The sequence below is a fragment of the Chrysoperla carnea genome, chromosome 2 (assembly GCF_905475395.1).
Source record: "Chrysoperla carnea chromosome 2, inChrCarn1.1, whole genome shotgun sequence".
Classification (NCBI taxonomy): Eukaryota; Metazoa; Arthropoda; class Insecta; order Neuroptera; family Chrysopidae; genus Chrysoperla; species Chrysoperla carnea.
Window position 1 is genome coordinate 22,076,671 of NC_058338.1, and position 288,358 is coordinate 22,365,028.

Consider the following 288,358-nt stretch of genomic DNA (forward strand, 5'->3'; position numbering starts at 1 on the left):
GATAACTCTGTGAACTTACACATACATACATATCACACATACATAACTGATATTTTCATATAATACATACTACACAATTTGCACTCTCACGGGTAAACAGTGATGTTTACGAAAAAATGTTTCAAACAAAAGTTATTTTTTTATAAGAAACTATTTTTACATTTAAAGGTTTGATCTCTAACGGTTTACAAGATGAGTCCTACGGATCCAAGATCCAATTGACCTTTGTTGCTCATTTACGAACTATACCTCACTTGTTACGCCCTACGCACACTTTAAAATATAAATATTTCAGATTGTTATCTCTTATCGTTTTTGAGTTATCGTGATGGCAGACGGGCAGACGACAGACGACAGACAGACGCACAATCGGAAATGGACTAATGAAGTGATTTTATAAACACCTATAGCAAAATTTTCTTCGTAACATTTTTAAGCGTTACAAACTTGAGACTTAACTTAGTATACCTTGATATATCTTACATATATACATGGTATTATTAGAAGTAGGCTGAGTTTAAAGTTTAAAATTCGATTAGGTATGTGAAAAAAGTGATCCATTATCCTGTGGGACAGTGCAAAGTTCCAAATCCATATGCTTATAAATAACGCAAATATACTATCATACCACTACTTTGCCCATACATTAGCTGAAACCCATTGCATCTAAGAGCTAAAGGAATGGCCATAATATGATAACTTCAAACTTTAAATAGTTTTCGTTAAATGCAACACTTGTAATCCTTTTCTTTTACAAGCGTAAAAACAAGTTCCCACGTGCTACGACATTATATTGATGATAAGCTTAATTTTTATGTGGGTTGATTTCTCTTGTAATTAATATCAAGGTACATGTACTAGAATGTAGCGCAAACCTTTCAAAGACATCTTGTACATATATCATTCATATATTGCTACCTAACACAATATATTATGGTTGTTACTATTTTCATCATGATAAGCTTAGACGTGTCGAAGAACTTCGTTAAAATTAGAACGTCTATATGTATCAAGTGACTTAAAATTTAGTTATTTGATGACCCTCACTCAGAAGAATGCGTCTGTTGTTGATTGAAATGAAATAATTTTTATTTGAATTTTATTTAACTAGAAACCAAGCCAGGAAAGTATACAGCTCCAGCCATTTCATACTTTGACGCTTTTGGTTCTTTTAATCAAAGGCGTGAGTAACTACACACAGCGTTCCGTAAATTATTTCACCTTTCCCTCGGAAATATGATACTCATTTCTAAAGGAGAATTGAATGTTTAATCATGTTAAAGAAAAAAATTTTCCTTTCTCTGATTCAATTACAAAGTAAATTCCTATTGCTGCCAATGCCCCTTCTAATTAGGTGATTTCAGCCAAGAGGTATATTGTATACTTACTACGTTTCAAATTTTAATTAGATAGGACTTTCCCTTTTTTTTGAATTATTATAATTTTTTGTATTTTAAAATATTGTTTCGAACAATTATAAATCTTTGAGGCTTAAGGATGTACGAGTGCCAGGGTAATTTTGTACAGAAGAGGCTTGATTTTTTTACACGAAGTTGGACTAAGTCTATCTCAATTCTGAAAATTTTATGGGGTGTTAAATTATTTAAATAAATAAATGACTTCAAAAGTAGGCATGTTTAACATTGACGATCAAAAACCAGCTATCGACTGTCAAAGTGCCAATTTTTACCATTTTTACAATCAAATTTTCTAGATTAAACGTAGCGTACTAAGAAGAAAAGCATCCTTTTCGTATTTAGTTGTAGAACACTCAATATTTATTTGTAAACAAGTCTTTATAAATGAAGATCATTAGTAATTCTATTGGAATATATTCTATAAAGGCTTCAAACTATACAGCTGCATGACTGACATGTCTTTAGTAATCCGTGTAAATCTATGTTTCCGTCAATAGATATTGCTAATCTTATTTATATCAGTAACACAAAATATGTCTATGAACATTAAATCATGCCCATGAAAATAAACATAACATGTGTATAATAAAATAAAGTTCAAAAACTAAAACCCCGACGACTACAAAATCAATCTCTTAAAATTATGAAAAAAATAAAATCATCTGAAATTGTTTTGATAATTAAAATAGTCCTTGTACCCCAATTTTTTATTATTTCTCAGGTATAAAAATGATGATTAAACTTTTTATACCATGCATATATGAAATATATCAAGGTATACTAAGTTTAGTCTCAAGTTTGTAACGCTTAAAATCATTCATGCTACGAACAAAATTTTGGTATAGGTGCTCATAAAATCACCTAATTAGTCCATTTCCGGTTGTCCGTCCGTCCCTCCTTCCGTCTGTGAGCACGATAACTCAAAAACGAAAAAAGATATCAAACTGAAATTTTTACAGCATACTCAGTACGTAAAAAGTGATATCGAGTTCGTAAATGAGCAACATAGGTCAATTGGGTCTTGTAAACCGTTAGAGATAGAACAAAAGTTTAAATGTAAAAAATGTTAGTTATCAAAAAATAAACAAGTTTATTTTGAACCATTTTTTTCGTAAACATCACTGTTAATCCATGAGGGCGCAAATTAGGCGTAAATTGTATAGTATGTATTATATGGTAATATCAGCTATGTCTGTGTGGCATGTATGTGTGTGTAATGTAATTAACACTGTCTATGCATGGTATTTCAACAGTTAACTCAGTTAATTGTTTGATTTCCTTGGTAATTTGATTTTTTTGTAAACAGATATTGCTTGCAAATAAATTGAATTACAATTACCAATAACATTTATAATAATAATCACCATAATAAAAATTTTCATAATAATAAAAATAACATTTACTTTGGAATGGTCAGTCAGTTCTGCAATGGGTAGGTACTTATTATATGGTTTTTTCGATATAATAAAATTTTTATTTAAATTGTTATATATTTGATTATTTTTTGAATGCATTTTGTTTCCATATACAGAGTGATTTTGTCATTCTAATTTATATTTTCATTAGAATGTACCTGATAGAAAGCTTTTCTACGAGAACAATTATTGTTTCTGAGCATGATATATAAATCAGTTAATAATTTTAATTGTTTTCTTTTTATTACATAAATAACAAGTAAAAACAAACAGAGTTAATGAGTTAATTGTTGAAACACATTGTACAGAGAATGTTGAAAATTAGTGCTTGCATTATTTTTTTATGAATTAGAAAGTTTAAAAAGAGTTTAAAAAGTCAATACAATAAGGTAGGCGGTTAATGCGGAATAAGTTAATGCGGATTACACGGACATACAAAAAAGTCGTTCTTTTAAAGGTTTATATGTTTTATATTTGTTTTGTACACTCAGAATATAAATCATTCAGTACATTTCTATGAACTCTGTATATTTATTATCTTTTGTGGTCAGGATAAACTTTATGATACAACGTCGTTTTTGCACATAGAAAATACATTTATTCATAACCTTTCAAACCTCAGAATCTGAACTTTACAGCCAATTTTTTACCATGTAAAATATATGAAATATATCAAGGTATACTAAGTTTAGTCCCCAGTTTGTAACGCTTAAAAATATTGCTACGAACAAAATTTTGGTACAGGTGTTCAAATAATGACCTAGTTAGTCAATTGTCCGTTGCCCGAGTGCCTGTCGACAAGATAACATAAAAACAAAAGAAAGTGCTTAGGGCTTAAAAAGTTAGGTCGAGAACCTAAAGGGACAACATAGGTCAATTGGGTCTTTGGTCAATGGGTTCGTAGGACCAAACCGATAAAGATAGAACCAAATTTTAAATTTAAAAAATGTTCCTAAAAAAAAATTTTTTTAATATTTTTTCTTAAACATCAAAGTTTACCCGCGAGGGCGTAAATTAGGTGCAAATTTTATAGTGTGTATTATATGGGAATATCAGTTATGTGTGTGTGCCTATCTAGGAGTGAATATTTTTCTTTGCTTACGTGACATAAAAAAAGACGACTGCGTCATCAAATTTGTTTATACATGGTATTTCAACAATTTACTCAGTCAATTTTTTGTTTTCACTTGTTCTCATAATAAAATTAGTGTGTGTTTTATTATATGAACATGCTATTATGTTAAAACCGAGTTTTTATTACCATCAAAGCAAGCTTTTAAACTATGCACTAGGTATATTGTAATTTAAATAAATACTTTCATCTAGTTTGAATTTTATTATCAGATCATCTGATATTTCAGTTTCAAACTCCCAATGGAATTTCATACATGAGTGTGTCGTGCAATTTGAGCACTATATTATTACTTTATTTAAGCCATTATAAGAGCTTATTTTTCAGTAGCTATATTTCAGCTCCTCATTTGTTTTAAGTGACTAAGTACACCTCCTTCATGTATACACCATGCACTTCAACAGTGGACATTGAACCCGCGGCTTTAGGTATATGACATACAAAAATTGGTACACTTAACTGAGCCATTAGTTTTGGCATTTGATAAGTAGTTACCATAGCTTAAATGTTTGCCATTGGAAATGACTAGGACTGTTCAGTTTGATGATAAACAAGTGAAAACAATCAATTGACTGAGTTAATTGTTGAAATACCATGCATAGTTAGTGTTGATTTCTTTATCACATTACACATACAAACATGTGACACATACATAACTGATAATCAAGTATAGCACATATTATAAAATTTCCGCCTAATTGGCGCCCTCACGGGTAAACAGTAATGTTTACGAAAAAATGTTTCAAACAAAAGTTTTGATAAGGAACATTTTTTACATTTAAACTTTTGTTCTATCTCTAACGGTTTACAAGATGGGTCCTACGGACCCAAGACCCAATTGACCTATGATGCTCATTTACGAACTTGACCTCACTTTTTACGTCCTGAGTACGCTGTAAAAATTTCAGCTCGATATCTTTTTTTCGTTTTTGAGGTATCGTGTCCACAGACGGACGAACGGACAATCGGAAATGGATTAATTAGGTGATTTTATGAACACCTATGACAAAATTTTTTTCCTAGCATCATTATTTTTAAGCGTTACAAACTTGGGACTAAACTTAATATACTATGTATATTTCATATATACATGGTATAAAAACAGGACTTATTTACTGATAATAATATATGAATACTCAACATTTTTTTCAACAAGATTTACAATTTTCGAGCGGTTTACCGCCCAAATTTCATTTATATTTCTACATTCTGTATGTACGATAATGAAATTTAACAACATAAATTGTTATGGATTAAAAAATTGTACATAAGAGAAAAAAAAAGTTACATAATCTCAATGATTATCCAACAAAGTTTTTTTTTTATTAAAAATTTTATTAAATTAGCTTTTCTATACCTCTCTTGTTTTTTATGCAAAAAATTGGTATTTCTATTGTTAAAGTTTAATAAAGTTTCCTTTTTTATTATTTAAAAGTCTGGATTCTTTTTTAATAAGATTATCTAGAATATTTATATAAAAATATCTGACGGCGAAACCTTATAAGACACGGAAATATATTTATTGTGTAAGTGGAGTTTTATTCATAAGTTAACGATGCATAAGAATCAAGGTTGGGTCAGCCATGGTTTACCAAGCTTTCAAGTTTGCCAGTATCGGCTTGAGCATTGGTTAAAGGTAATCAGGGCTTGGTTTACCAAATCTTAGCCAAACCTTAGTCCAGGATAATAAAGCTTCGTTTACAAGCCCTTGCTCAATGTTGGTCTAGAGTTATTAGAGCTTGTTAGCACTCGCAAAATTCAAATAGAAAGCGACCATTTGTACTAGCACCCAGACTTGGCGAATGCTGAAACCAGGACTGGACTATTGTGTGACACCCAGTTTTAAAACGATGTTACTATTCGGCAGTAATGCGAGATTGGGTCTGTCTTTGATTCGAAGTTTTACCAGATGCTCAATCAATATCTAGTCGGGCTTCAACCAGTACAGAAGTATCAAATTTTGAACTAGACTTCTTACATTCGTATATATCAGTAAGGCGTACAGTATGTAAGTTCTAACTCTACACGAAATTGTCGATGACAAAGAGGATACAGTGATGGATGAAGACAGAAAAGAGGCTCTTTCGTAACAAATTCTATCCAAACGTTGTTTGTTTTTCGTCTTCGTGAATACCCCTTGTGTTTTTTATCGGATTTAGAGAACTAATCAAACTTGAAACAAGGCTTAAGGAAGTCATTTGCTACAAGACCAATCCGGCAAACTCATTCTTTACCAAAGAGTTCCGTTCTTTATCATAAGAGTTTTGAAATCAATAAAAAATTATACTTAAACAACGACCCCCAAAAAGTATACGAAACCTTTGACGCATAACAACGTCATGCTTGATTAAATCTATGATTTCCAATCATCTTCAATATACAATATAATAATAAAATATTGAAAAATTAATCATCTTGATATAGATATCAAACGCCGCTTTGCTACGCCACCACATAGGCGTCCTTAGGATCAAATTATTCGAGGGGCACCATAAAATAAATTAATTCTTCTAACTTGCATAGCAAATTTTTCGATCAACATATCGAGTCCTACATCTGACATCAGCTCAGCTGTCTTTTGTCTTTTAATTATCATCAAAGCCAATCTTGCTAGCCTATCCTCTCCCATTTTACTCCTTAGATAGGTTTTCTGACGTCTGAGTCACGAAAATGACCTTTCAGCCGTTACTGTAGTAATTGCCCACGAAAAACTAATCTCAAAAAAATGTAGTATGCATGTAAGCGTTTGACTTAAATCATATATTCAAAATAGGCCAGAACGCTTGCAAAGTGATGGTTTTTCGATGGTATCTTGATAGTTCTTAAATAAGAAATTGCAAAGGCTCTATATATTTTGTATCTATTTAATTTGTAGAAAGAACATGATTCATTTGAATGTGTATGCTATTTGTTTTTGTGGTGTTGGATATTTTAAGACGTTTTTTATCATGTTAACGAATATGTAAATGTAGTTTATAGGTTATTTCCATTTTTTTTATTACGTGTTTAAAGAAGTCCAGAATAGTAAAGAAGTAAGTAAATTATCTCCTTTTCATTATGTTTTTAAAAAAATTCGAAAATTATGGGAGGTTTACGCCCCCCCCCCTCGTGCCCCTCCGTAAGGACGACTATGCGCCACCCTACACCTAATCTATAAGTTTGTGTATTATTGAACATACACTCAGTTCATATTTGTTCATTCAAGTGTGAAAATAAAACTTATATAATAATAATATTCTTTGAGAGGAAAAACAAATACAAATTACAGAAAAAAATACTCTTTTCACACAAACAATGAAATGAAAACTACATAATAATAGCAATCATAATCATAAGTAACATACGTTACAAGGCGAAACAATCATTGAAAACTCCCTGATGTAGGTTAGGTGTAGGTATTGTGAAAATAATGTGAATAATACGGGTAAGAATAGGGAGACGGTTATAGAAGTTTGTTTTCCAACTATTTATTTATTTTTTGTATTCGGAAAAAAAAAAGATATTATGTGAGCACCACACGACTTCCTTGCAAGCTCATAAACTAGTCAAAATGGATTATAATTTAAACAAACATCTCATTTTCCTTCTTCTTTTGTCAAATTCTATGATTTACACATCATTTTCAAGTTTATCTTGATGATAACTGACGTAAAATATAATCGTGGTCTAAAAATGTACCGCTTAGAGCAGTCTAAAAAACAGGCTGGAGAAATAACATTAAGATTTACTTTTGCTCATTATGTGATTTGCATATTATATGTGTAATAAAATTGCCTATAAATAAAATAGATGTTTCCTTTGAAAACGCTAATTTTTTCGCAGCTACTTTATTTCCTTTACTAAGTACCTACAGTCAACCGTAGTAGCTCAATTAGTTAAAGCGTAGCCAATTTCCTACGTGTTATCTTTAGAAGAGCTAATAAATGAGATAATAAAACACGAATATGGTGTCACAATGGATCCTATGGCCTGAGTGTGTTTTTTCGTAGTCAGCCAATATAACCTAAACTAACCTAGTATCTACAAGGAAGTGATAAAATAAACTACATATTTTTCCGGTAATATAGTACACAGAGGTTTGCATAAATTGAAGCCAATCAAAATATGAAAATTACCAAAATTTTTGAGAACAATCTTTCCAACAACTTTTTGTTTTAATGGTGGAAATAGTATTTTTTGATGAAAAAATTCATCGAAAGCTACAAATATTTAATCAACAGATCTTGTTATATTCTTTAAAGCTTTGGTACTAAATCAAAGGGTGCTAATTTTCTAAAGACGGTCTTAAGAGTGCGAGTTGATTCACAACCGTTTTGTGTTTGAAGCAATAATATCTGCTGAAAAACTAGAGAATGTATCATATTTTTAATGCATATTGTACCTAGTTGTTAATAATAAACATGTTTGTTATATTCCGTCAGGTTTTTATTCCATCGACATTGTTATTATTAATAAAAAGGAAGAAAAAATATAGAAGATATTATAAAAATAGAAAAACCTTGCGCGTATATTCGTTTTTATTTATTTATTTTTCACATATTTCTTTATTAGAATTTAACAAAACGTTCGTTTATTTTTTTTATATTTTGCGATCGAACAATAGAATCTACCTACATGGTTTTGGTTTTATACTTGATTTTTTATTATTTTTCATACCATGTATATGAAGTATATCCAGGTATACTACGTTTAGTCCCAAGTTTGTAACGCTTAAAAATATTGATGCTATGGCCAAAATTTTGGTATAGGTGTTCATAAAATCACCTAATTAGTCCATTTTTGGTCTGTCCGGCTGTCCGTCTATCTGTCAACACGATAACTCAAAAAAAAACATGAAGCTTAAAATACCTTATGTCGATGCCCATACTATTTTTTTCATAGAACTTTTTGATCTCAACATTGTATTTTATGAAGGCACCATCCTTTAAAATTTTATTGAACTGTGATTCGATAAAGTTATTTACTTTTTATTAATATTATATTAATTTATTTTGTTAATTATCTCGCAAAGTAGGCCTCAGATTCAAAATTGGTAAATAACTTTTTCCTTCGTCTTTATGAGCTTATTCTGTATGCCAACAATCTGCAGTCAATAACAGAACGCACTGTATAGAGTGGAAATTTTTATGTTAATAGAAAAATTTTACAGTGATTAAGTCATATTTCTTCAGATCCAAATATATTATTTATTTACCATTTAACGCCTTTTGTCATTTCTTAACGTACTATTTAACTGTCTAAGAATTATTATAATGGAGATTGGCACTGAATTCAATGTAAAAACGAAAAAAAATTATTTTTGTCTCGTTTTAGAAATATGTTCAAAAAAATTTTTGACCGTTTTTGTATGTTATTACCAACAGACATTCATTCTATCATTTTATCACATTCCGTCATAATGGTATCAACAGTCCTTTACTATCAAAATAAAATAAGCCGCACTTATCTCATAATATTGTAATCCACTAGCAATATACCATAGAATTTATACGGTTATAACATTAATACGTTTTTTTTTTGTATAAATCCTTCGTTATAAATGTCATGTAAGTAGTAGTCGTAAAAAGTATCGTATATTTATGCCATTATCTACCCTAAATAATCGATTCAACAATAAATATATACAGGGTGGGTCATTTTAATCTTTAGTGGCTAATAGCTCGTTTTGTAATAAACCAATCAAAAAATAACTTATTCAAAAGTTTCAGAGTTTAATTAATAACATCGTGTTCTTGCATTCAATTGAACCTAGTTCTTCGGGTTACTTTAAAAGTAAATTTAGATTCTAAACGGCAAGAGATAGAATACTTTAAAATAGAAAGTTAATCCTCATTAAGAAACTAACAATTTATTCGAAAAACGTTGTGAAAATGGTTTCGGAGGAAATACGACTTAAAAATATGTCATTATTGCATTTAATCGAAGGAAAATATTCTTCAATTGTAGATTAAAGTCATGGACACAAGCGAATGTCCCTTGACAACTGTTGTCTCAATCATTTTTCCTTGATGAGCAAGTTTTCATTCGATTAAATGCAATCGTGACATATTTTAAGATCGCATTTCCTCCGAAAGCTGACGATTTTCGAAAAAATGGTATAGATGAAAATTGTTAGTTTTTTATGAGGATCAACTTTCTAATTTAAAGTGTTATTCTATGTCTTACCGTTTAGAATCTAGATTGGCTATTAAAGAAACCCGAAGAACTAGATCCAATTTGATGTCAAAACATGATGTCCCCCAGCAAATTCTGCAACTTTTGATTGGTTAGCTACAAAACGAACCATTAGCCATTATAGATTAAAATGACTCATCCTGTATATATAATGTGTGTGTGTAATAAAAACATTTTTACGTCTCTAATAAACACAATTCTACTATCATAAAATTCGTGATTCCCATAACAACGTTTACATTAAGAACTCTATTAATTCGAAATTGATGATATCGCGAGAAACATGAGTCTCTGAAAGAAACATGAAAATTAGAATACCGATTTCGATTAATATTCTAGAAAGCTAACTATTAACATTCAATGCTACATATTTATTTCATCTCGCAGCAAGCAACTCTTTAATTCAAAATTAAAATTCGATACATATTTCCAAATAGTTCCAAATAGAAGTCCTGTTGTCGTCACTAAAGCATAACCCGATATGTATACCGGGTATTTTTGAATAAATTATAATTTAAAAAGGCGCTTGAATAATAGGCCGTAACAAGCAGTTTGGCAAATAGATCATGTGGCCGGAGACATCGCAGTGAGTGCTCAAAGTAATAGAATAAGCTACTCCGTTTTGAATTTGTGGTGATTCCATTGAATTTTTGAAGAAATGATTATCCATAGATTCGACAAAAATTAAAACTATTTTAACTTCCTTCCAAATTTGTATGAAATATAGTTTAACAAATAAATAAAGATTAAAAATAATGATGTGGATGGCCTGTGTTATAGATGTGGCCTGAGAAACGAAGGTTAAACCCCCTTATTCTCATTTTTATTATTATTCAAATTAAATTCATCTAAAAAAAAATTAATGTACAATTTAAATTTAAAGTTCGAACGCTCTTAATGAAAAACCCTTTATATCGTTGCATAAGTGTTTTCATTATCAAGTGCTTAAACACATGTGAATCATTACACCAGCATGTATACTCAATGTCACAAAAAATGCTCGTTTTAAAACATTCTAAGTGTTACTATATTATAACATAACATATGATGAGTACGCTTAGAATGTTTTAACTGTAGCAATTTTTCTGACAGTGAGTGTACATTGACTTGAGTATTTATTTATATATTTCTTTTGTTATCTAAATCTATAAATTATTATCTAAACTTGTACACCTGGTTGGTAAACAAATCAAATTATCTACGTAGGTTGGTAACTATTTATTTATTTAAATAACAAGTCAACTATAAAACCGCATCCGTTCTAAGTAAGTAATTGTACAAGAAGAAGTCGCATACCTACCATATTATATAAGAACATAATAAAAATGTTGAACTTTTTATAAAAGACCTTTGGAGGCTAAACCAATAACTTACTTATATATATTATTACTACATTTACTCCAAAACGATTGTAAGAATCATATTTCCATAGATAATAAATACTTTTATTATACTATAGATACGCATCTCTATCACAATTACCGAAACTTGTAGGTTTAGTTGTCACTCCAGACATGGAATAGCGCTTCCATCAATTGACCTGATGGCATTTTTGAACATTTCAGAACATGTTTTGATATAATATTATTTGTATTTGAAATATCAAATACTTTTTCAATTTTATACGAATTTCTTTTTACTGCAGCAAAAAAAAAACTGACTGCACATCCGCTACCAAATTAGCAACGAGTAACATACACAATAAGAGTAATTACGATTAGCTAACTCATACTGATGATGATTACTTGGCAGTCGAAATACGTATTTATATACAAAAAATTGATCTATCAAATTGGGGGAAAATCAAAGTTTAGTACAATTTGAGTGTCAATCTATAGAGATTGTGAAATTTGCACTTTTTTTTAAATAATTGATTTTCTGGAATGAAAAGCATAATTTCCTATCAGGAAGTTAATAAGATTCTTTGCAATGTAAATTATAATACACCGGCAAAATAAGTCGCCTACCTACTTGTTAGCTTAATTAAGTTATTATACAATGGTATCTAATATCCAATCTTTTCTAAGCTCGAAAGAAAATAATCTACAGAGCCTCGCCCCTATCAAATATAGCTCGTTTTTTAGGTACATAAAGCTTCGCCATCGATGGTGGTAGAAAAAGCATTGTGCTATTTCATTAAATTTATGTAAGGTATAGATTTTTATATATTATGAACATTGAAAGGCTTGTTTTTCAAGATGACATCAAATAAATATTGCTCAAAGAATCAAAACCTCAGTGTTTATTATTCATTAGGGAGTAATAGACAAGGCATCGCATTATCTGAATAAATCAAATATTCATTATTTTTCTCTACTTGTAGATCAAACCAGTGCGCGTTTAAGTCAAAGATATCTTCACAGCTATAACAAATAAGAATCAAAGGATTTTTAACTTAAAAAGTCTATATTACAAAGACAGTTTTCTGTAGAATGGTAAAATCAATTTCAAACTTCAATGGTTTAAAACAGCATAAAATGTTATGGATTAATGGAACTAGATTCATTTTAACTGTTCACGTTGTAAACTTTTATCAATGTTCACAACAGACTTACAATAATATAATACATATATCTATCCCACCAAACACATGTTTAGTCCAGTAAAACATGTTACAAAAATCGGCTAATTAAGGAAAATGAAATAAATCGCTCGCTTTTTGCTAAAACCTGATGGAAATAATAATTCAATTTTTCGATATCTGCCTAAGTTTTCGCAATATCGAAAGCTAAATAATTAAACAAAATTTTCAATTGACGATATTTAGAAAATTTCTTCAGATATCGAAAAATCTTGTTCTTACTTTTCTTTTTATATTGTTAAGTTATTAGCAGAAAATTTTATAGAGCCAAATTAATAGAAAATATGGTAGTAATTAGTTGTAAGACATACAAATTTGCCATAATAATTCAAGATACAAACATTCCAGATGCGTAAATTCAAGAAACAATTCATTCGATAAGTAACCGGAATAATTTTTTTGATAAAACACAATTCTCGTAAAATAAATAATAAATATTCCGATAGTTGAAAGCTTCTATTTTTATGAAATAGATTGTCCTGTTAAGAGCATCGGAAAAACCAATCATCCGTTCATCGTATTTTTTAAAAGGTTCGTCATTGGTATTTGTTTTTAGGCTTTATTGGCTTTGCTTGATCTGGTGTAATGCTTTTGTATATGTAGATAGCAAGGAAAATAACTTTCAAATGAATCAAGCATATAACGCCATCTGTTGGTTGATCAATGTATTTCATAGTTACATTTATATTCAAGAGCACTATAGTCGTTTTAGCAAACAAACAAACCATTGATGGATAATATCAAAGAATACAGATACACAATAATATAAATTACTCCTATTGCATTTTTTTTTTAAATTTAAGACTCTTATCCCAAAAACGAAGTTTTCGTGACTCTTTGTTTACTTGTTCTTGAGGATTCATTGAGGTCAGTTTGGTAATACAAAAATTTGAAGTTTAAACTGTGGCTCGAGAGTCGAATTCATGTATATCAACTTTTTCGATTATCGTGCTTTTCGACAGTTAATTTTTCGTCAGTCGTATACGTTAATTGAAATTAATTCAACCCTCGCTTGCCTCAACCCCCAATTCTCAAAAACCTACAAAATGAATATATTAATAATAACAAATAATATAAATTGTAATTTAAAAAAATGTCGGAATTCTAAAAAATAAAAAACAGAACCATAATTATATGGAGAATCTGACTATCTACCAGCATCGTACACGCTACGTAGCAGCTAGATTGATGTTTATAAACAAAACAACAATTAGTTATTAGTTATTTACAGAAGGTAACTGCTAGAACAACATATCATGTAGAATGGTATGAAATCATTTAAATTAGAATAATCTTTTTTAATTCTCTTCTATATCTCTTCTGCATCTACAGAGTGATTTTTTACAAGTTTCGTGTTAATTTTTTTCAATAACGAATTGGAATATAAAAAACGGTAAAAAATTAATTCTTTATTGTTATTAGGGAAACTGAAGAATGAGTCTAGTTTTGAGGTCACCGCCCAGATCAAACAAGAGTCTACTTCTGTTTTATAAATGGAATTATATAATTTTCGAAACAAATTCTAGCTCTTTGCCGCAAGGAATAACTGTTGATGGAAAAATTTTCAGGTATTAACCATTTAAAAAGTTTCCACCAAGAAAATTTTATCTACAAATTCAAAAAATAATAATTTTTTGTATAGATCTTTTTTCTTGGTCTACAAAATTTTTAGCTTAAAAAATCGTAAAATTATCTACTGAAAATTGTGGTCTAGGGAAAAATTTTCAACAATAAGATGATTTTTTTTTAGATCAGGAATCTGCTTCAAGTTCTTTTAAAAAAAAAACAAAGGTGATCATTGTTTGATTCGGAAGGTGTTCTCGGAAAATAAAACTAGACACAGTTTTTTAATTTTTTCCTATAAATAAGAAGACCTCTACTTTATCATTGTTTGATATTCGTCGAATCTATTCTATAAAATTAGGTGGAAACTTTAAAAAAAATAAATCTGTATATGATATGTATGAATGATATGTGTAATTTTTCAAAAATGTATATGTCTACGTCTGGCTTTTTAATATTTTCTATGTTTTTTAACGGTCATCATTTAACATGCCCATTTATTTTGAAACAAACATGTCCAGTAGTTTACCGGGTGATTCGTTCATTTACTTGCGAATTAAAAGTGAGTTATTATCAATAAGCAAAGCAAGTAATATCAAAGTTAAAGCAACTTCATTCTAATATATAGTTCTACACTAATGGTATAGTTGCTCTGCCTTCGATTTGTATATGATGTAACTGTAATTCTATTTATGTATTATAAATAATAATTTTACAAAATTTTTTAATTTTCCTTGTAGAACTTCATAAAACTGTAACAATTCATTCAGTTCTAAAAATTATTATGCTCATAATTCCATACGCCTCTCAATTCTCAATCTCTTAAAACGGTATAAGAAGGGGGGTGGTTTTTTATCTAGCCATTAGTTTTCAAGTGAAAAGTTTTGAAAATGCCCTAACGCTCTTTGTTCATGACTCTAAAGAATCACAAAAATGTAAACTTTTCAACTTGCAGTTAAATGCGCTTTACAACTTGGGCGGCAGAAACGAAAAATAATTTCTCAGTTTTCTTAAAAATGTAGATAATTGATCAAGTTTTATCTCACGGTTAAGCGAAAATTAGTAAAAGTGCTTTTTTTTATGAAAATTGTTAAGCGAATGTTCAAATATTTATTTTGCAATTTTGAAAACGAAACCAGAAGACGAAAAGACAGACGAACAAAACTGCTCCAATAAATTTATGTTCATCATATGGCAGCTATTTTGTTCTTTTTCTGTCGAAATCTCGTACCTACTTTTAATATTTTTTGTAGTATGATTTCTTTGGAAATGCTTTAGAATATGAAGCGACGTATTTAAAAATTTGTACTTGAATATTGTTACAAGACATATAAAAATATGCATGTATAAGTTTTTTTACCTGCGGCTAGATATGCTAAAGTTTTATGGACCAAGCAATAAAATGAAGTAAAAGTACCTCATACCTAAGGCTAAGACAAAAACAGGACGATTTGTACCAGTATCTACCATGTCTATCGTAAATTTATCGATAGCCCATCAATATCCCTGTAGATTTTTAATATTTCAAGCAAAATAAAATAAAACACTGAAAAAAACGCCCTACATTTTTCTAACATTTCAAAATGGTTTATTTCATCTTTTTTTTTTTTTAATAACTTTTTTACTGGTGTTAATTATATACCTGAAACGGTTTGTTTCTTTTGGTTTTAATTTTTGTTTCAACGAACAAGCAAAAAAAAAAAATAAAAATATTAATTATAAAAATAATCTATAAATACAAAAAAACTCTGAAACGCAAAAATTATAACTTGATATAAAATATTATTTCATAGTTGAGAAAAAAATCAATAATATCTATTATTTTAATTACAGATGATAGCATGTGGATTTGAGTACGCCATATTGCGTGCGTTACAAGTATGCAGACCAAAAATATCAACATTGAACAAGCACCATTAAATAATTCATCACAGGTAAACTTGTTTATAATCATATTGCTTAAAATTTGTAAGAGAAAATGGAAAATGGAGATTTATTTTATTTTTGATAACAGCAGGCTTTTAAAATAGTCGTCATCAACCTCATAGATCCTAAACGTCATAGATCCTAATTAAATTAACACCCGAGTACCCGAGTAGAGCTATTACTATTCTTAAAAATAATCAAATTGGTGGGAGCGCAAATAAGTGCATTTAACATAACATAAGTGATATTTATCGTAAAATATGTGTAACCAACCCTTCCACCATAATTGATAAATTGTAATCCTGATGCCGCATAGGCGATATTACCCATAAAAATGTTAAACTAGACTTGATACCATAACAAAATTTGAAAGTAAAATTAAAATTGAATAAAAAACGAAGAAGTTATAAGCAATCAAAGAAATGCATTCGAAGGTTCCCCATCTCCTTTTAGCAAAAGAAAGTTTTATAAGTCAGCTCTATGGCGATACCCACGTATGACGTCACTGTTGGTTTAATGTTTTGGTTTCATATCAGATGAGTTTTATATAATTTCTCTTTTTTACACAAAGACTATCACGTTATAGCACTTACTTATCCTTCCGAAAATGTAGTTTTGCCCATGATACTCGCTGACATTGTAACTTTCTATAAGTCCAATCATTAAGTTAACCTGATTTTTATACTTTTTGGATCAAAATTACCCCATCAACTGAATTTCATCAAATTCCAAAACGAAAATTTTTTCCGATTTTCTCGATTTTTTCAAAGGGGTATCCCTTAAAAAATTTGCAAAAAATCGAAAAAATTATTTTAGCTCCAATTTCGATAAAACTCAGTATATAAGGTAATTTTGACCCAAAAAGTACAAAAATCGGGTGCATTTTACGACTGGTCGAATAGTTTTTGAGATATGAACTAAAATCGATCCAAATATTGCGATATCTCAGAAACTCTGCATCCAATCATTAAATTAACCTGATTTTTATATTTTTTGGATCAAAATAACCCTATCCATTGAATTTCATCAAATTCCAAAACGAATATTTTTTTTCGATTTTCTCGATTTTTTCAAAGGGGTACCCCTTAAAAAAATTGCAAAAAATCGAAAAAATGATTTTAGCTCCAATTTCGATAAAACTCAGTATATAAGGTAATTTTGACCCAAAAAGTACAAAAATCGAGTGCATTTGTTGACTGGTCGAATAGTTTTTGAGATACGGGTTAAAATCGATCAAAATATTGCGTTTTAAAAAAGTTGGGCTTACGTCATTTTACTCAACAATCAATTTACGCAAATATCACACAGTTAAGAATCAATTTATCCACACCCACCTGAACATCGCAATGCAAAAAAAAGAAGAAAAACTCTACAAAGAATACTACAGAAAGAATAATCCACTATTTAGTCAGATGTTTATTCATATGCGTCTTAAAAATATTGTAGTCCTGCCGCACACATGAGGTATTTTATAATTTTAAAGAGTTTAAAAAAGTGAAAGAATAAGATCTTTCAATATGCCTTAAAGGTGTTTCTCACGAATAAAGAAAATACTTGTTTTTGAATAAAAATAATAATATTATTATTTTGTTCAATTTACGAATAAAAACAATTAAGTGTGTATCAATACTACAGTACAATTATCAAGTTGTCTACTTTTCATTATATTAATAAACAAGTGGAAATTACAAAATTTTAAAAAACCCCGACAAATGCGATTTATTCCATGTAAACAGATTTTTGGAACTTAGCTGTAAAATGTTCTCAATCAAGGCGGTTCGACGATGCCACCGAGAAACACACAGAAGCACAGATAAACACTTTAAACTTATAACACTCCTTCTTATATAATTATCGAAGTGATGGTCAAGGACATCAGATGAAATGAAAAGGAAACTTAAAGATCTATCATTTTTTGGGACAAATTTTTTCAAATATTTTAATTGAAATATTTGAGTATGAGTTTGTTCTTTTGAATTATTGTTTTGAATTAACTAATTACTTTACCATTTCACTTTTCAAAATAAATTGAGCCAGGTTTATTTGACCATTATTTTCCATACTAATTATTTATATGTTAAAATTATACATGCCTTTTCCAAACTGAATCGATTTTGAAGATCATCGCCAATTTTTTGGTTTTTTCGTTTTCTCTCCGTTAAGTTACCGTTCAAATGAAACCAAAATAATTAAAATCGATGTTAAAGTGGTACTGAATGCTAAAAAGCAAACCGAAGAAGGTTTATTTTTTAATGAATGAGCTAAAAAAATAATGTTATAATGATAGCGAAGCGGCTACTTACATTATTGTTAGTATTGACTGAATGAATATAAAATAATTTATGTAAATTTAACCTTTCAAATATACGAAAAATGTTTTAAAATAATTGAAAGTATATCAAGTTAAATAATACCACTTTTTGTGCAAAAATAAAACCGTTTAAAAAATACTCTCGTTGGGGTAGAAATTTGTCACGAACGTAAAGATTTAAGGTGTAGTTTTTCATTCATGTTGGTTTAAAGGAATTTAAACTGTAATTCCAATGCAGGCTATAGGTAATAAATTCCATACTTTTCAAGATTGACATCAAAACTTGAAAATAATGTAAGATATATTTAAGGCCTCAAATAAACGATCATTACATGCCAATAAAAGTTTTTAAAAATAATTAATATATATTGACAACTACAATTACCTCATACCAACATTATTTCCCGACAACCTATTTAGTTACAGTAGAAAACTATTTGTAGAACGTACTTGAAGTATATAATCGATGAAGCCAAATTGGCGATGTTTTCCTCGAAAGAGTATTTTTTGTTATCAATCTCATCAATAATTTAAATAGTGACAATCTATTATGTTAGTTTGCATATTGTACTGTGCTTAATGAATAAATTAATTGAACCATATCATTTCCCATCTTCTCCACTATTTATTTTTATTTCTTGGCTTCTTATATTCAAGGTCCACGACTTTTACTAAAAAATGATTTGGAATGTTGTAAAGAAAGACTGGCTGAAACCTAAAACTGCCTTTAAATGTAGAAATACAGGAGTTATGAGCTCCACGAGATCTTCCTTATTATTTTATCGAATTCCATGATTTTAAAGTATATTTAATGACGAAAACTATAGCCACGGTCTAAAAATGTACCCCACCGATTCGGTTATTATGGTATAATTTTGTTAAGTATGTAATTTGTATATCATATCTGTTATAAAATTGCATTAAATTTTACAATAGAAAGAAAGCAAATTTCTGTTGATATTTTGTATCACTTACATATTGTTTCTCTAGCCTCTTTTCAATCATGGGTACTGCACTGTAAAATTCCTCACGGGTTGAATTGTATAGCAATATTCAATGTGACACATTTTCTTGCAACTAGTGCTTTTTATTCTTGAACTATTCACGGATGTGTGTTCTAAAAAAAATATATCAATCGAATTTATAGCCCATATATTTTTCTCACGATATTTAATACTTTTATAATGTCTTTGCATATCTTGACCTCTGGCACCACACCTCTTATTCCGACGTACATCCTACTTTATTATCCTTTCACTAAAAATTTATCTGTTTTTCAAAGAAAAAGTTTCATCCTTCAGTTCAAGGGTGTGTTCCGCCTATTCGTTTACTAGCACAATTACTCAAAAGAATATACATACAAATAAAATAAATGTGTGAATAAAATTTCAAGTTTTTAATATCATAACGTTTTTTAGCGAAATAAAAGACTACTTATTTATAGATCAAATAATAAAAGTATCCTATTGCTTAACCCATTTTTGTCAAGATCTTCCTTCTAAGATAAAAAAATTAAAAATAAAAACCCGACTGCGTTAAATAAAATCTGAAAAGAAGTCCAATAGTTTACATGGAGACTTTAACAGTCGAGCCCATAAATGGGAAATTTTAAGTCGGTCTAGATTTTATTGGACCTCGACTGTAAAAGTCGCTATGTAAACTACTGGAATTTGTTTCTTTTATTTCAGATTTTATTTAACGTGGCCGATTTTTTTATTTTATTAATAATTTTTTTTTTATTCAAGGCTTTTTAGTGTCCCAACGTACTACTATTTCGCTCCAAAAATTCGTCATTTTGTTTTGTTATACCTTTAGTGTTGAAATCTTTTGAGCAAGGTAATAAAGTAATTTACTATCATAGTTTCTCTATCGAAAAGTGTTCGTTTCTATTTATAATTAAATTAATTTTAACCAATTTTTTCCATTAACGGTTTTTTTTCAGGCAAGCCTATACCGTTATTTTGATAGTTAAATTAGCTTTCTTATTCTGATACCAATTTCGATTGATTAACAGATCGTTGTAGTTACCTATATTGACTTACTTGATCATATGGTATGAACAGATCTACCCCGATCTGTTAACCAATGGAAATTAGTATCAGAAGAAAGCTAAATCCGTTCTAGGATAAGACTGTTTAAAAATCAATAAAATTTCTTAAAAAATATGTCTCATCTTGTTATCAGATGGGTAAAGAACGACCTTATGCCGTCTCTTGTACTATCCAAACTGTTAAAGTGTATAATTTTCCCCGGATTATATGAATACGAGTGGCTATATTTGACCAAAGCTAATACCCAAATTTTGTCGCCGTTTGCTACAAAAAAGCACATAATTCTGCCACTTAGCTATAATCTTTTTATAGAAGTAAAATCGATAAACTCGTATATGAATCTTCCCTATAGAGGATAGGTAAGTTTAATTAACATAAAAAATACACAATTTTAAATGAACAACAGAACAGATGACGATTCTTAGCGCCATTTTTACAAATTCAAAATGCGACAGCTGTTTCTATTTCTGGTTTTTATATGTATCGATGATATTAAAAAACGTATTCACTTTTATGCGCAGTCGTTATAAAAAAAACTATAGACTTAAATGCCTGTTTATAATTTTTGTTTTCAAATTATTGTACACAAAATAAAAATATATTCCAAAGTACTTACTTCGTACGTTTTATTTCTGTGTCACGGTAAAGGAATTTCAGTTAATAGTTTAGGGAAAGATATTTTATTTGTTCTTTGTGTACAAAATAATCGCTGTTAGTGGAGTTTTTTTTTCGGATATTTAGTGTGAGAATTTCTGTAGTGATTGTTAAGTGTAAACAATAATTGTTTGTAGATGTTTATGTTTTCAGTGTTAGTTAGTTTTAAGTGTTTAATTATGTGATGCAATCTTCCTTTATTGTTGATTATTATTGTTAATTAGAAATAGGTAAGGTCAAATGGAAGATTATTATTAATTATGAAAATCTAAGAAAAAATGCGTTTTCTAAAGCCGGGATATTCTATTGCATGTTTAAGTGAAATCATGTTTATCTTCAGTTGTACTCTACTAATATCACCAGTGTAATGCTTGCTCGAATCTCCGAGAGATCATTCCAATCATGAGCTCGTAAAATAATCATTAACGAAAAACGAAAACTTACAAAGAACTTACTTCTAATTGAAATTTTATAATTTTTTACCGTAATATTCCGCTAATTTCTTCGTATTATACGGTTTAGTATGCAAAACATAGGGATTAGCATAGGAATCTGATAATCAGATAAAACGACTTGATAATAGACTCAGCAAATTTTATCTTTAACAAAGTACGTTGGGCAAATGCTGATGATCTACACGTGATCACATTTTAATCAAACACAGACAATGATAAATTTAAAACTTTTAACGATTATGTTTTAACTTCATTGCCTTAAATAATAAGAGAATCATTTGGACCAGTTTCTTTGGAACTCCAGTACCGTATTCCAAATACATTTAGTCAAGTAATATGTTATTTTTGGCTTTACAATACCACGCAACTACAAAAATATATAATATATTGTGTGCAAGTGATGCTTATAAATTTGATAATATATATTGCTCTTCAATCATCAATACTCTAACTATAGTTGTCTCTGTTCATCAAATGATGGCTCTTCGATTAACTCATAATTAAATTAAAATTTTGTTTTTATATCATCGGCAACCTTATATTTTTATGGTACCTATTATAAACTACAAGATTGTCTAAATATTTTAGATAGTTTATTATCACACTCTCTAGATTTTTTGATATGGAAATATCCAATTGAAAAGGATAACCATCATTTTTTCAACCAACTTTGAACATAAAATAATAATAAAATGCCCGATGACCTAGGAATTTTTTGTGATTTTTGTAAACTTTGTTAATCAACAAATATATTTATAAAGTTTTATTGAAATTCCTTGTATTATTCAATCCTTGTATATCTCCTTGAAATAAACCCATTATTTTTTTAACAAAATTGCATAAAATTGAAATAAATTTCATTTCATTTCCAGAAACTACTATTAATGGTTCAACCTCAACCACAACAACAACAGTTGGGTATCACTAATCAAAATAATAACACTACAGGTGGTGGCACTAGCTGTATACAAGGAATAACCACCTACACAGGTGTACACCATAATGAAAAGAATATAATGATTCAACTACAAGGTTCACTACGTACTACTGCTGGTGATCATCATACTGTTGCACTACTACACGGTAGTACCCACAACAATGATGCACCAGCTCTACCACCACGAGGTCGAACAATTGTATTCACACCAATACAACAGACACCAATTTCATCTTCCTCGCCATTTAGTAATTATTATTCAGGTTTGTAGTACAAAATTTTATTTTTTTTTATATCTTAGTTAATATATTCTGGTTTTTTTTGTTTTTACACATTTCCTGGAGGAAATGTTGTATGTAATATATTGCAGTTATGCGTCGTAACATTAACATGGTTTTATTTTTTATCTTTTTGTAAACATTTATCTGTAGAAAACAAAACGATTAGATGCATAAAAATATGAAGCAATGGCTTCTTAAGTTTTTACAAGCGAAATTTACAAAATTAAAAAACCTCCCACAAATGCATTTTATTCCTTGTAAACCAATTTTTGGAAACTTAGCTATAAAGTGTTCTCATCGAGTCAGCTCGGCCGTTTAGGGACTACAATGCCACTGAGATACACACAGACGCACAGATAAACACTCTAAACTTATAACACTCCATCTTAAATCATTATCAAAGTGATGGTCAAGGACATCAGATGAGATGAAAAGGGTACTTAGAGAGCTATCATTTTTTGGGACAAATTATTGGAAATATTTTTATTGAAATTGAAATATTTGAGTTGACTTTGTTCTTTTGAATTATTTTTTTGAATTACTTAATTATTTTACCATTTCACTTTTTGAAATTGAGCCAGATTAATATGTCATGCATCTTCCAAACTGAATTGATTTTGAAGATCATCGCCAATTTTTAGTTTTTTTCGGGTATGTAACCCTAAGCTCGCACTTGAACATAGCTAAAAACACTCTCCGTTAAATTACCTTTCAAAATGAACCAAAAAATTTCAAATCGGATCATCCGTTTAGGCGCTACGATGCCATAGGCAGACAAATACACAGACACACACACATAGCGGTTAAACTTATAACACCCCTTTTTTTAGTCCGAGGATTGAAAATAAGTTATTATCTGTGGAAAAGATCAAAAATAATACACAGCTCTACAATACCTGCACCGAATGCTTCTTATATATAGGAACTGCTTACAAAAGCTTACTGCTTTTACCTACAAAAGCTAGAAAACAATAAAAAAAAGTATATTACATCAGGATTTCTTGCAAAACTTATTTGAAAAATCGAAAATTCAGTTGAATAATATGGATATTCTGACTCAAGAAGGAACTTCGCAATCTTGGAAATTGTGAGTTCATCATATCCCAACAACTTAACGATACATGGTTAGTTTGTGATAATTCATGCAAAAAACAGAAGATATAAAGCGCAAACGTGCTTGAAGAAGCATCAAGAAGGATAAGTAAATATTTCAAAGACAAAAAAAGTCAGGCGCTGGTATCATCCCTAATATTACCCAATTCAATTGAGGGGTAGTATTATCTCTGCTTAGCCATACAATTACATAATCGAATAATTATCTATGCTATTATTATAGCTTTAAGAAATAATTGTAAACAAAATTTGATAGACAGACGTCGCTGGAATCATTCTACCACGACATGGTCATTTCCTGTGTCATTTATATGACATTGCTATGATGATTTTCATAATTCAATCTAAATTTAGATTTTAAAAGACAGGTGAAATTTGAAAACTAACATTTATAAAAGCTACCAGTGAATTTGAATATGTATACCACATCTGGCAATACAGGTTGATGACTATGTCTTTGAATATTGATCTGGACGTAGGAAACTGTTCTTTCTATCGAAAAAGTATTTTTGTCTTAATAGATACAGGATTAAATGCCTTTATAGACATTTCGGGCCTGGATTTGAGCCTAAAAAAATCTTTTCACAAGAAAATTATTATTATTGATTTTGAAATATTATTTTTGGATTGCTTCATAGATTAACGATCAGTTCTACATTAAATATATGGGATTAAAATATCTTAAAAAATTCAAAAACAGTTAATTTTCAATGCTGTTCTATACTATTTCACCACAGCCTTGAAACATAAGAAAGTTGTTAATAAAAGAGCACAAATATTAATATGAATCCAAAATACAAGTTAACCTAATTTAAATATTTTGTTCAAACGTATACCATAACGAAGAGGAGGACATAACACTAATACCTGCCTCATAATTACACTGCAAGATTTTTTTAAATTCTCGTAAATATAAAACTGGAGTTCGGTTGTGCAAAATGTTGATTAGACTATGAGTCAGTAAAGAAAGGCAGGTTATTTACCCTCAAGGGTTTTGTAGTTTGTCGATTCATTTTACTGATAGACCTAAAATAAAATTCGCTACAATAAGTGTAACATAACTCGATTTTATAGTTTCGAACATATATATAAATATCAATGATCTCGGAAATGGCTCCAACGATTTTCGTTAAAATGGGTATTCAGGGTTTTTTGGGGCGAGAAGTCGGTCTAGCTAGGTTCCATTCTTAAAAAAACGTCGTTTTATCCGTGTTTTCAGGAAAAACTGAAACATACACTGCCAAATATGACTCTTCCTGACATCTATTGGTGTATATCGTAGTTAACGAAATAAAGTACATTACCGGGACATTCAAATTGATATTTGCATGGAGACATTTTAAACGATTCTTATAATAGTGATAAATTTGTGTCTTTTAAACTCAAAGAATACCGAGCAAAGCAAAAACTACCGGTCATCCAATATGTATTCGTGTATGTATAATATAGGACAGAGTTAGATGTCTTGACCTTTTATACTACATTGATTATTATTCATCGTTTTGTTTAAAACACCCACACAACGCGGCTAGATTTCTTTTGAATACTTTTGCGTCCTTGAATATAACATGAAATTTTAATATACAAATAAATTCAACACGATTTTATATAACTCTCTCTACATCTACATACATCAAGCATACTGAACGCAATGAATGAATTCTACGTCTCCTTAAGGTAACATTGTTCTTTATTTATTATTATATTCTTGCTAGCGAATAAATTTATCGGTAAATAATCATTGATAATGGTAAAAATACTTTTTTTATTATTATATATTTATTTATGCTTTATGGGTTTAAGGTACTCATAAAATAGTCATACAAACAACATGACGTTTTAATGTTTGTTTTGTTAAAGCAATGGTATTTTGTTATTTTGTGGTACCGACAAGCTTAATGAATAATAAGTCGTATCATATTCGTTATCTTTATACTTTATTCGATTGTCAAAACAGCGAGAGATCGTTTGAATCAAACGTCGTTAGATTACGTCGAAGAAGTCTCTCCAATCAAGCTGAAAGTAGTCAAATAAAGACAAAATTATCGAGTTGGCTTAAACTCTCTGAGAGCTGTCGTTATCTATAACCCAGTATTGTATTGCTCTCTGATACGAAAACAAAAAAATCTAAAAATCAAAGATACGTTAGCATTTTATCAATAAAAAATTTAATATTTACCTAAGTAATTTTATTGTGTTGTCAATGAATCATATTTTAAAACTTTGTATGACATTGACTTTAAAAAGCAGAATCTATATATCATTAAAAAAAATTTTATTTGTAATTTCTTCATTTTCAAAGTATCGACAACATTCGATTTCAAGTATAATCCCTATATATTCTTTATAAAAATATATATTAATACTTTATTTAGTCTTTGTTGAAGAAATTGCATTTCTTTCTGACTTTTTGAAATGAAGCAGTTCTTCAAATTTATTTTGAGCTTCATTTTTAACCCTCGAACCAAACAGGGGATGTTAAAAGTTTGACCTCTATGATTTGGCTTTGTTTTTTCCGTTTGAAAGGTTTTTTAATGGGGGAGTGCTCTTAGCTATCCTTTCAAGTGCTTAGCTATCTTCAAAATCGGCTCAGTTTGGAGAAGGCTCTAAGGAAAAAGGGAATTTAGTGGAGAGTTTTATGTTAAAATAAAATGGTAGAATATTGCGAGTATTGCAAGTATCTTGTTCGAAACGTGTGTAGTGTTAGGTAACTATCTTCTTCTTGTAATATCTCCGACATAAATTATATTCGGCCATGTGTTTATTACTTGACTAAACGCATGTGCAGAACGCGTGAGAAAATTATTACCGAACTACAGGTTCTACAGGTTCTATTCAGGCTTGAACCTAAGTGTGTTTGTTTTTAACATGAACATTTTCGTTATTTCAATATATTATGAATAAACAATAAGTTGTACGATACTTATGAAGCATATTTATTATGAGTAGAAAATACCTATAGCGAGTTCATTTCAACATCTTTACTCTTTTCGTCGCAAAGATTTCATTTATATCGTTAAAGTAAATACTTATATTTTTCTTTATGATATCGCTAATAATAAAATAAATTATATTATTACATGTGCAGATAATTTGAAATGCATTTGAAATACGAAGAATACGATGAAGTCTTTATGACTTGAAGTACCTATTGTTACAGTAAATAGTTCGCTGTAGATATCCATGAAAGTATATTTTATATTTATTTTGCTTGCTATTATTAATAGAAGTGCGCAGATTGTTCCTAAAAAAGAAGTAAAATATGGAATAAATGAAACATGAAATATGATACAAATTAAATTATGAATACTTGCATCAATCTTCTAGCTAGAGTTGACTTTATACCAAATACTGCTTCGTATTTGAAACATATCAAGGTATACTTAGTTTAGTTCCAAGTTTGTCACACTAAAAAATATTGATGCTACGAACAAAATTTTGGTATAGGTGTTCATAAAATTACCTTATTAGTCCATTTCCGGTTGTCTGTCCGTCTATCGGTTCGGCAACACGATAACTCAAATAACGAAAAAAGATATCAAGCTGCAATTTTGCGACGTAAACAGTGAGTTTGAGTTCGTAATTGGTTCTTGGATCCGTAGCACATATCTTGATGCGCTCAATTTAAAATATCAAAAATTAATCGGAACGCCTCATTTACTCCACATATCTTATTATTTTTCGATTTATTCTTGATATTAGGCGCCTCAAGCTTTTACAAGTAGTCGGGCATAAGTGACTCGTAGATAAGATTATTTTCTACTTTTTAGTACAATAAAAGCTTGTCCCTGAAAAAGTATTTTTTATTGAAATTTTTAATTTAAGACTAAAAAAACGTATATATATCAAATATGGTGGAAGCGATGGGAAAATCAAGACGCCACAACCTTACCATGCATTGTCATCCAAATGGGAAACAGAGAAGTGGATCAAATTTGACTTGCACGATTTGATTACAGACAGACAACGGGACAGGTGAACATTATGGTATATATTATATGGGAATATCAGTTATAAATGTGTGACCCCACAGTCGTGCTATATATACACGACTGTGGCTATCTAAGAGTGACTATCTTTCTTTACTTACATGACGTGAAAAAAACTTGTTTTTAATTAGTTTTATAATTATGAAAATTTATTTGACAATAAATAAGATCTTGAAAAATATAATAGACATCATGTTTTAATTAATTAACGTGTGTAATCTAAGATTCTAAAAATATAATACAAAAGATTCATTTCTTTAATAAATAATATTTAATTATATTTACACATAATGGATGATTTAAAACTAGCTAGTCATATAAAATAGAAAGAGTGGAGAAGATAAAGAGTAACCATAGTCGTACACCTTAAATTTACAGAGCCAGTGCATCAATCTGATTTAACTTTTTTTTAAATTTTTATGTTTAAATTTATTTATTGATTTGTGGATACATGTTCCCGAACAAAAATTTATTTATAGCAATTTTTTCTAAGAAAACATCACTTGTTGACTCCTCATAATTAGCTTGAAAATCGTAATAAACGATGCTAAGTTAAAATATATTGAGTTAGTTGCATACAGTTACAGATGATACGTGAGCTGTTCTATTGTTATAGAGTGTGAAATAGTTTTAAAGTTTAAATATAATAACAGAATTTAAACAACAACATCAAAAAACGAAATAATTTTTGTAACAATTCATCTCATTTTATTTAATGAATAACCTTATTAACATTTCTTTATCACTCTTAAATAATAATTTTATGCATATGTTAACTTATTTTGTATACCAAATAAAATATATTATTTGTACGAGATTGAAAAAATAATATGGTATCGGAATCAATTTTTTTTTATCACTTCAGGTGAAGAATTCTCACTGGACGTGCAGAAAAGTAAAGTTGGTTTTTAAAAATCTTTATTAGTATGCAAGATAGGAACGTTTAAAATTCCTAATTAAACACTAGAGATTACATATATAACATTGTTTTGTTAAAATGTGATGTGCAACCTTTGAATGCAATTTTTGTTATTGCTTATATCTGCTTGGTTTTTTAATCAATTTTAATTTCACTTTCTTTTGTCATGGTATCAAGTATTACATGTATATGGGTAATAAGACCTATTCGACATCAGGATTCGATGAACCCCGTATTGCAATTGCATATGTAGCTTTGATATTCGAAAATTCGATAATATTAAAAAGATAAAAAATTGTCAAAATTACCAAACCAAACATTACCCGCAGTTCCAGAAAAAAAATTACTTTTGTGGGTGCCACCAGGTTCTCCTCAATGATCAAAGTATGCGTAAATTTTATTTGAAGTTGTTTATTTTTTTTGCTGTCGAAACTTTGGATCTAAGCAGTATAATATAATCTATTAATATGACCTGGATATGGATATAATTTTTGGAATTTGCATGTTTTAAGAGACAACTTTTTACATATACAATATTCCAGATTTTTTCCTAGCACTCAAAAAAATATTACAAAATCTGGAATCTAAAAGTTTTTTATTATTTGAAATCCAAAAGCCTAAAAAATTTGATAGCTCGACACAAATTATTTATTTAAACTTCCTTTTGTTACAATTGAGTATTATTTCAGAGACTATTTTTTATTTGGTATACATTGTAGCACCGTCATGTGTGCCTCGTGTATGTATGTGTGTACATTTAAAAGGTGTATTTTACCTGTTATAAGATGTTTGTATTTTCCATATAATCTTATGGCGGGTAACCTGTGGAATATACAATGTGATTCAGAAATTAAGATTGCATTTGCAACATTAAATGCTACTAAATACTACTAAGAACCTGGAATAGTGGCTACACAGTTAAAGAATTGTGAAGCAAAATACGTGTAACATTACGTATTATGTTTATATTAAGCGAAAAAAATTTGTAAATTATAAAGAATACGTTCGGAAAATGCATGAAAAACTGGACTTTTTATTTTTATTTTATCGTTCATAGTTGGCTGAAAAAGTGATGAATCGTATAGGTTGTCCTTTTCAATTGGACATTTTTATATCAAAAAATCTACAGAGTGTGATAAAAAAACTATCTAAAATATTTAGACAATTTTGTAGTTTATAATAATACTCTACTAAAAAATATAAGGTTGTCGATGATATAAAAATAAAATTTTTATTTAATTATGAGTTCATCGAAAATCCATCATTTGATGAACAGAGACGACTGTAATTAGAGTATTGATGATTGAAGAGCGATATCTATATTATCAAATTTATAAGCATCACTTGCACACAATATATTATAGATTTTTGTAGTTGCGTAATATTTTAAAGCTAAAAATAACTCATTACTTGACTACAAAGCATGCATTTGGTTTATATGTATGTACCGTGCAACAAACCAGAACTTTTTTACAATACTGTAGGTTTACAATCACCTTAAGGTTTATGTTATCGAAAAATATGCTCGCCAGACTGTCTTGAATGACCCTGTACTAAAAGTTAATAAAAAGATACATTATATATATGCATGTATATATATTAAGATTACCTATGTTAAATGTACACTTATATCTCTTCCAATATATAAAATAAACCCGACATCGCATGGCATTCTTCAACATTTTCAAAACGAAGAACAATTTCACTGTGTACCTATACTTCTCCTACATGTATGTAGGTACTCCTATGTATACACCAGCACCTTTAAGTATATACAAACAAACACGATTATATACTTCTATATAGTAAAAATATGTACCTATGTAGTAGTATCACATGGTTTGTGCTTGGATGGTTAGTCGCCTCAAGTGTATCACAACTCATTCAAGTGTATTAAACTTTTGAATTAAAAATAATATTTTATTATTTGTAATATTAATAATAATTTTTCACTTTAATTAATTTAAAAACAAACAAAAAAACAAAAAAAAAGTGAAAAAATATTGATATAAGAGTTTGTGAAGTTCATGTTCAAGTTTTGTGTGTTGTAAAATTCTTATTTTTGTGTGATAACGAATTGTTTTGAAAATATATACATACAAGAATCTTGCAGAAAGAAACTGGATCAATTTGTGCCAGTATTTAATTCTGCGGGTGAGTGGTTATGATTTTTTTGTGGCTTAAATAATTTTAATATAGTTTTTAATCGATATTTAAGGAATTTGTTTATTTTTATTATAGTGGCGCAATTATACACGATTAAATAAATACACAAAGCAAATCAATGTCCCAGAAATGCTTAAGAATCTCCAAAAAATTTTTTATTTGTGACATTATTTTCAAGTGAAATCGTCAGTTTTATGAGTTTTGGTGTTTTAATTCTTTAAACTCGTTTAAATATTTCGTTCTTTATTTATATAATAACTTTTAAAAGTGCTACTCTTGTTTGGTGCCATTGAAATGGAAAGGATCTTTTGAGTCATATGAATCGATTCTTGAATATATTGTTTTGATCGTTCTGAATTGAATTCCATCTCACTTCGTAGTCAATTTAAAAAGTCCTTCTATAGATTGTTTTGAAACACCTACATATGAGCTTTAGTTGGCGTAACATTGAACTATTTGTAGATGATAGACTGATTTAAAGATATACATTAATCTCAACTGAGAATTATATTATTTTGAATGTTTAGTGATTTTGATCACATATGTTTAAGACTAACTAAATCAATAGTTTCGCGTCTTTAAAAATACTTACCTTTGTTTGGAAATAAATGAACAATTACAAATGGCCAAAATGACATCTTAAAATTGTTTAAAAGGGTATTTAAAATCAAGCCTAACGTATAATAACAAACCTAATTAATTGTTTTAACACTTCGTATATACTACTATTACTTTGTATACACAAAAGCTGTTAAAAGTACGAAAAACCGTTCCAAACTGAAGTTATGCGTACTGAAAAGAACATTTGTATATTTTTGTTTTTTTGAGAATAAACAATTTCCAATTTGACAAGTGTTAAATCCAGAACACAATCACATTAGAACTTTATGCTTTTTGTATTTTCAAAAGCCTTAACTATTGCAAACTTATAATTAAAATTACAATATTATTAAAAATATTTTATGTAAAAAGGGTATTAAACACTTGGCAAGGTTCAATTTGTTCAAATTTTACAGTAATTATATTAGGGAAATATTAAATATAGTTTGAAAGAATTTTAGAATAGAATAATTACTATACTTAGTACTTTAATTATGGGAAATAAAGTAATTGCATTTGTTTATATGTATCAAAATTTTATTTTTTAAAATATAATGTAAAATACAATCTTTTTAATGTAATTACCGACAAAATTCAATTTTTTTTTTAAATAAGCGGTATAATTTAAAATATACGAATTTTTTTTTTTTTTTTTTTTGTAGGTAATGAAAATCTGATTGTGAGTGTAAATAATTGCTTCATTTCCTTTTGAAACAAACCAAAATATTTGTATTGTTTATATTTTAAATAAAACTTATTGGGTAGATTAGTGTATGGGAGAGTGTCCTACCTTCGTTCACAATTTATGTATCTTTTTAAAGCTTTAAAAGAGATGACATAAAGAAAAATTAAAATTCGTCAAGAAATATGGTTGATAAAAGCATTTTAAACTACTAATTATACAGATTTTAGACAGAGATCGAACATAGTATTTGACGTCATGTATTATGTATGCCATAAGAACTCCATGCTAAGTTCTGGTTTGTTAGAAAGAGGTAGAAACAAATCATTGATTGCTTTTATCTTTGTTATTTTTATAGTTTTTAGAAATTGGATTTTTCTCTGTTGCTTGTTACATGAATGCACTTTTATTAAAGCAAAAAAAAAAACTTCGTTCTGATGAAGAGTTTTATGGGTAATAGATCCTTGAAGATTTTATTAAAGATTGTTACTCGATCGATCGTGCGTTGTTAATAAGGTACAACACTCTACCCTGTATGCCATGAAATTACAAGAAAAATACAATTACAATTTGTTTTTAGTGAAGGGCAATCTTCGCAAACAAATTTCATGAAAAAATATATATAATATATTAACTTTTTATATTCATTAAAGGTTAAAATACATTCACGAAAGGTTAATTTTATTTACTTCGGGCTTTTAAAGATTCTATTAAAATGTATTTATTCCTCGCACCATTTCTTTCACTTCTAAAACAATTTCTTTTAAATAGATATTTAAGATAAATAAAATTTATAAAATATGTTTAAATGTCTTCACAAACGGTGCCTCAAAGTGCAAGATTATTATAATTAAATTGGAATTAATTACAAAGTTAGAATAATTGAATTCATTTTATTTTTGAAAGTGTTAAAGGCTAACAAAATAATTTAACCTTTTAACCTACAGTTAATTTTTTATGATTTCTTTTGATGAATTTGCCACTCACCAAATAATAATTTTAAAAAATCATGATTATTTATTGCAATATATAATCATTGCAAATTTGGATGGTATCCAGTTGCCATAAGATTATTGTGGGTTCGTATGCTACCACTGGCGCTAGCTCTGTTTTGCGCCCAGCGAATAAGTACGTCACTAAAGTATAGTATAATTAATATTATGAATCAATATAATAAAATTGAAAGTATTAAATATGAATTAAAATCTAATGAATGTAGTTTTAAATAAAGTATATTTATTCGAAGCGAAGTTTTAAAAGTATTTTAAACAAAGATGGATAAGTGCAGATTGCAGATTATTATTATTCACAGATACAAAGATACATGCATTGCACAGTAGGTACAACAATTTTATTTAATACTAGCTGATGCCCGCAACTTCATCTTTAGGTCTTATAAAGCAAATATTATTTTTCTCTATTCCTCCTATCTTTTATATGGTAAGAAATTGGAATAATTGGACAATATTCTTTGAATTTATTTCATAGGGCTATATTTTTGTATTTATCTGAAATAGTATAATAAAATTACTTGCTCGATCCGTGAGGACTTCCGCAGTGTGGTATCGGTGGCAAAAAACTGGCTAAAGAAATAATACATATAAGTTATATAAACAAGTGAAAACAAACAATTGACTGAGTTAATTGTTGAAATACCATGCATAGTCAGTATTGATTTCTTTATCACATTACACATACAAACATGTGACACATACATAACTAGAAATCAAGTATATTACATATTATAAAATTTTCGCCGAATTGGCGCCCTCACGAGTAAACAGTGATGTTTACGAAAAAATGTTTCAAACAAAAGTTGTTTAATTTTTGATAAGGAACATTTTTGTTCTATCTCTAACGGTTTACAAGATGGGTCCTACGGACCCAAGACCCAATTGACCTATAATGCTCATTTAGGAACTTGACCTCACTTTTTACGTCCTGAGTACGCTGTAAAAATTTCAGCTCGATATCTTTTTTCGTTTTTGAGTTATCGTGTCCACAGACGGACGGACGGACGGACGGACGGACGGACGGACAACCGGAAATGGATTGAGTGATTCTATGAACACCTATACCAAAATTTTGTTCGTAGCATCAATATTTTTAAGCGTTACAAACTTGGGACGAAACTTAATATACTATGTATATTTCATATATACCTACATGGTATAAAAATAACATATAAAGATTTTAATATTATATAAACTTTCAAATTTCAGGGACTTAACGTGGTCTTAATTTGAAAAATTTTATCCGTTTATCAAAGAAAAACTTCACCTTAAGATTAAACTTAGCCGTTTTTTAGCGGCAACCGCACATTACGAATACAGAATGTATTTGTAAAACTAGATATAAAACTATAATAATAAATAAATATTTAATAATTCCTCTGTGAATAAAATAAGGTCATTGTCACTATTTCGCATTATACATATAAACTATACATAATAATAAAATATATAATATAAAATACACTTCGTACATGTTATACGAATACGAATTGAATTTTTATATAAAGTGGAGGTATTATATCGATAGTTTGTTTAAAGAAAATAAAAAAATTATTACCATTATACAATGAGTACTAAATAAACTATTTACTAGAAGGCCTGCTAATGGTGCTGATATTCATCTGGTTAACGAGGTTTAGAAGTTTTGAAGTTTATAGTGAAAACTAGCAATAGTATTATCTCCTCTGGGAAATTAGACGAAACAATTGAGTAGCATGACGAAGAAGAAAGATCTCAGTGAAAAGAGATATCAAAGTGGAATTTTTATGGTGTGTTCAGGAAGTAACAAGTCAGTTTGAATTCATAGATAAGCAACATAAAGTAAATAAGCAACTTCATCTTGTAAACCATGAAATAGAACAAAAGTTTAAATTTAAAAAATGTTCCTTAAAAAAAGCGTTTGTTGGAGATATTTCGTAAAACAACATTATAAAAGATTTGGGAGCTGAAAATTTGCAGGTAGCTTCAATTAGTGGTATTATGAAAGATTCTTGAAAAATGAAAAAAGTAGCAACAAAAAATTATCTTCTTAGTTAATAAAAATAATGCAAGCACTTGACAAGCTGTTTTTGCATTTCCCTTGGGACTCATGTTATCGAGGTTTCACTATATTAAAAAATAAATAGTACGAATCACCCACTAAATAATAGAAAATTTTATATGGTCATCAATAGTAATAATAAATACTTTCAGTCTATGTGCAACACACATAAATACAAACTTGATACCATTATAACACAAACTGGTTACATAGTCTTATTCTTTAGTCTTGATTTGTGAGACAAGATAAAATGAATCTCGTTAATTAAACAACAACAACAACAACAACAACAAGCGTATAGCAAACATTCAATACAATCCATCCATCCATCCATGTCCCATGGAAACCCCTACTATATGTATATGCATGTATTTGAAACCATGAAAATATTATTATGTTTATAGATTAGGTATGAAGGAGAATTATACAGAATGTTTGATTTACATCTAGGCATATAAATATCACGAGTATGACAGAATACATGCGTTAGGCAATGCATTTAAGTAAGGGAGAGATTATAGGTGTTATATGAAATTGCAAAAGTGACTTGTTTCGTGGCTTATCTGTTGTAGTTCGTCTATTCAACTAAGAAACTCTCACTCTCTAAGCGTCTTACAACTATCTCAACGTATATTGAAGCTTCAACACATGTATATAATACTTCTCACTTAGATGCATTGCTTATCGCATGTATCTCTGTCATTCTCATGATAATTATATACCTAGATGTATATCGAACATTCTGTATGTTGTTTTTTTGTAGTAATCATGTATCATATTGCTGATGCCTGCTGCTTCTTTCTTGGCGGGATTATTGTAATTTATTTACGTACATGTTACATTAGAAGAATGGGTCTTCTATGAAATGTTATTTTCATTCTTCTGCAGGTTTTTGAAGTTCAGGTATTCGAAAATGCACTCTGAGCGAATTTAATTTAATTTTTCGATTGCCTACTTTTATCATTCATCATTTTTCAATATAGTTTAAGATGTTACACTTGTGACGTCATCAGAATCTAAAAAATTTAAGTTTGCTCTATCATATCCAAATTTTATCCAATTTTGTTAAACCAAGTATGTAATCCAACTAAATTTGGGCCATATTTTTCAAAATTCATCTAGCTCTAATAACTTTCAAGAATGTGTAGCCCTGGTCCCGGAATTAAGCACATAGTGATAGCTAGCGAAAAACTGGCATCACAGGTGAAAAGAATGTCCCAAACTTAGTGGGTTTCAAACAAAATTCCAATAATATCGGATCAAATTTGCTTGTGTTATCAAAAAAATCGACTTTTTTAACTTTATGACGTCATCAGAATCCAAAAAATTTAATTTTGCTCTATCATATCCAAATTTATGCAATTTAGTTAAACCAAGTATGTAATTCTACTATATTGGGATCATACTTTTCAAATTTGTGATTAAAACTAACCTAGCTCTAATAGATTTCAAGAATGTGGAGTCCTGGTCTCAGAATTAAGCACATAAGTAGAAGCTGACGAAAAACTAACATAGATCTATTTGGAAAATGGATTACATGGATTTCCTAAATAAATCCTGTTATATGTGGACCTATCATAGGATACATAATGTAACACAATAATATGATATTAGAAATAATATTTCAAACATGTATATATAAATTGTTAGAATTATATTTTTCAAAATATAATTTATTACTTCTCCCGTGTAATATAATATAATGTATACTTTTAAATACATATAATATGCGAGCGCAGCGCAGCGTTATCTCTGTGATTTATTATCTAATCTAGTTGAATTTATTAATGACAAGTTTGATAAATCTACAACAATATATAACCTACCAGAATATTTTATTTGATGAGCATTCAATTAGTTTATTCAATTAATTAGTTTCATCGTTATGCATTTTGAACGTTTTTTTTTTTTTTTTTTGTTATACAGAGCGGTCCAAGTTATAACAGCATGACTTCACCAAATGGTAGATAATGTAAAAAAAATGATAAGTTTTCAACACACTTATAACCAGTAAAGGCTCATTTCCTAGATATAGGGCGCTGAATTGTGGAAAAAACGACATTTTTGTGAGCTAAAACGCCTATTCTCGGACATTGGAAATTTCGCACACACAAGAAACCAAGAAACTTTCGTGATTTAAATTACGAAAATTAACAATAAGTATTCTTTCATTTCCAATGAACTCAGCGCCGTAAGAGATTTGTTCGAAACTGAATTATGAAGTGCTTTATTTCATTTTTCTTAGGTCATTCTGTGTGTACAATTTTTAATTATTTTCAGGACTCAGTGATGGTAATACTCTCAAAAATATATTTTTTTTTTCGAAAATTCCAACTCTTTGTATCTAGAAAAGAAGGCTTACCTCATATTAAGTACCATTTTCTGAAGTTGAAGCTTGGACCACCCCGTATAATGCCACTGACAATGGCGTCAAAACAACTATTAGCAGGTTCTTAAACTATCTACTCTTATTTATTGCAATTATCGGTTTGTTCATTTTGTATGCTTATTACAACTATTTACAACAACGCTTGACTAATAGATCGTGAGCCTACAATGAAGCCTATTTTTCAGGGTTCTCATTGCCTGTCGTTTTGAGTGTAATAAATGTAAGTTTAGTATTTTTTTTTAAATTCGATGAAATGTTGTGCAAAAACCTTATTACCTGCAAAACCAAAACCAAATCAGTAATATCTCAACTACAGGAACCGTTTTAGTCTGGATTAAATTAACCCGAAATTTTGGGGCCAGATTTCAACCAACAAATCTGTTTTTATGGATACGTCTGATTTATTTTAATAATATATTTCATTTAAAGAAAAATGTATCAAAATAAGAAGCTATTTAAGTAAAAAAAAATCTTTTAGAAAACATAATTTTTAAAATTTAATTACCTATTTGATCTTTACAAGTTCATTCACCCAAAGTATATTTCATGTAGTTACATAAAACTTTTGTCATTTAATAAATACACTATTTATTTTTAAAATATATACCGGTTGTCTCATGTTAATCTTTTCTTCATCAAAGAAATTTCCAATCAACAAACAATTATTTTCTGTTTGAATTCAAATCAATTCGCTAAGAAATTGTGCGTCATAAGCTCGTCAAAATGAAAGAGACTTAAGCTATAGTATGCCTAGGGTAGCGGTGTTTAATTAATGGTTGTGATGGGCTGATGTAAACCATGGTATATGCATGATGGAGGTACACTCAGCCTCTGAAAATAATTGAAGACAGCCAATATAACCTAACCTATCCCAGGCTATAGACTTAATGAAACCTGTTATATTTCTCTTGAGAAAATGAATTTGTCCAGATTTCAAAGAGGAAACGCATTCATCATCGCAATTACCAGCGTTATATCCAATCGAGCGCAATTTGTGATCCTATAAGACGAGATAATATCAGGACATTCAATCGTTCATAATGTTAACTTAGGCTTGACTCACAAGATAGAGTTGCGATCTCTTCTTGATTCAATGGGTCCTATATTATGTAAATGGTAATAATCTTGGAAACTAAAACTGAGCCAATCTCGTATTAGAATCAAATAATAACATCTTTTCAACGTTAGGTATCAGGCCAAACCAAAGTCTTGGTGAACCAATGCTGGCCCAGCCTCGATTCCGTCTTCCCTAAGATCTTTTTTTTTTAATGGGAGAAAATTTTACTCCGTTTTCGACATTCTGTGCGATTTGAAGATGAATACTACATTTTGGAAGAAATCTCATAAGAATCTCGCGGACACTTGCCAACGTTGTACTTTGACTTGACCGTGAGCATTTCACACGTTGATTGTGAAACAGGCATTTCGCAAAATAAACATGTAACGACTGCTTGGGTAAACTTGTAACGAGGTCTCTATTCAAATATTTTTCCCGTACTATCTGTAGGACTGAGTTACAAATCAGCCTGTTGATAAAAACAGCCTAGGGAGAAGTTAGATATATAGAGCAATTCAAATCTCATTTATTCATTCATACTAAAAGCACTTTTTTTTGTAGCACCATATACATTTTACAATGTTTATCTACACTTATTTACTCTTGCAGGTAAATGTCTATGCATGTAATTTAAAGGTAAAATTGTCTTATAATATTAGTTTCATACAATTTTTCTTGATATTAAAATGACTTAAGAGTAACAGTTTTATACACACTCAGAAGAACTTCAATATATTTACATACACCGTTAAATTATAATAAAATTATGTTTAAAGAAAAGAGTTTTAATTTTAAATGTTAAAAATAAATTCTTCTTTTTTGAACAAAACATTAATATAATACTTATTTTACTAACAAAGATTATTTCATCAATTATATTTTATGAAAGTTATTCATAAAATTGTCTGGAGGTGTTCTTATAAAACTATTTGATAACATCACACATCTGTTTTTAATATTAAATATATTTTTTACTCATATTATTATGTTATGAGTGTTTGTAATGTATTTATGTTACACAATATATGAAGAAACGAAGGAATAAAGTTCGAAAAATTTGAGCAGTAAGTCGAATTTGTATCTCGTCGTTGTAGGGTAAACGGTCCCTCGTCGTCTAGTGGAGTTTTCGAGAAATTCGTCAAATAATGAGTCCAAACTTGTTACAGCGGGATCGCTGGACAAGAATATCGTGACGGAATCGGTCTCAGAGGTACCTGGTGCAAAGGTATCCCCACCGCCTCCTGGAGTTTTCGAGAAATTCATCATAAAATCAGTCCAAACTCGTTACTCGAAGGTTTTTGGGATCGCTGAACACGAATATCGTGAGAGAATTGGTCTCAGAGGTACCTGGTGCAACGGTATCCCCGTAGTGAAGTTTTTGTCACGATATTCGTGTTCAGCGATCTTAAAAACCCCCTAGTAGCGAGTTTGGCCTGATTATATGATTATACGAATTTCTCGAAAACTTTAAGAGACGACGGGAATACCGTTGCACCAGGTACCTCTGAGACCAATTAATAGTGTTTAATTTTCAATTTTTTTTTCAAGGTCGGGAGCATAGTTGTCAAATAACGGTATAAGTATGAAAGAAGATATTTATCAATTCGTATCGATTTGTTCAAATAATTAATAATTAATGTGCAAGTAATAATTTACCATTGTCTGATGTAAATTTTATTTGTATATAAAATCAATGAATTGTTGAGCAATGAACCATCAAAGATGATTATTTATTTTTATTTTTAAACTTTAAATCATTTATGTTCAATTTAAATTGATTGTAATTATTGGTTAGTACGAAATAATTAATTAAAGTTTTAATTAAATGTGGTTTTATTAAAATTAAATAGAGTCAACCGTTGGTAAAGTGAAGTAATTATTTGCCACGAGGATTTTTACATTGAACTAAATTTAAAAGTTCACGTATTTAATCCATAACTAGTAGTCCACTGAAATAAAGTATGTAATCTATGTCTTGATAGTCAAAAGTTATATAATCAAGTGAAGGTAAAAACGAACTGAGTTAACTAATTATTATTAAAATTGTTAAATTTACGTAAAATACATCATGCATTGATATACAAAGTTTCTACTTAAATTGGCTACATATGGAAAATTTTTTGATTCTAAGGTTTACGAAAAAAAGTTATTATTTATAAAAATCTCTGCTTTCGAGAATATAAGCATTCAGCTATTCACTCTTGACATCAAATGTACAGGCTGAATTGAACGAAAAATAAATCGAATGGGGATAAGTAGGGATTCTCTTTCTCGCACCTAAGAACGTTGTTAACCGCACTTTAATTTATAGAATATCCGTTTCCTTTTTCTTATTCTAATAAATACAGTACAATAATATCTCGAAATTTGTACTTTTAGTTTAGTGTGAATCAATCTTTAATGTTATGAAATTCGCATAAACGATTTATTATATATGTTTTACCACCAGAGAAAAGTATAAAAGAAAGTTTTTCAATTAATGTAGATTAATTTAATTTAATGCATTCTAAATTAATTTTTTTTTTTTTTTTTTTCATTATATTAATTACAGGAAAACATTGTTTTTTAATATCTTTTAAACGGAAATATTAAGACAATCATTACAAAATTATGACAATAAATGTTGGAATATGAACAAAGAATCAAGCATAAATAAGTAATTTGGGTAACTGACCTTTTTATTATTCTAGTAAACATAATTCAATGTGAAGGCTTAAGAAGTGAAACAAAACTAATTCTAAAAGTCGACACTGCAGACAGAAAATATACTGTTCCTTCACGTACTAGAGTAATACTTAATTTATCACGTGTCAAAAAGGAAAAATAAATGTAAATGTTTTAAAGACCACATGATTCAGTTTTATAAAGAAAACTAGAAAAGTAGCAAACCTAAAAAACTTCTCTATTTATTACTTAATCCTTGATACTTAAAGTGCTTTTACAATAATGATTGTGGAACTTTCAAATTAATAATGTTTTTTTCGAAACGAAACCAGACGATAATATCGTCTTATCGATACGTCTAGTCCATATTACTCATCAAGAATACATCTCAGCTGTCGACAATTTTACTATATCTTGAAAATTCTTGTTCCTCGAAGAAACATCATTGATTTTTCGATTTGGATAATCAAGGGATGATAATCCAAATTTTCATAGGAACTATTTCATTGGTTATTAAGTTTCACTTCTATGACTACCTTCCTCTATAAAGAAAAACGAAAGAAGTTTCAATGGACGTTTAGTAGTCGTGCTCTGATATATGTGTGATTGTTGAATTGTGCAAACGACAGAAATTTGCCTATTGCTAGTCGGTTTTTGCATAAAAAGCCATTAAACTACCCACATTACATAATTTGAAAGTTCAATTTTCCAAATATCAATCTTGAAATATTTTCCTTATATTTTTTTTCTTCAAAAAATGGAAGAAAAATAGCTTATGCTTTGTGAAAATAGAAACTCTTAAATCAGAACACGACTTTGACAGCAGACTCATAAATTATTGTACTTAGTAATGAACAGCTAACATGTCTTTTTTTTGGTAAGGAATAGAGAAGTGTATGCATCAATTTTTTAAGGCATTTTCACCACATTTAAAATTAAGATTAACTAATTTATTTTATAAGAGCACACAAACAATGATGGCCGTGATTTATATGAGTACAGAATACAAAAAAACATTTTATTTTGTTCTTGTATATGAAATAAAATTAGAATAAAAACAACTTTGATTAATTAAATGGATCATTATGTGTAATAAAAAGTAATTCACAAATGTAATTAAAATATAGCTATGTATACTGCTTGTACTCACTACATGCACAATTTGTTTTTATAAGTAGGTATACAAAAACACTTTTGTTTCTTAAGACTATGTGGTTCGTTAATCGTAATTACAATCAATTATTCTTTGTACTTGTTATAATATTTTCATTTACACTGGATTACGTCAATTCATTTATGGAAATATTTTCTTTCATTCTAGAACGTATGAAATACGGTCATCTAGTTAACTTCTCAGAGGAACTTAATTTAATGGGGCCGATTTTGAAAATCTCCAGTTTTACATATTTCCGCGGTTACAAGGCCGCAATATCCGAATCAATCCTTTTGAATGTGATCGCCTTTCGCCTTGATTATCTCGCGAATCAGAAATGACATTAACATGTGGCTGGGCGTATTCGACGCGTAATCGCGTATTTAAGAACTGAAAGAGTTTTCAACAGAATTAGTTGAGCCGTTTTTAAATGGTAATAAAAAAAACTAGAAAAAACTGAATAAACAGAATCTGGAAAGTGAATAAAACACATCATTTATCTAAGGGGATAATGATAGTTTCAGCATAAGCTGCAGTACATGTTCGAAGAATAATCTATGAAGACAAACAAAACCTTTTTTAAAAGTTTTTGCCCCCCTCTGGGAAGTCAGTTGTGTGGACTACAGGGGTCGCACTCACACAACTTCAGTACCACACCGACTATGTATTGCCAATTTATTTTAGTAATTACAAATCAAATCTATCAACTGTAGCACCAACTTAAATAATCAAATAATTGATTTTAGGTCCAATTTAGAAAATTTGATTGGTAATTACTAGGGGTAAATTACAATAAGGGAAAAATCAGTTTCTGAATTTACTAACGTCATTTCGATCATTATTTTGTAAATGGAATAAACTTACAAACAGTTGTTAAAATAATATCGATGTAATTACTTTAAAAAATGTAATTTTTTTATGTGTAAAAATAAAATAATATTATATGTATTTATCATATTTATGTACTTAGATATAATGGGTATTAAATAATAATTACTATTATTATAAATAACGAGTATTCATCAAATGGTATTGTTTATAAATATACTTAATTTAAAACTATAAATAGTTTATTTAATTTCATATTAAGTTATAATATAAATGATAAATGTTACTTAAAACAATTTTAAACTTTAAACACACCATTTCTTTGTCAGCAACATTTTGAAATATTTTTAACGTAAATATTATTTATTAAGGTGATACACAATTTATCTACAAATTTTAAAGTAAGTAATGCCCGACAGACAGAAATTGAATGTATCCGATACTTTTACACTGCTTAAAATTTAAAATTAATTAATATTAAGTCTCTATTGACAAATAAGTCATAAACTACAAAGATAGTCCAGGTCTCAATCTTGGCCTTGGTTTTATATTTAACTTGGTCTTGGTCTTGATATAGCTTATTTAGTTTTGTTATTTCATGTACGAGTCTTATTGTTTACTTATATATTGATACCCAGGGAACTTCGTTCCACCTACAATTTATGTAATTTTAACTAACTTGCAGTTCCAATTCATTAACAGCAATACTATGCTTACTCCACCCGCAAGCACGCCGCCTGCCTAGCCCGTCTGCTAAACACAAATTTCTAGCGGCAGTGGAGCTTGCTGCGCTCGCAAACAGCTCTAATAAGTACCTATTCACAATACTTGAATGATAATAAATAATACTTCAATACTATTCAAATACCTGTTCACAATTATAGATAAATATGGTGGGAGCGCAAATAAATGCATAACACATAGGAAGATGTAATGTAATGCATAATTTATATGCGTTTCCACCATTAATTGCATTTAAAATTTTTGCTTAAATTTTTTAATGTTCCGCTAAACTTTTTTAACCAGATTGGAATATTTGACTGCATTTTGCATAAAAAAAAGTATTTCAATTAATTTCCACGTACATAATGATTAATATTCAACGGACATTCACATCAATAATTTATTCTTCATAACGTCCATTGTATTATCATTATTATATTTATACAAGGTTTTTAAAAAGTATCGAAACCACCTCCGATCACAAAAGCTAAGGTCTTTAAGTAAAAATGAGTCGAATATGAATTTTCTCCTCAAAACTAAGATATACAAACAGATTTTTTTTCATAATCAAATAGATTCGTCAGGTATGCAAATGAATTCTTAGAATGACGTTGCTCAAAAACGTATTTTCAAATAAAGATATCATTTTTTTCAACAACTTCCTACTCTCAGAAGTCTCCTACAACATAAAAGAGATGTTTCGACGCTTTTTGAAAACTATGTTTATAAGAACTAATAAATAAAAATAACATTAATATTAATAGTTTTTATATATAAACTTTTTATTTGATTGACTACAAGTGATAACAACCGCAAACATGTTCATAATTATTCATTCAAAGAGAAAAATGTCTTCGAACTTCATAATATTAATATAAAATAAAGGATTTGTATAGCATCATGCGACTTCTATATCCACTAACATATCTGTGTACTCTGTATAGATTGTAGAAGAACTAAGCTAACTATCTATTCTACTGCTCTACTCTACAGGCGTATTTCTTCACAAGGCTAAATCAGGACAGTAAGTTAGTGCGAAAAATTCGAAAAGAGAGCAAAACTGTCATTATATAAATAAAAAGAATTAGTAGTGCAGGAGCTGCATTAGCTTAGGAAGTAGACCCTTTTCATAAAAAACGAGCCAAGTAGAGCCTGTAAATCGAAAATTACGCATTTTTAACAATAAAAGAGTAAATAACGAGTAAAATTGTAAAAAAGACACAATATTTGAAATAATTTAAAACAATTTTTTTTCATATATCTGTCATATACGGAGGTAAATGTTTAAACAATAAAGATGTTACTTATTTATTAGAATAAATATATGGAAATGTCCTTGATAAAGATTTACGTATTGACATTTTTATTTTAAGGAGAGTTTAAATATTTTAATCGTTGAATAAAGTTAATATATAAATATGGTTAAGAATGTACCATCAAATGGCAACGGCATCGCATACATAAAATGTCTAAAATATTATGAGTAATCTTTTCTATTTATCATTTTATTTTAAAATAATTTTAACTCGCAGCGAACTGTATACAGTGTGTTCTTTTCAAAAGAATATTTTTTCTACATTACATCATCCACATCAGAAAAAAAGACTTACGATAGACAGACATGTAATATTTTTACTATATATCGAGTGGTCCACCCTTTTTTCAGACAGCAGCATTTTTTTTTGTTAAGAATATTTGCCCAAGAAGCTTCAATTTTTAATTTTTAAAGATCAATATGGAATTTTTTGGACTTTTGGTTTTCGTATGACAAGTTTAAATTCCTTGTCAATACATTTTGCACCAAAACAACCTGAAGACGTGAAACCTGTATGTACAAACAAAGATAGTCAAAATATATGTACTATATCAAAAACAGAGTACCATTTACTTATATTTTACTATCTTTGATTAACATATCTTTGGTAATATCTTTTGGAAGGATTCTGTATTGTAAAATTAAATAGAAAAATATACTTTTACGTTTTATAGTAAGAAAAACTTGTAGTCATAGATATCTCTCACCTCCGAAAAGTTTTTTAGCCCTGAGTAATGCAATAGCCTAATCAAGCCAAAGGATTCCAACGCAATAACCATCCCTACTTAAAATTTAATAATTTCTACGCTTAGTGTTTCGGTCACTAATCGTCGTCATACCATAAAAGTCGGTATTTTCTATGAGATAGCTTTATTCTTTCAACTTAGGTTAACTCTTAAATTTTTTTACTAGGACAGTCTGTATTTTATTATAGTTTTGAGATGGATAATAAATTAGATGGTTAATTTAATTAAAGTTAATGAAAACCAGTTGACAGCCAAGTTTTTCAATTATAGTAGACTCAATAAATTAATTTATTTCTTTATTATTCATTCACATTTATAATTAGATAATCTGAATACAAAATAAATAGATTGAAAAAAAAAGCGTCATTGAATCTCGTTAGAGGTAATTTATTATTTTTTATCTTCTTGAAAAAGTATAATAATTTTATTTATTGAAGCAATTCAGTTACAACGTTTCCAATTAGTTATGGCATCCATGAAATAAAGTTGTAACTGAAACTAAATGTAATCCTCCCTCCTACTTCGTAATTTATACTTGCTTCCACTCATCCCGCTTCCCTATAACATCAACTTTTATTCCATCCCTTAAGTCATGAGACGGACTTTGGCCTTTGGTTTCAGAGTTTTCTGGCTACGTTCTGTTAGACTTAAATATCATTTTCATAAATCATTCCATAAATGCGAAATATTTGAATGAAAATATGAATTGTTTATAAAAATTTTATTTATCTGTATCGATTTAAAAGAATAAAAATATACGATATTAATTAAATATTTTATCAATTATATACTGCAAAATTAATTATATAAATTAAATAATTAATATTAATTATATATTGCTATAATTAAATTAAATAATAACCAAAGGCTTTTTAATAATGAGTTAAATAAAATTAGTTTGCATAATTGAAAATGTCAGGAAATGTTTTTAATGTTATATACAACACTCGAATAAATTACCAAGCATGAATATTTTGCCTCGAACAAATTGGATAATAGTTCTATGAATTATTTAATCACACTTAAATTGAGTCAAATACCTCTATTTTTTCTGTTTTAACTGTAAATTAAAATCAAATTTCCGTGAATCGACAAAAATTATTTTAGTTTTTTTTTATTGATTTTGTTTAATTAGTGAATTTTTTCCAAATAATTTGAAACAACTATTTACAATTTGCTTACAGGCATTCTTCATATCTGGTAAAAGGCATCATAGCGAAAATTTATTTTGTCTAGCGGTTTTTATAATTAAAACTTACTAATTCAAATTAATAATTCTAAATACCCAAAAAAGGAAAATCAATTTGAATATGATTTCTTTAACCACTGTTTTAAACGCCTGGCTAAGAACCATATTATCGATTTTAGTCCATATCTCAAAAACTATTCAACCAGTCAACAAATGCACCCGATTTTTGTACTTTTTGGGTCAAAATTACCTTATATACTGAGTTTTATCGAAAGTAGAGATTAAACAATTTTTTCGATTTTTTGCAATTTTTTTAAGGGGTAATCCCTTTGAAAAAATCGGGAAAGACGCATTTTCGTGTTGGAATTTGATGAAACTGATGGAAATTTATTACGAGTTTCCAATACCAAATTATAGTCTTTTTCAGTTTTTATTTATTAATCAATTTAAAAATTTTGTTCAAGAAAAATCGGTTAGTTTTTTATATGCAAAATAATTCATTATTTCGATGACCTTGATAAAATTAGAAAACTTCATTATTTATATTTAAAATATATGAAACATGAATTTGTGTTAAGATCGAGGGTTATTTCACATATTTAAGTATGAATAAACGCCGGCCTGCGTTAGCTTATGAAATGGAAGGTTCCGTAGGTTTAGACTCAAATTCTGATTCAAATAGTGAGTTCAAGCTTTTTGTTTAACTTGAAATTTGTAGAAAATGTTACATTCGGATTTCAATACAAAATCGTGACTAAAAACTCTTGAAAAGCAAAACAACATTTCATTTTTTGTCTGCGTCTTACACATAATTCTTGGTTTATTGCTCTTATTTAAGTCATTTAGCCATATTTTATTCACTCGAAAAATTTTTCCCTTAAGTATCATGGCAAACTTAATTAAATGATCATCTACTAGTGGTATCAATAATGTTTCTGGGATATTAGTTTCACCACTGCCGCAGGCTATAGTTTGTTAAATATGACCATGATGGTATATCTCATTGACATAACAAGGGAGTTATAATAAAATCCCTAGCATTACCGCACACCTGAGACAGTTAGGCGGAGTAAGACAAAAACAAAATTGTGGATCTTCTGCAATAACTCTAATACAGTAAGAAACCTTGTATGAAAAAAAAAAATTGCGCAATCGAACCAAAGTATAAACAAAAAACTAATATTATCAACGATTACTGAAGGTAGGAGACACCTTAGCAAATATGCTGTCCTACTTACTTCACAGCATTAAATAACAAAGACTTCATTAATATGGGAAACAGTTTTCTAGCTAGTACCAGTAAATTGAGAAAATCAAAAGACATTGAATTTTGCCAAGCAAACGTTTTGAAACAAACTATGGGGTAAAACAATGAAACATCAAAAAAAGTTTTCGTTTTCATCCAATATTTTGTACTATATTATTTTAAAACTTTTTTGGTACGGAATATTAAAATAACGTATAAAATCGTCTAGAACACACATGACTGCACATAATATACCTACATTTTCTACAGGTGTTTCCGGTTAAAAAACAAGTGAATGTTTTTATCCGTATTAAAAATATCTGTAATTAGAATATTCTTCAATTTGTGGGAACTAAAAAATTTACTTTTATTTACTTCTGTTAATAATATTATACGATAGAATACGAATCTAATAATATTGTACGAAATTCAATTCTATGTTTAGAATTTTTTAACGCCCCAAAAAAAAGTTTTTGAATTGCAAAAGTTATTATTCTTGCAATTACACACCTCAAAATTTTTAACCAAAAATCATATTTACGAAAATTTTAGTAAATGGTTGTTAAAATTAGCTAAAGTTTTCTCGATTTAAAAAGCGCTATTTTTATTGTCTTAGAACATCGAATTTTTTTGTTAAAAAAACCTTTTCTTAAGAATAACTTAATCTTAAAACTATTTTATTGAATAAATACCACCCTTTACTGAGCCTTCCCACCATCGTTCTTAAAAATCTGAATTCATTTGTCTTCTAATTACTTTAAAAGTTCATTCTAAGTTCATAAAAGTGTAATAAATTTAGAAAATAATATAAAAGCTATATTAAAAACTTGGTGTAATTATAACTATTACTACAAAAAATTGTGTATTTAATGGAAATTATTTTCTTATAATTATTATTACTTAAATTTTAATTACTGTTATTGTTACAATAATTGTGGGAATATATTCAAATGTTTTGAATCGGAAATCAAATTTTTTTACATATTTTTGCTTAATAAATAATTTTTTGTGGTTATAAATAAATACTTTCCCTTCAATAAAATTTGCAAACAAAATGTATGTATTAGTATTTAGAAATCTGTCGGTGTCACAGTTTCGCTTTGGGGTACAAAATATCTATTTAGAGTTCATCTTTTAACTTAAAATAAAAAGTTAAATTTCCGTTAAACTAAAGGACGTTTCTCAGACGTTCTTAAAATGTGTAGGTATATACACTCTTTACAGCATGCCTTTACATGCCATTTACAGCAAGCTTGCCGTCTTCACAATTATAAATAAACTTTAAAATTGAATAAATGTGTGTAATAAGATGGATCTTTTAGAAGTTACGTCAGCTTGTAAAGTCAAGCTATGAAGCTTGTCACATTAGAATTCGACGAGAAAAGTTATTCAGCATTAAATGGTGTACTCTAACTTTTTTGTCAAAAGAGAAGAAAAATAACTGCTATATTGACCAGGAACAATCATTTGGGTATTTTTTGCGTAATCGAACTGATTTCTTAATATTTTCCATAGGTATCGTCTTATAGAGTTATAAAACCTATATAAAAATATAGATTCCTATTTCCTCACAGCAAACAGTTTTTGAATACGATAAAATTTTCACCGGTTTATTTTTAATTTTACAGATAGTATTCATCTGCTTTGAAAAATGTAATCTTTAATTTCTTCTACAATTTAGTACATAGTTGATAACTATCATAATTTTCATTAATTTCTGCAATAAATCATAAATTTTTTAGTTAATTCAGTTAAAATGTTAATTTATTGTCAACCGATGAATTAATTTATTTGAAACACAAAACTGTTTTGTTAATATTAATGAAATGTTTCGTTAGCAAAGTTGTAGCAAATACATTTGACTACAATTGTATAATATTCATTCTTTTCTTTACTCAAATCTTATGGGTTCGAAAATATACTGTTTCAATTACGCCTTAACCTGTACAGTTTCAGAAACAGTTTTGAATAAATAATTTTAATTAAAATAAAATCATTATAAAGAGTGCATTATTTACATAATTATAACTTTTTTTTTGTTGTGAATCTGTTTGTCATTCTAAGATATCATCAAAATGCATAATTAGATGTAGATTGTTTTATTAATACAACATATATCTAAATGAATTTTATGTAACATAAAACTATTTGATACAATTAACAAGTATTCTTGGACAAGTACTGTTAGAGCAGAATTTATTACATTTTTGAAAAATTTTATCCCACAATCAGTGTAAATCAGTACTTGTTTTTATAATTAGTGCCATTGTAAATTTTTATGTAAATATTTATGAAATTTGATATCCAATTACATTTGACTCTGCCTTAAGGATGTATGTGCATGATAACTATGTTTGATTTAAAGGCTCAAATTTTTGTATAGGTCGACTTTTACTCCAAGAATATGTAGCTAAAATTTAAGCTTAGATATCCATGCAAATTTTTAAGGCAAAAATAATTGAAAATGAATATAAAATATATTGCGCGTATAGATATATCTCAAAGAAGACATATTTTGAAAGTTTTTTATAATTTATACTTGGAAACTAATAAAATTGACAACAAACCCTCATCGAGTCACAAAAAATCAGAAATACATTTCATAAAGCGTACTTCTTCGGTGTAGAACAGGTAAGAGACTCTTCTTACACGAATTCAGTATCTATACAGTATACACAGTATAATTTTGATTGACAAATCGATTTTGTCGAGTGCGTTTTCAAAAATCGAAGAGGTGTGACTAAAAAGTTTATGACACTAGATTCTTTAAATCATTTTTTTCAATAGTAGAGAAAAAAATTGAGTATTAAAGGTGTTATTTATTAAATTGTTTCACTAAACATAAAACGTCTGTCTTGTTGGATTTTTTATAAACCTGTCTAATCAAAACCTGCTTTTGTATTACGACTTTTTGTTTAATACTTTGATTAAAGCGAGAAATCGTTTTTGTTTGATTAGTTATTTCACCTATTAATGAATATAATTGTCAGTTACAAATTTAAAATGTCAAATTATTTTATAATGTAGATTCATTTTGTAAAACCACTTTATTAATTTTATTGAAAGCTTGATATATATTTTCAATATATCAAGTATGAAATGTCAATTAATTCCAACTAATTAACACTAATTTAAAGAAATATTAAATGAACAAAAAAAATAGTGGGAGGGCAAGGTAATAAAAAAATATGAACTTGTTTAGTAGAAATAGTCGGGCTGTAGCGCGAAATATTTTATGTTTAGCAGATAAATTAGCACGTTCTCTAATGCGAATAATACCTACACTACCTATAGTGTTAGAATGCTATGACCAGAAAACATATCTAGCATTGAAAATTTTGTTTAATTATTCAGCTTTCGATATTTCGAAAACCAAGGCACATATCGAAAAAGTATAAGTGTAAAAGTATAAAAGTAGTAGTGTTATATGTAAAATAAAAGTTTGGCATTTAAAATGGTCTACTTAAATGAAATAATGTCATTTCTTGTGTAGTTTAGTTTGTGGTTTTATGAAATTTAACTATCATTAAATGACTTGAGGCTTTGTTACCTGTCAGTTTGTTTGAAACCTTGATTTGAAGAAGAATAAACAATCAATACTTTTATTCAGTTTTATATATGTATAAGACCTTCGGGTCTTTGTCTTGTTCTTATTAGTCCTACTCATCAATCCTGATATTTCATCGTTCCAGTGCTTATATATAAAAATTACGGGTCAAGTTTTTTGTCCGATATGGACTCCTAAACTACTGAACTGATTTTAAATTTAATTTGCACACCGTGTACAATTTGATCCAACTTGAAAGGTAGGATAGCTTACAATTTATAGCTTCAAACGATTCTAATAGATGGCGATATCTGTTGACTGGAAGTATTCAATAGATGGCGTTATGTTAAAAATACAAACGTTTCATATAAGATAAACACCACGTCTTGCTGAGGCTAAGGTATAACCTAAATCTATTTTGTGAAATTCAAGTATTTTGTGACAGTGAAATTCAATTGTCGATCTTCGATCTTCCTGAAGCCCTCCTACTGTTCCCCTTGAATAGTTTACTACAATGTAATATAACAAGAACCTTAGAAACAGCAACGCGTGGCCGGGATTGCTAGTGGTAAATAAATAACAATCAACTAAACGAATACAAATTGTTTATTTTTTTTGCAAAATAACTAAAATAGACAATAGATAAAATAATACACATTATATTATATTGTACCGCCTTTTTGCATTCCAACAGAACATAAAACAACGCATAAATTATTGCCAATAGCTAAAAACTATTTATTACACACCCCCATTTTTACTACAATAAACATTAGCCATTATTTTTGCTTACATTATTACAATAAATAACTCATATCTGTTCCTTGTCTCTTAAGGTTAAAATTGTATTTCATAAATTTTAATGTCGTATTTTTTCTTAACAAAAATAAATCATGCTGCTATTATAAATTTTTTATTTTTCAACGATAATATGGATAAGAAATAGATGAATTTGTTAATAAAAATATACCTACTTCACTTATAGAGGCTTAAAATGCAAATAAACAAGTGAAAATAAACAATGGACAGGGTTAACTGTTGAAATATCCTATCAAGACAGCGTTGAATTACAATTCTTGTATTATTTTTATAAGCAAGATGAAATATATAAATTTTGTTATTTTAAAATAAGTTTAAATTTTTCTAGGTATTTTTTTAAACTTACTTTTTACGTCCTGAGCGTCATTTTAGTAGCATCAATATTTCTAAGCGTTACAAAACTTATTTCATGCGTAGGGTATAAATTCATCGACCTCAAGACCTAAACTTATCTAGAAATATAAATATATTTGAATGCACATGAAAGAGATAGGTGCTTTAAAGTTTAAAAATATTTTAGAACTATAAAAGAAAAGTTTGGTCAAACACGCTTGTTAGTCTATTATGTTTATTATGTGAATTCATCGCAGTGTATGTACTATTACGAAGTAGGTACCTACATTGTGATGAGTTTATTTCAAAAGAACGGCAAGATTACTACGTATTTGCTATGTCAGTTGCATATATAACTATGAACAATGTATGATTGGGATATATTTTCATAATGCATAGAACTTATTTTTTTATTATTATTATTTTTTTTTTTTTATTTTATTTAAGGTCGCTTTTAACGTCTAGGGAACTTATTATTATTTTCTCAAAATTAATTATTCTTACTTCTTTTTACAATTTTGGATCTCTCTCTATTTTTAGTCACTTTTTTGACTGTAGATCTGAATGCTTGTCCATAGTCAATTTTCATTATTTCAGGCTATAATTTTACACACAAACTTTCGAAGCTTTTTTTCTTTTTAAATTTGTATGATTAAGCGGATTTCATTTAGCGAGTTTACTCACTACTGACTGTATAGTTTTCTACTTTGTATAGAATATACTGCCTGTTCACGGGATACTCCCTGTTAATCCGCATATTATCACCTCATTAATAACTTTGAGAGGCTGAGTACACCTCTTTCATACTTGTACCATGCACTACATAATCTTATTAAAACTATTAATTAAATTTATTTTTGTTGGGACGAGGGGAATCGAGCCTGCCACCTTAGGAAAACCTTAGGCACAGAATTTATTACGTTTTACCAACGAAGCAGTTTATTCCAAAAATTTGTGTTGTTTAAACGCCAATTACATTCCGCGAGTTTACTCGTTACTGAGTGGAGAGTTTGTCAACTGGTGGTAAAATCATGTAAACCAGCACATAGTATTTTACTAATTAATTCACAGATAATAAAAAAGTGAGAATTTTATAAATTTTACTATTTACTCGCTGACGCGAAGGGTTAGTAGATAATAAAATGCTTGTAATCATAGTTATTAGTACGCTTTACTTATTACTTTTGTTTAGCTAGGCAATTTAGATTACAGTTAGGTATATAAGTTGCATGGTGCTGTAAAATGTGAAGTATAGATGAAAATTATGTTGTGAACAAGCTGATTATTTGTTTTGTATATGCAACTTGTGTAACATAACTATAATAATAATATTGAAAGTGTGTATTAAAATAGAAATGTAATATATTTCCTAATGTAGATAAAATAATAATTTTAAGTTTAATTAGTTTTCTTAAACAGGTACTTTGTATTACCCAAAATACAGAATGTTTCATTAAAAGTATTAGTAAAATACTTATTCTAAACTTTCATACTTATTCTAAATATACAAATTATTATCGAAAATATAATAATAGTTTCCAAAAATCAATATTTCTTAGAATTTTTCCTCCATGTCTCTCGCCATTATTTTTTCCGTACTACCAGCGCAGTAGTTGTATAAAATTATGAGAATTACCCCACTGCTCTAAGCACAAGGTATCTTGTTTTCTTGGGCAAAAACAGTATTGAAAATCGGACGAACACAGATAAATGACCTTTATTTTTTTTGTTAAAAACTTTTGTCAAAAGCACTTTTATGTAGCTGACGTGGTGTATGATTTCTTAAGTGGCATATCCTCCCTAAGTATTCGATTTAAAAAAAAAAAATTTTTAGGTTACACCAATGGGAGGATATGATATGAGAAGCAAATTTTTATATACTTAGTATATTTGAGGAGATTTTTTGAAGCTATCAATTAAAATAACGCACATTGGATTATGAATATTTAACTAAAGGGAGCGCAGAGAAGGTTTATGCATCATTTGTACGCACACTCTATATAAAATACAATTAAATAAATCTACATAAATTACATTGTGAAAACAATAAATAAAATGTCTTTAAAAAGTATCTTATCTGTATAATGATTACAATTGAAAATAAAAATAGATTAAAACAAAAATGTATAATGTATTTTACAAATAACTATTATAGACCATGAACCTATATTGAAGGAAAATTACATTGATTCTTTTATTACTTTTGTCTGCCATTTGGTTTGTTGATAAGAGTAGGTTTGGTAAAGTGTAAAAGTCGAGTTCTTTGATTTTAAACTGATGAACTGAATTGATTGAACTGAATGATTTCATCCGTCAAAGTTGGGTTTTCACTATTAAAGTTTTGGTAGCTTTAATTTTTTTTGGTGGAATCGAAAAACTTTCTCCAATTTCTATGTTAGTGTAAACTATCCCTAACGAATTTTCTACATAGAAGACAAAAATAATGGCAATTTCACTTCGCTATGAGTGCACGGTCTATAACTATTAAGTTTTACAAATGATTTGTTATTTGTATCACTACCATAATTGTATAAATAAGATCCATTGTTTTAAATATACTTTTTAATGTATTTATTAAATTATATTGTACATAATAATAAATACTTTTATTAACGGTACTTATTAGTATGGCCTGGCATTCCTATTGTAAATAATGCATTTTAATCATCATAAATTATACTATTTTAATGCAATTATACTGTTTTTCATATTATTTGAATATTAAAATTCTTCTATTAAAATGGTTATAGACATTCCGGATTAATGATTCATAATGTTAATTAGTTAGGATGAGTACAATATGGTAACCGTATTTTGAAATGTAAATTTATAATTATTTTTCTTTGGCGGTATGCCCAGGGTAGCGGGTTCGATTCCCGCCGTCGCAACAAAAATTTATTTAATTAATAGTTGTGATGGGCTGATGTCTCTCTGTCAGCTTCTGAAATTAAGGAGGTAATACATGTAATTACAACGAAAAGGTGGTAAAACACATATACGGTATCACAATGGGCTCTATAGCCTAAGTTTGTCCTTCGTGGACAGCCAATATAATCTAACCTAACCTTACCTAACCCATCTTTAGCGGAAGAAAACGACTAGATACTAGATACTTAAAAAGTTCATAAAATTGTGTTAAAAATCGTTTCTGAATTGTTTAGCTTTTAACTGGAGATATTTTTTTTTTTTTTTTTTTTTTTTTTTTAATATTATACTGCGTGTTTAAAACTACTATGGTCATATACGCAGTATCAACAAGAATGATGTTGTTTTCTTAGGTGTGGAAACTGGAGATTATCTTAACTGATTTCCAAGTTCTAATTTTGTACGCCTTTTTTCGCAATAAATGATTTTTGATATTCGATTTGGAAAATCTATCAGTGATACATATATTACCATTGAGTTTAATCAATAAACTTAGAAACGATGATCAAAAAAATGGTGGGTCATTTTTTACTCAAGCCTAAATTAGTTTAAAACAATTTTATTATGTAAAAATCAAAAGTAAGATTTTCACTTGCTGTTTTTATGATTGTGGCGAATTTTACCATATGAAAGTTTGGCCCACTTTATAGGATCAGAGCAATTATTAACTTCCAAAAAAATTAAAAACAATTATTAACTTCTAAAAAAATATAACTTATGGTATAACTATCTTCGAGAGAAAAACATTATTTAAAACAAATTTGATATAAATTTCATTGACTTTTCAGTTTGTTAAATTAATTTGAAAAATACGATAGTTAAAAAAAGATTCTGGTGAGTTTATTTTATATTACAACTTTCACATCTGTTAATAGCTTTATTAACAGGATAGATGACATTTTGAAATGTCTACGGTATTCCTTAAAGTAAATTAGAAAACGGTTTGATATAATAAAATCAATTTATACAACTTTCGATAATCCGCCTGCGAATCAGGGCCGGCTTCGTACTTTTATATATACAACATATTATTATTCATTTCGAGTTATTATATTTAAGTTTCAATGCAAAAACATCGCAAAATAGCCATAAAAAATATTGCGATAAAAAAACTGGCGATTAGACATTCAAAAAAACTTATTTTTCGCTAATAAATCGTTAAAAGATTAAAATTTTTTATCGAATTTAGAGTTATCATCATTTTATTTGAACATATTTAATATAGCAATCATAAATGTCTCGAGAAAAAATTTTCTCGACTGACAAATTACAACTAAAAGCTTCAGTCGTGTGGGTAATAACACAAAATGATTGTTTTTCTTAGCTGTCGCATCCGATACTTGTAGTATTGAAATCGCTATAATTTACAATAATCTGATCAAAAGCATTATTTTTATAGTTGACAAAAACCGGAACTTAACTCGAAATGAACTTTTAAGTTGAAGCTGGTTTCAAGTACTTAAAAAAATTTTGATTCGCTTTAAGAACAAATTCCTTAACAAAAATTTGTTAGTGCTAATTGACATTTTACTTCGAAATTGATTTTTTGTACCTTAAATACTGGTACTGACGGGAGAATTTAATTCCAAATGGATAAATGTTATATTTGTAACTCGTAATAAAACGATTACTCATTATTTGTCAATATAAGTATTTCTGCAAAATCAAAAATGCACCCGGAAAACATTTACATGTATGCAGCTATAATTAAAAATATTAATTAAATGAACTAAAAAATAATTTTAAAATTATTAAAAATCTAATTATTTATTAACAAAAATTTTTAATTAAAATTTGGCTGAATTATTTCGTGCAACTAATAAAACAAAACATATAAAGTTATTATATAATATAATCACAATAATGATAATAATAAAAATAACAGAAAGTACTCTAAAGCTTAAAATTATTGCAACAAGTTGAAATTATTATCAACTATGGATCATCACACTTTTATTTAATTTAATACTCAAATAATACAGGTGTACACGAATTTATTTGGAATTATATAAAACTTAAAATTTATATTCTTTCATTAAATAGCTACCTATGTCATATTGGTTGATTTAAATGTAATTTCGCGACATTTTTTTTTTTTGTAAGAGTAAACGAAAATCTACATTCTTTAACACATATTCCCTTGGTCATTTCATGAAGAATTGCTGCAATGCTGCGTTTATCTCACTTTGCTCTTTTGTCGTTGAGGTAAATCCATCCAGAATCAGCTTTCTGTTCGCATAAAAGTTGTCAGAATCAATACAATCAACACGAAGAGAATTGAAAAAATACACATATGATAAGAATCGCACCCGAGTCTCTTGGATTCATGCCAAGCGTTTTTCCAACTCACACATACATGCTGTAAATGATGAATGACGAATTGTATTTTGTTGTTTTTTTAACTAATTAATATTGTTTGTGTACTTAATTTTGTATACTATCGTTATCCAACGGCTTTCAAAAACGCAAAACGATTCTGAAAAAACTAAAAAACAACAGTTTTTAGACAGTATTTACCTAGAAACTTCACTGTAGCAACGAATTCCCTAACAAATCAGTGAATTTAGGGTCGTGTTTTTCTTTTTATTTAGATGAATCAATTTATGTGGATAGTTATGTATATATTATAAACGTTCTTATAATTATGTTGATTTAAAATAAATGAGAAAAAGATGTGTATAATTTTTAGAGTAATATCATAAATACCATACAAATTTTAATGAATGTCTAATACTCAATGTCCGAAGGTCGTACACAGTTCCAAATCAATGCCTCAACAAGATCCCTTATAACTACATCTATAGCTTTCTATTATGCTGTATTTAAAATAACACAATCCATAATCTATCAAGACTAAAGGTATATCGCCAACAACTTTTTTGCAATCTCGTTGGCGATAAGAAAGGTAGAAATTGAAATCTAAATACATTGTTTCTAATTCCCTCTAATCTCCGAAATTTATGTTTATAGATTCCTTCGTCAATACTTCTCTCTTTCTTCGAACTGCATATATTAAACAAAACACAGTTGAATAATCTGCTGATTTTGCACATATTAACCTGTTACTCTTAAGAATCCGTAATGATTAAGATAAATTTGCAAGCATAATTTCGGGAAATTAATATATACCCCTCCAATCAATATCAATGTCAGGAACTTTTCTCAAAGAATTTATACTTTGTTTCTCAATGGAATTATCCTCGGCAGAAATTAGGATCGTTCAGTTAAGAATTATTTAATTTAAAAAAAGCGTCTTTAGGTACTAATTTCATTTTTTTTTAATTAAATGGCCTTTCACTATTCGAAATGAATTGAGTGAGGTTTATTTAACCATTCATTTCCATAGTAATTATTTACATATTAATATTATATGGCATGCCTTTCCAAACTGAATCGATTTTGAAGATCATCGTCAATTTTTTAGTTTTTTAGGATCTGTTACCCTAAGCTCGCCCTTGAAACATATTTAAGAAAACTCTCCGTTAAATTACCTTTCAAATGATACCAAAAAACTAAAATCGATTCATCCGTTCAGACACTACGATGCCACAGACAGACAGACACACATAGCGATCAAACTTATAACACCACTTTTTTTGGTTCGGGGGTTAAAAATAAAACATCCTTATCTCATACCGTTATTATTTCAAATTAAAAACTTATATATCCTACGATTCCTTCTTTACTTGACCCATCCATGTATAAATTGCCGTGAATTGGATGAAATTTACAATTTTTTATCTCCAAATATCGATATTATTATTTCATACCGTGGCAATACTGTTTGCTTTATTATATTTTCAACTAGTTTCATTAGGTATTATAATATAGATAGATGGTAATATAACCACAATGAAATATCATAATATTTACCACAATACCACACAGATTTCATAATAATCATCATAATAATAATAATAGACTTATATATTATGTAGGTAATATATTTTAACTAATTATATGTTTGTCACAAGAAAATATTAATAAAATATTAACTATATACACATATATTAAATATACATTCATACACTTGTGGGAAAAAATATGGACACTTGGTTCTTGTTTGTGTGGCATCTAGTTCTACGAAATGATTCTAAAACGAAATCAGTTTATATCTTATTTAAGATAATTGTTCACCGTTATATTTGTGAACTAAAAACAATATTGATGTTTTTTTTTCTTCATTTCCTGTGGTATTTTATTAATTAGTAGTCGCCGATCGAATTATTAGGAGTGCATACATGTAATAGAGGCAATGAAAAAACGAGGTTCGAAACTAGCCCTAATGAGGTGTCCGTAGTTGGCACTATGAAATTTGCTTCTAGGAACTAAAAAAAAAAACCCACTTCAAAAGAAAACTATTCCAAAACAAATTAATATGCACTAAAAAAGTAAAAAAAATAACGATAATATAATGTAGTTACAGTTATTGTTATATGTGGAGTCGCCGTCATCCTAGGAAACAACTGTGACAGAAAAGTTTGCTACATTTACTCGGCTGACATTGACTCCAACAATAACAATAATTGTAACTACATTATATTATAGTTATTTTTTTACTTTTTAGTGCATAATAATTTGATTTGGAATAGTTTTTCTTTTAAGTCGTTTTAAAGTTTTTTTATTTTGTGATTTTTAGTGAAACTGAAGTACACTAACTAATTTGTCACTAAAAAATCGGTTCGTATGATATTGAGTTATTCGACCATTTGTAGCACATATACTTAATGCAAATTTAAGACATAATGGTTTTATCATGGATGTCATTGTCAGAACTGGAACAAATTGAAATGGTATCAGACGGAAAGCAACAGATTTCAAATAGACAAAGAATCAACAAAATCGGTCCACCCAGTCCGAATGCTCTGAGGTAACAAACAAACAAAAATATAGTCGAATTGAGAACCTCCTCTTTTTTTTGTTTGAAGTTGGTTAACTAAAGATATAGTGGAATGAGCGAAGTACTCCCTTTTGAAATTTGAAATTGAAAAACATACCACTTTGTTATGTGTCGGGTAAAAAATCATAGTGCTGGATAGTCGATTATCTAAATATCAGAATAAGAAATATACCAGATATATTCTTTAATTTGAAGTTGAGAAGACTTTGCCGACCCCGAACTATAAAATCGTCAACTCTTTCAATACTACGCTTGTTAGGGGTTGTTAAATTATACTACTAGGGATTTTATCTACGCAAATGTTTGCCTTGTCCAAAATATTTATACTTTTTCACTTTTTGTTTTGTGTAACTGGTAAATATTGGTACATTACTTTAAATTTTTATTTGGTATATTTACCTTAAAGTTTTGTTTGTATTTTTATACATTATGTAAATATAATATAATTATTTTTTAACAAAATTTTTATATAAAAAAAAAAAATACTAAAATACCTTTACAATTACAAAATTTATGTTTTTACTTTGTTTTCATCATTTACTCTTTTAAAACAATAGACAAGAATTATTATTTTTATGAAACAAAGAAATGTTAAAACTTTTCTTTATATTAAATACAAAAAATATCACAATAATACGAAACTATTGTATAGTTTTTTTGTATTTAAATTATGAGAATTTTTCACATGAATCTAATTGACAAATGTCAAATAGATAGAATATTAAAATTAAATAAAAAGATAATAATAATTAGTGACCAATAAGAAAATATAGGAATTGGTATTTTTTTGATCGCTTCGTTCTTAATTGTTGTGTTTCAATCAAACTAGAATTAGTTCAAGCTTTTTTTCGCTTTTGTTTTATCTAAACAATATAAGAATATCACAAAAATAGTATTTAACAGAATGGAAGCATTATTATAAAACTATATTTTCGTCCCATCGTCGCCACAATCTTTTAAAGTGGGTTTTTTAATATTGCTTTTATTTAGTATAAGTTTTATTGGAGTAAAAAACTTAAGACACTATATTAGCTTGTATAAGTTCGATATGCTATGCCACATAAACATAAAATTGAGCGCACCAAGGAAGAATCGAAAAAATTTAGTTTTTAATTTATGTCCGTTGCCTCTGTAAGAGAGTCTTTTTATCTACCATAGTCGCAAATAAGAAATTATTTTATCGCATCACATGTATACATACCTATCCCTATCCTTATATATTATAAAAGTGAAAGTAAGGATGTTTGTTTGTTTGTTCGTTTGTTTGTTTGTAACAGCAATATAGCTCATACATCAGAATAACACATGAGCTATAAATTAAAAAGATATAGATGGTTCAAAATGATGATCACAGTTGGAGCAGAGTTATGATCATAGACAACTAATTATAATATAGATAAGAAACTTGAACTGTTTTTACCATGTGAGTTCCAAAAACTTATCACTCTGTTCAAAAGATTTCACTACTGTAGATCAAGTTCTTAATTTATACAGTATAGGCAATGAATATTACAAAAACGTTGTATGTATCACATAAACTTTCTAAATTTCTACAATCATTTTGATCATAGTTGTCTGGTCAAATTTGACAGACTAATACAAAAATTTATCTGAAATAGTGTCAAATAAAATATTAATTAAAAATTAAATAAATATTAAGATGGTTTTTCATTGTTGTGTGAAAGGTTGTGTAAAAACACAGAAGGATATTGGTTTACATGTGATTCCTAAGAATTTTGAGGTAAGTAAAAAAATTGTCAACTTGGATAGAAATATTCTTGAAAGACTTAATTTTTCAGAAGTTTAAAAATTGGACAATAGCGATTGGTCGAACGGACATCGAATACTCGAAACGTGGAAACTATCGTGTCTGCGATTTACATTCCGCCGACGAAATGAAACTCCAGGCTTCAACAGGAAAATTTCGAACTAACTTAAAGCCTAATGCTTTTCCTAGCCTCCACTTAAGTAGTAAGTTAAAATCCTTATGTAACTAATTTATTATTGTATGTAGGTCTTATAGAGGAACAACGAATGTAGACACAATTTGATTATAAGGTAATTTTTATTTATTTTAGGTTCACAATTTTTACATGCAGAGGCCTCGAACATAAATTTGAACAAAACTGCATCAAAACGACCTGGTGAGTGAATTCAATTGTTAGATTCTAACAATTATAATTTAAAAAGTAAATATAAAAATATAGTTATGAGAATAAAAATAAAACCTAAAGAGATATTAAATATTCAAATCGCCTTGAAACACAAGTTTATTTCCTTAAACGCTTGGAAAATTTAGCTTTTATTAGCGTTTATTTTAAAGGAGAACTTTTGATAGCGAACCACCATCCAATTCTGTATGATTTTTCATGAGAAGGCATATTTTGTGCTCATTTACAATCTGTTTGGATTCAATTATACTTTATTAAATCACAAAAAATGGAATTGTTATTGAAATTTAGGAGCTTTTGTACTTTTTCACTATTTGACACCTAAAATCATAATATTATGTATATAGAACATGAGTTTTTAAATTATTGTTCAAAAAATTTTAATTAATTTATATCAATAACGGCAAATTTAAATGAAATCAATTTTTAGGATCGCCTATTGCTTCTACGAGTCGAAAGATTATGGCCATAAATATCGAAGAAGAACAAATTCGACCTGTGTTTCAAATAGGTTTGTTGCCAACCTTGTTTCTTTTTTTTCTATTTTATCAAAAATATCTATATTTTATTTTCATAGATTTGAAGAAAAAAATGCATTTACTAAAAGAAGGAAATGTGAGAAGAGTGAAAGAACTATCGAAAACAGCAAGAAAATATTACCATATTGCGAAAGATATGTTAAAACTTGCTCGAAAGTTGAAAGATAAAAATGAAACATATCTTAAAAGATTGGAAAATGCAAACACGGATGCAAACATTTATTAGTTTTGATTTTTGTTGTAAGAAACACGATTTAAAATTTTTATTTGTAAATAGAATGTTTTTATTTTATACAAGGGTGTGGGTTCGGAATGTAAATAATATTTTGAGGGGAATAGATTTAAGATTTGCTACTGATAGGATTAAAAAATTAGCTTTACGTAAATATAAGAAATATAAAATTAGACATAAAAGTATAAACAAAAATAAAAGATTAGTTGTTTAATAAATTTATTTCATAATTTAAAAGCGTTTTTTTTTCTTTAAAATAATTAATTATTTTTTGTTTTACTGTTTTAAGCACATGATTTGGAAAAAAGATCTTTGATAGCATTTCAAATAAAAATTTGATACCAAAACATGTTCTAAAACAGTAAAACAAAAAAAAAGTAAAAATTTAAATTGTATTTAGAATTTGGCATTGAGTATTTTAAAAAAGGCGGTCAATTGATTGAAGCGCTATCTGGTGAACAGAGTGAGAACTAAATCTCAAGTTTCCTTGGTGATGATAGAGATGCCTATCTATAGTATAATATAAATATTTATTATCTATGGTTATGATCATCATTTTGAACCATAAATTTAAGATTTCTGTAAAAATTAAAAATAGTAAATGTCACAATTCATGGCTACCTTTTCTGATATACTCAATGAAGTATGACTACTTTAAAATTTAAAAAATTGAAAACTGTGCATATCTTTTAGCTACGTAAAACAATCCCTTCAAGTATTATGGAACGTTGATAAGTGAGATCAAAAGAGGTGGAGACTATTAAGCGGTAGTTTTTATTTTTGAGGCTAAATTAAGCGGTGGAAATTGTGAACGAAAAAATGTCCTCGATGCATATACACAGACATCAATGAAAAGTGATGTTAATTTATTGTTCAGATCATAAAACGTAAAAATATGCTGAAAATTTTTCTGTGGAATATCGGGCCTATTACAAGAACTTTTCTACACTGGGAATTTAATAACTAAATAAGCGTATATTTTATGTCACAGATATTAGTCAACAAAAACTAAAAATATTAAAGAATTTAAGTGAAATTATCCCTTAGGTGCAATGTATCTGCACTATATATCTATTGAATTCATAATAAATATAATTTTAATAATATTGAATAAAGTAAATTTATCAATTTATTGTATTTTTTTCTATTCTAAGCAAAGATATTTGCAATGATTAAAATTCAAGCGTTAAGAATAACATTTAATAAATTAATATTATTGACAGTTTTATTATATCCTAACACTGCTGTGTAATATGACAGTTTTCTTATCAAATAGATCAATTTAATATAAATATAATAAATTAAAATAATATTAAAAATTTAATTTTAATAGCTATATAAATTATATAAAATTTATATGCATTTACAGAATGGCAAACTACTGAAGAGATTTCTTAGAAGGTATAATTTTGAATACCTTATATTTCATTATTTAAATTAACTGTTGCTTATATTATTGTGCTTATGAGAAACTCGCTTTAATCCCTAAATTCCATAAGTTTGTAGTTTCATGCCGTAGAAGCCCTTATGTTTTCCAAAAACGCTGAGAAGGGAAGTAATATAGGGAGCTGTGATTTTTTTAAATTGATGTATATCGAGTTTTTTTCTTATTTTACTTGGAAGATAATAGATTCTTCGACATATTCGACTTTACGTGTCTGAAATCCTACACTTGAAAACTAACATACTACAAACTAGTCGGATTGATGAGTATCGTACAAATATTGATAGTATTTGAGAGTCGAGAACTTTCTTTTAGAATGAGAATAGGAGCATCACTAATTTAAAATTTGCTGAACCCAGCTCAGCTCACTCAATAACACCTTTTCTCAGTGTTGTTGGACTAATTACTAATCCGTTGGACAGCACCCTTTCTGTTAAATTATCAATACACTCTTGAAACTTCGTGAGTGGCCTCCTTTTAGTGCACCAAACTTTTCTCTACGACTTTTTCTGTGCTGCATTTTCAAATGAGCAAGATAACCTCATATTCATGCTATCGGTTTGAACAAACGTAGCAGGGAGTTTCTCGGACACTTTGACCACTTAAAAATGTTAATAATTATTAAACAATTCAGTAAAAGTGAAAATATGCAAGTACAGCATGATGTGATAGACAAGTAGCCAGTAGCTGGCTTTCAGAGCCAACATGTAATACTTGTATTATAAAATTTTTTGTGATACCACCCTGTATGTCTACTATTATTACCTCTAGCTATCTGTAGTATAAACTAGTTTTTAGCTATGATAAGTGTACTTTCATCAAAAGAAATCAATGTACTTTCATGTAAGTATTTTAAATAAATGTCAATCAACAACAAAATCCAATTGAGGATACATTAATTGGAAATCCGTGTACTTTATGCTAGGAAATAATGTCATTATACTCGTTCTTCCTTAGACTAGTCTCAGACGTTCAATATTATTGAAGTAATACTATTCGCTTAAAAAGACCGGTGTATAAAGTATCCTGCCGGTAAAATACGGTCTTATTGATCAATAAAAATCGTGATTTGATCAAAGTATCCACTGAAAAAAGAACGGCGTAATTTTTGAATTGATCAATAATTGTATACTTCTCATGCTCGTTCTTTTAAGTTACCTACAGGCATTCAATCTTTCGCCTGCGTGCTCCGAGACAGCTCCTTCGTATCCGTGTTTGGGTGAGATCTCAGAAATTAAATCTCCGAAGACTTATTGTAAATAATTTAAGTATCAATTTATTTATAATTTTTTTTTCAGATCCTTAACTTTTTATATTTAAATCTTACTTTTTTGGAGAAAATTTATCAATAAATATACAATTAACAAAATGACTAGAAAATACATAATAATAAAGAAACACGTAGTGATGACACAACTTGTTTCAGAGTACAAATCATGAATAAAAGTTAATTTTTTTTTTTTGAAATAAAATAAAAATAAACATTAATTGTTCATGTGATATTTATGTTTTAGAATTTATAAAATTCTATACATTTAATATTTGTTACATTGTATTATTGATAAAATATTTTAATTCTTGCAATATAAATATATAATACAATAATTTTATTTATATTATTACAACAGCATTTACAAGCCTTAAAACAGCAGGTTTTACCTGTAAATCAAGAAAAAAAACCTATCTAAATGGGTTCTTTACATTATTTTATTTATACAATATTATAAATAATAATGAAATTTTTATATATATTTATTTATTGTTATTATTATGATTTTTATTGTATTTTTTTTAAATATTATTATTAATAAAAGAAAACTGTATTATTTAAAGAAAGTCAAGAGAATCTATTGAATTATAAAAATTAATTTTTCATATTTCATATTTAATTACATTAATACTGTTTTATCAATTTGTTCTTACTTGTTATGGAATTTACTAATTAACGATTTAAAATACTAAAGGTCTGTTCGCATATAAACATAAAGTATCGCCTCTACCTCTAATGCTACTACAATAGCCCTCAACGAAGCCGTACCATTATAAAACTGGCACCCAAAATATTTGGCTAAGCATCCCTCCTTCTCTTATTCACGTATTATCTTCGAAATTATTTTCCTTGGAAAGTCTAAAAAGGGGCATCATTTTTACATTTTCAGCTTCATATCTGCCACTATGTTTATTTAAACCGCAAAGTTATAAAAGAGTTATTTAACGATATTTATCAAACTTGAACTAGAAATGGCACAAAGGCGAAATTATAAGAGTTCCTTTTCTTATTTTTAATAAAGAAACCTTTGCTAATGAATTGCTGACTCGAGATTTGTACCTTTGAATTAATGGACGCAGTTTAAACACAATGAAAAAATTTGAAAAATTTTCAATAACATTAAAATTTACTTATTTTTTTAATTCTTGTACTTCCACATTTTAAATTTGGTTCAATATTTTTTTTCCGTAAATTTATTGGCTGGAATTTATTGGCACTTAAAATTAATTAGTAAAAGTACAAATTCAGTGAGAGATTTTTAAATTTCTGAAACGAAAATTCTAATTTTAAAACGGGCGTGACGCCATAATATGTGGCTCGTCAGATTTGTTGCGATACTGTATAGTATTAATTACTTATATATTTTGTATGATATTACATTGAGTTATATTATTCTACGGCTTTTTATTATAAAACTTAATAATAACATCTGTAAATTCTGTGTTGTAAATTCATTTTTTAAAGTGTAAATTATTCATTGAACTACCACCAGTTGACAGGTCAAATATCAATACGTCATCGACAGATAGCCCCATAAAGACTGCGTTTAAACATTTCTACCTTCATTTGATTTTGAGTATATTCTACCTTCAAATTTAAATTAAAAATGGGATATCCTACGCGTTTAACATTTTTTTGACTGGACACAATGACTAGAGTCGTTGAAATTCGTATACTCTTTTTTAACATTGTCAGTAATGGGAGCCTTCACCTCTATCTTACACTCTTTGGGGTACAGCTATATAGTATCTATACAATTTCATACTTAGAAAATTACTCCGTGTATAAAATATTTTTATTGAAACCATTAAATTGTAATTATTAGTTTGTACACGCACATACATAACATTGCAAATTTTTTTTATTTCTGCTATAATATTTTATTTGCAACCTTCTTAAATCATTATCTCCTCTTTTTTTTTTTTTTCTACAATTGAAAATAGTATTTTTATTAATATTTTTAGACTAGAATAAATATTACATTGAATGGAATTTAAAGTTCTATGTTTTATTTTCTTACCTTGAAAATAACAATTAATTTATGTTAAAGACAGATTTCAAAGAATTTTTATAAGTTCTTTTATTTATTTACTCTGTTAGTAGGAAATTTACTTAATGTATACAGGTCGCAGTATTTTTCAGAATAATACACGAAAATCAAGAATTAACCAAGTTTGTCTTCGTGATATTTGAGTAAATGAATCCGTATCTATTTTGACTAAATTTGGGCTAACTTTGACAGGACGAAAAAACCCGTTCTTCATAATCCATAAAATGGTGAATTACCAATAAGGTGGAATTGTCAGTCCCTTTAACATCTCGTTTACTCACCTGCTATTGTATTCTGTATTATTATAAGTAGGAAGCAAGGAAGCGTGAGTGCAAGGTTTCAAGAACTTTCAGATCAATTTTTTCGAAGGATAAAGTAATCTTACCAAAAAGAATTTATATGATATCTACATCGATAAGTCTTAAAATCCTTGTTCACATTCTCGCGAAGTAACACGAATGTGGGGTCTCGATCCTCGCCTCGCCTTTCCCGATTTCACTAAAAAATCAAAAAGATATACTTGCGAAGTATTTCGAAGAAACTGATTTAAAAAAATCTATCTAATAGGGTCTAAATTTATACGGCTATCAGATTCATAAACGTTTCGAATTTTTAAGATATTAACAAAAATTCCATAGATATCTCGAAAAATACAAATGGTACAAATACAATAGTCACTCTTAGATCGCCACCCACATTCGTGGATAACGAGACTGCGTTTTCACACACACAAAACTGAACTTCTCATATAATAACAAATACTATATAATGAAATAAAATTCATATATTAGGAACATTTTTTACATTTAAACTTTTGTTCTATCTCTAAAGGTTTACAAGATGGATCACAACTTGCTCATTTGTGAACCCAACTTCATAGATTTTATAAACACCTATACCAAATTTTTGTCTTTGCAACAATATTTTCAAGCGTTACAAACTTGGGACTAAACTTAGTATAGCTTGATATACTTTATATATACATGGTATAAAAATTGTATATGAAAATGTAAGAGTACCTTTCCATATTCGATAAAGTACATTGTATATTACAAACAAAATATACTCCATATGAATTATTCATATTTCAATAAATACTAACGATTCTTACTAATTAGTTCACATTTCTTGTCACTTAAAAGTTCGATAAGTTTCCTCAATTGGTACAATGATTTGTTGTAATTAGTAAAAGCAAGGTCTGAATTCTTCTTCAGTTCTGCATCAGTATTGTGCATTTTAAACAGCATTGTATTTCCAAAGATGGTATATAGGCGTTTAAAAGTTAAAAGTAAAAAAAAAGTATTGTTATTACACCTGTAAAATAATAAAATAATTAAATTAAACACGATATTTAAAAAACAAGAAAGATTATTTTAAATCTTGTTTTAAATGTATTTTGATTAATTGGCAAAATTGTAAAATAACTGGGTATATTTAACCATACTTAAATATCATTCCATTTTGTAAACCATTAACCGTTCATAGAAATGAATATGCAATTTAAGGGTCATGTTTGGAAAAAAAATGATTTTTTCATATGAACGTGTGCTTTGAAAGATATTATCGTTTTGATTACGCCTTATGGTTATAAGGCGGAAAATTTCGCAATCTTGTACATTCTTTTCACAATACGAAGTCTGGTGGTCGCAATATTAAATTTTCATTACTGCCATATCTTCAGTGGCACTTTCAAAGTCAAAACAAATCAATAACATCAAAATCTGTCCACTAGTTTGGTCTCTAGTGAGCCATATAAATACATTACCACTCCTTCCCGTTGCTCAGTCGGGTAAAAAGTCTTTAACAAGTGAAATTTACAAAATTTTAGAAACTCCCGACAATTTTTCGGGTACGGAACCCTCAACTGGCACTTGAACAGGCACAATGTGTAATTTTTTTATTTGTTTTGTTTGTCAACGTTTATTTTTTCGCTTAGAAATTATTTTTCGAAGAGATATGGAACTAATCAATGATTTGACGATTGTTCTACCTGCTTTTCATAGCAAAAATCTAGCAATACGTTAAAAAATTGATAAATGGATCGATTTATTCCATATAAATAATAATTACACAATAATGTTTGAATCAAAATAATATATGGAATACATACTTATGTGTGGTATATACCTCTCTATATGTATTTATTAAAATAATGATTTTATGTTTTAAATTCGTGTTATGCTGTAATAAAATTTAACTATAATTATATTTAACTTTTGGTTTCTCTTTATGTTTCAGGTAAGAAAACATTCTACATTCTACTCTCAACAACCTACCAATTTAATATATAAATGTGGATGTGAACTTCCATGTATTCAATAAATTAAAAGTGCAGGGAATATTGAAGTAGGTAAGTATTCAATTTTGCATTTACAGTGAAAACCGTTTTGTAATATGCAAATACAGTTCTAGTTTCATACAAAACAAGAAATTTTTGGATTCCCATTTTTTAAAGTCACAAATTTAATACTCTATTTTACAAAAATTGGTATAAGACAAGTTTTTTGTTGTACGCTTTTAAAGTAGTCAACTAACGCAAGAAACAGTCAAAGAAAGCGTATCGATCAGGCTTAATTTCTGCCCAAGAATAACGTAAAAAAAGGTTTTCTTTATATATTCTGAAAGGAGACTGTGTACTCCCTTATGAAAGAATATGTTTTTAGAAAAAAAAAAAACTACAATTAAAATTACTGGTAGGACGGCAAACTTCAGCTAAACTGTAATTTTTTTTCAAAATGTTACATTCTTAGTAACATTTCAATTTTTTTTTGTATTGATTGCAGGATGGAAGCAATGTCATTTCTTAATATTTTGTGTAGTAACATAAGACAACTAAAATACAAGTAAAATTTACAAAATTTAAAAAACTTCCGACAAATTTTTCGGGTACAGAACCCTAAACTCGCAAGAGAAACGTATCTAAGAACACTTTCCATTAAATTACCTTTTTCCTTAGAGTATTCTCTAAACTGAGCCGATTTCGGAGATCATTGCCTATTTTGTTGTTGTTTCGGATACTGACCCCTAAATTTGCACTTCAAAGAACACTCTAATCGAAATCGGTTTATCTGTTTAGGCACTACTGCAGACGGACAGACAAAAACAAACACACACACATAGCGGTCAAACTTATAACACTCGTTTTTTTGGTTCGGGAGTTAAAAATAAAGAAGTGATATTTACAGAATTTAAAAAACCCCCGGGAAATTTTTCTGGTACGGAACGCTTTACTGGCACTTGAAACGTATCTAAGAACACATCATCATCAAATAACAAAAGCGATTATATTTTTTTTATTCCGCATCAGTATTGCAGCGATATTGAAAATTATCAGCTTTCAGAATTCAAGAAAAAAGAATAACAATAAAAAAGTCGTAAAATTTGAAGAAGACTGAAAACAACTAAAAATAGGCGATCATTCTCAAAATCGGTTCAGTTTGGACCAGGCTCTAAAGAAAAAGATACTTTAATATAGAAAAAGTACCTTGAATTCTGAAAGCTGATAATTTTCAATATCGCTGCAATACGATATGCGGAATAAAAAAAATATAACCGCTTTTGTTATTTGATGACAAAGTTTATATAGGTGCAATGTTTATAACTACGAGCTAGATTTCTTAATTAATATTAACATTAATTAAATTTTTTGTTCAACTTCCCCGAGTCGTTATTGAGGAAAATCCAGATAATAATACACAGATAATATTAAAAACAGGTAAATTGGCGGTTTTGATATTCATGCCATTATCAGCAAATTTTCACTTTCAAAGCAATTATTTTAAAGAACACTATAGCATAGTTAAATATAATCTGAAAGCTTTCGCCTGCCTATTTAATAATGTACTTGTTTTTTCTCAATGTTACTATATACAGTTTTCACTGTACATTTCACATATAAAATAGAACATAAAAATTATAAATCGTTTGATTTTGTAAAAGTATGAATGGAAGAATTATAAGTAAATCTCTAAAGTATAGTCTTTAATAAATGGTGTTGATTTGATGTGAGTTTCATATTACATTTTAATATACATTTTATTCAAATTAGTTTTATTTATTATATTATTAATTTATTTTATTTTATTTATAATATAGAAAGATAGAAACTTATTACTTGATAATTAATTTAAAATAATAATAATTTAATAATACGATACAAAGTATGAAGTTAAAAAAATATGTTTCTGAAGTTTATGTTCTATGATTTTTGATTACTTATACAGTCGTTAGAAAATTATTTGTGTTGAAATTCAATTTTATTCAAAACTAAATGTCTCTTTATAGTCCAGTCTACGTGTAAATAACTTGGTGATAATGTATTTTTCCTTATTAATTATGAAGCATAAAATAGGAAATCATAGAAAGCTTTTTTACTTTGCGATAGGCCATAGAAAGTTTATGCCATCCAAATCCAAGTCATACAGACGAAAGCATATCCTTGTTATCCGAGGGTAGCATATTTGACTTAGCAAATATGTCTATGATTGGCAAAAATTGTGTATTTATTGTGTAATAATACAGTAAACTTTGTAAGCTTTGATGAAACTTATTGTATATGTTACAGGAAGAGTTGATTGTTAGTAAGTTTTGAGTCTTCCTAGCCAGATTAAACTACTGAAAACATCAGTTGATTGAAAATTAGGAAACACACTTTTCCTAGCAAGAGTTTACTATGCCTGCTGTGGTTTAGTAAAAGTTTGATGAAAGTAAATTAAATTAGTTAAGGTGTAATAATTACCTATATTAGCATGAGTCTCACATTTAGATAATTTGGAGTAGATAATTAGCGTGAACAGAATATTATCTAAGTTTTTTGAAGAAAGAGTAATAGTTTTCCCTTTCATTTACTGATCCAAAGTTAGGCACGCCTTTAATGGGATCGAGTAAGCACGGGTCTGCGATTTTTTCGGCTTTTTGGTTAATTTTGCGATTACGTTCATTCAATGATTCTCAGAAAACCTGAGAAAGCTCAAAAAACTTATATAATATTAGCTGTTCGCACTAATCATCTACCTACCTCAAATCATTTTAAAGTGAGACTCACCTATAAATAAAGGTTTTTTTATTTTCTTTTAGCATCTCAAGACAGTGAGATTATACTTTACCCAGCTATAGTTAACTCTGACTAATACATATTGATCAAATTTCTACATTTTTCGGTTTTAATATACTTTTACTGAAAATACTATTTTATAGGATATTTATCTAGGAAGAGTCAACTCTCACGGGAGGATAAACTTTTCCTGTAACATGCAGACTCAGCGTTGATAATTTATTACTTCATCTTTATGTGTATACTTACTAAATATTCTATCACAAAACCACAAAAAGTATGGTTTTACCTTCTTTTTTTTGTATTGTTTAGTTAAACGTTATTAAAATAAATTTAAATATTTTTTAAATTCTAATTTAATTTTATATTAAAAAATTTCAATTTTTTCAAGAACAAAAAAAAAGTATTTTTGTACATAATTGTAACCACTAAACATTGGTTGTAAACCATGGAAGAAGGTATAGACACTTCTTAAATAAATATTATAAATATAACCACTCAAGTATGAAGAAATTAAATACGCCTTAGGTTCTGTAGATACGTTTTAAGATACAACAAGATAAGTACAATAATTTATTATGAATTCGAATTATTATGGATATTTTCTATTCAATGAATAGGATAACTCATGTTGCTTGTCTGCTGTGAATTATGAGAACCTATATAACATGATTTTTTTTTATTTCATGATAATTTTACCTTCAGTATCAGCTTAGATTAATTTATTAATTAGTCTATGTTACCTTGAAAAACAATTCAGTAATTTTTATTCTAAAGGAAACTAAAAAAAAACATACATATATTTATCAAAATAACATCTTACCAACTTTTCACTCTTCCAACACCAAAACTGTATTTGTAGAACACTACTCTTACTAGGAGCTTAAATCAAAGCTCTTCATACTTTGGGTTATAATAAACAAAGATTTCAAAAGAAATTAAAAATAATTTGATAATATGAAACTAAGTTGAAACAAATCTATCAAACACAAAAAATAATAGTAAAAATAACAAAAACAAAAGTAAAAAGTTGGTAGAAAATTGTCACTTTTGAAGTTTGCCATGACTTTCATAAATCAAAGTATATAATCGGTAAATGAAGAAAAAATTTGAATGAGTTCATTGTCTAAATACTCTTCATATGCTTGTGTACGTCACCAATCTTGAGCTCGGTATTTAGGTAAACTATCATTAACTTACTTCCCGTTTAAAAGATCTTATTATGGATACAAGATTTTGCATACTGCATAGTCTAATTACTGATTTACGAATTCGAAGATTTATTCTACTAATTGTAATTCGCTTCTAATTGCTGTCAAAATAACTGCTAGGCAAAATCTTAGGACTTGTTACTAACATCAACATTAATTATTTAGTAACTTTGTATATGTCAATAAATTAATAGTTTGGTACTGTATGCTAAACATTTTAAATACGACATAATATTAGAATGCTAACAAACTGTTGGTATGATATTAAACAAAATAAATTTCATAAAACTACAACAAAATACTTATGACCACAAAAATAAATGGAATAATTTTCATATTAAATACTTTTTGTATGCTGTGTTGTTTATTAGACCGAAGGATGGTAGCATATTTGAGTACCTACTTCATTTTCTTTGGCTTAACAGAAGTATTCATTGTTGGCTAAAATGAGAAAAATTGAAAAAGTTTTATCAAATCTGTCATGTTTACTGAATGAATAAAAGGGTTGAAATAGCGTGTATATCGAAAGAATAAAGGCGGACATTCTGAGAAATAATCCATAAGGTCTGGGAATCACCAAAGAAGCTTAAGAAACTAAAAAATGCAAAACCAATGTTTGGATACGCGACTCACATTTAAGGCAACACGATAATACTTTTCAACTTTAATCAATAACACATGAAGCACCTAAATTTGTCACTGTTTTACGGTCTACATAAAAGAATTTTACAAATGAGGAAATAATTTTAAATTCCTAAATATTATTTTAATAAGGACCACATTGAAAAACGTGGTTTTAGTCACATTTAATTTTAATAGAATCTTTTGTATACCAAAGAAGAGGAACAGAAATTCAACAACCTTGACCTACGAAGACATTTTTCCCAGTCGACGTTTGAAAATCTGAAATAAACAGAAATTAATAGTATAACTGTAGAATTAAAAACATTTTAAAAGGAACTTCAAAAACTGCCCCTTTAGGGCAATAATTGCCAAAATCTGAAATTTGTACGGGTTTTTTCGATTTTTGAGAAAGTTGCGTTCGTCGCGCGAGATCACAAACTTGGATTATTCATTGGGACAACATCATGATCAAGTCTGCTCAAAATCAAATCTATAGAATTTGACGTTAGCTCTGATGTATAAAGTTACGTCGATAAATTTTGAAAGGATTTGTCTCGGATAGTATTGATAGACAGAGTCCATTCTCGTCTAACAATGTAGCAAATTTAGTCTACTTTAAAAACGGAAAATATTTCATGAAAAAAATAGTCCTTTAAAGGGTTATAAACGCCAAAATCCAAAATTTGCACGGATTTTTGACTAAGTTGCCTTCGACGCTCGAGGTCACAAACTTCGATTATTCATTGGTTCATGAACAAGTCTGCGAAAAATCAGAACTTCCGGATTTGATGCATATAATGTAATGTATAAAGTTACTGTAATACTTATATTTGTCGAGAGTTAGTCGGATACAATTATGCCATTGCACCATAGAAACTAAACTTTACCAATTTTCGTCTAAACCGGTTCAACAATCTTGAACGAAATAAACTTATGAACTGCCTTTAAATATGATGTTTACGCAATTACAATGGTTTGTTTATATGAACAAAAAAAATCAATAAAATCTTATGATTGACATATTTTAAAATCTGTGACAGTATACAATAAAATTTAATTAATACACTTATATACTACACACATACACACTCAAGTTAAATAAAAATTCATAATTCTGGTGAAGGTGACATTAAAATAACACAAGGTAATGTTTCTATAGCATTCATTGTAAGTTGGATAATTATCTTATTTCTTAAAAAAGTGTTAAAAACTTATACAAAAAATAACAGTTATTAGAAAAAATGTCATGCTGTGAACAAATTATGTTATTAAAATTATTTTTTAACACGCTTTTATTACACGGACAAGATTGTCGCAATTATTTCTCGGAAAATATAGAATTTTACGTTGTATCGAAGATCAAAGGCGTGGAATGAAGTCTGTTATAAATTGATTTCATTTCCCGGCTACGGTGTATATTTTTCACTTAAAACTGGTTTGATTTGCGTTATTGTGTATAGGTAATAGTTTCTTAAAAAAATATATAAATAATAAATAAATATAATAAATAAAAATAATAAATACTTGAGCAAAGAAAAATTTATTTAATAAGTTTTTTACACTTGAAAAACCATACGAATTTTACATAATAAAATCATACAGGTGAACAAGACGAAGGCGTTCAAGTATACAGTGAATATGATAAATATAGCGTATATGTCCAAAGTGCTTTGATCTGTTTCTAAAAACTTCCTTCTACCAAACATTTTCTTAGATTTGAACAGTCCTTGAATAGTTCCGTGGTTTCACAGGAGATATAGATTCTATTTACCAGAAATAATTTGTACAGTTAGGCTGAATACATATTATAGTCACTGTGATTTTGTTTTCGAATAAAATTTAATAAAAACACTATGGCGAATTTTTATTTTACTTTTTTGCGTTTGCTATAAATAGAGTATTTGGTTATTATGTCTAGTTCGTATAAGATTGAGGAAACTTCATGAAGATTGTTGTTACCAGTTAACAGAGAGTTTGAAATAAACATATTGATCATTTTTATAACATTTATAATATTTTTTGGTATATATTTGTAACAAGCGTCGATAGCGCAGTTGCTTAAGCTGTATATTTAGGACACAAAAGTCAATAGTAATCCATATGTCGCTGGTTTAAACCCGACTTGAAGAATCCAATTTTTATTTAAGCTCGTGTAGTTGAGACATTCACGTCATTATTTTGTTATAATATTTATAAGTGATAGAACCAATCAAAAAAAGATTGTTTAAAACTATGTTGCATTTCAAAACAACAATATTTGAAATTAGTTAGACAATATATTATTTTCATACAAACAACTCATGCGTTTGTGTCAACTTCATTACTCAACCCCTTACGGTAGTTGTATCACATTCGTGGCACCATTCGCTATATTGTTAGGCCCTGGACAGCGTTATCCCTAAAAACGTGGCTCTAGCACACTAAATCATTCATATTATTATTAAGTAATAATATTTTAAATAACCTAATTTAAAATATTTATTCATTAAGCTAGTTACTTATGTTAGCAATCAAAATAATTGAATTGAGGTCTAAGTTTTAATCCAACGACATGGTTTTGATTATATTACTTGTCAGCAAAAACTCATATTCAATATTCAATTTTTACGTCATAATATTTTATATTATGACCTAAATGTTTTATATTTAAAGGCAAACTAAAATATTCAAAATTTATACAGTGATTATACAACTTGAATGTCAATTCGATTATACAGTGATTATACAATTTGAAACAACATCGTTAGAATACAGTGATTATAACAACTTACAAGTTTTTACTTCAACTTAATTTGTAACAAACATCGTTAACTTTATAAATAAATAATATTTAAACTTCATCGAATAAATTTAACAATCAAATGCAAAAGTCGTATTCATTAATAAGGATTCATAAGGTCTCTCCTTACTAAATAAAAGACCTTTGGTGGCAGCATCTTCCCCTGGACCCCATACGCAAGGCAGTTACGTAACATTGGTGTGCAGCGGTGGCATTCAGCACGTTGGAGAATTGGCAGGAGATCAATTTCTACTTCAACGGTTCACTCCAGTGATTTGGTTGAATAACGAACCTACAGGTTAGTAAAATTTTCACTTTAATTTGAAGTTCTCTTTCCTGGTATAAAAATTCCCAAAAATTTTTTTTGCAAATATACTTCCTTTCAACAAAATTTTGCAAATTCAAATTATCCTATTTTTATACCAAAACAAGTTGTATAGTCCTGTATCATTTTCCTATCTTCTCTTTTACCTAACTTTAATTTTTTAAAACATGCTTTGTAACCCTTTAGACATGACGTACCCCTACACTTGTCTGGTAATAACGTCAGATAAGTCCATATTAAAACAACAAACTTTTAAAACTAAACGACCCTCTAATAATGCGATATTAAAAAATTATCCTCTATATGTTCTTAACACAGAACAAACCTCTAATAACGCGATACTAAAGAATATCCCATTATATTATGTTCTCAGCACAGAACGACCCCCTGATAGCACGATGCAAAGAAAAAATCCCCTATATGTTCTTAATACAGAACGACCCCTTGATAACGCTATAAAAGCAAATAACCCCCTATATGTTCTTCCTACAGAACGACCCCTTGATAACGCTATAAAAGCAAGTAAACCCCTATATGTTCTTCGTACAGAACGACTCCCCATTAACGCGAATTGTTATAACCCCTTAAAACAAACGTATCACGCACAGATACAATTACCCTACACGTTACCCCCCTCGATAAACGCCTCATACGAATACCAATTTCCAGCGAACTTTACTAATACGCATCTTATTAACAAGCGACTTTTTAATATTCGACAAAGCATGCAAATTTTGACCTTTTCAAAATCTAAACGTAAAATACTTATCCCTAAATTTAAAAGCCCTTTTCAAATCGCGGCTCCAAACTTATAATGAAAAAAAAAAATTTTTTTTTTTTTTTTTACCTTATTAGAATATCTCGACATTTTTAAATTTCTTACTTTTTCAAAACGAATTTCTCTTATACATTATCTTACTTTTAACTCCAAATTCCAATTCCCAAACGAGAACATTAAATTATGCAGAAAGCTTTACTGGATTTGGATATGGCTAACCAAATTCCTGAAGGAAACTGTGAAGTATAATTGTTCTCGGAACCATCAAATGGACAAACCAGAAACTTGTCGAAGTTGGAAGTGGATATTAAGCCATTGGTCACTGGAATCACAATTTATAATGGAAACAACGTATACACTACATACGCCCCCCCCCCCGTTACATTATATCTTATCTTCGATTTACTCTCCCTGGCGTCTTGCTGAATGACGACATTTATGGATAGAAGCAACGTATTTATGGCATCTCAAAACCAAATACTTCAAAACCTTCTACCATATGTTAGAAAAACTTCTGAGTGTATTCCTAAACCGACCAATGCAGTTCGACAACGACAACAAGTAATGGAAAATTCAAAATGGTTCACATTTCTTCAACCCCACGAGATTCAACTCTACTAAATCAACACAATCCTACTACTACAATTAAACCTCATCAACAATCATCGTCAAGAATCAGTAGAATTAATTTTTCAAGGACAATCATGTTTATTATTCAAATTTTTATTTTTATTTTTTTGCAAAATTGCACAATTGCAATAATTTTTTTCTTTTTTCAAGTTCACAAATATTTTACAAATAATTTATTGTACTATTCATAGTAAAACTAATTTTTTTTGCATAGTTGCAAAATTATTTCATTCATTTATATATCACGTTTCAACTAATTGTAAAATGAAATTGTTTAAAACTTAAAATTTTTTTTCTTAATTCATTCAATTTATAAACAATTTCATTACTCATCAAAATGTAAGTTTCTTTTCTTTTTATGATTGATTTAACGAAGTTATCCTTATAGTTTTCCAAGTTGTTTATTTTGTAAATTTTTAATTTTTCTTTAAGGGATAACTTTGCTTCTGAGTTAGATGAAAAATAATTTGCAATTATTTTCCCTCTAAAAAAAAGTCGGAAGGTGTGTTAGGCCCTGGACAGCGTTATCCCTAAAAACGTGGCTCTAGCACACTAAATCATTCATATTATTATTAAGTAATAATATTTTAAATAACCTAATTTAAAATATTTATTCATTAAGCTAGTTACTTATGTTAGCAATCAAAATAATTGAATTGAGGTCTAAGTTTTAATCCAACGACATGGTTTTGATTATATTACTTGTCAGCAAAAACTCATATTCAATATTCAATTTTTACGTCATAATATTTTATATTATGACCTAAATGTTTTATATTTAAAGGCAAACTAAAATATTCAAAATTTATACAGTGATTATACAACTTGAATGTCAATTCGATTATACAGTGATTATACAATTTGAAACAACATCGTTAGAATACAGTGATTATAACAACTTACAAGTTTTTACTTCAACTTAATTTGTAACAAACATCGTTAACTTTATAAATAAATAATATTTAAACTTCATCGAATAAATTTAACAATCAAATGCAAAAGTCGTATTCATTAATAAGGATTCATAAGGTCTCTCCTTACTAAATAAAAGACCTTTGGTGGCAGCATCTTCCCCTGGACCCCATACGCAAGGCAGTTCCGTAACAATATATGATCTCTTGATGAAGTTGAGACAATCGCATATTGATTGGTATAAAGAATTTTTTTTCATTGAGCAGTTTTTGTGATACAAAGAAAAATGAAATTTATTATAAGGACAGTTGATTTCCAACGCGTTTCCACAAACGAATAATAAATATAGAATATGTTTTCTTTAATCAGAATAAAAATAATATAATTTTCTTTCATTTAAAAAAAAATAATAATAATTCTATATAATTTTAAAATCATACAACCTAATCTTGATATTATTGTTCATGCAATAATACTTTATTATTATTATTATTGCTATTATTTATGTTGTCTTACATATATTTTAAGCAGTACAGTAGTTAAAAGTCATTAATTTTAGTTTTTAAGTGCAGAAAATTATGTGGATAACAGACAGGATGTGCATATTATAAACTTATATTTGCATGTAAATCATAATTCTATGAGGGTAGATTATCTGTACTTAATACGCACAATCATTAGCAATTTATTTAATTATCAGTGTTTTAGTTGTTTATCGATTACCTTCTTCTAGTTAAAAAATAACTTTAAATAAGTTCATGTAACTGGCATCAAGTGTATGAATCTCTCCCACCAAAGTCTAAGCCAAAACTGCTTCCAAAATGTTCTGCAGATCGTTCTAATCAAAAACTCTCTCGATCACAAAATCTTTTAACCAGTAGTTTTCGAGTTACGGGTTTTGTAACTATAATGTATGTGTAGCTTTGATATAAAGTTTTGTAGCCATGAGAGTATTGGTCAATATGATCTGAAGAACATTTCCGTTTTGAAAAAGTTTCACAGAAAACCATTTTCCTGGTTCTATAGGTACTATAAATATATGTGTAGCTTTGATCAGAATGATCCAAAGAACATTTTAGAGACACAGACAGCGCCAATTTCCTATCTAATATTGCGGGGTCCTTTCCCTAGTAATTGACAGTAATATGGGGCCACTGAAAATAGGTTTTTCAAACATCATAGTATTGTTAAACCAAACACAAAACCTTCTACAAAATATTGAGACATACTGTAAAAGTTTAAAATAAACGGTAAGTTAAATTTATATATGATAATGGCGCCTAAAATTTACGTTACCTTCACAATGTACCATACAATACAATATAAAAGGAAGAAGTGTAAAATAGAACGTACGTAGGGAATACATTATAATATTTATTGTTTGTTTAAAGCAACATAAAACATAAAACTCAAAAACAATGTAAAATTAGCGGAAGGAAAATTATTACGTAGATAATTGTGTTGTTAGTATATACCACTAGTTTGATTTACATCTTGGCATATAAATATCACGAGTATGACAGAATACATGCGTTAAGCAATGCATCTAAGTAAGAGGTTTTTATATGCATGTGTTGACAACGACTCTCTGCAAGCATACAACAGAAAAACTGTTGTACAGCATAAAATACATCGAAGCCACGATACAAATCACTTTTGCAATTTCATATAACATCTATAATACCTCTTACTTAGATGCATTGCTTAACGCATGTACTCTGTTATACTTGTGATAGTTATGTGCCTAGATGTAACTCGAACTAGTGGTATACAGTAGAATTATGTATTATAAGCATATTTATATTTTGAAACGTTTCAAAAAGTTGAAGAAGAATGATATTCATTATGTGACGACAATTCATGTTGATTAATGATAATACCTATAACATCAACAACAGTGGCACCGGCTTTAAAACTTCAAAGTTAAAGTCATATATATATTTATCAAATGTTTCGAATATCATTTCTATTTATTCAGTTAGTAGCCTAGAGAAATAAGACGATAAAAAAGTTGATCTACTTAAAAAATCCAAGTTAAGTTTTTTCATCAGGACTATCTTTATTCGGATTCAAGAAATGATATCTCAAAAGTCCATTGCAAAGTCATGTGCGTAAAAAAAATATTCAGTGTCAAAGATCGCGAAAATAGGTTTTTCTTTCAAATATCTCGTAAACTGTTAAGTTTATCACAGTTTTAGTTATTATAAAATTTGTCCGTGAGTTAATATTATATATAAAAATGAATCGCTGAATGTTTTGCTAAGCGGAAATCTCGAGAACAGCTGAACCGATTTAGCTAATTCTTTTTTTTATAAAATTCCTTGAAGTACGAGGATGGTTCTTTTGGAGAGAAAAATTTAAAAAATTGCCTGAAAATGTCTAAAAATCACACTTTTCTATATTCCCATATAAAAGATTCATAATAATAATGAAAAATCAATTTGAACTTGAATACCATACCATATAAAGGGGTTCCGGGAAAGCAAAACAATTGAGTGACGTTAGTATCGTATAAATATTAATGGTAAAATGTAAATTGTCTGTGGTACAATGTCAATTAAAATGTAAACGTCTCTTAATTGCTGTGCAACTATAATATTACTAAATCTAAAAGCTACAAATTTCTATAAAATGAAAGAAGTGTTGTGTTTTTGTGTCTTACTAAATATGCCTCCTATAAGGCGGCAGACACATTTAGACAAAAGAACCCGAAATGCTACCAAAACAACAAAATAAATGAATGGACTGTTAGGCGGTACGAAGTTCACCGGGTCAGCTAATTTTACATAAAAAAGGATTAAATATTTGTAGAAGCAGTGGTTCTCAATTTATTTGGCTGAAAAAAATAAAATATTTATAATATTTAAAAAAATATTTTTATTTTTTTTTAATTTTTTTTTTATTTATAAAATATTTTTACTCTAATTTCGAAGTTGCACTTTAATAAATTAATATTTAGTAGTATTATTTCTTCACTAAAACATAAATAAAGAAGCCATTGTCATCACATCTTGTTCTTATTATGAATGATGTCATTTCTACAAGACATAAAATCAGTGTACAAATAAAAGAATGATAAATGAACAGTAGATAGCTTCAAGCTGATAGAATACAGTCAGTCATTAGTTAGATTTTTATCTTAATATTCTTTGTTCTGAAATAAATAACAAATATTATTATAGTCATCTATAAAAAAAATAGTTAAATATGAAATAAAAATAAAAAGAGGAGATATGTAAATTAGACGTTGGATTACCAAAATCGTCAGATTATTGAATGGTGAAGAAATAACAGCTATCCGTCGAATCTGTTTTAAAAGTAAATAAGTACACCTACTGTAAAATAAAAGTATACCTAGTATATCTACTTAAGGATGTATGAGCATGACAACAATGTTTGATTTAAAGGCTCAAAATTTGTTTGTAGGTAGTCTTTTACTCAAAGAATATGTGGTTAAAATTTCAGCTTAGGTATTCGTGCAAATTTTTAAGAAAAAAGTCATTAAAAATCGATATAAAATACATTGGCTCTTATGGAGGAATCTCAAAAAACGACATATTTTGGAAGTTTTTGATAATTTTCATTTGGAATGAATGAAAACAAATTTAAAAAAAACTTTTTAATAGAAAGTAAACATATTAGCAATGAATTAGAAAAGAAAAAAACTAAGTGTCACCGTCCATATAAGGGATGTAAGAGCAGGGTAGATTAAGAGTTGAAATTATTTTTATCTTATTATCAACTTTGATGATGAATTTTGTTATAACTTCATGAATGTAGACGAAAAATTAGAATAAAATTTTTCGATATGTGTCTTGGTTTTCGAAATATCAAATGCTAAATAATTAAACAAAATTTTCAACTTTCGATATTTTGAAAATTAAGCCAGATATCGAATATTTATTCTTACTTTTCGTCTTATATCGTCAAGTAAATTTATCATCAAAATTGAAAATATCTATTTTTAAATTTGTGCCCCCACTACCATTCTCATATATCCTTAAATTGGGCATAGTTATCACGGCACGAAAAACAAAGGTAATACATGACTGTTCTCTCCTAAAATTGATATGAAATCGATATGCTTTTGACAGGGAATAGCATTAATTAAATCATGGTTTTCACAGTATTTTTATGTTGCAATGACGTCGGTATATTTCCGTACAATGACGTCACTATTCTATATCTTCCTCTTTGTTTAATTAAAAATTTTCGAGAAGTTTTAAAAAAATTTTCTCTTCATCCCCATTTTGCCGTTAAGAATAGGGAGCATAGTTAAATATTTTCTTAACCAAAGGTGTTTAACGTGCCGTTGTTCACTTGTTGTGTCCAAGTCAATTAACAAAAACTAGAGAGATGTGTAACCAAAATAAAGAGATAAATCACAATTCCAATCTTCTGCCCTTTTATCAAAAATACTTTAGAATCTCTTTAGTATATCGGTTGTAAGCTATCTCGTTAGCCATATAAAATATATGAAGTAAGAAGAGTCTTTAAGGGCATTCTAATGTATAAAACAATTAGGGAATGTGTTCTGTGTTAGGATGTGTTGTGGTGTGTTATGGTTATACGTTACTGTGTGTGATTGGTATTGTATGTGTACAACTTCAAGTATACACATATACAATGCTTCTTTGTTTTATTCATAAGAACGTCCATAAAAACTCTTCTTACTTCATATAATATAAATGGGTATAACGATATGGTTTACAAATTGTATATTTATGATTAAAACAGACCTCATCCGACGTATTTATTTACGATGAATCGTCTGATACTATAAAATATAAAATTCTAAACCAAGAAATAAGTAAAGTACAAAGTACAAAACCATCATCTTCATTCACGATATGTAATATTTACTGCAACTTTATAATACGGATAATACATTTGAAAATATATGTATTAAGGAACCATGGTTCGTTGCATTTGAAAACAATGGTTGGTTGGATGGATGGTTTGTTCTTTTTTTATTAATATTCTTTATCTTTATTTATTTCTTTTGTTCTTTTTTTGTGTATTTACTTACTTACGAGGATGGTGATGATAAAACATTAAACATAAAATACAGTCAAACCTGGGTAAGTGAGAAAACTCTATAAGTGATAGTAATAGCCAAGACCCGTCATTTTAAACTCCCAAAACCTCTATTAGCGAGAAAACGAAACCTCTGTAAGAAAAAGTTCGTTCGTATTCGTTTTTCCCTCATGGACCTCCGTAAGTGAGACTGCTACTTATCTATACCTCTATAAGTGACAGTCGAGCTTCATTTATTTATATTATTTAGGAGGAACTATAGCTACAATAAAAATACATACATACATAAAATATATTGTTATTGCTGCGTACCTCTATTAGAGAGAAACGCTACCCATGTACCTTCATTAGCGAGAAACTCGGGTTAGTGAGAAACCTCTATAAGCGAGAATGAGATTGTGCTTCCTTGAACTCTCGCTTATCCAGGTTTTACTGTATACTTATACTGCTTTATTCAGAAAGTAAATAAGTAAATGAATATTGTATGTATAACAATTACTTATCACTAATTTACAATTGTTTTTTATTGTTTGTGTAAAAATGACAAGGATTATAGTACAAATGTATGTTGTGTAATATATAAGACCAGTTTCTATCTCGAAAAATTGGTCAAAACTGAGGTCTAAACGTCACTTATATAAATGATTAAAATCCCTCCAAAAAAGATTTGTAGTCTATTGGGATAATTTTCAATCACGTTTATTTCAAAAAATGATGATTTAAGGATTTCTTTTTTTGTTTGTTTCGTAAATTAGAATTTAACGCCGTTTATACTATCCGATAAAAGATGAAAAACTGAAACAAAACTGATGAATGGTATCAAGAGACTCTCAAACAAAAGTTTATGTATATCAAATTCTTGGCCCTCACGTTCTTGAGGGCCTATACAGGGTGATCTATTATTGATAGCAGAAAATTATACCAGTAAATTAAGCTTATCAAGACAAATGGAAAAGCTCGTTGCCAAATTTTGATTTGAGGCCTAAGTCGGGAGATGTGACTATGGGCAAAGTCATTAAATGAAGTAGGTGTCACTTTAGAATATAGAGAGGACTACCATAAGGGGATTGTTTTTGCTTTTTCATTGTCAGCACTTTACCACGTTAATGGACAAACATTCAAATTTTGTATTAATTTTGGGACACCCTTTACCAAGTATCAAAATTATACAACTGTTTAACATACCACTATCCTGTACGTATTAGTTTTAAGTACAAAGTTATTTAAACCATATCAAGGTATCAGTATAAGCTTTTATGTCACCCAAAGCTATTTTTTCTTTCTTTTTTTAACAATTAATTCTACATTTGCGTGTTAGAATTACGTTTATGTTCAAAGAGAATTAATTATGAGGGCATTGTTGTTATCATTTGGTCTTTTTTTAAATTCCACAAGAGTAACTTTATTGAAGTCGTATATTGTTTGTGTACTTAAAAGAACAATTTCAACAATTTTTAAATTGTAAGAGTGTCTTCATTCTAAATAAGAATCGTTTTGAAAATGGTAAACATTTCATTTTCTTCAAAACTTAATTTTTTTTTCTTGACAAGGGTAACCTTCCAAACAGCCGTTTAAAATACATATTTATCGAAAAAGAATCCTTAAAATTTATAAAAAGGATATAATAGAGTAAAGGATTGCAATAGGTTGTGCATCGATTAAGTTCAAATATTGACAAGATATACAACCAGCTTCAAGGATTGTTTTTATCTATTTTTAACCTTCGGAGAGTTTAAGGTGGAGCGAGAAAGTGGGGATGAATAATCGAATATTTTCAAATATACCCAAGTGGGTTATCAAATAAAAGAGCATGACGTGTACATTACAAAACTGTATCCCTATCTAAGAGGAGGAGTCAAAGTGGGGATTTTGCCCAACAAAGCGGGTAGTTCTCAGCTAGTACAGTATATTTCTACTTCCATGCATGAAAAAATTGTCTCAAAGACAACATACACTCTAAAAAAAATTAAACTTCTTATTAGTTCTGGTGTTAAGTATGTATCAAATTATCATCATATTTCTGTGAGAAAACTTCTCTCCATATACTTTTATTTCTAATTTTACATTGTTTCATTTATTTTTCTTTTTTTTTTGCAAAATTGATATAATTGTATTACCATGATAAATAATGTATGTTGAAATGGGGATTTAGGTTAAGGTAATTGGATATTGTTGTATCACAATCAAGAAGCATATATTTATTTTTTTCCATGAAACAAAGTGTCTTCGATCACTGTTAACATTCTGCTAATTACCAGTTTGTCTTTCACTTCAATTGTTCTAAGATGGGATAAACAAAACATACTTATAATAAAAATGGATGGTAAACAATCAATGAAGGAAAAAAATCAAATTTTTACCTCTGTTTACCTCTAGGACAAGCATACGAAGGGTTGGACTAGTCGTTCCGAGTCGGTCGAATTTTTTTTATTATAACTATTCATTATGCTGGGTTAAGTTATTCGTGTGGACCTTAAGGGTCGCAGCAAACCCTACGCACGGCCTTTTTCTTTAACTTGTTAGTCAAATCATCAAAATAATAAAATCAGAATTTCAACTAATATAAAATTTTTATATCACAAAGTAAAAGTTTTGGATTCAGCTAAAAGTTATTATTTCTTTTCTGAATTATAACGGATATTATTGTAAAATTTTCTTATTAACTCTAGATTAATGCCAATTCTTCTACCATCTGGGGTAAAGTGTGATAAACGCTTAAAACATTCATCTGGCGATTCTTCTAAAGCATAAAATAAAGATATTTACACTTGTCTAAATTACAAAAGCATAAGGAGCGGCATATGCTAATTATTTTTAATAGTATTATATATTTTTCAAAATGGAAACGTGTAGAATTTGTGTCTAAAACTATACAGTACGTGAAGACTGAGTGATTTATTTAAGTTAATAAAGTGTAAATACAAGTCAATCTTTTGCTTGTGGTTCAAAATTAGTAATACAAGTACAGGATCATATTTAGAATGGTTCCATTTTGAACCGTCTTCAAACAAAAACGGAGGAGGTTATCAATTCGACTGTATTTTTTTTTTTATGTTTGTTATCTCAGAACTTTTGGCTGGGTGAACCGATTTTGATGATTCCTTATTTGTTTGAAAGCTGGTGCTTCCCGTTTGGTTCCATTTCATTTTGGTACAGTTCTGACTATGGCATCCATGAGAAAACCACAAAAGTCTTAAATTTGTATTAAGTATGCGCGACAAGAGGACGAATAACTCAATATCACTTCGATGATTCTTTTTTTAGTGACAAATTAGTTAGTGTACTTCAGATTCACTAAAAATCACAAAATAAAAAAACTTTTAACAAAAAGAAAACCGACTTAAAAAGAAATAAGAAATTAAATTGCACTAAAAAGTAAAAAAAATAACGATAATATAATGTAGTTGAAATTATTGTTATTTTTGGAGTCGGTGTCAGCCAAGGAAACAACTCTGACAGAACAGTTTTCTACATTAGTTTAGCTGACACCGATTCCAAAAATAACAATAATTTTAATTACATTATATTATCGTTATTTTTTTACTTTTTAGTGCAAAAGTTTTTACACTTATTAACTTATAATAAATCATAACGAAATTTATATTCAAAAGATAGTAAACTACGCATCTGAAGGTCTAACGGAGAGGAGTTTGATAGGTAATTTAACGGAGAGTGTTCTTAGCTACATTTCAAGTGCGAGTTTAGGGTTTCGTACCCAAAAAAACCAAAAATTGACGACGGTCGAAAAAGATAATTTAATGGAGAGTATTCTTATATATGTTTCAAGTGCGAGTTTAGGGTTCCGTACCCGTAAAATTTGTCGGTGGTCTCGTTTTTTGTGTTTTTATGATAAAACATGATCTTTTTTTTTTCAGAAAATATACAATTTATGAAAGCAAGTTCGTAAATACTCAGATGATGATTGATGAATAAATTTTTTCTCAATATAAGGTGAATGTTTTGTTATATACATATAACGATTATCATTACTTTACGGTAGCTTTTGTGCCTAATATATGATTGTTGATTGTTTTTTATGATACAAAAGTTGTAAATTAAATAACGTTAGTCGTTAATAATAAACTGCCAAAGAATTAATTGCATATATACTTATAATAAATCATTCCGTATGTATTATAAATTTACACCGGACATACCAACATACCAGCCATCAATTTTTATTCAAATAAAACTTTTATATATATGTATACAATATTCATAAAATTCAGTGTAAAATACTCATTACGCCCATGCACAAATATTAAATCGAAAAATTGAAACAATTCTCTTCATTCAAACTTATTACTTGCACGTAGAATTTTTTTCGAATTGTTATCATTAGAGTAAAAGTTTTATTTTATTACTGATAATGGATGATCGCCAAATAGAATATTTTTTTAATTTCTTCTCTTTCTGCGTTCAAAGTTTGATATTTGAATAAAAATCAGGTTAATTTAGTGATTGGTTGCAGAGAGATATCACAATATTTTGACCGATTTTAGACCGCATCTCAAAAACTATTCGACCAGTCATCAAATGCACCCGATTTTTGTACTTTTTGGGTCAAAATTACTTCATATACTGAGTTTTATCGAAATTGGAGATAAAAAAGTTTCTCGATTTTTCCAATTTCTTAAGGGGTACACCCCTTTGAAAAAATCGAGAAAATAGCAAAAAAATTTTTGTTTTGGAATTTGATGAAACTCAGTGGATGGGGTAATTTTGATCCAAAAAGTATAAAAATCAGCTTAATTTAATGATTGGGCCTATAGAGAGTTACAATGTCGGTGAATATCATGGGCAAAACTTCATTTTCAAAAAATTAAAATCCATAAAATTGTGAACAAAAAGGAAAGATAAGTGAGTCTTTGCTTTTAAAGGAGAAATTGCTCAGCAATGCGGGCAAGTATCTGCGAAGTTTCAATTCAATCGGACGTCATGAAGTAAGGGAAAATGATGTTCAAAGATTTCGTTACATAGATACATATAGATACATACCAAGCTAATCTAAGCGTGTTAAAAAACAGGAAATAGTCCATTTTAAAACGTTAAAACTTTCAGAACAACATTCTAAAAAATACCTCTCTATGATAAAGTTTTGTACATAGAAGTAATATATTTATTTATTTATCCTTTAAATTCATACCTACTGACATGCCTGAGACTTTGTTTAGTGAAGAAATATTGTTGTCATCAATAAATAGCCTTAGCGTCACTCATCACATAGTCAATCATCACCATCAAACAGTAACTCAACATATTTATGAACACTTTGAAAAAGCATTTTTTTATGAACACTTTGTAAAAGCAGTTTGTAACTTAATTTGTTTTCTGCAAGACGAAAATTTCTTTTTTTTTTTAAATCTACTGTACGATACCTATTCCAGTTTTTTAAGCCTGGCGACTTAAGCTCAAAATTCTTAGAATACCTACAAACAGACTTAATTATTTAAAAACTCTTTTTGTAAAGAGTTTCTGCAGTTTATATGCTTATTACGTAGAAATTTGGCGAAGATGGTTTGAAAGTAACGAATTAAAATTTTCAATGTATATCATAAGATATAATAGTTATACAAGATATTAAAAGTATTTTTTTGATTTGAAAAAGTGTAACACTAATTATAATGTCACTTTAATACGACTAAATATAATGAATATTTTGACCACACAGGGCGAGATTAGACGCCATTTTGTTCGAATGAATATTACAAAAAGTGTTACATTGAATAGAAAGTAGTCTTGACAAGTGAAAACAAACAATTGGCTGAGTTAATTGTTGAAATACCATGTAAAGACAGTGTTGATTACCCTGTCACATTACACATACATACAAATCACACATATATAACTGATATTCCCTTATAATACATATTTGCGCATAATTTGCGCTCTCACGGGTAAACAGTGATATTTACGAAAAAATGTTTCAAACAACAGTTTACAAAATGACCCAACTTTAGTAATGGAGCTTTACTGCATATTAGTTTTTTTCTTTAACGTCTTACATTCAATAAAAAATCAATAAATTCAATTTCATTCGAAACAAGTTAATTAAATTGATCAAAACCAAATGACGTTAATAAATAAATAAATCTTCATATTAATTAGTCATTGGTCTGTCTTTAACTTATTAATTAAAAAGCCGGTAACTAATTGATAAAAATTAATTGATTTTCAAATGATTATTCAACAGTTTCACCTCCCTTTAAAATGCAATCTTTTCTATTTGATATTCAAGACAAAACACATGTTTACAAAGTTGTTGTAAGTAGTTTAACATTATTTTCTTACTAGATTTTACAAAAAAAAATTAATAACTTGTACTACAAGATATTAAATAAAACATCGACAAACTGATGGTCGGCCATTGAAACTTGATTGTAGAAAAAAATTCGCATAAAATCGTAATGAAAAAATTATTAAATTCTTAAGACGTTCTAGCTAAATTTTAAATTTTAACAGAATCAGAACTGAAATTTCAATATATTTTTACTAAACAAATTGTGATACAAAAACAAATTAAAACTCGTGGTGCAGTAGCTGCGTTAGCTACGCAAATTTCCTCAAAGATTGAAAAAAAAAATTAAATTCGCTTAGACAAGATTTTTGTCAATATTTAATTTACGCTGTATGTATCATATTAAAAATCATCAATTATAATCGAGAGACCATGATGTAAATAAATATCGTATACATGATTAAAAGTAAACAAAAACAAATAGTTATAAAAAAAACATTTTCTTTAATATCAAATATTTCATTTTGAGTTTTCCAAGATTTTTTGTTCCAAAACTAAGCGTCTAGAGAAAAAATCACAAGAATTTTTTTGCTGAAAACTGATCAAAAAGTACAGTTTAGAAATAAACAAATCAATAAATTTGTATTTGTAGTAAAAAGTTTATATTGATAACACAAGATAATGTAACGTAATAAAACTTTTACGATGTTTAATATACTTCACAAGTAGCAAAAGATACTTTGTTTAAATAATTATATATTGTTTATGTTAAGGAACAATAATTTTATCTCTTTTATATTGATATGCATCTTAAAAAATCATCAGTGTTTTTAGTTTTAGTATTATATTATTTACCTATTCTTTTTATTGTTAATTATGTTTTTAAAAGTATATACCATTACTATTACTAATCTATTTATCTTAACGGCATAACTGTTTTTTAGTAGGTAGCATCAAGCCCTCAGTTTTGAACTAGCACTCCATCACATCAGTGGTGCTGGTGCTGGCAGGGATTCTATACATTTTTGATAATTTCGTTTCCTATGTTTTGTAACCCGTAAAATCGAATTTTTATGGTTTCAGACTTCTACACTCATCCATTTTTGTCCACTTTTAAAGTTTTTTAAATCAGAAAACACAAACTTTGAAAAATTGGCTGATTGAGTCTAAAACGTTTAAATATCGGTTGGTCGAATAAAAAATCATAAAAAAAAGTCAATTCTCTTTAATTAAGATTACTTAGACAAGATATTTGTCCATATTTAGTTTACACTGTATGTATCATATTAAAAATCATCAATTATAATCGAGAGACCATGATGTAAATAAATATCGTATACATGATTAAAAGTAAACAACATATAGAGTACTTTTACCCTGCAATATTGGATTGACTACATATATTCTACAATTTCAAAGCCTATAGAATCCTTACCAGCATCCGGATCATGTAATCAATATTATAGAAAGATAATAACAACTTTTTATTTACATTTAATTTATTTTAAATACTTAGATGTTTTTTAATAATGATATTAAAACAATTCTTTTTCATACAAAAATAAATAAATAGAAACTGTTTTCCAAAAATAACAAAAAATGGGTTCTACACCTACATTAAAGCAATTATTAAATTAATACATAACAATAAATTTTATTAAAAAATTGAGACATTTATGACAGTCTAATATAAATGATAAAATAAAATCAGGTCATCACTAATTTAATTAAATAAATATTTTATTTCTATATTTGTAACAAACAAAATATTACCACCTTTCAGATACCATCACCTCAGATAGGGAAAACATGTTGGCACAAAATTTCATTAGATTCGTATAAAAAGTATTTTCTAGGAATTATCCCTCTTTAATCAAACTCCAAAGGAATAGATTAAATAAAAAAACCCAAGTAGTACATGGTATATAAACAATGATTTTTTTTCCTTATGTTTCTCCGGTCTAATAGAAAAATATAAACAAATAACAAATCTTACAATTAATTAATTATTTATATAATTTACTTTAAATCAACGATCCATTTATTACTTATTTACAAATTATACATTATTTTACAGACATAACTTAATACTCATAAAGTTTTTAACTTCCTGAATTCAATAATTATAATATACATTATTTATATTAATAATATTATGTATAATTTTATTAATATCTATATAATATTTAATTTATTTAAATGTTAATTTTATAATCATACATAATATACAGAATTAATTAATTACATTGAATGAATTAAAAATTATATTAATATATAACTAACTATTAATATATTAATTTAGAAGCATAATGGTTTTAGGATTTATAATTTATATTGATTTTTTTAATTATCGATTAGTTTTTTGTCAATCATGCTGTGAAATTTAATATTATTTTTTAAATAAATTAATATATACACAAATTCATGGAGAACCAGTAAGACTATCCATGCAAGACTATCCGTTTGTGAAAATTGCCAGAACCTTATATCAGAAAGCTTATGAAATTTAAAATATTTATTAATGAATCTATAAGCAAATCAAATTTTAAACCTTTTTTAATATCGCAAAAACGCTGTCAGCCATTTTGGTGACGTGATATTGTTAAAAACAACGATGGTAACGCAATCTACAATTACTATGAAAGCCATCAACATATTATTTGTGCCTATATGATGTCACATCATGGCGGCTCGTGTTTTAGGTTACGTGATATATAGATTAAAAATTACGAATCTTAATTTTAATATAATAAAACAATAAACCCAATGTGTTTTTATAACTCAAAATCAGAATATTTAAGTGTATTTCTATATAATTTTTAATTTTTATCAAATTTATTTTTCACTACCGAAAGTACCCTATTAGTTTAGCTCCGAAACTCCAAAATTATATTTTACTGGAAACGTATATATAAAACCCAAAATTCAAATAACCCAAAGAACAAAATGCGAAAATCACTTGTTAGCCAGTCTGTATAATATGCATGTATCGTTACACTCTGTATAATATGCTTGGAAATATCAACCGGTTACCTTACAAGTACTTACAGGTGCATTTTTATTAATTATTGTAGTTCAATTAACCTACATTTATTATTTTTAATATTATTATAAATTTTTTTTATCAATTTGATTGATTTTATCTAAATTATTTAGAAAGGAAGGTTTAATAATAATACATAATTATTATTATTTAAGTCATAATTTAAATCAATAATTATTAATTATTTTATTATTTATTTATTTTTTATGTTTAAAAAAAAATATACACATGCAAGTTGTTTAATTGTTATTAAATTAATTACAACAAAATGTTATTAATTATATAGCAGCTAAACAATTGATATATTGACAACAGATTGTACATTTAAATATTCCGTTAGATTAACAGAATAACTTTTATTTTATTTAAAAGCTATTTTGTACTTTTTAGAACCTATGTTTATACCATGTATATGAAATATGCAAGGTATACTAAGTTTAGTCCCAAGTTTACATCGCTTAAAAATATTGATGCATAAAATTACCTAATTAGTCCATTTTTGATTGTCTGTCAGTCTGTCATCGCCATTACTCAAAAACGAAAAGAGATATCAAGCGGAAATTGTGTGATATATATGTTATAACGTGCTTAGGACGTAAAAAGTGAGATCGAGCTCATAAATGAACAATATAGGTCAATTCGGTCTCTGGTACGTAGGACCCATCTTGTAAACCGTTAGAGATAGAACAAAAGTTTAAATCTAAAAAATGTTTCTTATAAAAAAATAAACAGTTTTTGCTTGAAACATTTTTTCGTAAACATCATTGTTTACCCGTGATGGTGCAAATTAGGCGCAAATTGTATAGAATGAATTATATGGGAATATCACTTATGTATGTGTGACATCAATGTATGCGGTAAGAGTCATCAACACTGTCTATACATGGTATTTCAACAATTTACTCAGTTTGTTTTCATTTCTTATTTCTAAAATTAGTTTTGCAACTAAGTTTCTTATTAAACATTTTGCGAATGAGCACTAGACTGACAAAAATGTTACAATTGTATCGTCACGAAAATTTTGTCCCATCGTCGGGACTTGATCTCTTAATATAAAACGCTATTTTTACCACTTAGGCACAACTTTTTTTTGTTTTTTGGTAAACAATATTGCAGCATTGCAGATAGGAAAAGCTATTTTTATCTCTTTGGAAGTTAAATGTTTGGACCCCAAGGGTTGCACTCACATGAATAATTCAATTTTCATTATTTTCAATCTCCTAAAAAAACGTGGAATGAAAATTGATCATTTGTATAATTTCTTTGATAAATGACAATGTATCAAATTTAAAATGTATGTTATTCGTATAAAAACATTGATACTAACCATAACATAACATTATAGATCGGGAGATTTTAACAGCAAAAATCCTACTGCATTCAAATCCAAATCATCCAAAACTCTGCATCCAATCACCGTTTTTCTCGATTTTTTCAAAGGAGTACCCCTTAAAAAAATTGCAAATAATCGAAAAATTTTTTGATCTCCAATTTCGATAAAACTCAGTATATAAGGTAATTTTGACCCAAAAAGTACAAAAAACGGGTGCATTTGACGACTGGTCGAATAGTTTTTGAGATCCCGCCTAAAATCATGATAATTTTATCACTTTTTTCTATCCTTTATTAGGTACTATTCTTTTTTTACTTTCTGTATATATACCTATTTTGAAAATTCAAAATGGTAGCCTGATTTGTGTCATTTCATTTTTTCTGTTAAAACTTCCCGATTTCTATAACATACAACATGTATTTTATTATTGATATAAATTCACTTTGATTAATATATTTATTATTTTTCTAATCTTTTATTTTATTTATTAACTTAAAAATTAGATCATTATTTACTTTTAGTATACTTGTTGGATAGTTAGTTATTAAATAACTCTTATAACAAAGATATATACTTTCATTTTTTAAATTTATTTAATAGTTTTTATACACAAATTATAAATCATTCCAAAACAGGTACAATCATTTTATTTACCAGGGTTGTGCAATTTATATTTGTTAAAATATGATTCTTTGTTCTTTTGGTAATTACGAAGTTTCCAATTAGCTAAAACAAGCTTTTTCTCGCACTGTTCACTGTACGAATTATCGACCCATACATATGTGTTTCAGTTATAATAAAGTATATATTACTAGCAGATACCCGACCGATTTTCATCAAATTCCAAAACAAAACTTTTTTTGGCGTTTTTCTCGATTTTTTTAAAAAAATTGCAAAATATTGAAAAATTTTTTTATCATCAATTTCGGTAAAACTGAGTATATAAGGTAATTTTGACCCAAAAAGTACAAAAATCGGGTGCATTTGTTGACTGGTTGAAGAATTTTTGAGATACGGACTAAAATTGATCCAAATATTGCGATATCTCAGACACTCTGCATCCAATCATTAAATTAACCTGATTTTTATACTTTTTGGATCAAAATTACCCCATCTACCGAGTTTCATCAAATTCCAAAACAAAATGTCGAAACGACCTCCTCGACAAATTAGTGTTTCCACGAGGTTTTTGGGACAATTTCCCTCGTCTTCCTCGGTTAGTAACGAGGCGAAGCTGCCTCGCAGCCTCGGTGAAACACTAATTTGGATATTTAAAAAAGTCAAACGTTGAAATTTGCTGAAGGTATCACAAAATACATATGCCAGTTTAAGAAGAAAATGGAAAATATTTGAAAAGTGTTTTGAGTGTCAATCATCGCTTATGTTTAAATCGATTTTTGAGATTATATATTTTATTTATTTAATTATATTTCTGCTAAATTGTATTTTTTGCCTTATATGCTTAACATTATTATTATGTATTAGACATTTACTAGTTCAAAGATTATCTACATGAACAAATTATTACCTTTATAAAATATTCTAACATAATCAGGTAAATTATAAATATAATCAAGGTAACATATTTTTAACAAGAAAGATTCTTATTTATGGTAATAATTATGATTAGGTAAATTAAATCAAATTATCTAAATTAATTTAATAATTATATATTATTATCAAATTACTTTGTGAAAAAACTATTAACATTACAGTTATGATGTCCAAAGTGGTGTCCCAGCTTCGCTGGGTTTAAAAGTAAAGATTAATAAAGATTGATATCGCTTATCCCTTTGCTATAACACTCGAAATAATAGTAAGGATTGTTTTACACATGTAAAATATATGTATAGTTTTCTATTTTTTTAAATGTATAATAGCCGTAATTATTGAGTATATCAGAAAAGATGGCCGTGAAATATTTTATATTGACTATTTTTACAGAAACCTGTATTTTATGGTAATATCAAATGACTAGGTACTTTTACAGATATCTGTAATTTATGGTTATGTCAAATTAAATTAAATTAAAAAAATTTTTTTATTAATATATCTTTACAAATTATATCTCATGTGTTATTCTGAAGTATGAGCTATATTGCTGTACGATTTCATTAAAAACCATTCGCTAGTTTTAGTATAAAAGCGTGACAAACAAACAAACAAACAAATATGCTAACTTTCGCATTTAAAATATATAGAGATTTATTTTTTGTTGATATTTATGTTTTTGAGTAGAATATACAGAAGCTTTTGACTAGAATTATTATTAAGTTACAATCATAAATGAAATTAAATAAGAATTATAAATTTTTTTTTTACAACTTTATTTTACAAATAACCCATAATAATGAATACAAAATATTCAAATGTGTACTCACATAATTCTTAGTATTTTGTCTCCTTAATTTGCATCTCTGTTTCTACAACAATATCTTCGAAGGTAAAAAAGAAAATAATAATAATAAAAATGAATTAATAAAAAATAAAATAAAATTCAAAATTGACACATAATATTTGAATACCTGAATCATTATTATTGGTTGTCAATAATTATAGAAATGAATTTAGTTTTTATAAGTCAGTAGAAAAATATTAGGATCTTTATTTTTTATTTCTCATTTTTTCATTCTCAAAACTATTCGACCAGCGAACAAATGCAACCGATTTTTGTACTTTTTGGGTCATTTTACCTTATAGAGTTTTATCGAAATTGGAGATACAAAAAAATTCTCGATTTTTTGCAATTTTTTTAAGGGGTGCCCCTTGGAAAAAATCGAGAAATTCGGAAAAAATATTTTGTTTTGGAATTCGATGAAACTCAATTCCAAGTTAATTTAATGATTGGACCTATAGAAAGTTACAATGTCAGCAAGTATCATGGGCAAGGCTTCATGTTCAAAAAAAGGTAGGAGTTCCCCACCGAAAAATTAAAATTCTTGCAGCGAACAAAAAACTGGCATGAGTAATTTATCTGCACATTTATCTGCGAATATCACATTCAAACTGCGCTCTCAATACTCCGAATGACCTTGGTACGGTTTTGCCACACACTTAATAAAACAAAAACACAATTTTTTATTTGTTTTTGCAGTATTATTTGCAAAATATGAATATGAATATGAATATGAATAGCATTTTATAAAATATATTCATAAAATTTACACATTAAATTTTATAATGTATTTATTAAAAATGTGATAAATTTTATGATTTTAAAAAAAATTAATAAATTTTTATGCTTAAACGTTTACGGTCTAAACAACATGACAATTTGATGTTTATAATAAAATTGTAACTAATTTTATTGACATCATTTCTATTGGTTGTGTGCGTAGTCATGATAGGGACAATAAAATCGATGCCAGCGCTTCCAGTGAAAAAAAAAAATTGACTGAGTTAATTGTTGAAATACCATGTATAGACAGTGTTGATTACTCTATCACATTACACATTACATCTATACATGTCACATATACATAACTGATAATCCCATATTAATAAATACTATAAAATTTGCATCTAATGTGTGCCATAGTGAGTAAACAGTGATGTTTACAAAAATATATTTCTAACAAAAGTTGTTTATTTTTTGATAAGGAACATTTTTTACATTTAAACTTTTGTTCTATCTCTAACGGTTTTCAAAATGGGTCCTATGGACCCAATACCCAATTGACCTATGTTGCTCATTTACGAACTCGACCTCACTTTTTACGTCTTGAGTGTTCTGTAAAAATTTCAGATTGATATCTTTTTTCGTTTTTGAGTTATCGTGTTGACAGACGGGCGGACGGACGGACGGTCGGTCGGACAGACGGACGGACGAATGGAAAACCGAAAATAGACTAATAAGATGATTCTATGAACATCTATACCATCAATATTTTTAAGCGTAACAAACTTGGGACTAAACTTAATATACTATGTATATTTCATATATACATGTTATAATATGTATATCATATATGCATGGTATAAAAAGACTTCAACGGTGGATAATAACACAAACCTTTTGATACATGTAAAGAAACTTCAACATTTATTGATTGAATGTTAAACTTTAAATGTCAAACTCATAGATAAAATAATATTTGGTCAACTATTAAAATCTGTATAATTTTAAACTGTAATTAACGCAGCACAGTTTTACTATCATAACATTATAAAATACATCTGGAATCAAGTAAAATATTCAATTATACAAATATTTTTTATTATAAGAAATATAAATTTTATTTAATAGTATAATAATTCAAGGCCATAATAAAAGACTAATAAAAACAAAGACCTCTGACATATGCAGGACAACGCTTGAAGAATAATTAGTAGTTTATATGACCATGAACATAGCAAAATAAACTTTAAAAAACCTTTATGCATATGTAATCATCATTTTTTAAGTCAATGTTCTCATATACCTATAAATTGGAAATTCGTCATCAAAAATTGTAAATTACACTTTTTAAGACCGATTTTGTGTGTGTTCAAGTGGATCCGATGATGGTTTAGATTTACCATTCGGTCTACTACAACTGTTTTTGAGGGTTCCACAAAAAAAAAATTTAATTTCATTAACTGGTGGGAGCGCATATAAATCATATGTTAAATTAATGTATTGAGGTTTTATTTATTTACCGAAGGGACCAGCCAAGCCAGATGGTCATGTCAAGGAAGATGGTCATGTCCTGACCTCCTCAATAGATAGGAGTAAAATTTGTCTTTAGTGGAATGGGTTTGGGTTTAGTGAGATGTGTAAAGCGGGATGGGTTTATCTGGATGGGTTAAGCGAGATGGGTTTAGCGGTCAGACTAAGCATAGTATAGGTATTAATGAACTGATCAGATCCGCTGGTTTTAATGTAAAATTGCGTGAATATGTCAAACAACTAATGTAAAGGATGAAAGAGCATCCCACGCTTTGAAATTTACATTAAAATTAAAATTACCATCCATTTTTGGTGAAATACAGCGTGTGTTTTAGTTTGTTTTAGCTGTAATGTATTTTTATTTTCTGTATATGTCCATCAATTAAGAAATTCGTTTCGTTAATGTCATTGCACTATTCATTCTCTTAGGTACTAAATTCATTAATTAGCTAAAACAGACCTATTTTATTTCCTATACGATAACAACCTACAATATGCATCATCCATCACCTAATAAAATTTTATTTTTTTTATATTTTTTTTTAATGTTCACAAGTAAATGAATGGTTTAAATAATATTCAACAAACCGTACTCAGTAGAATAATAATATGTGCATACTGTATAAATATTATCTTTGAAAATGGTAGGGGCAAATGGGCTTGTGCCTTCTTGCATGAGTACCTACTTTAGCATGCGAGGAAGTGTATAAAAACAGGAAAGAAGGTGATAGAGTTATATACGATTGTTTTTATATACAGGATGGTTGGCAAATAAAAGCTTCAGATTTTTATTAACAAACCAACACATTTTGCAGATAGATTTTTCATTGATCAATTACTATTTTAATCCTAGGTAATCCTAGGTAAATAATTCTAAGTAACCACGTTGGTTAAAATATATTTTTTTGAATGTGCGTTGTGACCTTTTGGCGAGCCTACCATACTCTTTCTACGACTTTATTCAAAAGCTGTCCCATATTATTTAAGTAGTGTAACGTAACCATGGAAACACCTGAAATAAATCTCATACGCAGAGCGAATAAAGCATATAATATACAAATTTGAAACTGAATACCCCATATAAACTACTTAAGCTTTCGTATCGAAGCTTGTCGTAGATAAATCGCGTACAATGAATGGAGAATCATTGAGTGTTCAACAACATAGATGTAGATAATATTATTTTGTACCTTTAAATAAACTTAAAATAAAAAGAAGTACATGTTGTTTTGTTGTTTAAAAGCCTGTCCGCCTCACTCCCCACTTCACATACATATATTTATATAGATATTATATACCATTAATAATACTACATACAATGTCTATATGAATATACTACAATAATAAGTATTAGTATATATCTCGCGGTGTATAGAGAACCGCGTGCCTTACTGCCGCGCCGCGCTTATATTCAAACCATCGCGCGCTGTTCCATCACTTTTTTTTGTACTTTGTAATAATTATTTTTGAAAAATATGTGTATTGTCTTATTCTCTCATACGAAAAAAATTCCAATCTATCTTTCTATCATGAAACAAAATGTTAAAACGTTACCCACACTCTTTTTCAAATAAAATCCATTTTTAAAGAACTTTTAAAAGTTGTAATAGTTTTAATTCACATTTTTCTCTAAAAATATTTTTCATCGAATTGTTAAAAGTAATTCTGTGTGTATGTTGATTGATTCAAGGTGATTTAACTGTGATTGGTGTTACTTAAAGTGAAATTTTGTTGAAAAAAAAAAAAATGTTTGCCACAAAAAAATCCAAAATTAGTGAAAGTTTCTTACATTTTGTTTGCCGATCAATTATGTGACAATTAGAAATTTAATTACTTCAAAATAAATTACTTTTGTTCTTTTAATTTGTGTGATATTTTTTAATGTGAAAAAGTGTAAAAAGTTAATAAATTTTACTCAAAAAAAAAGTGTTATAAGTGTGTATTATTTATTTTTCGTCACGTTTATTGAAATAATGCCAGAATGTGATGGCCCAAACATGCCGTACAGTGCGACAAGTGAAACAAGGGGAACGTCTCCGACGTTCTCAACATACTGCGCATACATTATTAACACCAGGTTAATTTTTTTTTTTGTTTCTATAATAGTGTTAACATTTGGTAATCCAATCCTTCAATTATAAATTTTTGTGTAACAGATAAGAAATGATTATTGTATCCTTTGGCACTTATCATAAATTTAGGTGCGATATTATTGCATTCTTTAGTATTTAACATTTAAGTATGTCAGTTGTGTATGGGAAGCTATATTTAAACAAATTGATTTAGTGTAAATCATTCCTTCCTGAAATGTGGTTTTTGTTCTACCCGACACCTCTCAAAATAAGTAACGATAACGTTCCATTTTCGAATTCATTGTTACTTTTAATTTTTAATTCCCGGACCTTTAAGATCATATTGTCAAAGTTTTTCTCTTTTAAATCCCCGACGAAAATACTGGAAAATCTTTCTCTGTCACAAACATGGATCAATCAGGGAAAAAATGTATTCATACTTTAAAGTATAATGACTCTTTTTTGAAAATCATCGTCAATAATTGAGAATCGGCGCAAATCGGTAAATTTGCCTAAATATGAATGTACCTAGCGCTTTTACTTTTCATAATTATCGAATATTAATCTAATTTTATTTAATTTAGTTGTGAGTTTGATGGATTCGTAGCTTTAAAGCACTGATCTGGATACATTGATGTCAATGCACAATGCAGTATTATTAATTTAAAATTTAAAATCTTATTTAATGGTAATAGTTCTTACCCATATTTTGTGAATTATGTTAAGCTATTTAACGATCAGTAAGTTTTTATAGTAAAGTTTTTAAGTGGCAAAATCTTTTTGGATAATATGTTTCTCTCATTTAAATGGTATCAAATTTTTAAGCAAAATGTTTCTCATTAATGTGGTAACATCTTCTTGAACAAAATTTTTATTTAGAAAAAAATCACCATTCATAGAACTGAGAGCTATTTCAAAGCTTCTTTTTTTGATTGTGTACACCTAATTCTTTCTTTCTCGCAAAATTACTTATATCTGCTCATTTTCGATTTTTTTTCAAAAGATTGGGCTGTTTTTTTTTTTTTTTAGAAATAACTCTTGTTTTTGTCAAAATAATTTGCATATAAATTGAAATTTGCTTTGCTAAAATTTTTCCTCAAATAATTCATTTGAATAAACTTTGCATAAACAATTTGTTACTTTTAAATTTTGAAGTAAAAAAATTCATTAAAAATTCAAAATAAAACAAAAAAAAACTTTAATATTGATTTAGTTTTGATTTAATTTACAATAAACTGAATTACAATTTACAATAAATAAAAATTAGGTAAATCAAATTCTGTAAGATCTTATCTTTTAAAATATAATTTTCTACTATTTTGCTTATCTTAAGATTTATCAATATTTAATTATTCGTGTGATCATATTAAAGAGTCTTTCTCTTAAATTGAAAGAAGAAGCAGTGTTAAATATTCAGTGGATCAATAATATGAATTGTTAAGATCAATATTTTCAGCTACTTATATACGTACATGATTTTTGACAATTAAATTACAATAATTTTTTTTTATATAAATGAGTACATTTTCCAAGTTTAATTTAGCGATAACTTGAAATCCTGTCATTTTCATGACTTGTGACCATGGGAACTTTCAGAATTCAGAATGACTTAAACTATAATTCCCCAAAATTTGAAAAAGTTTGACTGAAATGCAGATTACATATAAATTGTGCGAGGTCCTTTGTATTTTGCAAGTTTCTCCTAAATTACATGCCAAATAATTGCTATTCTAATCGATATATACAATAACAAATTAAATGTCTATTAATCGTTGCATAATTAGTTTATATTTTTGGTTCCCTTTCAATTCCAAAATACAATGGAAAAAAATTATGAATAATTAAATTTGACAAAACAAAAGGCCATTGTAATGATGTGTGTGGTTCGTAATAATGTGTTTTTTTTTCTCTTGTAATAATCAGATCATTACACTATGTAAACGAACCAGAGAATTTATTTAAAAATTGTATTTTAATTTGACGACTATTAAAAATTTATGTTTTTTTTTTTTAAATGATTATCGTTTTGATTGATAAGTCACATAAGGTAAATACGCTACCCACGAAGTCTGAAATATACTCTCGGTAACAAAATTGAAATTGATTTATTTTCACAAATTAATATTGATTACGATATTTTCAATAAAAAATGATTGCTCAAAGCAACCAAATTTTTACTGTCCAAAAATATTTTACCAACCAGTAATAAAATAAATATAATGATAACGAACAATTTACTGAGTTAGTTGTTGAAATATCATGTAAAGACAGTGTACATATATGTCACACACACATAATTGATATTCCCATATAATTCATACTATATAATTTGCGCCGTCACGGATAAACAGTGATGTATACGAAAAAATGTTTCAAACAAAAGTTGTTTATTTTTTATAAGGAACATTTTTTACATTTTTTACATTTAAACTTTTGTTCTATCTCTAACGGTTTACTTGATGGGTGCTACGGACCCGAAAGATCCAATTGACCCATATTTCTCATTTACGAACTCGACCTCATTTTTATGTCCTGAGCACGCCACAGTTATCGTGTTAACAGACAAACGGACAACCAAAAATGGACTAATTAGGTGATTTTATGAACACCTATACCAAAATTTGGTTCGTAGCATTAATATTTTTAAGCGTTACAAACTTGGGATTAAACTTAGTATACCTTGATATATTTCATATATATACATGGTATAAAAAGCGGAAAGAGTAAGCCTATCGAGTTTGAATTCTAGAATGATTTTTACTACGCTTAGATCTTGTGCTATTTGATCCTATTTTATTCTCCAAATAGTCCTAAAAATAATATATTATACTTCATTAATCAAAAAACAAATATTTTGTTACAAAAGATGTTACCTGCCAACACTTTTTTTTCTTGACAAAAATGATTGTATACGAAATGTTTGGGTGTTTACAAAATATAAATGTAACATTAAAATAAAAACACAAACAAACAAATCTAATAGTGCAGACGCTAAAGCATCTCGTCTTCGCCTAAAAGCAAAATTTAATATTCGAGGTATTTGACCCAAGAATGGACTTCGCCCCAGTAGGTTTTTATGGAAGTTGGTCCCACAAAGCCCACAAAGTGGGACAGAAGTGCCCTATTTCCAGATTCCACATTATTTTTTATTTAAAATTTATAAAAACTATAGGATTCCATATTTTCGACGGTTATATTGAGCTAAGAAAAAAAATTCTTGGTATGTGTTGCTGAAATTGAGGCTAAAATACGCTCTATCAGGCCATGTTAGATAAAAATTGGTAAGAGTCAAAAAGTGTTTAGAATACTCCAAAAGACAAGGTTTTCAAATCAAATTTTTGACCACAATGACCAAAGATTTTGTATTTTCTTCGATTATATCTAAAAAACCCAATAAAAGTGCGGTTTGACTCAACAGTCAGAATAGAAATGTTAAAACATCTTACTTCCGAAGATTTTATTCTATCTATGTTAGTTTAACTGATGTTTTGTACTGTTCTTTCTTGATAGTTATATATCTTTACAAATTTCTGACTTCCCGTTGAGTCCATTCTTGTTTGATGTAAGATTTAGAAATTAAAAGCATATTGGTAATATTTATCTATACAATCTAGAGGTAATGAAAGAAAGGATATCGTCGTGCGACCTAACTGTAACTAGAATAAGAAAAATAATTTTAATAAATTGTTAGTGATTTGTCATACATTATATAATTCTATATTAAGAAATCTCAATTTTTTTTTTTTTTTTGTAATATTGTCACTAATACTTAAAATCCGACCTACATGATATTATTTCAAAGAACTTTGGTGTGAATGCCACAAAACCTCTATTTACATATCTTACCTCTAAAGTTGCTGAATAATTTTTCAATGGAAAAAACTTTTAACAAAAAAAACCTGCTTAGAAAAAAAACTATTTCAAAACAAATTAATCAATTAATGATGCACTAAAAAGTAAAAAAATAACGATAATATAATGTAGTTACAATTATTGTTATTTTTGGAGTCAGGGGCCAAATTAATGTAGAAAACTGTTCTGTCACAGTTGTTTCCTTGGCTGACACCGACTCCAAAAATAACAATAATTGTATATTATAATATTATCGTTGTTTTTTACTATTTAGTGCATATTAATTTAGTTTTGGAATAGTTGTTTTGAAGTTGATTTTTTTTGGTTAAAAGTTTGTTTATTTTGTGATTTTTAGTGAATCTGAAGTACACTAACTAATCGTCATTTATCAATTTCATTCCAGTTTTTATTTTTTTTATCGTTGCCACACACTGCAAGCAGCTCCAAAAACGTTAACAAGCATTACCAGAGTGTGTTGTATTGAAATCAGTTCTTTTCTTCGGGCAAACGACTAACCGATCTACAAACCTACACAGCTCTATGATTCCAAAACTCTCCAAAAAGATCTAAAACTATACATAGAGGTAACAAGTGAGGGTCATAAAATTTTTAGTGCTGTATAAATGTAAAAAAATCAACATATTTTTTTTATGCTTAAAAATTTGAATATTATTCAAACTATATCATAAAATGTCTAGACAGACATGGTCAACATTTTTTTGATATCCAATTTTGTTTTTTGTTTTTACTTTGTTTCTTAAAGTTGATGGCAGAATATTAACTAATCCTTAAATGAAAATCAGTTTTAAAGAATATAAATTCTAAAACCTTTGGAATTTGAATTCGTTTTGTCCTTTCTCCCAAAAACATCCAAAATTTAATACATAAATCTATACATAATTTTATGAATATGTAATAATATAGGAGGTATCATAAGAATCTCTCGTAAATGAATTTGTCAAGGCAAAATAAATCAAAAAGTTCACACAAGTTTTTTGAGTGCTGCATAAACGAAATGTGGATTCGTTTTTTTTAATTTTCAAAAATTTCTCAAAAAATTTTTGGAAAATTGAAGTTTTTGTAATAAGCAAGGCGAATAAATTTTACTATATTTTATTACTAGAACTCTTTTTTCTCTAGGTTTAACATTTCCATAGACATTTACGTTCAAAGTAGTTTTAAAACATAATTGGAAATAAAGCAACAATAATCTTTGTATTTATAACTTTGTACGTTAATTTCTCAGTAATTGTTAGGAATAATTGTCAAATGATAAATTGTTGTAAAATTTATTTTCAACAATTTTACTTCCTGCAAAAATTCCGTAGGTACATATGATTCAAAAATTGCTAAGAAGTTTTGAACTAATTTTAACTTGACGAATTTATTCTGCAGAGATTTTTATGGTATACCACGCCAAATGACAAAGAGATGAAAATTGACATTATCTTTAATAAATAATTTTTGTCACCGCAAAAGAAGAGGTGTGCTTAGTTTCAAACATCTATCTTTTTTTAAAGTGAATAATAGTTTATTAAATCTACTAGATTTCCTGTTTTCCAAAAATATTTTTTGAAACGTTAACGAATTTAGGATATCTTAAATATCTAAATATTTTTGTGTATACCAATAAATAATTATTGAGAAATTTTGGTCTATAATGATGCTATAAAAAATTAAATTACAACAAATTACTTTTCTATATTTTAAAGAATATGATTCAATATTCTTTTTATGAGTATAATGCACAAATATATAATGTAATTAAAGATAAAAACAATATTTGATTTTGAATACATAACACATATTAAATTGAATACATTCTGTATTTGATAATTTGATGATGAATTTACTATTAAATTAAAAATTACTAAGAAAAAATCGATAAAAACAAATATAATTGTTTCTTTGTAGGTATAAGTTCTATTCATACGGATCATTAGAGAACGGATTTATATTCAAATCAAAATATCAAATACTTACATTCGGTATTTAAATAGTAAACACAGACGAATTTCCTCATTTTGTATTTTAACATTTCTTCTACGTTTTAAAGTTTGTGATTCTCGTTTTTATTGGACATTAGGTGTAAACGTTTTTCCGGCCATAATTTTAGTTATGCGGTATAGCTTTTGTTCTCTCATCTTTGAGTTTTTTTCTATTGAAAATTCTTTGATGGCAAACCGTATTGTAATTGTGTCATTTTTAGAGCCCAGTAGAATTTAAGATTCTTGAGCAGACAGTATTATGCCAAGACCTAGGGACTTCTGAATAACGGAAAATTTGGAAATTCCGGAAAACGGTTGAGCTCAGATTCTAATAAACTTCCAGAACAAGAAATGCATTAAATATGATACGAAGATTGCATTACGGAATATGAATATGGTACATTATCTGACAATTTTCTCTTTGTTAACTTGCTAATTTTCCTCGATATAATTTTTTCAGATCATATTAACAAAACTTTAATTTATACACACAAAACATTACACTCAGTCTTGAAATAGTTCAGGAAAACTTTGGAACTTAGTGCGTTCTGAAATTCTGAAGCAAGCAGTTCCTCGAGACCCGTAAGGTTTCTCGGAAAGATTTATCGAGAAACGTACTCTCAAAGTACCAGGCAAATTATATATTTTCTGGCATATTTTCATTCTAGAAAGTGATATTAATATATGTAGTTCAAGTATTATTTTAACCACAAAATGTCTGTTAAACCTTTAAAAAGGCCGATAAGTTTTTTCATTCAAAAAGTTTTTAAATGAAGGCAATATTTTTACACAAATATGTTAAAAAAACACTAAAAATTTTGAAAAACCTTTTCTCAAATTTGTATTAACCTATATTAGCTTTAATAAGAGTTAAAAATACCTTGTTGAGGATCTTACTAGAATTTTGTAATTAAAATAATACTTGAACCTCATATTTTTGTCATTTCTTTCCATAATTTCATGTTTTGTATACAATAAGATGAAATTATATCAATCTATTGCATAAATATCTGATCTTCACTTAGCTACATTAAACAGAGATGATGGCCTTTTTATATTTTTTAAAATGTAATAATTATATATCTCTGTTTTGATTAAGATCTTTTTTGTTTCTCAAAAGCGGTACCACCCATATCATTAGAAGATACATTTGTAAAACTATTGGGTAATGGGTATTATTATCATAGGCGTGCTTGTATATCAATATTAGATTTTAAAGACTATTATCATTTATTTAAGTGACGTCGTTATGACTAAACTAAATAAGTATTTGGCCTTTGTGTCTGTAAATTCAAGATATGTTTTCCATTTAATGAAATTTTAAAGTATTTAATTCTAAAGAATTTTAATAAAAAATACCTTTAAATATACCACGTTGTCAAAACAGACCAGCAAGTGAAGTTTACAAAATTTAAAAAACATCTGACTTATGTTCTAGGTTTGGAACTCTAAACTTGAACTGGAAACATACCTAAGAACATTCTCAATTAAATTACTTTTTTGCTCTAGCACATCCAAATTTTATCCAATTTTGATAAACCAAGTATGTAATCCAACCAAATTTGGGTCATACTTTTCAAATTTATGATCAAAATTAACCTAGTTCTAAGATATTTCATGAATGTGGAGTCTTGATCCCGGAATTAAGCACATCAGTGATAGTTAGCGAAAAACTGACATCATAGCTGAAAAGAATGACCCAAAATTAGTTTTTATCAAAAAAAATGTCAATAAGATCGGATCAAATTTGCCTGTATTATCCAAAAAATCGAATTTTTTAACTCTATGTCATCAGAATTCAAAAAATTAAATTTTGCTCTATCACATCCAAATTTTATCCAATTTTGATAAATCAAGTATGTAATCCTACTAAATTTACGTTTCGGGTACGGAACCTTAAATTCGCAAGTGAAACACAGCTAAAAACACTCTTATGAATGAAAATCGAGTACTTAACGATGTACAAATTCAAGTGTCAGGAAGTGCTAAGAAGATCTTAAGTCATGTTGATGCTGAGTGTACAACTAAACTACTTTGAGTAAATTTAACAGATAAATAACAATTATGGACATAAAACACGAAAATAATGTCAGAAAGTTTTATTTAATATGTGATTTTATTGATGGAAACATGAATTTCATGTGTAATTTTATTTTAACATTTTATCAAATTGCACCCACTTTTATAACATGCTTTTAATTCTTTTCTTTTTTTTTAATTACTGTTTTATATACACTTTAATTGCATAAACAAAATATTATATGTTAAGGTGTTTAAGGTACCCACCTGAAATAGAGAAGTTGCATGTTATTTAATTTTATTTTATTTCGAAAGTTGGGTAAAATGTCCTTTTCCCGCACACGTACTATCTATGCAATGATACCCCCACTTAACATAGTTCCTCGACTTTCTTTTTTGCAATATGGGTCCTTGTTGTTGAGTTATCATTAATGCCATGCATTTAGTGGCTTTGATAAAATTAAAACAAATTGATTGACCTGAGTATCATCACAATCGGTCTACAAGTTTGGCCTCTAGTGTGCCCCAAAAGAACAAACATGCATACTAATATAGCCGGTTCGCCCTTTGTGGTGCTCTAAAGATAAAAGCGTGGAGTTATTTTAATTGTTCTTAATTCAATCGATTTGTCTATTAAAAACATATTCAACGGGAAAGACTTCACCCAACATAGTAATTCGACTTTAATTTTTTTCACAATATGGTGTCTAACTGTCGACATATTGAATTTTTATTTAATTTTGCTCTAGCATATCCAATTTTGGCCAATTTTGATAAACCAAGTATGTAATCCAACTAATTTGGGTCGTACTTTTCAAATTTGTGATCAAAATTAACCTAGCTCTAAGAGATTTCAAGAATGTGGAATCCTGATCCCGGAATTAAGCACATCAGTGATAGTTAGCGAAAAACTGACATCAAAGCTGAAAAGAATGACCCAAAATCAGTGGGTCTCAAACAAAATTCCAATACGATCGGATCAAATTTGCCTGTATTATCCAAAAAATCAAATTTTTTAACTTTATGACGTCATCAGAATCCAAAAAATTTAATTTTGCACTATCACATCCAAATTTTATCCAATTTTGATAAATCAAGTATGTAATCCTACTAAATTTAGGTCATACTTTTCAAATTTGTGATCAAAATTAACCTTGCTCCAATAGATTTCAAGGCATATAAAACCTAACATACATATAAAACCTAATAAACACATCATCACTTTTTGCGTCGCAATCGGGTAAAAAAGGATTAAATTATCATATATGCTTTTTTTTATTGAATTTTGTTATTGGCTCTTTCCATTTTATAGCAATACACCAATGAATAAAAACACCAAATGATCAATTCAAATGTGTGTAGAATTAATTGTGGCTGACATCGTGAAACTCCTTAAGAAATAAGTATATTAAGTACAATAGATATTAGTATGATAATAAGTTAATATATGTTGTTAATTGAACATTTTACTGTGCACAACTAATATAACTGACTTAACTTAGGTGTTTTAATAAAATATAATGTTAGCAGGTTTAATCACGAATTTACTTACTTAACTTTCAAAATAAATAAAAACATAAATAAAACTTTATTCTTAAGTAACTGTTTTAAAACTTACGTGTTCATATAGTCGCAAATCTTAAATTTTATAATTTTACAAACTAAATATAAGATAAGAAATCAAAATATTAATCATTTTTGGTTTTTAGACCTGATTAAAGGATTTATTTTTATAACAACTTAGCTAAATTATAAATAAAACTTTTATAATAGACTAGCAGATACCCGCCAGTTACGTTATAGCCCTCACTTATCCACCCTTTTGTTCACAATTTTATGAATTTTAATTTTTTGGTGGGGAACTCTAACTTCTTTGAAAATTAAGTTTTGCCCATGATACTTGATGACATTTTCACATTCTATAGGTCCAATCATTAAATTAACCTGATTTTTATACTTTTTGGATCAAAATTACCCCATCCACCGAGTTTCATCAAATTCCGAAACAAAAATTTTTTCCCGATTTTCTCGATTTTATCAAAGGGGTACCCCTTAAAAAAATTGCAAAAAATCGAGAAATTTTTTGTATCTCCAATTTTGATAAAACTCAGTATATAAGGTAATTTTGACCCAAAAAGTACAAATATCGGGTGCATTTGACGACTGGTCGAATAGTTTTTGAGATACGGACTAAAATCGATCCAAATATTGCGATATCTTAGAAACTCTGCATCCAATCATTAAACTAGCTTGATTTTTATACTTTTTGGGTCAAAATTACCCCATCCACCGAGTTTCATCAAATTCCGAAACAAAAATTTTTTCCCGATTTTCTCGATTTTATCAAAGGGGTACCCCTTAAAAAAATTGCCAAAAATCGAGAAATTTTTTGTATCTCCAATTTTGATAAAACTCAGTATATAAGGTAATTTTGACCCAAAAAGTACAAAAATCGGGTGCATTTGATGACTGGTTGAATAGTTTTTGAGATACGGACTAAAATCGATCAAAATATTGCGATATCTCAAAAACTCTACATCCAATCATTAAATTAACCTGATTTTTTAAAAACAAGTAAAACAAGGACCAATTAAGTGCAAAATCTCGACACAAGTCGTCTTAATTGGTTTTTGAGTAGCTTAACAACATCGAGCATGGCGATATTAAGAGAATTGCTCCGAAAATAAAGCGTGAAATTTGAAATTTTCCATCTTCGACACTTTCATTTTAATTTTACACCTAAATATGCAGATTTAGTTTTGATTTACCACCAATGAATGCCATTAAATTTACATTTTTCTATATCTTAATTCCACATGTAGTTAATCGTTGTAGTTAAAGTTTGTTTGATCTTTTTCGGTAACTACTTTTTCGGTAACTTGAGATTTCACTGAAAAGCTCTATACTCAAAGACACCTTCTCAAGTACCACAGTTTTTTCCAGTAGCTAATACACTAAACAGGCCTATAAGTTAAGGACGTTCATGCGTGTAAATGTTTTGCTATGTGCGTTCATAGGGAAACAGTATGTAAATTTTAAAGAATTTTAAATTAGTAGAAAATAGAAACTTTTTTGAAATTCTATTAAAAGTTTAAATAATAGTTAACTGGTAAAGTTTCAAGTATGGTTATCGATATAATTTTTGAAAAATATCGACTTATATTTTCCATTTAGTCCCATGTTAAACCTTACTTTTAGTCACTTTTTTAACTTAAAATTTAATGAAATTAATTCGATAACAGGATATTTTTCCTGTTTTAAATCATAGAAAATCATTTAAACTATCGCTTTATCATATTGTTTTTAATTTCTCTACTAATATCGATGACGCATGAACGTCCTTAACAGATAATTATTGAAGATTAATGCAAATATTAAATAAAATGCAATATTAAATAAATTACCAAACAACAAAATAATAAATGAAGAAGAATATTAATTTGATATTTAAATAAAATAATTGATATAAAATAGATTTGTGTACATATTTTATGTAAAATATATATTTATTTATTTTTTTTATTTTTACGAAAACAACTTTTAAAATATATAAAAACTATATAGGTATAAGTGAAACCCATCATTAAAACCGTTATATCTTTACTGAATCAACAACCTACACGTATTTAATAGAACATTTCAAATACAGGCTGGTGCACCCTGTAAACTATCAAAGGGCATCTTATTAAAATTTATGTAATAAATTCATTAAACGTTTTAGGGTCTTTTAAAGGAAGGTTTTTGCGGAAAAGAGAAATATTAGAAAAGAGAATTGATAAAAACAAAAATTTTAGAATAATTATTTAAACTTAATATCGATAAATCCACTGAATTTCGAAGGAAATTCAATTCATAAGCTCTGTTTTTCATAAATTAAAATATTCATGGTACGGTGCCGCATTTAAATGTCTTTATCTAAGTATTTCTTCATTCTTGGAAAAGATTACCCTTGTAAAAGTTGCTGGATAGAGGCATCTCACGCATATCTCAATCTTGACGTGTCTGTTAAAATATTTGAAAAATCAACTCATGTTCGTAAGGAAAAGAGGAAAAGACTTATACAGTTATTCTTCAAGATAACGTAAAACGTTTTTCGTAAATCTAATAAATTTGGTAGAAAGCGAAAAATAAAAGAATAATAAAAAAAAGTATATCCAACGTACGTACTTATCTGCACTTCCACCAATTTGAAGGTTGCCACAAACGAGGAAAATGAATGGATAAAATTGCATATCTATTCAAAATTTTATTTAAAAACAAGTGAAATCAAACAATCGACTGAATTTATTGTTGAAATACCATGCATAGTCAGTGTTGATTTCTTTATCACATAGCACATACATACATGTGACACATACATAACTGATATTCAAGTATGATACATACTATAAAATTTTCACCTAATTGGCGCCCTCACGGGTAAACAGTGATGTTTACGAAAAAATGTTTCAAGCAAAAGTTGTTTATTTTTTGATAAGGAACATTTTTTACATTTAAACTTTTGTTCTATCTCTAATGGTTTACAAGATGGATCCTACGGTCCCAAGACCTAATTGATCTATGATGCTCATTTACGAACTCGAACTCACTTTTTACGTCCTGAGTACGCTGTAAGAATTTCAGCTGGATATCTTTTTTCGTTTTTTAGTTATCGTGTCCACAGACGGACGGACGGACAACTGGAAATGAACTAATTAGGTGATTCTATAGCAGAAATACCTATAGCAAAATTTTGTGAGTGGCATCAATATTTTTAAGCGTTACAAACTTGGGACTAAACTTAGTATACCTTGCATATTACATGGTATAAATATAATAAAACAAGTGTAAACAAACAATTGACTGAGTTATCTGTTGAAATACTCTGTATAGAAAGTGTTGAATATCAATTCTTGCATTTTTTTATACATAAGAAGAGTTTAAAAAATTATTATGGCGGCCTTTCGACCGCCATTTATTTGGTTTTCAAAAACTTCGAAAATATTAAAGATTAATCTTACACTCTTATATTTACAAAGCTTAAATTTTCTATGTCTGTTTATGAAGTCTCCTAGAACAAAGTACATGATTATTTTGGTTGATTGGACATTCTGTACATACAAATGTTAAGTACCTTACTCTAAAGTACCAAGTATGTATCAACACCCACAATAGGTAAAGAAAACAAAAAATATAATAATAATACAAGAACCATTATAATATATTGAAGGAATAATATAATATGAATGTAAATGTAAAGATATGAGCCCAGGAACGATGTAGACATGTAGACACGCGGCACACTGATTAACAATATTATTTTGTATGTTCGGTACAAAGTGGAACATTTTGATTTGTTGTATGTAATTTTAATAAACACTGTGTAACAAGTGTTTACAAAATTTAAAAAACCCCCGACAAATGGAATTTATTCTTTGTAAAACGATTTTTGGATACTTAGCTATAAAATGTTCTCAATCGAGTCGATTCGACCGTTTAGGGGATACGATGCCACTGAGAAACACACAGACGCACAGGTAAATACTTTAAACTTACAACACTCCTTCTTAAATCAATATCAAAGTGATGGTCAAGGACATCAGATGAGATGAAAAAGATACTTAGAGAGATATCATTTTTTGGGATAAACTTTTGGAAATATTTTAATTGAAATATTTGAGTTGACTTTGTTCTTTTGAATTATTGTTTTGAATTACTTAATTATTTTACCATTTCACTTTTCGAAATGAATGGAGCCAGGTTTATTTGACCATTCATTTCCATAGTAATTATTTATATGTTAAAATTATATGTCATGCCTTTTTCAAACTGAATCTATTTTGAAGATCATTCAGCCAATTTTTTAGTTTTTTTGAGAACGAAACTTTAAGCTCCCACTTGTGATTCTTTCCATTAAATTACCTTTGAAACAAAACTAAATCGGTTCATCCGTTTACGAACTACGATGCCACAGACAGACACACACACACATAGGGGTCAAACTTATAACACCCCTTTTTTTTAGTTCGTGGGTTAAAAATGCCATATCTCTTACAAAACAAATTTGTTTTTGCACCATTTTGTAGTTACATATTATTATGTGTAGTTAAAATAGTAAAGTAAATTCAAAACCTTACCACAAATCATACTTAACTAATAGTATAAATATATTCGTGATATTCATAAATAAATATTACTGTTCTTTTCAAAGCTCATATCGCCTTTTTATAACTAACACAGCTTAGCTAGCTAGCTCTAGAGCTGCTCTATAACTATATTTCTACATATTATTATATAAAGTACACTTAAAGAATATAAAAATGTAAAATTGTATTTCAATTTATTTTTCATAAAATATATTATGTAAAACGTTATTTAAATAAAATTTATATATTGTTTATAATAACAACAACAAGAACGGATAAGTAATCTGATAAAACGATTAGTTAAGTGTGTGATAGAAAGACTCTGCCGAAAACAATTCTGTAATATCAATCAAGCTCATAAGGGGATTTTTCATTTAAAATTTTCAAAAAATCATTTTTTTTTTTCATAAAGATGGTTTTTTATAGGGTTTTTCTTCGAGAAATCTCAGGAAATTTGTCTTCAATCGAGACGGGAAAAAAATTCTCAATGTGTCGAGATCTCGAGAAATAAATTCCGTGCGCTAAGTAACTAAAAAATGTAAAACCCATGAAAATGAAAGGATTTTTCAACGCTGCAACAATACGACATTGATTTAATATACCGAACAATTATATAATAGATTATATCTGAACTCCAATTCTGGTTCCACTGAGGTTTCCTTCGCAAATCAAGATAACATGAATTATTGTAAATAACCTAAAGGCATATCACTCATCTTTTTCAAAGTCATTGCATTATGCCTAATATTCTAGTATTTTACGTTCCTACGAGAGCTATTTGAAAGCCCAACTATCAATTTCATTGAAATTCAAATCGAAAACATATATTAAATTTTATTTGTGTTTTATTTATTTTTCTTTGCCCAGTAGGATTGAAAATATTGGTTTATAAGTGATCATTTTTTATCTCAATGTCTAGGGCTTCACGTTTGATTGAAAATATAAGGATTTTCTAATAGACCCTACGGAATCCTAATACCAGATTGCCATAGTTGAAATATGTTATCTTTATCGATAATAATAGTCGAGCACATATAGGTGCACACATAACCTACGTGTGATTATTTAATTGGATTTATGTAGGAATGACGATTGATAATAAACCTACACAATGCATGTAAATCTTAACGTGTTGCTTGCGGGATAAACTAATTATTATTATATTCGCATTCAGTCTTTGACTTTGACTTTGACTTTACTTGTGCATGGAGAAAAATTTTTAATTATAATTAGTACTTTCTCTATAATTATCTATAATTAGTATCTTTTTTTAGTTTTTTCGGCTACGAAATCCTAAACGCGCACTTGAAAGATAGCAAAGAACACTCCCCATTCAATGACCTTTCAAACGAAACCAAAAAAATCAAAATCGGTTCATCCGTTTAGGCGCTAGGATTCCACAGACACACACACACACACACACATAGCGGTCAAACTTATAACACCTCTTTTTTTAGTTCGGGAGTTAAAAAGAAACTGGACACGAGACAAGTTTCAAATTATTCTGGATATGAAAACCTTTTAATTCCAGATAGTAATTTACTTATGTCGATTATATTAATTTGTCTATCAAATTTGGAACATATATATAATAGGATAAGTGTTAGTCCTAAATCAAGATACCAAAAAACCTACACCTTAAGCAGAAAACGAAAGCTTCGTAAGTTTTGAAATTTATTCCTTTGGAACTATTCTCAGAGTTATACTTAAAACATATTTTTAAAGGAAGCTAAATATATTGAAAACTATAAACTGGTTTAAATATTATTGAAGCATTATTACATAATTTATACGAATGAATTTTTAATTTATTTATAAATTTATTTGATTAAAAATTTTAATTTTACCTTTTTTCTATTTTTAATAATAACCACATTTTATCTAAATTTGTATACATTTTCAAAACATTTTTTTTTTTTATTAAATTAATATAAATTATCGATTATAAAATGTATTAATTTGTTGATAATAATTGTCACTTGTTCATTGTAAAAAATAAAAGTATGAATATTTTATGATGTGTGTCCATGATACTAACAAGACCACCAACTGATCAACAAAATGTTTAACATGAGGCAAAAATAAACAAATTTTAATGTTAATTTTTATTCTTCAATAACAAATTGTATATCCAATATTTTTTAAATAAATAATAAAAAAATTAAAAACTCGACTACGTTAAATAAAATCTCATGAACGTAATTTATGAACAAATTTTAAATTATTTTATTAAGAAATCATTTATTAATAATTTAGAATAAAGCACAAATTTCTCTCATTAAATTTATTTATGATAGAAAATAAATTCTCATAAAAATATTTATGTATTTGACAAAACGAAGAGTTGAATTTTGTATAAGTATGAGTAAATTATTACTAAAAGTGTATTGAGCATTTATATTTGTTGGAAAGGTAAAGGCAAAGTGTATTTGTTGGAAAGGTTATTTAATCGAGAGTGTTCTTAGCTATGTTTCAAGTGCGAATTTCGTGCTCTGAAATAATCCACTTATTAAGAGCAAAAAACGGAAAAGCTTTTAAATTCCAATATTATAAATATATATATAATCTATAAAATTATTGTACAATCGATAAAAATTAAGAACTTTCTATTTTAATAAATGCTTTAGGGAATGATTTGCACTCACATTCTTATAGCGATTTCCATTAAAGTTATATGTAAAGTGGATTAAAAAAAAAAACATAAAATAACATTTTGCAACAGGTAATTTTAATTATCTTTATTAAAACCACGAAAGTCATTTATGGTAAGCTGTTAATAGATAAAAACATATTTTTTAATTTCTGGATAATTATCAATTTAATATTGAATTTATGTTAATTTTCAATTTATTAATTGAATTTTATATACTAATTGTACAAAATAAAGTTATGTTACGTAATTTTGTATGTTTTTGTTGATATGATTTTTATTTGTTTTTATCATTCACACATTCATCGGTTTTCATGTTTTTTGGCGGTTTTTTGCCTGCTGCATGTACCTATTGAAAAAAAGTGATTGACTACACAATACTTTAAAAAAATAAAACTGTTCTGTTAAAATATACGGCAGATAAAAGAAAATCAGCTTAAGGTAGTACCAGCATGAAATCACTTTTCGAGAGATTTGGCCGAATTTTTTTTCTCGGGTTTATAATAGCTTTATTTATGAATTCCTAAAATTTCATAATTTTTGACCGTTTAGATCGCGAGATATTTAAAGACAAAGTTCGCGATTTTGAGGGTCATGTCCCATTTAAAGCATGTAAAATGTCCGGTCTCTCCAACTATTTTTTATGATATTATTATATATTGAAGAAAAAGTAGAAAAAAATGTTTATACAATACAATTCTAGAAATTAATTTTCACTTTCGAGATATTAATTTTGACGTAAATTGATCGAAATTGGGACGTTGGCATAATTATTTCCCATTTTAAACGGTCAAAATTTCTGAAACTTTGGGAATTAATAGTAAGCATTATTAAGTTCTTAAATTTAATTTTTCGTTAAATTCTGTCGAAAAAAAAATTGTACCATTGCTTTAACATAGAAACTGCAAATACCATGCTGGAACATCGTTAAAACACGCAATGAAACACTCGATTAATTAATCAAATTAACGCTAAATTCTTAATTTGTGAACCCTGCAAAAAGCAGACAAAATAAATAATAGAATATTCACTTCATCACTTTGCCTGACAAATCAAAACGATTTTAATAAAAATATAAGTTTTTTAAGACGATTTGGCATCGATTTTATAAACAAGTCACTCTTGTTATGCGCCATAGTGTTCATTTGTACTATGTAAAGCAGACAACGATTTTCTTATGTAGAGCTTCCTTAAACTGAAGTCTCTAATATCAAATTGTTACATAATATTTAGTCAAATAAAATACTCTTGACGTAATATGTACATACACTTAAAATGGTATGCATGACTCGATAATTTTACTTTAATGAGTTTTTATTAGATTTTATTAAATATTTTACATTTAGCTGAAATATGCATTATAAGCTAAAAACCCGATGAGAAATGAATAGTAACCTTTTTAACATCTCAGTTTTGTTATTCTTACAAAATCAATGAAAAATAATAAAATCTATTTATTTTTTTCGTTTTATTCTAAACATTCCTTTTCCTTCTATTTTCCAATTCTGTGGAGATAATTCAGCAACTTCGGGATCTCGCAGCTAACATTATTCTGAGTCAGTGAACACAAAATTGTTTGACAGTGATTTCCTGCTGGTAATACTTTAAGTAAAAGTAAATTTCTATCACTTATATGAGCTTTATAAGCAGTCTGACCAAACATACCAATAGAATAAGACACGAAGATGTTCACACAAATAATTGAACCACTTATATTTAACAGTGGTGAAGAAGGTGCAACGTCCTGGACCGCTCTACGGTCGATTCCAGGCTATTGTGAAATTTTTTCGTTTCTTCCAATTTGTTTTGATGAAAATACTCGTATGCTAATACATTGAAATGTACAGCCACGGCTTTGACTTATTTTAAAAGTGCACCAAAAATTTGAAACAAATGTATGTTTGAGTTAAAAATAAAAATATGTCTAAAAGTAGATTTTCCTTGATACTAACGCAGAGTTTCTAACAGCTCGAGATATCAGAGCACATAGGATATTCAGCAAGAGGTACAGTCATATTTAATTAAATATTTTCATGCAATCTATAAAACAAAGTATATAATAAATATTATACACAATTTGAAATCAATTTAATATTTTGTTTTTATATTAAAATTTATTACATCAAATCTAATAAATTTGCCTATATATAGTATTTTAAATAATTAAAAATTATTGCGAAATTAATGTAGTTAATTACATTCTGTCTGTTGTTAATTTTGTATGAATAAATCAATTATTAATTAGTAAAATTATAGTTAAAAAAAACTCGGAGCAGCAGAGTTCCATCACTCAAGTCATGGTTTACCTAGTTTAAAATTTTTTATTTCTTAGATGGATTGCATTGAAATTTTATTAATTTAAAAGAAAATTGGTAAGTTAATAGCATCAAAAGGCATAACCTTACATTATTTCCCCTTGATACTAACTCTACTAACGTACAGTTTCCCAACCCTCTAGCTTAATTTGGAGGGGCTGTGAAGGTGTGCAAATCCTTAAAACTAGCGAAAAACATTATATAGTTGTATAAAAAAGCGGATAAAAGACAGCCGAAAAGTTGATATCCACAAAAGAGTAATCTGAAAAAAGATCTAAAAAATAGACACAAAAACTCATAGGCCCCGATTATTGTTGTAATTATGAGTTGGCTGGGTTGAGTTTGTCAACTATAGAGGAGTTGGTTGGGTCCTAAATTTTTTAGCCCTTACATTTTCAAATAAGACTCTATTACATAAATTTTTTTCGGTCTGTTTTTTCCGGGTCTATTTTGTCTGGTCTATTTTTACATAAATTCCCCCAGAAAGGTCGGGAAGTTGATAACCCCAAAACCTTAACAGATCTTTTGAACTAGAAGGTGGCGGAATATTGGAAAAGCCCAAATATTTGGGAAACTAATATATGTCCTCTCCTTTCCGTTGACCGTCAATACAGTGCATAAGTCTATATTTTCAAAGAAAATAATATTAAAATGATTTTGTGGTTTATTAAAATCTTTTTGTTAAAATCAGTACAAGGTTTTTTAAAACAAAATAATATTAATTCTATTGAAATTTAATAAATAAAATATTAATAAAATTTTGAATTATTTTTAATACTATGTCTCAATATACTAAAGAAACTGTAAACTTTTACTTGTTTCTTTGAAGTTTACGATAAACCCTTTTAGGAAGTGTGATAAAACACCAGTTAAAGTAGACCCCCCGATCGAACCAATGTATAGGTTAAATATATATAGGAGCAATCATTGAATAAAAATTTTGATGCATTTCGTCCATTTTGAAAACTCCTTATAACTTAAAGCATAATTAAACAAAAAATCCAAAAAGACTTGAATATTTTTCTAGATGCTAATCTTAAAATCTCCAGTTGTTCCCTTTTCTTTTTAATTACAACCCTTTTTTAAATTACACCTATACTTGACAAATTTATTAATTAGTTTTCTCTTATTATGTTACAGCTGAAGTGGAAGGTTATGGGCCATATAAACCCGTACCACCACCAAAACCGCTATCCACATCAACACCAACGTCAAATTCAAACAGTACACCAACGTCATCTAGTGCATCATCAACCAGTGCAGCAGTGTGTTTCACACCACCACCGTATAGAATGCCACCATATCCATTGTATAATGAAACTACTGGCGGTAGTATTTTACCAGGTAGTATACCAAGTACAAATGGTTTGGGTGGTCTAGATGGTATCATCAATGGACCAAATTCAAATGGTGGTAATGGTAATGGTGCTGTTCTAATAACAACACCAGGAGGATTACATACGCATTCAAATAAATTTCCCGTTAGTAAAAATTTATTTTCTGTTTTTTTTATATATATTTCATTCCTGTTAGATGAAAAATGTTCTCTTCAAAAATTTTTCAATTTAGGCTCGGCGGAAAGTATGGGGTAAATTTTTTAATTTAGTAAAAAAAATGGCCAATATTGTTTAATTTTATATAAATAATTCTAGACAAAACAGATTTATATCACTTTGTACAACAAGTTTCGTTTCAAAAATGCCAAAGATATCTATTTATTAGATTCTGATGAGTTTGATAATGTTTGGTAAACTTTACGAATGAAAGAAAAAGTGTCAATTAACTTTTTTTTTTACGAAATTTAGTTCTTCAGGTCTAAATGTGAGTTTATACTATTTTTCCCTTTAGCAATAGAACTTGATCGATTTTGGTGCAGAATTTCAAGAGATTTACATTAGCTGATAGAAAAAACAATCAATTAAATCAGAAAAAATTTCTTCATTGAAGTGTTAAATTAGTTTTGGACTAAAATTCTGATGCTTGAAGGCTTTTTATTACATTTTCTCCGCAAATTTCTTAATCATATGTCAAAATTTTGTACCGCGTATACATTTCTTAATATTAACAATAAATCCGTTCTGCGGTAACATAATACTGATTGTGAAATTGAACTAAATTTTTTAAATCTACACAAATCGACACAAAGTTATTGACGAATGCCTGATACGTATTTAGTATCTAATAAATAGCCGTAAATTAAATAGTGTTATATAGAACTAGTATGGTTCTTTTCAAATCCTTGTATGGTCATTTTAGTACATTAATTAAATAAAAAAATATATAATATTTATTATCTTAAATATATTTTTACACTAATTAATCGAATAAATTTGTTTCCTTATATAACAAATAATAAATAATAATAGGTGCCATAATTGTAAAAGAAATAACAATAAACCCCAATTCAAGTTTCACAGACAGACTTTTTACCTGATAAGAAGACAAAAGATGGCTGTAAAAAAAATGATTGCATTCAGGCTCACTTAGTTCACTTTGAGCGCTTCCGAAATAGTTAGTCCATGATTGCTCGATATAATGCGTAAATGACATTAATATCATTTTTGTCGATATTAAATTTAATGAACTATGATCCTGCAAAGTAGATCAAAAGTGGGGAAATTGTCAACCCTAGTAGCTCAGTTGATCAAGGCGTAACCAATTTCGTTCGCAGTATGCTTAGGATAGCGGGTTCGATTCCCGCAGTCACAACAAAAATTAATATAATTAATAATTGTGATGGGCTGGTGTAGTGCATGGTATATGCATGAAGGAGGTGCACTCAGCCTCTGAAAATAATTGAAGAACTGATAAATGAAATTATCAGCGAAAAAGGTGGTAAAATACATATATGTTATCACAATGGGCTCTATAGGCTAAGTGTGTCCTTCGTGGACACCAAAATATAACCTAACCTAACCTGAGGTGGGAAATTTCTAAGTTTTCGGATATTTAAGATTAACTGCAAACATATAGCCGATGATACACATCTCCGAGACCGCATAATATTCATTTGAGGAAAAAGTCACTGGAAGGCATAATTCCTATCTAAAATATAATATCTCATACAATGGAGCAAATAAAAAAGAGTTTCATCTATCAAAATTATTTTCATAAAATTCACTCCAACTGCGTGTCTCGTTAATTGGGTGCTTATAAGAATGTAATAAAAGGATTCACTACCATTTATTTAGATTTGGGCATAATTTTGTATTTGTTCGTACCCAACACCTTTGTTTGACATCAAACTTAGTGTCTGTGAAGACTACTCATGGTCTCATTAATGACTATAAGAATCCATTCATATCAAAAGCTTATCAAAAAAACATTTAACATAAGAAAAGTGCACGGTACTACGGAATCCTAAAAAATCTATTAAAACGAATAGAAAGGTAAAAAAAAATGAGTGTAGTAAATTAAGTATACAAATAATGAATATTAGATAATTATTTATTTATGTCTTATTTAATTAAATAACCATATTTATTTTATTTATTGATACTTATTTTAGATAAAATGGGTAATTCAAGTTTTTATAAATTTATGATGCGTAACAAATTTATTATTTTACAATGTAAATAACACTGTTTAATTATTGTAAATTTTTTATTTGTGAATATATTCAGTTTGTTTAAATACTCAGCTGACGACACCAGTATACGGCGTATTCGTAAACTTAATATTAAGTTGGCGGACTGACCCAGATTTATTTTCAAATAATTGAGCGTCCAAATCAGAAATTTCACAAATAATTTACGAATAAAAACGGCAAGATCTCAGTATGATGGTAAAGTTAATATCCAAAAAGTGTTCTGGACTTTTAATTAAAAACAAAATTAGTCTGTGCAAAATAAAATAACACTTGTAGCCATTTCTTATAATCAGACTGAGATTACGTCTCGATGATTAACGTTATAGCCATTATTTTCCTTTCAATAATTAAATAATTCAGCATACTTAACTTCGCCATACTTGTATCAGATTCCTAAAATTAACAACAACTAACGATGAACGTTAGTTAACGTTAAACCCTCCGTGTTAATGTTAAATTTTTTTCTTACAATTGGATCTTTCTGTATCACTCTGCTTTTCTGAAACACATAAGGTTAAAACATATTGGGTTACTACCTATATATTTCTAGTTACTAGCTACAGATGAAGTTAAAAAAACCTTTGTAACATTGATATTTTAACAAACATTGGACAAATATGCCATAAAATTATTTACATGAGGCTTTCATATATAAACATTTCATATCATCCCCTTTTCGCCACCTTAGATTTGGCGTAGGGGGTGAAAAATACTTTACGACCTATTCTCACACCTTCTGAATGTATAAAAAAAATTTTACTAAAATCGGTCAAGCCGTTTCGAAGCAGTTTAAACGCAAACATCGTGCCACGAGATTTTTATATCTATTAAATATTTGCAACTATTTTTTTGGGATATTTCACCAAACCATACTCTAAAATTGTTTTTTTTTTTATTTTAATTAGTCACTCTTCGATTCAATACTTACACTTTTTTCCCATAAACTGATTAGAAAAAAAATTTTTGATATCATTCTTAATTTTAAAATTCAAAACGTTGTCACCCTTCGTATATGAGACACACCTAATGAAATATGAACAGAATTTTAATTAGATATCCATACATCGTAGACACGAACCTGTCAAATTTGATAATCTCTGTACCATCTTTATTTTTTTACGTTTCTATTAATATGATAATTTTTTTTCCAAAACTTTGCTTTAATAATATATATGACTTAATTAATTACTCAATTGTTTCCATAAAAAATCTTAATCTTTTCGACTACAAACAAATATATTTTTAAAACAAACCAAACAGATCTTTTAAAATTTCTACATTTTTTATTCGTTTTATTTGTAATTCCCATCTCTTTGATGACTTGAGAAGATTCTCACAGATCACTACAGATATAAAAAAAAAAACATATATTAGTATTGTTTTACTTTAAATATACGATTTAGCAATTTTAAATATTTTAGCACTTTCTCATTTAATATTTACATTTGATGGAAATTATTTCGTAATTGTTTTGAAAAAGCAGTAAATTTAATCTGTACGAATTTTGTAACTACACAAGGGGAAAGGACTGAAACCTTTTCTTTGACACATTTTCTGTAATGAACAAATTTGGAAGTTTGTATCTTAACTATAATATAATATCTGTACCCAAGTTTTTCGGTTTAGTCACTGCAAAATAGAATATTGCCGTTCGAGGGCTTAACTACAAATATCCCAATATATGCAGACCAAAATTGAATCTAAAGAATAAATAATGAAATCTTTTTTAGAGACTAAACGCTTTTTAAATAATATTAAACATATTCTTTGAAAAGTAAAATAGTAATCAGTTAGTATGACTGACTCCAAAGGTTTACTTGTTTATATTCGAGTATGGCTTTATTTTCAGCGTTGTGGAATACTTACTTTTCGTGAGTTTTAATACAAAAAACATTGCTAAAGTTAAAACGAATCATATCAAAAAGAAAATTCAACATTCAATTTTTGATCAAACAAGTCAGTTTAATAAATATGGTGGGAGCGCATATAAGTAGGTATACACGCATATTATGCATACACAGGTGAACCATTATATGTAATACCGTCATTTAAATCGTACCACTTCTATATTTTGTATAAAAAGGTATATTTTTTGAAAATAGTCAACCCGCCCGTATTATTTGTTATGAATAGTAACAATAATGACATTTTTACCCCGCAACAAACAAACAAATATTCAATTTCAACCATGCCCCAAGAACAGCATGTACACCTAATATCGAAATGAAAATTTGAATTATTTACCACGACTATGCAATGACGAGGGTTATGGGTTTGACTGGTATGTATGTATGTTCATCTATCCCCACCTAGCTTCTAAACAACTCATAATTTGACAAATGAGGTATTGTTAAAAGCGTCTTGATCGTCCGCTGGTTATAGGCTATGTGAGTTCATGTTTAATTGAATATGGCGCCCTCTAGAGGACATAAAATCATGAGCTTAAAATAAATTATAATTTAATGATATCGTGTTTGGTATCAAATGAAAGGGTGTAAGTAATTAGCATTTTTCAAAAATATATGGAAAACTGTTGTTAACTTTTAGAAGTCCCCCGACTGTAATGACGATTTTACTTATCATAACAATTTCAGATGAAAATATTTTCTTGTTTTCATACTTTTAAGAGCACGATTTTGTCGGAGCGTCGGATCTTTAGTTTTTGAACTTTCTTTTATGTCAACTATATAAAATCCCTTGTTAAATTAATTTTATTTTCAGCATTGCATTTGGTTTAGAAGCATATCAAAATAATATCACCCGTGTATAGCTGCATTGCACAGCAATAATTATACTTGTTATTCATTAACTTGAAATAAAAATACATAAACAAACCTAGATATTTATAAAACAATAAAAATTTATGTATATAAAAAAATAAAAAATAAAGTAAAATATTTCATCTCAATATCAATAATAAAGAGAAAATAATAATGTGCGTTGCGCGTTCCTTGCTGCAACAACTTAAAAAAAAAAGTTGCGCGCGGTAAAATATAATAATAACAGATAAATAAATAATAATACAATTGAATTATTTATAACACAATGTGATAAATTATATTCACATATTATTAATAATAATGGAAAAACGTGTTTATTAAATAAAACATGTTCTATATCGGTTTTTAAAAAAAGTGTTTATATATGTTTATGTATGTTATTATTATTATACCATGTATATGAAATATACTAAGGTATATTAAGTTTAGTCCCAAGTTTGTAACGCTTAAAAATATTGATGCTATGAGCAAAATTTTGGTATAGGTGTTTATAAAATCATGTAATTAGTCCATTTTCGGTTGTCTGTCTGTCTGTCTGTCTATCGTCTGTCCGTCTGTCATCACGATAACTCAAAAACGAAAAAGATATTAAGTTAAAATTTTTAAAGCGTGCTGAGGACGTTAAAAGTGAGGTCGAGTTCGTAAATGAGCAACATAGGTCAATTGGGTCTTGGATCCGTAGGACCCATCTTGTAAACCGTTAGAGATAGAACAAAAGTTTAAATGTAAAAAATGTTTCGTATCAAAAAGTTAACAACTTTTGTTTGAAACATTTTTCCGTAAACATCACTGTTTACCCGTGAGAGCGCATAGTAGTGTTATGTGGGTATATCAGTTATATGTGTGTGACATGTATGTATGTGTATTGTGACAAAGTAATCATCACTGTCTATACATGGTATTTCAACAATTAACTCAGTTAATTGTTTGTTTTCACTTGTTATTATTATGATTTTAATTTAAACTGGATTAAATCAATTTTTAATTCAAGTCAGTAGAGTGGTATTGTAGAAGATGTAAGATGAATTGATAACGAAAAATTTTTATTGTAATTACTAGTAGCAAATTATAATTTTAACTCGCTTCATACACTGCAGATATTTTATAATATGACACTCTTCAACTTATCTGGATCGATTTTAGTCCGTATCTCAAAAACTATTCAACCAGTCGTCGATTTTTGTAGTTTTTGGGTCAAAATTATCTTATATACTGAGTTTTATTGAAATTGGAGATACAAAAATTTCTTGATTTTTTTGCAATTTTTTTTAAAGGGTACCCTTTGAAAAAATCGATAAAATCGCAAAAAAAATTTTGTTTTGGAATTTGATGAAACTCAGTGGATGGGGTAATTTTCTTCCAAAAAGTATAAAAATCCGGTTAATTTAATGATTGGATGCATGGTTTCCGAGATATCGCAATTTTTTGATCGATTTTAGTCCGTATCTCAAAAACTATTAGACCAGTCATCAAATGCACCCGATTTTTGCACTTTTTGGGTCAAAATTACCTTATATACTAAGTTTTATCAAAATTGGAAGTACAAAAAATTTTTCGATTTTTTGCAATTTTTTTAAGGGGTACCCCTTTGTAAAAATCGAGAAAAACGCAAAAAAAATTTTTTTTTGGAATTTGATGAAACTCGGTAGATAGGGTAATTTTGATCCTAAATGTATAAAAATCAGGTTAGTTTAATGATTGCACCTACAGAAAGTTACAATGTCAGCGAGTATCATCACTTCATTTTCAAAAAATTAAAATCCATAAAGTTGTGAATAAAAGGGTGGATAAGTTAGGACTATAATGTTATAGTCTAAAGGAGAAATTAGAGCGGGCGGGTATCTACTAGTCTTTTATATTAAATAAAGTAGATTTTAAGCTAATAAAAATGTGTTTAATTAATGTTAATAATTTCCTCAAAATTAACCCTCTAAACTAAAATGGATAGCATATATAATAGGGTATAATAATACATTGGGTTTTTACATGCATTGAAATCTTTTCATTTCAATAGCATAACACAGAACAAACATTTGCAACAGAAAAAATTGTTTAGTAGCTTCATTTTCTTCCCCAACGGATTCATTATTTCAGTTTAGATACCTTTTTTAAAAATTTAATATTCTGTTAGTACCAAGATAGATTCTATTAATTAGAAAGCATTATAAAATTATTATTATCAACTATAGTTACGAATTAAATTAAAATAATTGACGTATTGTTTTTAAAACCGAGCCATATATGGAATTATTATAGTCATAAATGATTTATTAACTTCTTTTTTACTCTAATTAATAAAAATTTTAAAAATACAAGAACTTGTTATTAAAAACGTTTTGATTGATTAGAAAAAAATTATAAATTTTTATAGGATATGATTTAATTGTTTTGCAGTTTTGATGTATTTATTATTCTTGAACCTGACGCAAACAACTTCGGCTTGCTTTGGAATTTATATCAAAAACTTGGGAAAATTTATATTATGAACTGGAAACGGTGACGGGTCGTATGTATACAGGCATATGTATATTGTCTAAGCTTGTCAACGGAAAGCGGTTCCGCCGCTGTATAATGCCACCGTTCCCGTGGGAAACCAAAGCTTTGTTGAGATACTTGTAGTAATGAGTGAGACCCAAGTCCAAAGCCATAGTTATCTTGGTCTTGATCTTGACCATTGTATCTATTTAAGAGTGTTACGTCTCAGCGAGGTGAAATTTAAACTATTCAAGTTTAGCCTTTCGATAAAATAATATAATTTTATTTTTGAGTAAATTATGATCTTTCCAACAGTTTTTCTAACACAGAGTATCAAAATTGTTCATTTCCCCTCGAAAATCAACTAAAATTATTGGAAAATAAAAAATCACGTTTTTCTATTAAAGTGGCAAATGTTACCACGAAGGTATATAAAATAAAAGTAAAGTAATTAAAGAATATTGAAAAATACACTCGAACCCGGACTTCTTGGATTCATGTCAAGCGCCCTACCAATTAGGCTATTCGAGTTCTAGACACGAATGCAATTTTTTCAACTCAATGAATTTTTTAAATTTGTTTATCCACTTATTTATTATTATTACTTATTGTTGTTGTTTACATTTAATCATGCACACGATATTTACATCATGGTCTATTCGACTATATTTTGATATAATATGTTACATACAAGGCGTAAACTAAATATTGACAAATATCTTGTCTAGTAATCTTAATTAAAGAGAATTGAAAAAATAAAACGATTTTTTCCAAATTTATGAGTCAATTTTGATTGACCTAAAACAGTAGTTTTAGTGATTTTAAAGCGAATTATAAACTCATGAAAAAATTCGAGCCTAAAATTCTTGCCCTATTTATCTGAACACCCTGTATAAAGGCTACATAACACAAAGTTGATATTTAACCTTTAAAAAATAATAAATCTTAAGTATACAAACCTAACACAGTTTTGCCTTTGGGTTTAACAAATAGTAGGCTTAACATGTATGTAGATAGGTATGCATTACACGCGTATATTATGTATTATAATGGTTAGGTTAATACAAGTAGTCAATAATAATATCTACGTCTTAGTAGTAAAATATTTCATAAATAACAAAGTTTTTATTGCAATAAAAAAACCTGCGTAATAAAATTTAAATTATGTTTGTCATTTCCGCTACATTAAATATTCAAAATTTTATTTTGTAATAAATATCAGACAAAAAATTTGGTGTGTGGCGCCAAATAGCTTCTATGTAAGACTCGAGCATTAGTTTTAAACCAGATTTTTTTAAGTTTTCATTCTTATAAAATACTAAACACGATTTATTCGGCCACTTAATTAAGTTGTTTGGTTTTCTACAGTATTGTATCAAATGCATGCTTTGTAGTCAAATAATGTGTTATTTTTAGCTTTACAATAACACGCAACTACAAAAATATATAATATATTGTGTGCAAGTACTGCTTATAAATTTGATAATATAGATAGCTCTCTTCAATTATCAATACTAAATATAGTCGCCTATGTTCATTAAATGATGGATCGTCGATGAACTCATAATTAAATTAAAATTTTGTTTTTATATCATCGACAACCTTATATTTTTATGGTATTATTATAAACTACAAGATTGTCTAAATATTTTAGATAGTTTTTTTTATCATACTCTCTAGAATTTTTGATATAGAAATATCAAATTCAAAAGGATAAACTATATGATTCATCATTTTTTCAGCCAACTTTGAACGAGAAAATAATAATAAAAAACCCGATGACTTGGGAATTTTTTTGTGATTTTTGGAAACTTTATTAATCAAAAAATATATTTATAAAGTTTTATTAAAATTCCTAGTATTATTCAATCCTTGCATGTCACAATGTTTTAGTGTTGGTCCATCCACAGTAGAAGTTCTGAATTTCACCATGCTTTTGCAAAAGACAAAACTTGGATGAGTTTAATATAATTAGTATATTTGTATGGTCATATAATATAAGATATGTTATAAGCTTGATGTTTTTATAATATAGTTATTATTTTCAAATTTAAATTATATCATCATGCAATGTCGACATTAATAAGAATACAAAAAAAAAATATTATACGACACATTTAAAAGAATATTTTTTATTATAAAAATACAAAAACAAAAAAATATTTATTCTAAAAACACATTATTATAAAGATAATAATTTAATATGTAACAATTTAAACTAAAAGTAGGGTATAATTTGTACACATTAAAGCAAAATTAAAATATTTTTGTGTACGTAAATTATATTATTGTCATATATGAAGTCATATCAATTATATTATTGTTTTATATAGAAGTCATGAATTCGATGTAAAAAATTTATTTTTACCGAAATTATCTTGTCGAAAAAATACCAATGTAAAAAACTAACTTCAAATCGGTTAAAAATCGAGAATGATGTTCTTTATATCTTTCTGATCGAAAGTTTTTACGGCCACAATAACATCAGTTTTAAAGTTACAGTTAAAATTGCACTATGCAGTGATGCTTTTCTTCTTTTTAGTACGTGTACATGTATGCTCTATAATTTTTAATCTTTAAGCTAAGGGCTTAAACTTTTTATTGTTATCCATTGCTTTATATTAGGTAACGTTGGGTAGGTCTTTGGAAATTGAAAAAAAGTTCTTTAATAAATATTTTCCTCAGGTAAATGTTTACAAGTTTTTATAACTTTTGGAGCTACATCTCTCTCAATATTCACCTGGCACAAATAACCACTGAAGAATTTTCATAAAGATGATCGAAAAAGCTCTCTACCAAATTTAGATCTGATGCTTAATTTCCGAGATATTGTTAACTAAAAGATTAATAAGTCCATCCAAATTACAGAGCACTTCTAAATTTGGTAAAGAGCTTTTATTCGTCTTCATATGCTTAATGTCAGTGTATAGTTTTCCAGAATCAATTAAAGAACATCTCGTAAAATATTAAATGAAATATTTGGTCCGGTTATTGCTCAGCACGACCTGTATACGCAGGACCTTCTTTTAGCTAAGATACACACTTGTGTAAAAGTTTCAATCAATCGCTAATTATAGATATAAGCTCGACGCGTGCGGTATTTCGCAATGCAATATCCGTGGCTGAACAAAGACTAGAGAAATAATATAATATTACTAGTAAATCACTTTATGTTTATTTATAGGCAATTTTATTACAGATATGATATACAAGTTACATAATGAACAATATTAAATGTTAAAATTATTTCTCTAGCCTGTTTTCCTAAGCGGTATATTTTTAGACCATGAGTCTATTCTTTGTCGTAGCTAGCACGATAAGCTTGAAAATGAGGGATAAATCAGAGAATTTGATGAAGAAATAAGATTTTATGTACCTACATGAATTGTACATGAATTTTGTACGAACTGCCACACAACTTCATTACACAGACCTATCAATATATAGAGGTTAAATTCTACACATTTACTTCAAATGATTATTTTGATTTATTTTAAATGATGTTTTGAAGACATTCATTCAAAACAAAAAAGATTCCTAATTGTATTTTCTCTTCTTTTGTTTTTTAAGTAATGCAATGTGAGGTTTAAGTGCATATACAGTTTTTAAAAGCATTATTTTCTTTATTATTAGATAGCCGTCGATTTGTGCCTTTGATATATCGAATTGTAAACTGTCTGAATAAAATCCAATGTTTTCTCAGGCCGATCGAACTAATATATTAATAGTTGTCATAGATGTACCGGATATTTGTATCCAAATTAGCAGTTATCCGCCATAAATAAAAGACCTGTATCCGTTTCTGTTTTTAAGGAATCTTATACAGGTCTTTGGTTTGTCATTGAAGAATTATTGAAGATATTATGTATTCCGTGAATATTCTACGCATACCTGCTTAAAAAATTTTGATTACTTAATATTAAACCGGATGTCATAAAAAAAATTATTAAATTATTTTTTTTTATATAATCATGAGAAATATATAAATTAAATCAGTAGACCATAAAATATAATCAAATATGAAATGGTCATCACATACATTTTACAGTCACTGAATTTTCTTAACAAACTATTAACTAAATTACTAACTAAAAATTATTCAATTACTAGTGTGATAGTTCTTTGGTTAGTTGGTAAGCGTTTAGTTACTAAATAACTTGCACCTTGACTAAATTATTTGCCTAAGGTGAATAAAGCTTAAAAAATATAATAATATACACTTGTACTTTCACCAATGAAGTCCTATTGCCCAATGAAGCTTGTCAAAAGCAGTTTTGATTAACTGATTTTTCCTTCCCCTAGTTCAATTATATTAACATCAATTAAATTTATGCTAACTCAACCTCATGCTAACCTCCGTGCCAGCTCAACCCCATTGAGGGCATGGCCAATCCGTGGATGAATAAGTGAACGCAGTCGCAGGATTAACGTGAGTGATTTTTGTACCGAGTTGTTTTTACCGGAGTTGTATTGATCGAGTTGTTTTGATCAGAGTTATTAAATACCGAGTAATTCATGATGATTCCCTTCTAGCGATTAAAAGTAATTTTGGCCAGAAGCGCCAGTCAAAGCCACTTTTTGACCGCATATTTACAGTCAAAACCACTATTAACCAATGATTTTCAGTCAAAAATACTAAAAACCAACCTGTGTAATCAAAAGTACTTCTGTCTGTTTTTTCCAGTTAAAAGTACCTTTGACCGGCTAAGAGTTTTAACTGTGATATATACAATTTATTCAAACAATTAACTCTGTTAGTTGACATATTTCTTGTACTTAATATGTATATTCTTTGCACAATGTCCGTTGTTTGTTTTAGATTGAACGCGAGGTAATTTTATCGAATGGTGATAAAAATTCTAAAATACCTATCTTACATGATTACAAGAAACGTTCAAAAGCAACAATTGCACCAGACGTACCGCCAAAACAAATAGCAGCCTGGACAAACAACAATATATGCGAACAACAGCAGCAACAGGTTTGTAATATTACTATTTTACATTCTTATTGCATTGCTGTTTATATTATTTCGCTTTAAATTGCAACAAGAATTTTTTTATATTGCTTTAAAGAAGGAAGGTGATGGTAATTATTGTTGCATGGTTATCATAAATGGTTGTCTAAAAAACATCAAAACATGAAATAATCGGTCCAAAAATTTGCAAGTAATGTAGCATTCTATAGGTGAAGGAATTTTTAAAATCGGTTAAATAGTGAACTTTGATTTTTATATATTTTCATACAAACTTTCATCTCCTATTTCACCCTTTTAGGCTGGGCGATAATATACTAGCCGAGACATAGTCTTTTCCCCCTCCAGATAATTTCCCTCCTCTGAAAGGTTTCTGTTTTTAAGCGATACATAAAAAGAAACATTTAAAAAAATAATCAAAATCACAGCTTCTATTGAGGGCTTCCTAAGCATGGGTATTTTATGTATGCCTCATTTGCGACTATAAAACTAGCAACCTTTTGATAGTATTTTTGAGAGACATTCCTCAATTAGGTATTTGGATAGTGTGAAACAATTCACATACCGATCGGATTTAAATTCTACATTTCGAATGTTGATGACACTTTGAATGAAAAAGCTGACATGCCGAGGACATACCTACATAACAAACCTTCCCGTAGATTGTTCTTGTAGCCATAGTCAAAATATAATTTGTATGCAAAATGTGTAATATAAATGTTGTGTCATCTTGAACACACACAAAAATGACTGTAATATTGTATTACATCATTGTCTACTTCCATCAGACTGTTATTCTTTCATGTACATTTCCTTCTCTTTAAAACAGTTTGCCGCCATTGAATCATCAATGAAGAGAACAAACTACTGATTTTAAAAACTTGGAATGCAAATCCTTTTTAGAATTTTAAATACTCGAAAAAAATTCGAAGTTATCTGCAAAGTAAATTCACCCCGCATGCTATATTGAATTTTGAAAGATGCTAGAATGTCAAATAATAGTTGACCGAAAACTTTAAACCATACCCGAAACTTAATCCTAACTTTAAGTTAACTGGGAGTGAATGAATTAAGAATGAATCACCTGCGTAGAAACCGTATTAATAAAATTATTTGAAGAATAATAAGTTAATAAATTATGGCAAAAAGAGCCTCCGGTAGAAACTTTGATATGTCGCTACATGAATTAATCAAAAATTTGATTGCACGAAAGAAACATTATCGGAAAATCTTTCATATACTTTGAAATAAGTAAACCACCTTATGAAAGCAATCAAATAGTAAATATAAAATCCATGGATTATGGAAGTAAGTAATAACATTTTGTATTCAGAAGTTCTGTGAAGACGTGTAAAACGTTATATTGTCGTTAAATTGAATTGAAATGTAAGAAGACTGGCTGTAATATTAATAATAATTTTACTATCAATATTTTAATTACGTATGATTTGTTTGTCGCTGATTTCTTTTTACAAGTAATGTTATCTTAAGGAATTTGGCAAGTTGTGGACAATATAAACGCAACAGGACTGTAAACTGTTGTTCAAATTGAATTTGGATAGTTTTCATATGAACGTTAAACGTAAACTACAATCTAAAATTTATTAAAAATTTTATTAACAGAATTCGTTTCAAAATCTTTTCTTGTAGCAGACTGACAACAGATTAAAGAATGCGAGTTTTAAATGTATCTCCACTCGAATCTGTATAAAATTACCACCAATCCCTTGGAGTTGGGGAGTTAAAATGATTACCAAATTAAGTCAAACTAAATCAATTTGCAAAGAAAGAATATAGCCCTCCAAACATGCAGAAACCAGATGTCTGGTGTTTAGAAAACATAATTATAGTACTGCCAATCCCAAATTCAGAGACATGTAAAGATCTTTCTTGAAGCAAGTACATTACAGTAGTTATGGCTGTTAAGATACTCGGATCAAAGCTTATTAGATATTTGATCCTTTGATTCTTTTATTCAAGGGCAAAAGACGAAAAAAATAAAATATCATTATTAGATATCATAGTTAATAAAGTCTTGCCTCTTTACGAAAAGCTTCATAGAGTTATTAGTTATTTTCGATTGTCCATCACTGTAAAAGAATACAAAATGTTGTTAAAACATCTGGACAGACAGTTAGTGTCTTCTGGTGATAAAAATTACTCATGCATATTTCTCTGCCTTCGGAAATGAATGAGAGGATTTTAAATAGCTTGAGTATTCCATTCAAAATCACCTAATCTTATGATAAATATCTCTTGAATACTTTAATGAATAGGTACGTTCGAAACGTGTTAACATTATTTAATTGAATTTTGATATTCTTAGGGTAATTCAACGTCAACGTTTAGATAGGCAACAAATTGTAAAAGGAACTAATAAAAGAAGCCAGTAACCATACAACTTTTATGTTGATCTGGACAAAGCTTTTTAGTTTCCAAGGTTCTTTATTAAACAAGATATTTTACCAGTAGACAAAAATACACTTTTTATTAGAAAAACTCTCGAAAATTTCCTAATATATCTCTAATGATGTTATTACTTAAGTCCTCATGCACATAATTTGATTATTAACTTTTATTGTCAAAACAACTTTGAAACTGATGAAAATGGATAAAAAAAGTTTTGGTTTATTGCACGGTACATACATATAAACCAAATATATGTTTTGTAGTCAAATAATGTGTTACTTTTAGCTTTACAATACCACGTAACTACAAAAATATATAATATATTGTGTGCAAGTGCTTCTTATAAATTTGATAATATAGATAGTTCTCTTCAATCAATGAATACTCTAACTATAGTAATCTCTGTTCATCAAATGGTGGATCTTCGATGAATTAATAATTAAATTAAAATTTTGTTTTTATATCATCGACAACGTTATATTTTTATGGTATTATGATAAACTACAAGATTACAAGATCCAATTGAAAAGGATAACCTATATGATTCATCATTTTTCCAGCCAACTTTGAACGATAAAATAATAATAAAAAGCCCGATGACCAAGCAATTTTTTGTGATTTTTGGAAACTTTGTTAATCAAAAAATGTATTTATAAAGTTTTATCGAAATCTCTAGTATTTTTCAATTCTTGATATCTCCAAAAACTTGTAGTTCTTCAATTGCATTGCATGACCATATCGAATTGGCTCTCTTTATCGAATATTGTCTATCAAAGAACAACGAATAACAGCTTTGCTCATAGTGTTAACTCTTTGTGTTTTTGTCCATATATATTTCAAAATTTAATCGATGTTTATTGGATATATAAATCAGTAAATTCTTAATAAAAGCAAGTAGTTTACGTTTATTATTTTCTTACAGCTTTCTTTATGTGAACAAATAAATATTCCACACTTGAAATATAGAAAGTATATAGCTTTCACCTTTCTACATCATCTCATCTATAGACACCGATTGAAAATTTTTAATGAAAAATTTTTTTTGAACAAAAAAAAATCAATTTTATTGTCTTCAACAATAATAGAGAGCAACTTACATTATTATATACTTAATTACAATAATTCTTTCTTCAATTTCTTGCAAAATTAATTATATGTATACCGTCAATAATTAAAATAAGTTCATTGATTTAAAACTTAATTATTATTATATTTAAATGAAGAAATATAAATAAATTAAAATATTAACATTTTTAAAAAACATTAAAATTAAAAGTTCACTTTTTATGATGGTCTGCAGGTTCAACTCGAGAGCCTATAAATTTTAACAGAATACTAAATAGAACATTTATATTTCAACTGTTTCTCTTGTAATCTTCATTTTTCTGTCTGTCTTTCAACTTTTCCACCCAGTTTTACCAAATACTTTACATTTTGTAACAAAAAAATTGTATGGTATTTCTGAAATACAAAAATTTTAATGTGTGTTCGATTGATAGAGACCGGTTCCTAAAGCTGAATTCTTCTGAAAAATGCTTCTCTGTCAAATTTTCTAAACATTTTTTGTCTATTCATGAAAATTATGCTCTTCTCACAGCTAAAAAGTTTAAAAAATCAATAGCTCTCGAGTTTTGTAGCCATCGACACTTTAGTTCATGTCTCTCAAAGAACTAATATTTCCCAAATTTTCAGAAAATTTTACCCTGAGTCGTTTATAATAAGGATTCCGAGAAATATTTTCTGTAATATTTACATACGTCCTTAGAGTTTTGTAATGTCTACTTTAAGTATGTCCACCTTGATGATCCGAGTTTTTGTTGATTAACAGAAATTACAAACTTATTTCCAGCAATCTCCTTCTGAATTCACTTATACCTCTATCTTCTCTTTCCCCTTTTCTGAAATAAGACATCCCTTAAGACAATTTTTCAATATTTTAGTGTTCTTGAGTAAAGAAGATCTTGCTCTGTTATTTCAATAGCGCTTAAAATGGAGCACCTCATTGAAATCCCGCGTAGACATTGCTCCACCAGATGAATTGCTACGACACGTGTGTAGCAATTTTGGTATATTTTATGCTTTCTCTAATTGATTCCATTGTTCTAACTTCAGGTTATTCTAAACTTCTTATTAGCTATTCTTATAGTATTGGTATTATTATTTGACTTGGCTGTGATGTTTTATACGGAGTTTTTGATGAAAAACAAAACTGAAACTGTAATGGCCATTACATTTCCAGTCTTCAAAAAGTTTGTAAAAAGTTTCAATTTTGTTTTTTTCGACACGAATTTCTATTTTGTTTTTGCTTGTCCGTTTAGTCGAAAAACGGCTTTCTACTTTTCCATTACTATTTGTTATTCGTTTATCGAAACATCGAACGCAGATCTTTACAGAAGAAGTCTTTTTCTCCATATTCCAAAGACAACCACACACTGAAAATTCTAAGCGTTGTAGTTTATCCTCACACTTGACAGCATATTCTTTTAAAAAAATAATAATTAACAATTTCCTTGGAAGAACAACACACATAACACAATATGATTATTTTGCATGCATCGCCGAACTTAAGTATTAATTATATAATTATGTACAAAATTATCTATTTATGTAGCCATATTTGTTTTGTGTTTCTTTCCTATAAGATTCATTGTAAAACAAGTGTAATTATTTTTTTTATTTTTATATACATAAATTGCATTAACTTGAAACGTTACAACATTTTGAAAGGGTATATAATATCTTTTTTTTTTCTTTATATTTATGAAAATAATATAATTTGTTTCTTAATGTGTATATGTTACGGATAATATGAAAAAAATGCTTACATAATACGATTATTCACTTTATGGAAAATCGAGAAACACGGATAATTACTCAAATTTATAGAATGTACCACGTTTCATAATTGAATTATTTAGGTGGGTCTTGAATCATATATCCAGCAAGTCTTTTCATGAGTAAACAGATATTTCCATAAAGAGTTATACTACAATAGATACCTATGCTGTAACGTTAATATGGTCAAAGATCTGCAGCTGTCGATGAATACGATCATATAAATTAGATTTCTTTCAAGCAAAAAAAATAGATCACGCACGAGACCTAAACCGTAGCCATCTTTCCAATTATTAGATATTACCCCATCCACCAAGTTTCATCAAATTCCAAAACAAAATTTTTTTTGCGTTTTTCTCGATTTTATCAAAGAGGTACCCCTTAAAAAAATTGCAAAAAATCGAAAAATTTTTTGTATCTCCAATTTTGATAAAACTCAGTATATAAGATAATTTTGACCCAAAAAGTCCAAAAATCGAGTGCATTTGATGACTGGTCTAATAGTTTTTGAGATATGGACTAAAATCGATCCAAAAATTGCGATATCTCAGAAACTCTGCATCCAATCATTAAATTAACCTGATTTTTATACTTTTTGGATCAAAATTACCCCATCCACCAAGTTTCATCAAATTCCAAAACAAAATTTTTTTTTGCGTTTTTCTCGATTTTTACAAAGGGGTACCCCTTAAAAAAATTGCAAAAAATCGAGAAATTTTTTGTATTTCCAATTTTGATAAAACTCAGTATACAAGGTAATTTTGACCCAAAAAGTCCAAAAATCGGGTGCATTTGACGACTGGCTGAATAGTTTTTGAGATATGGACTAAAATCGATCCAAAAATTGCGATATCTCAGAAACTCTGCACCCAATCATTAAATTAACCTGATTTTTATACTTTTTGGATCAAAATTACCCCATCCACCAAGTTTCATCAAATTCCAAAACAAAATTTTTTTTTGCGTTTTTCTCGATTTTTACAAAGGGGTACCCCTTAAAAAAATTGCAAAAAATCGAAAAATATTTTGTATCTCCAATTTTGATAAAACTCAGTATATAAGGTAATTTTGACCCAAAAAGTACAAAAATCGGGTGCATTTAATAACTGGCCGAATAGTTTTTGAGATACGGACAAAAATCGATCCAAAAATTGCGATATCTCGGAAACCCTGCATTAAATCATTAAACCTTGCTTGATTTTTGTACTTTTTGGATCAAAATTACCCCATCCATCGAGTTTCATCAAATTCCAAAGCAAAATTTTTTTTGCGATTTTCTCGATTTTATCAAATAGTAGCCAATTTAGTTTTCTTTCAAAGAATAAGGCATAAATAATTTTTTTTAAGTTATATAAAAAAATGATCACAGTTTTCAAGGTTTTCTATAATAAGAAAATTCTACTTGAATACTCACCCTTCGTTATTCTGCTTGAATACATATTAGGTAATATATACTTCCAGTGTAATCCTTGGATTTTATTGTTAAAACGGTCTTTTTTTTCTAAGGAGTTAATTATATGCTTAACACGAATTTATTAAAGAGTGTGAATTATCTAGCATAACCGGATATACAAGTGTTCTACTACTCTTCATAGCTACTATTATTGTTCATTTCAAACTGTTTTGGAAAATAAGCCGAACATTTTGTAGCTTCATTATGAATTTATAATGAAGCGCTAAAAGGTTCGGTTCAATTCTCTTTTCAGCCACAATTTACACCAACAAATAGTTTCATGCACACTGTGACAACGATAGTGACCAGTAACCTAAAAATTGAAAGCAACACCATAATTTTGATATGCTTCTTTACATTAATCTTGGTATTGGTCTCGGAAAATATAAAATGTAGTTATTACCATAATAACTATGGCTAATTCTATAACGCCAGCAATGATTCAATTCGAAGTCATCATTGTTATAACTTTATTGTGTGCCATAAACTTTATTGTATATCTCTTTATCCAAGTTCGCATTGCTCATAGAGGAGGAAGCCAGATTGATATACGACTCTTCTATCTATCTCAGTTTTTCTAATAGTAATGAGATAGATAGAAAAAAATGTTGTCTCTCTGTCTTACTCAGTTTTTTGGTTACAGAAGTCTGAGGGACTTCTCTAAGTCACGTTTGTCCATGCTTGCCTTACAGCCAACGCCAGACTGCACCACCTTTAACAAAAAAAAAGGAAATACATGATAAGCGACTACATAACTATTATAATAATAATGGCCCATCATAATAAACATTTTCTGATAAAACACACACCTCAAACAACCTGTGGCCACAAGGTGTAGCACCAACAAACAATAACGAATATACAATTTTGTTTGTTTGATGAATAATATTCATTTATCTTCTATCTTTTACACAAATAATATTAATAATGCCCTCTGGTTTAGTGATGGGCTCAACGATTATTATTCGGAACTTCATTCATTCCTATATTAAGCTATTAATTCTACTAGTTGCGTTTCCATTAAAGACTCATACAAATCAAAATAGTAGTGACGAGTAAGACCAATACTATAAACTTCAATTCTTAAGTTAAATTTTCGGTACGTTTATATTCCTTACTTCATTTCTCTATTCGACCACATACAGTCGTAACTTCAATCTCATGCAATCGGATTTTCACTGCAAAATATCACAACACATCTGTCTAATATAAGCTTAAGACATATACAAAGCAATTTACTCAATCTATTTATTGGTGAATATGGCTTTAATTTTACAGCATACATAAGAATCATTCATTCCAATTCATCGCGTAGCTTGCACTGCATTAAGTGAATCAAATAAGAATTTCAGTTTTTGATGTTAGGTTAGTTTAGCTATCCAAAAAGAACACGCCTAGGTAGTTAGACCCATCGTGATACTCAAAGTAATCACTATTCCTTGAACAATTTAGAATCGTTCAGGAATAGCAAAATACTTTTTTTTAAGCATTCGGCATGCTTCCCATAAATCTGTAAGTGCCATAAGTTTTTCTCCACTCAATACCGGCTTTTCTTAGGCTCCCCACTTAATACATTTTTTTCCTTTTCCTTCTCACTGGGACGGTTTTTGTAGTAGTCTTAGTGCACTGTAGGCTGAAGCATTTAGGATGGTTTCCATAAGTCTATAAGTGCCATAAGTCTTTCCCAACTCAATATCGCCTTGTCTTAGAATCTCCACTTAATACCTTGCATTTGATAATAGTGATTTTCCATTTTGAAATTCAAAATTCGAATCATTCAATCCATCACTTCTCTAGATTGAACACAGCACTCCAACTCACATGTTCATAATATAATAATAACATTATGTACAATATGAATTCACAATGATGTGTCTTTCTTCACTTCACAAAACAATTTATATATTTATTACTATTATAAATGGTGGGAACCATGCAATTGTTTAACATAATTCATTGTAATTTTAACCATACTGGGAATACATACTTCCACTGTGCTACTGTGTGTATAATACGTGATGATGGACAGACTTAGGTAAAGACGCACTGACAGGCAAAAGAACATAACCAACAACACAACGTGTATGAAGAACGAACGGAAAGAATATAATAATCTGATGGAATTTTTATTCAAATCTTTTTTTTTATTTTAACACATACATTTTTATTATTTTATTATTTTTTAGTATTGTTTTATACGTCTAACGATAAAGATTATAAAAACGTCTACATCGTCGGTTGTTGATGGTTGGTTTTAACCACCATATTGTTATGTGACGTAGTTTTGAGTTCTTTTTATTTGTTAGATATAATATTTTTGAGTTATTTGTTGTGATGTCAATATTGTAGTTTTGTAATACACAATGTAATTGTTTAAATATATGATGGTTGAATTTGCTTTGGATAATAGTAAAAGTATTGCTTCAACATCTATTAGTGGTGTAAGTTTTAATTTTGAGTGATTTTTCAGTTTAAAATTCCTTATCTGTATTGGATTGTATTTTGGATTACTTTATTGTCAGAATAAATAAACGGTGGTTTGTAAATTTAAATTTAAATCTTTGAGCACCTGAAAATTGCACAACAGGTTGGTATGAGAGACCACTCTAAGTAAGAATGGTCTATCGTACGTCAACTTCCGGAACGAGACAATATTCAACTTTTATAATTTGTTCCTCTGTATGCAGAACCATATATATGCATTATAAATATTAATTATTAGCGTACATTTCCTTTGAAAATGTTTGATGTAAGTTTTACTATTTTTGGGTATTGAATTGTGAAAAAAGAATGAAAAGGCAAATACTTTTAAAAAGCTTTTCTTTTTACCATTTAGGATTTGAAATACTTAGAGCTTATCTTGCTTGAACGGAACATGCTACACAACTTGTATTCAACAACATATCGAAGATAAAGGTGTCTATTCTAACGGCATTATTAGATGTAAGAGTAGCTATTTTAACCTTAATGTCGGCTTAATTCCTGGAATATTTACTCTAATTTTACCATACTTTAAATAAGGTTATAAGGTCCAAAAGGTCTTGATACTAAATTTTACAAGAGAAGTGCACATAACATGGACAGTCAGAGGTGGAGTATGATATTATATGGACGAATTTTAGTCAATATATGATATGGAAGAAATATTCTATAATAATAAAACTTTAGAGGCTGTCTGCCTGTCGGTTTGTATGTTTGCGCTAATCGAAGGCCTCCTTTCAGGATAGAGTCAGGGGGATTTCATTATGAAATGGGAGAAGGATAGTTGATAAAGGAGGTCGAGGGGCTAAAGAAATTGTGTTTTATACAGTAGCAGAGAGTCGAAAACTGAAGCCAAAGATTGGTTGATTATAGAAAAAGGTTGAAATAATAGCTAAGGTATTTTTTCATACAACATGGAAGTCAAAAATATTTAAACTGTCCAGACAACGATTGCCACTTCTGCTTGCACAAGTCCCTATTCCCTGATTCAGTTCTCGCGAAATATCCTCACCGGGTATACTTACGAAAGTGAAGCAGTCACTTGCACACTCTCGTCTTATTTCGCAAGTATCTCATTACTAAGGCTGACATCGGAGTACCAACAGCTGCTGCGGTAGCTCTTTGTGCGCATACCTAGTTCAACTACTTGATTTATTAAAAAAACGTTTATTAAGAAATTAACCGTTATCAATAACAATAACTTTGGAATAACAATGCTTTATACCAGCAAAAATTCCTTGTTGTCTTGGATTCGGATGCAAAAAAAAACCTTTTTTAGCGAAGCCGGACAAGGCGAGACGATGACAGGCGAAACACTACAAGTATCACGCATTTCAAAAAGTGTGGAGGAGACATAAGAACTATTTACTAAAAGAGGATAGACAGACGTAAATTCGTAATAATAATTAATAAGTAAACTTATCTTTTATAAATTTTTTAATACAAAATTTGTTAATTCCATTTTCATTGATTTGTTTTTGTTTATGATACCTAGGCCATGACCCCAACATTTAAATTCGTACACGTATTTCATATATAAATAGTAGGTGTGCCATTATGAACCCATCTCTTAAACTTAATAAATGTTTGTTCAAAATACATAATTAAGAATTCAATAATTTTTTTTAAAACATGCTATTGTTTAAACAATAAAGAAAGTTTATTTATATGATCATGAAAACAATTGAATGAAAGAATTTCACCGGAAATAACTATTCCTAAAAAAAATCCTCAAAATTATGCAAAATATCTCGCATACATAAGAATAAATACCAGACTTTTTATGAAATTTATTATTATTAATTTTTAACGTTGTCTTTTAAAATTGTTTTATTTGATATCAAAGTCTATATGCTTTGCTTAAGGTATTTTTACTAAGCTCAATTTGGTTTAATAATTACCAAATTTCATGTAATGTGGCATTAAATCAGAAAAATTATTGACATAGTATCATGTTTTCAAAAATACGAGGCTCAACCTTCCACATCATTTAATATATAAATTATGTCGTAACCCAGGAAAAATAGCAATCGGGCCAAGTATAGTTCAAGCCTTGGTGGAGATTGTTGAGCATTGCAATGGGCTAAACTTCAAAGCAGTCTCGTCTTCGCCCGAGCCTGGGTAATACCAGACTTGTAATATGTAAATGCCTAACAATCACGTGTATTAAGTAGATTTTTTTGGCTTGCCACAACCAGAGTTTGAATCAGTATATAGTGCTTGCTGTAGTTTAACTGTCTTTGCTCTCACGGTCTTTCTGTCTACCAACATAACAGCAAAGGTATAGACCTCTTCAAGGCCTGGCAAATCAAAAATTGATTTAATATCTTTGATTAATACTTAAGCAAAGGTTGGCAAATCAAGGCTTGATTAATTACCCCTGGCCAAAACTTGGACTAATATCTAAATTTTTTTGCCAAGTTTGACATTCTCGTTTGAAATGTTGTTGTGTAATCGAGCGTTATTTTCAAGTAAAACCACTATTAAAAGTATATCAAGTGATATTTAATTTGTCTAAATACGAAGAAGCTTTGAAGAAACACGAGAGAACCGATAAACTTCTGCATACATGCAGTGTTTAAAATCCTAAATTTGCTTTGCTATTATTTCTAAAAATGCGGTAAGATTGTTTTGTCAAGTAAAAGGTTGGGCACTACATGGAGAAAAAAGGTTATTTTTCCTGTTTTAAGTCGATATAGAAAAAGTAACTATGTAACGTAGGAATAAGTTTTACGTTTAACTTTTGATTCCAAAATATAAATTTTGAATATGCTTTTTTTACAGAATTATCCAGGAAATGTTCAAACAAATGGAAACAATGATCAACACAACATGCAGTATCGAACACAATCTTCTACATATCAGTCCGCTCAAGACATTTATACAACATATAAAGATCAACAAAACCAAGGTGGAAACAACAATCCATCATCCACAGGTGCTGTACCAAAACAACAAACTTGGCATGGAAATGCAATTCGACAAGCTGATAATAATGGAATAATTCCAAATAATAGTAAAACCTCGCAACAATCAATACAACAGTCATCTACGACAACCAATAATAATGGGCAAAATTGCCAAACTGTATCGGTTACGATCGAAACAAAAGATGCAGGAGGAAATGGCAACACAAAAGATGGGATTAAAAATTCAAAAGCAATGACAAAAACTTATCAAACAATACGTGGTATGATCTCAAGTCGTTTCAAAACTGGTGGAAAAGAAAATGGTGATTGTGAAAAAAATGGCGTTGAAAATGATCAAGGTCTGAATAATGTTGCTGATGAGTTGCGTAAAAGTAACCGTAGCATTGATATAGCATTAAATGATTCCACTGCAAATCAAGAGGAACGTCAAATCACGAGTATATTAAAAAAACCACCGTCTGGCGAACAAGGAATTTACGGTATGTAATAAAATAATAATAACTGTTTTACTTTCACTCCAAAATTTTTTATGATTCTCAGTATGACGTAAGATTCAGTTAATTTTTTTTAACATTCATTAGCAAATAGCATCAAATATTTATAGCTTGTATTGTAATTTATACAAATACATTCGTCAAACACATCCGCCATGGTTCACGCAAATTGACAGGCGAAGTTAAATAACCTTGTCCTATCAAACATACTCTATGTAACCATTGCATTTAAGAGTCTTTCTGTATTTATACTGATAGTAAAAAATCCTTTATTACTGGCCTTACAATACAGCTTTTATAATTCAAATTGACCTAAGGCTCTATTGTCTTCGGATCAACAATTGCGACACTGTTTTTATTAATATGTAATGCTTCTAATTCGTGCTATCAAAAGGCCTACCTGTGCTAACTCAATCTCATTATGTTGAAATTATTCGCGATAGCGTTTGGGTCAGAAGCCGATAGATTAATTTTTGTGTGAACCAATAATCGCGATTTACTTGTTCCTGATTCAACTATGACAGAAACTGATTTAAGATATTAAAATAAATTAAATTTTTCTTACAGGTAAACCACGCACAGAAGGAATTATGTCTCAACAACAGCAACAACAACAACAACAATACAATCAACAATTACAATCACAAATAATGCAAATGCAACAATATCAACAGTATCAAACGCAACAATATCAAATGTTACCAGGACGTTCACAAGAACAAATGCGCATTCAACAAGAGCAAATTTACTATCACGGTGGCAACAATGCAAGTTATACGCAAAGACCAATCAATCGTTATGGTATGCAGCATACACCGGAACAATCGTTTATGATCATGCGACATCCACAATATGGTGAAATAAAAACACACGTTGAATCACAACATGTGGATGATAAACAACGATCAAACGAGCCTCGAAGTCAACAGCAATTAGAAAGAGATAGTATAAGACAAAAAAGTTTTATGGAAGCAAGGCGTACAGCGTCACAACCGCATTTAGCATCGGATGATCTACCGAAAAATCAACAAGTCGAAGGAAAAAACACCAACATGCATCAATTAGAATCACAATTTCCACAACCAAACCGATGTGGCTCATATGGGAATGTGATGGAAACATTTAATGCAAGACCTGTACATGCCGAATCGGAAAAAGACAGCGATGACGGAGGATTTATAACTCATAATAATGGTGTACGTAACAATGAACATATCAATGGCACTGGCCATCATGGCGTTAATAAACAAAACGAAGTCATTGATAAAGATTCGGCACAGAATGATGGGACACGCGTGGGTCTTGTTGGAACACCAAAAGTACGTTTAGAAAATGAAATTGGCAAAATTGAAGGCGTTTATAATTTAGGTCAACGTATGGATCGAATTGAGTTAGATACAACAGAAAATGGTGAAAAAGTGATTGATGTTACCCAAAGAAAATTACATACTGGCTCTGGCACAAGTAGTGATTATGACAAGGCTTCCGGTCAAACATCATCGAATGTTGATTCAGGGCGAGGAAGTGCTGCTTACAGCAGTGGCCGACGACAAATAACAGATGACACAAGCCCCGAATCTTCAGATAATCATCCAGTACAAAATGGAAATTATGGGCATAATAATTTGCCTTCAAATCGTGATTCTGAATGGGTTGATATTGTAGAATCCGAGCTTCGTCATATTTTGGAACCAAAGTTACATGGATTATCGTTACAAGGTAATAATCCTCAACAGCCTGCAATTGCTAATTCGACTTTGAGTGAAAGTATTTCATCAATGACACCTCCATTACCACCTTTATCACCTGGAGATGGTTCCACTCCTAATGTTACACCCAGAAATTCTACTAGATATAAGCATAGTGCTAGTTTACCATATGGAAGTAAGCCAGATTATGGTTTAGATAGTTATAATAAAACTGGTAAATCAACTGTAGGACCTGGAGTGGGTGGTAATAGCAGTCGATGGCAAAATTCATCATCTTCAAAACATCGATCTATGGGAAAGAAACATGAGAGTTTGGCCATGAAAGGAAAACATTGTAAGTTGCATAGACTATTCAAAATTTGAATTAAACTGAATTACTACATCCAGTTTTATTTTTTGTCTAAATAATTCTATAGTTATACTTATCCCTGACAAGAAATAGACTCTTTGGACCATATTTTGCTGAAGTCTTAATTTTTTTTAAATCTAACCCTGTATTTATTGTAGATGATTCATATTTTATAGGGGAAAAAAATAACTTTTGCCTAGAAAAAAATATTTTTAATGCATTTTTTTTATCTGAGCAAAAATCAACAAATATTTTCATTAATTTTTTGTGCTAGAACTGTTTTTTTTTTACACAATTAATTTTCGAATTTTAATGGACTAGGTACTAATTAACCTATTTTTTATAGTGTATGGTTTAGATTTGGCCGACATTACATCCACCACAACCCGATCCATGGATTTAGATTCAATGGCTGATGGACAAAGCGATTCTGATGGTGATATTAGTACTACTGATGCAAGAGCAATTCGTAAGCAATTAGAAGGATTAGAAACTATGTATGCGGAGGTAAGATATAATTTTTCACTGAATTAAAAGTCATAGAATATATAAATCCATTAATTTCCAGGTTTTGAAACTTCTTGGAGTGAAAAAATATTCGGGACGTTATCAGCCATCTGATCCACGGTTTAATAAACGTCGATATGGTAGCATGTCCTCCTTACCATCTAGTTCAGTGAGTAGTCGACCAATCCGAGATAAACGAGCACGTGCACATGAAGAACGTAAAAAAGTAAAAGATTTACGTGGAATAAATAAACGATTCCAAAGGTTAGAATCTCATGTAGTAACGTTGGCAAGATCTGTTGCACACTTATCGTCAGAAATGCGAACGCAACATTTAATGATACAAGAAATGGAAAATATACGTGAAGAACTATCTGCATTACGTACACAAACTACGTTAGCTGCGGCTAGGGCGCAATCAATACCAAGAGGATTAAACACAACACAAAAAGATATGCCTAGCTTAGCAAATCCAAATAGAGTAAAAAAATTAACGAGGTTTTTTGGCGATGAGCCGCCATTATTGAGATTGTTTTTGAAAAGTTTAGGTTACGAGGTTAGTATACGATTTTATTGTTTTATTTAATTCTTAATAGATAATGACCGTACTCAGATAACAAATAAATTGATCTGATATCAAAATTCTGAGTAAAATAACATTCTTTGAGTTTTTCTGCCCTTCGTACTATTGACGAGATAAGTTTGCAAGTATTAAGAAACGTGTTAAAACTTTTAAATTCGCATAATCAATTTTAGCATTCTAGTCGTCAATCTTTTTTAATTTAAACTATACCTCATTATTAATAAAAATTACTATTTGTTACAGAAATATGCAAATGCATTTGAAAATGAAAGAGTTGGAATGGTCGAGTTACCATATTTAAGTGAAGAACGTTTACAAAAGATTGGGATACCGTTGGGACCAAGATTGAGGATATTACAAGAAGCACAAATATCTGTTTGTAAAGATACGACATTGTGCATTGTATGAATTTGCAAAGGACAGTAATTCAGTCTATGTAGTCTAATTTCAAAATGGCGGCTCCATAAAAATAATTATTAATTAATTTTTTATAATAGTTTTTTACTTGTAAAATAAAAGAGAGAAAGTAAATTATGTATATTTTTGTTTTTATAAAAAAAAGAAATTTTATGTGATCAAATTGAACTTTACATTTTCGTTTCGACATTTATGTTTTTAATATATGTAAAATATATTTGGAACACAGAAAATCATAATTTAGTCAGTTAAACACATTTGATGTAAATCAACAATAAAATTGGGTATACAAATTAGCACGGCATAAAGAAAATACGAGTTTAATTAAGCATATGACGCCAATATTTATTATCTAATAAGCTACTGAAATCGTGCGTCATTTAACATAATCGTTCAATGGTAATCGAGATACCAGTACCTACATCTTGCACGATAATAGCAAAACTTCTAAGAACAAATCATTAATTAACTAGAATAATTAAAATTTATTAAATTCAAAAATATCCTACCAGATTCCAAATTTATCCGAGTATTCGGGACTCCTTGAAACCATAGATAGCACTGTAATGGCTATTGAAGAGGGTATAAACATCTATCACTATAGTATAAACAAACAAAAAATCGTAGAATATATAATCGATTTTATATCATTCACAACTCTAGTTCGTAAGTCAATTAGTAGAAATTACCTTTTTTTGTCATTTAATTATATGTTCTAAGACAATGTTTACACCCTCTTCAATCGCCATTATAGTGCTATCTATGGTTTCTTGGAAAAGCAAATAGGGTCACAAAAAATGACGATTCAATTCAGATAAATAACTGGTTCCATCACATCCCTCATGCGTATACCCAATTATAAAAATGAAATAAATTTATTATTTTTAAATTTAAGGCAAATATCTCCTTGCGGTAGATGGATCACGAAAGCTGGACTAATTTTATGACTCAAGAATATATTTTAAAGATTCAGAATAGGCATTCGAGGGATTTTTTTGAAATTTGTTTTTTAAGCATTCATTTTTAGAATTTCTCATTTCCTCATTAATAACACAGTATGCTATTAATGCGGACACAGAGTTGTCTAACTCCACCATTTACCGTGATCGTAAACCTATAAATTCAATTTATATCCTATTCTTTTGTGTTCCTAAACTAAAATGTTTTTGGTCATCAAAAAATACGTAATTTTTTTTAAATAGATTATTTGCACACCAACCTTAAGTAAATTAAGGTATTTAATTGGTAATCAGTGCCTTAATTATTAATTGAATTAGTATAATTTTAACTATTTTAATTATAAAATACAGTGTAAAGAAAATGCACAAAATTTATTATGAGGGTAGTAGGTTTACATCAATGTTTTTCGTTTGAAAAGAAGAAACCTGTGCTATTTTGTATTTGTAAACATTTTTTTTTCTGTTTTTTTTATTTCATTCCTTATTTAATTTTTTGTACTTTTCAATTTTTTGTTTGTTATTATTATAAAAATGTTTAAATTATGTAATTAATATGAACCTATTTACCAAAGACATTTTTTTAAAATGTACTATAATTATACGTTTTCTGAATAATTTTGAGTTTTATTGTTTGAGCACTAAAATTCCCAATTTAGCAGCAAGAATTTTTTTTTAGCTTCCAACTAAATAAACCGGTGGGTACCGGTACCATTTTGATGAGTTTTTTGTCTTCTAATAGGGCTTTTCATTTTAAAATCACGATTCACATTTGTTTCGTACTAAATGATTTATAACCAATGTGATAAAATGAATAACAAATATCTTCTATCTTAGTCCTACTTATTGCTGTCAGTACGAAAAAATAAACTCTGCACTTGCGCTTATGACATGATGAAAAGGCCTATTGTTAACGCCAGAAGTAGCAATATAAATATTACAAATTTCTTTCAAACAAGTGAAAACAAACAATTGACTGAGTTAATTGTTGAAATACCATGCATAGACAGTGTTTATTACTTTGTCACATTACACATATACCTTTACATGTCACTCATACATAACTAATAAAACTCATGTACCCAGGATATTACGTCTCATATATCCTTGAGATATATCGAAAAATTTCCGGCAACTCCAACATAAAATAACTGCAGCGATGACTTAGTCTTAGAAACAAGCCAAAAGTCAAATTTTCATGGAATATTGTCCAATTGATAATATTGAAATAAGGAAATTTTGACCATTTTTGGTTACACAGGAAAATAAATGGAATTTGTTAAATTTGTTTTAATACAAAAAATTTAATTCAAAACCAATTAACAAAATAATTTCTGAAGTAACAATGCATTGTTTAAAATTGAACCTGAGCTCTAAAATGTGGTTGGAATTTATTTGCTTTGACGCCCAATTTTGTATATGCCTTAGACTGTATACGTTTCATATAATGCAAATCACGAGCTTTTCTGGCAGCTGCTTTTTGTTGTGTTTCCGTCCAACCTAAAGCGCGATACTCAGCTAAAACTTTATGTAAACGTTTATTTGATTTTGGAACAACTTGTTGCCTAGACGGATCGATACTTTGCTTATAATATCTCATTAAAGATCGATGGCCCACAGTAATTCCAGATGGTAAAACTAATTGATAATCAGAATCATCTATGGTAGGTACTGATACTTCAGAATCAGCATCTACACTTTCTTCCTCTGCATCGGGATATGATGAACTATAGTCGTAATAATCAGCGTATTCAGCGAGCGCCAAGCCTTCGTGTAACATTTTACAATGTCCTTTGTCAATCATGTGCTGTTGAGCTGATTCCTTCGAGTGGAATGTTTTACCGCGATCATTACACCATAAACACATATAACCTTGGGTAACTTTCTCACCCAAATACATTAACAATCCTTTGACATCCGTACAATATTCTACATCGGGTATGAAAAACGAATGTGCAACAGTCATATGATTCAAATTCTTCACTAAATTTTTACTATGATGTGAACAAAATAAGCAATTATTTCCTTCAATTGGATTTTCTGTATCTTCATCCCACTCATCGGAATCAACTTCTTCAATTTCCATATTCTCTTCGTCGGATAATGAACTTCTACGCATTTTTTTGGAAAACGTTACACGATCGTATGAAGTGGTTGATAAAACTGAATCACTCATATTATCCTGAATCATCGTATTATCTTTATGTCGTTTCGAATTTAAATGATTTTCATACGCTGCTATTGTGTTAAAATGTTTTCTACATGCTTGACAATAGGCGGTATTCACTTGACCAGCGGCTTCATCTTTTTCACGTTGAGCTAAAACTCTTTTTTGAAATTCTTCACTTGTTATTGAAGGTAATTCAGCTACTTTGCGTTTTAAATTATAACGATGCCAATCGGTTTTATAATGTTGTCTTTGAATTTCTGCATCTTGGAATGCTACTCGACACGTTATACAAGTAAATTGCGATGTCATCTGTATATATAGAAATCAGATTTTATTTAATCTCTAAACTTCATTCAGTTAAAAATAAATTATGATAAAACATTACACTTACATTAAATTTTTGTTGCATGCACGTTATTCGACTTCACCATAAATACATTAACCTAAAAATGTAATGTAAAGTGTTCTGCTCAAGATGTCATAACATGACACTTTTATAAAGGCTTGTTTCAATTGGTCGATATAAATAAATTACTCATTGCACAATATTATTTAAAGATGAGTTTTTAGTTAATTATGATATCTTGCTTCATAGATAAAAAAAAGATAGCTTATACAAAGCTGAAAGCAATCTACACTATATTTTCATTCAAAAATCGTTACAATGATCTGTGAATCGGGGGAATCTTTACTGAACAAGGGCGCAGTAACCTGAGGTTGAAGTCCAGGGAGCCTTAACGCAGACCCATAATAAATACAAAGTTTCTTAAGTTATAATATAAACAAGTGAAAACAAACAATTGACTGAGATAATTGTTGGAATACCATGCATAGACAGTGTTGATTACTCTTGTAATGAAAAATGTTGATTTTGCTAATAAAAAGCCACCAAAAATTTATTTCGGAAAAATACACACGCTTTCTTGCCAAAAACTTAAATTAAATTTTAAACCTTTTTTAAACTGTCAAAATCGCGGGCATCTAATTTGATGACGTAATATGGGTATCACTATAGGAAATAACACAAATAAATTTGACAGATATATTCATAGACATCTGATTATCATAAATATAAATACTTATTATCTATGGATATATTATACCTAGCTGTCTACACTGAACTAACCGATAGTCTATGACTTATCCGCTATGATATCACAGGAGGGCTTACCCGCTTTTTAGGTCACGTGATATACAGTTTAAAAATTACGATTTTTAATTTCAATATTTTAAAAGAAAAATGTGCTTATATGACTCGAAATCAGAATATTTAAGTATATTTTACATAAATTTTAAATTTTTTCAAATTTCATGATTTATTTTTGACTAACGATAATACCCTGTTGATGACCTAGTTGTTGATGTGCAAAAACGCAATATTGACGCCAATTCGTCGCATCACTATATAAAATTAGATTCAGATATTTTTCGTTTGTACTGTTGGTATTGGTATATTCAAGTCAAAACTTGCGCCAAAAATAGAATAATTTTGAATTGATTCTGTGTATAAAGATTTGAATTTTGAGTTAAATTATAATTTTTTACTTATATTTTGAATTTTTTTGTGAATGAAATTTGTAATTAGTGAAGGTAAAAAATAGCAATATTATTAATTATATTAAATTCAAAAAATAGCTTAAAATTTTTCATTTGAATCGTGTATGTGTTTGCCCTTGCTGGTTTCACCATATGCACGTGTAGTAACCTAGTATTCTAATATTTACAAATAAGCCTAAAATTTTAAATTAATTTAGTTTTAGAATTATTCAAAAGTAGAGTGAAACATGAATGGAACTTCAGAACCCGTATCTGCATTTTCTGTGTATTCTCAAATGAGAAAAATTAATGAAGCACATTCAAAAAAGCAGAAAAAAATAAAAAAAGTCAAAAAGTTGAAACCTCCAATAAGTATATCATTAGGCTCATCGGAAAATAGTGAGATAACTCAAAGTGAGAATGGGACACCTGTTAAAAAGAATAAAATTAACACCAGCCCAAAGCCAAATTTAAAGCCAGACAAAAACATTAAGAAGTTGTTGGTTCAAAAAAAGATAGAAACTTTTCAAATGCATCGCAACAATGAAGGAAGTGGATCTGAAAAAGAATTTTTACCTAAAAAAACAAGTAAACGTAAAGAAATTTGCACATCAGCTGAGAGCTTAACCAATGGGGAAAATTCAAAGCCCGTTAAAAAGAAGAAAAAATTAAATCCAAGTTCATCGATTGAGGAATTAACTAAACCTACAACGGAAGCCGTACCAACAGATGCACAATATGATAGTTCAAAAATTGGAGAAGTCACGTTTGAATGGGTCATTTATCCTCTCAAAGTCAAAAATTTTTTTACGTAAGTACATAATTTAACGTATTCTAGTCATTATACATACAGTCTACGTAAAATCTAAGGTAGCGCGTAATATGTTTTGTTGTCGAAAGGCAAACAATATTTATAAACTTTTACCATGCTCTTTTTGATATAAAACAGGCTTCTGAGTTAGTGAGATATTCATTACATTATTTTACTGATTGTGAAATCAGTAGCTTTTAAAAGTCGAGAAATTAAAAAAGATTTGCTTTAGTAAATTTTGAGTTTAAAAATATTTTTAAGCATTACAAACTTGGGACTAAACTTAGTATACCTTGCATATTACATATATGCATGGTATAATGAGTTAAAAATACGGGTTCCTATTTGAAAATGGTGGTAGTATATTAAAAATCGGTCAAATATAAACATTCGATAATTAATTTAATTGAAACTATAATGTATTATTCACTTAATAAAAAAATTATATGTACACAAATTTGAGATCATCAAATATTTCTTTAAAATGTTAATTAACTATTTTCTAAATTTGTTTGCAGTAAAACATGGGAAAAAGGACCTGTTCATGTACAACGTTATTGTCCAACATACTACGAATCACTTTTATCAACAAAACAAATTGATAACATATTACGTACTAATAATTTATTTTTCGGTCGTAATGTGGATGTTACTAGTTATACAGATGGTAAACGTGAAACATTCAATCCAGAAGGTCGTGCTTTACCACCCGTTGTTTGGGATTATTATTCAAATGGGTGCAGTATTCGTTTATTAAATCCACAAACATATTCAAAAAAATTACATAAAATTATTTCATATTTACAAGAATACTTTGGTAGTTTTGTTGGTGCAAATGCGTATTTAACACCAGCAGGAACTCAAGGCTTTGCTCCGCATTACGATGACATTGAAGCATTTATTTTACAAATTGAAGGAAAGAAACATTGGAAATTATATGCACCTAGGTAAAAACATAAATTTTTTCATTATTTATTATATAGGGTCTACCATTTAAGACGCTGGAAAATAAGCATCAATGACGCTGTTCCTATTTTTATTTTCTTTTTTGTTATTTTATATATTTGTGTTTAAAACGTGTAGCCACCCATTACCATGAAGAATACATGAGATCTGACAGACCATAAAATCTCAACTTTTCATAAATCCAAAAAATCGTTTGTAAAATGAGATCATTAAATTGGGAAAAACTTTGGCTTTTAAGATATAGTATATAAAATATAAAAGATATAAAAATGATTTATAGAAACTTCATTAAATATTTTTAATTGTTTATTATAGAAACAAAGACGAAGTTTTACCAAGGTATTCAAGCCCTAATTTCTGTGAAGACGATTTACCCAATCCGCCAATACTTGAAGTCACTCTAGAAGCTGGTGATATGATATACTTTCCAAGAGGCACTATCCATCAAGGGCATTGTGTAGAAGATAGTCATTCTTTACACGTAACTTTATCGTTTTATCAAAAATTATCTTGGGGTGACTACTTAGAAAAGGTGAGATTATTTAAATTCAATTATTTTTATATTTGTGTCTATCGGGGGATTTTTTTTATTTAATAAAAACTTTCAGAATCTGAATATTGAGTATATCTAAATATTGAGATATTTACTTTGGATACTACTTTGGATATGATTTAATCTAAGTAACAATTTAAACAACCTTCGATAGCTCAGTTGGTAGAGCGGTGGACTGTAGAGGTTTATTATCAATAGTAATCCATAGGTCGCTGGTTCAAATCCGGCTCGAAGGAATTCACTTTTTTAATTTTTTTTTTTTTTTTTACATAAATTAAATATTTATCTAGTCCATTTTCTAAACACTTAAGAAAGTTGAAGGTAGTAAAATTATCATAAATTTTATCGAGGTCATCAGATTTATCAAATTTGCAATTCTTTTTGTTAAAAAAAATAATATTCCGAATCCTCGATGTTTCTAAGTAGTTCATATTTTGAATGCTATATATAAATTGAACCAATTTCTTTTTCAGTTAATTCCAATGGCTTTACAATCAGCGATAGAATCAGATTCAGAATTTCGTGAAGGTTTACCAATACATTTTGCTGATTTTATGGGTATGGTACATGTAGGAGATGTTAATGAGAAACGTGAAATGTTTTGTAAAAAGCTGGAGACTTTACTTGCTAAAATGTTTAAACGAGCTCCAGTGGATGCTGTTATTGATACAATGAGTAAACAATTTCAACATTCTGCTATGCCACCTATATTAACCTCAGAAGAGAAAAAATTAACTGCATACGGGGATGGTGAGAGAATGGTGAATGGCGGAGTTGTAATCAATCGTGTTGTCATTGAAGCAGATACAAAAATTAAACTATTACGGAGACATATTCTAAGGTAATATAACTTTTGAGTAATTTTAGCGTATTTTTATTTTTATTGTATAAAGAAATGGAACTATTACAATCCTCAAAGCTCGTTCAGCAGGTTTTTTAAATGCCTAAAACTTACTACAAAGTAAATTATTTTTACTCGTATTGGCAAAACACTATCTTTCTTGGAATTGTTGGCAAAAAAGCTTACTGTTTCAATTTGCGATAGATGCAATCTTAAAGTAGTTTAAATTTTAACCACCAGATTCCATTTCCACTATATTGTTAACTCCTAATTAATTATCATTGAGTTGTTGAAGTTTGTAGTAAACAAAATTTGTTTTGCAGGCTAGTATATGAAGAAAATGTTTTACGAATCTACCATTATGCATACAATTCCAAGGAATATCAAGGTGAAGAATTACAATTCTTTGAAATCGATAAAGATGTAGCACCTGGTATAGAAATGTTAGTAAAAAAATACCCAGAATTTATTTCTGCATCTGATCTTCCAATTGAAAATGAATCAAGTCGTATTCAAATTGTTTCTGATTTATGGGAGAGAGGTTTATTAATGACTGAAACACCATTGCCGTCAGGTTCAAGTGAATAAGTATTTAAATGTAAATAATATTTATATTTTTAATTCGTTAAGAAGGTTATTTTTTCTGTGTAGAGTTTATTTTTATTTTTAAAAAGATGCAATTTTCGTTTACCTATAATTTAAGCTGATGTACGTTCACAAAACATAATATGTGCTAATTGTTTTAAGAAGTTGATTATTTCTCAAATCAAATATTTTTAATTAAAAATGGTAAATATGTAATTTTTTATAAATAATCTGACTTAATTTAAGAGTCAAATAATCGTCAAAAAAGCAAAAATCAATCTACATCGAATTTTTTTTATCACAAAGTGTTTTTTGAGATATCTAAAATCAAGTAACTAACGTAACTAATGCTCACACATGTAACTCAAGTAATTAATGTTCTCACATGAAAATGTGTGTTAGTTGACACGAAATGGATTTAATTAAACGAATTTAATAAGTTTTTGAGTATTTAAAATAGTTCAAACGCATAGTTTAACTATAATATAATATAACCCAAGTAATTTTGAAGCTTAGTTTACGTTTGTTTTCAAGAAATTTAATAAATACACTAAAAAAACGGCTAGTTAAAATAGGTGTCTAGCACCCCTTCGCGTGTATGCGCGTTAGTCAACTTTTGATTCTAGGTATATTGATCAACATTTTGAGATCAAAAACTCGATGAAGATGCCGATTTTGGGCAAATGGGATGGTAACATACTAGTTATGTTAAAATGCAATTGTGCCCAAGATTAATTTCGAAACAAAATATTTAATGAATAATCCAGATTTTTTAATTATTTCAGTATAGTTTAGGCATGTTTTATTTCTTTCAATAAATTGAGAAATTGATCCAATGAAATATTAAAAATTAAAAGAAAATATATATAAATATCTTTCTCCCTTGAGCCAGACTCATTTATTAACTGTTGGTAATTAATTAGGGTTTATTCTTTGAAATAAAATGGTGTTTTATCTCCCAGACTTATTTTTTTACATCACATTTTCATACACTTTGATAAAAAGTTTGCGCGTTATCTAATTTCGAAATAAAATAGTGCTGTCAATCGGTGGTAGGTCTTTCCATATTCTTACTGGTTAATTTTCTCGAAAATATACATAACTCAAAGAATAATTTTGGCATGGAGTACAGTATATTTTGATTCGTAGGTTTGAAAGCTTGTTTTTAGTACGTTCAAGTTGGGTATTATATAGTGCAAGTAGGATGCATGTTAATTACGCCTTTAGAGTTTGGCAGTAGTTTCCAAAACAACTCTTATTTTGAGAAAATGATCAAAGTTAAAATTTTTTGTTATTGTAATAACTATAATTATTATCAAATTCTTGTTTAATATTTAAAAAAGAGGAAAAGTTATATTACAATGGGCTTGTTTAGCAAATATGAAACTCTTCAAATGGCGTCGTAGTCAACAAATAAAAACTGATTTAGACTAATTCATGGGCATTTCGTTGAGAAATTTTCGAAAGCGCATCATTTTTGGTAACAAGTTTAATTTTGAATGAAATCGATAAATTAATTCTGAAATATATTTATAGCATGGAGTATTTAGAAAACATAAAATAATTTACGTTTTTGTTGTATTTAACTTCGATAGCCGCTATAGCCCATGGGGACTAGAATTGATTATACAGAAAATATATCTTTACATATTTGCTTAATATTTTTATGTCTAAAAAGAATTATCGTTTAAGTTTTTTTTTTTCATTTTGTTTATTATATTTTAAAATTATCAAAATGTGATCAGTGATCAGATTAATAACAATTTTTTATGAATGAAACAGTGTTGTAAAGCAAAAGTGATTATTTATTAAATAAATGTTGATTATTATTGATTAATTTATTATTTTTATTTCATAAACATTGAAAAAAATTAATTTACAAAATAATTAAGGTTAATCTTTTGTTATTGTTAAGGTAAACAAGATGAAAATCAAGACCAACTTTACCAAATGGGATCGATTTTTTTTATTCAAAATTGATAGGTTTCATTGGAAGCAAAGAAAAAAGAAGTTAAGTAATATTAAATATTTTTTTACTCAAGTGGACGAATCAAGTGAACGAATTCTTGTTTGTTTTTTTTTTCAAAAATCGTAAAAATATGTTTGTATTCCTGTGTGTTGTTGAAAACAGGTTTCGTTTGTCAGGTTTGTTGTTCAAGCGATTAGCAAAAATGCATAATTTCAAAAAACGATATAAAGAGCAAAAAAAATGCTCGATGGGAATTCTCCCAAAGTTTTATGGAAAAATATTTCTAAGGAATTGAGTATATGTGTCGAATTTCAAAACAATCGTGAATATGTAGAGAGTTCGACGTAAAAATATTCGGAATCATGCATTTTATTTTACCATGTTGATGAAGATGCATGTTAAATTTCTCCAATGGGAACAAATTCTCAAAAATTTCAGCTGATCTCTGAGGATTAATTTTACTAATATTGTGAATTTCGTGATGTTCTTGAGAACCTAATATGTAATAGTTTGGAAATACCTAAACAAAATCATAGAAAATCCTTTTCTATTGTAGCCGAACTAGATTACGTACTAGTAATTAATGTTGCATTTCTTAAAGAAAACGGAAATAAACCTTGAAATTACTCCGGTTTCTTGACCTCATCAAATGACATTTTTATATTATTTTTCAAGGGAAAAATCCTCTTAAATTTAGTGATATGAGTAACATAAATTACGTATACCTATTGTATACAAATTTTTATGTCGATCAGATTAAAGATGTTGTTTCATGGATTGGAAAGTGGTTTTGGGTGCTTGAGGATCTCATGTATACGACCAGTCAACAGGTGTTCCTCGTATTTTGCACATTCAACTCCTTTTAGAATCCGATTACATTTGTTTTGAGAACTATTGAAAGCAAACAATTGACGGAGTTAGTTTTTGAAATACCATATGTAAACAGTGTTTATTAGACAATCGTGTGTTTTTTTTACTTCATGTAAGTAAAGAAAGATATCCACTCTTACACACAATATAATAAGAGTTTCTTTCTTCTCAGTTCCTCAGTATACATATTATACAACATAATTACACAACTACTATATAATCTTTAATTTGCGCCCTCACGGGTAAACAGTGATATTTACGAAAAAATGTTTCTAACAAAAGATATTAATTTTTTTATAAGGAACATTTTTTACAAGATGGGTCCGCAATACCCAAGACCCAATTGATTTATGTTGCTCATTTACGAACTCGACGTCACTTTTTGCGCCCTAAGCACACTATACAAATTTCAGCTTGATAGATATATCTTTTCATTTTTGAGTTATCGTGTCTACAGCCACAGGCTTTGGTGATTTTATGGACACCTATACCAAAATTTTGTTGGTAGCATCAATATTTTTAAGCGTTACAAAGTTGGGACTAAACTATACCTTGATATATTTCATATATACATGGTATATAAATATTATCAATTTCTAAAGGAAATGAATGCACGTGTATGAATGCTTGATAATGTCTAAAAAATTTTTACTTTTGTATTCATTCTGTTAATGACATTTGAACTTTGATTTGCAATTGCAAATCGTAAAATTATATGAATTGCAGTCATGTAAAATTGCGTATTATTAGTCACGTTTGAGATGAACATTTTTTTAAAATATATTTCGAATATTAAACTTATTTCGAAATAATTTTGATGACGTCTTTATAATTTTTAATTAAAAATAAATAAATATTAAATAATAAATTAAGGAAATAGTAAATAGTAAATAAGAAAATTTAAGAAATTATTATTTGTGAATTTTACTAACAATTATATAAATAAATTTTGTTGAGAGAATGTATCAGCTGTAAAATGTGGAAAAACGCATGGTCTGATTTTCAGTGTCAACGCGCACTCATACACTGATAGAATAAAATTTAATCAATTCTAAAGGTTAAGTTACATTCATCGTGTAAGAGATGGATTCGTAGGGTAAACTATGTAAATATTTCGAACAGAAAATCGAATACAGGACTATGTATATATTTACGAGGGGTTGGATTTAACTTGAGGGGATATTCGATTGGTTAATTATTTTTCGAATTTTATCGTTAATATTCGATATATCAATTGACGTCTCGCTTAAAAATTTCCTGTTTGTATTTCTTCCCGCTTTTTGCCTCATGACTAGAACAAATACATCACTGAGCTGTTATAAACGAACTGTTAAAAGCCGCATCGTAATAAACACGAAACGAATTCCGATGTTTTTATTATATTTTATCGCATCTCGAAATCTTCAGTATTTTTTTTTTTGGTTGTGAGTGTAGAAAGGGCTATAATTTTATTTATATTTACTAGTTTTTTGAAATTAAAAAAACCTTTTTAAATTTTTTCTTTTGGCAATATATTCTAAGACTAAATTTAAAGAAATACAAAACAATTATTGATTTATGTTCATTTAAATTTTTTGCAAATGGAAAAGTGGATGCAAAAAAACTCGAAAATTGTGTTCATTAAAATTTACGTAGCCGTAGAGCTTATAAATCCTGATTCATTTTTTTTGAACTTTCTGAAAATATTCCAACAATAAGTAAATACATTCGACTTGATTATAAACTAAAGTTTTGCGTCGGTTGAAACTGACGCCGTTCCTAGGGCACCTTAATTGCAACGGACGTTAAATTAAACATTAGTGTGTCCAATTTTATTTTATTTGATTTATTATCGAATCGTTGTGCAATTGATGTAATGCAAGGCTAATTAAACGCTCATGTTGCAAGAGCCGAAAACTTTTCTGAATTTGTTCAAAAAATTTAACAAACAAAAAATTGTCCTCAAACTTTTGTACAACAGTGTACAATAGAATGATCATAAAACTGGCACATTTGTTCTGTTTATTGGCAGTGTAAAATACAATATAAACGAATCATAGTACCACGACCAACCGATGACGGAGTAGTGCATGTAAAAAAATTTTACATTACAAAATTATATATTCTCAGTTTGTAACAGCATAGAGCAGCGTGTACGATGTTTAGTTAGAAGAAGTGGTTATTTAATAATCTTTTTTTATTGTTATACGCTTTTGTGTGGACAAGACATGTGATTTTTATTGTAAAAATATTTGGCCGGGTCAGTTTTTTTTTTAATTACAAAATTTTTATGTTAGATTGTGTGAAAAATTTAGTGGTTTTATTCATCATTTTATAATAATTCTGTTTTTTAAATATTCAGTTCTATAGGTAAGTTTTTTGAATCATAATTATTTTTAATTTATTTAATTTAAATTATTATTTTTTTGTTTGAAACTTCCAATTTTTTTTTTTATAACTTAAAACTTTCTATCAAACAAAAGAAATCGTAAAGTAGGTAAAAAAGTCTTACAAATGTAGTTTATTGAACAAGAAAAAACGAACAAAGGGGGATTTTTAGATAAAATATTCCAAACGGTTTTGTGTTACATCGATATGTATTTGGAATTGTTAATTTTTTGTTGTGCAATATTGTATAATATTTTTTAATGATTATTAATATTGTGTGTTGTTTTTATTAGCAAATTTTTTTTGTCACTTAACCGGCTTTTTTTTATAAAGCCGGGTTTTTGTACAATTTAAGGTTGATTATTGTATCTAAGTAGATAAACAATGGTAAGTATCACCTGGTATCACATATGTTTCATTTGTCAATATTAATAGTCCAAGAGCCAATTGACAAAAAACCGTTGCGTATTATTAGTTAGGGTAATAATTAAAGAACTTTTCTCAAGAAATATATATTTTTATAGTTAATAAATATTGCAAAAATTTTCGTGACTTCGATCTTACAAAGCTAAAAGAAAAATAACAAGCTCGCAAAGTTTGAATACATAATTGTACATACCAGCGGCAGGCAAATATCTTACAAAATACTCCCCTAAAAAAAGTACTGGAATATGTTATTCTATTTTTAAAGATCTATTATTTATTCAAACATACTTTATAATGTAATTGTAATGTGTAGCAAGCTCTAAAGTGTCGAATCCAGTGGAAAATAGCGTATAAAAGTCTTTCTGACACATTTCACTCCAAATAGTTTATTTGCATTTATTTTGAACATTGACCAAGCCCTCAAAAAATTCATTTATTCTATTCGATTTTTGGACTAAACAAATTGGAAGATAAATAATAGCAAATAACTAATAAAGAATAAGTTTCGCTTGTGTGTCCATTGACCTTTAGCCGTACGACTGTCGTAGCTTAAACTTATAATCTAATAGTTTCAAATTATTATAATTTGGTAAGATATGACTAATTTAATACACCCTCATCGAATATGTTTAAAAATATTTACCTACCTACCCTTTTTCATGTTTAAATAAATAAATTTGAAGGGACTGCATGAATATTTTTTCGATTGTAAATGTATTCAAAAATCTGAACAAAGTTTTATTGTAAGTACTATAAAAATTAAAGAACCCCACATGTTTTGCAGGTATGAAAAAGTTGTGTACATAAAAAGTAACTAAAATTGTTTTTATCACGTTTTTAAATAATACCTAAAAATATTTTATGCATCTGGAGTATCTGGACACTTGTACGATTATTTTTTAAATGTATATGCAACGAAAAAAATATTTCAGTATTATTTTATTTAAATAAACCCTCTGTTATTTGTCAACCGGCATTTTTCTTTTTTACAACAATAGTCCTTGAAAGTGTTCAATATTTTACCAAAATTAAAATTATTTATTATTTGCTATATCAAATAAAAATGCTAAAAAGTAAACAAACATTGACCTCAAGAAGATTTTTTTAAAATTTTTTATACAGTATTACATTAACATATTTGATGTGTTGTGAGCGGCTAATATTACATTTATTGGGTTTTTATACTCTGTATCTACGAAATATATATTAAGGTATACAAATTTTAGTCCCAAGCTTGTAAAAATTTGGGTATAGGTGTTCATAAAATCATCTAATTAGTCCATTTCTGTTTGCCCGTCCGACTGTCCTTCTGGAAACACGATATCTAAAAAACGAAAGAAGATATCGTGGTGAAATTTTTATAGCGTGCTCAGGACGTAAAAAATGAGTGTGAGTTTGTAAATGAGCAACACAGGCCAATTTGGTCTTGTGAGCCTTAAGAAATAGAACAAGTTTAAATCTAAAAGTTGTTTCAAATATAGTTTTGAGAGCGCAAATTGAGAAAAGGCATAAACGGCCATTTTCTTCAAAACTAAAAAAAGATTGGGAGTTGAGAAATTGTAGTGTAGAAGTCTTGGAATAGATTTTTGAAAAACGAAAAAAATTTTAGAAAATACTTTCGAAAATCAAAACAAATGATGGCCGAAAGATCGCCATAAATGTGTTGGTTTTTTAAACTTTTCTAATTTTTATAATGCTAACACTGACAACGCTTTCTATAGGTACAGGGTATTTTAACACTCAACATATTTCAACAAACAACTAACAATTAGTTGTTTGTTTTCAGTTGTTTTATATGAGTTTTTTCCACATCTGTCTCGACAAGTGAAGGGTGCACAAAATGTATTCAGATTTGTTGTACTATTTAGCCACTCACCAGTCACCAGCAAAATGAATTACTCATTAATTCTTACTTGTCATTAGTCTGAATCTTAATAAATAAAAATAAATAATTTAAAAAAAAAAAATCAAAAACCCGATTGCGCTAAATAAAATTTGATAAGAAAGAAACAAGTCCAGTAGTTTACATAACGACTTTAACAGTTGTGGTCCATTATTTTGAAGATTTGAGTCGGTTATTTTTGGCGTCCCATTAATTGTAGTGTCCAGCGCTCTTATTACATTAAAACTTTTAAACCAATTTAAACATATAACTTACTTTTATTTTTCTAATTCCCCTTTTAATTTCCTTATACTCGATAGGTTTTGTTAATTTTCTTTTATTAACGTATTACTATTTCGCTCCAAAAATCCACCATTTTGTTTTGTTTTTTCAAAAAACTATCTAACAACACTTGGGTTTTTGAGACAAATATCATTATATCTTAAATGTTGAGATCCATTGAGCCGTTTGGTATCTTCCAAACGGCACCTTAAATTGGAAGGGAAAAATAGAATACAAATGGCCTTAAATTTCCGATTGCCGTGACAACACTTCGAGCCTTAAAGTATAATTTAGTAACGCATCTTCAAACTATCATCTTCTTTAAAATGAGCCTAGTAGAGCCCAAAATGATCAAAGATAACAAATGTCTACATACCGAAAAAAAGTGTTTTTATTTCTGTTAAGTATATTCATTCAGAAGTAATAAGTTCTTTATCTTTACAAAATGTAAACATAATTAATTTGTAGTGAGCAACATAATTGTATTTTTTCAATTAAATGTTTTTATTATGTTACAAGTTGCACAACTTTGTAATTATACATAACTATAAATTGGATTGTTTAAAGTCTTTCATAATACAGGTAATAGAGAATCTCGTTACTAAAGTACAGGCGTGTAAATTTAATATTTAAATAGGTTCAGTATCGAATGGAGGTAAATGCACACAATCCTTACAAATTTGGATGGCGGGGTTTATGCAACTATAAACTTTTTTTTTCTAAAATTAATATTTTTGAAGTTATAACGTGTTCAATAACCGCATTACCGCGTGCAAGGTTAATAAAAACGATTTATGCATAGTTTAATGATGAAAATTCAATAAATATGTTAACAAAAATTAGTGATAGTGACATAATAAGCAATAAATAATTTTCATTCTTTCCTGAAAATGCATCGACCACCCGTTGAAATTTTTGTTTATAATACGAAAAAAAAAAGAAGAAATTTAGGAAAGATAGGAGATGTAGGCCAAAACGGTTTTTCTCAAAATGGTGGCACTTCCGCCATCCAAATTTGTAAGAATTTATTTTATTTACATTCAGTATGTGATACTAAATCAAAAAATGCTTTATAGTCTGTATTATCATCTAAACAATAGTTATTATTTCATTTTGTAACAGTAGAATAAGAAATTTACTTAGATATACCTATGTATGTTTTCTAAAAAAAATGTTCTCATATAGTTATGCCATTACGAATTTGATATATTGTGAAACAATGCACCCTAGGCGTATTCGTTGTGTGCGTAGTCATGGTAGGGACAATAAAATCGATGCCAGCGCTTTAAGTGAAAAATTTTGGAGTTAAAGGGGGCTGTTATGACTAATTTGCAATTCTTTACATGTTAATGTAATAGAAATGTCAAATTAAAATTATTGAAAAACACGAATTAATTAAACTTAATGCATTAAAAATTGTGAAAATAAGAAATCAAATTGAACAAATATTATTTTCAAATGTAAATTATCATAATTATTTATTTAAATTTGTGAGACAAGAATATTAAATTTTAAATGTAAGTCTTAAATGCAATCCATACAATTATATATGCATCCATACAATTCTATAATTAAAGTAGTGTATCGTTACCATGGAAACGAAACTCACGCACGGAGCGAATAGGCTAATTAGGTTTTAGCCGAGAGTGGCAGATTTTATGAGTTGAAAAATTTGGATTTCGAGATATTCAATGATAAAAAAAGTCATAATATGTTCAGCATAACTACAAACGAATTTGGTTTCTTTGTAGAATTAGATCCCCAATTAATTAACTCTCAGAAAAAATATACCGAAAAAAATATATATTCTTATAGTGTGCTACCGCGCTATTTTTAAACTGATCACGACTAAATAATTTTCGGTTCATTATAGTCTCACGTTCTATCTATTTAAGCTTACCTGTATGTGTTTATAACAAACAGTTTGTAAACAATTAAAATTGATTGATTTGAGAGTATATTAAAAAAAACAAGAGAAAATAAACAATTGACTGAATTAATTGTAGAAATACCATGTATAGACAGTGTTGATGACGCAATCGTTTGTTTTTTACGTCATGTAAGTAAAAAAAGATAGTATCACAGGTTAACAGTGATATTTCCGAAAAAAAGTTTCAAACAAAAGTTGTTCATTTCTTTAAAAAGAACATTTTTTTTAAACTTTTGTTCTATCTCTAACGGTTTAGAAGATGGGTCCAACGGAGCTGAGACCCAATTGACCTATGTTGCTCACTTGCTATCTCTTTTCGCTTTTGAGTTATCGTGCTTACAGACCAGCAGACAGACGGACAACTGGAAATGGTCAAATTAAGTGATTTTATGAACACCTATAGCAAAATAGTTTTGTTTTTGTAGGATCAATATTTTTAAGCTTTACAAACTTGGGACTAAACTTAATACATATATACCTTGATATATTTCGTATATAAGAACTATTGCGAGGTATCGTACCATTCACATATTGATACTTTTTTCACTTGATAAATGTTATTGATTTTATAATATTCATATTTTTCTTGCAATTTCTATACCAATGGGAATCTTTATTCTGCTTATTTAATTATATACTGGCTGACAAATAAACGTTTCAAACAAAAGTCTAAGTACAGTGTCGAGAGTCGATAATGTTTCTATTAAAATAAGAACAAGAAAATATTATCATCCATCTGAAATTGTCATTAGTAAGTTAAATCGTCATTACAGTCAGCTGGGACTTCTATTATAAAAAATTTATCTAGAGAATTGTCCCCCATACTTTTTAAAGTGTGTTTTTGTGGATTTTTTTCAATTTTGTAAATTTCACTTGTTGACAAAAAAAAAGTGGTCTTCTATTTGATCAGTAACAAACCCGAGTTGCAGTCAAATTCAAGGTCTCCACAAAATGTCGTTCCCTACCCTTTGAACAACTTTTTTTTGGAACATTTTTCTGAGTAGCTATGGATTTGGTGTAAACAAATCACATATAACCTCTATGAACAAACTGAGTCTGTACATAGTGGTTTTTTAAGTAATTTTTTTATTCCTTATAACAAGTTTAACTAGTTTAATGAAAAGCGTGTATGTCCTCTGTTGTCATGCAAATTACTTTTTTGTTTTATTGAGTTGATTTATGAGGGATGCTGTACTTAGATAAATTAAAATAATTTAATTATTATTGCTTATGTTTAGTTTTTTCACAGTGGCAAAGAGAAAAAAAAAAAGATTTTTTAGCATTCCAATATTACACAGCATCTTTTAACTTTATTAATCTGGTTGGGACCCCTTCAAGCTTTCAACATAATACGTCAGATGTATAGCTACACATATACTGCTATAAGCATGTCGATTTATCAAAAAGTGTCCAAGAAAAGAAAGAAAAAAGTTCAGTAGTTTATATCGCGACTCAAATTTTCCCAACAATGGGTCCCGACTGTTGAAAAGTCGCTATTTAAACTACTTGAATTCCTTTTCAGATTTTATCTAAGGCAATCGAGTTTTTTATTTTTTAAATTAATAGTACAAAATTTTGTACATACTTGGAGATAATTGCAATTTTGAAGCTCATATGATTTCTTTTCTAATAATAGTTTTGTATACGATTATGAGATAAGTTTTAATTGTTTCATTTGAGTGTTTTCTACTCAACTAAATAAAAAATAGATAAGTTCAATAAACTTAAGTCAATTAGATTAATTATATTGGTAGTTAACATATAATTAAGTTATCAAAATTAAAATATATTCATAAATTTAAATAAAACAAATATATATTTGTTTACCTCAGAATTTATGTCCGGCATGGTAGCTATTTTCAATTTACAGTCTCCTTGAACACAGAAATAAAATTTTGTTGATGGTTGTTGGATAATCCCTAGTACAGTCAAATACAGTGTGGTATTTCAGAGCGCGACTTTATTTCTTACTCACTTACTCAAATTTTCTGATTTACTCTTCGTTTTAAGGATGTTCCCTCGCCAGTAATGGAAAAAAATAAATTAGTAGATAAGTATCCGAATTTTTAGTATGTTGTAGTTAACGATACATATTATTATTAAATAAAAAAAAAATTTGGGTATCTTATCGATCAATTAAGAGAGTTTTTAATTAATTAATTGCTCTCTTAATTGATCGATTAGATCCCCAAATTTTTTTTTGATTTAATAATAATATGTATCGTTAACTACAACATACTAAAAATTTGGATCATTTTCTACTAATTTATTTTTTTCTATTACTGGTGAGGGAACTTCTTTAAAGCTTAACGGGCTAGCTAATGACGAGAAAAATATGCCTATAAATAAAAAGAAAGTTATTTTGTATTACTTATATATTATTTCTCTAGACTGTTTTTAGCCACGAGTACTGCATTGCGACATTCTGCACAGGTCAAGCTAGTCATATAGTATTTGACTAAACCAGTGGGTACTACATTTTTTTTTGTTTCGTAGACTATTTGACAATATTGTATGCTTTAGATAAACCTGCTGCCACGAGTGTGCCAGATTAAAACCAGTGCCCGTAACCGTCCGTCCTTTTCACGTTACTTGATTACATCCTTTTCTTTTTTAAGCCATCATCTGCCCCCTTGTTCACTTAGTCAAAATTTTTTCCTGTTGCATCCACGGAGCTCCCAGTGACCTGGTTCCTGTAGCATTTGCTACTCTTACTCGCTAATGAATGTAGATTTATTTTCTCGAACAACATTCTTATTTTCGCTACCGTAGACACTTTTCGTCTTGGAATCGATCCCAAGGGGTCACTTTTGAATGACCGGACTAAACCATAGTCCACGTTTGTTCTGTAAGAATTTTTATTACAAACAGATTTTTAACTTCCTCTATCTTATAATTTTTTTTAAATATGCAAGTTTCCCTTTTATGTAATATGAAAACTCACAAAAATTTTATTTTCAATGTGTGTCAGCAATTTTAAACAATACATAGACACATTTATCAAAATATAAATATTATACTTTCAAATTGTTTATTAATTAAAAAATAAAATTATGCCATAAAGTTTAATAATTTATATAAATCGAATCTTTCAATTTTCAGTTACACAAAAACTGTGTAGTAGGTCTTTTTGGTAAAAATTTGATTGAACATTTTTTACTTAGAATTTATTGCTTTATTATTCATATGATTTAATTTCGTCCATAATTTCCAGTGCTTAATTTCGGCACTGCTCATTTTATTAACCCCCGAACTAAAAAAAAGAGGTGTTATAAGTTTGATCTTTTTAATTTTTTTGTCGTTTGAAAGGTAATTTAACGGAGAGTGTTCTTAGCTATGTTTCAAGAGCGAATTTAAGGTTCCGTACTCAAAAAATATGCCGGGGTTTTTTTAAATTTTGTAAATTTCACTTGTTATATTAAAATAACCATTAATTGTTTAAGTTTTAACCGGTCAGAATAAGCTATGGATAAAAGACTACACAAAATAAATTGTATAGGGAAACGAAATCTTTCAAAATACTTTCCAGATAATTTATATTTCAATGTTACATTGGGGGCTTTAAATCCATATAATTATGAATTTATTTGAAGCGTAAAATATGTCATAATTTATAAAGTCAAGGAATTCAAATAAAAAAATTGTTAATCATTAAAATGTTGATCTATCTAATTGACCTTTTTAATTTATATTTTATATAAATAAACATTTTAATTTTAATTTATATAATAATTAAAATTATTATTATTTCAAATAAAATTTGCCATACAATTTTAGATAAAATACCGATAACAATAATTTTATTAATGATTTTTTAAGAATAAAAATATTTTTTTAAAAATATATATTTATTATTAAAAAAAAAATGCTTTACATATTTTTTAAAATATGTATTTGTTTATTATTTAAAGAAAAAAAAGAATAATTTACGCAATTTTTTGTTTAATAATTTAATAATAACATTTTTATTAAACGAATTTCCAACTTTAAATTAATTTTCTATAGATATTACGTCAGAATTTGCCCTTTTATTTAATAAATATTGGCATAAATTACACAGGAGCCGAGACTTAAACATGGGCCCTTTAGATATCCAATTTCAAGGCGTATTTAAGTAGCGCTCTTTATTTCAAAAACGGTTCAATATACAAAAAAAAGTTTCAGCCAAAATTTGTAGAAAATTTTATAGTCTACAACTTTTATACTGATAGTTAATACGATTGAAGGCAGAAGAAACGAGATATTCACAAAAAACTGATTTTCGAAACCTTTCACTTTGAATATCTAACGACGAGCACGCGTGACCATATGTGACTTGAGACAACATTTGTATTATCATAATAAAGGTTTGTACAAAATCCAGCTTATTCCGTTAGATTCCGAGAGTGACCACTTATTTGTTTACCGCGCTATCGGATTTTTGAAATCTTTTGCACAATAGATAAGTGGCTTAAAAAAAGCATATTGAATATAAAGACGTTAATCTATTTGATCTTAAAATTGTGAACTCGACAAATATTTAAGTTTCAAATATAAACAGTAAAATAAAAATACAAAGCTAAGCGTAAAATTCTTTTTTGTGAAATAATGAATTATAAGAATTAGCTGTTTATTATATTTAAATAATGTGTTAGATAAAGAAAATAAATGGTTCAAGGTTAAGAAATTTTTATTTAAATAAACATGCCGCGAAATATTACGATAAATTCTTTTATTACATCAGCAGTTTACTATTGTTCGTACTTACTAGTCAACGTCAGATCAATAAACTTAAAATTTTTTTCGAAAAATTCCATTTATTTGATAAAATATTGTGAAAATGTAAAGTTGAATTTTTTATTTTGCTACCGTATAATTAAAATTTCAAGCATGCTTGAGAGAAAAGGTGACTTGAGTGTGTGCTATTGTGTTGGCTAGCTCTCAGTTTGCAGTCTGATTAGCTTATCATAGACTAATAGTCGCGGAAAAGAAACATTAAAAACAGTCAAAGTTCGATTCGTTAGAGCGCCAGGAAATTTTGTGATCTAAATTGATTTATAAGAAATTAAAAATATGCAATTAGCAAAAATTAATATGCATTTTAAATTAACCGTACCTAAATATGCGTTCACCATTCGGTTAACAGTGATGAACACGAATATGACGACAGAATCGGTTTTTGGAGTCGCTGAACACGAATATCGTGGCAGAATCGGGCACCAGGTACCTCGGGACAATTCTGTCTCGATATTCGTGTTCAGCGACACCAAAGACCCTCGAGTAACAAGTTTGGAATCATTTCCTCCACTATTAATCGAATTATGAATTTAGTATATTTACGGTCAATTTAAAATGCAATTATAAAGTGCATATTATTTATGCAAATTGTATATTTTAAATTTCTTATAAATCAATTTAGGTCACAAAATTTTCTGACACTCTAACGAAGCGAATGCAGAAAACCGCATTTAAATCCGTCTTACTGTTCAAATTTTCGTTTTTCATTGCTTCGTTACTGCGACTATAATCAATATAAATTATTATCTTAAACAAACAATTTTAAAGTCAGGAAATATCTTGAGAACTCATTCATTTATCTTTGATAATTAAATGTTGGATGTTTTCGAAATACAATTCGATACAATAACAAAAAAGCGATGTTTTGTACCAATCAATAAGACAGAATATAATAATGGTGAAAGAAGGCGAACTATACTTCTCTTTTTTTCGAGGCTTCTCGCATAATATAGAAGCGAAGTGGCCTGACGATACTCTGTAAATTGTTTTTTTAACAATTTTAAGTTGATGTTGCTACTTCGGTGTCAGTCGCATGGAAGAAAGTGCTTGTTATGAAAGCGGAGAATGCAAAAGCGAGGGTTTCGGACAACTTAGGTATATATACTCAGTGAGATTACTCCGTGATGTTCTGAAACGGGGGCTAAACGGATAGTAGTGTAGAATAACTAAGGATAAGAATGAATTTTAGGCTTTGAATGGAGAAAGATTAGTTATTGAAATAAATATCACGAAAGTAATTTCAATATAGCTATAATTTTTAAGAATATTAGTGGAATTTTTTTTCGTAAGTGGTGTGCCCATCAATAATTTATTGTGTAAATATTTATGTAATTCTCTTATTTTTTGTTTCCGTTTTGAATACGTTCCAACTGAATTTATAAGTTCAAGTACGAATTATTTTTAGATAAAATTTTATAGAAATAACAATATTATGAATAATTCTTAGAAAAATTTATTCGATTAGTCCCTAGATTGTGGCAGTCACAAATCATCATCAAAATTTTTAAATTGTGAGGTGTAGTTTGTGTAGTATGCCCTGCATATATATATGAAATACCAATATATTAGGGTATACTAATTTTAGTCCCCATTTGATTTTGTAACGCTTAGAAATATTGATGATACGCACAAAATTTTGGTATAGGTGAACATAAAATCATCTAAATAGCCCATTTCCGATTGTCCGCCTGCCTGACCTTGCTTAAACACGATAAATCAAAAACGAAAGGAGATATCACTTAGAAATATTTATAGCGTATTCAGAACGTTAAAAGTCAGTTTGTGCTCGTAAATGAGCAGTATTAAGAAGGACGAAAAAAAGGTGTATGCTAATTTTCGGGTTGTTTATTTATATTCATGTTTTATTTACGAGTTTGACAATGATGAACTAATTTATAGCCAGTTAATTAATTATTTAATTAATTAATTAATTATTGCATAATATTATGAATTTATTAATTTTTAGTTTAAATGTTTTCACGCAATAAATCTGTCGTAGAACTTGTTTTAATTAAAAGAGTGGTTTTAATAAAATTTTTATCTTAATTCTTATAAACAGTTTATTTCAAAAATATGAATGTAGATCACGCCACTTGTGATGACCAAAATTAGTCTCGGTCTTACAGTCTTGGTTTTTCAAAATCAAATTTTCCAAGGCCAAGACCATGATAAATATAGTTATCTCTTCGACAAGATCAATACCAAGACCATGTTTATAAGAATTAAGATCAAGATCAACACCCAACTCTGCAAGATCGGAGAGACTTTGATTATCTGTTCTTCTCATTTTATATGATGTCAATTTCCGCTAGCTATCACTTATGTGTAAATTCCTGGACGAGGAATAATTCCACATTCTTGAAATTTACTAAAGCTAGATTAACTTTGATAACAAATTTGAAAAGTATGACCCAAATTTAGTAGGATTACATACTTGATTTATCAAAATTGGATAAAATTTAGATGTGATAGAGCAAAATTAAATTTTTTGGATTCTGAAGACGTCATAAAGTTAAAAAATTCGATTTTTTTGATAATACTGGCAAATTTGATCCGATCTTAATGGAATTTTTTTTGAAATCCACTAATTTTGGACCATTCTTTTCAGCTGTGATGTCAATTTTTCTCTAGCTATCACTTCAGTGCTTAATTTCGGGACCAGGACTCTACAAACTTAAAATCTATTATAGCTAGGTTAATTTTGATAACAAATTTGAAAAGTGTAACCCAAATTTAGTAGGATTACATACTTGATTTATCAAAATTGGATAAAATTTAGATGTGATAGAGCAAAATTGAATTTTTTGGATTCTGATGACGTCATAAAGTTAAAAAATTCCATTTTTTTGATAATACTGGCAAATTTGATCCGATCTTAATGGAATTTTTTTTGAAATCCACTAATTTTGGGCCATTCTTTTCAGCTGTGATGTCAATTTTTCGCTAGCTATCACTTATGTGCTTAATTCCGGGACCAGGACTCCACATTCTTAAAATCTATTAAAGCTAGGTTAATTTTGATAACAAATTTGAAAAGTATGACCCAAATTTAGTAGGATTACATACTTGGTTTATCAAAATAGGGTAAAATTTGGATGTGATAGAGCAAAATTAGCACATACTTGGTTTATCAAAATTGTCAATATTGATACCTTTTTGATACCTTTTTTAATGTTTGATTTTTAAATAATTCATTAGACATTGTTGTTAAAGTTAAGTAGAAAAGTCCAATATAGATCGCAAGGATAATAAAACACAACTATCAACTTCACTCGATGGAGTAGTTAACTTATTACTGATGTAAAAAATACAAAAACCGAATTGTTTATCATTTGTTTATCATAAGCAAGTTGAAAAATTATTAATGAAAGTATTTATTTCACTTTTCAATTCAACTATATAAATAAAACAAATTTTTTAACAATAAATTTTCATCCATTATGTAATTAACCTTCAATTATAAATAAGGTCTTTACTAACACCATATCAGGAAAAAACCAGAGTATGCATGGTAATTTTATTTAATAAGATAATATTCTAATGAATTGTAAATAAGTATATGAAATGTTTCTTATATAATCTTAACGGTTGTAAGTAAGCTGGGCATTAATTACAAGTAATAAAAACGAACAGGGCAATATAATAATATCATCCGGTTAGATTGAAGAGTTTGGTCAGAAATGCTGCGGTTAATTACGAAGTCTGCAGCTTATTTATAACTTTAATTCTTTAAATGTTGGGTTCGGTTTTAGTCCGTATCTCAAAAACTATTCCACCAGTCATCAAATGCAATCGATTTTTGTACTTTTTGGGTCAAAATTACCTTATATACTGAGTTTTATCGAAATTGGAGCTGAAAGAAATTTCTCGATTTTTTGCAATTTTTTTAAGGTGTACCCCTTTGATAAAATCGAGAAAATTGCAAAAAAAATTTTTGTTTTGGAATTTGATGAAACTCGGTGGGTTTGGTAATTTTGATCCAAAAAGTATCAAAATCAGGTTAATTTAATGATTGAATGCAGAGTTTCTGAGATATCGCAATATTTGGATGAATTTTAGCCCGTATCTCAAAAACTACTCGACAAGCCGTCAAATGCATCCGATTTTTATACTTTTTTGGTCAAAATTACCTTATATACTGAGTTTTATTAAAATTGGAGACACAAAAAATTTCTCGATTTTTTGCAATTTTTTTAAGGGGTACCTCTTTGATAAAATCGAGAAAATCGGGAAAAAATTTTTGTTTCGGAATTTGATGAAACTCGGTGGATGGGTTAATTTTGATCCAAAAATTATAAAAATTGGGTTTATTTAATGATTGGATGCAGAGTTTGTGAGATATCGCAATATTTGGATGGATTTTCGTCCGTATCTCAAAAACTATTCGACCAGTCGTCGAATGCACCCGTTTTTTGAACTTTTTGGGTCAAAATTACCTTATATACTCAATTTTATCAAAATTGGAGATACAAAAAATTTCTCGATTTTTTGCAATTTTTTTAAGGGGTACCCCTTTGATAAAATCGAGAAAATCGGAAAAAAATTTTTGTTTCGGAATTTGATGAAACTCGGTGGATGGGGTAATTTTGATCCAAAAAGTATAAAAATTGGGTTAATTTAATGATTGGATGCAGAGTTTCGAAGATATCGCAATATTTGCATCGATTTTAGCCCGTATCTCAAAAACTATTCGACCAGCCGTCAAATGCACACGATTATTATACTTTTTGGGTCAAAATCACCTTATATACTGGGTTTTGTCAAAATTGGAGATATGAAAAATTTCTCGATTTTTAGCAATTTTGGTAAGGGGTACTCCTTTGATAAAATCGAGAAAATCGTTTAAAAAAATTTGATGGAACTCAAAAAGTATAAAAAACAGGTTAATTTAATGATTGGCCAGCAAAGCGGTCGAGTATGTGCTAGTAACAGATATATAAATTTTATCTCAGGTGAAATGATGAAAATGAAAATATAAACGAAAATATAAAAAATGATATATAAACTTTACCCTACTATTCGCAGGATCTCTTGTATAACAATTTTATAAAGATAGTCTGACAGTACATGTATGTTAATTTTATCAATAATAATAAAAATTCTAAAACGTGTTTTATTACCAAGACACGTTGAATTAAATTCTCTTCTGACCACTCATCCTTAATTCAACATTTTTCTGTGAACGCATTAGTTTTAACGGTCTTTAAATTAAACGCTTGTGTCATCCTAGCTTTATATCCATAATGAAACAATCTACAGATACAATTTACAAATTATTGCGAAACTTTTATCTAATTCAATCTATGCATCATGATTCGAATTCAATAAATTTTTTTTCAATTCATCATAAAAATTAATTCATACATTTGTTTAATATGTATGAGTTGATAAAATGATTTTTATTTGTTATGGAAGAAAAAATTTTATCACTTACTTTTTCTTGACTCATTTTTTATTTGTAATTTTTTGTTTGTTTCAGGTAAGGCTCAAAGAATTCAATTTGTTATTTGGAATTATGTATGTATACTTATCTTGTCTTAATCTCATTTAATAAATAAAGATAATTATTACTGAAACTTTGGCAATTATAACCCTAAAGGACTAGTTTTTTGATAAAACCTTTTCAGAATGTTTTTAAAGTAAACTTTTGCTACAATATGCGATGAGAATCCAATACTTTCCAAGATAAAACCTTTCAAAATGTATCAACGTAACTATATACATTAGAGCTAAGGCTTGAGTAGGCTTGAGTGGTGAAGTTGACACAAACGCATGAGTTGTTTGAAAGTTATATACTGTCTAACAAATTTCAAATATTGTTGTTTTGAAATGCAACATAGATTTAAACAATCTTTTTTTTGATTGGTTTTACCACTTATAATTATTATAACAAAATACTGATGTGATTGTCACAACTACACGAGCAGGTACCAAAAAATATGGTAAATCTTATAAAGATGTTTATTTCAAACTCTCTATTAACTAGTAACAACATTCTTCACGAAGTTACCGCAATCACATATGGAATCGACATGATAGATATGATATCATAATAACCAATTACTCTATTTAAAGCAAACGCAAAGAAATTGTCTTTTAATTCATCGATTCGCTTTATTTACACGATTATTTATTCCAACTAAGTACAATTTTATTTTCTATTAATAAAATGCATTACTTTAAACTAAAACCAATCTTTTCATAGAAGTAATGATTTTGTTAATTTAACTTCAGTGATTTTGTATCAATAAATTTATATTTGAAATTTAATCCCATTCTGTTGTAAATGCAAATATTTAGCTGTACTTGTTCCAATCGTTAGACAATTGTTCGAAAGTATTTTTACTTTATTTCAATATAAAGCGTCCAAATTCTTGATGAGGTTGTAATTATTTCAATTTTTTTTTTTTTCAGTGTATATTATTATTAATATTTACAATGTTTTATCTTCTTTTATCTCATACAAACTGTATTAAACACACTTTGATTACAAATAAAATAAATCGATATTATTGTCATGTACAATGTTAGCTTTATAAATGTAATCTATTGAAAATTGGATTTATTTTTTAAAATCAAATAATAAAATTAACTTCAATTTTAAGTGGTTTTAATCAGAATTTCGAACACGCTTATTGTCATAAATGAAGTATTGCCAGTTGACAACTGAATTGATATAAATTTGAAGTATCCCAATTTGAAGTATTATTCAAATTGGTGACAAACAGATCTATTTACGTATTATATAAAATTTGTTAGGATTTTTAATATTTTTAAAACACTTTTATCAGCTTGGTATGTACATATATAACGGAATCTTTGAACAAGATTTTCACCCACTTCAAAACGTCTGGTTTAATTGAAACGTCGCACATCAAAAATGGATTAAAAATTAACTAAAAAATCTTTGATGGTGGAAGCGCAGATAACATTCCATAGTATTAATAAATATAAGTTATTTTAAAAAACACACTTTGTCGCTACCTGAACTATAAAGAGGAAAATAAATAATTGTTTAAAAAAAAACTACAAAAATATGCATTAATAAATAGGTGCCTTCAAGGAAATTCAAGCTGCCTATAAGATTGCATTTTAGAAAGAATAGAGACTTCGAAATTTCAATCGGTGGTCTGCAAAAAACGCCATTGCTTTTCAGGAATGAATATCTTTGATTCGTTGTGAATTCTTCTTAGAAAAGATCTGTAAAATCTATTAATTTATGACTCACTAAATCAAATTCAGTGAAAAACTAACTCCGGTTTAACGATAAAATCAATCATATTTTCATTGAAACATTTCCATCTGATTATTAAAATAAAATTCTATCGAAATTGGCATTGTAACATAAAATGTTTCAATGCCAAAATGTCGTCATGAAATACATTTCAAAGAACACTAGTCAAATAATTCACATCTGTCCTAGCATATGTATTTCGTCATATAGCGTTATGCTAGCGTTATGCGTTTAAAATTATTTTTTTTACGCAGGTATACAAAAAAAATGTGATTTATAGTGTCATTCTTATAACACGTTTTAGTTTTAAATTTTGTATAATTAATATGTGTTTCGTAGCTATAAAAACTAAGGTATTCTAGTCCAGAAACACAAATTTCAGGAATTTTATCTTTAAAAAAAAAACAAAGTTTTACTAGACCTACATTTTTTATCAGATATTTATTGTTATTTAAAAAAAATGTAAATTTCTGTATATATGAATGTATACATATACAGAATGTTCGAGTTACATCTAGGCATATAAATGTCACGAGTATGACAGAGTACATGCTTTAACCAATGCATCTAAGTAAGAGGTATTATAGGTGTTATATGAAATTACAAAAGTGACTTGTATCGTGGCTTATCTGTTGTAGTTCATCTATTCAACTAAGAAACTGCCACTCTCCACGCGTCTTACAACTATTTCAACGTATATTGAAGCTTCAAGACATGTATTAATACCTCTCCCTTAGATGCATTGGCTAAAGCATGTACTTTGTCATACTCGTGATATTTATATGCCTAGATGTAAATCGAACATTCGGTATATATAATATATACCTACAAATATAGCATGTTATTGCACCTATTTCATGTAGGCACAAAAAAATGCAAAGTTGAAAAATTTCAGTTTGGGTAAGGGAGGCGCAAAAAAAGTGCATCTTGTCTGATACGATCCCAATCCTTAGTCATCTGATTTAATATTGTCTTTTATAAAATTCTATACGTTTCCCGTTTTAAATGAAATTTAATAATCGAGGAAATAAAACCGAAAAAACAGTTTTACCAGGGAATTGACTCCTCAGTTGATTTTTATGGCAGTCAGTGGAGAATGTTTGCCTGAGTGTACTCAACAAAGCCATATACATGCGTACTTGTCCTTTTTCGATTTATCCACATAGGGTGGGACAGAAATGCTCTATCTTCGGACACTACATTCTACAGTGATCATTCGAGAATCTGCGTTTTCACATCGTGGTATGTATGTCATTAAAATAGAATTTTAACCTCCTACTAAAAAACTATTATAATAAAATCGCTTAGCGCTAGTAAAGAAGTTTCACTCCAATATAAACTAAAATTATGGCCATTATTATTATTAGAAGATAAGAATAAGTTTACAAAATATTATTCTATCCATTAATATTATTTATCAATAAATAATATTATGTAATATGAAGTAATTAAAAAATATTTTAAAATAAAATATTAAGTATATAATATATCTGTTCTTATCATTTTACCACAATGTTAAAGTGCATGTAAAATAAAACAATTAATTATTATTTTTAATATTACTAATAGTGGAGAGTCGTAAGATTTATACCTCGGAATCCAGGGAAAGTCAGTGAATCTTTATAAAAAGTGTGCGACTGCATTGTTTAAAGCTTACTTAAAGAAAAATGTATTAAATGGGAATATCAATTATATATGTGTGACATGTATGTATGTGTAATATGACAGAGTAATCAGCACAGTCTGTACATGGTATTTCAATAATTAACTAAGTCAATTGTTTGTTTTCACTCTAGTTTTTATTCACTTTTTATTACAATAAAAGCTTGCCCCTAGAAAGTATTTTTTATTTAAAAATTTTTATTCTACTCAATAAACTCCAACTGGCCACCGAAAACTTACCTTGTTTGCATGAAATGCGTGGCTGATAGGATAATCTATTTTAAATGACGGTAATAATTCCTGTCTTAAAGTTTATATCTTTCTATGCACGATAGTACATTTTTGTAGACTTAATTTATTTTATGTTGGACCTTACAAACAAAGAGAGTAAATAATATTTCATATGTATATATATGTATTTTTCTTTATTCTCTTTGTTTGCAAGGTCCAACATAAAATAAACCAACTCTATTGGTATTATCAAATCAATTACAATTTAATATAAACAATATAAATTTTATTTTAATTAATTAAATAAACATTTCTAAGTACATAAAAAAAGTCAAGCAATCCACCTTAATAGCTAAATAAATACTTTTGATATATAATTATAAAATTAAATTTAAATGTAATAATATGGATACGTAGGGTAGGAGGTAGAGGAGATCATTCATTCAACTTAATTATATTCATTTATATGTATATGATTATTTTTTTCAATTTCAAGGTTTTATTTCACTGCTACAAATATACCCAACCTATGTAATTATTTATCAATGTCTATTGTATCCAAACTAAGCTTAATTTGGAAGAAACAAGAGATATTACAACATAACTAGTCAACTATTTAAATACTCTGTATATTTATTAAGTAGGTCTACTATACAACACAAGACTAGAAATGTATTAAGTGAGATGCCAATGTTAAGGCTGTTGTGTCGCTGTGGGCATAGTGTCAGAAAAATCGAAATTTGTGTATACTTATTAATAATATAATAATACAATTACCCAGGGGCGTAGTTACCGCCGTATCAGCCGTATCAATGATACGGGTCCCCGAGCTACAGAGGCCCCTTACATATGCAAGCAAAAATTAGTAAATGTTATCCACAATGTCACTTAAAGGGCCATTAATTAATTACGTAAGCATAGAAAAACTGAAATCGTCTTCAGCTATACATGTTTCAATAAATCAATTTACCGAAAAAAGGCAAGAAAAGTGTATATTTAATTTGAATTGTTTGGCTAGGTCAATTTCTAGGAGGAAGTGATAACTTATATTCAATCAATAAATATTTATTTTAATTTAATGCAAGCAATTTTGTATCTTTTGTGAGAAATCTTCACCCTTCATTTGGGCCCCCAAATAATTTTGATACGGGGCCCCTCAAAGGCGATCTACGCCACTGCAATTACCATAAAAATTTGAAATCGATTGACTGTGTCTAATTCCAGATAAATTAAATTAAAGTTCGGATAATTGACTTGTAGATCATAGTAGAAGTTGGGTTTTTAACCAGTTTTTTAATTCTAGAAAAAAAACTACATATCAGATATTTTCAAAAAACTAACTGAACATTCGTGTATTTGTTCTGTGTTTAAAAAAAAATTTGAACCATAAGTTATAAATATCTCAAAATTTGGGAATCCAGATTCAGTCAATAAATCTTTATAAAAACTACATTGTCCAAAACGACTACATTGTTTAAAGAAAAATTTTCTTGATCCTACATATTTTGATATTAAGATATTTTGAAGAATTTCCAAATAATTCTTTTTTTCCGAGCTATCACGGAACTCACCAACTCGAAAAACAACGAATTTCTTTAACATAAAATGCCTTCAAATTTTGTGATATGCGGTTTGAACGATATCATCACACGTAGTGAAAAGCTGCTAGAAATTGAATATGGTTTAAAGGTGGCTTCTTTAAGGTGTCTAGAGGTCCTTGAAAACCTGAAATGTCCTTAATTTTTAATGTTGCCTTGTAAAACGTGAAAACGTCCTTAATTTTTATCGCATTATAATAATAATACACAAAGATTAATAAAAATATTTGCCTAATTAATTTAATTACTGATTAAAATGACTTTATATAAATTAAATTATAGGTATATTCATAATTTAAACTTAAACTAAATGATCATTGTTCATTAATTACTGTTTAATTATCTTTAATAATAGGCTATTATTCATGTAATGAACAAAAAAAATGCAGAAATTCTATAATCACATATTTTCTAAAGTATCTAGTCAAGGTAAACGAAACATTAACTCACGCTTGCTTACAGAAAATTTTTCGCGGTTTTATAATTACATGAACTTAAAATTTTGAATTTCAAGTTTGTAAGGATAATATAGCCGCTAACTCAACACATTAATAAAATCAACCTGGATGGAGTTAGCACGAGTGGTTTTTGGTGCTTTTTTTTGATGTCAAATATACGATTTTACGGTGACATGTACATACAGGGTGGGCTATTTTAATCTATAGTAGCTAATAGCTCGTTTTGTAGCTAATCAATCATTGATAGGAGTTATAATCATGGATAGGAGAGTTTGAGGAGCGCATCATGTTCTGACATTAGATCCTAAATGGTAGGAGATTGAATAACACATTAAATTAGGAAGTTGATTCTCATAAAGAAACGTAACATTTTCCATCAAAAATTTTTTCGAAAATCGTCAGCTTTCGGAGGAAATGCGACTTAAAAATATATCATTATTGGGTTTAATTGAAAGAAAACACGCTAATTACGAAAAAACGCTGTAATCAAAAGTTGTCAAGCGTAACAGAGGACATTGGCATATGTCCATGACTTTGATCTACAATTATCGAACAACTTTAAGTGTATTTCGATAAAATGCAATAATGACATATTTTTTAGTCGTCATTCCTCCGAAAGTTAACGTTTTTTTCGAAAAATCTGTTCAATGTGCCTTATAAGAAATTTATCTCCAGTCAAATAATAGTTTAAAAAATATTTTTTCCGGGAATAGATAAACATTTTCCGAGAATCAGAAACTGAGAATAGCTAGGATTAAATACGTCATATGTCTATTGAAAAAAATTCTTTTGTAATTCCAATACAATTTCCTTGTAGTTATTTTGCATAAATAGTGCATTTATTAATCTCAAATCAAAGTTTTATGCATATGAGTTTTTTCTATGACTAGTGATTGAGTGTCGATGTGATTAGGTAAAATAAAATTATTTTATTGATTGCATAATTATTATTAAAGCCCACTTACTAAGAGATGAATAATTTATTTTATTAAAAAAAAAGAAGAAAAAATGGAATAACTTGTTTTGTATTTTATGTACAATTATTATTCATTCAACTAAATTTATTGCACCATATGTGTAAAACTTTAAATCTCGAATAATATTATACCATGAAATATATCAAGGTATACTAAGTTTAGTCCCAAGTTTGTAACGCTTAAAAATATTGATGCTATGACAAAAATTTTGGTATAGGTGTTTATAAAATCACCTAATTAGTGCATTTCCGGTTGTCCGTCCGTCTGTCATCACGATTACTTCAAAACAAGAAGAGATATCAAGCTGAAATTTTTATAGCGTGAAGAGGACGTAAAAAGTGAGGTTGAGTTTGTAAATGAGCAAGATAGGTCAACTGGGTCTTTGGTCCGTAGGACCCATCTTGTAAACCACCTCAAGCTTTTACTAATAGTCGGGTATAAGTGACTTATAGACAAAATTATTTTCTACTTTTAAGTACAATAAAAGCCCTTGTCCCTTAAAAAGTATTTTTTGTTTAAATTTTATAAATATTTAAGGTAGTACTATCGGTAATAGACGTTGCATTCAGAATTTAATGAAACTTGGTATAGTTGTGCATTATTATATCATAATTAACCAGTTAAATTTTTAGGGGCCTTCAGAGAACTGAAAAAAATATATTTTAAAGATATTTTAACATTGATCCTTGTGGGACTCCAACATTTTATTAAATGAAAAATGATTTTTGTCTTTTTGAAGTGTAATCAACACCACTCATTAGATATTATTCTGATAAAAATGGTATGAATTTTTTTCAGAGGAAGTAATGATTCACAGCACCAAAGAAATATAATGGTCAAAAAGAATAATGTTTACGCATATTTGTTGTGGGATGATTCAGACTATACCCAACTTACCCTATTTGATGAATGGACTCTCCATAGATATTAATAACTATATTTTATGATAGATATTATCTACAATGTTTACATAAATAATACAACTAATAATTAGTTATTTTAGACAATCATCGATATCATTTTAAGTTGATTACATAAAAATACTTGTTACATACATGTTTGCTTGTTATCGTACATTATAGATGGTAGTAAGTAAGTAATCTATATAATTGTTATGTAATTATAGGTGTGCACATTATAATATATTATTACTAAGGGACCATCACTTAATCAACTTTACGTGTTTACATTGTGAATATTGTATGGTGTATTCTACTCTGCAATTATATTGGTTAATTCAAAATTTCAGGGTCATTTCAGTGTAACACAGGCAAAGATCCGATCTTATTAGATTTTTTTTGAAACCCACTAATTTTGAGCCATTCTTTTCAGCTGTGGTGTCAATTTTTCCCTAGCTATCACTTATATGCTTAATTCTGGGACCAGAACTTCACATTCTTGAAAACTATTAGAGCTAGGTTAATTTTGATCACAAACTTGAAAAGTATGACCCAAATTTAGTAGGATTACATACTTTGTTTATCAAAATTGGATAAAATTTGGATGTGATACAGCAAAATTAAATTTTTTGGATTCTGATGACGTCATGAAGTTAAAAAATTCGATTTTTTTGATAACACAGGCAAATTTGATCCGATTTTTTTGGAATTTTTGTTGAAAACCACTAATTTTGGGCCACTCTTTTCAGCTGTGATGTTAATTTTTCGCTAGCTATCACTAATGTGCTTTATTCCGGGATCAGGACTCCACATTCTTGAAATATTTTAGAGCTAGGTTAATTTTGATCACAAATTTGAAAAGTATGACCCAAATTTAGTAAGATTACATACTTGGTTAATCAAAATTGGATAAAATTTGGCTGTGATAGAGCAAAATTAAATTTTTAGGATTCTAGTGACGTCATAAAGTTTAAAAATTTGATTTTTTTGATAACACAGGCAAATTTGATCCGATCTTATTGGAATTTTTTTTGAAACCCACTAATTTTGGGCCATTCTTTTCACCTGTGATGTTAATTTTTCGCTAGCTATCACTTATGTGCTTAATTCCGGGACTAGGACTCCACATTTTTGAAATCCATTAGAGCTAGGTTAATTTTGATCACAAATTTGAAAAGTATGACCCAAATTTAGTAGGATTACATACTTGGTTTATCCAAATTGGGTAAAATTTGGATGTGATAGAGCGAAATAAAATTTTTTGGATTCTGATGACGTAATGAAGTTAAAAAATTATATTTTTGGATAACACATGCAAATTTGATCCGAACATCCGAACGTCCATGAGGTCGTTTCGATGAACATTTGAGGGAATTTTTTTTCAAAATTCCTTCTTCAATGCAAAAGCAATAGCTCCATTTCCTTCGAACATTCGCTAAAAATAACTTTTAGTAGAATGTTAAATAAAATATGACCAGTATACTAGTTTTGACCAAGCATTGTTATTGATACACAAAGACTGAGAAGCTAGTGCTCGAGAATCAACGTGTTATGATGTCAATGCATTTCTTTGTTTTAATAATATCAGAAACGTTGATTAATTTCTCAGAAAACGATCAAATTTGTTACAATAAAAATATTAAAAATATCTTGTTACAATCGAGTTGCTAATAACGCGTCGAGCACTGACTGTCTGTCTGGTAACATTAATCATAATTGATTACACACTCACCTCAGTCAGTATGCCACTATTGTTTTACTTTTATTATTTATTTATTTAATTTTAATATACTACTCAAGTTAAGATAATTATACTTTATAGGTGGTCTATTGTCATGACTTATCAAACAACATTTGATGATAAAAGGCAAAGTCAGTTAAGACCGATAACCTTGACTTCATAAAAATATTTATTATTGATTTAAAAATTAATATTTAAGTCCATACAATATTATAAAGTTAAGTAAACATATCATAATAATGTATAAATATGTAAGTTATCTTAAATCCTTAAGATTTACAACTTAAGCGCAATTCATATATAGTCGAGACTTTATTATAAACAAAATATATTCAAATAAGCTTCTAGATACAATTCAAGAGTTTAAGCTTTATTTTTATTAGTTTACTGACTGTGATGGCAAGTAATCATAATGCTTACAATAAAATAATGAATTGGAATGAAAATTCTGTCAAGAATAAGAAAAAAGAACTCTTTAGTGTACTTATATCTGATAATAAAAATATTAGGTTACTCAAACGAATACAAAAAGAAAACCGACTTCAAAAGAAAAACTTTTCCAAAACAAATTAATATGCACTAAAAAGTAAAAAAAATAACGATAATATAATGTAGTTAAAATTATTTTTATTTTTGAAGTCGGTTTCAGCCAACGTAATGTAGCAAACTGTTCTGTTAGAGTTGTTTCCTTGGTTAACACCGACTTCAAAAATAACAATAATTTTAACTACAGTATATTATCGTTATTTTTTTACTTTTTAGTGCATATTACTTCATTTTGGAAAAGTTTTTCTTTTGAACTCGGTTTTCTTTCTTTTTGTTATTTTTGTTATTTTGTGATTTTTAGTGTATCTGAAGTACACTAACTAATTTTTCACTAAAAAAAGAATCATCGAAATCGGTTGGAATGATATTGAGTTATTCGCCCTCTTGTCGTGCATACTTAATGCAAATTTAATACTCTTATGGTTTTCTCATAGATGCCGTTGTCAGAACTGGACCGAAATGAAATCTGACCACACGGGAAGCACCACCTTTCAAATAGATAAAGAATCATCAAAATCGGTTCACCCAGTCAAAAGTTCTGAGGTAACACACATTAAAAAAAACAGTCGAATTGATAACCTCCTCCTTCTTTGTTTGAAGTCGGTTAAAAATAGTTTGTCAAAACATCACAGGATGGACACCTGTGATCCAAGCTACCCCGATTGATCGGATAAAAACAACGATCTGATACGTGGCTGATGTTTTTACATTATGTTCAGAACAGCATTTTAAACATTATCCAGCAATTCGGGGACAATAGTCCAGAAAAATTATTCAAAATTTGAATCTGAATATGTTTGTATTTCAAAATTTTTTAACTTCGACTGCATGTAATTTAAAGATTTATTAGACGTTTAAGTTCTTTTGTTTTTACCTTTTTAATTCACATTTTACGTATTTTTTTAAAATTTTCTAAAATCTATTTCCCTACTTTAGGCAGATGTTTCACAATAGGTTCTATTCTTCTCGATACCATAAATCTTAACTTTCATGAATAATATTTCCATTTATAAAATTATCACCTATGTTTACTGTAATTTTCTCAATTTTAAAATTATTTGATCGATTGGCTTGTTTATATCAAAAATCTTTACTTTCACGAATGATATATTTCCTTTTTTGTTTAAATTATCGTTTTTCCAAAGTATGTCAATGATATATACCTACCTATATTTTTTATAACATGAAAACACGTAAACAAAAAATTTACTGTAATTTTTAAAATTTTAAAATTTTTGGTTAATTGACTAGTTTCTATACATTTACATACTTTACAATAAATTAATCATTTTAATTAATCGACACTTTAACATGTAACAATATTTATTTACCCGAGGCTGCTTTTAAATATTATATGCAAGTTTCTCTGTGCGGTAATTAATTAGTAGTTAGTTATAAAACTGCAACAAAAGTCGTCTCAATACTAATTCAAAATAAATGCCCGGTAAGAAATTTTTTATGGATATCTAATGGTTATGACATACTTATTGGGATACCAACAATACTTCTGGTGGATAGCCCTGTTCAATACTGTGATATTACTTATTCTAACATAGATACTATACTATCGATATATCAGAATTGTTGTAAAAGTCATGAATTTTTCACCGTATACGAGAGGTCGTAATTCGCCGTGTAGATGGTGTAGATGGAAATACATAGAAAGATAAAAATTTTAAGCAGAAAATAAGTTAATGTGCTTAAATAGAAAATGAGGAGAGCAAACTTTTATCTACCAATTTTTTGAGTAAAACAAATTTTCTCGAAAGTAGCAGTTTTAAGAATTTTATTAATATAACTGTTTTTATAATAAACAAGTGAAAACAAACAATTGACTGAGTTATTTGCTAAAATAACATGACACAGACAGTGTTAATTAAGCAATCGTTTGTTTTTTTACATCATGTAAGTAAAGAAAGATAATCGCTATGAAAAAATATTTCAAACAATTAAGCTTTTATTCTATCTCTAACGGCTTACAAGATGGGTCCTGCGAACCCAAGACCCAATTGACCTGTGTTTCTCATTTTTTGGAATCATTTATTGGAGCTACTACCGTTTTTTAATAAAACTTATGACCAAATGCGGTATTCTTAAACAAAAAAATAAAATTTCCTTTATTTTTCGACTTTTCGTCTTAAAAGTGAATTGCAATTTTTCTACTTCATTTTCTTCTTAGAATTTGACAGATAGATTTGTTTAGAAGACTTGAAATATTTCTATGTGTTTTTGTATATTTGTCTCCGTGTTATTTAATGAATTAAATAAAATCAATAAAAATCAAATCGTGAATAAAACACAATTCCATTTCCTATTAATAATATAATTACTATATTTAATAGTATATTTATTTAATCAATATTATTAACATACTTACTATTTAATAAATATTAAATAATTAAAGTAGTTTTAATAATTAATTGTCTAATTAATTTGTGTGCCATTGAAATAATAATGACATGGGAAAAAGTCAAATACTTTGAACTCTTATCATAGAAATAACTTCCTTTATAAAAATTGTTGAAAAAGAGATAAGCTATTGCAGTTTAGTAAACAGAATTCAATCAGGTTAAAGATGTTGTTGTCAATTTGTGCTAAGCAAAGTATTAATGAAATCAAATTGTAATTTATGTTTAAAAGTGAACTTCAAAAAATTTTAAAAAAAAATTTTGATCAGTAGAGCTTTATTACTGAAACCATATTCCCCTCTAATTTTGATGTTTTTTTATTAGTGTCCGACCGAAACCGAATCTTCGGTATCTGTCTCAGTTTCGGCCGAAACCGATCAATTTAGTCAAATAGAGATTCTATAAGTTTTTTAAATCATTCTGTTATCATTTTTCGTTTGAAAGGAAATAAATCAACGAACATGGAAGTGAATATTAACTTAATTATTCGTAATTTTAGTCTAATAAAAAGTAATTTGGTGTTATCATCTAAAATATTTTTTATTTAAATTAAAAAAAATTTTTTATCTAAATAAGTCACGTTTTATTGTCACGTGTAGAGAAGCTTTGAATATGTTTGGCAATAATCAATTAATTTGCATATGCGCCAGTATAAAGTTTTTGATTAGACCATGTCACAATCATTCTGGTTTCTACAAACCTCTCAAAAAATAAAAAAAAACTAGTTGAAGATGCTATAATCCAATACAAGGTATTAATGATCCCTGAAAAATCACTTAAAGATTGATGAGTAAGAAGGTTTTGAATTGAGTTAACACGGGTTAACTGTTTTAACAGATTGTATAGTATAAGATTAATATAACACGCTTTAGGGGCGTTGAAAAATAATTGATTCTCGAAGTATGCGCTAGACAAAATAAATTTGAGAACCTCTGAGAGTGAATAATGTTTTTCTTAGAATTTTTTTAGCTTAAATTTTTTTCTCTGATGGAAAAATCTAAATTATTCGAAACAAACTAAAACAATTGTTTTTTTATATTTATAGATAACGAATGAAATATGGACGCTGGAAACAAACGAGAAAAACAAGAGAATCCTCGTGAAAGATCGAATCCTTTATCGGCAATATTTTTTTTGTAAGTATAAATTTTTTTATTGTTTATATTTAATATTATTTTTTATTAGTTATATAAATTTCGATAAATATGCTTCCAGGAAAAGTGTATTTTAACAAACTGATCGTTAAAAATAAATTTTAATGATTTCAAAACAACATTAATTCTACGATTTCTATTAATAAAACTCACTAAAACATCCTAAAAGTGAAAAATAATTGAAAATTTCACTGAGTGACAGTCACTGTCTCAAATTATAGAATAACTTAACAAATGGTTCGCACGAACTATCCTCGACACACTACTGTATGCTTCCACCTTTTTGATTATTTATCGTTTACTGATAATTTCTGGTTTATAAATCTGCCGTATTCTAAATCTTCTTGAATACTTTTAATAAATATCGTTTTTAAAAGCTGTTGCCACTAAACGGACAGTTGAGTTTATGGCCTGTTCGTGCTTTCAAGAATCTGAAAAACAAAAATAAAAGTGAAACAAAAACACCAGTCTTCAAAAAGTTAGCGAAAAGTTAAGTTATTATTTGAGTTAGTTTTTTGTACTTGTTTGTCCGTTTAGTGAAAAACTGGCATTAGATTTAAAAAAAAAAAAAAAGCGCATACTGCTAATAGCGGCAACAGTTACTTTTTTAAGAGTTATTAAATAATAATTTTTTCTTCAAAAAACTTTTTTTTTAAGAACATAACATATTTTATGACGAATAAATACATTTTTCCATAAAAAATATTCTACGAATATTATATAAGTTAATGTAATAATAATTAAAAAAATAAATCATTTCAAAACAACAAAGATATAAAGTGATTTTATGAATGAGTTAATTTATGATAAACTATCTAAAAACGTCAAATTAAAAATAATAAATACACTATTCTTGTAAAACATCAAACTTCCATTATTATTATAAATCAATAATATTTTAGTTCCGTTTCATGATGACCTTTGCTTTGATCAATAGATCAGAATCTGAACAACTTAAAATAAATATAAATAAATCAATATAATATCAATAATTTTTAATAATTATAATTATTTTGTATTATAAGTAGCCCCTTTGAACAAAATAAACAGTAATACGTTTACAGCATGGCCAGTTTTGATCGATCCATTTTACCTCTCAAGAGACTAGCAAGATAAATTGGAAATTTTTAGGGATGTTCCGACTAGTCGGTGGCGTCGTTTTTATACCATGTATACATGAAATATACATAGTATATTAAGTTTATTCCCAAGTTTGTAACGCTTAAAAATATTGATGCTACGAAAAAAAATTTTGATATAGGTGTTCATAGAATCATCTAATTAGTCCATTTTCGGTAGTCCGTTGTCCGCCCTCTGTTAACACAATAGCTCAAAAACGAAAAAAATATCAAGACGAAATTTTTACAACGCACTCAGGACGTAAAAAGTGAAGTCGAGTTCGTAAATAAGCAACATAGGTCAATTGGGTCTTGGGTCCATAGGACCCATCTTGTACACCGTTAGAGATAGAACAAAAGTTTAAATGTAAAAAATGTTTCTTATCAAAAAATAAACAACTTTTGTTTGAAACATTTTTTTGTAAACATCACTGTTTACTCACGAGTGCACACATTAGATGCAAATTTTATAGTATGTATTAATATGAGATTATCAGTTATGTATTTGTATTTCAACAATTAACTCAGTCAAATGTTTGTGTTTCCTTGTTTATATATAAAACAATATCTACCTAACCCATAAGTCATTGCCCTACAGACAAAAAAAATTTGTTGATTTCTGTAAAATTAAATTTTTCCAATTCATATAATTTATGAAATTATCGATTTGTTTCAATTATCAGGACGGAAGTATTTATATGAACAATACATTATCGCCTTCCTGATTACGCAATAATTAGTAATATTATTTTTTTTATTACTTATTGATAGCGCATGTTTTAAATATTATATGTGTTATCATTAAGGTCACAAAACTATGCTCCGAGCACACTTACTTTTTTAACTAAGGGTTAAATTATATTACAATGTTTGCTATAAATATCGAAGTGTTTGTATGTACACGATGATTTTCCTTCGCAACTAGCCACTGCTTTAACTCACGATTTTGGTCGACGCAACGATAAAAATGACACTATGCGACACGATTTTGGCACCCAGAATACAAAAACATTAGCTATAAAATTTAACCCGTTAAATGTGAAAAATGGTAATAAAACTTTTCTGCCACGGTCACGTTTTTGGGTTATGACAAAAACTACTTCATGTACACTACTAATGCAACCAGGGCTCGATTTAGTTATTTAGCTGCTCCGGGCAAAAATAATATTTGCTGGCCTTTGCACTTTTACCATATAAGTACAAGCTGCTTTTTAAGTTGACATGTGTTTGAAACTCGATAAATAAATTTAAATATTAGTTTCGGATTCGAAGTTTTCAGGTTCAATTAAAACCTCATTCTGATTCATAACTGGCAAACATTAAATGAGCCGCGTTTATATAAGAATGAAGTTGTGTTTTATAAATCCGCAAAAAATTTTTGTTTGGAACTCTTTTTTGTAAACCAAATAGTTTAGACAGTAATTGATACCAAAAATCTAGCTTTTTGTGCGTTTGTGAAAACAAACCACTTTTATTGGATTTATTGGAAAATCTTTTTCGAAGAGTGCAGAAACAATTGTACGAAATAACAATTTTGATATGAAAAATAATTGTGATATTGTGGTTTGTGGAAAAAAGTTTCTCGTCGGCTTCATATTTTCCTGGAATGTCCCTGTGTCTCGGTACCCAACCAGGTTTACATTCATTTGTTCCGCAAGCTAATTTAAGGACGTAAGGTAGTCCTGTGCTAACTTTGAGGTTAGATAGACTGAGCTGAAGGATTTAAGGGCTGCTTGGCTACCGGTGAAGATTGTTACACACTATTGTGATCCGGCAGTCGAAATGATAGACGCAGATCGAGATTTTCAAAGATCCCACAATCCAGCCTCTTCTCTAACTTAGATCCGTCGTTATAAAATACTGCGCCCTTTGGCTTAAGCAGGTTCTCATCCCAATCCTGTTAATGTAATGATACGAAACATATAAAATTCAATTTTAAATATTCTTAATTTTAGTCATGAATTTCGCTTGTAACAAACATTCACTGTGCTAAGAATTTACAAATTAGTATATTTTATAGAAAATAATACATAATAATTAAAAAATAATAATTATTATTTCTAAGATAAAGTAGGCCACATCTTTATTAACCTTTGTTATCAATATTAAATTATAATTTTATTTATTTATATCAATTTTTTTATTTGAATTAGAACAATTTTATCTTCTTTTTTTCAAAATATATTGTACGATGTACTGTGCCCGACTTCCTCTGACTAAGTTAAAACATCCTGCCTTTTAAACATAGTTCAATTGCAAGTAACTTGACAAAGCATTCATTATCTCAATGACTCCTCTAGGAAAACTTACTTAGGGCTACCAGGTCGTACGGACCTTATGTATCGTATGGTCATTTGAAGACTTGATACGGACTCAGGTGGGCTCATTTTGCTTGGCCAATAAATGGTCTTGAATCAATAGGTAGATTTAAGTATTCGTGGGCGATCCTTACTCGTAAACTACTATCATTAGCGATTTCGGCTAGCCATCCCTATATCAGTCGGGACATTGCCTTTTCTCCCTCTAGATAATTTACCCCTTCTGGTCCCCGAATTATGACTCGTTCTATCGAAACACGGACTACATTTTTATTTATAAAAAATATATCATAAATATTTTTCTTTTACAGATACACACTGCCAACATTTTTTAAAGGATTCAAACATGATTTGGAAGAGAACGATCTGTATCAACCATTAAAAGAACATAGATCTGATTATTTGGGTGATAAATTAGCTTTGCTATGGGAGAAAGAATTACGTTTAGCTAGTGAAAAAAAACGACATCCCAGTTTAGGGAAAGTTATTGTAAAATGTTTTGGTTGGCAATTTGTGTGGCTGGGAATTGTTTTGCTTATATTTGAAATTGGAATGAGGTAAATATAATTAATTTTCAACACATTGTTCATGTAAATTTTTAATTAAATTTTAAGACAAACTTTCTATTTAAAATAAAATCAAACGTATGTACAGATTGGTTTACAAAAAATGATAAGTATTTTTTAAAGAATTTTTTTTTAAAAGCGTAAGTATGAATTATATCTCTATCCCAAAAAATATTCGCTACTTTTTCGTAGATGAGTATCACTTCGTCTATAGAAAGAAATCCATTCGTTAAATATTTGATATCAATTTAAAACATCGTGTTATTTATTTTTCGACGGATGCGTAAATTCTTGATAAATGGTACATGTATTAAACTGTATATGCATCATGGAAAATTTTTGTTAATTTGCGTTGTAAATATTTATGAATGAATGTAACTAGTGCAGGAGCTGGCACGGATTCTGTGAGGCTGTGAAAGGTGAAAGGTATATTCGAAATAACGATCATTTCATATGTTTATAAATCCGTAGAATAAATTTTTAATTTTTTTTTTTATCTGGCTTGATCAGATTTCGGCAAAAGGCATTTTATACGTTTGGTTTTTTTTTTTCGGAAAATGCAATTTCAGAAAAATGTTGAACCGAATGAATCTGAAAACATCGATAATCGATTTTTTACAAGCCAAATAACATAGACCTAGTTTTCAAGTCAAACTGACCTTGACGTAAACCAAACTTGATTCGAATATCAATCGATTTTTTATATTATTTGATTCAGAGAATCGTTTGTTGGTGGTTTGATATGGAAAATGGCCTTTGTCTCGAGTATAGGTCATTCCTCATGTTTTATGCGTTTTTATGCAAGATTTGAAAACATTAAAAATCAATTCAAAGAATCAAAAACTATGGATAATGATTTACAGTGTGTCGCGCATTTTAGATGAATACACCCTCATATTTCCGTTATTATAGGATTGTAGGATATTTGATTTGAAATTTGGTACAGTGATACAGGATGGCGAGTCATTTTTTTTTTATACTTAACGGAATCATCCCTATTTGTCAATTTGCAGTAAAGTAAGTATACAGTTCAGATTTCGGTTAAGAATCTTAAAAAATGTGACCTATCACCCTGTATGACTGAAAGATTTCAAATCAATATTCGTATAAATAACGAAAATATGACGATGTCGACATCTCTATTTAACCTTTTGTGTCCACAGAACTTCTGCCAGCTCCTAGAATAAATAAATTTCATAATTTAAATTAGAAAAATATTGTTGATACATAAATCATGTATTTATATTTTAATTAATAAAATTAATCTGGGATTTTTAATTATTTAATATTTGAATATTAATATACTAATATTATTTTTATTTATTTTGTCCAAAATTATTAATAAAATAATATTTTACTGATATGGGCTATTCAATTTTTGGAAGGTGAAGAAAAGCTATTTTATTTATTTATCCGCAGCACAACATCCTGGTCTCAAGATTATAATTTGAGATATTTGTAGAATTATTATAATGCTCAAAGTATTTTTATATTATTTAACATTTATTTATAAATTAATATATAAAATTTAACATATATAATACTAGGTGCGGATCCAGCGAAGCGAAATCGGAGAAATTATACCCCCCAAAAATGAAAGAAATCAACATTAACAAATAACTTGTCTAGCCCCGAAAGATCGAAAGTTTTGTATTTCTAGGATAAAAATTATCAAAAAATACACCAAATTTTTTTAAATTCCAAAACAAAAACAATTTTTTTGATTTTTCCAAGAGTTATTTAAAAAAAAATGTGGAAATTTTTTTGTCTTTGATTTAAATAGCAACCATTTTCTGGAGTATTTTTGACACAAAAAATTCAAAAGTTGAGTCTCTTTGACGGTTGAACGAGTAATTTCTAAGATGTTGCCCAAAGTTGTATAAGACAATGAGTCAAATTTGTATTCCACATTTTTTTCTACATAAATATATCTAATTAAGAAAAAAAAATGCAAGATCTAATATTCAACACTTATTAGCGAAAAAAATAGCTTGAAATAATAATCTACGACTTCTAAAAGTTTCTTCCTGCTTTTGCTCGCGAAACTACTAAGCTTGACGATCTAATGCATATTTTTTTCCCTTAAATTTTTTGCTTCTTCAATATTTTTTTTTCTGTTTTTGAAATAGGAATCGCAATCGAATATTTAGGATGATGCTAAAAATATCAAATTTAAAGATGGTCGAGCAAAAATATGTAAATTATATTTATGAGCCCATTTTAAGGAGTCATCGAAAACTCATGTTTTCGGATTGAAATGTGCCTTGTTACTTTTTAAAAGGGTGGTGCTAAATCATAAGTCTGACTGATGTGAAATTTGTATGCGTAATCTCTGCTAAAATAGAAAATTTAGTCATTTTTATCCATTTCCAAAGTTTGTACTGCTTAGAATTACCACGTCATCGTTCTTTCAAACTTTGAGGTGCAAAATTTCAAACCGACCAAACCTTTATCTTTAAAAACCGGTCACGATTCAATCTGAGAAGATAGATTTTCTTATACTTCGATCAGGCCTCATAAATAACTTATCAAAAATTTCTGTTCGCCATTTTTGCATACTTAAATCTATCTATATTTTGCAAGATTTCTTTATCAAAACTCTTTGGAAGGTAATTTTGAAGTAAAAAGAGTACATTAATAATTAATGAATGTTAAAAAATGTACACTTCCGCATGAAAAATATCGAGTTTTCATATATCCACCATATTTTTGATTTGTATTATGTGATTTTATCTAGAGTACCACAACCGATAATGTTGGGCCGTCTAATACGATATTTTAGTCAAAATGGTATACAAGAAATAAGTACTGGAAACAACAATATTACCGAACCGTAAATACACGTCTGGTAGTTGTTATCAATTAGTGTTATCTCAAATATTATGATTGTTCAACGTTTTTTACCAAATAACTTAATTTTCCTTAAACTACAGCGCCACTTTTGATATTATCGAAATTTTTGATGGTATCGGAATTTGAGAAATTAATTTAAAAGGTAAAATATTGAGCAGAAACTTAAAATATCATCACACGAAAAGAAGAACTTGAAATGATAAATGAGTAGAGGCATAAAATGTCGGAAAAGGATTTTTTTATCCGGAAAACCGTAATATAATTTTGGATTCCAGCAAAAAATACTTTTCTGTTTTGTTGGAGTTTACAGCTTCCTGGGAAAGATAAATCTCAATATAAGTTGTAAAGAGTAACAGATTTAGAGATACAGAGAGCCGAGAGTCCTAATGCGTATTGCCGATGGCCAGAATGTCATAGAATGCCTTTTTCGCAAAGGTCTAACTACATTTTTGCACGTAATCCTTTATAGCAATTTTTAACAGCAACTAAGTATTGAAATGGAACCTATGGCCTAAGTGTGTCCGTCGTGGGCAGCCAATATAACCTAACCTAACAAACATCGATAAATATGAACATTTTCAATAAAATAGAATTTTTACAAAAAACATTTTTACAAAATTCAATTTTATTAATTTCTAGCCGTAAAAATCAGTTCAAAGATGTTCTGTACTTATTTCTATGACAATATGCCTCGAAAAAAATCCAAAATTAATTTTTCTTTAATTTGGATTGTCTCCTATTTGAAAAACGTTGAACTTTCATATTGTAGTTTCAATTTCATCAATTTCCTTTTAACTTGATGAAGTGTTAGCTTTTTTATTAGTTTCATGAGTTTATTTTTTCAGTATTTCGTATTTCAGTTTTCATTATAAAAACCTCATCAATCAACAAAAAACATCGTTTCATCATTATTTCTCCTATACTTCAAATATGCATGCACTTTGTAAATAACCAATTCATAAACATATGAGTCAAGAAAAATATTTCTAGCTTCTGGGGAATAATTTTTCGCATAAAAATAATCATCAAAAAATACTAAAAAAATGTTATCGAATTTTTATATGTTTTAAAATTATGACGCCAGATTTACATAAATGGGATACAAAGCAGAGTGCTGTGTCTCTTTAAGAGTCTCATGGGAAGAAAGTGATACAAAATGATGAACTACGCACATTTAGCCAATTTCCATGGCGTCATGATTTTGGAATAATATAAAACTGATTTCGAATGCATGGGTTCTTTTTAAATTATTTTTAGGCGTTGAATATTTATAACAAGTTTGGTTTACTTTTTCTGACTCAGCTCATAAACTTTTTTTTATTCCTACAAATTCTTTCGTAGCAGATTTGGATTACCATAAAAAATGGGGACAGTTGGGTGTAAAATACTATTTCTGTAGATTTGTTTTATTTTTCATTTACCTTTTTTAAATCCTATTATTTAATTTTTAATTAATATTTTTAATTCTTTTCAAGAATGCTTCAACCACTTGCCCTGGGAAAATTAATATCATACTTTGAAGCAACGCCAAAGGTTTCAGAACAAGAAGCATACTTTTATGCTGGAGGAGTCGTTGCTTGTTCATTTTTTTATGTGATATCAATACATCCTTATATGTTGGGGATGTTACATATTGGTATGAAGATGCGAGTAGCTTGTTGTTCACTTATTTATCGAAAGGTAAGTTTATAAAAACATTAGATAAATTCAAAAGATGTATCTATCGATAATACCATTTTAAAAACAAGCCTATTTATCATATTCTTTGAAAAGATGCCCGGAAGTTTTCTTCCCTCCATTGAATCCAATCACTCTCTTGCAAGTTTAACGTATAATGCCTGTATGATAATGAACAGTCGTGCGGATAGATGTAATTTTGATTTATCCAGGCTAGATACTGATGCATGATTTGAAATTCCGGACTAGCCGGCTATGGAGGACTATTTATTAATACACAAAAGCGCGGTGTTATCCACCATTGACTTAATAACCCCTTAATAATAACAAATACTGATAAACAAATTCAATTTTCAGGCACTTCGATTAAGTAAAACAGCACTTGGTGAAACAACTGCTGGTCAAGTTGTAAATTTATTATCAAACGATGTCAATCGGTTTGATGTTGCCGTTTTATTTTTACAAATGTTATGGGTGGGTCCATTAGAAACAGTTATATGTACATATTTTATGTATCAAGAAATTGGTGTATCTGCAATTGCTGGTGTAATTGCACTATTATTATTTATTCCATTACAAGGTAATTTTATAATTCATTTATTGTGATTATAACAGTATTTTATATCATATTAGGTCGGATTCCTAATACCTATGTGATTTTGTTATTTTAGCATGGCTTGGTAAACGTACTTCAATATTACGATTAAAAACAGCCTTACGAACCGATGAAAGAGTACGTTTAATGAATGAGATTATATCTGGAATTCAAGTAATTAAAATGTATACTTGGGAAAAACCATTCGCTAAATTAGTTTCCTTAGCAAGAAGGTACGTATTTTTTTTACTAGTAAATGTAACATAACATACAGCGTTCTCTTGATCTTTAAAAATTGAGTGTTGTCTTCCATTCTTTCACTTATCAATAGATCCTTCAAAATACTTCCAATGACAAAGAAAAGCTTAGCGAAATTCTCAGTTTCCATTATAAATAGTAGATTTGTATTACCTATATTAGTTTTTATCATTTGATAAATTGCATAGAGAATCTCTCCACATAAATTTGAATGAACAATATAGTCTGTAAATGCAACCATTTACGAAACGCATATCCACTGACTAGTCAATTGTTCAAGGTATTCATGCATATTTTGAACTCGGTACATTCTATGAATTTGCCTTTGAGTCGAGTACTTCAAAAAGATAACCAGGATGTTGACGAAGCTATCGAACTTGCCGATGCTGCGAAACAGAAATTTTGAATAATATTTTAATTTTTTTATTTTACAGAAATGAAATCAAACAAATACGTTTGAATTGTTACATTCGTGGTGTAATTGTCTCATTTATAATGTTTACAACACGTATATCCATATTTACCAGTATACTTGTATACGTGCTACTGGGAAATTATATAACAGCCGAACAAGTATTCGTATTAACGTCATACTACAATATATTACGTCAAACAATGACCGTATTTTTCCCACAAGGTATTGCACAATTTGCGGAAGCAAGAGTATCAATAAAACGTTTAGAAAAATTTTTATTATATGATGAAACTGAAATTGCCAAAGAATTGTGGAGTGCTGAGAATGAAAACATAAAGAAAATAAAACAAGCAGCGAAAGAAGCCAAAGAATCGAATAAATTACAACGTTCGAATCGCCGACGTAGCGAGAGTGTTACAGCTGATATTTATAAAGCAATTAGTGAAGATGATGAAGAAGATCATTCGGATGCTGAAAATGAAGAAAAACGATTATCACGACGAGTAGGTAATGGTGACGTGCCAAATGGCGTTAGTAACAAAGGTACCCCTGGTATCGTAATGACTAATGGATCCGCTAAATGGACAGTTGACGCTGGTGAAAATACATTACAAAATTTAAATTTCACTGTTACACCCGGACGATTGGTAGCTATTATTGGACCAGTTGGTAGCGGTAAAACCAGTTTATTACATGCAATTCTTAAGGAATTGCCATTGAATGAAGGTAAGTAATGAGGAGCTATGTTGAGTAATGAAGAAAAAGGTGTTTAAGCTCGTAGTTTGAAAGCGTAACAAACAAACAAAATTACTTTCACATTTTTTTCACTTTGCACTTCGTTTCAGGTAATTTAGTTGTAAATGGTAAAGTATCATACGCTTCACAAGAACCGTGGTTATTTGCTGGAACAGTAAGATCAAACATACTATTTGGTGAACCAATGGATCGTAGACGTTATCGTGAAGTAGTTAAACGTTGTGCCTTAGAACGTGATTTTACATTATTGCCTTACGGAGATAAAACAATTGTTGGTGAACGTGGTGTGTCATTAAGTGGTGGACAACGTGCTCGTATTAATTTAGCCCGAGCTGTTTATCGTGAAGCTGATATATATTTATTAGATGATCCATTATCGGCAGTCGATACGCATGTCGGAAAACATTTATTCGAGGATTGTGTAAACTCATATTTACGTGATAAAGTGTGTATTTTAATTACACATCAATTACAATATTTAAAAGAAGTGGATCAAATTCTCATTTTAAATAATGGTTCAATTGAGGCGGAAGGTAGTTTTGATGAATTGAAAGATAGTGGATTAGATTTTGCAAAATTATTACAAGAATCAAAAGAAGAAGAAGAAGAAACAACAGAAGTTGCGGCACCATACTCAAGAACAAGACAAGGTTCAATACAAAGTATTGTATCGTCAATTGAAGAAAGTCGTGCAGATGCACCAGCTGTTGTCGAAGAACAACGAGCTAGTGGTAGTGTCGATGCTTCTGTATATAAAGCATATTTCGTAAATGGTGGTAACTGTTGTGTATTAACTGTATTGGCTGGATTATTTTGTCTTGCACAAATGGCCGCTAGTGGGGGTGATTATTTCATTACATATTGGTAAGTTTATTAAATATTTTTATTTTAAAATTATCTGTCTTGTTTTTCTTTTTCCCATGTAGAGGGAAAGCCTCAAGACTGTTAAATCAGAAACTCTAATATACTTACCGTGCTAGCTGTTAATAGCCAAAGAAATTTAAAGAATTTCTCATTCAGACCTCGCAGGATAAACTTCTGTAGAATATTCTCTTGAAACACATTATATCGATAATTTGAGAGAGTTATTCTTTCTTAAATTCAGGAAAGCAAATGTCTATAAAATTTTATAATTTCGGTTTAATTTCTTGAAACTATGTACTGTATGAGACCTTGATGAGTAGATCAAAAGATTCCACGCCCACAAAGTCAAAATGGGAAGTTAAAGCTGAAATAAAGATCATAATACATTACTTAAAGAGCTATTATCTAGCGTAATATTCCGCTCAGGCTAATATACACCTAGATTCACTGTCTCAAAAACGTGTTTTATTGCCTTTGTTTAAGCTTTGATTGCTATATCTCTAATTTTTGGAACCTTGTGTTCGTAAACACTTTTAATGTACTTAAAAAAACCATGAAACCACAATTCCAGAAAGTTTGAACGACATTCGAAAGCCATTGTTTATAATCATGATGTGATATCCTTTACATGAGAAAAGTATTTTAGTTATGTTATAGCTTAAAGAAATTGCCATTCTAATAAATAATTTCGTTTGTTTCTTTTCATTCATAAATGATTCGTTTTACCTTTGTTAGAAAACTTGACTGAGTATATTTGTATTTTTGTAAACCTTGAAATAAATGTATGGGTGTCATTACATAGAGCAGTGTAATAATAATAATTTTTTTTCTCTTTAACAGGGTAAATTTGGAAGAACATCGAAACATTACAGAATCAGCAAATTTATTGAAACAAAATATTTCAACAACAACATTTGCACCATCAATAATTGAAAATGCAACAACAATACAACCATTAATATTTGTAGATAAAACACCACAGAATGCATCCACAACACCGCCATTAATTGAAATGTTCACTGATAGTAAATTTTGGGAGCTAGATAGAGAAATGTGTATATATATTTATACAATAATTACAATAGCTACAATTATCGTATCATTAATACGTTCATTTTCATTTTTCAACGTGTGCATGAATTCATCAATTAATTTACATGACGGAATGTTTAATAGCATTACTCGAGCGACCATGAGATTCTTTAATACGAATTCTTCGGGACGTATATTGAATCGATTTTCAAAAGATATGGGTGCTATTGATGAAATGTTACCATATGCTTTAGTCGATTGTTTACAGGTAAGAAATCAAATCATCTATTCAATATTTGCTTACCACTGTAATGTATTAAGTGACCACTGTAATGCACTTAATTGTTTATTTTCTTTTGTTTTTATTTCAGATTGGTTTGGCATTACTTGGTATAATTATAGTCATAGCGATAGTCAATATATGGTTATTACTGCCTACAATTTTTGTTGGTTTTATTTTCTATTTACTTCGAATTTTCTATTTATCAACAAGTCGTAGTGTTAAACGATTAGAAGGAACTAGTAAGTATATTCTTGAAATTTTATAATTTTTGATCAGTTATCGAATTTGAAAAAAAAAAACTACTAGACATTAATTAACTTAAAATGTTTATTTTATTTTAGCAAGAAGTCCTGTTTTTGCTCATTTAAATGCTTCATTACAAGGTTTAACTACAATTCGTGCATTTGAAGCAGAAAAAATATTAATTTACGAATTTGATCGTCATCAAGATTTGCATAGTGGCGCTTGGTATTTATTCATTGCAACATCACGTGCTTTTGGATTTTGGTTGGATCTTGTTTGTATTATTTACATTGCTGTTGTTACAATGAGCTTTTTGATACTTGGAACAGGTATGTTAAAAGCCAGGCTCGAGACTAAGGTTTAGCAACTTGGGTGAATATTTGAATACTAGCAGATGTGCCTAAACCTAGTTTTTGCCTACGGGCGCTGTTTTGATCATTTATCCTTGTTGCCAAAAATTCTAGATCCGTATTTGTATTAAATAATAAGTTCAACTGAGAAAATAATAACTTAAATCAATTGTTTTAGAAACCTTTGGAGGAAATGTTGGTTTGGCCATAACGCAAAGTATCAGTTTAACTGGCATGTTCCAGTGGGGTATGAGACAATCAACTGAATTAGAAAATCAAATGACATCCGTTGAACGAGTATTAGAATATCAAGATTTAGAAAGTGAACCAGCATTAGAGTCTGAGCCTGATAGAAAACCGCCACCAAGTTGGCCATCAAAAGGAGAAGTCGAATTTCGTAATGTATATTTACGTTACTCACCGATGGACCCACCTGTATTAAGACATTTAAGTTTTCGAATTTTACCAAAGCAAAAAGTTGGTATTGTTGGTCGCACTGGTGCTGGAAAATCGTCGTTAATAAATGCATTATTCCGATTAACAGATTTAGAAGGTGAAATTCTCTTGGATGGAATTGATACGCAATCATTAGGATTACATGATTTACGATCAAAAATTTCAATTATTCCACAAGAACCAGTGTTATTCTCTGGTACAATGCGCAAAAATTTAGACCCATTTGATGAATATTCTGATGATGTTTTATGGCGTGCCCTCGAAGAAGTTGAATTAAAAGAAGCTGTTGCTGAATTAGCAGCTGGATTGAATAGCAAAATGTCAGAAGGAGGTACAAATTTCAGTGTTGGGCAACGACAACTTGTATGTTTGGCACGTGCAATTGTACGAAATAATAAAGTGCTTGTATTAGATGAAGCAACCGCAAATGTTGATCCCCAAACTGACAGTTTAATTCAAACAACAATTAGAAAGAAGTTTGCACAGTGTACGGTATTAACAATCGCACATCGTTTGTACACTGTTATGGATTCAGATCGTGTATTAGTTATGGATGCTGGAACAATGGTAGAATTTGATCATCCACATCACTTGTTACAAAATAAAAATGGTGTTCTTACTGGTATGGTCAATCAAACTGGTAAAGCGATGGCTGAAGCTTTAAATACTATTGCAGAACAAGTAAGTATTTTATTTATTGAATAGCTTCTTTTTTTTTTAAATTTTTCACAAATTTGTTCGAATTATATATTCTATTCTAATATACTTTTCATTAATTTTACAGGCTTTCCGAAAACAACAACGCAGATTGTCGGAGCAAAGTATATAATCAACAAAAACAGACTTAAATTTTTTCTCAATCAAAATAATTTTATTTTTAAATTGAAAGGAAAAAGATTTTCATAGATATTGTTTCGGTGGCACGGTTCCTTTAACGGATAAATTGATAATAATATTATCATTAGTATTTTATTATTATTATTTTAATCATAATGATAATAATCATTTTACATTTTATCGGTTGAAGAAACAGTGTCTTCAATAAGTTGAAAATGACATAGGAAGTAATCTATCGCAGCGAGACACAAGATAATCGATAATTGTGTGTGAATCACAGATTCTTGGGTACATTTTTTATTTTATGCCTGTGTTCTAAGATGCATTACGTACTGGATAAAACCAATCGCATTGCTTTTTCTGACTGAAAAAGACAGAAGTAGAATGCAGAGCTCTTTCTGAATATGCATATTGACGTTTATCAATGAAAAATCAAAGACTATTTATTATCCAACTATCTAAGACAACAAACCACTACAAATCGCTATTGGAGAGGAAACATTTCAAATGGAGGAGAAAAATAGTTCAAACTAAAACGATCATGAAAGACTGAAATTTACCGCGAGAAAACTCCACTTGAAAAGGATAATTGGGAGAAACTACATAAACTGAAACGGTCAATAATAATTGAAACAAGGAAAAATCAATGCTGTTTGCTCAATTGAATCACTTGTCACGGCGGCAGATAATGGATAACTATTTACGTGACGTTCTGTCAGATATAGTTGCTTCCTGGGATAGACCGCTCTTCGTAGACTTTAATCTTAAACCTATGTTTTATTTCAATATTTATAATCAATTTCGTTAAGTAACGACGCGATCACATGCATAAAGAATCTTTACTTAAAATCATCTCATAGCATTTTAATTTAATTTTATACGAGACAAAGAATTATGTCACTAGATTTTGTTTTAATTACTTAATTTTGTTTTTGTTCTTTTTTTTAATAATTATATATTTTTTTTATTTTAATTTTAATTAAAATATAATTTTGTGATATATTGTTACTACGTCTACTTAAAGAAAGAAGAAACTGAACCAAACAAAAATGTCCTTGCTTCATATTTTTGAAGCAATTTAATATTATAAGTTATACAAAATAAATGTATATTTTTCGATTACGTTGGTGTTCTTATTTATTTCCCAATTTTCTTGATGGGTGCGGTATTTAAATTATTTCGCACTATAATCAAGTCGAGCGCGATTGATCATGTTTGTATGTTAGTTCTCAAGCAGTATAGGCAAAGTGTATGGCAGTCATGTAAACTTTGTGTCTCGATATGAGGCCATTGTTTAATTTCTCTGCAGTAGTATTGATAAATGGTAAGTAACCTGGTAGTCCAAATTGGAACTTCTGAAAACGTCCACTTCCTGTTTTAATTAGGACGAATTATTATCGTCCGTTGGCGGGATTTCTCTGATTTGAATTTGAATATTTGATAGATCCTTAAAAGTGGTAAGTGCAAGTATTTCTATCTGGTCGTCTACATTGGAACTACTGAAAATGGGCCTTCTTCCTCTTTTAATTAGAACAATTTAATGTAGCCAATTGGGGGGCTGCAACTCTCAGTTAACAATAAGTACTTGATAATTTAAAGCTGTACTTAATAACAATATGATTTTCGAGCAGTCGGAAAAAAAACAATAAAAGTACATAAAATAGATTATTTTTTTTATTAAAACGAAAACAATACAAGTAAATCAGACTTCTAAAATAAAACTCATTGAAATTAAAAACAAAAATAAAACAAGATTTGTTCAATAAAACTATTTTTCTTTTTCTATCTAAATAATTTATAATAATAATAATAATTCACTCGCATACTAAAACATTTACTAAATTGTATCACGATCGTATTTAAAAAAAGGGAATGAGCATTCATGCAAACAAAATTAAACTAAAAAATATACAAATGATAATCGATGCAAAATAAAATATACAAAATGATTTTGATGGATTTATTAAAATTTAGTCATTTTGAATTCATTCAAAGTTCAAACAAAAATTTTCGTTTCTTTAATAAATTTAGCAATTTTTATTGTACTGTCTTATTTATAACAAAGTCGTAGAATTTTGTATGCACTGGCATTGTGCCAAAAATTTATCAGTTTGTGTCTGCTACCGAAATAGTGAAAAATTTTTATTTTATTTTTCATAATAAAATGCCTTCCAAAATTCATACATGCAATTCAAACGAAAATTTTTGTATTAGTTAAAATCCAGCGAGACTGAAAGCTTCAAGCAATTCTGATAGGTTGAATGATTTATTTATAAATGAATAAATTTTAATAAAAAAAAAAATGATGAATGTTTATAAATAATTTATGCAAATAAATGAATTTACGGTTGCTTAATTAAATTTTAAGTGATACACTTAAAAGTACATAAAAAACTTTACGTAATTTGTTAACTAGAATTAAAAAAATTTCCTTCCAGTTTCTGTTCAGGTAAAATAGAAAAAGTAACGAGTATTATTATTTTGTTTTATAAGTGACTATTTAATTCAAACACACATTTTATATTAGCGAAGTTTAAATCGATAAAATTTATCATAGGCTGACGTTTCGCCACCTCCAGAAAGACATTTTATTAATTTCGACTTTTGTAAAAATTTTTTGGAGGCTTTATTTGTAGCTTCGTCATCATGTATCAACCTCACTTCTTAGTTATTTCATGTATTTTGATATCTAATTAACAAATATCCTTGTGTAGAAACAATTTTATTTGTAAATAGAGCATGAAATAATTTTCTAAAATACAATCACGAAGAAAATTATCGTACGTATGTGTGCGTACACGATTTTATATGCGATAAAAATTTTGAACTATTTCTGATAGATAATATATCGATAAAACTTTAGCTAATTAAAATTTATAATAAATAACTGTGTGTTTCAGTCTCTTTTTTTCAATAAAAATATAAATAACTCGATATTAAGATTTACACAAAACAAACATGAAATATACGCAGCGATGATGAAATATTCACATTGCAATTTGAGATCATTCTACCAATTTTTCCACACAGATGCCAGCATCAAATATGTCGGATTTTATTGTGACGCTAAAAATTTTTTGTCACTTTTTGATATGGGAAAGTACATGAGATCTAATAACTTAAAAATTATGTCTTATGAATCGAAAACCCGTCAACCCTCCGTGTGGCAACACCATGTTTTTCTGAATACTAGCGAAAACATCCCAAACGAATCATCAAATTGACAATAATTGTTAAAAATGTAAAAAAACAATAAGTTCGAAGTATTATCGTGAGAATTCGGGAAAACTCGGCATAGCCACCGGATAAATTTTCTTAAAAATTGAATACGCCATAAGAAACATATATTTTTCGCTAATTATAGTCGAATTCATTTCAAACCACGAGAGTATTTTTTAATTGCGCTTATTTCATGTTCGTCTGCGAAAAAATTAAAATAAAATCAATTAATACCTAGATTTTCTTTTTTGTACGTAAAATTGGTAGATTTGGTTGATATATCAAATCGTATATATACAAATATTTATAGAGAATTCAAATAGCAAAACTTAATTAAAACGGTTTCATATAAAAAAATATTTCAGAAATCTTTTTTGGTAATCTAAATTATTATTTTCATCTAAAATCAGTTTTGTTAAAATTCAGTTCTACTATCAATTACTATTAATTTACTGGGTGTACAAGTATATGACGAGAATGGAATTAAACACAAAAGAAGACGTTTCTTAAAACGGATAACTAATTAAAATAAAAACTATACAAATTATATATCTGATTTAGGCTCCGTCTTTTTCGGTACTGGATTCCAGTCGACGTCACAATCTCGTACACACCTCATAAATATTTTTTCATTTTTGATTTAAAGAATGTAACAGTACTCATTATCAAGTTTCATGAAACATTCTTTTGTGTTTTTTTAGTAAATATATAGACATCGAAACATGGTAAAGCATTACATGCTCGTATTGAAGCATGTTTTGATACAAATTTGATATACTGTTTTGGTTGGTTGTTTATTGGTACGATTGTTGTCTGAACATGGCTGATATTTCTTCCATTGTTTTGTTCTTTGTTTCTGGTACTTTCTTGTATACGAACACAACAATTACACCCAATATTACAACAAATATTATGAAAATGTATGGTCCCATAATATTCTGAAAAATAATAAAATATATAGTTATTAGAAAATGTCCACTTTCGGCATCTTGGAAAAAAGGTTGTGTGATGGATCATTAGAAATTTTAAAATTAAATTGTCCAAATTGTTAACTTTTTAAACATGAACTTTATAATAATTTTTGAGTCTGGCTTTGGATATTTCTGAATCTTAGTTTTATTCTAAGGTACAGAAATATCCAATGAAGTGAAGTGTTAGGAAAATATGATTTGGATTGAAAAAGACAAGTGCAATGAAAGGCAGAACTAAACAGTCGACGTCTATAAGTAAATAGATAGTAGGTACTCGGCTGCTTAATACCATTGCTCCGATTAGTTGTCTTTTCAAGTGAGGGAGAGATTTTGAAAAAAGCCTGGTTAGCATTCCCTCACTTTTTAATGATTTCGATAATAAATATTTGGCGTTAATAAATCGGCACGTTTAACTGTTTTTGCTCGATATTGCGGAAATTAATTCAAGCAGAATTAATTGCGAATCCCAATAACCACAAAGTCAAAAGTTTTTGACGGTACGTCTATATCTACCTTATTAAACATTTCTTTAGAAAAAGTGGCACGTTGATACGTAAGTTTGCCACGCTTGGCTTATAGACGACTGATGTCTCCAGGGGAATTAAAATTCGATGATTAGTTAATAAGTAGCTATGTCAAGCTACCTAATATTGTTAGATACCTAAATTATTGAATTAAATATTTACCTGTAATGGTAAGAATCCTAAACCAACTAAAAAGTTTGCAGTCCAATTCACACACACAGCAAGTGAAGTGGCTGCTGGTCGTGCAGATTGTGTAAATAATTCAGAAACCAAAAACCATGGAATTGAACCCGGCCCAATTGCAAACATAACCACAAATATCAAAACGAAAAGTATAGCGCAGTAACTAATCCACAATGCTGCAGCAACATTGACCATCGCAAATGTAAGTAAAATTGTATCGATGAACATTCCTGAGAAACCAATGAGAAGTAAAGTTTTTCTGCCAGCTCGTTCAACTAATATCAATGATATCACAGTCATTAGTACATTGATTGCACCCATTCCTAAGGTTGCGAATTGGGCACCCTCTGAACTTAATTGTGCCATTTTGAATATTTTTGTTGAGTAGAACATTACCTGGAAAACAAAATAAAATTAGTATAAAATTTCTCTGTTGTAAAAGTTATGTGAATTGTGATCCCATTGCGAACTGTTACATAAAGGAACAGAACAATCTCTGCCTCGGCAATCGACTATCTTAAACGAGGAGACAAATTAAGCAGAAAAAAAACTTTTGACAAATAGGCGTTTGCCCAAAAGGAAGTTAAATTATCTAAACAGTTTTGATATTTAATGACTGTACAAAATATTACTTACAGCATTAATACCACTGAGTTGTTGAGCACACATAATTGCCAAAGAAATTAATAATGGAATCCTTAAGGCATCATTAACAATCAATTCACGCATTGTAACTTTTGGAATAATCTTCATGGCTTCATATTCTGATCGCATTTCATCCATTTCATCTTGTACTTCAATTGTGCCACGTAACCATGCTAATGATCTTTCAGCTTCATGATCTTTTCCACGTGTTAATAGCAAATATTTTGGACTCTCTGGGCAAATTGGTAATGTTGCTACTTGGAAGATTGCAGGTACAATTGTGATGGCTAACAATATAGGCCATTTATCTGCTGTACCCAATAGTGATCCCAAACCTAATATTTGGGAGACTAATATGGATATCGTGATAACCAATTGATAAACGGTACCAATCTGTAAATTAAAAACATTCTTTATGAATACAAATATGTATTTATGTTAAATCTCAAGGCTTATTAGACGAATTATTGAGTTTGCAAACAAAAGTTGTATCTATGTGGAAAGGCCCTTTAGGTCTTAAGTATTATATGTGTAAAATAAGAAAATGATTGTACCCCTCCCTCGATATTTAGATGAACTAAATATCAGCTTCGTGTTCTTTAATTTGCAAGGTAGTGAAATAATTTTTTTTACTTACAGCGCCTCTTAAGTTTATGGGTGAAATTTCTGCTAAGTACATTGGTGCTAAGCCAGCATTTAAACCAGAATTAATACCAATAATAAAACGTCCAAGTATCATCATTTCATATGATCCAGCTGATTTTGCTAAGCCCATTAAAAATGTTGCAATTAAAACTAATACATTGTTAAATAGTAATCCACCTTTACGGCCAAAACGATCTGCGACTAAACCAGTAATCACACCGCCAATCATACCACCGATACAAAATATAGATACGGCAACAGACCATATTAATGTTACGCTGCTTTGATCTGGATACACTCCCGTTCGATACAAAATTACGTCCGCTATCCATTTTTCTATTAGCTGTAAAAAAAAATTAGAATTTAGTTAAATTAGGAAGGATTAACATAAAATGATTATTAACAGATACTAAATAATATTATTGTAAAAGTCCGCCGTAATTACGAAACTGTTATATATTGTTTTTCTCGTTAAAAGTCTAAAATAATTATCCCCCAGACTGGTACCCCCATAGTCCATTCATATTTTTTATTATTGTAAATATTACAAAAAAAAATAGTGGTTAACATTTAGAGGACAAGGTTATTACTGATTAAAAAATCATTATTCCTTAATTTTTATTAATGTATGTATCGCATGCCTAATAATATCAAGAGTTAGATACCTATATTTAAGAATGTCGAATTTCGAAATACAATATTTCTTAGAATTATCCAAAGCTTTTGTCAAAACATAGACGGTTTTATTTTTAGGTACAAATGTACCTGAACTTGAAAAATTACTAATATGCAGTTTGGATAATTCGTGGAAAATTGTTGATATTCTTAGAAAAATAATTTTTTGTTAATATCAACTATTATAGACACACAATTGAGTAAAACATTTTAAAAAAATCAAAAGACCTCGCACAAAGTATATGTAATCTGCATTTCGGTCAAACTTTTTCTAATTTTGGGGAAATGATAGTTTAAGTCATTCTGAATAAAAGTTCCCATGGTCACAAGTCATGAAAATGTACTGATTTATATAAAAAAAATGTATTGTAATTTAATTGTCAAAAATCATGTACGTATATATGTAGCTGAAAATATTGATCTTAACAATTCATATTATTGATTCACTGAACATTTAACACTGCTTCTTCTTTGAATTTCGTAACAAATTCTTCAAAAAAACAAGAATTAAAAAACCTCCCTTACATTAAAAAACATACATATGCATGTAGTTATACATATCTGTATATGTATTTGCCTATACACACATAGGCATATAATATACAAATAAGTACATTTTCCAACTAAAGTTTAGCTATAACATGAAATCCTGTCATTTTCATGACTTGTGACCATGGGAACTTTTCTATAGAATGACTTAAACTATCATTAGCCAAAATAAATAATATGATCATTTGACATAGACGTACTTTCTGTGTTTTTCTGAACTAATATGGGTTTTCTACCGGGGACTATCTAATAGGTAGGTATTAAATGGAATAGGGTATTCTACTATGTTTGAAAAAGTACTTCAAAATGTCGATTTTCCTAATAAAAAGCCACCAAAAATATATTTCGGCAAAATAAATACGTGATATACAGATTAAAAATTACGACTTTAAATTTTAATATAATAAAACAATAATGTGCTTACCCTATTAGAGAGTAAGATAATTATGTCTATGATCTATGAGTCCTTTTGCTATAATGTAGCGTCAATGTAAATATTTGATTTTTTTTAACGAATAGGATGACAAAAATGGAAGAATAAATAAAACATCAAACTATTTTTAATTAGAAAACAAACAGTTAAAAGGTAAACAGTTATCTATCAATAAATGACATATATTTATGGACCTATGTTTATATAGATGATTTGCAAGTAATTAATAATAGATATTTATTACACACAGACGAAAAGTATTTCATATTCCATTTCAAACATCAATATCTTTTATCGAATTTTAACGAACGCCAATCGAAAAAAATTTTTCCAGTTAGCATTTCATGACTCTAAACTAAATTTGTTTTTGAATTTATAGCGTTATCTAAAGCGAATTGAAAAAATATTTTCGAATAAAACTACGTTTCTTTAACATGGACAATCTGAATCTGTAATCGAACTTTCCATTTTAAGATTTCAAAGTGGATCCCTGTCTTAGAAAAGGGGATGAACGTTCTTGGATTATTTCCATAAATTTTATATAGTTATAGAAAACCGATGCTATAATTTTATATTTCCATGCTAGCGATAGACAACTATATGAGTTTAAAATTTCAAAGCTTTAGAGTTTAATTAGAGAAATTTTTATTCTACCTAAGTGAGTAGAACGCAGATATAGACAAAAGGACCAATCAAGCCAATTAAAAAAAAGCTTTTAAAAAGATTTGGCTCTAATCACCAGAATAATACTTTTAACAATGGTTTAAAAAGTTTTTGTCAAGTTTGTTTGAATATAAATAGTCTAATAAGGGTTTAAAATATAATTTTTTTTAAAACCAATTATGTTTTTTGGAAAATTTGGAGGTTCTAATTTCTCGTAGCTTAATTAATAACAATATATTTATTATAAGTCATTTGTCTATTTAATTCACTTTTATGACATAAATTCATTGTTATACGACTGTGAAAATTTCATTTAAATTAAATCATTAATAATACCTAGTCAATTATTTCTTTTGTATTATAGATATTTCGATTTTCTGCAAATGTCATTCTGGGAAATTATTTATTTATTTTAATTTACGATATATATGCGAAAGTTTGTTTTTTATAAAGATATTAAAATAATAATTGGTCTGGGTGCTCATCAGCACACTTGGTGGGTAAGTGTCTTAATAAAGTTCAACTCCAAACTGAAAGGATTAACAAAAATTTGTAATTTTGTCTATTAATTATCGAAAATTACAGAAAATCATACTTTTCAAGTTGCCGGCTTAAGAACGCTTGTATCGAACAAAATGATTTTTCATTTGTTATTATCTTCCGAATGGAAAAACAAAAAAACGGATATCCTTCACAGGCACTTGCAACAATTTTTATAGAAAAAAAAAAAATTTTAGGCTAAGCGAAATTAAGCCACTCAGTAGAGGTGTATTTATCAATGATAATGTTGTTGGGCACCGCGACTAAATAATATTGAACGACCTTGTACTTCAAACAACCACAATTCTCGACCAATAAATATAAATTATTAACCAAAAAATCAAGTTTTAATGGAAAAATTTATATGAATTTGTATAAATATTTATTGATTAAAAATGAATTTCTGGCAATATTTTATAATTTGAATTTTATCGTGTATATATGAAATTTGGTAAAATATCGTAGTAATTCATTTTGCGATAAGAAAATTTTCCTAATAAATTAAATACGTAATAACATGGATGCGAGCTGTTGGAAAACCAAAATACAATACGTATCGTACAATCCCATTTTTGGAATAAGTTGGCTTATTTAACAGCCGTAAAGCCGCGTATTAGAGTTCTATCAAACCAAAGTGGCAAAAAAAAAATTGGGAATTTATAATTTCCGCTACCTAAATAAAAATGTACCTAGCATTTTTCAGCACAAGTTGAAAATAGATTAGATAGGAAAAAATTGTAAGTGACTATTTTGAGAAAAACATATCTGATGTAAAAAATATCAAATACTTAATTTTAAAATGTTGAACTCACCTCTTCTGGAGCATTTACAACACCAGTATTATAACCATGTTGAAATGAGGAGCCTAAAGCTGCTGCTGCAATTGCAAAAGCTAACCTCCCATTGAGACCCTGTAAAGAAAAAAATTTATTATTATTTAATTTGCTAAATCAAATTGATTAAATACTTAAAAATTTCAAAACCGGAAAACTGAAAAACTGGAATTTCTTGCCGAAATTGATATGATTTTCCCAACCATTGATAAATTTTTAATTTTTTGGAGCTTATTTTTGTCTTGTTTTTTGACAAACTTCAATTATACTCATGATCATTTTGAATTTTTACTTTTAAGAATTTCATGATTTATTTAATAAATGGTAAAAATGTCGAAGCTCTGAGAAGAATAGAATGTTTGTATTTCTGTATTAACAATTTAAAAGCTTCTTTTTCTTAACGCTTCCACAACATTTGGATAATTTTTAGCACCCTGCGCGTTTTACATTGGCAGTTTTTAATTTAAAAATTTTTTTGTGAACCATTAAAGTTTTGCCCGGCTTGAGAGTGATGCTTTTCTACTTACTTAACGCGGAATAATTTGAGCAGACATTAGTTCTTCTTTTTTTAAAATAATATAAAAAATTATTGGTTCCGTACTTGTTTATAAAAACATTACAGGAAATGTATATTTTAGATGATTTAGTTTAAAAAATCAACGTTAATTTATTTAACCTTGTCATTAGGTAATTTCTAAAACAAAAATATACAAACGCAATTAAATACGCGAATCATTATATACAATTACTGACTATAATAGCAGTTAAACCCTCATCAATCAATTTCTTTATAAAGGGTGTCATTATGAGGCTACGTCGCGCCGGATTTACTTCCAAACAAATAAACAACATTAAAAATTATTATTTTTTAATTGAGTCTAGATTTTAGTTTTTGTTTTTAATAATTTTATGTCATCAAATAACAAACAAAAAATGTTTTTTTCGTAGGTATTAGGTTTTATTTTTCCATTTTAAATGGTTTACAAATTAATTTTTGAAAATGATTTAATTTATTTAAATTACAATGAACCCCCGGTAATCCGGTCCATGGCTAATCCTTAGCCCCATTCTGACCCAATCTGACCATTGTTTTTTTTTTGAAAATTGAAAATTTTTGGATAAGATTAATTTGATTTGATAAGAGGGTGGTATAACGGCACAGTTGAGATAGCTGTTTATTCGACACTGTAATCCATATTTCCTAATTTAAAGTATTTTATTTAAAATTAAATCCCGCCTATTCATTGTAATCAGAGTCTTAAGCTTTTTATTAATCAGTTTTTGTGCCTGAATGTTTGTTCAATACAAATCTTTTCATAATTAATGTATATTCTGTGTCTTAAAATTAACTATTTACTCTTTAAAAAGGCGTGTGTTTTTTCACCCGATAATAGAGAGAGCTAAAAACGGCAGGGCATATGTTCATACATTATTCCTTTTGTGTTTTATTAAATATATTATTTTTAAATTCCTACCTAGTCATGTACTTGACTTTTTATAAAAGCTTGAGGCGCTCAAACTATGTCTAAGGAATGATAATCAAAGTTTCACACAATTAAAAAACTTTATATAAAATAATTGTTAAAGTATTTTAAATTTTAGAAGTAGTTATATGTAATTACCTATTATAAATAAATTGTGTAGTTTAAGAATTTAAAATAATCAATTTTGAACTTTGGATTAATTTTTTTATTCTTTAAGGATATTCTAAGAATGAACAAAAAAAATATTATAGCGTGCCTATATTTCATTAATATTTTCAATAAATATTTACTAAAGTTCTATTACTAAGTTCAAAAGTTTTTATGTTAAAAAGACGATTATTATTTTAATCAGAAATTAAAATTTTATACAATATGTATTATGAAAATTTATAAAAATACATTCTTATTTGCATTTTATAGTAATACCATTACAAAAATATTTTTTAATAGGCAAAATTAATAATGGCGCTTATTTTTTTTAAAATTAATCACATTTTTATAATACCCACTAATTCTATTATTATTTATTAAAATATGGAACGAAAGCTCAAGGTAGTTAAAATCTGATGAATAGAGCTACATAATTTTCGAGTATATAGCCCTATTTTCCCTATAACTTTCAATTATAAAATACTATTTAAAAAAAAAAAGTTTTTAATTATATCCATTAAAAAAAACACCCTGAAATAAATTGAATTTTTTTTAAATTTTCCACGTTATTTGAGGACATTTAAAAATATTAATTAAATCTACAGCAATTTTTGTTCCCGCCAATTAAAAAAAAAAAAACAATTTGGTAAATTCTGAATAATATCCATATTTTTGAATTCATCAAAATGGCAACTTTCTCAATTTTAATTACAAGTAGAATTTAAATTCATACCCAAATAATATCAGGCTTTAAAAAAGTGGTACGAATTTTAAAATGTTAATTTTCATGAACATTTATAAATTTATTTATAAGTACGACTAATAAAAATTATATTACCATAATACCATATCAATAAAGTTTTATTTTTTTAAGTCATAAAATTATAAAAAATAGCCATTCATAATCGTATTAAAAGATAAAAAATTCGAGGCTTAGTTTGTGAGGCTACCAAAAAATTTGGGTGAATTTCGTAACATTTTTAAAACTAAATAAATTTAAACTTAAATTCTAAAACAACTTTCAAGGACAAAGTTTCTACGATTCGATTACTCAACAATTAATTCAGAAGGATTTTTCAAGGTGTTTTTCAAAAGAACACGTTTCAAAGATTTTATTGAATTTTAATTAAATAAAAAACTTACAGATTTTCCACGTTGATTTTCGGGAGCTTTATATGGATCACCAAGTTGAAATAATGTTCGTATCCGATTCGAAACTAATTCAAAACTATGTTTACTCATATTGTTAAAAAAAATAAAATTAATTTTTGTCAAATAATTTAAAAACAAGTCTATAACAAATATTTTGAAAACTACACAATTTCGATTCTATAGAAAATATTGTAATCTTTTTAGTGTAAGTAGTTCGTTAGCTTTACCACGTGGAACTGTTTTAGAAAACACAGTGTTACTTATATTATATATGAATGTGCTATAATTTATATACAAAAAAAGTATATAATAAAGTTTAACCTCGTTCAGAACTTTACTGATAACTGCTGACACACCTCCAGCCAGCTCCTACCATTTTAAATACTCTTTATATATGTATACAAAAATATTTATTTCATACTTTAACTTAGATCAAATGTCACTAACATCGTTTTTACTTAAGCATTACATTGAATTACAATGACGTCACATTCCATGTAATATTGTGTAATTTATAAACACATAACAGCATTTTCTCATTTTAATGATGTATTTAATACAAACATGTGGGTATTGGGATTTATGAAAACTGGGAAACTAAACTTTGTCAATGTAAATTTCTCATACAAGGTAAACGACGAAATATAAAAGAGAATAACCGCAGAAAATCCATAAATAAGTCTAATAAACGTGTATTTTATGGAATGTTTTCTGCGCTTCCACCATCAAAGATTTTTTAGATAATAGTTAATCCTGATCGGGATAATCGGACAACATTTTAAAATTATTACATTGTTATCGACCCTTGATAATTGTGTGAAGTTTAAATCCGACGTTTTGAAGCTGGTGAAAATTACGTTCAAAGATTCCGTTACATTGATACATAGGTACATACCATGCTAATAAAAATGAGTTAAAAACAAAAAAGTTTTTTCCTTCCGCCGATTTATGGGCTATTTTTCAGAGCCTCGTCTTGAGGAGTTTCTTCCTCCTCGTCCCTTCGTCAGGCCGGATTGTAATTGATGGTTTAAATCAACGCAGATTACCTTCGTAAAAAATTGTTTAATGTGTTTCGTAGATAGTTATAGTACCTACATTAGGTTAAACTTCGGCTAGACAAACAAAGACGGAAAATCTATCTGATTATATTACGGTTTGATTATATTTTAATGATTATATTGTTTCGCCTAAATGATTTTATTGTTTATCAGTAATTTTCATGATGTTTGAAACATTTATTATTAAACGAACTATTAAAATCAGTAAACAATATTATTTGTAATTTATAACTTGTGTACAAAATAATTTTTGTCAAATTATTGTTTGATAGAATAAATAAATTAATCATCTAATAAATTAATTTCGATCGATTAAAATAGATCTATAATTCAAGTATTTTTATGAATGTTTACAACTTTTGTTTTGCTGCAGCATTCATTTCTTGTTATTAATGTAAAAAGAACATAATATTTATTTAATTTACATATTAATGTAATGTATTCAAATTTGCTTTGAATAAGTAATTTCATCTATATTTAGCTTTGTCATAAGTTTTAAGAAAAACTGAAAACATTTGGATAATTTTGTCACTTTTCGAAAGAATTTACAAACTTCGTATTTACAAACCTAATTCACAAAACCAAAAAGTATTTGCGGAGGTAGGAACGGAATTATCTGAAACGTCAAACTTTGTTGACCTATAACTTGATAGCATCTTTGATTGAATGTGGTAAGAAGTTATTTTAATTTTGGGGATTTATATCTGTTCCTTGATTGGAGTATGATATTAAGCATGGTACAAAACTTCTGAAAACATCTTTGACTATGGTATTAAAATATCAACTATAAACATTTCGCAAGGATTTTCCCCGAGTAAAAGAAGGTTTTCACGGACAAGCACTAGCTGTAGTGCAAACTATAAGGTAATTATAGACGGTGAAAAAATTTTTTTTTTTTTGTATTAAATACAGAATAATTTTAATAATATTTCAATATTATAGATTTCATAAAAAAAGGCATTTAAGCGAGCTTTTATAATGTAAGTAACTACCTACTATTTTTCTTTTTTCAGCCAATCAGGCTGAATTTTATAAAAACAGGACTTTTAACTTAAAAACTGGTATCTTCAATAATGTCATACGAATTTTAAAGAAATGAGGAAATTATCGATTTAAGAGATAAAAATAAGTTTCTTATTTGATTTTCGAATAATGATATATTCGAAGAAATATATATTTTTTTTAACGAAGGTCGCATTTATATTTACTTTGAATGAATTAACTTTTGTGTATAGTTGTTATCTTTAACAGCTTACATATCAGTGGCGGATACATCCAAATGTGGGCGAATAAGGTTATTATACTTTTAGTAATAATCTTTAAACACAAAGCCATTGTTTGCCATTTTAGTCATTTTAAAAATACAAATAGTCTATTCGTACAAAAAGTTTAAGTTAACGGATCTTCGTCTAAGTAGATAAATATAATAGATTTTAATTTCTTAAAGTTGGTAAATTGGAGTTGCAAAACTTTTCTGGGTATATAAAATGGTAAATACAAAAGCATATCTCTCTCGCTTATACATTAGATATCTTCAAATGCATTTTTATTGTAAGAATTATCTGATTATATATATATATATATATATATATATATATATATATTTGTATTAATTTGTTTAAGCTTTAAACTAAAAATTTTAATAAAAATGTTTAAGGTACAAGCTTTTATTGTACTAAAAAGTAGGAAATAATTTTTTCAATGAGTCACTCATACATGACTATTTGTAAAATCTTGAGAAACTACGGTTCATTCTTGATATTTTTAATTGACTGCCTCCAACGTTTTACAAATAGTCGTGTATGCGTAGCTCATAGAAAAATTATTTTCTACTTTTTAGTAATATAAGAATAATAAAATTTGACGATATTCTCATTCAATATACTTTTGAACTTGTATGTCATGACGATACCCACTTTTAAACATTACACATCTTCCGTTTTGTCGTGAGTGTTGCGGTTTGTAAACTTAAGTTTTTTTATTTCAATTAAAAATTATTTAATTAGTTGGAATTCAATTGCTTTACATATTTCTTATGTAAGTTTTCCGTACCTACGTGTCTCAACGCTAGTACACACCTTCACGCCTGTAAGAAATATATTTCGTAAGATAAAACGTAATTTATTATTAATACATGATTCCTTTAATTAATTCTAAGAATTAACTTTTTAAAAAATCCTTTCTTTAATCGTAGTTAAGTCATGGAAAAACTAAATACATTTCTCTGTACAAAGTTTAAAGTATATTTCATAAAATTTTACCCGTTAGCACTCGGGTCAACCGTTCGGTAATCTTTAGTCACGTAATGGGAAATTTTCTCAAACGTTCTGCACATTTGTCACTTATTTCGTGCGTTAAATATTCTTTTCTTTTATGAAATTACGAAAGGTACAATGGGACAGAATCAATCTCAACGATATATTATTCAAAAATCATTTTACGACGACATCGATATTTTTTAAATTATAGAAAAGAATCAATCAATAATCAAAAAGTCCAAATAAGGGACTGAAATATATAGTTTAAGTTTCAATTGTTTATTTTGATAATTTGAGCTAAAATTATTGAAAAGTTGTTTTGATTATGAGAAAAATTTGTTTACAATACAATAATGACCTAAAGGAATTGAGTCCATGGAGATAATGGCGAACCCCAGATAATATGTTTGTATTCTTGATACAAAAACATATCTTTAGTATACGCCCACTTATAAAACAGACATTGGGAGTACGTATCAAAAAAGAAAAATTTCTCGTTGAAAAATATACGGTACACAAAAACTTCTAAAGCTAGAAGAAGAACGTATTGCTGAAACGTATACAAAATTTTCAATTTTCCAGACAAAAACGGGAGCTTATAAGTTTTACAGGATATTATTTTAAAATTTGACATCAAAGATCTTAAAGGTAAGTTGTTATATAAAAGCTATGTTTGAACGACCATTTAAAGATTATCACCGTTTTCTTCCTTTTGGTGGAAGCGCAGACAAGTAAATTAAATATATCTAGTATTAATTGATTGTTTTAAATCCAGCGTCTGTTCTTTGATACATACCATCATGCTGCCCAGCACGTTATGGCATTGCTGAATAGGATGATGATATTATTATCCTATTCTTTTTAATTTTTAGTTTTATAAACGCTCTCTTCCATGTCTTTAGAATGGCTCTCAAGTTTTTTGAACATCGGACATTCCAATTAATTACGTATATGATTTTATTTTATATAACTAAAATTTAGCGTCATATTAAATCGTCCAGCAACAGATTCATAAAAATAGGTACCCGTTGGAAATAATAGATTTTTTTTACCTGCACTTTAATCATTCTGAGAACCAAATTCTGAATCAAAATTGATGTGAAAAAAATTTGGTCAGACTATTATTAACTTTAATTTTCTATAAATTTATAATCAAGCGTATAGTTATTTACATTTCTTTGGTAATCGTGATTTTTTCAGTCTTTTACTCATATATAAAGATTATATAATTTTTATTTAAAAATTGTTCACGAAAATGGAATTTTTATCAAATTAATTTTCATTAACAGCCATATAAAAATTATCAATGTGTTTGCATTATTTAATTTATTATCAATTATATCAAGGTAAAAATAATCCTTGATAATTGATTTATGAATTTAATTATAAACCTAGGTAATTTATGAATCGTTTGCTGCACGATTTATATAATAAGCTGTTATAGGTATTGTCTATTATCAGAATTTTTTATGCATATAATTATCGATAAAAAGGTGTATACATAATTATTATCGATTAAGTAACTGCATTAAAATATTTATTTAATAGATAATATTTGAGCTTATCAAGTTAATTGTATAAGTAAGTAGTTTAATTGATCAACACCCACTACAAATGTTAGGGACTGAGGGAATTACAAAATTTTGTATATGAAGCAAGTTTAAATATTTCTCCAAATGTTATATTTTCGAAATTAAATTTGAGAGTGGTTAGAACTAGTTTCAACACCAAATTAATTCAATAGTTGAATTATATTTTAATGAAGAACAAATGAAAGACAAAATTAAATTATTAATTATAATTATTTTAATTATTAATCTTCGACCACTAACCTTATTTTGGCAATGCCACAGTTTTTACTCAACTCGAATAAATATCTTTAAGATATCTCAAATTTTGAAGGTAGGTATGTAGCTGCATGTCTAGAGGGAGAATAGAAATGGAAGTAATAAGCGGATTCTTAAAACTTATGGAAAAATGTACATAAGACTTGTCCAATGAACATGATGACAAAGAGCTTCTTCGAAAAGTTTACCCAATTGTTATAGGACATAGAGGTCATTATTACTCGATCCATGTTTTTCAATTGATTACGACGTTATTTTTCCGCATTCTATAGCGTTTTTCTACATCTATCCTGTATAGTATTGTTGACTTTAATATCTCTTATTTTTCTGATTGATTTTCAACCGCAAAATCGTGAAAAGTGTCACAAGAAATTATAAAAATGACAACACAAAACACTTTTACATGAAAATTCAAAAAGGCTAATCCATTACACCTTTGTAACTCCTTAGATATGCTCATATTTTTAAAGTTGAACATCATTAAATGCTTCCCGTTGTTTATGATATACCTAAGTCAAGTTAAAAAGGATAAACGCCTTGACCTCCAACCTGCAAGGTAACATATCTTACGATGAAGATGATGTTGATCTATGTAATCTATAAGTCGATGAACAATCATATTTACAAGTCGATGGTAATAATAACGTTAAATTTCATCATCTAGAATTATTGAATTAACAAACATTCAAAGAGGTATATGTTGGGTTATTTCAAGAACAAAATAAAACGAAAAAAAACCCAATATAATGCAACACAACATCCGGAGGTGTGTAAGATCGTGCCTTCATCGGATTGGTTGAAAATAAGCGGTGTGGTTGCTATATAATAAATAAGCTGGTTTATTCAACTGTTCAGAGTTCATCACATAAATAATTTACAAAGTCATTGTGTATGAAATTCAAAAGAAATATTAAAAAAAAAAACTGGATGGTATTTACTTCAAAGCGTCATTCATCGTCTATATAGAAAGTAAAATCTATTGACAGGTGTTATGTGGGTGTGCTAACAGTTTCTCATGTATTGATATTGGCCTGAAATTCTATACACATAATGTCTAACAGATTTAAAGTTCTAAAATTTTAAAAATTCATGTAAAATTGAATCGTTTTTGGCATATCATATTTGTTTTTATACCACGCATATATGAAATCATTTAATTATTGGTTCTTAGGCTATTAATACACTTACGACATTTTATTTTCCAAACATTGTATTTATTATTCAATAAATTGATTATTAAACTTATAGAGACAGTAAAAAAATGGTGAAAGCGCAATTAAATTATGCAATATATCAGTTACTATAATGTCCTAAACATTTATTTGCGTTCCCACCATATTTATTGAAATAGATTGTTAATGTAGTCATACGCTATATTATACCATGTATATATGAAATATACATAGTATATTAAGTTTAGTCTCAAGTTTGTAACGCTTAAAAATATTGATGCTACCAACTAAATTTTGGTATAGGTGTTCATAGAATCATCTAATTAGTCCATTTTCGGTTGTCCATTCGTCCGTCTGTGAACACGATAACTCAAAAACGAAAAAAGATATCAAGCAGAAATTTATACAGCGTATTCAGGACGTAAAAAGTGAGGTCGAGTTCGTAAATGTGCAACATAGGTCAATTGGGTCTTGTCAATGCAGTATTGGGACATTGGAGTCATGCAGTATTGATTGCATTTTTTACCGTGTGAAAAATAAGCTATCATGACACGCTTAAGAAACTACTATTGGGGAAATGTGGAAGCAAGATGATGTATTATTCACTGTGTCAACACTTGGTCCTAGAAAACGGATGCCGTGATAGGTTTTGAAGACAAAATTTTCTGATTGGAACGTAAAAACCAACGGAAATATGCATTGAAAAAATAATGGAGTTGTTTGTTGTTCATAAATGGACATCAAAATTTTTTTTCTAGCTCGGTAGACTCGAGGATGCATCATTGTAGCCTCAACACGCAAAATCACAATGAAATAATCAATTTCGCATCTTGAATAAATAAATTGGCAGTACGTCGGTGTGGTACTAAAGTCGTATGAGTGAGACCCCTGTAATCCACACGACTAACTTCCCAGAATGGGAAAAATATTAAAAAAAGGTCTTGTTGGCCTTCATAGATTATTTTTCGAACATGTACTGTAGATTACGCGTCGAATAAGCCTAGTCACGCATTAATGTCATAACTGGTTCTCGAGATAATCGAGGCGAAAGAATCCGAACGATCATACGTATACACACATTACATTGAAAAGGCTTGATTCGGTTATTGCTGCCTTGAAACCGCGGAAATATGTAAAACTTCAGATTTTCAAAATCGGCCCCATAACATTAACTTCCTCTAGGAAGTTAATTATACACTAAGCTCCAGTTTGTATATAGAGGTACAAAAACTGGATAAAATTTATTCATTCGAAATGTTTTTTTTAGATTAATTTTTTTATGTCTGCTATACAGATTTATAAATAACAACAAAATACGTTTCAATGTTATAAATAATCAAAACTGGTATTTGTGTGGAATTCAGTATATAAAAAAAAAATGCCACTGTTGGCGCGCGATTGTATGCGGGATGTTTAAGTACACAGAGAATGACGCAATATTTATCAATTATTGCCATCAGTTTTTTATTAGTGAATTGACGTAACATAATTTTATTTTTCTTCTTTTTAAATTAACATTTATAATTTTTTTTTTTGCAAATAAATATTAACATAAATTATCATGTATTGTATATTTTATTTGTATATTTTTTAGCAATGTTTTTTTTTTCCATTAATGCAAAATTTTCCTTCTTAATTGTTAATTTATTTTTTACTCTTTTTATATTTCATTAATAAAAACTTGTTTTGTTTATTTTTGGTTGTTGTTTAAATTTTTCCATTTTTCATTATTAGTAGATAAGTAATATTAAAAAAAAAAAAAGATTTTAAAAATCCTGCTGAAAACTTATTTTACAATAAATTCTTAATATATTATTATTTTTTTAGGGTAAAGAGTGACAAAGTGCTTAAATTTAGAGGAAGCAAATTCAAGCATAAAGTTTTGGTAAACGATTTTACTGTTAGGTTTATCCTTGAAAAGAAATCAAATAGATTTTTCCAATTATAAAAGCTTTTATACGTTTTGATTTTCGGGTCTCGTCGCTGAAAGTTGATAATGCGTAAAAGGCTTGAGAAAATTTTCCCAACATGATACATGTACGAAGCATAAGGTATATATATATAATATAATAATAATAATGTATGGAAATACATCCAACATAGTGATTCAGTATGAAATGATCAAAGAGATCTAAAAGAAAAAATGTTTTAATTTCGAATTTAAATAAAAATAGGAATTGAAAACCCTGGTTTATGATTTATCATTCATAAATTTTGTAAAACGGGTAATGCTAATTTAACTAAGAAACTAAGTAATGCTAGAAATATTTTCAAAAAATGCGGATTATATTAATAAATAATTTATAAATGCAAATTAATATTTCTTACGTTGTGCCCAATTAAATTTTACCAGAAAAATCACAAGACATACCTTATTTATTATATTTTACGGAGTATGTATTACGAATTTGGTTAAATCTAGAATTAAACTGAAGGAAGGTAGAAAGAAACAGCAAAGTTAAATAAGCAAAAATACTATTTTAATTGAATCGATTAGTCTTTGAAGAATAGGAATGAATTTTGTGAATTGAATACACGGCACCTTTTTCTTAACCCTTGCGTCGATTGAAATCAAACTATAAATAACTTTAAAGCTAACCTTTTTACGCGAAAGAACTTTTAATGTTTTTTAAACATTTTTTTGCTTTTAATATCATATATTCCATTCAAAAACATTGAACCTAAGAACATTAAGATTGAACCTAAAATGCAGATGCCATTTAAGTGTGATAAAACATAAATTCGATTAAATATAGATTGGAAAATAGCATAATATTAATTTTTTCGTCTACATTCGATCTATTTTTAAAATCTAAATCTGTTTCTTATTTAATGACCAAGTAGTGAGTGTAGTTTCGGGTCAGATTTTGCAAAATTATTATGAAATAAATTAATTTATGATTTGAATGTTAAGATGTTAAATTACTTATATGTTGTAATCGAGGGTCTAAAGGTTATTTTAAAATAAGCAAAAATTTAGATCTTTAAAGTTTGCACAGTAATGCGCAATCTTCTGAGATCCGTTTAGTTAAATTAATAATATGCACTAAAAGAAACATAAAATTAAAATTTTTGATTCATTGCGTTCAGAGAGTTACACCAAAATTATAAAAGGGATGCTATATTGACTGAAAAATAAAATGAAAAATATTCTGATCAAATACAAAATATTAGAAAGTTTTATAAAATGCACTCTAGCGATATGCACACAAGTATGAAAACATGTCTACAAAGCTGTTCAAGATTTGGTGTGTAAGCTTAATGAACCTTAATAATTACAGGATTATTCTTGACTTTGCGTTTTTCGTAAGTAGATAAGTATTTTAATCAAGAGCACATCCCTGGGATTAGTAGAACTTGAATACTCTTTAAATACGAGAGGGTGATTACGTATATGTAGTATCTAATCGGAAAACTGTCGTTTCAAACGCATAATTTTTCTGCTTCCCCAGTTGATTGACAGGATCCCTTTATCTCATTAGAACGCATTAAATTAAGAAGCTTACAAAGTTTCAGTGATGCCTTCAACTTCTTTCACATCTTTCTGAATGGTTATTACAAGATCAAAAATGTCTACGTTGGACGTGCGCGACTGGCAGATCGAAATGAGATAATTTTCATGCTCAGTACAAATAGTAAAACAGGAAAATCAAGTTGCAACAATGCACATGGTGAAAATTCCACTGGCAAACGTATTTAACTTCTATTTTACTTTTTTCTACGTACTATTTAATTCTACGAATCAAATAAAGTATATTACAGAAATAAATACTAATTCGAATTTATCCGATAAAAACAGGAAGATTTTCTCGTAACTTTGAATTCGCGTAAATCGAGGTGGTGTAAGTCGAGGTATTACTGTAGGTCAATTTGATTTGTGCTGGTTGTTAATTTAATTCAGATTGCCCAGCTATTTTGAGTAAAGAAAAAATGCGGAATTAAATTTTGAAAATTATTTTAATTCTTATCTAATTAAATTGTTTGTGTTAATATATTAACAACGGCTTTTAATTTATTATAGTTATTTTTCTGGACTAATTTATGCTAATAGTTACGTCAGTACGCCTCAATATAAGTTCTTCATTAAATTAATACACCAAATTAACTATGACGTCTTTTCTTAATAGACTAAAATTAAGACAAAGGAAAAGTAATTGTCTATTCGAAAAATCCTATGTTTTTATTGTTTAATTGTTCGTAAATTACAAAAAATAAAATAATTATACATAATAATCAAAAGGTAATCGTATATATTTAAGACGTAAAATATAAATATCTACGATTAAATAACGTAAGAATAAAGTTATTAATAATTATGACAAACTTACATCTTAACTACAAGCATGTGATGTTTGTTTCTGTAAGAACTGTATTAAGAAAATATGCGCGTTCAGTATTTATCATTTTTAGTCGTCCGTCCATACATATGTAAAATTTAGCAAATAAATTAATGTATAGTAATTTGCATTGCAATTTTCGTAATGAAGAGATTATATTTTTTAGAATATTTTCTTATACAGTTCTTTCAGAAATATCATACTATTTCCTAACAAATTTAAATTAGTAATTACGTTAATAGGGTAGTTTCCTGATGTCAAACATTACCCATAAAATTGTAAAAGTAAACGCAGTGACGCATTTTTTTGCCACAAGTATATATATATATATATATACATATATATACTACTATCGCAGGCATAGGGAAAACGTTTTCGGGTTACTGAACGTTTCGGATTATCGAGTGTTTCGATAAGTTAGACTCTACTGTATTTTCATTAACCATTTAATTTCCTTGCGCTTCCACCATTATTGCTAGAGATACTTAGAAAACTTTTTTTGCGGTTTTAGCGGCTCGCAGGGGCAGGGGCACCACGCAGAGAGGTGCAAAACTAACAATAAACAAGTGAAAACAAACAATTGACTGGGTTAACTGTTGAAATACCTTGTATAGACAGTGTTGTTTATACTGTCACATTGCACATATATGTCATACATACATAACTGATATTCCCTTATAATACATATTATACAATTTGCGCCGTCACAGGCAAACAGTGATGTTTACGAAAAAATGTTTTGAACAAAAGTTGTTTATTTTTTTTATAAGGAACGTTTTTACGCTTAAACTTTTGTTCTATCTCTAACGGTTTACAAGATGGGATCTAATTGATCTATGTTGCTCATTAACGAACTCGACCTCACTTTTTACGTCTTGAGAACGTTATAAAAATTTCAGCTTGATATCTTTTTTCATACACAGGCAGACAAACAAACAACCGGAAATGGACTAATTAGATGATTTTATTAACACCTATAACAGAATTTGTCCGTAGCATCAATATTTTTAAGCGTTACAAACTTGGGACTAAACTCAGTATACCTTGATATATATTACATAAATACATGGTATAAAAATTTTCCCAAACCAAAGGAGCACTCTTTATTTGCTAATAAAACACCTATACATGTATTGCCAACTTTAAAATGAATTAGAACACAAGTATGCTAACACACACTTAGAACATATAAGAGTTTGTAGATATTTGTATAATGTGTATATATGTATATAACACACCTCTACGTCATTACAGTTAAACAATAATATGATTGGTTTTATACAGAGTCGAGCCTCCAGTTTTTTCAATGTCTTCTCTTTCATTATAAGAGCACTCACAGAGTAAATCTGTGTTAACAATTTATTTGCTTTTTACATTGAACGTATTATAATACATTTATATGTATAGTAATTTTCTCAATGATATTTTTAATAGTATAATTATATATATTTTTAGAAATGTAAGGTATTGAGTAATCCTTTTTTTCATTTTATACATAAGACATTCACCAGGTGTTTATGTTTGAAATAGTTTTTATTAGCATACGTCATAATGGAATTGTTGTAGAAGTAGGTATGCTGAATGAATAGAATTCTATTTATATTGTCCGTGAATTTTTATTTCTCGATATTTTGGAAAGACAAGGAGCAGGGGGCCCCTGAAACAGGTGATAGGCACGGCACAGCCACCCGAAAATCGGCCAAATACGATTCGGATTATGAACTCGCTCATGATCGATATAGTGCATTCCTACAAAGGAGATATTTACAAAATATATGGTGCCTTGACCAAAATTCTGTACAGTGTATTTGTCTTCGTGGACAAAGCCATGGAGCGGACACTAATACATTAATAAACCTGTAAGATGTTAGTTTGTTTCGCCACAAAAATTACGAAAATAAATGTTTGCACATCACAATGTCATCACATTTAGACTTTAAACTACTGAACAAATTTTGATGAAATTTCTTCAAATTAAATTAAACGCTAGTAAACATTTTACACTAATTAATTTTATTTAGGTTTTTACTTAAATAAAAAATTCAAGCTCTCGTTTTATTCTCGCGAAAGCGTTGATAATATCATCGATATCCAGATGTTTAGTATAAAGCAAAGTATAGAAAACAATCTCTCTGTGATAGTTAAGCATTAGGGTAGAAATCTTGGTCTCATGCTTCGATGAGATGAGCTACCGAATCTGGTATGACGGAAGTCAGTTTTCACATTCAGTTTTCCATTTGGCCATCCAGAGTCGGTATTCATATATAACATTTGGTTCAGGTAGTAAAACTGCCAACTGAAATTGGTCGAGTACCTTCGGAGACAATCTTTGCCCCAAATTATTGATAACGGAATGTAATAGGAGTATGTAAAATGATTTCCGAAAGTACTCTTCTACCGATTTCGCTATGATTTTTTTTCGATTTTTGATATCTACATGCTTTGAAACGAATTTTTTAACAAAATAAATATAATTGAAGCTATGTCTTGTTTTGATAGTCAATTGTTTGGAAACTTAATATGATTAATTTCTAGGTCGTTAACATTAGCATTTTTTAACTAAATAGAACAATACTTAAATAATCGTAAAAAATTACAAAAAATAGCCGTTACCGTTAAAATTATCGGATTTGAATATCATTCAAATTATTGCTTCATCTTAGCGTTTGGGCTAGTTGATTTTTATAGTTATAATGATAGCGTGATTGGAACTTTCCATAATATTGCCATATGTTTTGAAACACATTTTTATCTAATATAAAATTCCATTAGATCTTCCATTATTAATTAATGAGTATTAATTTATTATTGACCAAAAATCATAAAATTAATTTTTTATTGAAATCAAAAATAGGAAATTTTGTGGAATTTTACCATAACTAACTAATTAGTCGTTAAATTTTTTTGTATTATAAAATAATTATCAAGTGCGTAAAATGGGATTCAGTAGTTAATTAAACAAGAGAAAGATAAATTAAGTCCTTTTTTAAGGCATAATTCCATAATTGAAATTCCTAAAATTATTTCCACTAATATTTATTATAAATATGACATCTAATTTGTATGTTTTAAAAAAAATGCATAGCCTCACCGACGAAAGTAAAAAAAGGTATTTGTGAATTATAAAAATGTGGAAGCGATGGGACGACCAAATTATTAATGTTTTCACTCGCAATTGGTAACTTACGTACGACAAATAAATTTGACGTGCGAAATGGACTATTTGGCGTACGGCAAGGCAATACTAAGTTTAAAAGTATTAATGTTTGAGGGAATTTTGACTTACATAAAGTATACAAAAATTTGAAACAAATGTAAAAATAAAGCACAAAAAAATATTGGATTGAAATAAACACGTTTACTTGGCAGTTGATGTTCTTATAATAAGTAAATATTTCTCGAGTCAACGCTTTAATTGCTTATAAATTTTCTTGAAACAACAAAATATTGACTTGCTACCAAGTTTAAAATACATTTTCTTTCAACTATTCCTTGGTTTTTTTTACAGGGTATATTTCCTGAATTGTTCAGCCAGAAATTGTGAAATTTAAAACAGCCCTTAAAACAATTAAAATAATGTACAATCTAGTTATCAAATCCGTCTCTGTAAAAAGTATTTAAACATGTTTTATTTGTAAATACAAAGTTGTATTGTAGATAATAATAATAATTCATTTGGTATTTTTAATTTAACTTATTTAAATATTTTAAAATTTTCCACTAACAAAGATGTTTTATGAATTTAAGACACAGAAAAAAAAGACATTTTTTTATATACAATTTTTTTTAAATAATTATGTATTTAGTAATGAAAATATAGTCGAAGAACTATCGGATCAAAATTATCCTATTCTCTAAATTTCTTCTTGAAATTTGTATTATGATGTAAGTCATTTCTATCTCAAAAGGAAACATCAAATGAAATAAATCTTTAATGAAATGTTCTTTTTTTAAAATCAAACAACTTTTATATGAAATTTTGGAGTTGAGACCATTTTTAGTTGAATTTTTATCCCCTTAATAAATTACTGTTTTAAGGGAAATATCATCAAAATTGGTCTCTAAGGTATATACCTTTATATTAAGACTTAACATATTATGGTTGCTGTTTCTCCTAAAAATGTCATTTAAGAGTGAAAAAAGTATAGCAATATAATAAAGCTCCTAAAAGCCTAGACTAATATGATAATGAAATTAAAATATTTGTATTATAATTAACAAACTACTAATAAAATTATGGAGGAAATATTTTACATAATTTTAATTTTGATTAGATAATTAATTACGTGTTTGTGTACGTCCTATGCCCGCTATAAAAATTTCAGCTTGATATCTCTTTTCGTTATTGAGTAATCGTGATGACAGACGGACAGACGCCAGACTGACAGACAACCGGAAATGGACTAATTAGGCCATTTTTGAGCACCTATACCAAATTTTTGTTCATAGTATCAATATTGTTAAGCGTTACAAACTTGGGACTAAACATAGTATACCTTGGTATATTTCATATTCATGGTATAAAAATGTATTGCACAAAATTTTAAAAAAACCAGTAAAACACATTTTAATTTCTGAAAATTATGCATTTTACATTAACGAAATTTCTAGATAAATAAATGATTGATAGATTGCATTTTTTATGACCTTATCAAAGGGGGATTTCATAATAATTTATTTTATCATACATATAATTTAGATTTAAACTATAAACATTTGTCACTATTATGTTTTTTCTCCATTATAATATAATTTGTTTACATTTTTTAGATAACATAAACATTTGTAGTAATTTTTATGTTATATTACAATTGGTAGTAAATAAATGTCTGATACATACTGAAATTATTTATTTAAATATATTATTATCAATTACATATGTATGAACATACTTACAAAGATCAATGACCTCCCTCACACACGGGTTAGCAAAAAAAAAAAATACTTGGAAATATTGATCAAAGTGATTTAATGTTTATGCGTGTGTTTGAATTGTCCAATGAATATTATGTAAGGTGCCATAGTCAAATCCAGGTCAAAAATTTACGTCATTTCCGCAAAGTTCATAATTTGAATTTATTCTATTATCTTTGTTCCATGGGCGTATGTAAAGAAGGATACATTAGGGAAGGTGCTCCTATCCCGAGCTTGAACTAGCCATTGATTTAGTTGACTACCAATGGTTTTATGCTAAAATACTATTAAATTTATGAAATGTTTAGGCCAAAACGTAGGATACTCCATCGCTTTTGGGCCAAAAGTTGGATACGTCCATGCTTTGGCTTTGTCATAATAGTCTTTTTTTTCATTGTTAATATATATATTGAAAATATCTGGTCATATATCAATCGATATATGTATTGTTTTGAAATTTTATAATGATTTAAAGAAATTTTAATGTTCTCGAAATATTTTAAACATTTTGAAATTGATAATAAACCACTTTCACCAAAAAAAATTCCAGTTTTCTTTATGATTTCAAAAATGATAATTTTTAATCGTTTTTGTTTCATAAAATTCTAAACCACACTCGTCATTAGAAACTCTTTCAAACGACCGCATAAATTAAGCATTTTTTCTGACTCACAATGAATTTTGTCATTCCATTTTTTTTGTTAAAATCTAGCCATCGGTAGTGCCAGAAGTGTACGATAAAAAACTCATGATTGTATACAGTTTTTTATATTAATAATTTCATAAAATTAAATTTGCGTAATAATTTTTCACAATCAACGTAACCGTTATAAAATTGGAGCAATAAAATCATAATTACATAAATCAATTATAAAAATGGAATTTAATTGTTTTAAAAACAATTTAATAAAGTTAATGATCAGCTAAAAAATTTTATTAATGAAAAATAACACATTCTTTACTCTATAACCAACACTAACTTACAATTAAAAATAGATTCAATAATTTGATATGCAAATATGTAAGTTTTTTGTTCTATTGATATGTAGATTACAATCAACCTATATACCGGAAGTTAATATTGATAACACAGTTTATAAATAATATTGTCAACATTGTACAGATATGTTAAAAAGTTTGCTATCATGTTTCTATTTAAGTATAAAATATTCGAAATGCATCAAGCTTAAATATCAAGATTTCGATCTGGAATATTAGCTTATTCCAGCAAGGGTAAGGAGAGGTTTTTTTAAGTCCCTCTCAGGTTTCAAACGATTTACGATAAATTATGGCAAACAACATAAAAAACACTATGAGAATTTAACAATAAATGCACATTTTTTAAACACATAGTCATATTCAATTAATTAACTATTGGAATTAAAAAATTAAAAGTAATCAAATATTGTGAAATATTATTCAGGAAACTTTCTATATTTATGAGCAATTACCAACCAATAAATTGGCATTGATCAATTAATTCCGGTATTTATTTTTATTTATATATACATAAACTTCCTTACTAATTGTATTTATTTAAAATGTTTTCTATTAAAAAATTTGATATAATTAAACTTAATTAATCACTATGAATTTATAATGAGAATGCTACTAAATGTTATCACAAAGTATTGTGGGTGTTTGGATAATCAATTTTTTTTAGAGGCGTGTTTGCATATATTGATGAATAAAATGTAAAAAAAAATTAATTTATTATATTGATTTAATAATTGCGTAATAAGTATAATAAGTGTGGTGGAAAATTATTTATACAACTTTTAATCTTGTAGATATTATGATGTAATTTCAAGGGGCCATACCATCATTCTTTACATTCATATACTCTTATTAATCGAATCAATTAAAATTTTTGTATAATCAAGGAGGTAAAATTGCGTTTGACCCGAATGAATTTCATTCTATAAAAATGAAAAGATTGTGTATATATTTTTATTATGAAACCAAATGTAATGGTTTTGATGAAAACAAGTGAAATTTACAAAATAAATAAAAAAAACCCGACAAATGCGATTTAATTCTTTTAAGCTGATTTTTGGAAACTATAAAATGTTCTCAATCAAGTCGGTTCGACCGTTTAGGGGCTACGATGCCACTGAGAAACACATAAACGCACAAATTAACACTTTAAACTTATAACACTCCTTCTTAAATCAATATCAAAGTGATGGTCAAGGACATCAGATGAGATGAAAAGAATACTTAGAGCGCATCATTTTTTGGGACTAATTTTTGGAAATATTTTAATTAAAAATGAAATATTTGAGCTGACTTTGTTTTTTTGAGTTATTGTTTTGAATTACCTAATTATTTTACCATTTTACTTTTCAAAATGAATTGAGCCAGGTTTATTTGACCATTCATTCAAACTGAATTGATTATAAAGATCATCGCCAAGTTTCTTAGTTTTTTCGAATATGTAAACCTAAGCTCGCACTTAACATAGCTAAGAACACTCTCCGTTAAATTACCATTCAAATGAAACCAAAAAAATTAAAATCGGTTCATCCGTTTGGACTTGCAAGACCAAGACCAATGAGTAGGACAAATATGGAAAACCCAGTATGAAACAAAGATAATCAAATAAAGTTTTGGCTTTGGTCTTGGACTAGTCTTGCCCCTGGTTACTGGTCCTATAATCGAAGGATAAACCTTCATTGCTGCAGAATCCGACTAGATTTATTAAATAATCTTTTATAAGGCGTGCCGTGCCTTTTTATTATTAAAATTCATTCATAAATATAATCCACACCTTGTCCTTTAATAATTTTTAATCGTAGGATTTAAGTAGGATATCTATATCTATTATTAAAATCATTTAAAATCCAATATAATATCTATTTTTGTTATATTTACATATTGTATTTAAATATTGATTCTTATCAAAATTTATAATAATAAATTGAGTATTTAACAGATCATTTGTAAATAGAATTTAAATTGTAATATATTTAATATGCCAATGGCGCCAAATAATTTCTATATTGGAATTATAAATATGTATATTATTACAATAAAATAACCTTTATTAAGACCTTTTAAATATTAGAATATTTATTGTATTTCTTGTTTTCATTTTAAGTTGATTGCCACAAGCGTATTTTATTATTTATAAATATGTATACTGTTATACATCCAAATATGATGTTATTATGAATATGAACAAAAAAGTATCAAAACTTAGTTAGAAAACTAATCATATAAGGAGTTTTTATGATTCTGACTGACGAGCTAAAAATTGTTCAGCTTTTGTTATGCATATGAACAAAAAAGTGTCAAAACTTAGTTTGAAAACTAATCATAAAAGGAGTTTTTATGACTCTGACTGACGAGCTAAAAATTGTTCAGCTTTTGTTATGCATATGAATAAAAAAAGTGCCAAAACTTAGTTAGAAAACTAATCACACAAGGAGTTTTTATGATTCTGACTGATGAGCTAAAAATTGTTCAGCTTTTGTTATGCATATGAACAAAAAAGTGTCAAAACTTAGTTAGGAAACTAATCATAGAAGGAGTTTTTATGACTCTGACAGACGAGCTAAAAATTGTTCAGCTTTTGTTATACAATAGTTAATAAATTCATTTTACAAAAAATAAAACACTACCCTTTTTTTTTCGTTGAAAGTACACAACATATTCAGGCTTTTAACTTTATTATCCTCAAAGAGAATAGAATAGAGGAGAAGCAGCCCAAAAGAGCTAACGTAAAATCGTAGTATACGAGTTTCAGCGCCTCTACCGAACAGGGCTTTCAAACTATATAAAAGTTAATTGTCGCCTCCGTAAAGTCGTCAAATTTAATAGTCGACCCAGCAAAGTAGTCAAACTTAATAGTCGCCCCGCAAACGTCGACAAACTTAATAGTTGATCGCCACAGATTCCAGATGTCACTTACAATTATATTCTTGTTTCTTTTCTATCCTATTCTCTTTGATTATCCTCTTCCAAATCGACTTTTCATTTTAAAAAGGGTGATTACCTTTTGTTTCGGACACTAAGCCAAAAAACTAATGTAATAAAATGGATAAAAAATATCTTGTATCTTTGGCCAACTTATTATTTGTCCTAGCAAGTGTGTCACGCCCTTTAGATATAGTGCCGAAATACTCTTTAGAAACCTCTATTTTTCAACTCATATTTATGTTAAATCTAAGTAAAATAGCAGAGGTTCGATGATACTCCTCTATTTAATAACTAATATGTCTGTTTTCCACCTTTCCGCTTATAATATTACACTTTTCTAATTTCAATTTAATTTTCAATCTTGTATAGCATTCTCTTCCCCAAAGAATTTAGTGAAAAAATATTGCATATGTTCGACATTAATAATCCACTTCAATAAATATGGTGGAAACGCAAATAAATGTTTAGGACATTATAGTAACTGATATATTGCATAATTTAATTGCGCTTCCACCTTTTTTTTTACTGTCTCTATAAGGTTAATAATCAATTTATTGTATAATAAATACAATGTTTGGAAAATAAAATGTCGTAAGTGTATTAATAGCCTAAGAACCAAAAATCAAATCTAAATGATTTCAAATATATTCTCATCAAGTTGTTTTTATCATTTTTCTAACGATAATTCAGTGAAGATTGTGGTGAATTTTATTTAATATGTATCGAAAAGAATCGCAATAAAAACTTATTTCCTAAATTTTTTGACATTTAGTTTTGTATTTAAAAAATAATGTTTTAAAAAGTATATCCTGCGCCAATGGTTTGAATTTTAATACAAAATTTTATAATAAATTAAGTAATGCCGTTATTTAAACATAAGGTATGCTAGTACGATTAATAAAAGGCTTTAAGTAGTGATTATGCGGACACACAAAAAATTATAATGGAAATTTTTATTGAATTAAACAAAAATACGCGTTGTCAAAAAAACCAAAAAAAATGACACGTAATTAATTAATAAAATTGAATATAATTTAAGAGAAATTAGTCAATTTTAATTTTTCCAGTATTAATAGAGATAATAGGAGATGGTAAGTATACTTCGAAATTTTTTTGGAATATCAAGAATATTAAGAAGTTTATTCAACTTTTCAGATACATTCAAAAACCATATATAGCTTTATTTATTTGTCTTTTTAACCCTCGAACTAAAAAAGGGGTGTTATAAGTTTGACCGCTATGTGTGTCTATCTATGTGTGTGTCTGTCTGTTTATGGTATCGTAGCGCCTAAACGGAAGAACCGATTTTAATTTTTTTGGTTTCTTTTGAAAGGTAATTTAACGGAGAGGATTTCTCATATATGTTTCAAGTTCGATTTCGTACCCGAAAAATTTGTCGGGGTAATGTTAAATTTTGTAAATTTCACTTGTATTGAAACGGACAATTGTGACACACCCACTTTATTTTATGAACCTAAAATTCATTTGCTATAGGATTTCGATATTTATTCGATCAAATAAACTGTTAAAATATATAAATGGGTTTATTTTGATCAGACATTCGGGCGTTGTATAAAAAAAATGTGCCAGATTTTTGTTATGTTTGATTGTGAAATTTTATGAAGATTGGTTTCCAGTTTAGGTTGTCTAGAGTTCATTTCCGGATATCTGGATTGTTTACAGTGACACAAACAAATTGACGTTCTTTATTTAAACGAGTAATATGTCGAAAATGATTTGAACTTCTGTAAAATTTGTAGAAAATAGTACTCTATCAAAGTTGGAGAGTTTTTATAAAATTCGCTTATTTTTAATTGACTTAGAGCTTATGTACTTGATACTTCTATCAAGGCATATCAATTTGGATTGTTAAGAACAGTGATATTTGCCATATTTTTGACTGACTATAGTGAGTTCAAATTTTTCGAAAAATAAAAAATGGTAATTTGGCAACAAAAATTTTGCATGCTAAAAAATTTTTCACTTACGCGTAACGAAATGCGATCATCATATTTTTTCGTTGTCTGATATTTATTGGGCTTTAATTGTGCATTTAACTTATCAAAATGATCCATATTTATAAAACGCTTGACCCGATTTCGTTTTAACACTGAATTAAATAAATAAACAAAAAATATAAATAATAAACTTTCACTTTTTTATACAATTGTGATTTTTTTTTTGTATAACACCGATGATTATGTTACCGAATTGAATTCTTGGAATGAACTAAACTTCCTTATAGTACGGTTTATTGTACATATAATCGACGACATTGGATGCTGGAAGAACCCCCAGACCTGTTTGTATATGTTGTTAATGATATTAAATCCATTGTCAATCACCTTGAAAACAAAGTACCAATTATACATACATATATTGCGTATGACAAAGATACTTAGATAGATATTCAATTGTGAGTCCTCCCCACCTTACTTAAAACAATTACTTTTAAGTCATATTTTCCCCAAAAATATAGACTAATGCACTCTATCGCAGGTCAACGTATGGGGGTGTGTGTGTTATAAACTTTGTAGCCCTTGGAACATATGATATATGGGATTTTGGAGATGTTGATTATACAGCTACATTTTCGGACGGAATAGCATATTATTTTAAGGATTTCAATATTATAGTCTATTTGATCTTAGTAGGAGAGGTGAGTGACAAAAAATTTCAGACATTTTCTAAAGGCTGATTTTGTAATATTTATGTTACATTGGTGGAGTTGAGAAATAGCCTGTCGTCAGCGTCTGGGCGGCTTTAAAGCCGTCCCCAGGACAAACGCTGTAAATCGACCTAGCTACTCCCCCAATATAACGTAAATATTATAAAATCAGCTTTTAGAAAATGCTTGCAATGTTTTGTCGCTCGTCTCTTAGACTATCACTTTTACTTCGAAATATCATGCTTTTTGGGGTTTTTAAAGATAAACGCGCCTTTACAGCTTCACGAAATTGAGCAATAGCAGTTAAAACCTATGTATATGAAGTGAGCTAACTTATATCATGGTGGTTTTTGACTACTAAATAACATTGGATAGCCCAAAATTTAATGTTAATTGAATTAATAAAGCAAGTGCCTTTTTTAGTGCATATCTTCTCTTCTTTAGGTAAATATTTAAGACATTAGTTCAAAAATCTGGAAAGACAAAATCGAATAATAGGTAAAAATCTATTGAAATGAAAATGTGACCTTAGTGATGTAGTTCTACTGCTCACGAGTTTTTAAAGTATAAATTTCTATTATTATTATGTATTAAGTAGTACTAATAATTGTAATTAATGGGCATGTATAGGCCTTCAGGTGATTATTTTATAAACATAAATATAGTATTTTTTATAAACATTCCAAAATTGAGTAACAATATTGCACGGAATTGTTCATTATATACATGTTATTGAGTATCCTTCTTGTAAATAATTGTGGTTTTTTTAACAAATAGCTGGTCCAAAAAAGGACCGGAGTCGTGACATGAACACCGCCTGTTTCCTTTGTTTCCTTGAACGATAAGTACTATTCAACTCCAATAAACAAAAAGATAACGAGTTTTTATTCGAAAATTGAATCTGATTCTTGTTTATATCTACGATTAAAAATTCAAAATTGAATCAAAATTGAAATTACCGAACTAATTTTTCTGTATTTTGGGGTTTGGCGTTAAAATTTGTTTCAAATTTAACATAATGTGACTAATAGCTCTACGTCATTTGTAAGAAACTTTCAATTTTGTGTTCAATACAGCTTTAATCTATTATTGAGGCTACATAAGCTCTATCATTGAAAGCTTAAAGGTTCTAGTTTTTCTCGGGTAGTAATCCGCTTTGACCCTATGCTCCCTTATGACTAGGTTCAGTTGGCTGAATGTTATTAGGGGTCTTATAAACAGTTTACGAAAAGTTTCATTAAAATTGATGCTGTTTCCCCACTTTCGACACTTTTTTCCGGATTATTCATTGTTTTATTACGCAATCTTATCAGAATAAAGAAATATACACAAAAAACATGATAATCTACGTAAAAAAATTCAAATATTTTGTCATGTATAAAATATGTATTATTCGTTGAAAATATTAATTAAATATTAGTAATTAATTAATTACAAATATTAAAATGAGACAGTATCAATATACAAGGTTCCATGTGATATGAATATACAAATATTTGACGAACATAGATTTTGTTTGTCAAATTTATTATGAAACATCAATCATCATATGATATTAAAATGACAAAAACGACAGCGAACGTCGTATCACCTCTGTATACATATTAGAAAGAAAGGCTCTAATATAAGAAAGCAACTTCAAAAATAAGAATCGAACACAAGTGGGCTGCAGCTGTGATCATATGTATGATATATATGTGAGCGTAATATTGTAATTTGCGTCAGATTGTAAACTGGTTAGTAAAAAATCACTCTAATTCTAGCGCTAACTCAACATTTATTTATGAAAATCAGCTCATTTTGTTATATTTAATTGGTCTGGGTCGAGCACGGGTTGGGGTGGGTTTTTAGCGTTTTTTTATACAATTTATACATATCATTATTTTCAAATGTAATCTTTGGATCAAAGCCTCTTTATTTTATACTATACTATAGACTGTGCATAGAGGTTGTATCCAATTTTTGATCATATAACTGCTATAGAAAGCACTTTTTTTGTTCAAAAATTTTGATTATACTTCTAAGAAATGATAAATTTTTCTGTTATCATTTATTGTGTAAATTTCATTGAAAGTTTATCTATTTGCAGGCGTCAGATTTAAAATAAAATCATCCGAAATAAATTCGATCTACAACTTTATTTGTCCTATAAAAGTTAGTTTTTTTTGTTCCTAAAACCAATTGATCATAATGACGAGGTCGCTAGTGTTACATTCACTGCATTGTTTTGTCCAAAAATTATTGAATATCTAACCAGGTGGAAGTTTTAATAATATACTATTATACCGGAAATCGTTTTTTAAAACTAATGTGTCTCTCTATTTTTGGCAACAAACCATAGTAGTTTAAGAAGCAAGAATGAATAGATATGGGTTGTTCTATAAAACAAGGAGCTTATCCGTTATATATTCTGTTTAACTCCAAAAGATTTCAATTTGATTTGATTTTTAACCAAATCGTGCCGTACACAACGAAACTTTAGAGATATAAATTTTCGAATTTCTTGGTTTATATTAGTAACGTGAAATTTTTATTAGCCAGAAAATCTGTAGAAAATAAATTAGCTACAATTTATAATTTCCTTATTACTTTTTAGCCTCCGAACCAAAAAGAGGATTGTTATTAGTTTAATAATGTGTCTGTCTGCCAGTCTGTGGCATTATAGCTACTGAACAAATGAACTGATTTTGATTTTTTGTTTTGTTTGAAATGTAATAAAGTAAGGTAAGGTTTTGTGATAGTGTTCTTAGCTATATTTCCGTACTCCAAACAACTAAAAAAAGAGGCGATTATATGCGTAAAACTAACTAGAAAAGCGCTATTAAATACTAGAATCATGCAATAGTACTTATTTTTGTAGAATGATCCATATATCTAAATTGTGAAATACGTAACCTAATATCCACAGCTTCTAAATCTATTTCCCAATGAATATTATACGTTTCATTTAGATATTAATTAGTCATATCGTAAAAGTATTAAGTTTATTTGTATGAGCCATCCATCAACCATTAAAACAAACTATTGAGTGTCTTTTAACAAATTAATTCCATTAAAATTGTACTCGTGTTACATAATATTTTAATAATTTCAAATAGGTTTATGATTACCAAATAGGATTTGATTTAATTTAAAAATAACTGGGATATATTTTTTTGAATGCATCTTTATATAGCTATTGTGTTTGATTACGATGTGATTTTAGTCACGTTCTTCATTGCTGTATCAGCAATGGTACATATACACTTACTTACCGTACGGAACTGGTATCTAGGTAAATATTTTTATATAAAAAAATATAATAGGCCCACATATATTGTTATACCATGTCTATAAAATATACCAAGGTATACTAAGTTTAGTTCAAAGTTTGCAACGCTTAAAAATATTGATAATATGTACAAAATTTTGGTAAAGGTGTTCATCAAATCACCTAATAAGTCCATTCCCGTTTGTCTGTCTGTCCGTCTGTCAAAAACGAAAAGAGATATTAAGCCGAAATTTATAGCGTGCTTAGAACGTAAAAAGTGAGGTCGAGTTCGTATATGAGCCACATAGGTCAATTGAGCCTTGGGTCTGTAGAACCCATCTTGTAAACCGGTATGTATCAAATGGGAATATCAGTTCTGAAGTGGATATCTTATTTTACTTACGTGACGTCGAAAAACTAACGATTGCGTCACCAACACTGTCTAGATTTTTCATTTTTCTTCAGTGTTTGTGGAAGGGAAGATTTTAGTTTTTTTTTTCGTGCCCACATATTCTAAAATCCTCCTACGATGGTCAAAAATTCTTTCACTTCCTTGCGCTTCCACCATTATGAAAAAAAAATTTTTAACATCCTCTTTCACTCATACACAGATTCGGGTGTCAATAAAATTTCTGATTAACAATACAAGACCAAGAAGACCATTTTTTTCTAAGTAATCATAAATTTTTCATTTTAATTTTCTTCCAAACTAAGTTTTTAATAATAATAATAAACAAATTATTAAACTCAGTTTTTTTTTTTTTGAACTCACGCCAAAAAGATAATTTACAAAATACAATCGTAATATTTATGTTCGTATCCAAGGACTTTTACAATGTAATATTTTAAATCAATCAATCAATCTATAAATATGAGTGTGACTCTCTGTGTTCTGATATAAGTACCTATATGATTGTAAAGTATCAAAAGGTGATTCATTCATGATTGTATAATCATTATTGGTCTTACAACCACAAAACGAGTGTAAATTACTTAATTACAAGTATATTTACATAAAATTATGAATAAAATGGAATTATTACCTTAATTATGTAGTATGTTAAAATATTTACTAACTATCAATTAAATTGCACTTGTTTTAAACGCTGTAAAATATAGTAGAAGTTTAGCGATTCTAAAATAGTTAAATAATCATGATCCTTGGCTTAAAAATACGGTTTAATGTGTATATATCTTTGCTCCTCAACAAAGGCACTTTGGAAATTTGAGCGATAAAAATGCCCTACTATGAAAATATAAATCTCCTTAAAAACAAATATGCAGGTCATCATTGTTGAAGAGGCCAAGGCCCACCCAGGGCTGTAATGCCGTTTGCTAAGATCAATTGGATATATTACTGTGTATATCAGATGTTTATAAACATAAGATGGAATTTCCCGTAGCCGATGATTTGGATTAAGGAATTTTCCATAGAAAACCAATAGTAAAAGATAATAATGATTGTTCAAATAATATTATAATTAAATTATAGACTATTACAATATTTGAATTTTTATTTAACATATATTGCTTACCTCCATATCTAAATTACATGTAGTATGAAATAGAGAGTTAATCAAGCTAGATTTTAAGGCAACATTTATTGCCTATAGTTAGAGGTATAGAAACAGCTCTGCCTAAAGTGAAGAGATGGATACTTATCACTCTTTATATAGGAAGGATATATTTTTAAAAAAAAAAGCCGCATCCACCTTTACGGGTTGGAGATTTTGTTCTCAGGAAAATCGGCTTTTAATTATTATACAATTAATCAGGAAAAGTAAAACAGGTAGGCCATATATTCATCCTAGAATATGACGGAAATATTTAAGACACTTTGAAATTTTTTGAACGATAGTTTTTAAGTCAATACCTACTAAATAATAGAATTGTTAAACTGATGAATTGTTGCAAAATTTTCTAATAAAAGTTTTTGAAACGACGCAAATTTTTTGTTACAAGTATGTACATATAGAGGTCGTATAAATAACTCACACCAGATTTTTAGATTAATAATAAAAAATATCAATAATTATTTATAAACATTCAATTTGATAATAAATCAGACAATCAATGCTGAGAAAAATTTTATCAGTTTGTCATTTTAAGTTCATCTGTCAAAGTCTAAATTAAACGGAGCATATTATGATTCTTAGAATATCTTTTAAAATGGAAAATTTATTTTGTTATTATTGTATATTAGATAAAATATTGTATACAAATTGTATTATTGTAGATTCTGTACAAGTGAAATTTACAAAATTTAAAAAACCCCCGACAAATGCGATTTATTCCTTGTAAACCGATTTTTGGAAACTTAGCTATAAAATGTTCTCAATCAAAGCGATTCGACCGTTTAGGGGCCACGATGCTACTGAAAAACACACAGACGCACAGATAAACACTTTAAACTTACAACACTCCTTCTTAAATCAATATCAAAGTGATGGTCAAGACATCAGATGAAATGAAAAGGATACATAGAGTGCTATCATTTTTGGGGACGAATTTTTGGAAATATTTTAATTGGACAGCTCTCCACTAAAAGTAACTATCAAGACCTTTAGTACAAGACACAGGCCGATTCTAAATGTACGCAACCAAGACTATGAACAAAATAAGTGTATATAAATAGGAACAAAACTCGCAAACCTTGTTCTTTTCCCTCACTAAGTGAATATTTCATGGTTTCTGACTGGATACTCTTTTAAGAATATTTGAAAGAAAGAGAAAACCTTTTGAAAAATGATTAGTTTCTGGGATATAAAAGATTGAAGTTGTTCTAATTTCAGTCAAAGTTGGTCGTTTTAAAGTATTATAAACTACAATTCTCACGAGTGTCACCTGACCCATATTTCGCACAATGAACTTATCTTAAACATGTTCAAAGTGAGTTGAAGTTTTAAGTAAATTTTTTCCAATAACGTTATAATTCGATTTATCTCGTTCTAAAACATTAAATGAAATAGGTTTTTTTAATCGCAATAGAAATTATAGACATTTATATTTGTTTAACCAAATGCAACGAAATAACAATACAAAAATTATTTTATTGGAAAATAAAGCAATTAAAAGTTTTCTTTTGAAGTTCATTGTATAAAGCATCACAATTAATTTATGCATTTATAATATAAAGAGTGATTTTGAAATTTTGAATGATTGTAATATAAAGACATTATATAAAATAAACTGTTCATTAAAATCAAATAGAATTTAGCCAATAATGAATTACTAACATCATTATTTTATGATTTATCTGTATTTATAACTATTTCAATATCATATAAATTTATAAACTATTTTATGCAATAATTAATAAATGAATGAAATATTATGACAATTGCAGACTCATCGTAGAGCAGATTAAAAATAAACTTAAGAATATATAATAATAAACATAAATTTAATATATAAAATATTTGCCAATTTGATTTGAACAAAGTTTTAATAGTTCATATCAATATTGGCAAATATTTTATAATAGCGATTTATTATTATATTCGAATATTTATATTTATAACTAGAGTGATACCCACCCCCTTCGCTGGGTTAAAAATAAAGATTGATAAAAATTTCTCTCGCTTATCCCCTTTTTATAACACTCGAAAAAATGGTAAGGATTGTTTTACACGGGTAAAATATATGTATGGTTTTCTATTATTTTAAATGTATAATAGTCGTAATTATTCATTGAGTACATCAGAAAAGATGGTTTATGATGGTATGATTTTTTATTAATATATCTTTATAAATTATATCTCATGTGATATTCTGAAAGGTGAGCTATATTAACGCACTGTTTCGAAAGAGCGAATTCGGAAAAACTTTATTAAATATTTTTGCCTAGAAGCACATTTAAAACACATTTTATTTTGATTACCTGTAGGTATTCTAATTTATTTAGTTAATGACTTTGAATTTTAGATAATTGTCATATGACTACAAGACACCCAAGTTGCACAATTAATAGAACAATCAAAAGTTTATCCAAAGCCAGCCTGCCAGCTACATTAATTATGACTTCCATAAATTTACAAAATAATTGTACAAGATGTTCGAAAATATTTTGTAAAAAAAAAAAATCACAAGTGAATTGTGAAGAACTACATACTTCTTCCAAGCCAAAAATTATTGTATTTGCCACCTTTTAATCGTGCTAAAATCGGGCTAAAATCGGATTACGCTGATTTGCATGTGTGCTTTAATGAAATAAATTTTATTGCCATTTTGAGCTTTGTTAAGTTTTAAATCGAATTTTTAATCCGAATTTCTTAACAGCGTACATTAAAATTGATTTAAAGATAATTGAATAAACAACATGGGAAAAGGGCTCCATCTTTTCAACGTTAAGCAATTAAAATAGAATACACAATCTTTGTAATTACAAGCATTTACCCAACTTAGTACATGTAGTTAGAACTTTCGAAGAATCGATTTTTTTTTTTTTCATTACCGAAATGTACATTTATATTTTTGTTACTATTTTTCCGAACGTTCTGTATTTTACAAAATATCTCTAAAAAAAATATATAAAATGAAAAATCTAGATTACCTTCGTATTAACATTTATGCACACCATCTCAAATAATTCTTTTCTTACAAGGACAACAGTAATAATTACACTAAAATGACTAAACACTTCAAAACTTGTCTACATAGATAAAATCATATATTTTTAATAACAATTGTCATTAACACTAATTTTAACACAAATTTTTAGCTCGACTTAAAATGTCTAAATTTTTCAATCAAATTTATCTATTTTTTTCTTAAGTGAGAAAATTTACACTTTAAATTTAAGCTATATAAATAATTTGTACAGTAAAACTTCAATAAAACTGCAAGAGCTAACAGAAAATCAAACTAAACTTGAAGTATTCACCGAAATAATTGAATTGTTTGCCATATCTAAATTAAAAATCATAGTTTTACTGTAATAATTTCAACAAGCAAATGTTAACTTTTTCATATAATTGTTGACAAACAAACAAAATTGTTTATAATTATATTAAAAAAGTTAAATAATTTTTTTCAAATTAGTAGCACGCTATAATCATGGAATATTTGGAGTTATTAAATTTAATTATATTAGCTTCGATTTGAATAAATATTTAAAATGGAAAGATAAAAATAAAAGAACCTGATTCAAGATAAAATGCAATTCTGGCACTGGAACGATCGCTTTGCCTGATTAGAAAAAGTAAATGAGAAACTTAACTTAAAGTGTCTATATGGTTCCTAAAGGTTCTGAAATTGCTACGAGTTTAATATTAGTCTATTTTAATTGAAGGATGTCAATTATAGTCTCCCAAATACATTTCATTATGCAATACATAAATTAAGCAACCGCTTACATTAAATTTAAGTTTTTAAGTCGTTATTTTTTATTGTAGACTAAAATTTAATGCCTTTTATCATAAAATAATTCCCCATTTAAATAAACTGTACAACTTTTGTCAAAATATGAAACACAAAAATGATTGAAAAAATTTTTATAATTATATTGAACTAAATACCAGAGGTTTAATGCCAGTGGCTTAGCTATACCGTTCCAGATTCGTGGAAAATGAATCGGATTTTTCCCATCCAGTATAAAGAACCTCCACCAACTTTTTTTCCCCTGATGGTTACAACAGTTTAATTTTTATAGTTTTGCAAAAAAAGTTTAAAAAACTCGATGTAATTTTGACGTAGGTAAATTGTTTGAATATGAAACATGAAATAATTGACGTCAATAATGTGAATTTCAATTTTTTTTAATAATTTAAAATGCTCACGAAATTTTTATTAAAAAAAATTAAGTTAACAGAAAGGTCATATAAATATTTTTTTTTAAATAACAATAATAATAAAGCAAAAGTTTATCTGATCGTTCCGTTTAAATACTGGAAATGACATATTTGTTGACAGATAAGTTAAGCGTAACATGTAAATTTTGTATTTGAAATGATAACTATGTATTTACAAAATAATTAAAACAATACATAATTATTTAGATTTAGATAATAAATTCTATGAATCAGCAATTCTCAATTGCAACTTCTAAAAATTAGGAAACTAAACTCAAATCGAGACACTTTGTATAATCCGAATGCAGACACTACGGTAAAAGAATCCATAATTATTATAAAAAATTTTTGTTTATATCCATATACAGGGTGGCTCAAGTTATAACAGTAAGACTTCATCAAATTTGATTAAATTTTGTTTTTAAACTTGGACCACTCTGTATACTCGTATTTAAATCAATTTTACAATAATTATTTATATCGCAATGTATATAATAAGAATTATATGTATAATAATAAAGTTTTATTATTATAACAATTAGTTGTTATATATTTATTGATTGTATAAATAAATATTAAAAAATAATTAATTTACTTGTTACGTAAGTAAGAATTACAAGTTATTTAATGTTTTATTGGTTTATTAAAATTTATTTATGGTAATGGTAATCAAATACCGAGAGGCCAGAAAACAAGATTTAAGTACAGTTTTTAAACAGAAAGAAAACTTTCAAGGGGCATGTATGCTTTTTGGAGGAATTTGAAGTGGAAACATCAATGTAATAGGCTTTTGTCCACTAAGAATAAATCGGTTGGATACAAGTTTCTAATATGTAGATACCAAACACAAAATTAATTTTTATAAAATATAAGGATTATTAATATTTTTAGATAATAATTTTTGATACTTCGTTTCAAAAACAGATTAGAGAAATAATATTAACATTTAATTTTGCTGCTTATGTAATTTGTACATCTTATCTGTAATAAAATTGTCTATAAATAAAAATAAAGTAAATTACTAAGAGCAACATAATCCTGCCCTGTTGTTTACCGTAATGAAATATTGTCATAAGTTAGCTATTACACACAAGCACTATAAATGTGTTTATTAAATATAAATCAATTTTCATAGAGAGCAGTTCCATTATTTAAATTGCTATTATTTTAAATTGATTCAAGTCAAATGTCATTGTGCAATAATGAATGTAAAAACACATGAGAGAACATACGCTCAACAAATTCCATTAAATTATTCTCTATATGTATTAAAATGCATTAGTAAATGCATTAATTTTACTTACCTATCCTAAACGCATGTTATAGTTCAGTCAATTAAGCTTTAAAAGCATCCCAGTCTCACAAAAACCAAAAATTATTGTTGAAAATACACAGAAGAACAATGTTTTTTTTTTTAAGGTGGGGTTAATTAAAATGAGAAAAATACATTTTACCATAGATTTTTATTTGAGTTACCGAATGCTCATAACGCGACGACCGACGAGTTAATTTTCTTTAATATTTTTCCATCAATATTATTGTGTCAATATACTCATCATACGATCAATATATTGATATCATACGATCAAAATATTGATATCATACGATCAATATATTGATCGATATTGACTCAATAAAGTTGATCATTTGAGAGAGAGATATAGGCCATATAAGTGTTATTTATCAAATATTTGTATGCATTCCGTTTCCGTATCAAGGTAGCACTCTATATAAAGCTTAATTATTTGTAATATACTTCATAAAATAAAATGTTTTTGTTAGTTATTAGAAATTAAATTTAATAACTTAAATGTTTTTAATTTAACTCAATTTATGGCCATTTTATTGTTTTTAAATTAAAGACAATTATGTGCGCTATTTAATGCAGTTCAACGCATTTATTAAATTTTTTTGTAAAATATTTCATAGGATATTGACCTTATTCAAGTAAAACTGATCTAAATCATGAGGATTGTATATATTTAATCTTGATCACAGTTCTGAAAACCAAAACAAACATTCCAGCTTTTAAGTTCCGACAACCAAAATTACCTATCGTTTTCAAATTTTCACCATATTAGACCGAAAGCCCATAATGACCCGAAATTTTTATTACTCTTATAAAAAAATTTCTATTATTCTTATAAATCTTATTGTCTGCCAATTAAAGAGTTGATAAATGTAGGTTTGTTAAAAATTTGAACTTTGTTTATTGAAAAAATGAGCTTTTAACTGTGCAGGCTCGAGTGTTGAATTTATGAAAATCAAATTTTTCGATTTTTAAGTAACATTGTCGCATTTTTAAATTTTTTCAAATCCCTACCGTTTTATATATGAAAGAGACCCTTTAAACATCTTTAAAACGGCTAAAATAAATAGCTGGTATAAACAAATTCATATATTCGAAACTCGAGGTACAGTTGAACCTCATTTTTAAAGTGTTAAATTTACTTCTTTATGGGCTAATACTTTGTTTTAAAACATATTAGTTTTTTATAAGGAATAACTTTCTGATTTAAAATTGTTTTAATAGTTATCCATTATCATCTGATGAGTTTAAATGAAATGAAATGATTGAATGAAAAGAAAATTATGAAAATTCTAGAAAGTTCATCAAGTTTAAAGCTATAATTCAGCAGAAAATTGAGGTGTGTTTCAAGGCAGACATCAACCTAATAATATATATAGCGCCTTGCTTACCTTGAAATGACATTAATCTCAAAACAAGCACGTATTCATTTATATTAGTTAATATTTGTAATTAAAATGCACCAGACACATTTTTTATGTACATGTTGATTTTTGTTTTTTTTTTTTATGAAAACGAAAATATCAAACAGAAAATCACTATCAAAAGTAGCCGGTCGATTTCATCCATTCATTTTGTTTGTAGTAAACTTGGAAAAGACCCACTTCTATGAAAAAAATAGTAATATACCCGTCTTATAATAATAACTTCTTAATCCCTATATATTATAAATGTGAAAGTAAGGATGTTTTTTTGTTTTTTATGCTTTCACACAAAAACACGAGAATAGATTTGAATGAAACTGTACAATAATATAGTTCATACATCAGAATAACACATAAGCTATAATTTATAAAGATACATTTTTTAAGGAAATTTAAAAAAAATTTATTTTATTTTATTGGCATCTCATAGACCAGGATGAAGGAAGCAACTTTCTTTTATAAATATTCAATAACGTTCTTTTTATAAATATTAAAGTTTTTTTTTTCAAACTTTCAATTCGAGAGGGTTGGAAATTTCCACGCTTTCTCACTCCAGTTACGCCAATGCGTATATATATTTCAATAGATATTCCTATAGGTGGATACCTGTATAAGGAATCTCGTGATCAACCAAAAAACAATTTATTTTGAAGAGTTAAATAATTCTGACCCTGATCTATAAATTGTTTTGATATTCTTTGGAAGGTTATCTAATATTCAAAAAAGTGAGAGTTACAAATTTAATTAGCACATGTTTAAGGTACGTACACATTCGTATATTGATTAAATATAAGAATAAGTTTTTGTTCTGTTAAAAAAAATATTTCGAAGTTTAACTTCGAGTTGAAATATGACGGATCAACAAAAATTTAGATCTGTGGATACGGTTACTGATACGAATAATACTTGCCCGTCTGCGAATATGGATACTGAACATCACTAAAGAAGTTTAAACAAAAGTACAAAACTGGACATGCATTTTGAACTTACTTGAAAACTATAACTATATACAGTCAAACCTGGATAAGCGAGAGTTCAAGGGAGCACAATGTCATTCTCGCTTATAGAGGTTTCTCACTAACCCGAGTTTCTCGCTAATGCAGGTACATGAGTAGCGTTTCTCTCTTATAGAGGTACGCAGCAATAACAAGTCACAGCAAGTACGAATGTAGTAAATTGTAGCTATAGTTCCTCCTAAATAATATAAATAAATACAGCACGACTGTCGCTTATAGAGATATAGATCAGTAGCAATCTCACTTACGGAGGTCCATGAGGGAAAAACGATTCTCTCTTACAGAGGTTTCTGTTTCTCGCTAAAAGGTTTTGGTAGCTTAAAATGACGGGTCCTGGCTATTACTCTCACTTACAGAGTTTTCTCGCTTACCCAGGTTTGACTGTACTCGGTTCTCCAAATAAACTATGGAAATCTTCTAATATGCGTACCAAATTTTTCGTAATGAGAATTGGTAAGAGAACATTTTATCACCAATGAAGGTCGAGGTCCTAAGACTGTTGTGAATATGCCTTTATATTCTTCCTACATGCAATAACAATAAAAAAGGCAATATTAAAATAGCCAAAACAAAATAACAGTACATTTTAAAAACACGTTTTTTAACACTAGGCCTGACTAAATTTGTCATGTTAAAAATATTTTGTTTATCAATTTATGATAAAACCTTTCCTCATAATAAAACGGCTAGAAACAAAGACATTACTACAAAATGGATAAATATTGTAAATATTTTCACGTAATTTTTCTATAACAAATAGTATTTTTTATATTGTTATAAATATTGTGAAACTATAATTACAGGGTCATTGTATGTTTATGTATCTTGATAAAAATATTTTGTTTCCTTAATCGAGTAAATTTGTTTGGAAATTTAATAAAAAATGGTTCACTATAAATATTTAATTACCCGATTAACGTTTCATATGTGACTTTTCAGTTGTTCGTCTGTGGAGTACAAACCTGAGATGATTTTATCAAATGTGACGTCACATAATAATTTATATGGTTAATCGTCGAAAACACACAATTTGAATTTTCTTATCTTGCAAGACGGATATCCACAGAAAGCTGTTTTTAAAAAAATATACACACTTCCGATTCCAAAACATTCACACTTACCTATGTATACAAGGTATTCCAGATATCAAGGTATTCAAAATTATGGGAACAGAACTCGAGAAATCTAACTAAATAAAAACCGAGTTCCCCGCTAAACCTCCCAACTGGGGCAGGATTCAACTTTAAAATCTTAATTGAAATCTCCATTTTTTATTACAGATTCAGAATCTTAATTATTCATTCATCTGTGCTGAGTGACTTAAAACGACATTTTTTTCGACTTTCTCAGAGAGTTAGCTTAAGTCATGAAAAAGTATAATCCACCCCTGACTATCTATAATAGTAAAAGACCTAGTTTCGTAATTTTTGAAAAATTTGACTTATTAAAAATACTTAAAAACTTTTAATTTTACTGAAAATGTAATATTTTGAGCAAAAATTGCAGTTGAACTATAGTTTGGCGTCCTACAAGTAATAATAATTGCAGTTTTTTTCTAAAAATATATTCCTTCATTAGGCACACAGTCTCCTTTCAGAATATATAAAGAATCAAATTGTATGGCTTTTTTTTCGTTATTCTGAGGCGGAAATGAGGCCTTATCGATATCTTATGAATAGTTAAGAAAAATTTTCAATTTAAGCTTCACTTGTGGTTGGGCCTAAAGGTGATATATTTTTTTTATTTACACACCTGATTCAAAGGGCTATAAAACGTAAAAGTCCGGTGAAAACTCCAGTTGTGAAAACAGTACGTATCGTTATATAGAGGCTTATAATATATTTAAATCATGGCATTTATCTGATTCAATTCGTTTAATTGGTAGCTCGATTACACGCAAATAAAAAAAATAATATTATTTGTAATGAAATGGTTTCATCGACCTTTGTGCGTGTGGAATAATCAAAAATAAGACAAATAAATTACTTGTTTTTAGAATTATTATTAAAATTGTAAAACTTACCAATTCCCTTACAACTTTTGCATCAGTGTCAGTAATTTTACTTGTCGAACTAACTGTCGGTATTTGTGCTGCATATTCATCTTCTGGTGATTTTTCCTGTGTAGCATGAAGTGAAAAAAAAAAACACAATAAGGGTCAAAAGTGCAAAATTATTGCAAATTTTTTTTTAAAGCTCATTGTTTTTTACCTTTTCAGCCATTGTTCTCCTTAATTAGCAGCTTAGAAAAATAATATGCATTTTAAAATTGAATTATTCAAACAAACAAAGTTCTATGGTTTTGAAATTCGATAATAAGTGGAATGCCTAAAAGACACAATAATGTAGCGGTTTCTAAGAACTCCAACATGCAATATTGACTTGGATGCATTTGTATGTGGTAATACTCAGCTCGCCTCTTGTTTGCTTGGTTCAAAGTTTTATTATCCCATTTATAATGGGATTTTTCATGCGTGACCTGGAGACTCCGGTAGTCTATTCGGCCTGTAGAATCATACTTCAGCCATATGGTTACATGAGTAGAATTTATATCAAACTAAAAATTTCGTGGCCAGCTTATTAATACAGAAGCGGTCTACGTCTACATAAAAAGCTTTTGAGAAGAAATTTTTAAATAAACAAAACCAATGTTTTCACTTAAATCACTATAGGACAAGCTTTCTAACAAAAACAAACCAATTGGGTAGCCGTATGGAAAAGTTTTTTAAAGCCGTATGGAAAAGGCAAAAAATTTATGTCGAATTATTTTCATACACAAAATATAATTTTTCTAACTGAATTCCGTGAAATGAATTAATTCTTAAATTATTTTACGTCGTGTTTCTACATATCCTTCCTTAAATGCTAATGCTTTACATGCTAAGTTTCATTTTTTTCGGATGGAAAAGTATTTAACAAATAACATTTTATAGAAAAAATTATAATAAAAGGCAAATATTATATTTTAAATGATACTTGAAATTATGAATGCAAATTAAGCCAAATTAAAATCTATATTTTTAATAAATGAAAAAAGCTTTATAAAAAAAAAGCTCAATGAACCATATGGTAAACAAATATTAAATGTAAATATAAACAAAATCAATACATTTACACATGTTTGTCAAAGCTCAGCTTACCAATACAAATAATTTTACTCAAAGTGAATAGAAATATGTAAGTAAACAATTAATATTGTACTATTTTTTTTTTCAATAAAACTTATGTTTTGCTTGACACACAAATGAATCCCAATAATATTCAATGATGTCACTTATTAACTGGTATTGGTTACCGGTATTTTAACTCAACAAACCCATACAATGTATATACTGACTGACGTCATATACTTTAACGTTGTAGAAAAACTACCCCCTACTATACAGACCGCTTGGCGCATGATTTTACATGGTGTGTTTTGTATAATAATAATAATATTAAGTTTGTTTTAAAAGGGTAGAAATATCTAGAAATTATGAATGAATTTAAGTTCTTTTGAAGATATAAATTTGAGAATTCGCGTTTTATTTTTACCCTATCAAATTACTGATATTTGTTCGTATAGATTTTTACTTGCACCGAATTCTTCTTTTTTGAGTTGATGATTCTGAAATTTCTGAAATTCTGAAGAAGCTTTTGCCGCCTAAGAAATAGTAGCTAATGATTCTTAAAAACGATTATTCTTGGAGAACGTAACTAAGAACCTGGTTATTTTTTTTGCCTTTTTAAAAATGATTTCAATAATAATAAACTAGAAAAAAAGGTTATTTAATGCGATCCTTAGCTCTGAAAACTGAAATTTATTGATCCTCGGAGTTCAAAGCTAAAGTTTTAATCATTCTTTAAAACTTTTTACAATAAGATTTTGGCTTGTTGCAGCTTGTGTAATTTTGGAATTCACCAGCAATTTGCTAAAGAAATTACAAGCTCCAACGAGAGAAATTTTTGCTTTTGTATTGGTATAGAGACAGATACTCTAGTATCTATGTTCACATAAGTAATATTACAGTATTGAATAAATCAATCCACCGGACGTAAAATGAGTACCGTTTCCTAGTGTGAGTCCATACTGCATTGACTCATCCGCCATAACTATTACTAATGTTTCTATTCCCTCAATACAGTACACAGTATGGCGTTGACATCGATACTGTAAGGCGTTAAAATCGATACACATATAGTGATATCCACAAAAAATTTCTGAGCTTTACATAGCGACCAAGAAGAATTCTAGTTTCCTTCACATAATTTTAAATTTATTAAACCGATTACCCAATACTAAAGAATATTTTATTGCTTACTTAAAAGTGAACATTTTTATAATAAGACTATGATGAAATTATAATAACAATACTTTTTATCTCAAAAACAAAAATATTATATGCGAAGTATAAAATCGAACATATGTGAGTAAAACGTGAAATCAATTTTTGTGGGATAAAAGCCTTGTGCCTTGAAGTTAATGTTATATATGCTTGTTTCATTTCCTATTACTCAATTTATAAATTTATATACTAATTTACGGAAATGAAATATTCTGTCTCTGAAATAGTAATCAAAATTTCAAAATATATAATCAAATTAATTAGTTCAATTGCTTGAACTGTATTTCGATATTTTATTTCATTATCATACTATCTACTCTCACGGGCAAAAAAAACCGAAACATATTTAAGTATATTTATTTTTAGAATATTCATTACACAGAGAATATAAAAAGAAAATTTGGCTAAGATGTTTCCAACTATAAAAGAAGTTATATGCCTGGCTGTTTGTGAACCATTTTGAGAGATTAACAGATAAACAGGCAAAGATTAGCCACAATCTTCAGAGTATCCAGCTTTTGACCCAAAGCTGGAAAAAAGTTTTTGGTCTAGAGGGGAGCAAATGAGGTAGCATTGGTCTAAAAAATTACATAAATTCACCAAAGTTTGGAATATGTATAGATTCAGAGAGAATATGGGTTCAGGGGGGCCGCAGCTGTTTAATCTAAAATTCTAATGAATTTTTCTATTTTAAAAAGCATATACGCAAACATTTAAAATAGGTGTGGCCGTGGTGCCTTATTGGCAATTGACATTCTAAAAATTCGAGTGTAAGTAAATACTGTATTACAAACGTGGCGAATTTTGAACCCAATGTATCAAATTTTTGGAATACGCATGTTAGGTGTCTATACCATATTGCAATCGAAACGAGCTCTAAAGTCGGGCTAAAGGGCTCCAACTAAAATCAGGCTAAAGGTCTCTTTGGTGTCTAGAAGTTTGCTGTAAGGAGGAAATAGTATGTCAAGAGCATCGATAATTATTGTGTTGTGGCGTTTTCTTATAAATAAGCAATATTTCAGCGAAACGGGCGGCTAACCAGACTATTTTTTAATGTGCGGTTCTATACAAATTGTTCTAAAAATACCACTAAAAATAATTAAGAAGACTTTAATTGTAATATTTACAGAGCTTGTTACTCTCAGTGTAAGTATTGGCAAATTTTATCTCATTTTTGAAATTTTTTGAGTTTAAAGGCACAAAATTCTGACAATTTGTGCAGTTCTAAAGCTAACAAATAACGATAGTTACATATATTATTGTGTCAGTAGTCCAGTAGTTATAATCGTTTTAATCAGCTTGTAAATAGTTATTTTAAAAACTGTTTATTTAATTACACTCAGTCAAAAGTCCTTTAGCAGGTATACTAAATCCATACCGTTTTACAACTATACCAAAAATTTTCAGTTATTTTTTTATTTAGTTATATTCAATTTGATTACCCACAAGTGTAATCAAAAGTATTCTTGACCTGATAACTTATGTTATTTCATGAACACACATAAAAATTGAAATACGCATTAGAAAACAATAACACTTTTTTATTGCTATGTCTGAAAGAAAATATTTACAATAAAACAACAAAATTTTTAAAAACTAGAAATTTCTAGAATGCATACAAAAAAATGTTATAATTATAAATTGATAAAAATTATAAAAAAAGAAATGAAATTAAAAGATTTATGATCATTTCTTAGAAGCAGTAATCTATAATATAAAAATGAATCGCTGAATGTGTTGCTAAGCCCAAATCTCGAGAGGAGCTGAACCGATTTCTCTAATTCCTTTTTTATAATATTCCTTGAAGTACGAGGATGGTTCTTAAGGAGAGAAAAATTTGAAAAATTGTCTGGAAAAGTCTATAAACACTTTTCTACATTCCCATACAGAAGTTTCATAATAATAATTAAAAGTCAATTCGAAATTTAATAGCATACCATAAAGTAGAAGGGTTCCGGGAAAGCAAAACATTTGAGTGGCGTTAGTATCATATAAAAAAAAAAGAATCGACTGCAAGGCTTTATGAAGTTCGGCGGGTCAGCTAGTTTTAAGCTAGCCAAAACAACAAAATAATTCTTAATATTTTTTAATAAATTTAAAAGTGAAAATTTTTATCGCATAAAAAAACAAATGTGATGCAATTGAAATTCTATTTTTAACACAAAAACGCTTGTCATTTGACTACACAATTTTAGTGCCAAATTTACCACGTGAGTCTGAAATAAATTTTGGTAAACAATAATTTATTTTTGATGTATTTGAATAAACAGTGATTTACGTATAGATTTTTCATATGGCGTTCAAAAAGTTTTGGTAACAGATAACTTGTTGCTTGTATACTTCGGCTAAAAATACACGTAATGTAACTAAGTACCTACATTCTATACGCCGCCAACACACATTCGTAACTATTGATTTAATTTCTGGTTCATAGGACCTAAAGTCAAACAATGATAATAGAATTGTAATTTTTTAATAATTAAATATATTTAAGTACTACAACTTAGAAAATCCAAGCAACATTTTTTTTCTAAACACATCTTGTTTCTTTTTATAGTCATAAAAATAAAGATCAAAATAGGCTACTTTAAGCAGAAAGAGGCTCACTTTTTTCCGCTCCTACTCCCTTTTTTGGATCTTCGTAAATCTTAAAAGGTTTGGAAGTCGATACCCAAAATAAATACTTCCTTAGCACTAATTCAATCTACATACATATTTTGAACTCCTTAACTTAATTTAGAGAGAAGGTCTCAAGGTCGCGAAAATTCACAATGTTTAGACTTGAAAAGAGAGAAATAGAAATTGATATCTTCAAAAGACACCTCTTTTATACTAACTCAATTTACCTACCGATTTTCAACCCTTTTGATCAATTTGTAGGGGCTTTGCAGATACACAAAGCTATAAATCGAAAAAAATCCAAACATCGAAGAAAGTGGTTTCACCTCTGAGAATATACTCCAAAAATTGCTAAAATCAACCACCACTAACCAATAACCCTACATAACGAATTTCATTTTAACGAAAAGTGTATCACTGGAGATGCTCAAAAGAAGCGGGAACAACTGTATTAAATATGTTTTTTTCCCGCTTCTTCTCTAGGCGTGTAACCACTTTTTTTCAATGTTTCGACTTTTTTTTATTTATAAGCTTTGCACATCTGCAAAGCCGCTACCAATTAACCAAAAGGGTTAAAAAGCGGTATGTACAGTGAATAAGTCTATTAAAAAAGAAGTTAAGATGACCGATAACAACAGTTACGAAAATGAAAACTAACTGGCTACTACAAAAACAATTCTAGAGTCCTTAAAAACTATATCCAGTTGAATTTAGCCTAGTATAACGGCATTGAACCAGGTTAAAACTACATCAGAGAAGGCTGGAAATGTTTTGAAGGAATCCCAACAATTTATTTTAGTTACGTCAGGATCAGAAGTCCGATCCAATTTTTGGGCTAATTTCGGGAGTATTGTTTTTTAGAAATAAATAATGCGTAATATTCTTCATTAATATTCGAATTAAATGACTGGATATCCCCAATGTCAAATTAATGACCTTCCAAATTATTATTTTATAAAAGCTCGAATAACTATATAACTATAAGAACTATGTTATATTGACCTTAATATAAACAAAACTATATTATTGACATTATTGTGTATGGCGTAAGTAGGTATATGTTGAATACACGTGGACATATAAGACAAATGTAACAGATATTGGCTAAATAAATGGGTGTGTGTGTTACGTCACACGGCACACAAATAAATGTTGCTGCGCATTATATTACTGCACAACATTTTACGAGATTTACAATGGAAACAAAAAAAACTTGAACTTTTATAATCTCCAACTTCTTTACCAAATATTTTAATCATTTAGTTTTATTTAAATAAACTAAATCAAAATAAAAACGCGACGCTTTGTGTTTCGTTGGAAACGCTTGAGGGAAAGTAATTGTGTTATCCTCGGTCCTTTTGTTCTCAAATAAGGCTCATTTTAACGGTAAGATTCGAATTCAATACAATTTGTAAAAGAAAAAAAAGTAAGATGTTTATTGGATAAAAACGCGACACTTTGTGTGCCGTTGGACACACTTGAGGGAATGTAATTTTGTTATCCTTGGTCCTATTGTTCTTAAACAAGGCTCATTTTAAGGGTGAGATTCGAATCCAATACCATTTATAATAGGGAATAAATTCGTATTGCAGGAGCTGCATTAGGTAAGTGAATTCCCTAAGAGATTGAAAAAAATTACACATTTTTCTTAAAATCGAATATTGCATTTTTAAATTTTCAAGAATGTTGGAAAACTCTGCGTTCTAGAGAAATAAATAACAAGAGTACTTTTTTGCTTATAACTGATTAAAAAATTCACAAATATGTTTAATTTTGCAAAAATTCTAAATTTTGTAGGTAGGTGCTTTGCGCCAAAGTTCATAAATATTCTTCAGACATCCCTTAACAAAGTTCCATAGCGTTTTAACCTATTATTTTATAGTAAGCTCTTCCCGACGCATGACAAATAATCAATTAAAAATAATTTATTAAGGAAAATTGTTAAAAAATTTTCCGACCACTTTCAAAATTTGAAGAGTAATTCGTGTACTAAGATTGTGGACTCTGATAGAAGAGGAAAAAAATTGCATGCCTTGATTCAAAACTATGCACCTGCAACCTGCAACCGTACGGTTTTCTATATGATACTTTTTCTTTTTTTAAAAGCTATTGACCTTTTAAATATAATAAACTTTTATTCACGAAAATTAAAGTATTTTTCTAGTCTTTGTTTTGTATTATTCCTGTTTTAATCTTCGCATATTATTTTCTGTGAATTCTGAAACATAATTTTGCAACAGACCGTATATTTTTGTTACGGTCAAAATAATAAACATCTTATCAATCGAAGACATATTTTAAAATAGCTTTGCCCTTTGGAATGTATTTTTGTTGTATCATCATTAATATATTTTTGTTTTCAACTTTTAATAAATTTGCCAAAAAATTTCAATGGCCATTCTTTTGTATTGATTGTATAGATATATATAGAGTGATCCGTAATGTCCGCATTCGTGTAAAACTTATAAATCTCAGTAGAAAATAGAGTTAGAAGTTTTTAAATTTAATGTTTTATTAATTGAACTGATTTTATATATTATTAACCGCTTCCAAAAACTTGGTGTATTGTTTCGGTTTCTTATTACCTATATTTAGCTTGAAACTAGTCTATAATAAGTATATTTTATGAAATATTTCATTCAAATATTACTAGTTTATACTTGTTTACAAATTATATGATGGATAGCGTCCAGAAAAAATATTTTTTTATTTATTTTTTGTTTTACTGCGTACATACAGTTAATAAAATTTAAAAAAAATTCGTTAAATAACTCAGAAAAGTATAATATCTATATTCAAAATTTTTATGAAACTATCCCATTTATCCCAAGATTCCGTGGTGTGTCGATCAGTGGAGTTTTCGGATTAGAATGTGCACACTTTTGTATTATTCATACTGAATACAAAAAATAACTTCATTCTAACTGCCAGCGGGACATGTCCAATGTACCCATTTTCGATTTTGTAATAACGTTTATAAGAATTTGAAACTGTGAGCATTGCTGAAACTTTATAGGCTTCTTATTCAAGGTGTATTCAATCGAAATTTTTTGATCTACCACCTTTCCAGAAGAACGAACTCAAGCTCGTTTTTTATGTCCTGAGCACGCTATAAAAATTTCAGCTTGATAACTTTTTTTTTTTTTTTTGAATTACCGTGATGACAGGCGGACAGACGGGCGGACAGCCGGAAATGGATTAATTAGGTGATTTTATGAACACATAGAACAAAATTTACGGGACTAAGCTTAGTATAACTTGATATATTTCATATATACGTGGTGTAAAAATATAAGTATGCGGAAGCGTTGTAAATTAAATTCACAAGCTCCCAAGAAACCGGTCATGAATGACGGTTGCAAGATTTCAAAATTTTCTGACACTTCTTTTCGAAAAGTATAACTTTTATTCGATAAACAGATAGGTGAAGATCGACCTTAATTCGTATCCTGTACTACATGTTAATAAAATGTTAAAACAAAATTTAACTTACCGCTTCTCGTTGCTGGTATGGTGGACGTGTAGTTAAATTATCTGTAGAATATATTGGCACATCAATGTCACTAACACTCGATGAAATTGATTCATGTCGTACACGAGAATTACGTGGAACCTGGAGCAATGCAATTGACTGTTGTTGATCATCAACAGAGGATGGTCGCAGCATGTGACTTGCTGCAATATATCCAACCCCATCATCGTCATCATTTTCCAAACGACGCATTTTTTATAAAAATTATTTTAAAAAAAAGAAAAAATATTATGAAAGAACAAAACTAAATTAAAGTTTTTCTTTTTTTTACACAAACACTTATGAAAAATTTATTAAATTAGAAAACTGTTCTAAACAACATTCTAATTACGACTAAACTAAATATTTGAAAAAAAATATGAAAATTGACAAAAAAATTAAATTAAAAATAAAACATATATTTAACCTACATTAAATTTATACACTAGATAGTCTCGAAATGACCTCTCAAAGGCGTCTTAATAGTTACAAAGCGACGCTTGACGTCTTTTCTATTCGTATAATCGCATGTACCTACACCATTATTCGTTCGCATATATAATATTTTCATTTAGATGACGTAGAATTTTTTTTTATTTTTAGATCTCTACATATTACAATAATTTATATTTATTCGGTTTGGATGAATTGGGATAATGTTATTAATTTGTATGGATGTTTTATTGACAGTAGGTAAATAACGCGAATATTATCTGTTATTAGTAATGAAATAATTTTGGTTTATCGTCCTTGTTTTTGCAAAAGGATAATGAAAAACTTACGTTATGGAGTCCAAGGACCTCTACAGAATGAAATTATTTAGGATGTACCGAAAGGTTAGGTTAGGCTTGGTTATATTGGCTGTCCACGAAGGACACACTTAGGCTATATGTTCATGTGCACCGGGACTATCATTGCCAAATATCGACTTTATGTTGTAAACAAATCAGATTGATTTGATATATCGAAAGTACCTGCTAGTCCCTTACTGAAAAAAAATTATATTTTTGTGAATGAATTATTTGAAGACTGTATCCCAATAAGACAATTGAGGCCTCTTTATATTTAATTGTTAAATTCAATTTTGTATGAACAAACTTGATATATTGCCAAAAAATAAAACGTATTCAAAAATATTAAAAATATTTGGCAAATTATATACCTATTGCAAAAAAAAAATCATTTTAATACGGTGGGTACTACAGCTTGGAAACTCTTATAGAGTAGTATAACTAAAAATTTTACTTGTCTTCTACAGAAAAACCATAAGAATCAACATTTTTAACTTTATGACGTCATCAGAATTCATTAAATTTAATTTTTCTCCATCACCTTCAAATTTGATCTAATTTTGATAAACCAAGAATGTAATCCTACTAAGTTTGGATCATTCTATTCAAATTTGTGATCAAAATTAACCTAGCTGTAATTGGTTTCAAGAATATTGAGTCCTAGTCCCGGAATTAGGCACATAAGTGATAGCTAGCAAAAAATTGACATCACAGCTGAAAAGAATGACCCATAATTAGTGGGTTTCAAAAAAAATTCCAGTGAGATAAGATCAAATTTGTCTGTGTTATCGAGAAAATCAAATTTTTTAACTTTATGACGTCATCAAAATCCAAAATTTTTAATTTTGCTCTATCACACCCAAATTTTATCCAATATTGATAAACCAAGTATGTAATCCTACTAAATTTGGGTCATACTATTCAAATCTGTGATCAAAATTAACCTAGCTGTAACTAGTTTCAAGAAGGTGGAGTCCTGGTTCCGAAAGTAAGCACATAAGTGATAGCTAGCGAAAAATTGACTGGTCTAAATACTTGGTTGTTATATGTTATGAACAATACAAACTGTTGCCAACCCAGTGAATCATTTTTGCAATTTTCATAAAAATGTTCCATTCAAATAGATCAAAGAAGAAGAGTCTATCTTGATGGGGCACTCGGTATACTTTGATATTATTTATTTACATTCGCAACTAAGCGTCTAAATTTGTGTACCTTGGGGGTGTGTTAGGCCTGTATTGAAAAATATAGATGATATATTTTACCATTGTGGCTTCATGTATATCATCTACAAATAAATACGTTATAATATTCGACATTGTAATTATAAATAGTTATTATAATAGGATAGGAATGTATTTATAATAGAAAAGCATACAATCATTTATTTGAAGTTTACTTTGATTACTTTTAACTGTTTTATCTTTTTATAAATTAATTTTAAAAATGAATTTGGATTAAAAAACACCTTAAAATAGATTATGATCATTGGAACCACGTTATAACTTTTTCATCTCTTCGTGATAGAAGAAACTATAACTTCCAAATCTTGAATAAGACTTCTTTAAGAACTCATAAAAATGTACTATTGCTTGCTAGGTAGTCAGAAAAAAACTCTTTCAAAGGACTTCAAAAATTTGCTTTAACAACTAATCTTCAGTGATGAAATATAATCAGGATGTCTTAATGACTTCATTTTAAAAAAAATTATGAAAACATGTCATAGATGTTTGCTGGAAAGTCTTTTATACCAAATTGTGAAATAAATTGTATGAAAGTATCAGAAATCACAAACATTTGCAAATTTTCAGCTTCAAAATTAACAGACCTTATTAATCTTACCACGGAGTCTTTGTAGGTAAGGGAGAGTAGAATAAACACAAACGGCGGGTAGCTAATTACAAACAGTGGAGTTTTGGGGCTTATATCATGAAATTATTTTAAAATATGTTTTAATTGTCATTTTTTTTATTGCAAAACATTAATTGACTCGTACTGATTGAATCGTACTGCAATGGTGCGGAGTTGGGCTAGGTATGCTTAGTGGCAGGCATACAGCTATTTAAGCTGACAACTGGCGAATCCGAGCAAAACATCCTTTCGATCACTGATCTGCTTCTTCGATGTTCTGTTTTCGACGTAATAAATTAAATGTTGAGTATGATAATCGTAATACCTGAAGAAAAATAATATAAATTAATTTTCACAAACTTAAAATTTATATTAAACTTAAACGATCAGTCAAGTATGAAATTTGTTAGAAAACTTTACCATACATAAGGATGTCACTCCCAGCGGTGCAAATTTTCCAATACTTATAAAAATAGGTCTCCGGAAACGATTTTTCATGAACATCAAACTCTTTTTATTTTTCGATGATAATAGATACCATTCACTCTCATAAATTGCGTCACTAATTTTTTCCCACTGAAATAAATTATAAATATAAATAATTACTCAAATGGTAAATGATATTCCCAAAACTATATTTTATTTGACAGAGATGGGAAATTGTATTATACCTAAATTTTAATCGATAAACTTACGTTGAGTGTAAATTCATTACCAATCCATGACAATGTAGAAATTTGATAATATAATGCAGAAAGATACAGAAGTGCCGAAATCATTATTGGATTGTTTAATGAAATCTAAAACACAAAAAGCAAACTAAAAATATTGTTTCAAACCAAAATTTTTAAACTCTAATGATTATATTTAATTTTAAATATCCAACAGCGGTAAATATGGACCTTTAGGCTTTAATCTTTTATAATGGAATTGCAAATTTTTTGAGTTTAAATGATTAAAAAAACCATTTGTATTTTTACTCCGACTATACTATGGCAAGGCAGCAAGGCTTATGTGTTTGACCGGATTGTATGTTCATCTGTTCCCTCCAAGCTTCTAAACTACTTATCATAATTTGACAAATGAGGTATCGTTAAAAGCGTCTTGATTGTCCGCTGGTTAAAAGCGTCTAGGCTTTGTGACGTTACATTGAATATGGCGCCCTCTAGAGGAAATAAAGTTATGATAGAAAAACGTATACTTTTTCGCACATATCATCTCTTCAAACATAATGATTGAGATATTATAGCTTTAACTTACCGTTGAGACCAAATACAAAGTATTGCATGACATAATTAATGTTATCATATACTGTACGAATGTACTTTTATTGTAAATTTCTTCTGCTTCATCAGAAATCCTAAAAGAATTTCGCAAATTCAATACAGAGAAGAGTTATGTACTCAGTCTTTTGTTTAAAAAAAATTCAAAGGTACAAGTTTTTATTGAAATATACAGGGTGTTCTCTTATTGACTGCAGAACTATTGCCTCCTGAAAAAACTGAGGAAAAAAAAGAAGAAAATGTTCTTTACCAAATTTGAATCTGAGGCCTAAAACTACGAGATAATTATCCTACTTTTATTACAAGCAATTAACGCAAAATTCATCCAATAAAACACTACTTAAACAGGGGATGTGTTTTATCATAGTGGAAGGCGTCTCTAAATGCAAAATTATTGCAAAAAAATTCTATTTGGCTACTTATATTATTATAAAAACTAACCCATTAAAACGAAGTAATATTACACTCCCTTTCTTTGTAAATTAAGTGTTGTACGCAACGTATCGTGCGAATATCACATACCTACCTTAAGCATCTATTTAATAAAACGGACCATAGTCCGTTTTAATAATCCTTACCGTAACAAATACCATGAATGATTTATACATTTTTTAATTTCCATATTCATTTGTTTTTCAAATATTTTTGGAAAAGATGGATCATTTTTATTAACATCAATTTTTTCCAGTACACGTTGACGAATTGTTCGCATTGCCCCTTGTAGTATCGTTGTATGTAACGTAATAAAATGTAAAATTGTAAATGATGTAATATCACAAGATGCAATCATTTGTCCATAGGCGAATAAATTATACCATTCATATAATACCAAACATACAAATATTAATTTTGAATTTTCTACATCAAATGGTGACCACATATAATAGGGTAGTTTTTCTCCATAAATACCTTTTATTGGTTGCAAATAATTGGGATCTATTGTTACATTAACGAGAGCTACAGAACAACCTGTATGTGGCAAAAATTATTATATAAACAAAATTATAATTTAAAACCTTTGAGCGCATTGTCATTTTCAGTTTTTCATTCTGATTGTGAGACTGTGGGTGGAATGTGGGATTCGCCGTGATGAAAAAGTCTGATTTATGAATCGGAAATTTTCAATTCAACCAATAGAAATGAATAGGATTCAATTGGAAAAAAAATTCCGATTAATATCTATTGAAACCAATTAAAATTTTGAATCGATTGAATGAATCGAAATCAAAAACCACTGTTATGAGAAATGAACAAATAAAATTTTTGGGACTGAAAATAAAACTTTTGCGCAAATTTTGCGTAAAATAAATCTGTAACCTGATATTGAAATGGATGCAGCTAACGCACAATATAAACTTATCACATATAAAATACTTTTTTGATATTTCTTTATAATTTTTGTTGGTTGAAAATCATTACAGGATTCGTAACGGTATTCAGTACTTTCCAATAAACCCATTATATTAATTAATTTTTCATGATTACATAGCCTGGAAAAGAAAAATTATGAGGAAGGTATACCCAAAAGAAATTAGTCATCAAATAAAAAACAGAGATATTTTGTGAAGAACACTTTTAAGACGAATATTTTTAAAATAGTTACAATTGTACCCGTGAGGACGCAAATAAGGCGCAAATTGTATAGCATGTATAATATGGGAATATCAGCTATATGTGTTTTTGCGATTTTTTCGATTTTATTAAAAAAAATTGCAAAAAAATCGAGAAATTTTTGTATCTCCCATTTCGTTAAAACTCAGTATATAAGGTTATTTTGATCCAAAAATTACAAAAATCGGTTGCGTTTAACGACTGGTCGAATAGTTTTTGAGATATGGACTAAAATCTATCCAAATATTGCGATATCTCAGAAACTCTGCATCCAATCATTAAATAAACCCGATTTTTATACTTTTTGGATCAAAATAACCCCATCCACCGAGTTTCATCAAATTCCAAAACAAAATTTTTTTTTGCGTTTTTCTCGATTTTACCAAAGGGGTACCCCTTAAAAAAATTGCAAAAAAATCGAAAAATTTTTTATCTCCAATTTCGATAAAACTCAGTATATAAGGTAATTTTGACCCAAAAAATACAAAAATATGGTGCATTTAACGACTGGTCGAATAGTTTTTGAGATACGGACTAAAATCCATCCAAATATTGCGATATCTCAGAAACTCTGCATCCAACCATTAAATTAACCTGATTTATATACTTTTTGGATCAAAATTACCCCATCCACCGAGTTTCATCAAATTCCAAAATAAAATTTTTTTTTGCGATTTTTTCGATTTTATCAAAGGGGTACCCCTTAAAAAAATTGCAAAAAAATCGAGAAATTTTTGTATCTCCAATTTCGGTAAAACTCAGTACATAAGGTAATTTTGATCCAAAAATTACAAAAATCGGTTGCGTTTAACGACTGATCGAATAGTTTTTGAGATACGGACTAAAAATAGAACATTGCGATATCTCAGAAACTCTACATTGTAACTTAGTAGGTGAAATAATTTTTAAAATTGGTTAAGTAGTTAATTAAAAAATGACGAATTTTCATACAAACTATCATCCCTTTTTTACCGCAAATGCATTTAAAGCAGTTTTAATTGTTATTTTATGTATTCAAAATTTTGTTACTTTTAAACGCTTCCATATTAAAAACTTAAGCTTAAAAAACATAAATACTACCATAACGCAAAAAGATTATTTTATAAAAACTTTTTTTTTTAATTTTGCGAGTACCTGCACTTGTCCTCAAATTAAATCTAACATTTAAGTGGAAAAATGGATAACAAAAAGTTTTATGAAAAGTAATTACCAAATAATAAGTTTTATAGAACCCGCTGCATGTTGCAATAACATACTCAAATTTTTACCAAAAGCTTCAAAATCCTGGAATGTTTCACTTAACGATATGATTTCCGTTACCATAAAAAAATTAACTCCAATGATAGCAAAATAAAAATAATATCTGTATATTTTAGATTTTTTCACTTTTGGCATCCAAATTCCACCAAGTTTAAAACTATTCCGAATAAATCTAAACATTTCTTTTGGATAATCATCCATTTTAGTCATGTCAGCGCAAAAGTTATTTGTCACTTGGTGTTGCGAAAAATGATATTCTTGAATTGTAGATCCACTTATCGGGAGCTTGATTTTATTTAAAAAAATCTATAATAATGTATTCTGTTTGTAGTTAAGTTTCATAGAATGTACAAGATGTTTATCGAAATATCTTCAGATGTTTTCTGCATCAATCAAATACCAATGATTATTCGATTTTATTGAACTAGCTCATTTTTCAATGTAGGTAATATTGAACTCAAAATCATAAAAAGAAAATTGTGTATGTCAAATGATTTTAGGTAACGGATTTCTTAGGTAATGGCTATTAAATTATCACTGAACTGTAGATATTTCAAAATTTCAAATCCAATACAAAGGTCAATTTTAATATTATTTATGTACGCATAGGTATATTTCGAGGCATTATTTTATGTCAGGAGATATACTTAAATTACGTAATACTATATTAAATAAAGACCCGAAAATAATTTTTACTTAGAAATATGCTTAACGGCTGAAATTTTTAGGTGAGGGGTTGGGGGCATGCCCTGAGTCTAAAACCGAGTTTTCGTATTTGCGGTGGTGGGAGAAGATACAATCCCCTGTCAATAAAGGGGTGAGCTGGTTTTTATTAGTTATCTTTGTTGCCATCGCACGTACAGCCAAGTTCAATATATCAATTTTTTGGATTTTTGATTATCAATAGGTCAATAAGGTCAAATGTGAGAGGTAGTTTTTGTTTATTGATAAATACTGAATAACTGGCATGTTTTTTCGTTCATTTAGACTTCAAATCTATTGATAGGTTCTATTGATTCACACTCGTTGTGCCTACTTTTGGGGTATCTAGAATGTATTTATACCGAATAATCCCATTTTTATTTACCTCGCCGATTCAAAAGAATAGTCATTTTAAACATAATTCATCTGTATAAAAAATATTGCACTAAATAATAAAACTAATAATTAATTCATTAATACATTAATACAAGTCGTTTATTAAAAAGTTAGTTTCCAATAAGACACTGAAAAAATTAACTTATTAATTAAATTGTTTAGATATAGGTAATAAATAATATGCCAAAGAATAAAGTATAGCACTTTTTTTCTCTTAAGATGCAGTTATTAAATGCATTAAAAAAGTATTAATCATTTATTTATCTTGAAATATTCTCGTAACTGTTCTTTTTAATTAATAATAATAATAAATATTAATTAACTTACTTATAATAAGCATATTATCGTTCTTTGTTTTTTTACTTTGGGTCAATACTTATGGTAGGTACATCCCTATCCCTATATATTATAAATGTGAAAGTAAGGATGTTTGTTTGTATGCTTGTTTGTTTGTTATGCTTTCTAAACTAGCTAATGGATTTGAATGAAATTGTACAACAATATATCTCATACATCAGAATAACACATGAACTATAATAATTTATAAAGATATATAAAAAAATAAATACAAAAATTAATTTTATTCTGACATTTTACTGCTCCATCTATGATCATCCTTTTGAACCATAAATTAAAGATTTCTGTAAAAATTTAAAATAGTAAATGTCAAAAAATTCTTGGCCATCTTTTCTGAAATACTCAAAAAATTATGCCTATTTTACACTTCAAAAGAATTGATAACTATGCATAAGTTTAGCTGTGTTAAACAAACCCTTCGAGTGTTATGGAAGAGATATAAGTGAGATCAAGAGAGGTGGAGGCTATAAGCGGTGGTTTTTTACTTTTAAGCCCAATGAAGCGGGCAGGTATCAAGCTACATACACATAGTGATGGATACAGAGACGATTTAAGGTAGGGGGGTGTAGCAAAATTTTGTTCGTACCATCAACATTTTTAAGCGTTACAGACTTGGGACTAAACGTAGTATACCTTGATATCTTCTATAAATATATAGGAGACTTTCTATAGATATAGATAGTCACTCATCACGATATCTCTGGAACTATAAGACCTAGAGACTTGAAATTTGGCAGGAATATTCTATTTGCCAAGTAGAGGTCAGCTAAGAACGGATTTTACGAAATTCCACCCACAAGGGGAGTTGCGGGGGTGTTCATGAATAAAAAATTCATATTTTTCAATTATGGCTTTTAATAGTTCAAAACTTGGTCAGAATGTTTTAAATTACATTTAGAAATTTTTTTAACCTTCGGAGGGTAGAAAGGTGTAGCGAGAAAGTGGGAAGGAAATATCGAATATTTACAAATATACCTAAGTGGGGTATCAAATAAAAGAGCATGACGTGTACATTACAAAACTGTTATCCAACGCAAGGAAATGTGGAGGGAGGGGTGCAAGTGGGGATGTTGCCCAGCAAAGCGGGTAGTTCCCAGCTAGTATATTACATATATACATGGATTTATAAATGAAATAGTGCAATACAGACATACGTCCTCTATCTACTGGTTCTAATAGTACTATTTTGTCAATTTACCGACTCGACTTCACTGCAATACCGATGAATTATGTCAACAGCGTTGAAACAGCTGATTGTCAAATAAAAATGAACATGCAAATAAATGAGGTTATGTTAGAAAGCTTTAATTGTAAATATTGTAAATTATAAAGCGAAGAATTATAGAATAATATATGCGAAGGAGTTACGAAAGTGAAGAATATATAACTAATTTCAATAGCAGATATGGTATTTACTTCCTATTGTTTACGAAGTGAAAAGAAAGTTCGTAGATATTTAAGAGGTTTTATAGATTCTTTAAGATTAACCGTTAAAGGCGGAACAGGCGGTAATGGTTTACCAAAGTAAGCATTAAGTCTCTGAAATGTTAAAAAATAAAAACTATATTTGGGCAGTATCTAAAATTTTATTATTGAAATTTTGGTATATTAGGTATGGAGGTGTAGGTGGACAAGGTGGAAATGTATTTTGTATAGCTAAAGAAAATATAACATTGAATAAAGTAAAAGAAAAATGGACCACAAAACGTGTGTATGCTGGTCATGGAGGGAACAGTCATGCAAAAGCAATTCTTGGTGAAAGTGGCAAAGACGAAAATATCGAAGTACCTTTAGGCATACGTGTTTATCGAGATGATGGTAAACTCTTAGCCGATTTAAATGAAGAAGGAGCAAAAGCTTTAGTGGCTCGTGGAGGTTACGGCGGCTCCCATCGTTCTGGGTGGTTAGGAATAAAAGGACAATCAAATATAATTCGGTTAGATTTAAGACTTATAGCTGATATTGGTCTAGTTGGATTTCCAAATGCTGGAAAAAGTACATTGTTAAAAGCAGTTTCTAGAGCTAAACCTAAAATAGCTAGCTATCCATGTATGACATTTGGAAAAAGTCACCTGGAGTTTCAAAAAAGTTTACCTTCTACAGAACTTCAAATTTTCTTTACCAAATGTTATACCCAGAATATTTTATTAATCAAGGCATTATAAGTTTTATCTGTTGATAAAAGATGTTGAATTCAACAGAACGGATAGTAGTAATTCAAAATTTGAAGTCTAACAAAGGTTGAACTTTTTTGGAAATCCGGCCGTAAAAATTAAGTACCTAATTTATAAATTTTATTTTAGTTACAACAATAAAACCTAATATTGGAATAATGGAATACCCAAATTTAAGATCAATATCTATGGCAGATTTGCCAGGATTAATCGAAGGTGCTCATGCAAATATTGGAATGGGACATAAGTTTTTAAAGCATGTGGAACGAACAAAGATGTTACTATTGATTGTGGATATAAATGGATTTCAGTTAAGCCCGAAACATAAATACAGAAGTTGTCTTGAAAATATAATCTTATTAAATAAGGTTCGTATCTTTTTTTCACCTTTTTCTGTATTAATTTTAATATTGTATAACTTTCTTATTTATCAGGAACTAGAACTTTACAAAAAGGAACTTTTAGAAAAACCAGCAACACTTATAATAAATAAAATGGATACTCCGAACGCGACTAAGAACTATGATGAAATAAAAGATAAAATATCTCATTTATCAGGTAAATTAAAATTCGTTTTAAAAATATATACAGTGTGTCCCCGGATAGAGGTAACTATACTTGTAAATTTTCTTATTTTGCATTTTAAGAAAAAAAGTTTATAAGAAGTTTTGCTTATTATGAAAAGTATGTAGGAATATTTGAAACTTCTAAATAATGTATAGGGTAGCCAAAAATTTGGTATCACTATTTTTTTTTTTTTTGGTAAACTACCCTTCGTTTTTAAAAGTTGACAAAATCTGACTTAAAAAAGTTACTCGACCTGTACATTATTAAGAATTTTTAAATATACCTACATACTTTTCAGAATAAGCAAAACTTCTTATAAAGAATGACTTCTTTTCTTAAAATGCAAAATAAGGAAATTTACAAGTATAGTTACCTCTATCCGGGGACACACTATATAATGAAATCAAATTAGCCTCCCCTGTTAACAGTTCCTGTCACGCATATTAGTATTGGAATCATAAAGTATCTTTTGCCCTTTATTAAACCATTTCCGTTTAATGAATATTCTCGTCACCAAACTCGAAAAAGAAAAAGTAATTTCTTGAGAGGGTTTTAAATAAAATAACCCTTGTATATTATTTGTAATTTTTAGAAATATTAAAAGATTATCCGGAGGAAATGTGTCCCGAAACACCTTTAATCTTTGATGATATATTACCAATATCAGCAAAATCTGGTGATGAAAAACAAATTCAATATGTTAAAGAACGTCTTAAAGATATTTTAGATTTAAATGATGAAATTTCTAAGAAGAAAGATATGGAAGAGAATGCAAAATTAATACAAACATTAAAAGAAGAAATTGCTGAAAAGGCACAAGGAAGTCAACAATTTCATAGATAGCATTTGTTAAAAATTAATTTAATTAAATAATAATTCTTTTAAATTATTTATATAAACTTGTTAATTTTATCCACTTGCATTGGATATTTGATGCTACAACATCGTCTATCATATTCACTCCTAAAGTACATTTTCCTTGAATATCAACTTGACTTAAATCTTCAAATATTCCGCAATTTTGTTTCCACCTGAAATTTAAATTTGAAATTTATTTAAGACTATGTTCATTATTTACCAACTTAGAGATACCAGCACATCATATGACATAATTAATAAACAAACAGGGCCTTAACGTGTGAAAAATGATTTAAGAATAATTACCGTTCTACACCATTCCACGCAATCATTATACCATTATCGGTGCATAATTTTGGAGGTGGTCTAACCAGTTTGTAACCCATTTCATTGCATACAATTTGTAATGCTTTTGATATAAAATTATTACAAGCTGCACCACCGGAAACTACCTAAAATATATGTACAACTAGAATACATGTCTATGATACAAATAAGCACCAAGCCATTAAAATATTGATCTAGTTTTTCATAATTTTATGCGTTATACGGTGGACCATGTATATTCACACTGGATCATCAAAGATGAGTAATACACACCAGAATAATTCGTTAAAAGCAACTCGGTCAATTTAGTTCTATTATTTACATTTTCATTCGAACCTACCAATGTTTGTTTATCTTTAGGAATTAATTGTTTCATATTGAGATACTGCATTGATCGTTGAACGCGATGGCATAAATGACGAGTAATCGCTAGTTGAAAACCAGCACATAAATTGTTTATATCAGGAATTATAACATCTGGTGCCAAATCTAGACAAAAATGTTATTCAATAGTTAAATTAGATAAAAAATTAATATGATTCACTGGTCTTGAGTATAAGGCTCTAAAGATGAACGGTTTCGTTACATTAAGCCAAGCTTAACATCGAAGTTTGTTCATAGATCAATATAAATATTTAAATCAGTTTCGATTTTTCTAACTTCAAATGTGTATAAGAAATTTAAGCACGATCATTGTGATCTTAATTAAGATAACATAGTGCTTTTAAGTTGCAACAACTTTTAGCATCTTGTAGGGCGTTATAATAGTTCCAGTGAATGTGGTGTACAAATCAGTTACCATGTATTTTCTCTTGTTTTTTTATGTAACGCAGAGCAGTATTTTTAAGGCCGGAGAAACTAAAATTACAATCACGATATTTGGTTAATGGTAATGGAAAATCAAATTGTAATATATCCGTCGCTTTTTTAGCAGCTTCTTCAATACTTTGACCACCTGACATACCTTTATATTCTGGTATATGATGCATTTTTAAACGACGAGCAGTCTTAAAAAAATTATAAATAAATCGCTCGAAATCGCAAGTAACAAAAAAATTCTATTAATAACAACCTTGTCTAAAGCTTCACCAGGCGCATCATCTAAACTTTTTCCCAATAATAGAAATTCGTCAACATTTTTTACGATGGATATTAAACAATGCCCACCACTAATTAATAAAACTAAGAATGGAAATTGAATATTTTTATCAAACAATCGAACAGTTAATGCATGTGCTTCCATATGATGAATTGGTATAAAAGGTTTGTTATATTTTCGGCATAAATGTTTTCCATATTTCATTCCAATTAATAAACTTAGAGGTAAACCAGGTTTAACCGTTGTTGCTATAGCATCAACATCCTTAAAACTAACGCCAGCAGCTTCTATAGCATCGTTAACAACAGATTCAATATTCTCACGATGTAAACTTTGTGCGATAGGTGGAATAATACCACCATGACTGAAAATTTTAAAAGGGTTTATTAGAATAAATTTTCTTTACTCATTGGCGTTATAACAGAATCATGTAATATCGAATTCATAAAATTAAGAATGCCTCTCCAATTTGGAAAAAAATCTGAAAAAAATAAAAATCAAATCCCTTTGATACTTAAATTTCTGAGATATTGACTAAAATGGATTAGATAAGCATTTTCCCAATTTTTGCAAAATGGGAAACCATTAAGCAAATTTTAAAAAATCGGTACAAATTATTTTGTCTCTGATTGGGACAAAAATAATTTTCTAGACTAATTTTGACCCAAAGACAGAAATTCATTTGATAATGATGCGGTAGGAAAATATTATACGATAGGTGATTTCTTTAATCGATACCTCAAAACGAATCAAATTTTTGTGTTTATTAAGTAAAAATAATCAGTGTCAGAGGCAACGAAACAAACTGAAAATTTATTGTAAAAAGTATAAAATTATGAATAAAAGAAACAGATAAAAAGTTCAAGAATTTCCACTTCAAAAAACTATCTTAATATACGTTTGCCATGGTTGATTCATTTTGATTTAATATGCTTAATTTCAAGAGGAAGACAATCGAATTTTTTAATAGAAAGCTCAAATTTTGATCCGTTATAAATAGGTACATTTTTAGGGTTGCCACCTCAAAGATGCGGGAAGTCGGAAGATAAACCAGAAAGTCGGGATATATTGAAATTAATCTAATTATACCACCGAACTATATAATGTTCGATATTTTTGATGTTTTGTGTATCAAGTTATTCTATAATTAAATATTTAAATAAATATGCCTCAAGTAATTTAAAATAAAAGCTGCAAATCAGAATTGTTGAATTTACCGGAATATGAAACAAATACATAATAAAAAAATACATTGTTTTACTGAACTCTGGAGAATTTATGCTGATATCGGGAGTTTTCCGATCATATCTGGAGAAGTGGCAACTCTATATTTTCATTCTTTGAATAATCCTGAATCTGAATTAAAGGTATATTCAATTTTGAGTACGGTTTCGTTCTCGGATAGTTAAATCTCAGAAATATCTATAAAGTGTGAAAGTGAACGATAGTAATCATTGTGATCCTGTTATAAATGCCAACAAGAATTAGTTAGGCCAGAAAATTCATGTTTACTAACTTTAAATGTAATTGCTGTTGAGATTTTAAAGCTTCTCCTAAAATATTCCCATCTGTATCTACAACAGCACACCCTGTATCGTCACAGGAGGTTTCTATACCCAAAATTATACTTCTAGTCGATAAATTTCGTACGTAAGCATTCTTATTCAATAAATATTTTAATAAATTTTTATACATGTTACAACCTTTTAATTATTCTAGAAAAAATCACTAGTTATAAATGAAAAATATTTAAAACTACTAAAATCAATCTAAATCTATCGAAATCCTGCTAAAAAAATTGGTTAGAATCACCTCTGTGAGTTCGCCATATAAGCCAAGCATAATAATTATAAGTTATAACCCACATAAATAAACAAAGTATTGTAATCTTGCATAAAAAAAGTGTCGATTCTTAGTATTTTCGAGTTAAATTTCGTAGAAAATTAGAATTTGAACAAAATTTTTTGTGAAGAACTATAAAAAATTGAAATATAATGTGAAATAACATTTAATTGTGATATTTTAAGTATCGAAAATAATTTACGATATATCAGAATGGCAGAACATGAGTAAGTATTTAAACTTCATATTAAATAAACTTAGAATTATCTAGAAGAAAATTTTCAATTCAATAAAATTGAAAAGGAATGGTTTCAAATGGTCAATTTTCAAAAACTTTTAGTTATAAGATTGTATTTTTGAAAATTGTAGAAATTTATAGGTTAGAATTATTGATTAGAGAAAATAAAAAAATATGCGGATGCAAAAAAATTAGTCCAAGATTATTTTTTGGATAAAAAAGTTATTTATTCACTCCAAAACATACATATATATTAAGAGGAGTGTAGCTTTGAGGCGACTCGAACACCTGAATTTATCTGGAATGAAATTGTAGGGTTTCGGTATTATTTTCGTAGCGCAGTGATTTTACTATGAGATTCAGTCAAACATATTCAAATAAAACGGAAAAAATAATAAAATTGTTTGTAATATCGCTTGGTTTTCTTGGATTGTTTTCGAAGTCTGAGTCACTCGTTGCTTGATAGTGGGAATTTGATAATTATATTGACCACAGAATCCAAAATCAAAAAATACTGTTTAAAACGAATCATGTAATGGAAAGAAAAGGCACTTGTCAAGTGTGTAGAAAGGGTTCAGATTAGGAATGCCACCTATCCATATTTGATACGGAGTATTTAGCCATCTTCGCCTTGCGGACTTTGGACGCAATTTTGTTATATCGTGGATTTGTAATTATAGACCAATCATTAGCCCGAAAAATGCATCAGAATTCCGATGCAATTCACATCAATTGAGAAGATTCCTTTAAAATACATATACAGTCACCGTCGACAATTCTCATTCATGTTTACTTCGAAATATATCGATTTAACTTTTGTTTTTTGAATTCGTAAATTGGATTTGATCGTCGTTTATACCAACGATAAAGAATACAAAACTGAAATAAAGTTGATAAATGGCGTCTGAATATTTATTTATTTTAGGGTTAAATTGGGCGACTGGTTATTATCAGCAAAGCCTAGAAAAAAATGCAGATCTTTTTTAAAATCCTTTTCAAATTGAAGATAAAGTGACTAACCCATACGCCATTTATTAAGCACTGTCAGTTTTGTATTGAAAATTTTTTAAATCGTTGTATTTCTAAGTGAGAGTGAATGGAAATTATCGAAATAGGCTAGAATAGGCTAGAAATGTTTTTTGAAGGAATCCCATCAATGATGTGAATTGCATCAATATCAGAGTATCGACCCATTTTTATTATTTTACTATTTTAAATTATTTTAAATAACTAAAGTATTCTTTATTTGTTTTTAGTGAAGAAGCTCTTTTACAAGAAGAGCTAGATTTAGATTACGAGGTGGATGATGAGCTTCCTGAAGAGGAATTATTAGGTGACAATGATGATTTTGACTTGGAGGACAATGAAGCTTACCACGAAGAACATGGCACTGGGGATGATGGCGATAATGAGGCGCATACAACACAAGAACAGGAAGAGGATATTTTGGATTTAGGTGTGACGGATACTGGTATTGATGATTTAGATGAAGAGGGCTTTCGTAAGAAATTATTATTTCGTTTATTTGTTACAAAATTGAAAGCTCCTTTTCAATTTTGAAATAATATTTATTTGCCTGTAAATATTTTCCTCTGATTGGCAATAGACATGATTGTTTATTAAAAAAATCAAGGATAAGAAATTTGAATTTACCTTTTATCTCGAGACATCAAAATAAATTTTTTTTCTTTTAAATAAGTACCATTTGAAAAAATGTCTGTTAAGAAACTTTTTATTTTTAAAGAAGAAACCCTATTCCGGTAAAATCCGGAAGCTATTTCAGGATAAAAAATAAACATAGTATTATATGTTTGTTCAAATTCTCTCTGTATTACATTCCTAATTTAAATGATTACAGAAAACAGCCAAGGAGGTGATGATTCAATAAACCAAAAGAAAGAACGTGACAGATTTCACAGTGAACGTAACACGTCGGGACATACTCCGATAGTTTTCGATGGATCTAATGAAGGTATAAACAACGAATTTATCAATTAATCAATAATTTCTCTTTACACTTTTTTTAAAAATATAGACGGAATGGTGGGATCAACTCCGAAAAATCAAAAATATGCCCAAAAATACCAACGCATTATAAATAGTGCCAATTTTCGAGGTCGAGGTGGTCGTGGTAATTTTCGCGGAAACAATCGTGGAAATTTCCATAATGTGAACAATAATCATAACAGAAGTGGATTTGTACATAGTAGACTCGGATACAGACAACAGCAGGGTACAGTAGATATTCAAAATATAAATAAACACCAACCTTTGGAATCAAATAAAGTACTTATAAATCCACACTTTAGGGGCAATGTTCAACCTAGTAGGGATGGTATGTGCATTTTTGTTTAAGGCATGCATTATAAAAATTATTTTATCAAAATTATTTATTTGGAAATTTTAATAATTATTTTAATCAATAAAAGTCTAATGTCAAAAATTGTCTAAAAGTTACATCCGAATTTTAATTTCGGGTAAATTGTTACATTTGTTTATTCTAAGCATATCTTGATTATGGCGTCTATAAAACTGTTTTTTAAGTTGTATCAAATTATAGATAGTTTCAAACTTCGAAATTCGAACAAACTTGTGACACGATATTTTTTAAATATAAGATAAACATTGACCTTCGCTGTCATTTTCAATTCTTGCTATGATTTTTTTGTTACTAAACAGTTTCAAATAGTTGAAAAGTATCATCTGAGGCTGGATAGTAAAAGTATCATCTCCTTTAGCTATTATAATGGATATGCAAGACCTGCAGATATGCAAGAGTTTATTAAACAAAACATAAATAATAAATAAGTTGATATTGACATATAAACAAAAATAAAAATTTGATGAGTTGAAAAAATTACACTCAGTGCTTTAAGCTCAATTATTTTTAATTTATGATCTGAGTTTGCCAAACTTGCGGACGTCGGAATAAATTTATTTTCAGATAAATAAAGCTTTTTAAAAAAAATTCAAAATTTTATCATTTCAATAAATTAAATTTGGATGTAATGTTTTTTTGCGCCGGACTTTTATTAATAAGTGTAATTAAAAAACAAATTATTTTTTGATGTTCACAATTATTACAGCTCGTTTAGTATGGGACACACAAGTTCAACAAACCCAACAATATCAACAACAACCTTTCCAAAATTTGGGTAATTTTTCACAACCAATAATGCAACATCAACTTCAACCTCAACCTCAACAACATCCTCCACCTCAACAGATACAATTAGCACCGAATGTTATACATCAAACTAATTGGAATAATCCACCACCACATCAAAATTATCCTGTTGAAGGGCATTATAATCAACAACCTAACGCTCAAGTGGGTATGCCAATCCCAATTGTTACTGTACAAAATATACCACAACAACAGCATCAACCAGAATTATATAGAAATAATATTCAACCACAAATACAATTTGAGCAACCAAAATTGGGACCCATGTTTGTAAATAATGCACCAATCGTACAACAACCGCCCCAATCACATCCTTCGATTGCACAACAGCAAAATGTAAGTTCTTTATAAATATTTTAATTGTTTAGTTAAGTTAACTTTTCTAATTTTTGTATAAGTTTTGGTCCATAAAATTAGTGAGATTTAAATGATATGCCAAGTCTTCGGAGTAGTATGACAGCCCATTTGTATTCAATTATAAATAATTCATTTATTTAAAAAAAAATGTATTTTATTTGTTACTTTGTCGTAATTTTCACAAAATTTCGACATTCACAAAACACATGCCTCTATTGGTTTACATTTTGGCTACTAGATGTAAGGACCGTGCATCGGATAAACTAGAGTACTTTCGGTTTGTTGTAAATATATTATTAAGTCCAGTATCCAACAAGGAAAAAATTAATTCGGATAATTAATTAGTTTTAGTTAAGAGAAATAAATATTTTAATTTTGTATTGTAATGTCATTTATATCCATGAAATATGTGATATATATGAAAAATAATATGAACTGAAGAAAGCTGTCCTTCAAGACCAAATTCCAAAGCTTTTTCTCTTGGATTTTATATAAATCCGGCAAAGTGATTAATCCGTATGCAATTGATCAACTCCATTTCAGTTTTATAAAACTTCTCGAAGATAACGGAATTGAAAATTGTCAATTTTTCATTGAAGGAATTCCAATAATTTTATATGAATAACGGAGGGGGTTCATAGTCAACGATTTTTTTATTTTGCTATATATCGGTCGCAGTTTCTTTTCAATTCCGTTATCGTCACAAAAAAATGAGAATACTTAACGAGTCAAATTTTTGTTTTATGTGTTATTATTCAATATTGACTGTATTTTATTCTTGTATTGTTCAGTATGACTCGCAGAATGATTGGTATAATAATAATAATACCATAGAGAATGAACCTATAAATACTACAAATTACGGTTCTCAATCTGAACAACATTTTAAAATACCAACACAGGTAAAACTTGTAGTAGTTGTATGTTTCTAAAAGTTCATGTTACAAACACCATGCTAAATAAATAAAAAAGGATTTTCATTAACTCAACTCGAAAGGGTTTACCTCTACAAAATACAAAAGGAATCACCTTAAACTACAAAATTATTATCATGAAAATATCTACTACTTTTGTTTGAAATTTTTAATATGTAGTTTTCGAAAATACAACAAATTAAATATTATACAAATTCGTTCATTATTTTATGGACGCTAGTGGCTAGATCGGCTAGTATTGTTGGCTATGTATGGATTGGCCAATCAATCGGCATACACGCGAGTACAATACTGACTTCCATTTAATAAGTTCTAGTGGCTGTCATTAACCAGTTTGATAAACAATTTAATATAAAATAAGAATTATATTCTAAATTTATCTAATAGTTAGTATTTTTTCGGCACGCCCAGTATTGGCTGCCAACATGTAACATGCTCTCAGTAGCTAAAAGCGGCCAGTGCTAGTTACTACTGTTGGGTGTCAGTACTGTCCTTGCGTGTAGAGGACTTTATGCGTAATTAGACTTAGATTTCATACTGTTATTATGAAGATCCTTGACCTTTTATGAAAAATTTAAAATGCTTTAGCTGTATTTTATTTTATTTTTATGTGTAATTTAGCTATTAGAGTCGATAATTGATTTATATAAAGATCTTGCTCATGCATAAATGAAGATGAAATGGAAATTTTTTGAGTTCGAATTTCCCTTTAAAGTTCTGCATTTATTATTTAATTTATTTGTGCCCTCCGTTATTATTGTAAAAAACTAGATCAACTTTAACTAAGATCAACTTAAAACTAGATCAACTTCTTAAAATAACATGTCATTAAAGTCTGGTTCATCTGAAAAGACAACTTTTTCTAAATTTATATTTGTTAAAAAACATTATTACATCTTCAACAAGAAATTTTAAACAAACAAAATACCACTAACATAATTTGGGATTGACAAAGTTAAAATCAAGATATCGTATTACTTTTTCCTCCTTGTTGTGTTCACACTTGCATTTTTTTTTTTAATTCAAGGAAAAACAGAATTTTTCCTAAAATGTTATAAAAAATCATTATGCATGGCAGTTTATTATAGAAAATGTGTGCAAAAAAGCTACATGATATGCATGTTTTTTTTATATTTTATATTTTGCAAAAAAAAAAAAAAAATTGTGTACTTTATATTGGCGAACCAATATCACTATTAATTTTGCTTTGATATAAAACTTAAGTTATTTATAATATTTGTATCATTTTTTAAAGGTTGGCTTTCGTGGACGTGGAGGTTGTATAAATCGCGGTGGCATACGGATAATAAATCAACCGCTGCAAAATAACACCCTTCTTCGTACTATACCTACTGAACCAGAGTATAATCGACCAGTTCGAAATCAATATCCTCGAAAATTTCAACAAAATA

The 288,358-nt window shown here is 28.4% G+C and overlaps 10 protein-coding genes and 1 non-coding gene across 25 annotated transcripts in view; 7 read left to right on the forward strand and 4 right to left on the reverse strand.

The window, feature by feature from the left end:
- The first annotated feature begins 16,122 nt into the window (after window positions 1-16,122).
- On the forward strand, window positions 16,123-64,671 carry LOC123292544. Its single transcript, XM_044873258.1, has 7 exons — window positions 16,123-16,217; window positions 22,553-22,880; window positions 62,941-62,996; window positions 63,055-63,226; window positions 63,334-63,399; window positions 63,857-63,937; window positions 64,625-64,671. Exons 1-7 carry the CDS (start codon window positions 16,164-16,166, stop codon window positions 64,669-64,671), a joined length of 804 nt encoding a protein of 267 aa, XP_044729193.1. The 5' UTR covers window positions 16,123-16,163.
- LOC123291417 (uncharacterized protein DDB_G0283357-like) lies at window positions 30,973-152,675 on the forward strand. Of its 4 annotated transcripts, none has more exons than XM_044871697.1 (8): window positions 30,973-31,073; window positions 123,734-124,074; window positions 136,257-136,418; window positions 148,375-148,999; window positions 149,582-151,057; window positions 151,419-151,579; window positions 151,641-152,135; window positions 152,406-152,675. In XM_044871697.1, the coding sequence occupies exons 2-8, from the start codon at window positions 123,886-123,888 to the stop codon at window positions 152,568-152,570; spliced, it is 3,273 nt and encodes a 1,090-aa protein (XP_044727632.1). In that variant the 5' UTR covers window positions 30,973-31,073; window positions 123,734-123,885; the 3' UTR covers window positions 152,571-152,675. The 4 variants fall into 4 exon arrangements, with proteins under 4 accessions (XP_044727632.1, XP_044727628.1, XP_044727629.1 ...); XM_044871693.1 differs by lacking the exon at window positions 30,973-31,073 and adding an exon at window positions 103,482-103,649; XM_044871694.1 differs by lacking the exons at window positions 30,973-31,073; window positions 136,257-136,418 and adding an exon at window positions 103,482-103,649.
- Window positions 152,676-154,819: 2,144 nt separating this feature from the next.
- On the reverse strand, window positions 154,820-156,223 carry LOC123291423 (zinc finger protein 622). Its single transcript, XM_044871713.1, has 2 exons — window positions 156,097-156,223; window positions 154,820-156,014 (listed from the first exon to the last, which is right to left on the reverse strand). The coding sequence occupies exons 1-2, from the start codon at window positions 156,112-156,114 to the stop codon at window positions 154,890-154,892; spliced, it is 1,143 nt and encodes a 380-aa protein (XP_044727648.1). The 5' UTR covers window positions 156,115-156,223; the 3' UTR covers window positions 154,820-154,889.
- A 935-nt stretch (window positions 156,224-157,158) lies between these two features.
- LOC123291419 (ribosomal oxygenase 1) lies at window positions 157,159-161,782 on the forward strand. 2 transcript variants are annotated; one of them, XM_044871704.1, is made up of 6 exons: window positions 157,159-157,295; window positions 157,460-158,052; window positions 158,571-158,999; window positions 159,334-159,550; window positions 160,045-160,412; window positions 160,736-161,782. In XM_044871704.1, the coding sequence occupies exons 2-6, from the start codon at window positions 157,490-157,492 to the stop codon at window positions 160,998-161,000; spliced, it is 1,842 nt and encodes a 613-aa protein (XP_044727639.1). In that variant the 5' UTR covers window positions 157,159-157,295; window positions 157,460-157,489; the 3' UTR covers window positions 161,001-161,782. The 2 variants fall into 2 exon arrangements, with proteins under 2 accessions (XP_044727639.1, XP_044727638.1); XM_044871703.1 differs by lacking the exon at window positions 157,159-157,295 and having other exon boundaries at window positions 157,409-158,052.
- Trnay-gua lies at window positions 159,716-159,807 on the forward strand. Its single transcript is given in 2 exon segments — window positions 159,716-159,752; window positions 159,772-159,807. It is a non-coding gene; the product is annotated as a tRNA-Tyr (tRNA).
- A 4,089-nt stretch (window positions 161,783-165,871) lies between the features above and the next one.
- On the forward strand, window positions 165,872-209,926 carry LOC123291415 (ATP-binding cassette sub-family C member 4-like). 2 transcript variants are annotated; one of them, XM_044871691.1, is made up of 14 exons: window positions 165,872-166,185; window positions 194,299-194,389; window positions 198,155-198,400; window positions 201,147-201,242; window positions 202,738-202,942; window positions 203,297-203,519; window positions 203,611-203,767; window positions 204,227-204,933; window positions 205,053-205,827; window positions 206,668-207,127; window positions 207,231-207,381; window positions 207,484-207,714; window positions 207,914-208,872; window positions 208,976-209,926. In XM_044871691.1, exons 2-14 carry the CDS (start codon window positions 194,313-194,315, stop codon window positions 209,018-209,020), a joined length of 4,332 nt encoding a protein of 1,443 aa, XP_044727626.1. In that variant the 5' UTR covers window positions 165,872-166,185; window positions 194,299-194,312; the 3' UTR covers window positions 209,021-209,926. The 2 variants fall into 2 exon arrangements, with proteins under 2 accessions (XP_044727626.1, XP_044727627.1); XM_044871692.1 differs by lacking the exon at window positions 201,147-201,242.
- A 2,699-nt stretch (window positions 209,927-212,625) lies between these two features.
- LOC123291420 (facilitated glucose transporter protein 1-like) lies at window positions 212,626-267,676 on the reverse strand. Of its 6 annotated transcripts, none has more exons than XM_044871706.1 (8): window positions 267,543-267,676; window positions 267,094-267,275; window positions 258,681-258,776; window positions 218,888-218,986; window positions 215,208-215,558; window positions 214,562-214,963; window positions 213,905-214,321; window positions 212,626-213,185 (listed from the first exon to the last, which is right to left on the reverse strand). In XM_044871706.1, the coding sequence occupies exons 2-8, from the start codon at window positions 267,265-267,267 to the stop codon at window positions 213,042-213,044; spliced, it is 1,683 nt and encodes a 560-aa protein (XP_044727641.1). In that variant the 5' UTR covers window positions 267,268-267,275; window positions 267,543-267,676; the 3' UTR covers window positions 212,626-213,041. The 6 variants fall into 6 exon arrangements, with proteins under 6 accessions (XP_044727641.1, XP_044727643.1, XP_044727640.1 ...); XM_044871708.1 differs by lacking the exons at window positions 267,094-267,275; window positions 267,543-267,676 and adding exons at window positions 258,868-258,898; window positions 259,797-259,897; XM_044871705.1 differs by lacking the exon at window positions 267,543-267,676 and having other exon boundaries at window positions 267,094-267,364.
- A 2,330-nt stretch (window positions 267,677-270,006) lies between these two features.
- Window positions 270,007-272,495, reverse strand: LOC123292545 (odorant receptor 94a-like). The gene is made up of 5 exons (XM_044873259.1): window positions 272,354-272,495; window positions 271,710-272,005; window positions 270,449-270,553; window positions 270,174-270,329; window positions 270,007-270,078 (listed from the first exon to the last, which is right to left on the reverse strand). Exons 1-5 carry the CDS (start codon window positions 272,493-272,495, stop codon window positions 270,007-270,009), a joined length of 771 nt encoding a protein of 256 aa, XP_044729194.1.
- A 4,099-nt stretch (window positions 272,496-276,594) lies between these two features.
- On the forward strand, window positions 276,595-278,992 carry LOC123291422 (GTP-binding protein 10 homolog). Its single transcript, XM_044871712.1, has 5 exons — window positions 276,595-276,886; window positions 276,975-277,411; window positions 277,666-277,904; window positions 277,971-278,094; window positions 278,696-278,992. The coding sequence occupies exons 1-5, from the start codon at window positions 276,768-276,770 to the stop codon at window positions 278,944-278,946; spliced, it is 1,170 nt and encodes a 389-aa protein (XP_044727647.1). The 5' UTR covers window positions 276,595-276,767; the 3' UTR covers window positions 278,947-278,992.
- LOC123292546 (probable tRNA N6-adenosine threonylcarbamoyltransferase, mitochondrial) lies at window positions 278,990-282,234 on the reverse strand. The gene is made up of 6 exons (XM_044873260.1): window positions 281,904-282,234; window positions 280,361-280,751; window positions 280,088-280,295; window positions 279,629-279,777; window positions 279,268-279,413; window positions 278,990-279,134 (listed from the first exon to the last, which is right to left on the reverse strand). The coding sequence occupies exons 1-6, from the start codon at window positions 282,080-282,082 to the stop codon at window positions 278,990-278,992; spliced, it is 1,218 nt and encodes a 405-aa protein (XP_044729195.1). The 5' UTR covers window positions 282,083-282,234.
- A 34-nt stretch (window positions 282,235-282,268) lies between these two features.
- Window positions 282,269-288,358, forward strand: part of LOC123291418 (RNA-binding protein 33-like) — a 12,522-nt gene continuing 6,432 nt past the window's right edge. For 2 of the 5 annotated variants that reach the window (XM_044871698.1, XM_044871702.1), the window contains exons 1-7: window positions 282,269-282,456; window positions 283,724-283,968; window positions 284,326-284,439; window positions 284,503-284,802; window positions 285,554-285,990; window positions 286,803-286,913; window positions 288,202-288,358. The exon at window positions 288,202-288,358 is cut by the window's right edge and continues 1,331 nt beyond it. In XM_044871698.1, the coding sequence (XP_044727633.1) occupies window positions 282,443-282,456; window positions 283,724-283,968; window positions 284,326-284,439; window positions 284,503-284,802; window positions 285,554-285,990; window positions 286,803-286,913; window positions 288,202-288,358 (1,378 nt within the window). In that variant the 5' untranslated portion in view covers window positions 282,269-282,442. The remainder of the gene's footprint in view (window positions 282,457-283,723; window positions 283,969-284,325; window positions 284,440-284,502; window positions 284,803-285,553; window positions 285,991-286,802; window positions 286,914-288,201) is intronic. The other 3 variants (XM_044871700.1, XM_044871699.1, XM_044871701.1) reach the window with 3 other exon arrangements.

Bases quoted from the DNA above. Each gene is read 5' to 3' on its own strand.
- LOC123292545 (XM_044873259.1), bottom strand. From the start codon at position 272,495: ATGGGTTTATTGGAAAGTACTGAATACCGTTACGAATCCTGTAATGAT. The intron at 270,554-271,709 runs GTTAATAAAAAT...TTTGTGTTTTAG, and splicing joins GTGTACTGGAAAAAATTGAT to ATTTCATTAAACAATCCAAT. The intron at 270,330-270,448 runs GTAAGTTTATCG...AATTTATTTCAG, and splicing joins GTAATGAATTTACACTCAAC to TGGGAAAAAATTAGTGACGC.
- LOC123291419 (XM_044871704.1), top strand. From the start codon at position 157,490: ATGAATGGAACTTCAGAACCCGTATCTGCATTTTCTGTGTATTCTCAA. The intron at 159,000-159,333 runs GTAAAAACATAA...TGTTTATTATAG, and splicing joins TGGAAATTATATGCACCTAG to AAACAAAGACGAAGTTTTAC. The intron at 159,551-160,044 runs GTGAGATTATTT...TTTCTTTTTCAG, and splicing joins GGGGTGACTACTTAGAAAAG to TTAATTCCAATGGCTTTACA.
- LOC123291417 (XM_044871693.1), top strand. From the start codon at position 103,559: ATGGCCCAAACATGCCGTACAGTGCGACAAGTGAAACAAGGGGAACGT. The intron at 149,000-149,581 runs GTATGTAATAAA...TTTTTCTTACAG, and splicing joins TGGCGAACAAGGAATTTACG to GTAAACCACGCACAGAAGGA. The intron at 151,580-151,640 runs GTAAGATATAAT...ATTAATTTCCAG, and splicing joins TAGAAACTATGTATGCGGAG to GTTTTGAAACTTCTTGGAGT.
- LOC123291415 (XM_044871691.1), top strand. From the start codon at position 194,313: ATGGACGCTGGAAACAAACGAGAAAAACAAGAGAATCCTCGTGAAAGA. The intron at 207,128-207,230 runs GTAAGAAATCAA...TTTTTATTTCAG, and splicing joins CTTTAGTCGATTGTTTACAG to ATTGGTTTGGCATTACTTGG. The intron at 207,382-207,483 runs GTAAGTATATTC...ATTTTATTTTAG, and splicing joins TAAACGATTAGAAGGAACTA to CAAGAAGTCCTGTTTTTGCT.
- LOC123291422 (XM_044871712.1), top strand. From the start codon at position 276,768: ATGGTATTTACTTCCTATTGTTTACGAAGTGAAAAGAAAGTTCGTAGA. The intron at 277,905-277,970 runs GTTCGTATCTTT...CTTATTTATCAG, and splicing joins ATATAATCTTATTAAATAAG to GAACTAGAACTTTACAAAAA. The intron at 278,095-278,695 runs GTAAATTAAAAT...TGTAATTTTTAG, and splicing joins TAAAATATCTCATTTATCAG to AAATATTAAAAGATTATCCG.
- LOC123292546 (XM_044873260.1), bottom strand. From the start codon at position 282,082: ATGTATAAAAATTTATTAAAATATTTATTGAATAAGAATGCTTACGTA. The intron at 280,752-281,903 runs GTTAGTAAACAT...TAAAATTTTCAG, and splicing joins CAACAGCAATTACATTTAAA to TCATGGTGGTATTATTCCAC. The intron at 279,135-279,267 runs GTAATTATTCTT...TTTAAATTTCAG, and splicing joins GCGTGGAATGGTGTAGAACG to GTGGAAACAAAATTGCGGAA.
- LOC123292544 (XM_044873258.1), top strand. From the start codon at position 16,164: ATGCAGACCAAAAATATCAACATTGAACAAGCACCATTAAATAATTCA. The intron at 62,997-63,054 runs GTAAGTAAAAAA...TTAATTTTTCAG, and splicing joins TGATTCCTAAGAATTTTGAG to AAGTTTAAAAATTGGACAAT. The intron at 63,227-63,333 runs GTAAGTTAAAAT...TATTTATTTTAG, and splicing joins TCCTAGCCTCCACTTAAGTA to GTTCACAATTTTTACATGCA.
- LOC123291420 (XM_044871705.1), bottom strand. From the start codon at position 267,324: ATGCGTCGTTTGGAAAATGATGACGATGATGGGGTTGGATATATTGCA. The intron at 218,987-258,680 runs GTAAGTTTTACA...TTTTCTTTACAG, and splicing joins CAAAAGTTGTAAGGGAATTG to GGTCTCAATGGGAGGTTAGC. The intron at 213,186-213,904 runs GTAAATATTTAA...ATTATTTTTCAG, and splicing joins TAGGATTCTTACCATTACAG to AATATTATGGGACCATACAT.